Source organism: Aythya marila (assembly GCF_965140915.1).
Source record: "Aythya marila genome assembly, chromosome: 1".
Taxonomy (NCBI): domain Eukaryota; kingdom Metazoa; phylum Chordata; class Aves; order Anseriformes; family Anatidae; genus Aythya; species Aythya marila.
In genome coordinates, this window is record NC_139042.1 from 1,781,937 (window position 1) to 2,030,518 (window position 248,582).

The following is a 248,582-nucleotide window of genomic DNA, read 5'->3' on the forward strand; positions in this document are numbered from 1 at the left end:
GCATCGGCTTGGCACCGAGGGATGTTTCTGCCTCCAGTGCCACGAAGCAGGGAAGGGATTTGGGGTCCCAGAGACATCCCAAATCCCCCCGGGTACCAGGGCCATCACCCCACGGCCCTCTAATTCTGCAGGTTTTCAGCTTCAGCTTTCGCAAAGGGTGCTAAATTTCAATATAATTATCCATAATAAATCAATTAACAAAAATAATCCACAGGAAATAAATGAAGATGGGGTGGGGGAGTGGGGACAACCCCTCTAAAACCCCCCCCGAAGTGCTGGGGGTGCTGCTGCTGAAGGGGTCATTGTGCGCCGAGGGGGGGGTTGGCACCGTAATGAGTAATTAGTGCCCGGCAGTAATTAGTAATTAGCCACCTGGGATGCAGCTGGTGCAGCAGGAGCCATGTCAGGGTGTCCCAGTGCCTCCCAGTAGCTCCCAGTCTGTGGGGGAGCGGTGACCCAGTGGGGGCAAAACGGAGCCTGGAGAGGGGGAGGTGGCTCCCCAGACCCCCCCCCCAAAACATCCCCAAACCCACAGCCTCATCCCCATCACCCCTCCCCTACAAAAGACCCCAAAATCGACCTTCCCAGCCCCAAAACTTGCCGGTAGGGTTCTCCAGCCCCCCAGAATTTGGGCAGCTGCCCCCCCCTATATGGGAAGGGAGAGGGAAATCCCGTGGCAGCACAGGGTGCTGCAATGCAGATCCTCGTGCAGGGCACCCCGAGGTGACTCCTCACCCACCGTGAAGCCCTAAAATCCTCCGGGGAGGCGGCGTTCGGGGCTCTGACTGCTCAGGATTTTGGGATGGGAGACGTTTAAATCCCTTTGGGGGTTTTGCTGAGGTTCCCCCCCCCAGGGAAGGATTTGGGGTGGAGAGGATGAGCAGATCCAAGCACCGCTGCGGGCACCCATGGGTGCGCACCCCCCATCCCAGCCCTGCTTGCACCGAGGTTCCCCCAGCCCCCGTAGGGATTTTGGGGAGCACCCAAGGGTGAGCAGAGCCCGCACATCCCAGGACACAAACTTGAAGGGTTTTGGGGTAAGGGGCGCGCTGTGACAAGGGTTAACAGCTCCAGTGGGGCCAGCCCCAGGTGGAGGACACTGGTCCCAGTATGTGCTTCGTACTGGGGATGGACGCTGCCCTGGGATGCTCGAGCTACAGGGGAAGGATAAAGTTTGAGGACCGGGGCTCTGCCTGCTCCCGGCCACCAAAAATCCCAAAATAAAAAAGTGGAAACCAAACCTCCAGCCTCACCAGCACCAAACTCGGAAGCTTTTTGGGGAAAAGCTGACCTCTGCTCACCCCATATCCCCCCAACACAGCCAGGGGGCAGGTGGGCAGCAGTTTCGGGGCCAGCAGCCCCCCATAACGAAACAAATCCTTTATTCCTGCCCCCCCCCTTAACCCAAAGGTGCCCACAGGGATTTGGGGCAGGGTTTCCCCTCCCCATGGGTTTCAGCCGAGCAAAAAAAAAAAAGGAACTGTGCAGAAACCCTTTGGGAACACGCTTGGCAGCACAAGGGGGGATTTTTGGGCCCCCATTTTTGGGATTTTCCACCTCCATCCAAAAAAAAATTATAAAAAAAAAAAAAAAAGAAAAAGAGCCCAAATCCCACAGTTCCTACCCATTTTCCCAGCCGGTTACCGCAGAGTTTCTCATAACCTACTTTCCCCCCTCCTCTCCTGCCCTATATTCCTGCTGCAGATGAAGCCAGGGGGGGCTCCAACAAGGGGGGGGGGGGGGCTCCAACATGGGGAGGGGGGCTCCATCCCACTTGGGGGGCAATCAATACACCCCCCCCACCCCTTTTACAATTACTTTTTTTTCTCTTTTTTTTCCTTTTTTCCCCGCTTTCCCAAGAAGCACAGCACACAGAACCAGCCCCCAAAACAAGCATCCCCCCCCCAAACCCCCAAAATCCCCCCAAAATCCCCTCCTCGCCCCCCGGGGGGGGGGGAAATTCCCCCTTTACAACCCCAACCCGAGCCCCCCCGCCCCAGAAACCCCCCCCCAAAATACCCACGGGGGGGAGGGGGGGGCCGAGGGACACTCACCTGTGTCCCCCCCCCTCATGGGGGTGACACCGGGGGGGTGGCACCGGGGGGGTCCCGTCGGGGCCGCCCCGTCGCAGGCGGCGCCCCCGCGGCCGCTGCTTTATGAATGGAGCCGCCGGCGCGCGCCGGGCCCCCCCCCCAGACCCCGCCCCCTTTCCTGACGTCACAATGCGGGGGCTCCCCCCTCTTTGTGACGTCAGCGCCCCGCCCCGAGGATCTCCCCCCCCCCCGCCCTTTCCCACGGGCAGCGCCGCCTGGCGGGGGAGGGGGAGTGGGTTTCGGGGGGGGGGGGATTTTGGGGTAAAAAATAGGGGAAAAAGTAAAATCGGGGTGGGCGGAGACGCCACAGGGCAGAGGATTTGAAGAAAATGGATTTTTTTTTAATGATTTTTGCCCCCAATTTTTTTTTTTTTTTGGGGGGGGGGCTGCGGGGACACCCATGGGTGCTGGCCCCAACTGATCCCCCAAATCCTGGCCCCTTCCCCAGGGGTGACACCCCTTGGCCCGGCGGTTTGGGGTTTTCTTCTCCCACCGGAGCCTTCATCGCTGCCGGCCCTGGAGGGCTTTGGGAACCCCCCCCCGGGGGGGTCCCCATCCTCGCCCCGTCCCAAGGAGGAACCCGTGACCATCATGGGTGTCAGAGTCCCCATAGGGCACAGCAGGGAGTTTTGGGGTCCTCGGTGGGCAACGGGGACCAAGAGGTTACAAAACCCCATAGGAAATGTGGAGAGGGGGCAGAAAAAAATACATATTTTTTCCCTTCCCCTCCATGATTCCCCCCCAAAAAGCCCCAGTGTGTCCCAGAGTGTCCCCAGCACATCTGTGGGGTCCAGCAGTGATTTGGGGACCTTTTCACCCACATCCCCAGCAGGTTCTCAGCATCCGGATCCCCCATTCTTGGGGGGAAAAACCTGCTCTGAACCCCAAAATCGCCTTTTCCGCCCCCATTGTGCACTCCAGCTCCTCTTCCCATTTCTGTGCAACCTCCCCCCAAATAAATAGGGTTATTTCTATATATATAATATATATATATTTAAAACAAACGAACAAACAAACAGAGCTATCTGGGTGCTGGCGATGGAGCGAGCGGGTTAGCGGGAGGCCCGGGGGGGCCACACAGTCCCTGGGGCGGTCCCGGAATAAGTGGGGAGGGGGTCACCGCCGTGCAGCAGCCCCCCCCCGTTTTTATTTTTTATTTTTTTTTATTTTTTTTTTAACCCCCCCCCCCCCCCCCCAAAGCAGGCACACACAAAACCCGGGGAGAACGAAGCAGGGCGCCGCTGCCCTCCTGCCATCCATCCCCCGGGGATGCTCGTTAAAGGCTTCGTTAGCTCCTTCCCAAGCAACGAGGTGCCCCCTACCTCCCCTCCCCAAAAAAATAAAGCAGCGCCCCGTGGTGGGGGGAGGCAGCTGGGGGGGGGGGGGGGTCCGTCCATCCATCCATCCGTTCCCCCCCCAACCACCAGAGCACACAGAGAGCAGCCGGGCTGGAGAGATGAGACGTGCTGGGGGCAGGGGAGGTGGTCCTTGAGAGGAGGAGGAGGAGGAGGAGGAGGAGGGGGGGCGGTGGTGGTCCTTTGGGTGGGCGATTTGGGGGAGAGGGGGGGGTCCCCAGGGTGGCTGGGTGGGTGGCTGGGTGGCTGCAGGGGGGGGGTCCCCAGCCCCTCACACCCGCCAGAGGAGGAGGTGGTTGGTGCTGTCGTCGCGGCCCACGGTCTCGCTGCTGCTGGTCAGGCGGAAATCCTCGTAGCCGTCGCCGCCGCTGATCACCAGCATCTTGGCTTTGGGCAGGGCCAGGCTGGGGGCACGGGGGCGAGCGGGGTCCCCCCGGGGTTCGGAGTCGCTCGGCTGCTCGGGGCCTGGGGGTGGGAGAGTGGGGAGGGGGGCACGGAGTGGTGGGAGGGGGGCCTCTGGTTGTAATGAGCCCCTCCTGCCTCGTAAATAGCCCCTCCTATCTCATCTAGCCCCTCCCACTGCAGATAGACACGCCCACTTTGATTAGCCCCTCCCACCTCGATTAGCCCCTCCCACCCCAATTAGCACCTCCCACTCCAAATAGCTACCCTGGCCCCAATTAGCCCCTCCCACTTCAAGTAGCCCCTCCCACTCCCATGTAGCCCCTCCCACTCCCATATAGCCCTTCCCACCCCAATTAGCGCCACCCATTTCCATTTAGCCCCTCCCACCCAATTAGCCCCTCCCACTCCCATGTTGCCCCTCCCACCCCAAATAGCCCCTCCCACCTCAATTATCCCCTCCCACTCCCAATTATCCCCTCCCACCCCAAATAGCCCCTCCTATCCCCATGTAGCTCCTCCCACCCCAATCAGCCCCTCCCACTCCCATGTAGCCCACCCCAACCAAATTAGCACATTCCGTCCTAATTAGTCCCTCCCACTCCCATGTGGCCCCTCCCATCCCAAATAGCCCCTCCCACCACAATTAGCACCTCCTGCTCCCATGTAGCCCCTCCTACCCCATGTAGCCCCTCCCACCTCAATTAGCCCCTCCCACTCCAATTAGCACCTCTCACCCCAATTAGCACCACCCATTTCCATTTAGCCCCTCCCACCCCAATTAGCCCCTCCCACTTCCAATAGCCCCTCCCACTCATTTAGCCCCTCCCCTTGCAATAGCTCCTCCCACTGCACATTAACCCCTCCCCTTACCCATAGTCCCGCCCACCCCTGTAGCCCCGCCCACTCATTTAGCCCCTCCCACTCTTTATCCCCACCCCATCCAACCCCACCCACTCTCTATAACCCCGCCCACCCCTTTAACCTGCCTAACCCCTAGCCCCGCCCACTCCAATTAGCACTGCCCACCCCTTTCCCACAAGCCCCTCCCTTTACCCAAAGCCCCGCCCACCGTAGCCCCTCCCTCCCTTTTAGCCCCACCCCCCTCCCATTATTCTCACCCATCCCTTTCACCCCACCACCACGTTAGCCACACCCCCTTACTCAAAGCCCCACCCACTCCCTTTAGCCCCGCCCACCCCATTAAGCCCCTCCCACCCCTCTAGCCCCACCCACCCCCTTTAGCCCATCCCACCCCATTAAACCCCTCCCACTCCCCCTAGCCCCACCCACTCCATTTAACCCCTCCCACCCCTCTAACCCCTCCCACCCTTTAGCCCCACCCATCCCTTTAGCCCCATCCTCCCCTTTAGCCCCGCCCATCCCATTAAGCCCCACCCACCCCCTTCAACCCCTCCCACTCCCTCTAGCCCCGCCCACCCCTTTAGCCCCTCCCACCACCCCTTTACCACCTCCCACACCCTTTAGCCCCTCCCACCCTTTAACCCCTCCCACCCCCTTAACCCCACCCACTCCCTTTAACGCTACCCACCCCATTAAGCCCCGCCCACCCCCTTTAGCCCCTCCCACACCCTTTTAGCCCCACCCACCCCATTATACCTCTCCCACCCCCTCTAGCCCCACCCACCCCTTTTGCCCCTCCCACTCCCTCTAGCCCCTCCCACACCCCTTAGCCCCACCCACCCTTTAGCCCCGCCCACCCCTTTAACACCTCCAACCACCCCTTTAGCCCCGCCCACCCCATTAAGCCCCACCCACCCTTTAACCCCTCCCACCCCTTTAACCCCACCCACCCCATTAAGCCGCTCCCACCCCATTAACCCAACCTATCCCATTAAGCCCCACCCACCCCATTAAGCCCACCCACTCCATTTAACCCCTCCCACCCCTTTAGCCCCGCCCACCCCCTTTTAGCCCCGCCCACCCCTTTAACCCCTCCCACTCCCTCTAGCCCCGCCCACCCCTTTAGCCCCTCCCACCACCCCTTTAACCCCTCCCACCCCCATTAAGCCCCTCCCACCCCATTAACCCAACCTATCCCATTAAGCCCCACCCACTCCCTTTAACCCCTCCCACCCCTTAACCCCTCCCACCCCTTAACCCCTCCCACCCCCATTTAACCCTTTCCTACCCTCCTGCCCGGGCAGCGGGAAGAGGAGGTCGAAGCCGTCGGGCAGGGGGATGGCGGCCAGGAAGCGGACGTGCCCCGTATGGCCCTGAGCCAACCCCACCAGCACCGGGGCCGCCTTGGCCGGCAGCGCCAGCGTCAGCACCACGCCGGCGCTCGTCCCGATCCACAGCAGCTCCTTGCAGGCCAGCAGCGCCGTGATGCGCAGGCACGCCGCCTTGTGCTGCCGGATGATGGCATCCGAGCCTGCGGGCGGGGGCGCACCGTCAGCGTTGTCCCCCCACCCCACAAAAAAAAAAAACTCAGCCCGCCCCGCGCAACCCCCATTTGGCGGCTCCCCGCATGGTTTTGCGTGGGATTTTGCAGTTGTTGCATGGTTTCTGCAAGGTATTTTGCAGCACCCGCTCTATTTCCATACAGGGTTTGCAGATACCCAGAGGTGGTGCATTGCTGCATTGCATTTTGCAGCACCCACTCTGTTTCTGCATGGCATTTCCTAGCACCCACTCTATTTCTGCATGGCATTTTGCAGTTACTGCATGATTTCTGCAAGGCATTTTGCAGCACCAGCTCTATTTCCATACAGGGTTTGCAGATATCCAGGTGTGGTGCATTGCTGCATGGCATTTGGCAGCTCCCTGCCTGGTTTTGCATGGCATTTTGCAGTTGTTGCATGGTTTCTGCACGGCATTTTGCAGCACCCATTCTATTTCTGCACAAGGTTTGCAGATACTCAGGGGTGGTGCATTGCTGCATGGGATAATGCAGCTGCCTGCCTGCTTTTGCATTGCATTTTGCAGCACCCGCTCTTCTGCATGGCATTTTACAGCTGTCCAGGTGTGGTGCATTGCTGCATGGCATTTTGCAGCACTCACTCTGTTTCTGCATGGCATTTTGCATCTGCTGCCTGATTTCTGCACGGCATTTTGCAGCACCCGCTCTATTGATGCACAGGGTTTGCAGATACCCAGGGGTGGTGCATTGCTGCATAGCATTTTGCAGCACCAGCTCTGTTTCTGCACAGGGTTTGTAGATACTCAGGAGTGGTGCATTGCTGCATAGGATTATGGAGCTGCCCACCTGCTTTTGCATTGCATTTTGCAGCACCTGCTCTATTTCTGTATGGCATTTTGCAGCTGTCCAGGTGTGGTGCATTGCTGCGTGGCGTTTTGCAGCTCCCTGCCTGGTTTTGCATGGCATTTTGCAGTTGTTGCATGGTTTCTGCACGGCATTTTGCAGCACCCGCTCTATTTTGGCACGGGGTTTGCAGATATCCAGGTGTGGTGCATTGCTGCATGGCATTGGGCAGTTCCCTGCCTGGTTTTGCATGGCATTTTGCAGTTGTTGCATGGTTTCTGCAAGGCATTTTGCAGCACCCGCTCTATTGCTCCACGGGGTTTGCATATACCCAGGGGTGGTGCATTGCTGCATGGGATTATGCAGCTGCCCGCCTGCTTTTGCATGGCATTTCGCAGTACCCGCTCTTTCTGCATGCCATTTTACAGCTATCCAGGTGTGGTGCATTGCTGCATGGCATTTTGCAGCTCCCTGCCTGGTTTTGCATGGCATTTTGCACTTGCTGCCTGATTTCTGCAAGGCATTTTGCAGCACCCGCTTTATTGCTGCACAGGGTTTGCAGATACCCAGGGGTGGTGCATTGCTGCATAGCATTTTGCAGCACCCACTCTATTTCTGCACGGCATTTTGCAGTTACTGCATGATTTCTGCAAGGCATTTTGCAGCACCAGCTCTATTTCCATACAGGGTTTGCAGATATCCAGGTGTGGTGCATTGCTGCATGGCATTGGGCAGCTCCCTGCCGGTTTTGCATGGCATTTTACACTTGCTGCATGTTTTCTGCAAGCCATTTTGCAGCACCTGCTCTACTGCTCCACGTGGTTTGCAGATACCCAGGGGTGGTGCATTGCTGCATGGGATCATGCAGCTGCCCGCCTGCTTTTGCATTGCATTTTGCAGCACCCGCTCTTTCTGCATGACATTTTATAGCCATCCAGGTGTGGTGCATTGTTGCATGGCATTTCGCAGCTCCCTGCCTGGTTTTGCATGGCATTTTGCACTTGTTGCATGGTTTCTGCATGGCGTTTTGCAGCACCCGCTCTATTTCAGCACAGGGTTTGCAGATACCGAGGGGTGGTGCATTGCTGCATTGCATTTTGCAGCACCCACTCTATTTCTGCGTGGCATTTTGCAGTTGTTGCATGGTTTCTGCAAGGCATTTTGCAGCACCCGCTCTATTGCTCCACGGGGTTTGCAGATACCCAGGGGTGGTGCATTGTTGCATGGCATTTCGCAGCTCCCTGCCTGGTTTTGCATGGCATTTTGCAGTTGCTGCATGATTTCTGCAAGGCATTTTGCAGTACCAGCTCTACTTCTGCACGGGGTTTGCAGATACCCAGGGGTGGTGCATTGCTGCATGGGATTATGGAGCTGCCCACCTGGTTTTGCATGGCATTTTGCAGCACCCACTCTATTTCTGCATGGCATTTTGCAGCTGCTTTCTGCATTTTGCAGCATCCCCTCGATCTCTGCGTGGCACGTTGCAGCACCCGCTCTGCTTCTGCATGGGGTTTGCAGCCATCCATGCGTGGTGCATTGCTGCATGGCGTTGGGCAGCTCCCTGCCTGGTTTTGCATGGTTCTTTGCAGCATCTGCATGTTTTCTGCATGATATTTCCCAGCACCCACTCTATTTCTGCATGGCATTTTGCAGCTGCTTTCTGATTTCTGCAAGGCATTTTGCAGCACCCACTCTATTTCTGCACGGGGTTTGCAGACACCCAGGAGTGGTGCTATTGCTGCATGGGATTATGGAGCCACCTGCCTGGTTTACGCATGGCATTTTGGAGTTGCTGCTTGATTTCTGTGCAGCATTTTGCAGCAATTGCTTGATTTCTGCATGGCATTTCGCCGCACCCACTCTATTTCTGCATCGTGTTTTACAGCAACTGCTATTTCGGCATGGTATTTCACAGCACCCACTCTATTTCTGCATGACATTTTGCAGCCATCCAGGTGTTGTGCTACTGTTGCATGAGATTTTGGAGTTGCTTTCTGATTTCTGCATGGCATTTCACAGCAACTGCTATTTCTGCATGGGGTTTTGCAGCCACACAGGGATTGCCCTATTCCTGCATGGGGTTTTTCAACTACTTCACTATTACTGCATGGGATTTTGCAACTGCATCCCGATTTCTGCATGAGGTTTTGGTACTGATATGTTATTTCTGCATGGAATCACGCCACCACCCAGGCATTCTGCTCTTGCTTTTTAGGATTTTTTTATCTGCTACCCTATTTTTTCTGTGGAACCTTGCAGCAACTGTTTTATTTCTGCATGGGGTTTTGCAGCTACCCAGGGATTGCCCTATTTCCACTTGAACTTTTGCAACCATTACGCTATTCTGCATGGGATTTTGGAGCTGCATCCTCATTCTGAGGATTTCTGCAGCTGCCTTGGGGTTGCCCTATCTGTGCTTAGGATGCTTTCGCATCCGCTGCCTTATTCCTGCGTGGGATTTTCCAGCTGCCCAGAGGCTGCAAAATGCAGAAGCTGAACTCGTTGGGTTCGGTCTTTGATGCTGGCTGAGAATATTGATGCATTTCGCAGCAGCGGATGCTCCGGGGAGGAGCGCGTTTTTAAGAGAGGCGATGCGCATGGAACAGAAAATGTGAAAAACACCCGGAAACAGAGATTTTGGGGGCTTACCAGCCAGCATCTTGTGCACGGGGGGGGTGACGTCCGCCTCGGCCAGCTGCTCGTAGCTGGTGGCGTGGTAGAGGCGCACCTGGGCGCTGCCCTGCAGCGCGACCCAGACACCAGGACCGGCGCTCACCATGCAGGTCACGCTGCGGCCGCTGTCCTGCCCCACGTGGAGCGTGTGCTGTGGGGGACAGAGCCACACGGATGCCACCCGGAGCCTCTGGGGACCGTCCCCAGCCCCCCCTGGCTCAGGGTGTCGTCCTTGTCCTACCTCCTGCACCAGCGTGGCCGTGTTGAGGACGATGACCCGGTTCTGGCAGCCGCACCACAGCTTCCCCGCCACCGCCACCATCTTCGTGATGGGGCTCCCCGGGGAGCCCAGGGACAGGGATTTGGAGTTTTGGGGGTCCCAGAAGCGTCCTGTAAGGACATAGGGAAACGGGGAGGGTTTATAAAGCACCAAATCCCCAGCTTGAGCTGGTTAGGGGGGAAGAGGTGGCTGGAAATGTCCTTGTGGGATGCTGATGCATCCCCCTTTATAGGGCAGGTGGTGTCCTTGGGGGGACACAGTTGGCAGGGCCCATGTGCTGTGAATTTGGGGTTGCATCCCTCAAGGGATAGCCCTCCCTGGGGACACAGAGGAGCTGCAGGAACCCAGAGCATCCCCTGCTGGGACCCAACAGCCCCAAATCCAGCCTCACCTGCCTCCCGCTGGTACGCGATGAGCTCCCCGTTGGCCAAGGACACAAAAACTTGGTTATCGAGGTATCTGTGGGAAGAGACCAGCTTTGAGAGATGCTGCCGGGCCGCCCCAAACCCATCCCAGGGGTCCTAAAACCCTCCTGCCCGCTTACAAGATGCACATGACGGAGGCGGCGTGCTGCATCTTCATGCTGTTCTTCCTGTTGCGGATGTTATCCGAGGACTGGTACACGTGGATGCTGCGGAGACGAGGCAGAAGGGCGGCGTTGAGGCTCCCCTAAAACCCGGGGGAGCCTCAAGCGAGGTCCCTCCTCGCCGGGCACGCACCAGCCGTCCTCGGTGCCCAGCCACATGGAGCTCTGGTAGGCTTCGGGGTCGAGGCTCAGCAGGTCCTCGAGGCTGCCGCGGGTGAAGGAGCCGCGGCTGGAGCGCCGCAGGGCTCGGCCGTCCGTGGGGCTCTCGCCGTGCCGGCTCTGCCCGAAGGTGGTGGCGAGGGGGAGGAAACCAGGCTCCTGCTCCTCCTCTGAGCTCGTCGTCTCCGCCGCCGCCTCCTTGCAGCTCGGGATTTCCTCGTCTGGAAGGGGCGAGGAGGAGGGGTTGGGTGGTGAACACCCAGCGATGGCCACGGGGATGGGGAGGAGAGCGCGGGACGTTGCGCCCCGGGTGTGGGGAAGGAGGGATGGATGCTGACCCCAAAACACACCAGAATTTACCCAAAACGGGGGACAAGCTGCTGCCCCAACAGCATCACAGGCTCCAAATTAGGACATCCCTATCTCTTTTCCCAGGGTTTCTTCAGCTTAAAAGGCAACAGGAACCCGCTTTTTTTGTGATGTGCAACAAACGCAAGGCAGAGTGGGGACCGACTGCTGGGACAACCAGCGCTGCCCATCGTTTTGGGGCAAACCAATGTATTTTCCTTAATTAGGGGCCAGCGGGGGCGACTCACTGCCGAAGCTGGAGGAGATGGTGGAGTGGCTGGCCTGGCTCTGCAGCGTGCCCGAGGGGCTGGGCGAGGACTCGTCGTCCGTGTCATCGCTGTCGAAGGGCACCAGCTCCCTGTGGGCGCTGTCAACGGGCTCGGAGAGCTCCAGCGACGAGCCCGAGATGGAGATGTGCAGGCACTGCTGCGGCCCCGAATCCTCCAACTGCGCCGGGGCCGGCTCCGAGGACGGGCTGGCCACGGGCTCGGCGCGTTCCCTGCCGCGGGGACAGCCGCAGCTCCAGCACCGGGACGCGGTGACGCCGGTGCCGAGGGCGCACGGTGCCGGTGCCATACCTGTAGGCTCGCTTGAGGCCGGGCACGGAGGCGATGCAGAGGATCCTGGCCGAGCAGACGGCGATGCACGCCTCGACGGTGGGCTCCTTGCGGATGCTGAGCAGGCAGACCTGCCCCACGTAGCCGTCGCTGTTGCACACCCAGACCTCGTGGGCGTTCTCTGGGCTGCTGTGGCTGGGAGAAGCACAAGAAAACTGCAAGGGGGCAAAAGACAAGGAGAGGTCACTTGGGAAAGGCAGCAGCAAGGCGGCGGCAAGCTGGCATCCCCATGGTCAAGGGGGATGCTTAAAGAAACCCTCCCGGGGGGGGTCCGGGAGGGGCAGGAGGACCAACCTGCATCCCGCTCCTCGTCTTCATGATGGGGATGGCCTTGAGGAACTCCGGGTCCAGGCAGTTTTTGCTGGAAGCTGGGAAAATAGGGTGAGAAGGAGGTGGTTCTGCCGACGTCGGGCATGGTGCTGAGCCCATTTGGGCGTCCCACCCCGCGTCCCGGCGTTACCCAGCTTCTTCTTGGCGTCCTCGAAGGCTTGCTCGAAGCCGAGCCGCGCGTCGGGGTTGGGGAACTCGAAGATGAAGGACTCGGTGCCGTCGGCCTTGGCGGCGCTGAGCTCCACTTTGTTGGGGGGGAAGGCCATGCTGAAGGACAGGGACTGCTTCTCCGCCAGCTCCCGGTGGATGGCGGCCATCAGGTCCTTGATCACGTCGTCCAGGCTCTGGGCAGGGGGACGATGGCATCAGGATCCAGCGGGGCCACCCCAGCCGTGCGCCCACGTCGCATCCTGAGCGTCCTCTGCAGGGCTGGTGGCAGCTGGGTCCTTTGACCACGGCCACCAGCCCTCCCAAGGTCCTTTGACCATGACAAAAGCCCACCCAACGTCCTTAGACCATGACAACAGCCCTCCCAAGGTCCTTTGACCATGGCCAACAGCCCTCCCAAGGTCCTTTGACCAGTCAAGGTCCTTTGACCACAGCCACCAGCCCTCCCAAAGTCATTTGACCACGGCCACCAGCTCTCCCAAGGTCCTTTGACCACCGTCAGCAGTCCCCCCGAAGTCCTTTGACCACAGTCAAGATGCTTTGACCATGACAACAGCCCTCCCGAGGTCCTTTGACCATGGCCACCAGGCCTCCCAAGGTCCTTTGACCACAATCAAGGTCCTTTGACCACGACCACCAGCCCTCCCAAGGTCCTTTGACCATGGCCACCAGGCCTCCCAAGGTCCTTACACCAGTCAAGGTCCATTGACCATGGCCACCAGCCCTCCCAAAGTCCTTTGACCATGGTCAACAGCCCTCCCAAGGTCCTTTGACCAGTCAAAGTCCTTTGACCAAAGCCACCAAACCTCCCAAAGTCCTTTGGCCACGACAACAGCCCTCCCAAGGTCCATTGACCATAGCCAACAGCCCTCAAAAGGTCCATTGACCACAGTCAACAGCTCTCCCAAGGTTCTTTGACCACAGTCAAGATGCTTTGACCACAGCCACCAGCCCTCCCAAGGTCCTTTGACCAGTCAAGGTCCTTTGACCATGACAACAGCCCTCCTAAGGTCCATTGACCATAGCTACCAGCCCTCCCAAGGTCCTTTGACCACAACAACAGCCCTCCCAAGGTCCATTGACCATGGCCACCAACCTTCCCAAGGTCCTTTGACCAGTCAAGGTGCTTTGACCACAGTCACTAGCCCTCCCAAAGTCATTTGACCACGGTCAACAGCCCTCCCAAGGTCCTTTGACCAGTCAAGGTCCTTTGACCATAGCCACCAGCCCTCCCAAGGTCCTTTGACCATGGCCACCACCCCTCCAGGGGACATCCCAGTGGGTCCCATGGGGGACACCACCACCGTGGCACCGTCCCCGTACCTGGTGGGGGAAGCTGAGGGTCTCCGACAGCTTGCTGACTTGCCCCAGCGTGTTGAGGTCCTCGTCCAGGCGGCTGATGCTCTTCTGGATGCTCTCCCTGTTGGTGGCTTGCGAGGCACCTGCATGGGGACATGGCCACACGGCATTAACCCCTTCCTCCCCAGCACCCCACAGAGGAGCCTTGTCCCCAAATTCTTTTAGCCGGAGCGGTGCCACCTCCAGCTATGGGATCCCTTGAGCCCATCACCTTCAGCTGGGGGTGAGCAATGGGTTTTGGGGTGTGGGGATGACAGCAGGCAGTGACAGACCTTTGACGATGTCCACGTCCTCCAGTGGCAGCTTCCAGAGCAGCTTGTACTTGCTGGCGGTGTCGATGACGCTGGCCGCCGTGTACCTGCGGGGCAGGGGCTGGCTGAGCCTCACCTGCACCCGGGCACCATCCCCAGCGCCCTAAAACCATCCCAGCCCACCAGGGACACCCCGAGGAGGTGGGATAACCCCAGAGAGCTGCGATGGGAGAGGGAACCGGCTGGGTGTGCCCCCGGCCACGGGGCGCCGGGGTGTCCCCCGCGCCCGGCGGCACTCACAGGCTCATGGAGCTGCGGCGGAGGGAGCCCGACTTGCGCTTCAGCGTGGTGCACACCAGCAGGTCCGTGAAGAGGAAGAGCGAGCGGTCCTTCTTCCCACCCACCGCTTTCTGCGGGGGTGCAGGAGACACGAGGGTGAACGCTGATGGCACCCACCCCTGCCTAAGTTTCCCCAAATTGTGCTCAAAGGAGCCCATGGGATGCCAGGACCTCTGGGGTCCCCACCTTCAACCCCACTGTCCATCCCTGAACCCAGGCTGCTGCAGGTTCTCCCGGTCCCAAGCCCATCTCATCTTTCCCCATGCAGTCAGGGAATTTTTTGTCATCTCCTTCCATACCTCCCTCCATCCATGTGTGCGTCCATCATCTGTCATTCACCATCCATCCTTTCCTCCACCCATCCATCCCTCCATCTCCATCCATCCAACCACCCATCCTTCCATCCATCCATCCATCCATCCATCCATCCATCCATCCATCCATCCATCCATCCATCTCCATCCATCCATCCTTCACCCATTTCCATCCTTATCCATCTCCATCCACCCATCCACCCACCCAACCCACCCATCCGTGGCTCCCCACACACACTCAGCCCTGCTCTGACCCACGATCCCAGCCACCCCCTGCCCCGTTTGGTGCTCAGCACCACTCTGCTGCCCGGGTGGACACGCCGTGGGGACAAGGGACATGATGCCACCTCGTTCTTACCACTTCCACCACCATCTCCTGGCGCAGGAACCTGCGGAGTGGGGCCTGGAGCTGTGGGGACGAGGAGGTTTGTGAGTGGCTTCGTCCCTGCCCCTGCACCCCCCTGGCACCGAGCTGTCACCCTGTCCCCTTCCCAAACCTCCCGGCAAGTGAGGATGAGGAAAGCAGGACCTGGACGAGAAAAGAAGTGGCCCAACCTAGTTCAACCCATAAAGAGCAGAAATGGCTCATTTTTGGGGCAAAAGGAAAGACCCACCCCATTGGGATCTGGTGCTGGGTGTAGGTTCAGCACCCTTGGGTGCAGCAGGGCTGTGGAAAGGCTCGGCCAGGCTGGGTGTCCCCACTTCCCCGCAGCTGGCACCCCCATCACCCTCGCCCACGGCCACCCAGGACCCCACACCGAGCCCCCCCGTCCATACATCCTCCATCCCTTCGATGTGGGACTCGATCTCCTGCACGATGCGGGCGTTCCTCTCCACCTCCTCGGCGCTCTTCATCCCCTTGTTGATCCTCTCGGCCACCTGCTTGATGTTGCGCTGGGCGTCGATGAGGAAGGGGTGGTCGGGGTGGTCCTCGGGGGTGTGCTTCAGCAGGTCCTGATGCGGGGACACCGCCGGGATGTCACCGCGGTGCCACCCCCTCGCCGAGCCCCCCCGCCCAGCCACGGCGGTCTGGGGGCGCACCGAGCTGTGGATTTCGTGTCGAGGGAGGAAAAAAGGGCTGGGAGGGACGGGACGGCCCTAAAAGCTGCCCTTAACGAGGAGGGGGGGATGAGCCATGGTCTCACCCGCTCCCAGGACGGCACGGACCCCGTCCCGGCGCCGCTCCTCCTACCTTCACCAGCAGCTCGTACCGCGGGATCCTCTGCACGGGCTTGATCATCAGGTCGGACAGAGCCTGCTTCTCCTTGTTCTCCCGCATGCTTTGCTGCAAAAACAAGCAAAAAAAAATAAAAATAAATCAGTGGGGACAAGGACGGGCCCATTAGGTGGGACACACGCCGTGACACCAGCCTTGGACCTGCAGCAACAACACTTTGGGGTCTTGGGCACTCCTTTTGACACCATCCAGAGTGATTCTGGCTCAGCCCAGACCATGCTCCCCACAACAGAAAAAGCTGGAAAAATCCCAGTTTGGCCATGGATCACCAGTTTAATCCCATTAACCCTGACTCTGCTCCCCCAGTGGTCCCCACACCCACCTCCAGGAACTTGATGAACGCCGGCCGTGCCTCCTTGGCGATCCGGACGGCGTCCTTGGCGTTGAGGAAGTTATCGATGTAGGCAGAGTAGATGTTCACCAGCACGTCCTTGGAGAACTGGGGAGGATCGGGGAAAAAAAAAGAGGCAAAAAAAGGGGCTCGGCACGGGGTTCCCCCACACCTCCGGGCACGTTTGGGGCCGGAGGAGTTGTCCCAAGGGTTAACGGCGCCCGTGTGGGATCTGCCCAGGCTCAGCTCCCCGCCTCGATGCCTGAGCCCTGACATTGCTGTTCGAGGCAGAAACGCCGAGCTGCAGAGCCCCCGTTAAGCTAAAGCAGACCGAGGGCCTGGAGATCGTCTCTCCCCATCCCCGACGTGGTTTGCCCGTCCTTCCGTCATCCCCCTGCTCCCCGCTCCCGGCTTTTTCCCTGCCAAAAGCAAAGCCTGGGCGCAGGGGGGGAGCTTCGGGATGGACCCTTCTCATCCCCACCCCGCTACGGGATGGCGTCGGGTCCTACCGACTGCACCAGGAGGTCGCCCACTTTCTGCTTCTCGTGCCAGTTCTGCACGCAGTCGTGGATCTGCTCCAGGAACTGCTCGTGGTGCTCCAGCAGCTCGGGGATCTGGTCGAAGATCTCGTCCACCAGGGACGGGTCGCACAGCAGCGAGTTCTCCGGCTGCTTCAGCGGCTTCATGTAACCCTGCGGGGAAGCATCGTGCTGGGGCACCCACAGATTTTTTGTTTCCACCTCCCCAGGATTAATTGTTCAACCCATTTAAGCACCGGGAACCACAGTATCCTGCAGCAGGAGGGTCCCTGGGGAGCCCAGACAAGGCTTGGGCACCCCACTTCTCCTGGACCCCATCCCACCCACTGTATCTCCATTTCAGTATCGGGTTTGGACAAGGAACCTTCAAAGCACCTTGTCCTCTGTCCCCCAGCCATGGCCTCAACGGCCTCCAACCCTTTGCTGTCATGAATTTTGGTCCCCTCTGCGTTATCCAGATGGGAAATCGGGGCAGAACAACCAAATCTGCTGGTTCTTGGTGGGATTTAGGGTGTTTGGGACCAGGAGGGGCTGAACCAGTAGGGTGGGTGTGCTGGGTCAAGCCCTGGAGCACCACCTCGCCCACCAACCTCTCTTGGCAATGGCCAACAAGTGATGCTCGGGGGCAGCAGGGCTCTACAAAACCACTTTCCAAGTGGTTCCACTTTCTCAAGCCCTCCAGGACACGGGGAGCTGAGCAGCGAGGCCAGGACCCACTCGGTGCTGCTTCAGGTGTCCCCATCTGAGCTGGCGAGGGAGGAATCCCCACCAAGGATGAGGTTCCCCAGGCTGATGGTGGACATCTCACGGAGACCCAAGTTAGAAGGGTCAAATCCTTCCCAAAGCTCCAAACCCAACGGGGCCAACACCTCCAGAGGGAGCTGGGCTGGGCCAAATTTGGTCCCCGCACCCCACCCAGCATGAAACTGGGTGAGTGGGGGACCAGATGGGGAGAAGAGCACGAACAGTTCCCAGAGACCAGCACAGACACGTTCTGACCATGAAATGTGCACAGTTCCCCCAAAATAAGACCCAGACCAGGCTCCTTTCACCCCTCTGAGCCAAATTCTGCACAAGGAGCAGCCTTGAGGGGTCCTCTCCTCCTGCGCACCATCTGGCAGGGCACATCTGGATGGGGACTTCTTGGGAACCCCAAGCCAGGTGTTGGGATGATGCTCAGGGGTTGGAATTAGCTCGGTTAAAATAAAAAGGGACCTAAAAAAGTCCCTGGCCTGTGGCTGTGGGAGCTGGAGCAGAGCAGAAAATGAGGGGGGTGTCGGGGATGGGGTGGGTTTGGAGACCCCCGGCGCAGGACGCGCACCCACGGTGGCCCCAGGAGGTGCAAGGGAGGGGTTTTGGGGAGCGAGCACGGGAACAAGCTCAGGGACACGACACTCCCTAGGTGACAGCTGATCAGGAACAGTTATGGGGTTGATTTGGGGGTGGAGGTGACCCCACACCCCATCCCCAGCAGTGCTGCTTTCCATATTTCTCCCACCACCGGTCCCACTGTCCCCAACACTGCCACCGGTCCCCTCCCCATCCCAACGCCAGGGCTCCAAATTCAGGTCCAGGGGACGCTCACGAGGAAGGGACAACCCCGCTGTGACACCCCCGGACGTCCCCAGTGGGGTTTTTATCCCCGCCGTGCGCCCCGTCGAGGCGGTGCCGGGGCCACCGCGTGTCACCCACCGCCCGCGCCCCCGCCGCACCCCCTCACCTGCATCAAGGTGCGCAAGGACTCCACGTAGGACTGCTCCGTGTCCAGCAGCGTCATGATGACGTGCTTCCTCATGTCCTACACGGGCGGAGAGAAGCCAAATGAAATCGGGGACGATCCGAGGGGCCAGAAGGGGAACCCGGCGGCTACCTCGGGGCACCGAGGCGTCCCCTCCGGTGGTGGCGCAGGGGGGGCTGTGCAAGCGCGGGAGCCCGGCGCTCGTCCAGCTCCCTCTCCACCCCGATGGAGGAATCCAGGAGGATTAGGAAGTACATGACACCGAGCGCACAGACGCCTGGTTTCCTCCGCGCCCGCGTCAGGAGCTCTCACAGCCCTACATGGGTCGGTGCCGGCGGCCTCCTTCTCCCCGCGCTCGGCGCGGCCCCGCGCCGCGAATTCCTCACGGCCCCCGGGCACCCGCGCTGCTCCCGGCCGGCCCCAAAGCCCTGCGCCCCAAAGAGGGGGCTCAGAGGGTGCAGGGGGGGCAGGGGGTGGGGGTCCGGGTAGCTGTAGGGCTCAGGGAACCCCCCCCCAAAATGCAGCACCCATGGGGGGTGTCCCCGAGTGCCGCCCAGGCTGCAGCTCAGCCTCGGGGCAAGATGGCCCAAGGGTCCCAAGTGGTGACACCCCAAAAGTTTTGGGTGCAGAGATGCTCCAAAGGCCCCATGCACCAAGATTTTGGGGTTTAGAGATGGTTCAAGGACTCTGCCTGTGAGAAACCCCAAATTTTTAGGTGCTGGGGTGCTCCAAGGACCCTTGGTGCAGAGAAACCCCAAAGGTTTTGGTGCTGAGACACCCCGAGGGCTCCGGTGTGAGATGCCCCAAAAGATTTGGTCCAAACACGCTCCAAATTCCCCACACCCCAAAAGTTTTGGGTGCTGAGGTGCTCCAAAGACCCTGGGTACGGAGATGCTCCAACAGATTTGGGTTCAGAGACATTCCAAGGGTCCTAAACAGCAACAAAACCTTTGGGGTGTTAATGGAGACACCCCAAAACCCATGGGGGCAGGGACCCCCAAAAACCCTGCCAGCGGAGCTGTCCCAGCCCTCTCCAGCGCCGTCCCTGTGCACCCCCAAAATTGGAGGGATTTAAGTGGGGATTTATCTCCCCTCTCCCAGCCCCAAACTGCGCCCCACAGCCCCAAACTGCACCCCACAGCCGATGCTTGTTCCTTGCTCCCCACGGGGACACGGGCACCCCAAATTTCCAGGGCATCCTCCTTAGGTGCCAATCCTCCCACCCCAGCCACCCAGCACCCGAGGACGGAGCCGTGCCTCAGTTTCCCCACCCGCGCTCCAGGCTGGGTTCACCCCTTCTCCACCGAGCAAGGAAGGAAAACGTCATTTAGGGCCAAATATTTTGGGGATGGGCCTGATCCTGCCATGGGATGGGCAGAACAGGGTGCTCACCCCCTGACCCTGCCTCATTTCCCCCCCTGGCAGCTAGCGGCGATGCTCTGGGACGTTTTTCCTGTGGGATCAGCGAGCTGAACAGGCTCAGCACAGCACCACGGGTTTCAGTTTGGGGGATTTTTCAGCTGGGGGATGAGCCCCAACCATCCCAAAAGGGATTTTTCCAGCTCTTATGGTTGTTATCCCGGGGGAAATTCCTGCTGGGATGAGCAGGAGCTGGGCACAAGCCCCCATCCTGCAGGACCAGGCAGGATGCACCCCTGTGGGGTTTTGCCCTCCACCTGCTCCCGCTCCGATCCCAAAACCCCGACCTCATCCTGCATCCCCCGGAGCTGCTCAGCACCCTGGGGACCCTCAGCACCACTGCCAGGGGATTCGGGGGCACCTCCCCGGCACCGCAACCCCCCCTCCATCCTCATGCACATCAGTGTGGGTGTGTGTGTGTGTGGGGAGGGTGCACGCATCCATCCCCTATCACCCCCTCCAGCTTTTCGGCTGGGAGCCCCCCCAAAAAGCGGGGGCGGCGGGATGAGGATGGAGGCACGGTTGCCACGGCGATGGTGGGCCAGCCCCGGCGGCTTTCTCCCCACGCACTCATCCCCACCGTGACGCAGCCGGACCCCCTCCCCAAAAAAAAAAAACCCACCCTCCAGCATCCCCCAAAGGGACCCCAACATCCCCAAACCCAGCCCGGTGCCGGGGTGTAGGGGCACGTAGGGGCACGGAGGGGTCCCCCCTGACCCCCCCTTTTGTTGGCATCACCTCGGGGCCCCCGCGGCCCTTCTCCGGCAGCTCCTCGGCGGCCCCACCGAGCCCGGAGGCGGCGGCGAAGGCCGCGTCGATGCCGTCCCCGATGTCTCGCATGTCCTCCAGCGCGATGGTGAACTGCGCCAGAGTCCTCACCATCTGCAGCATGCGGGTCCCGGGGTCGGTCCGTCCCTCGCGGCCCAAAAAAGGGGGGGAGGCAACAACAACAACAACAACAAAAAAAAAAAAAAAAAAAAAAAATCTGGCTCTACCAACCCCCCCACCCCAAAAAAAACCCCAACGTTTTCCCTCCTCCCCCTACCCCTTCAAAAATAATAAGGGTGACGCCGCGGAAAAGCCGGAGCGCTGCGGCGCGGAGGGGGATGAAGTGAAGTGAAATAAGGAGTGAAATGGAATGAATGAAAGAATAATGAAATGGAATAAATGAAACGGAGTAAATGAAACGGAATAAATAAAATGGAATGGAATAAATAAATGAAATGGAATAAATGAAATAAATGAAATAAATGAAATGAAATGAAATGAAATGAAATGAAATGAAATGAAATAATAAATAAAATGCAATACAATGCAATACAATAAAATACAATGCAATAAAATACAATAAAATAAATAAAGCAAAATAAAATAAAACAAAACAGAACAGAACAGAAGAGAGGGGTCTATTTATAGCGAGGCGATTCTGTATGAAAAAAATAAAATAATAATAATAATAAAAAAAAAAATGGATCCCTCCCGCGGAGAGGCTGCAGGCGGCGGGCGGCGCGTAGCGTGCGTGCGTCCGGGGGCGCGTGGCGGTGGCACGCGTGGTCCCCGGCCCCGGGTGGCGCCGAGGCACCGGCAGCAGCGGGGAGCGGGGTTGGGAGACGGGGGCTGAGCCTGGCGCTGTGGCCGTGCCCACTGGCGAGGGAGGGGGGTTTGGGGATGATGCTGGGCTCCGTCGGAAGGTTTTCGTGGGGTTTCGGGGGGCGCTGGGGTTGGTTTTGGGGTTTGGCACCCCCACTTTGCTGCGTTATGGGGTTTCCGTCATTTCCAAGCAGGGTTTGGGGTGCTGGGTCCCCCTCCCCAAGCGCAGCACCGATTGCAGGACCCATTTTCTTCCCTCTCCCCCCCCCAAAATAAATAATAATAACACACAACACCCTGTAGCACCCGCAGCCCCGCTCGCCAGGCGATGCAGCATCCCCGCATCCGCTCGCAGCGCGCTCCCCTCCTGCTTCGTTAATTAAATCTAATTAGCCGCTTGCCCGTTCCCACAGCAACGGCGTGCAGCAGGGCTGCGCCCTACTGCTGCAGGCAGGAAATTTCCTCCCGGCGCCGATCCCATAGCACCGAGGGGACCCGGGGGGGTGGATCGGGATGGGTGCGTGGCAGGATGCGTGCCAGCCCTTGGGTGGCCAGGGCTAATTAATTGCGTTTGGGGTAATGAGGCTGTGCGCAAGGTAGATCCTGTGGCCACTTTTGCAGCTCCCCGCTCTTGCTGTCGGATCGTTTTGGGTGAGATCAGGGCCAGCCTGGGGCCATCTGGGTTGCAAACCCGTACCCATTCCTGTTGTAACCCCAGACACGTTGGGATTATAATCCCAGACCCCTCTGGGTTGCAATCCCAGACCTATCCTACTTAAAACCCTGGACCCCCTTGGGTTGCAAACCCAGAAACATTTTGGTTGAAATCCTGGACACATTTGGGTTGTAATCCCGGACCCATTTCATTGGCAATCCCAGACCCACTAGGGTTGCAATCCTAGACCTATTGGGATTACAATCTTGGAACCATTTCAGCTGCAGTCTTGGACCCATTTGGGATGCAATCCTGGACCCAAATGGGCCGCAATCTCAGACCCATTTGGGATGCAATCCCAGATGCATTGGGATTATAATCCTGGACCCAAATGGACTGCAATCCCAGATCCACTGGGGTTGCAACCTTGGACTCAGCCGGGCTGCAGGAACGGACCAGTCTGGGTGGCAACATTGGGGCCATTTTGGTTGCAATATTTGGCCCATTTTGCTTGCAATCTCGGACCCATTAGGGTTACAATCCCAGATCACTGAATCAGAGAATCACAGAACGGTTTGGGGTGGACGGGACCTTAAAGACCATCCCGTTCCACCCCCCCTTCCATGGGCAGGGACACCTCCCACTAGATCAGGTTGCCCAAAGCCCCATCCAACCTGGATCCATTGAGGTTGCAATCCCAGACCCATTTCAGTTACAATTTTTGACCCGTTTCATTTTCAATCCCAGACCAATTGGGGTCACAATCCAGAATTCACTGGGGACGCAATCCCGGACCCACTGGGTTTATAATCCCAGATCCATTGAGGTTGCAATCCCAGACCCGTTGGGGTTGCAATCCTAAACCTACTGGGTTTGCAACCCTGGACCTACTGGAATTGCAGTGTTGGACTCATCTGGGTTGCAATCCCAGACCCCTTGGGGTTGCAATCCCAAACTCACTGGAGTTACAAGCCCAAACCCACTGGGTTGCAGTCTTGGACTCATCTGGGTTGCAATCCCAGGTCCATTGAGGTTGCAATCTTGGACCCACTAGGGTTGTAATCCTGGACTCGCTGGGGTTGAAATCTCAGACCCATTGAGGGTTGCAATCCCAGATCCATTTAGGATACAGTCCTGGACCCATTTCAGTTGCAACCCCAGACCCATTTCAGTTGCAATCTCAGAACCATTGGGGTTGCAGACTCAGACCCAGTGGGGTTGCAATCCCGGACCCACTGGGATTCCAGTCCTGAATCCATTGGGGTTGTAATCCCGGACCCACTGGGGTTGCAATCCAGGACCCATTGGGGTCGCAGTCTTGGACTTGGCTGGGTTGCAATCCCAGATCCATTTTCCTAGACCCATTTCATTTGCAATCCTGGCCCCACTGGGGCTGCAATCCCAGCCCCATTGGGCTTGCAATCCCGGCCCCACTGGCGTTCCAACCCCAAACCCATCAGGTTGCAACCCCAGACCCATTTCGGCTCCAATCCCCGACCCCTCACGGCTGCGGCCCCATTCCCACGTGCGCTTCACTCCCATCCCTTTGCTCCCCCTACAGCAAATCCCTCGAGCCCTCCCCGGCATCACATCCCCAGGACCCCCATCAATTTATTCAACCCCATCGCAGGCTGCATCTTCCCACAGGAGTGGATTCTCCGCTGTCTACTATTAGGGTTGAGCTGCTTGAAAACCTCCCGGCACGTTACGGGGGAGGGAGGACAGGAGGAGAAGGGCTCAGCCCCGTGCCCAGCGAGGGACCAGGGGAGGAATGGGGCCGCATCCCGCTCGCTCTCAGCTTTGGAAGGGAAAACCAAAGGCTCGGCCCGGCCGTCCCCGCCGGCTGCCCAGCCCGGACCCCCCTGCGCGCGGCCCGCAGCCCACAGGAAATTCCTGGGAGTGTTTGGCCACTCGAGCAGCGCAGCCTATTTTTAGGGACGTCTAAAATCTGAGCCGGCTATTTTTAGAGCGGCTTCTTTGTAAACACCTTGAGACTTCCTCTCGGGTGAGCTTTTTTTTTTTTTTTTTTTCTTTCTTTCTTTTTTCTTTTTCGGAGCCCGGCGCGTTCGATCCACTCGTGCCCTCCTTCCCCCCGGTGCCTCCTGCCCAACCCCAAACACTCCAAATCCTCCTTGGCAAACCCGCTGGCATCCCCCCAGCTCTTCCCTCTGCCTGCAGGGAGCGGGCTCCCCCCTGCTTTGCCTCCTGCCGAAGCCCAGGAGCTCTCTGAGCCTGCTCTGCTTCGTTTTTTAATTCTCTGATAGCAGCTTTGGGGGGGCACGATGGGGCCAAAGGGGGTCTGTGGGGTCTCAGATCTATGGGGCAGCGTGTTCCAGCTGGGCACATCCCTACTAACACCACCCCGCATCCCTCTGCCAAGCCCAGCAGCCAAGGTGCCAACCTCCCCGTTTTGGCACGGGGGAAATCCTCGTGGAACAGCACAATCCTGGCCAGCAATGTCAATGTCCCCAGCAGCAGCCGGCCTCCGAGCTCTCAATCAACCCGAAACCATCCAATTTTCCAGAAATTGGTAAAAACGTGAGGCCAGGTACCACCAGCAGCAACGAACCCTGCGGCCCCTGCACATCCCCGTGGTGCCAGCTGCCTTTGCACCCCGTGTGGGGACCCTGCACGTCCTGCAAGCCTCACTTTGGGGCAAAATGTCCTGCTTTGGGTAAAAACGGAGGGTTTCAGACCATTTCGGGAGCAGAGTTTGTTGCTCAGGGCCTCCAAAGCCGTGCTGAAGAGGAGGGAGCCCTGCGTCAAGAGAGGCAATATTCCTGCCACCCCCGCACCGTGTGCCAAAATTAAAAAGCAATGGCAGAGGCGCGAGGTGCCTCTCCCCGCTCACAGCCTGTCCTCAGCTCCGCAAATAAACCGGGAACTCTCGAAAGAAAAGCAAAACCGGAGCAAAGCGACCCGAAAACAAGCCGTCTCGGCACCTCGAGAGTCCCAGTTTGCAAGGAACTGGTGGGAACTGGGAATCCTGCACACCTCCGCTCTCCCCGGGGCGGGTCCCACTAGAGGGAGCTGGGACACAGCGAGAGCCACCGGCTTTGGGGACAGTCCCCTGCCCCGGGGAGCACCCCAAACCTCCACCTGCAGAGCTTAATTAAGGCTTTATTTCCCCCAAAACATTGAAATAAAATAAAATATAATAAAAGAGGTTCAGAAGCGTGCTTCCAGCCAACTCAGAGCCCTGCACCCAAGGGCATCTCCCCGGCACGCTCAGCTTGCTCGCGCAGCTCTGAGATGCCCAAAGGCGCTCGATGCACGCTGGCAGCCCCCGTGCCAGCAAAATACCCCCAAATCTCCACCTCCAGGCCCCAAGTTTGTTTCCATCAAGGGATTTCAACCACCCAGTCCTAATTTTTGAATAACGAAGCTGTTTCTGTCCCCGGCTGGATGCCGACCCCTTGCCGCCTTCTCTGCCAAATGCTCCTGCAGTTTCTCAGGCTAACCTGAAGGCCAGAGAAGGGTTTTTTTTGTGTGTTTTTATTTTTCTGGAGGAAAGTTTGAGGGTAATTCAACGAGCCATTTACGGGGCCGGTGGTTTGCAGTGATGTGGCTGACGTAGAAACCCAAATAGCTCAAGATGCTGCCATTAGGTCCGATCCCATATTTCCTCCATCGCCCCGTTTCTGGCAGGAAAAGCGCTCGGAAAAATCCCGTTACCTCCTTTCGGGATGCCCGGAACCAGAAAGTTTCACCGGGCTTTGTGGAGCTTTTGGGGTGAGCCCTGCAACCAGCCCAGCCCTTTTCTGGCCCATCTCCTCGGGATGGGTTTCCCGGAGCCAGCAACGGGGCAGCAGCGTGGGGCTTCCTGGGGAGCACGAGGGGCCGCGTGTTTTGCTGCGAAAAGCTGCAAAATCGGGGCAGGGAGCTGGTGGCCAGCATCATGCACGGCCCTACTATCCATCCGGGGGCTGCCTTGGCTCCCCGGGGCGGCCGCTCGCCGTTCTCCCACGGGTAAGAAGCATCCCAGGCGCTTTTGCGGAGCGTAAAAGTCTTGAAAGGAAACGGGAGCATAAATCAGGAGCCCCGCTTCGGCTCAGCCTCGGTTACTAATAATACCCCCGTGTTTATTCGCGAGCCCTCGGGCTGGAGATGTTTGCTTTTGCCTCTCGGCCGCGGTTTTTCCCAGGCTCTGGTGCTTTTTGTGCGGAGATGCTCCCATGTAGAAAGCCAGCGGCCGGCAGCGGGGCCGGGAGGAGGAGGAGGAGGAGGAGGAGGAGGAAGGAAAAGAGGAGGAGGAGCAGCGTGGCTTCGGCCCCTCCGCCAGCAAATGGATGCGCTGCGAGGTCAGCTGCTGAAATCCCACTGAGCAGCCCCAGCCCGCATCCTGTCCCCTTTTCCCAGGCAGAGCCCTGCTGAAAAATCGCCACCGCTTTTGCTTTTCCCAGCTCAGCTCCAACCACGCCGCTCTTCCCTTCGCTTCCCGAGCCCCGTAGCCCTCCAGGAGGCTCGTGCCCGGGCTCGGCGTCCCCTTTACCAGACAGAAAGGATTGCAGTTGTCGGTGGTAGGCGGAAAAAGCGCCGCTTTCCCGGCAAGGCCCATGTGATCCCCGGCCATAAATCGCGGGGAAGGAGCTCGCATTAATGAGGGAGGCCGGAGGGGCTGGCTTAGCTGCTCTTTTCCCTTCTTTGACTGCTGGGCTCCGGTGATTCATCCCAGGAGGACGCGGCCCGGCTGTCATTTTTCTTTTGAAGTGTGAGAAAAAGCCAGATTTAAAAAAAAAAACAACGAGATGGAGCAATTTTGCCGGGATGTGAGGAAGGGCGCTGAGCACCCCGCGCCACCCCGGTGAGCCGGGATGGGGCCGGGGAGAAGGAGGGAGGCTCATTTCCCGAAGGAACAAAAACTCATCAGGCAAACACGCGGCGGGGCAGCAGGGCTTTTCCCACGTGGTTTTAATTGAAATCGGGGCCTGCCTCGCTGGGAAGGGCTGCGAGGGGTTCTCCTGCCCCTCTCCAAAACTTCGGCGCATCCCGCGGCATCCTCCCGTGCCGTACCCGCGCCGGGACCACCGCTCCATCCCCAAATCCAGGCTCCATCCCAAATCCAGGCTCCATCCCGTCCCATCCTCCCGGCCACTCCGTGATGCTCATCCCTTTTTCCACCCCCGGTGTTTCTCCCCACCACGCCGAGCCTTCCCAAAACTCCCTTCACCCCAGCCCCCTCGGCGCGGCCGGGGCCGGAGGGGCGCCCAGAGGGTTAAGCGTGCCGCGGGGGGCGAGGGCTGCCGGGCCCTAGAGCGCCTTTCACCAAATATGGAAGGTTTTTGCCTCAAGTTTTAGTCACGCAGGCCGGCCGGAGCCCAAGAGCGCTGCTTTCCAGATGCTTAGGTCAGACTGCAACAACACGGCCCTGCTCCCCCCCTGCCGCCTCCGGCCCCGAACGGCGCCCGGCCGGGCTCCCTCGGCCCCGACCCGCCAGAAAAGGGGCAGCACCGGTGCTGTGTCCCCCCCAAAATTCATCGCTGAGCCCTCCTTTGGCTCCTGGGTTGGTGCAGGGACCCGGTGCAGCACCCTGCATCCCTGGTACCCCGTGAGCATCCTCCTCCTCTGCCCCGTGCAGCAGGATGCGTCTCACCCCGGTGCCATCCCCTCCGGAGCAGTGCGAGGGTGCTGGGCCTGTCCCTTCCCGCTGGCACACGTGGGTACAACACGGCCTGGGTGCACGGTGGCACGGGGCAGGGTGCCTGGAAAGCTGGGGGTCCCAGGAGGGTCCCAGGAGGGTCCCTGCCCGGTCCCCAGGAGCTGATGGGCACCAGGAGTTCCCCAGGAGCTGATGGACACCCAGAAACCAAGAGGCACCCAGGAGCTAAGGGCCACCAGGAGTCCAGGGGTGCACAGGAGCCACCCAGGAGGCCATGGACACCCAGGAGCTGATGGACACCCAGCAGCCAAGAAGCACCAGGAGTCCAGGGACACCCAGGAGCTGATGGGCACCCAGGAACTGATGGGCACCCAAGGGCCACCAGAAGCTGATGGACAGCCAGGAGCAACCAGGAGTCCATGGACACCCAGAAACTGATGGACACCCAGGAACCAAGAGGCACCAGAGTCCAGGAGCCGATAGGCACCCAAGGGTCACCAGGAGCTGATGGGCACCAAGAAGCCACCAGGTGTCCACAGACACCCAGGAGCTGATGAACATCCAAAAGTCACCAGGAGCTGATGGACACCCAGGAGCTGATGGACAACCTGGAGCTGATGGGCAACCAGAAGCCACCGGGTGTCCATGGTCACCCAGGAGCTGGTGGGCACCCAGGAGCCACCAGGACCTGACGGACACCCCAAAACCCCAAGCAGACCTTGCCCTGCCCCTACCCCAGCCCCACACGTGTCCCCCTGCTCCAACCATGCCCCAACATCCACCAAGAGAAGCCCTCAGCTGAACCCCTCCTGCCACCACCCCCAGCACCACCCGCGCCCCGCGGCCACCCCCAGCCCCCCTGGCACAGCAGGGCCACGGCGGGGAGACGGTGCTGGGAGGGTGGTGGGGGAGGAATTTTTGGGGGGGGGGGAGCACGAGACCGCCCACAGCACGCGCCGCGTCACGGCGGGGCGAGAGGTGACGCCTTCCCCGGCGTGTCATTGTCACATCATTGGGTGAGGGGGGGGGGACACAAAAGGATGCTGAGGCATCTACTGACCTGCGTCGGGTGCGGGCGGCCGGGGGGCGGCCCCCGTCTCTGGTCCCCGAGGCTCTGAGCCATCTACATCCCATCGCAGCGGGGCTTTTGGGGCAACCGAAAAGCGAGAGCGAAAAGAGCACCTCCGTGTCCCGGTCCCCTCCCTGCCCCGTGCACGGCACCGGCTCCTGCTGCGCGCCGTCCCCGACCGATAGCGACAGGATCGCTGCCGGGGGGGGGTCAGGATGAAACCCGTTAAATAAAAAAAAATAAAATAAAGAATTTAAAAAAAAAAAAAAAGCAAGGAGAAGGATGCCAAATCAGGGCAGGCCGGCGAGTCTCCTGCTATCCCGGCTAAAAAAAGCAGGAAACCATATCCCGGGCCGGGAGATGCCAATCTTCCCATGCAAACAACTCCCTGCTTGTTTTCTTTGGAGAGTACCAGCGGGCCGGGGAACGTGCGGTCACAAATAGCAACCCCGTGGCCCTGCCAGGGAAATATTAACCAGTCCTGCTCGAGCCACGCTGCTGGGCTGTCCCCCCTGGCCGTCCCACTGCTGTCCCCTCGCCGGTCCCGCTGCCAGCCTGCTGTTGGTCCCACGGCTCCTCCAGGAGGGACCCGATGGGTGATGCCACCACGCAGCGCCGCGGGTGTCCCTCTCCCAGCGCATCCCTGCCCCGATGCCAAGTCCTTGTGGGGTCCCGTGGTGGCTCGGATGTCACCGGTGTCACCCCTGGTTCCCAAAAAGGGATGAACACCGGGACGCAGGGGCAGGATGGAGTAGTCTCTCCAGCCTGATGCCCTCAGCATCACCCACAGCCCTAAAATTGTAAGGATTCGACTTAAAATGAGTATGGGTTTCGGTGTAAGACTTCTGGGGGGACGCAGTTTGGGGTTTGCGCTGCTCCTGGCCACAGCCACGGGGTGACTGGTCCCAGTAGCTGGTGTGGACACGGACTGGGAGGCTGGGCACCAGAAGGTGAGCAGCTCTGCGCCCTCTCCTCCAGCACCAGCGAGCCGCTGGAATATTTTTACCCAGATGCTGATTTTCGCTCTCCCTCCGATTGGCCGGGCCGCGGTTCCCAAAGACCCAAAAGCAAACACGCTATTTATAGAGAGAGTTCATTTACTGGAGCCTTTCCCTTTGAAATTCCTCACCCATCCTCGCCATGGAAACCGAGAGAGCCCGGAGAAACAGCCCCACCGGGACCAAACATCGGAGCTTTAAAAAGAGCCGGGCTGGGGGGAGCGGGGGTGGAAGCGACCCGTGTTCTTCTCCGGACACGTCCTGGGTTGGAAAGAGCACGGTGGAAATTGGTGGAAAGCTCCTGTGGGTCTGGCTCTGCACGCTGGGCTTGGTGCCTTCAGCTTCTGGGGTCGGGGAAGGTGGAGTGTGGATGCTCTGCGTGGGGCGTGGAGGGGCTGGGGGTGGTGGGATGGGGTAAGGGAGGGAGGTGGGGGGAGATGGGGGAGATGGGGGGATGGATGGAGGGATGGATAAGGATGGAGATGGATGGATGGAGGGATGGATGGATGGATGGATGGATGGATGGATGGATGGATGGATGGATGGATGTTTGGATGGATGGATGGATGGATGGATGGATGGAGATGGATGGAAATAGCTGGATGGATAAGGATGGATGGATGGAGATGAACTGATGGATGGATGGGTGGAGAAGGAGATGTTTGGATGGATGTTTGGATGGATGGATGAAGAAGGATGGAGATGGATAAGGATGAAGATGGGTAGAGATGGATGGACGGGGGAAAAGAGTGGAGATGAATGGAAATGGCTGGATGGAGATGGGGATGGAGATGGAGATGATGGAGATGGATGGACGGATGGATGGATGGATAAGGATGGAGATGAAGATGGATGGATGGACGGATGGATGGATGGAGATGGATGCACAGAGATGTACGTACAGATGGAGATAAGTGGATGGAGATGGATGGATGGATGGGGATGGATGGAGATGGATGGAGATGGATGGAGATGGATGGAGATGGATGGAGATGGATGAATAAGATGGATGGAGCCAGGTGGGTGGAGATTGATGGACATGGATAGGTGGAAGGAAGGAAGGAAGGAAGGAAGGAAGGAAGGAAGGAAGGAAGGAAGGAAGGAAGGAAGGAAGGAAGGAAGGAAGGAAGGAAGGAAGGAAGGAAGGAAGGAAGGAAGGAAGGAAGGAAAGAAGGAAGCTCCCATCTCACCTTGTGCAATGACACCACCTCCTCCACCCACAAGCTGGTGAACGAACCAGAAACCTCCTCTTGCACCCGAATTTAGGAGAAGTCCCTGACTGGACTCCAAGGTCGGCGCTACACTGGTGTAATTGGGACTGGCCGGGTGCTGCCTATGGTGGTGGGGCTGTGCTGGGCAGGTGGTGGGGCTCGAGGAGGACGAAGAGCTCAAGGTGGATCGGGCTTGGGGCAGACGTTGGGTCTCAAAAACGAGCAGAGGCCAAAGGAGTCTTCCTTGGCACAGACACACGAGTGCACCAGCACCAGGAAATTCCCTGTATGGGGATTTATAAGGGCAGCACGAATGGGGATGTCCCCGTGCACCCCTGCACGTGCACCCCAACACCAGGGAAGTCCTCGTGCACCCTTGCACGTGCAAGCCAGCACCACAAATCCCCCCTTGCACGTGCAAACCAGCACAACAGACCCCGCTGTGCACCCCAGCACCGAGGATGCCCCCATCTCCATGCCCCCCCAGCACCAAGGGACGTCCCCGTGCCCCCCTACGCGTGTCCCTAAACACCTGCACGGGGCTGGGGGCTGCTGGGCGAGGCTGGAAGCGGAGCCCACGCCCGGCCCAGCCTCCCCACCCTTTCTGCAGAATCGGGGCTTCGTGCCAGGAGCCTGACCTTTGGGTGCGCAGCCGTGGGCCAAGGCCAGCCCCCGGCACGGGGCCCAGCCTGGAGCTAACCCTCTCGCTCCGGGGCCGGATCCTGGGCCCCCTTCATCCTTCAGGCACGAGGGGTGTTTGCAACCCAGCCCGAGAGCCGGCATCCATCACCCTTCCGAGTTCTTTTCCTAATTAATTACAGGCTTTAATTACAGGGAGCGCAGGCGCTGCTGAGCCACAACCGGCGGGGTGCAAATAGGGTGGGAGTGATGGGTCTGCGCTGTGCACGGGGGACGAGGGACAACGAGGAGGGGGTGACACCAAAAGTGCCCTCTGGTCTCTGGGTCAGCACTTCCCAAACCCCAAAATGCACATCCCAAACCCCAAATGTCCCCAAACCCCCCAGACCCCACAGGTCCCTCTATGCTGATGTCCCCAAAGGGTGACGAGCCACCCTTCCCGAGCTGGTGTCCCTACAGGCCGTGCCTGCTGGCACGGGCACAAACCAACCGCAGCAATCCCAAAATACGGCTCCCTTCGCCATCCCAAAACCACACGGCCACGGGAATATCGGCTGCGGGGGTAAAAATAGCCCGAAGCTCGCTGCCTCCTCGTTAGGGATGCTTCATTAGGGCTCACCAGCGGGGAATACGAGGCTCCATCCTATAAGCCATGGGGTGGGATGCCAGGGGGCTGCACGGCCCCGTGTCGGCCCTTCCCGTGCCTCAGTTTCCCCTGGAAAAGAGCCGGGATAAGATTCGGGCGAGCCCTTGGCGCTGGGGAGAAGAAAGCAGAGATTCACCCACCCCCCCCTCCCACCCCGGCCGTGTAATTATAGATTTCCAGAAACGCCAAAACCCGAGAAAACTCCCAGCCGTGGCCCAAAACCTGGTTTCTATGGAGATCGGCGAGGAGGGAGGTGGGGGAAAAGGAGCAGGGGGACGAGCGGGTGCCCGGTGCCCAACTCTGTGGAGGAAACGTTACCGGTGGGACAACGTCCAGAGGACTTTTTGTGCTTTTTGCTGCAAATCCTTGCTTTTTTTTTTCCCCCAGGACCACCTTCACGTCTCGTCCCTGCACCCAGAAAAAAGGCAAAGAGCCCCCGATGGGACAGAGCCGTCCCAGGGGGGGACAAACTCGTGGCTGGGACGAGGATGCTCCCAAGGGGGTGTACCAAAACCAAAAGATGCTCCAACCACCGAAACCCCAATGCAACCACCTTTACACGACGCATCCCCGTCCACCACCCAAAAATCTGCCCCCTCTCCACTTTTGGGGGAAGAAATCAACATTTTTGGCTCCCTCCATCCCATCTCATCCCATCCCCGGTGGGGAGCAGCAGGTGGGGAAGGCAGCGGCCGGGCGGCTCCGGGGCCACGTTCCCATGGCTTGTCCGGTCCTGCGAGGTGCTATATTGAAGTCAACATTTTCCTGTTTAATCCGACGGCTGCTAAGTCAACAAACAGAAGCGTGGCAACGAACAGACCTCATTTTCCACCCCCTTGGGGCGCTGCACATACGTGTGCATGGGTGTGCGCACACGTGTGCCACCCATCCCGGCGGCTCACGGGATGCCGCCGGGCTCGGCGGAGCCAGAAAAACTCCTTTTTTCTTCTCCTTTTGATGCGTTTTTTTTTTTTTTCTTTCTTTCTGCCTCGAAAGCAGCATTTCTTCCCGCATCCTCCACGCTGCGAAAGGGTTTTGTCATCCCGCACGGCGCAGGGGGGATAAAAACCTCGTGCCCAGGTTTCGAGCGCGGCCGGAGGAGCTCTCCGGCACCAGGGACGCCTTGGCCGGCTCCGGCCCCACGGAGAATTGCTGGAAGGCTCCCAGGACAAACAGTCCTGCTGCCGAGGGAGAACAGCACGTTACAGCCACCCGCCGGCACACGCAGCTCGGGAAAACGCCGGCACAGCGGCGCTGCCCCGCTCTGAAATCACCGGTGCAGCGAGGAGCCGGGGGGGGGGTGTTTGGGTAAAGGTTGGGTTTTGCCGTGCTGAGAGCAGCCGGAGGGATTTGGTCCGTGTTTTGCTTGGGATTGTGGATGTCTGTGCCCTCCCCTTGCTCTGCGTATGATAAATAAGTTGGGGGAAAAAATAAAGAAACAAAGCTGGTGGTGTTGGGAAGGGTGGAGCGCGCAGTGTGCCGAGCCTGCAGCACTGCCGAAGGCGCTCGAGGGGGATCCTGGATGGTGAGCATCAAACCCAGCGTGGATTAAAGTGGGTGCTGAGCCCACTGGGAGCACAGGGGTGGGTTTATTTGGTGCTTCTGGCCACCTGGGGACCTCGCTGTCCCCGCACGGTGCCAGCATCCTCGCCTCCGCCGGGCACGGCGGGGAGCACTCGTGCATCCAGACCTCAACAGGAGGAGAGCGTTAGGTTCGTTAACTGCAAGCCCTAACGAGCCAGGAGCAGGCAGAGCTGCAAACCGGGAGGATATCTCGGGGGAATAACGCCGCAGGACTGCCAGACCCCGCTGTTACTCCCTGGAGATGGAGACCAGCACGGACAGATGGCACGACGCTTCGGATGCCCCCAAAGTCCCCATGGAGCGGCGACAATGTCACCGAGCGGAGCACCAGCCTCATGCTGCTGCTGCAAGCCAGAGCCCAGGAAGGGGGAAATAAATAAAAAAATAAAGATAATTTCTTCTCCGAAGGTCCAGGAGGGCGTAAATCTCCGCTCGGTCCCAGGTTATATCCGGCCTTTGGTGCTCTGCCCTGTAACGAGAGCAACTCGGTCCCCCTCGGCCCCCCCGGCCACAGCTGGTGCCATCTGAAGTAAAACATCCCAGCTCCGCTCTCCAATAAATCAAAGGGGAAATAAAATACGGGTTTAAGTTCTCTTATGGCTGCGGCACAAAGGAAGCCGAAGGCAGGAGAGAGATTCAAAGATACGGCTGCAGCCTTGCCCTTAAAAGGAGAAATTCGCCCCCTCGGTGCCGAGTCCGGCGGGTTCAGGCAAGGTGAGGAGCATCCGCCAAGGGGTCCGGCCCCTCCGTGTCCCGTGCTCCCAAGGTGATGCTGAGCCAAACTGGGCTCCCAGTTGCTCGTGACTGGTGCTGGAGTTGGTAGGCTGGGGGAAAATCCGCCTAAAATGAGCCCAAAATCGGTTCGGATGCTCCCGACCAGCTGTGCCAGGAATCGCCATGCTTGATGGTTTTTTTTTTTTTGACGCCTTTTGGCACACTTTTTGCCCCGAGATCTCCAAGTCTCTCACAAACCACTAATCACTCCCCTGAGAGCCAGACCCTCGCCCCACCAGGCGCTTGCTCCGTGTCAGCGTTGGCCAAAAACAGGGCAAAATCACCCCAGAATTTACCCCAAACCCCTTTCCGGGGATGCTCTTCCCGCATCTCCCCGAAGCTCCTCGCTCTTGGACGGCTGCAGCAGCGATGGATAAAAGGGACGTGTGGGAGGAAGACGAAGCAGTCGGGGTGCTGGAGTCCCCTCCTCGCCCCCGGCGTGGATTTTATCCCAAGATTTTGCCCCCTTCCAGCTCCAATTCCCTCCAACCGGCGCCGGAGGCGTCGACCGACTCCACACCAAAAATTTTTTGTGTGCAAACGAGCGTGCAAAAAAAGAGGGCGCCTTGCAGCTGCGAGCCGGCCGAGCTGCTATTTCGGCAGCCTGGGGCTGGGAAAATAACCCAGCCTGCAACCACCCGCACCCATCTGCGGGGCTGGGACGTGACGCGGCACCCAGCACCCACCCAGACACCGGGGCTGGGTTTTCTCCTCTCCTTTCCTTTCCAACTGCTGGAGAAGGAGGCAGGGGGATGGTGAGGGCAGAGCCCACCAGACTGCACGGAAAAAAAAAAGGGTGGATTATGCAGAAAATGGGTGGTGATAAGGGGACGGGGAGTTATCGCCCACCCTCGCCCTAGGGCACGGATCAAAGCCGGCGCTGCTCCATCCCAGCGCGGGGCCGTGGCACGGAGAGATCTGTGGGACCGCAGTGGGATCAGCAAATCCTACATCCCCTGGTGTCTCCCCATGTCTAGGGGGATGTGGGGAGCCCTCCAACCCCGGCACCATGGGGATGGAGCATCCCATCCAGTGCTTTGCCCTCCCAAGGCCAAATCCCCTTGGGATTTGCCAAGAAGATGCCGTGTCCAAGATGCTTGTTCGCAGCAGTGGGGTCGAGTCTCCCACCCCTTATCGCAGTGCCACCAAGATCCACAGGACATTGGGCCAACCCAGGTGCTCGGAGAAGGGATCCCGCTCCAAGAAAACCCACCAGGACCCCAAAACATTCAATTTGTTGCTGCTCGGGGATGAAGATGGGGAAAACACCCGAATTTTGTGCACGCACGTGCGCCACGGATAAATCTCCCTGCTCTACATCTCGGCCCGGCCAGGAAGGGTTACGCTGCCCGGGCACTTCTCCTTGGGCGGCCGGAGGCTTTGCAGGGGATTCGCACAATCCCAGCCTCCTGGCCACCATAAATCACCACCGAAATGGGATTTGGCCCCCCGTGGGTATTTCTGGGCTTCGCCCCGGCGCCGCGCGTTGATGTCAGCCCACGGGGACTCGTGCTGAGTTATTAAAAGCCCGGTGGGCGCGGGAGGCGGCGGCGCTTGCGAGCGTGGCATCGCTTTTCCAGCAGCTTCGTTCCCCCCTCATCTGTGCTCCCGTGTCCCCGCTTGCACCGGCGAGCAGGGAAGACCCCAAAGCCAGCGACCCCAAAGCCGACCCCCGGGGAAAGCAAAACGCCTTTTGCCCCAAAAACCCATCCCCCTGAGCCCGCCGGGAGCAGCATTAATTAAACGGGGTAATAAAACCTTCACAGACACTTTTTTTCCCCCTTTTCCTTTAGTTTTTAACGTGCACTTTTCTGGTAAGCCATAAACCTCAGCTTGGTCACCACGAGCCTTGAGCTGAAAAGTTTTAGGGGAAAAAACCACACTTGCTCTCGTTCAGCACATTTACACAGGGAACAACTGCAAGACACGGCACTTTCGGGGTCAGAAAGTGCTGGTTTGCTCCAGCAGGGCAGAATAGCAGGAATATATTTAAAAAAAAAATACAAATTAAGCCCCCTGCCATAGAAAAAGCAACTTCTGGTTCAGCGTTTCAGGCAGAAATTAAGCCCTGGCTGGTCAAGAGCACACCTGTTTCTGGGAACCCCATAGAGCATCGCTGGGAAATGCACCAGGAAGGCAACCCCGGATGTTTGGTGCTGTTTGACCCAGAAATTGCTTGGTTTCCACCCCAAAATCACCTACTTCTGGGGGTGGATCCCACAAGGACCACCCTCAGCACCAGAAAGGGCCGGCCCCTGTTTTGGGCCATCCAGCAGCGCTTCTCCGTGCCAACGGGAAGACTTTGGTCCCCAAAAGGGCCACGCGGTGGGGAGGGGACCCCAAAACACCCCCGCCACCCAGGGGGGGACAGTCCCCACAAAGCCAAACACCGGGGTTTTGGGGCGAGAAGGGCACTTACCACTTGGGGCTTGCTCCTGGGGTCGCTCTGCCGAGGGCACCGGGCGGGTTCAGGGGCGGTGGGCGTCACGGGCGAAGAGCGGGGTCCGTCCCCGGGGCCTGGGGACGTGTCACCAGAGTTGAGGGCCAGCATGTACCGCTTGGTGACATCCTCCAGCGACGGCGGCTGCGGGGCAGGGAAGGTCTTGACGGGCAGGCGGGTGGCATCCGGCACGGGGAGGTGGGCATGGTGGCCGGCGTGCGGCTCGGGGACCGAGATGGGGACGAAGGTGGCGGGCTCGCTGGTGTGGCGCACGTGCTTGGTGGCCGGGCGGGCCACCCTGGAGAGGCCGGGGGGCACCGGTGGAGGTTGGTTCTCCTGGTGGGACGCGCGGCTGGAGCGCTTCTTGGAGCTGCGCCGGGCGCCGCGGGGGGACAGCACCTCGGCGAGCTTGGGGTCGAAGCCGTAGCCCTCGTGTCCTTGGGGACGCGCCGGTGGAGATCTCTGCTCCGAGAGGATGGGCTCGCTGCTGGACGGCGGGATGCTGCCCTCCAGCTCGCTGATGGCTTCGCCGGGCCCCTCGAAGGCGCCGGCGGCCAGCTCGCCGCGCCGGCTGGGGTCGCTCAACGACTTCTTCTTGATGGTTTTGCCGTTGCCCTTCTCGTCGATGACTTTGTCCATGGCTCCGGGCTGGCTGACGATGGTCTGGATGAGGCTGCTGTAGTCCCGCAGCCCGTCGCTGCCCAGGGACAGGTCGCTGCCCGCGCTGCCCGCGCTGCCGGCCAACGCCATGGCCGCGGGCTGGGGGATGCCCCCCTTGGCGCTCAGCGAACCCAAGAGGTTGCTGTCGACGGAGAAATTCTTCGCTTCCTCCGCCACCGGGCAGCGCCGGTGGGGCATGGGGTCGCTCAGGGAGCGGTAGGGCTCGCCGCCGCCCTCCCCGATGCCGCTCTCGGCCCCGTTGGCACCCACCGAGGGGAATTTCCGCCGGCGCCGCAAGCTGCTGGGGGTGCTCGGGGCCTCCAAGGGTGCTTGGGCTTTGGTGGCCACGGGGACGTCTTCCAGTGCCATGGCTTGAGCCGGGGGCAGAGGCGGCTCGGTTGCAGTCTCGGTGGCATCAGGCAGCTGCCAGGCGGCCACGGCCTCGTGCAAGTCCCCCAAGGCCACCCCAGCAGGTCCCGGCTCCGGCTCGGTGACGATGCCCTCGTCCGTCACGCTCGACTCGTGACCCAACAGCTCCTCCACGGATTTCCTTCGAGAGAAATTCTCCAACTCCACTTCCTTCAACCTCCGCGTGCTCTCCGCCTGTCCCCGAAGGGCCACGTCCGTCCCCACGGCGGGTGCCACCTCCCCGACGCCCTCCACACCTCCGCTGTCCTTCTGCTCGGCCGCCAAGCCGTAGTCCTGCTGGGAACCCATCCTGCTGATCTTCTCGAAGACCTGCCTGGCCTCCTGGATGTACTGGTCCTGGATGACCACGGGCAGCGCGTCCTCGTCCCCCCGCCGCCCGCCGGCCGCCGGAGCCGCCGCCTCGTGGCTGCCGGCGGTGGCCAGGAGGAGCTCGGAGGAGCTCTGCTTCATGGTGCTCTGCAGGAAAAGCCGGCGCGTCCCCGATTTCTCGGAGCAGGTGAAGGACTTGGCGCGGCGCAGCGTGGCCGTCAGGTCCTTCAGCGTGGGCCGCTCGCCCGGCGCCCAGCGGCTGGGGGGCTGAGCGGCGCCGCGGTCCCGGGGGCCGGCCGGCGGGGGGACGACGACGTCGCAGCCCCCCTCGGCGAGGCCGATCCTCACCCCTTTCTTCTTCACTTTCAGCTCCGACAGGTCCGACTTGAGGAAGCTGAGGAGCGTCAGCGTCTCGGTGGCGATGTCGGGGTTGGACAAGGACTTGCGGTGCTCGGCCCGCTCCCCCGCCAGCTGCGGGCCCTCGCTCCCCAAATCCGGCCTCGCCTTGGCCGTGCCCGGCGGCACCTTGGGCCGCCCACGGGTTTGGGGTTGTCCCCAAGCCACCCCATCGCTCGGCCCGAAAGCGGGCGAGCGGCGGCCGCCGTGGAGGACCCAACAGCTGCCCGGCTGCTCCTCTTCCTTCAGCGTCTCCGTGCTGGAGTAGCGGCTCCCGGCGGGGCTGCCGAAGGGCAGGATGCTCACCTTGGCCACCCTGGCCACCACGGGGGCCGCGGGGGCCAGCGGTTGCCGGCTCCCCGACTTGGTCGGGCCCTCGCCGTCCCCTTGGCGGTTGGGGGCTCGCAGCAACCCCTCGCCCTCGCTGCCCGGAGAACCCCGGCTGCGGGGCGAGGAAGAGGAAGGCGAAGAAGAGGAGGAGGAGGAGGAGGAGGCCGGGCGGGCCGAGCTATGCCAGGAATGCGGGCCGAGCCCCGGCGCAGCCCCGCGGGGCGCCCGCAGCGCCGGGTGCGGGACGCGGCTGCGGGGAGGCGGCGGCGGCGGCGTTCCCCGTGCGCTGCCGCTCCCGTTGGCTTTGCCGCTCCCGTTGGAGGTCCCGATCCCTTTGGCGGTCCCGTTGGAGGTCCCGATCCCGTTGCCGGTCCCCGGGGGCTGCCGCCCGATCTCGCCGAAGAGTTTGCGCATCGCCGGGACGCTGGGCCAGCGCGGCTCCGCGCTCAGCGCCGGCCCCCGAGGCGGCGGCGGAGGAGGAGGAGGAGGAAGAGGAGGAGGTGGAGGAGGAGGAGGAGGAGGAGGAGGCGGCGGCGGCCCCGCATGGGCCGGGCCCGGGGGCTCCAAGCGGCCGAAACGCAGCGAGAGCTGCCGAACCGACGGGGCCAAGGCGCGCGCAGCAAAAACTTGGCCGCCCGGGGAAAAAAGCGACGAGGAGGAAGAAGAGCAGCGGCAGGGCGACGACGAAGGCTGCGAGGAGGAGGAGGAGGAGGAGGAGGAGGAAGAAACCCGGCCGCTGCCCCCCTCCGCCATTGTGTGCCCCCCCCCGCCGCCTCCTCCGCCCGCCCCCCGGCCCCGCCGGCAGCCCCGGCCCCGCTGCCCCCCGCCGCAGGCACCGCCCGGCCCCGCTCCTCCTCCGGGCTGCCAGCGGGCTTCATCACGCCCGCTTTGTTTTCTCTCCTTTTTTTTTTTTTTTTTTTTTTTTATTCCTTCCTTTTTTTCCCTCCCTCCCTCTTTTTTTTTTTTTTTTTTTTTTTTTTTTTTCCCTCGCCCCCTTCTTTTTTTATTTGTTGCATTCAAATAAACTTTCCCCGAGAGGCGGGGTTTCCTCCTCCCGGAGAGGGGGATGGTGGCAGTGGCCCTTTTGGGCTTTTTTTTTTTTTTTTTTCCTCCTTTTTTTTTTTTTTTTTTTTTTGGCGAGAGCAGCAGCAGAAGGAGGAGAGGAGGGAGAAAAAAGGGGAAGGGAAGGGAAGGGAAGGGAAGGGAAGGGAAGGGAAGGGAAGGGAAGGGAAGGGAAGGGAAGGGAAGGGAAGGGAAGGGAAGGGAAGGGAAGGGAAGGGAAGGGAAGGGAAGGGGCACAGAGCTGCTCAGGACGAGCACCAGGCTGCCTGCATCCCCCATCTCTCCCCTCCCCAGCTTTTGGTGTTTATTTGATTTTTTTTTTGGTGGGGAAACAGGATAAGGATGTGACTTTGGGTCACCCTGAGCTGGAGGGGAGAGCCCCCTTTTCCCTTTTTTCCACCTGGGTCTCTCCAGCCACGCTTTGTGGCTCATCCAAGGCCGGGCACCCCGTCCCCACCTCCCCAGGCACCCCAGCAGCATGCTGCCCCGCTGAAAGTTTTTCCTCCTTACTTTTTGGGTCCCCAGTGCTTGCTACGTGCAGGCAAGAAGCCCGTTCCCCCAAAACAAGACAGCAGATTGACCTCCGGGAAGTGAAAATGAATGGGACGACCCCGCTTTGCAGGGCTGCACCACGTAAAGGACGCTGCTATCTGTGTCTCTCGGCCCCAAACCCCCATAAATGCATTTTTTTCAAGAATTAAAAGCACCTCCGGCAACGCCGTGGATTCCTTCCCTGGCTCTCCCTTCCCTCCCACCACCTTCCTGCCCCGCTGCCCCCAGGGCTGGGTGGCTCCTGGGCCTGTTGATGACGTCCCCAAGCTGTCAGTGGCATTTGGGATGGAATTTAAGGCAGAACCCTCCCGGCCCCATCCCCGAGGTGTGCCCATCACCGTGGCTTTGGGACCTGGCGGCACCAAGGGACCCACTGATGGGGCTTGGCAGGAAGGAGCAGACCCCCGAGGCCAGGAAGACCAAAAGTGGAAAAACCGAGCTCCAAGTGCCTCAAAAACACCCCAAAGTTGGCGATTCCACCTCCTGGACCTCTTTGGGATGTCCTGGATGCCCCTGCCCCAGCCTGGGGTGCCCCCAGTGTGTCCCCAAACCCCTCCGAGGCACCCAGGTGCTTGCACACCCCATGAAGGTGGCTTGGGGCCATCCACGCTCATGGGCAGAAAAAAACAAAATACATTCCTTTCTGCCTTTTTTGGACTTCCTTGGGGCTTTTTACAAAGCTTTTTGGGGTCACACCCGGCTGGGTGTCCCCCTCCCCGGCAGCCCCCCGGCCCCGCCGCCTCCCCGCAGACATTTCCCAAAACGCGAAGTTTTTGCGCCCTCTCCAAACCTGAAGATTTTGCGCCCTCTCCTGGGTCCGGGCGGCGTGGCCGAGCCCGAACCCCGGCGTCACCCCCCCCGGCGCCTTTCCTTTGTCCGGGAAAACTTGGGGACATCACCGTCCCTGCGGGTTTTTCCCTCCGACCACCGTGTTTTTATTTTTTTTTATTTTATTTTATTATTTTTTTTTTCCGCAGCACGCAAAAATTGCGGGGATGGGAGACCCCAAAAACGCGTGGGAAGAGATCCCAGCGCCGAGAGCTACGGCCAAGGGGAACCCCGAGGCCACCCCTGCCTCCTGCACCCCAAACTCAACCCCACATAGGGATTTCCCCAAGGTAAATCAAGGGATCGTCCACCCTAGGTGCTGGCAGGGTTATTTGGGGCTGGCTCTGCCCTTCAGCCCTCCCTGAATTCAGGTGTGTCCGGATGCGGCCACGGGTTTGCGACGAGGGATCTGGGATTAACGGGGTGCTCGGCCGGGTGGCTTTGTGCAAGCAGCCAGGCTGGAGGGCTGCTAATCCCCGAGATTTGAAGCAAATTGCTTCAATCGACTTAATCGACGCGATTACGGCCCACAGACACCTGCGGGTATGGGTTTGCAAAGTGTATTTGGGGTTGGGGTGGCTCCGTGCACAACGTTGCCCCGCTCGGATGCGTGCATATATACGGTACATAGCGTGTGCAGGTCCTCGTGCAGGACCCCTATAGATATAGGGGAAGGTTCAGTCTGTACGTCCTATATTATAGGGGACTGGCAAAGCAGTTAGAGGTACAGCCACGGTGCCCAGCCTCTCGGTGGCCTTGGGATCGGCTGGGCTCCTCGTGTGGGTAAGGTGCAACCCTATAAAACGTGATGCGTTGGTTCATCCAGCAGGCTCAGCCTTGATGTCCGGTGTCACCCGGGTGCTGGGTGGCAGTGGCAGGGGTCTCCCAGTTCCTGGCATCGTGTCCGGGTGGGAAATATGGCATCGGTGTCCTGGTCCCCCTCACTGTCCCTCGCCAGCTCCCCGTCTGGCCAGGGATGCCCTCTCACCCTTTCGAAGCACCAGTGGCACCAGTGGCCCCATGTCTTTTAGTGGTCTGGTCCCATTCTGGGATACACCGGTGTTACCCCAAAATGTCAGTGACACCCATCTGTTCCTCTCCTGGGTCCACAGAGGTGCCAGAAATGGTTTGTGGGGGCTGTTGGTGTTCAGGACCCCAAAACTGCCCCATAGTCTCGGTGGCGGGGCACAGAGCCATGTTCCCCAGGTGAGTACAAGCCAAAAATTCCTCCCCAGATGAGGGAAAGCTCAAAACATCTTTTGGGGGCAGAAATCCCCCCCTGAGCAGCCCACCCGGGCGGCCCCATCCCTTCTCCCCACGCTCCCACCGCCTCCTCCGTGGTCCCCCCAGTGGTTTTTATTGCTTCGGTGCTTCAGCCTCCACCAAAAGGTGGCACAAAGCAGCTAAAAAAAAACAGGACGGCGTCGAGCAACCGGCGGAGGGCAGCCCTCGGAGAGCGGGGACACCGCGTCACAACCCCCGTGGGCTGGAAGCAAGCTCTGGAAGCTCAGGAGATGTCCCCCAGGGCGCGTCCCCGTCTCCGCGCCAGGCGGCTTTGAGCCAAAAAGCGCTCCGGTGACACCGAGGTGGCCTCGTCTACCTAGGAGCCGTAGGTGACGCAGTGGTCGTGCCGCCACTTGGAGCTCATCTTGTCGAGGAGGTAGCGGGTGCTCTCGCGGAACTTGCGCTGGGTGAAGTAGAAGAGGATGGGGTCGAGGACGCTGTTCATGCTGGCGAAGGGGCGCGTGCACTTGTAGGCGATGGCGAACGCCTCCAGCAGCGGGCAGGGCAGGCCGGGCGAGGAGCGGACGATCAGGTAGATGGTCTTGGTGAGGTGGAAGGGGAAGAAGCTGATGGAGAAGACGATGACCACGATGACGATCATGCGCACGGCCTTGTCCTTCTTCTTGTGCACCGCCAGGCCGATCAGCTCGTCCCTCTGGCACAGGATGCGGGCCATGCTGCAGTAGCACCCCAGGATGGCCACGAAGGGCAGAAGGAAGCCGGTGACGGTCAGCGTGATGCCGTAGGGGAAATAGGAGGCGGAGAGGTCCGGGGGGCTCAGGTCGTAGCAGACCGTGCGGTTCCTCTGCGTGCCCGTGGAGGCGAAGATGAAGGTGGGCAGGCACTGGGCGACCACCACGGACCAGACGGCGGCGCACACCAGCCACGTCAGCTTCTTGCCTTTCTTTTTGTGCCACGAGGCCAAGGGGTGGCAGATGCCCAGGTAGCGCTGGATGCTGATGCAGGTGAGGAAGAGGATGCTGCCGTGCAGGTTGGTGTAGAACTGGAAGCGGACGAACTTGCAGGTGAAGTCCCCGAAGGGCCAGTAGTCCTTCTGGGTGTAGTTGTAGATGAGGAGAGGGAGGGAGCAGACGTAGAGCAGGTCGGCCGTGGCCAGGTTGAGCATGTAGATCATGGTGCGGGTCAGCGCCTTGCGGGCCAGCCAGATCTGCCCGATGACCACGGCGTTGAGGGGCAGCCCCAGCAGGAACACCACCGAGTAGACCAGGGGCAGCAGCACCTGCTTGAACTCCTCGTGGAAGGTGCACGAGTTCCTCCCGGCTGTGACGTTGGCCATGCTCATGGTCCCCTCTTCACCGGCGTTGGCACCTGCGGGTGACAAAAAGGGGACACTCGGTGGCTTGGCCATGGGGTGACACATCCGGGATGAACCCGGATCAGTGCATGCAACCCCATAGCCTCAACCTTCCCCATCGTGGCTTTTGGGGTCTGTTGGGTGGAAGGAGCAGCACTGTGCGGGGTGGTGGCCACTTGGGGACAGCGCGGCGGCCACCGCCGCCGCCGCCCCGTGGTGCTGGCACTTTGCACAAGGCCAAGCTGCTCTTCTGCCGGATGGGCAGAGCTGCTAAAGAGGAAATTGCAGCGGAGCCTTCAGTGATGCAGCGAGCTCAGCCCTTGTCCCCTGGTCCTCTGCAGGGGGTGCCAAAACCCTACAGCGAGCCACCCGTTTTGGGAGCCGCCACCAGTGCCGAGGGACGCGCGGATGTTTCACGGGCGCTTTCATCCAGGGACGGAGAGCAGCACCTCCCTGGTTCTGGAGGTTTTGGGGTCTTGGGGGTGATGCCAGCCCATCCAGGTGGCCCCTGGGCTTCTGGGGACGAGGCCACCCGCTCCGTTATGGGGCTGGGAAGCTGCGTCCCCGAGCCAGAGGCTGTGACCGGAGCCTGCTCTGCCGGGAGAGCGGGTTGCGAGCAGGCAGTGAAAGGAGGAGGAAATAAAACCCCACAAAAGGCAGCAATCACTACAAAACCACAGAGGCCCCGTCCCCCGCCCTGCCACCGCCACCCTGCCCATGTCGCTTCGCCGGGGCCCTCGCCTGGCACCCATGGGTGCTGAGCACGCCCGAGGTGGTTGGAGCGCCCGTGGCAGCGGCGTGCGGAGCGGCTTCTCCTGCCTCTCTCAGTTCCTCCCCGGGTCACCCTCATCCTGCAGACCTGTCTGCGACCTCGGCACCCACTTCCCCTCTTCGTGACCCCCCCGGGGCTGTGCGGGAACCAAAGGGACACTGAGGCAGGGAGAGGATGGTCAGGCTCCCTTATTTTTTTGGGGGGGCACCAGGCTGGAGCATCAGCTCCCCTGCTGCCACGCACCCCCTGCGTCCCCCCCTACCCCACTGCCCTCCCCCGGGACCCCAAGGTGGAGCAGCACCCACCTCTGGATCCTCGGTCATCCCACAGCTCGTGGGGATCACTGCTGGGAAAAGGGGGAGAAGAGAAATAAGGGACGAGGTGGTCTGCGAGGTGCTGGGGGCTTACCCTTTGGGGTGCCCGGAGTGCTGGGACCCGCCGCCCGCTCCGGCTCCTGGCTGCGTCTGCAGCCCCGGGGGTTGTGCAACGCTTCCCCTTCCTGCCCCGACACAGCACCCCGGTGCTGGATGGGGAACTGAAACTGGGGTGAGCAGGGTGGGCACAGCGGGGTGGGCACGCACGGCACCGTATGGCCCCGCAGCGCACACAGGTGCCCATTAAGACACACGGACCCCAAAACACGTGTGTGCACCCCCAGCGCACCTACACACACGTGTGCACCCCCCTTACAGACCCCTGTGGACACGTGTGCACCCCTATGTCCCTGCACATGTAGGGACACCCCCTACACATACACCCCATACACCCCATACCCTAAAAACTCAGCACCCGGCCACCCAGTGACATTTGGGAAACGCCACCGGGGCAGGGAGACGCGCCCAGGTGGGGATGTGACAACGGTGCCACCGTGCCACCAGCACCCATGGGTGCCCCGGGCCACCTGGGTGGGTTTTGGGGCTGGGATCTAGGGTTGGGAGTTAAAGAAGAAGAATGGAAAAGGGCAGAGGCTGGAATGGGGCAGCTCCAGCTGCCACCGGTGCCACCTGTGGCCACCGAGCTGGGACTGTCACCAGAGCATTCCCCTGGGTGCTCAGCGGGACGTGCTCCGTGCCAGCACCCTGCCTGCCCCGGGAGGTGTGATTTTCAGAGCTCATTACCCTCTTTACCAATTTTTTCCCCCAAAATACCCCTCCCAGGTGGTGCAAATCACAGCCGCGAGCACAACCTTTCGATTAGGCACCAGAGAAGCCCCCCCAGCTGCCCAGAGCCCCCCATTTGCACCCCGCCACCTCCAAAGCTTCCAGTTTTTGAGTAAAACCACAGCAGACGCTCGCTCTTTCCCATCTCCTCCACCCTCTTCCATCGGTGGCTGATAACACCAGGACTTCGCTGGCCCATTTTCGGCTCCGTTCCCGCATCCCCGCTGCCCTCTCCCCCCTCCTCCTCCCTCCCCAAACCCCACCTTTTATATTTCTAAACCTGGCTCAGCCACGAGCGGAGCAAATCCGTTTGCCTCCCCGAATGCTGCGACTCCTTCCTAAATCCCCCGCTGGATGCAACGTGGGATCCTCGCAGGCTTTGCCACTGAAATGACTAATATTTACTAAATACGCGCATCCTTCCCCCAAATAATGCAGTGACTACGTCTGCTCTTCTCCCTTTCAAAGCAGGGAGCTGTCGTCATGCCCGGCACGTGCACGCTGAGCCTGTTCCTTCTTTTTAAACCTAAATTTGTCTCCCCTCTTACAGAGGAATTGGATGTTCCCCCTTGCTCTTTTCCAAGCAGCTCGCTGCTTTTTTCAAGAAAAAAAAAAAAAAAAGGCCACGGATGCGGGCGAAAGCCTTGTGGCACGGTGCCGGCCCATGCTCCGGGCTCGTGGCGAGGGACGATGTGACAAGGGTCGGGGTTTGTCCTTCCCGGCACCAGGGGTGGTTCCCGGATCCATCCCTCCTCTCCGGGAAGTATTCCCGAGAACAAAGCGGGTCGGATGCGGACGTTTGGTTGGGGTTTTTCATGAAATAGGGGGCACAATCATTGAAAGAGTCCCTTCTGCCCCAAAAAACACCCGAGTTAGAAGCGGCACCCTGCTCCAAGAGGTGGCCTTTGCTTGGCGTTTTGCCCTCTTTAGCAGATTTTGCCCCAAAACCACCTCTCCCAGGAGCGATTGTGAGAGGATGCTGAGGGATGTGCCCAAGGCTACGTGCACATACGGTGGCAGAGCGCTCCCGTCCCAAAATGAGCAGCACCAAAAGCACCACGGGCAGCCAAAAAACAACCCCAAAACGGGCTGCCCTGACGCCACGGCGATGGGCACGGGGCAAAACCCGGTGCCAACGGTGGGGAAGGGGCTGCCCCGTGCCAAGTGGGGGCTCTGCAGGGTGGGATTTATCACCGTGGGGTGGGAGAAGAGGGGAGCATTATCACCGGGGGGGGAGCAGCACGTGGGGAGGACAGAAAAGGGAAGGAGAAGTGGGGTGCTCTGCGGGCAGACGAGGAAAAAAAATGGGGGGGGGGAGGCCACGTCGGGGAGGCTTCTGGTGCTGCGCCGCCGTGGAAGCGAAAGCGGCGGCTCAGCAGATTTGCAGCCCTGGATGCGATGGGAAATCTCCAATTATTGATTCCCGGAGGAGCTGGGAGATCGATGAGGCCGGTTTGGGTTTGGGGGGCACGGCTGGGTGCTCGCCCCATGCGCACCCCGGTGTCCGCAGGCACCCCCCGCCCCGCTTCTCCCTCCTGCCCGTGCTTTGGTGCCCCAGCTGCAAAATAAACCCAGAGACAGCTCCGGGCTCGAAACCCGCTGGGTTGCACACCACACCTCGTGCAATATAAGTGGAAATCAGGAGAATTTGGGGCAGAATTACCTCCGGCACCCCTCATTGGTAACGTTTCCTCGAGACACCCCGGTGTTGTTACAAACCCTGCTTGGGGCAGCTCCCAGGAGCATCCCACGGGTGGCAGGACAGAATTAGGGACACGAAGGGATCCCGCAGGTTCGACGTGGCCAGGATCACCCCTTTCTCCCCGCACCCTTTTTCCCTGCGTGGGGAGGGAGAAGCCCCTTTTGCCGAGATGCTCTGGGCACGCCAGCCCTCCCCGTGCACGAGACGCATTTGCAAACCCATTATGCATGAAATAAAACAAATCTGCGCCGCCAGAGAGGGCTCCGGGGAAGGGATTAAGCAAAGCAGGTTCGGGAGGTGATGTGAGAAGGGGAAAACACGTAGCTCGGGGCTGTTTTCCTGCTCAGGAAAACAACCCCACACCTCCCGTGGGCTTTTTTTTTTTTCGGGTCTTTCCTCCTGCAGCCCCCACGGAGCGGGATTAGGGGGCAAGGAGCACAAAGGGGAGGTTTTGGGACAGGGACCGGGCAGCTCGCAGCCCCCACCGGGTGTAGGGTTTGTACAAACCCGTGGGTGTTTACCCACAAAGGGATATTTACACCCAGATGCTGCCCCACATATACACACAAACATATAGGTGGGTCTATAAACCCATAAATACGGGACTCACCTCCCCCCCCTTTGTATTTACAGCTCGATTTAAGCTTCTGTCCCCGTTTATACCTCTGTCCCTACAGCTGTACGTACCCATATCTGTATGGGTACGTACACAAAAAGGCTCCCAGCACCCCCAAGGTGGTTTTAGGGCAGATTTTAGGATGCTCCGCGTGCATCCCCAGGGACCCCAAGCACGTCCCCAATTGCCCGTGCCGTGGGAGGGAGCAGAGGGATTGGGGAGCATCGGGGGGAACCCGTCCCGCTGAGCTTCACCCCTGCTTTTGGGGTCACGGAGGGGTTTTGAGCCCCGCTCTGCAGCACCAGCTGCTCGACCTCCCCAAAATCCCATATCCATCGGGGGACTTGGCAGCTGCCGGCGAGGTGGACACGTCCATGCTCAGCCGGATCCCTGAGATGGGATGGGACGAGAGGGGTGCCCGTTTTAGGGAAAACACCCCCAAACCCCTGATCTGGGCTGTAGGGGGGGAGCCAGGGAGACCCCAAGACCCAGACCTGGGCTGCAGGGGGGAGCCAGGGAGACCCCAAGACCCTGATTTGGGCTATAGGGAGGAGCCGGGGAGACCCCAAGACCCCGACCTGGGCTGTAGGGGGGAACCGGGCAGACCCCAAGACCCTGATTTGGGCTTAGGGGGAGCAGGGGAGACCCCAAGACCCCGACCTGGGCTGTAGGGGGGAGCCGGGCAGACCCCAAGACCCCGACCTGGGCTGTAGGGGGGAGCCAGGGAGACCCCAAGACCCCGACCTGGGCTGTAGGGGGGAGCCGGGCAGACCCCAAGACCCTGATTTGGGCTTAGGGGAAGCCGGGGAGACCCCAAGACCCCAACCTGGGCTGCAGGGGGGAGCCCCCAAGACCCTGATTTGGGCTGTAGAGGGGAGCAGGGGAGACCCCAAGACCCCGACGTGGGCTGTAGGGGGGAGCCGGGCAGACCCCAAGACCCCAACCTGGGCTGTAGGGGGGAGCCGGGGAGACCCCAAGACCCTGATTTGGGCTGTAGGGGGGAGCCGGGGAGACCCCAAGACCCCGACCTGGGCTGTAGGGGGGAGCCAGGGAGACCCCAAGACCCCAGCCCACTCCCCACGGGTGACGGGTGCAGGGACTGGCCGTGCTATGGGCATGGGGCTGGGGGGCTAAAGCCAGCCGTGACCCCCCCCTAGATCCCAAAAAGAGCCCTCCCGAGGGACCTCAGACACCCTTGGGGTGCCCACTATCACCCCAAAAAAAGCAGCGGGGGCAACCCAGGACCAAATCCTTCCCCCCCCCACCCCGATCCCTTTCCCACCCTGACCACTCCACCCCGATCCTACCCGGATCCCTCTGCCCGGGTCGGGTTCGCTCCCTCCCTATTTGGGCTGGATTTGTCCCGATTCAACCCAAACCTCCCCTGGTTGGCCTCATCCTGCCCGGCTCGGCTCGGTTTGGGTTTTTTTTTTTTGGGGGGGGGGCACTTACCGGCAGCCGGGATGCTCCGGGGTGGCGGCGGTGTCGGTATTGGGAACACGGGGGGGGGCCCCGTTGTTGCCCTCCGGGTCCCCGCTCCGCCCCGTTCCGCCCCGCTCCGCCCCGCTCCGCACCATCCGGCACCTGCGGGGGGGACGGGAAAAAAAAGGAGGGGGACACGGCTGGGAAAGGAGGGAAAAAAGGGTGGGGGGATAGGCGGGTGGGGGGGCAGACGGATGGGGAAGAGTTGGGTGGGGACCAGATGGGTGGGGGCGCAGGGCTGGGTGGGATGCGTAACGGGATTTGGGGTGTGTGGCTGGATTTGGGGTGTGTGGATGGATTTGGGGTGCGCGGCTGGATTTGGGGTGTGTGGATGGATTTGGGGTGCGCGGCTGGATTTGGGGTGTGTGGATGGATTTGGGATGTGTGGATGGATTTGGGGTGCACAGATGGATTTGGGGTGCGCAGCTGGATTTGGGGTGTGTGGATGGATTTGGGGTGTGCAGCTGGATTTGGGGTGTGTGGATGGATTTGGGATGCGCAGATGGATTTGGGGTGTGTGGATGGATTTGGGGTGTGCAGCTGGATTTGGGATGTGCAGCTGGATTTGGGGGGGAAGCCTGGATTGGGGGACAGACTGATGGGGTCACAGTTGGATGGGGACTAGCTGGATGGGGGAAATATTTGAATGGGGTACAGCTGGATGGGGGTGCACAGCTGGATTTGGGGTGCACGGCTGGATTGGGGGAAATATTTGAATAGGGTACAGCTGGATTTGGGGTGCACAGCTGGGTTGGGGAACAGATGGATGGGGGAAATATATGAATGGGGAGCAGCTGGATGGGGGTGCACAGCTGGATGGGGGAACATCTGGGTGGAGAACAGCTGGATGGGGTTGTGCAGCTGGATGGGGAACAGCTGGATACGCAAGGACTGTGGGGTGGGGGGCACATCTGGATGGGGCAGCACAACTAGATGGGAAGCACAGCTGGAGAAGGTTCCCCATTGCCCCCGTGCAAATATCTGGGTGAAATGGGGTGTTGGGGTGCTCCTAAATCCCACCCCAAATGGGGTTTGCAGGGTGAAGGTTTCCTGCCCCATCCCACAGCTGGCTGACCCCATCCAACAGCTGGATCTCCCCGGCAGCCTGGCGAGCAGCCGGGCATCGGGGTCGGGTTTTCCCCACGGTGCTGGTGAGCGGGGCTGGGGCTGCAGCGGGGCGAGGAGCAGAGGAGGTGGCGGCACCTTCACCACTCATTAACCCGGCCCTAAAGGCAGCAGCGTGCTTCCTGAGCAGGGCTATTAAAGGGCAATAAGGAAAGGAGCCCGGGGCACGCGGGTGGTGGGAAAGAACCCAAGCATAAAGAGCCCGAGGATGCTGGTACCCCATAGGGTGGTGGGCTCTGTAGGATCCTGTGCTCAGCCCAGTTTTACCCCATAAATTATCCCTTTTTCTTCTTTTTATGGGGTTTCATGGGGGTGGGTGCCTGCCATCATCCCAGGTAACGGGACACGATGCTCCCCACGGAGCTGCGCGCCCCCACTACAAGCCGTAGGGTTTGGGGCACGGGCTCCAGCTGTAGGATTGGGGCCGGGGAGACGGAGCAAAAGCGCCTGGGTTCCTGCTGGCGCCTGCACCGGCATGGACAACGCGGGCTTTCATCGATCCTGGCGCTGCAGCCCTGCAGGGAGATGGGCTCTGGCAGGAGAAACCGTGAATATTCGCAGCCACAGCCAGGCTGGAGCCATCCAACTCGGCCCCGGGGCTGCCCGCGCTGGCGGGGATGGCTCGGTGCCCCGCCGAAAATTCCCATCCGCCACGGGGGGAGCAGGAAAAACTGGGGGAAAAAGTGTCTGTCTGTGGAGCGGAGCAGAAAACACGCCTTGCGCAAACACGCCCGGCAGCGTTCTGAGGAAACCCCAAAGTTTTCCCTATAATTTGGGGGAAACGGGGCTGAGAACGGCCACAGCTCGCTCCTGCGATGGGCGGCAGGGCCCCTGTCCTGCCTCCGTCTGCGGGGCAGGGGGAGAAAAGCTGAAATCCTCCCCCCGTGCTTGTCCTTGAGGGTCCCCAAGGTGAGCTCGGCCGTGGGGACACGCCGTAAATAGGGCGAGGAGCCTGAAAAACACCGAGGAGCAGCCGCTCCTGGCCGCCCGCCAGCCCCATCCACCCCATCCCTGCAGCAGCCGGGATAAACAGGAGCCCCAAACCCCAAACAATTCCGGGGTTGAGCAGGGATGAAAGAGGGAAATTGTTTTTTTTCACCCCAATTTCAGCTGCACGCCAGCAGACACGATTATTATTATTTTTAGCTTGCAAAACCAGAGGGTTTCTGGCCGATTCGGAGGTCGGTCGACAAGTTACGTGGGTTTTTTTTTTTTTTTTTGGCCGTGCTTTGGGTAATCAAAAGAAATTTCCTCCTGGAGATGTCGTCGCTGATTACAGACGCGCAGACGTCTCTGGATGGGACCTGGCTCCTTGCAAACACCGCCGGACCCCGGGTGAAGCGAAGGCTGACGGCCTCCGAGCCTCGTCCCCGGGCTCCCCTTCCCTCTGCCTCCACGAGCACCGGTGATTTGGGGCCGGGAAATTTCAGATTCAGGGAAATGAGCGTTTTTGAGCCAGGCATTTTAACAGCTTTTTTTTTTTTTTTTTTTTTTTTTTTTTAATGCAGGCACAGAGGAGAGGAAGCTCTCTGGGGGAATTAACGGGGGAAAGCGAGCGGGTTCCTCTCTGCCTGTCACCAATCGAATTAACCCCTGGCAGAACAGCCTGGCCTGGTGGCTGGATTCGGCCTCACGAGACTTTTGGGGCCGCCTGGTGTCTGCCCCTCCGGCTGGATGCTCCCAGTAATCCCATTACGGGTGCCCTTGGTGCCTTCCCCACCCAAGGGTGGACCAAGCACCGGGGGCTTGCACCTCTCCAGGACAGCCACCACGGGCAGGGGACGTCCCCACGAGGGGTACCAGGGTGTCCCCATGCTGGGGACGAGGACCAGCTGCCCCCATCCTGCCTCCGGCTCCTCCAGCTCACCAAACCGGAGGCGGCTGGCGCGAAAAATCTCATTAGGCCGAGCTATTTGCAATGGAAATGAGGCCGGTTCCTCCGTGCCCTTTTCCTGACAGCTCCAGCCTGCCAGGTGGCTGGCCTGGCCGAGCTCGCTAATGGCGAGGCGATGTTTGATCTCTTTTTTCTCTTTTTTTTTAGCCATCTTCCAGTAAATTCTTCCCCAAGGCAGTGCAGAGATTTGCGGCCATGCGGACACCCCAAATCCCAGCAGGAGCTGCCTGCATTTGGGCAGGGTGAGGCCCCAAATGCCATTTTTTTGGGCAGGGAAGGCGTTTGGTGGAGAAGGTCCCATCCCTTGAGGGGTCCCAGGGCCATATTTTGGGGGATCCAGCCCCAGCTCCCCGCCGGGGGGTGCTGAGATCCCCGCAGCAGCCTCGAGCCTGATGCTCCCACTCCTCCAGGGCTCCGTGGGAGCCCGGCAACCTCGCCTTTCTTGGGAATTTGGACAAAAAAAAAACGTTGATTTGGCTCCTGACGTACAAGGACCTGCCGTTCCCATGTCTCAGCATTTCTCAGGAAGCGTGTTTCAGACTGCTTTCTTCCCCAACCTGCCTCCCTAAAGCCCTGGGGACGTCAGCGGGGCAGGAAGGGGGAGCTGAGCCTCTCCTTGCCCAACGTGACGATGATGATGATGATGGGTGACTTCATCTTCACAGGCTTCCTTTTCACTTCCATTTCGCTTTTCCTTTCTCCACAGCCCTAAAGGAGCTGAGCAGGGCACGGTGGGGGCTTCGTGTCTCCCATTTCACCCAGGATTTCAGCAGAGGGAAGGTGCTGGGTGCTTGGGAGGCCGCCTGGGTGCCGGACACCTCACCTGGAAGGTGGCTTTTGCCACCTCGTTGTCACAAATCATTTCTCTTTGTCCCTCCGAGGACAGAGCTGGGGTCGTGTGGCATTTTTGGCTCGCCGCCTCCGGGCTTCTCGGCTTTCCGCTCCGTGTCCACGGGGAAAGATTAGCAAGGCAAAGCACACGAGACCCGCAGATACCTCCACTGTTTCCCATCCGGGAAAGACTTAAAATAACTTCCCCTCTACTTGTTGCTGTTTCCTCGATCACTTGTTTGCTTTGGCTGGCTGGCCAGAGGCAGGTCTCCAGCTGCAGAGCTCTCCGGGCAGCGGGTTTTGGAGACACCAGCCCTTGGGTGCCACCGTGCCACCAGGATTTGGGCACCCCCAACACCTCCGGGCACACCTGTAGGGCAAAATTTGCTGGGTTTAGGCTGAAAAAAGGCATTTAAGGTACGGAGCACTACAATGGGCTCTGTGATTATGGCTCAAACCCATAACCAAAGCGTCCCACCGTGCCCCGATGTGCTGCCGAGGTTGTCACCCTCGTGGGGTCACCCAGCGCTTGGGTCTTAGGGACGGGCTTGGCCAGGCTGTGGGGACAGCCAGCTGAGCTGGGCTGCTTTCCCAGAAATTAGCCTGATTGCTGTTAATCAAAAGGCATCGTTTGAGTTTCCTCCTGGATCTGATGCAGCAGCCGAGGGTGAGAACAGGGCAGGCTGCTCCCCGGGCTCCCCAGGAGCCCTACAACACTGCCACGAGTCCCAAGCACTTCATGGCAATGATGATGTCCAAATTCCACAGCAATAGGCAGAACAAAAAGCCTTAAAATACAACAGGCAAAGCACTTTGAATTCCCACACTGCAGATTTAATGCTCTGCATTTCAACAAGGAGATTTTTCTTTGCCAAGGCGCTTGGCAAGGGCGGCCCTGCACCAACACTCCTCCGTCCTACAGACAGGACCACCCGGCTTCCCAACCCCAAAAAAAGCTCAACGCGATGTTCCTGCTGTCTTGGCAGCTCCCAGTGCCTCTTTGGGGCAGCTCCAGCTGGGGACCCTCGAGGCACCCAAATTCCAGCTGGGTGTGGGGTATCTCAACCCCAAACATCCCATGGGGGCGATTTGGTGCTGCTGCGGAGCCCCTCCGGGGGCTGCATCTCCCTAAGGGACACCGTGACAGAGCAGCGAGAGGCAGACAGGGGAAGAGCCCGTTGCAAAGGGGACCAAACTGGACGTTTCTTTTATTTTAGGAACGGAAATGAGGAAAACATCTGCTTCGTGTCCGGCACCACCAAAGGAGAGCTCTGCCCACACGTTCGCGCGCTTCTCCCTTTCGGTTCTGCTTTATGGAAAAGCACACCAGGCCCCGTCACACGGGGCGAAACGGGAAGCCCGGTCCCAAGGGGGGCTTTTCAATTCCAGAAGCTGACTCTCTTTCTTCCAGGAAATCAATTGTGATTTTCTGGAAGAGGGCAGAGTGACAGAAATGAGACAGGTTTTAGGAACAAGCTTTCCCTTTCCGTCAGCGGCAGGTGGGCAGGCTCGGCACAAACACTCAGGCAATTAAACTGAACGCAATTTTAGCATTTTATAGGAAGATTTTGGGGACAAACCTGATGCCAACACACTGATTGATGGATATGAGGTTATTCTGTGCTGGCTGATGGGCAGGGACCAAACCACTTTCCAGGATGGACTCAGTTTTTGGAGGGATGCGCTCCCCGCTTGGCAGCGCTCGGAGCAGCATCAACCTTGGCAGCATCTTCCAAACAAACCTCGGAGCAGTGCCGGTGCCCAGACGTTTTGTACAAACACGGAGGTGAAACTATAACAAGGGAAATAGCAAGTCCTGGGGGGTCCCAGCCGTCAGCTGTCGGGGTTGGGCAGCCCAGGCACCGCTGCTGCTCCTTCCCTCTCGTCGTGGGGGTTTGCGAGGCTGGGCTTGGGTCCCACCTGGGCTTGGGTGCTGCGGGGATGAAGGTGGTGTTTTGGGGACATGGGGGGGATGGCCAGGCTCGGGGAGATGTGCTTGGCTGACGTGGAGCTCCCTGGAGGATTTAAGAGCATCTTGCTTAAAGCCCCGATGTGCCCATCACTGCTGGCAGGGGGAGGTTGGACCGGGGATGTCCTGAACCCCATCCAGCCTGGCTTGATGAGCCTGTGCCCATGATACCACCCCAGATTTAGGGAGAAAACTCTAAAATAAAAGGAGCAGAGGTGAAGAAAGACCCCTGGGTTACCCCTTGGGAAAGATGGCCACGAGCAGAGGGAGGTGGGCTGCAGCCTGCGGTGGGCTCAGAGGAGGTGAATCCAGCTGCTCCCCTGTGCTACTTGGCCTGGGCTCTACGGCTTGGTGATGGGTTGTGGACATTGGGTCAGGCTCAAAACACTTGCAAAAATATCCTATTGCCTGCTCAGAGCCAGAAATATTGCTGTGCTGCTCCCCATTAGGGTTACGGCTGGATGCAACACCAAGCTGTGGGTGGAAGGGCAGACATCACCTGGTGGATCCCGGTGTCCACGTGGGACAGGAGCAATCCGTGCCTCAGTTTCCCCAGCTGCACGCAGGGACGAGTGCCCAGTTTCTAGCAAACCCCTAAAAATGCACCAGGGCCCCCAAAAGGAGGTCGCAGCCCCAGCTGCAGCTCCTGGACCCAGCCGCCCTCAGCCAGCCCTGGACCTGCCCAAGCCAAAAATGCCCAAGCAGGTCCGTCCCGTTCGGGATGTGTTGCACAAACAAGAAGGCAGCGAAATTCTCTGCATTGGCGGGGAGGAGGGGGGAGGAGAGGAGGAGGGGAATTTGCCGGCAAACGAGATCAGCTTGTTCCCTGCGTGTGTCGGCAGGCAGCGCGGGCAGCAGTGGGTGGCCTGGCTCACGCCGCCACGCTCGCTGCACTTTCTGCAGGGCACCGGTCTCTCCGATGGCTGTAATTTTTCATCCTTCTTCCCACAAATAGCTTTATGCATTTATTTTATTAATTTCATTGCATTGCATTGGATTTTTATTGCATTGCATTGCATTTTTATTTCATTGCATTGCATTTTTATTTCATTGCATTGCATTACGTTGCATTTCTTTGCATTTACTTTCCTTTCATTGCATCACATTGCATCGCATTTCCTTGCATTGCGTCACGTTGCATCACATTTCCTTGCATTTACTTTCCCTGCCTTTAATTTCCTTGCGTGGCACCTCATTGCGCTGCATTTATTTGCCACGTGGGCACTGACAAACAGCTTAGACCCAGAGCCAGGCTTGTGGACAGAGAGCCGTGAAGCACTTGAAACTCTTTCTGCAGGCTGCAAGCTGCTGGTGGCTGGGCTCCTGCCTTTCCGTGCACATCTAACTGATCTCAGCAGGGTGGAAGCTGCTCTAACATAAACTTTAGGGATAAAACAGCCAGATATAAGATCAACAGAAGGTCGTTTTCTTTCCAAGGGGGAATGGAAGAAAGCAGGGCAGCTGGTGCTGGTAAATCACGGCGATGACTCCGCTCCTGGGTACGGCTCCGTGGGCTGGACACACAATAGCAGGAAGCCACGCTGCTTTCAAGCAGGGATTGAGCAGCCGGGTGACACCGGCAGTGGTTATCTGTGACCAGGAGCTTTGAGGCAGTGAATTTGGATACAGATGGCTCCTCTCACCCCGTTTGCGGTGCTATCGTGGGTCTCCTGCAGGTCACCGCCTCCCAGCTGGGTCTGCAGCAGCCAGGATGTGGCAGGAGGATTGCAGCCTTCCTCCTGGCAGTGTGACAGCTTAAATGCACCGAGCTGTACGTGGTCATTATTGATCCAGTTTGGAATTGCTGGGAAGCCCAGGCGGGCTCCAGTGTTGCCGATCTGCTCTGGAGCCCCTTGCCCCAGCTCGCACTGTGCCAAAAAAAGCTAGAAATTACTCCAAATCTCTCATTTTACATCACTCTTCTTCCTTCCACACCCCTTTCCAGAAGATAAACACTGGGGCTAGGGGAAGCACCTTCAGCATAAACAGAAAAAAATCTTGTGAAATAGGCTTAATTCAACATATCCAGTAACCCTGGGCATTCCTGCTTCCTTCCTGTTATTATCTGACACCAGTCTCTATTCTTGGATGCTCAGAAACGTGCATTCGAAGGGAAGCTGAACAATAACAAACAGGATTAAAATAAAACAGAAACATTAGTGGGGATGGTGTACGAGAAGCTGGCTGTATTTCCAGTAAGTTTGGAGGCGAAACTCCAGCACGGGGACGTGACTGCGCCGTGCTCCAGACCTTTTTTTTGCGTCACTGTCGGAGGAGAGGTAAGTGTGGTGCTGGCTCCAGGACCAGCTGAGAACAGAGAAGCTGGCGGGCTTGGACGTGTTCGATTTAAGCTGGTCCATCTCAGCAGTGTGGCTGAAACATCACACGAGCAGTGGGGTCTTCTCCAAAATGGTTTGCGCTGGGCTCCAGCCCTGAGACGCATGGCTCTAAGTGGTCATCCTTGTCTTCCAGAGGCCAAGGGCATAAACTGCTACCAGGGGGCTACAATTAAGCATGACATTCATTAAATCTCTTTCTGCCCAGCACCTTGACTTATGTGTTTTATCTCAGACTTAATACAAAATGTTGGTTTCTTAACACTGAGTTAGGAGCGGGTGCAAACGCCTCTTAGCTAACCAAAACCTTTGGGCGTGATGCACTACACAGTCTCCTCTCACCTTGGGGCTCCTGAATGTGCCTCTCTGCTCAGCCCCTGGCTGAGTTGCATACCATAAGGCTGATCTGTGCCTATCTGAGTCTCTAAATGCCCCAATCCCTCGTATTTTCAGGGTACCATATGGTCCATAAGTCAGTGCAACAGTCACCTGTTTTGGCCATTCCCAGGTGGGTAGATCACAGCCTCCAGAAACAGCACCTGCCCCTGTAGTGTTTGCACATGCACAATGTCCTTTTGTCTGCAAAGAACCAGGAAAACCCAAGGGCTTGGTCCCACCCTGCCAGCTGCCAGATGAGCTCCTCCGTTTGCTCTTCTCACTCTTCCTTGCTCTGCCTTCCAGCAGACCAGCCCTGCTCCTCCCTCCTCTGCAAGCCCATCTCTTCCCAGGAGTTACCACACATGAGAACATCTCCTCTTTTACCAGAGATGTCACCAGCTTGCTCTGCACGGACAAGTGTCCTGGCGTGTGCAGACTGGTTGATTTATTCGGGCATCTTCCAAGCAGATGTCTCCAGTGGGTTGAGTTCCTCCCTTGCATGCATGGCAAGTCCCTGTAGGCACCATGCAGGGCTTGAGGAACTCAGAAATGTCCACATAGGTCCTTGGACTGTCACGTAAGTCCTAGGGCTGTCACATAAGTCCTGGGACTGTCACATAAGTCCTAGGACTGTTGCTTGGCAAGAGGAAGACGTGCTCACACCAGCACGGAATGTGAAACGTCTTGGTGCGGCAGTGTTAGCACCGAACTGACTGGTTTCTCCTCTTCTGCCTTCTCCTCCTCCTCTGGCAGTTCATTGATAGGGATTATGAATTAACTTCCCTCTCTGAGATTCAATAGAGCAAGGACTGGTCTATCAAACAAACAGCAAGCATCTTGTGACTCACGTTATGGCCTTGCTCCAAGGCAAGCACAAAAGCAGAGGCCTCAGATGAGCTTTGGGAATTTTTCAGCATTAAAATCCACGTGGCCCCAAAAAAGAGACCAGACGGGTCTTCCCCTCTAAATTTCCCTGGTGCAGATGAAGAACTTCTCCCTTTTTCCAGCCCAGGTGCCCATGACCTCCACCCCAAGCAGTGTGGAGCCAGCAGGACGTCCCAGCTTTGATGGGATGCTGCTGAGAAGGAAAACCTGGGAGGAATGGGGTGCCACAGGGACACAGTGTCCCTCCTCCACACGCCCTACATCTTGCCTGCCTCCACACAGGACAATACAGCCCCGTCCTGCAGGCTCCCAAGTCTATTTTTGAGCGAAATGAGTAAGAGTCAATTGTTCTTTTTTTGGTAGAAATGATTCAGGAAGTTTTAAATAGTAAAACTGTCCCTCCTAATCACTATTTCCCTCTTTACTCCTCCTTTAGGATGCCGGACGGTTTGTATACATCTGTTTTGACATCTCTGGCTGAATATTTCCTTTAGGCGAGCTCCTCACACGTCTGTTTCCATCGAGATTCCCATACAAGGAGAGCGGGGAACCCAAATGCCTTCATCCCCCAGAGGCTGCCCAGAGCCCTCCCGTGTGTTGGGATGGGGCTCAGAGGAGCTGGGAGCGCCCCGAGGTCCTGGCCGAGGTGAATCCTTCTCTCTGCTGCTGCCAAGCAGGGGAAATATCTCCCAAATTTGCCAGAGAAAGATCTGAATGAAATAGAGGATCGGTAGCAGAAAGGAGATCTCCAGTATCCTGGGCTCATTTTGGGTGGTGCCTCAGCTGGAGCTGGTGCTGCCGGAGGGGATGAACTGACCAAAGCTTCTGTGCATGGCCAAACCAGGAGGGAAAATCCCTTCTTGACCCCTCATCTCATGCCCAAAGCTGTTGTGATCTTCAGCAGGCCACCAATGCTCACCAGCCAACCCTTCAAGAGCCCTGGGCCACGTCCATGTCCTCATCTGTCCCATCTGCTCCCTTCTTGTCATCAGCCCCGCTCATTTGGGAGGGAATTGATGAGCTCTGGGGGACTGAGGACTCTAATTTGCTTTATTTCCCTTAGCTGGTATCCCCTGGGGCCTCGTCCCACTCTGCCCATGGGACTAGGACCCCCATATCAGCTCAGCCTGGAGCCATCTGTTTAACCCCAATGATGCTGTTGAAGTCCTGCTTGGTCATGGTTGCCCAAAACTTGGCCCCAAACCTGCCTCATCACCACAAACTTGCCCCATGTTCAGGGCTGGGAGCTTCCCCTGGCTGTGCCCTGTTAAGGTCTACCCTACCCTTCCTATGGTGGGCTTGGTCCTGGCTGGAAATCCCAATTTTCGGCCAGTCCCTGTGGCTCCCTGACCTTTAGGAAGCCCCAACAAAAGGAAGGGGAGGTGATATGGACATGGTCATCAATGTCTACAAGTACTTGATGGGGTGGGAAGAAAGAAAACAGAGCTGAACTCTTCCAAGTGGTGCCCATGGACAGGGTGGGAGGTGATGGGCACCAGCTGAAGAACACAAAATTCTGTTTAAACCTCAGAAAATGATTTTGTTACTGCGAGGGTGATCACGATCGCTCACTGAGGTTATGGAGCCTCCAAACCCAAACCCAACTCGATGTGGCCTTGGACTTCCCCATCCAGGTCATGCCCAAGCGTGTGGTGGGACCAGGTGGTCTCCAGAGGCCCCTGCCCACCCCAGCCATCGTGGAAGGCAAGGGAGGAGAGGAAATAAAACCTGTCTGCTTGTGTGGGAAGGTGAGGACCTCTCCTTGCCCAGCAGATGGCCAGGAAATTCCTTGAAGTCACATTTTTGTGGTAACTGGGGCATGTCCTGGCTCTGTCTGCTCCTGTGCAAGGTGGAGGGGCAGCAACCAGGCACCTTGGCAAACAAGAAAGCAAATTTTCCTTTTATCCTTAATTCCTTCCTTCAGTGGTGGTTTCTAAACCGTGTAATTAATGTGTGTGTGCCCTTCTAATTAGCAGCCAGGAATGATGCAGTCCCCCACTGCCTTGGCTTTACAGACAGGAAAATCCCAGCCTGGGCTCTCCTGGCCCCAGGGGTGGTGGTATCCTTCCCACGGACTTGGTTTCGCTTTCTCTCTCTAGGAAGCTGAATAAATGCCAGAAACTTGCTCTGCTTCGCGGGACCTGATCTACAGCTTCAGAGCAAGCTTCAGCTGTCTTCTGGAAGCGTCCTTCTCTGCAACCCTGGAGGCTCAGCTCAATCTCATCTGATATTCACCTACTGACAGAGCACAGATGAGCCCCTTCCCTCCAGGAGAGGATCCGTATTTTTCCATGTGCTTTGCCATCCTGGTCACCTTTAATATGTTCTCCAGGCTGTGGAAAACATCAGCTTTGAAGATGTCAAGAGAATTGGGTCCCAGTTCCCATAACCACAGTTCTGGAGAACACTCAGAACATTTTGTACTCATGGAAGATACGAGGTTGAGGTTGAGGATGAGGATGAGGATGAGGATGAGGATGAGGATGAGGATGAGGATGACCACACAGAATCACAGCATCATCTAGGTTGGAAGAGACCTCCAAGATCACCTAGTCCAACCTCTGACCTAACACTAATGAGTCCTGAATGATGATGAGGATGAGGTTGAGGATGAGGATGACAATGAGGATGACAATGATGATGACGATGATGATGAGGATGATGATGACAATGAGGATGAAGCTGGATCTGGAACAATGGGCATGATCCATGGACCATAAACAGCACGAAAACACCTCGCTCCTTTGCTTTAGGCATTTCCTCCCCAGGCTATGGCACCTCCACGGCTGCCATTATTGCTGGCAGTTTTCCTCCTTGCTTGGACCTGGGTAACCCTTGAATCTGGGGACTGGTGGCTTAGGTGAGCACAAAGAGCCAACATTAGCTGGTTTAGGGGAAAAAAAATAAGATAATAATAATAAAAAGTGAAATAATGAGATGGTGAGGCACTGCTCAGTTAAATGCAGAGTGCAGAGGGATTTGCTGCTTTCTCAGGGCCTTGAGCAGCTCTAATCAGCCTCTCCTTCAGCCCAAACAGCCCCGTTCCCACCGCTGCCTGGCTCCAGGCTGTGCTTTGCCTCTCTGTCTGCTTTGCTCAGCACCCTGGGGGGCATCGGGCCCCTCTCACCCACTGCAGATAAGCAGAGAAACCGAGGCCACGATGTGACACCGCAGCCCTGCCTTGCCTTGTGCACGGGGGTGAAGGTCCCTCTGCACCCACAGCACCTCCCTGGAAAAAGAAAATGGGGAAAAAAATGGATAAAACCCATTTACTGCCCCAAATCCTCCTTTTGTGCCACTGTGCTTGTCCAGCCTGCAAAGCCAGCAGGCAGGGATGGGATGTGCTCCCAGTGGATGAGCACAAGGAGCGTGTTTGGAGGGAGATAAGGGCTGGTACAGACATGGGAAACCCACTGAGATAAGGAGCTGGAGGATGGCCATCAGGATGCAAAGCACGAAAATGTTTCAGCTGCGACGAGGGCTGAGCGACCCTGGGCTGTGCCAGAGATAGGAGAGCTCTGGAAGCCGCCAGCCTTGGGGGCACGGACGTGCCCTGCCCCTTCTGGGACCAACAAGGTCCCAAATCACATCCCTTCAAATTATTTTGGTCCCTCTCCTGTTCCCCACAGCCCCATGGTTGGCTGCAAGGTCAAGCTCAGGAAGGATTTTGTGTAGCTTATCCATTCTCCCAGCGCTGAGGCTTGCTTCCAAAGGAGCTCTTAATGCCACGAAGTGTATCAACCAGCAACATCTAAATATTTGGGAACGAGGCAGATTATGCAGAGCTCTGCTGCCTACCTCTGAATTACAGCGATCTCCCATGACCGGCGGTGGTGCCTTGGAAATATTGCATGCACACACATACAAAAAAAAAGTATGAAAAGCCAAATATTTGTCCTTTTGCACTGCCCCATGGAGGGATCATCCAGCAGAAAGCAGAGCTGTCCTGGCACGAAAAAATAAGGGGAAGGGGATGGGGAGGATGTGCCCCATGCTCCCACTTTGCAGACTGGGAAGTGCTGGTTCCCAAGGTTTTGGCTTTCTGGCCCCTGTGGGGATGTCTAGAAAATGCAGGATAACCCTGGGATTCGAAGAATAAATAGAAATAAATAGAATAAGTAGGAAGAGCCTAATGACGGAGTATTTATAAGAAACCCTTGCATTCCCAAAGGGAGTCATGTTTGATTTCGCGGAGTCATTCCCAAACGGAGTCATGTTTGATTTCGCAGAGTCCTAATAGTGGCTTTTCTAAGAAACTGTGATGCTCGTGAGCACGTGGAAGTGAATTTCTCTGGGATGAATCGCTCTGAGCCCATGGGTCCTTTTGCTCAGACCGGGAGGAATGGGAGCAGCTCCGAGATGCTCCCACCAGAGAACCCCCCTGTGATAAAACCCTGCAGCTTCTCCAGCTCCACGGGCAACCCTACGACCTCAGGCCCGTCGCTTTTCCACCTCTCCAGCTTCAATAACCCCATCTGAGGAGCAGAGCCTGGTGAGACGTGGCCCGCGAGGTCACCCTGCCCTGGCCTTGGTGTCCTCATGGCTGCCCAAACCGCCTGGTCCGCAGCCAGCTCGACACTGCCACCAGATCCGAAAACCTCCCCCTTTCATCCTCCTTCCCCTCGTGCCCTGGGGGATTTCCATTTTTGCTTTCTCTCTGGCTTGCACCCAAAACCTCAGGCCAAAGAGAGCAATGGCGAGGGGACGGGCTGGTGGCAGGGAGGGATATTTAGGGGAGGATGGAGCCGTCCCCATCCGTAGCCCACCATTCACCCTGGAAGAACAGGGCTGGCTCTGCTCCAGGGATGCCTGCAGCTTCCCCTAATAGTTTTTGCACCTAGAGGAGGGTTTTTGGGGTGATGCAAGAGCCAGTGCCTGGGACATTTTTGGGGAAAAAAAGGACTTTAACTTGGCTTAGCGGTACAACGCTAAGCCAACCTTCGTAAGTCCTGGATCTGGCCAAAATTTGTAAGTCCTGGCCTGCCAGAATTTGAGGATGTTTCTCCTTAGCCTTGCTCTTTTCTCCTGCAGCAACCCCGGGCACAAGCTCCCGGTGCTGCCGCCGGGCTCGGAGCAGCCAAGCAGTGACGGACGGGGTCAGGGCAAGGCGTTTGTTGCGCTCCAAAAGCCTGCCCCGAGCCTCCAGGGTTCAGGCTGGGAATTTAACAGCCTGGCCCGCAGCCAGCCGCTCCGGGCAAAGCCAGAACAAATATTCCTCTCCGACTAATTAGGCCGGGGCTACGTGTCGGGACAGTCACCGCCTGCCCGGAGGCTGCTGGCTGGAGCGGCGGTCGGGGACGTCGTTCCTGGAGGAGCACGGCCACAGGGCACCATCATCACCACGCAGGGCCACCACGTCATCTCCCCTGGAAAAAACCTAAGCCCCACGCTAGGAATGCCCGTGGAAATGCTTTGAAGCCCCCTTTGTTTCCCCCCAGTCCCGGGTCTTTCTCTCTGTTAGGGTTAGAGGCGAGGTTTTTGGTGGAGCCCCAGCTCAGCCAGGCTTTGCTGCCTCCTCCAGCATTGCCCTGGGGTGATGCTGATGGTGGTGAGATCCCTTTGGCTGGGAGTGGCTAGAATCATGATATACCTGGAAAAAAAAATACATTTTCTGCAACAGCTTTTGCTTTTTGATGATTTCCTCACTCTCCTCGACAGCCAGAGGTAGAGCGTGTCCATGGGTTTGCTGCAAGATGCTGTGGGCTTGCCCTTGCGGATATCCTCAACATCTGAGAATGCCTTTAAAGCTTTCAGGTCTTGAAATCCCTCCTAAAATAGCCCCAGGTGTGTGCTCCATCCTTGGAGGGGACATCCATATGGCCAACTGACCGTGCTTGGGCATTTCCTGATGGGTTTGAGCTGCCCCGGGCTGAGCCTGGCTGTGGTTAGCAATCAGTGCAGATACACAGGAGGACATTTAGTGATTGCAAAGTATTTGCAGAGAAAAAAATGTTTTTACTGCAGTGTTTGGCTGCGAAAGGGGAAATTACAGAGAAATGAGGATGCATCTCGAAATTAAACGTCTGGGCTCAAGGATTAAATGTTTGCAGGCGGAGGGGAAGTGAATTTAGGACGTAATGCGAAGAGCTGATTCAAAAAGGTTCCCAGAGCAGCCAGAGCAAAAAGCTGGTGAAAATTGCTGTGAAAGGTGAAAAAACTGCATCCAACAGGCAGACTTGGAAAAGGTTGCATTTGGGAAGCAGAATGCAAAAAAAAAAGCAGTTTGTAGGATAGATTTTGGGGAACTACGAACCAAAACCCACAATTAAGAGCCGGTGAGCCCCAAAGGGGGATGGAGATCCCCCCGTAATTATTTGGCTTTTCAAAGTCCTCCGAGCCCCAGGTTGTCACTGCCAAGGGAGGGAGCATGGGTGTGACGGCCGCTGCAGCTCTGGCACACAAAGAAATGCAGCAGCAGCCCTTTTCAGCGCTATTAAAGCACGTCGCTAAAAACCCGAGATTACCTGGGGTCAGCCTGCGCCGTGCAGCGCAAACATTTGCTCTTCCTGGGAAAGGATTGCTTTATTTTTCACGGCTGGCCTCAAGCCCTGCTTTCGTGAATGCTTTATCAGCGGGGTAGTGAAGCAACAAAGTCTTTCTCTTGCTTTCTCTTTTTTTTTCCTACTAAATCGGGTTTTTCTTACAGTCCTCTAATTGATTCCTCTTCCCACGCAGGGTCGGCATCGAGCGCGCGCCCGCCTCTTGCACAATCCTGCCATTAACTCGCGACCAGAGGAAACCCACAGAGCCGGCCCGAAGGCCAGGCTGGGGCAGGAGGCATTTCTTGACTGGGTGGCTGAACCAAAATTTGGGAGGAAAAAAATGATGCCGGTCACAGGGAGGTCAGAGCAAATAGTTTCTGTCTGGCTCTTTAACTCTTTCTTATTTTGGTTTGTTTGAGGAGAGAGAAGAGAAGAGAAGAGAAGAGAAGAGAAGAGAAGAGAAGAGAAGAGAAGAGAAGAGAAGAGAAGAGAAGAGAAGAGAAGAGAAGAGAAGAGAAGAGAAGAGAAGAGAAGAGAAGAGAAGAGAAGAGAAGAGAAGAGAAGAGAAGAGAAGAGAAGAGAAGAGAAGAGAAGAGAAGAGAAGAGAAGAGAGAAGAGCTTCCAAAAAAAACAACTCCAAAAAGAAAATAATTTAATAGCTCCAAAATTTATGATGTTTCCCATTGCTCTGCAGTTGAATTGTTCCCCCCAGGCAATCTCCAGCCCCTAACCTCGGTCCCCGAGCAGCACAGCACTGTTTGGGGATCCCTTTCTCTCCATCCAGCCCCATTACTCCTCAGGTGTTCGCCCACCCCGACCCAACCTCCTTGCACATCACCGGCCGAGCCTATTCTTTGGGGTCAAGCCAGCTCCAGCTCTGGGCCCCAAAATTTCCAAATTTCATCGGCACCATCACTGGCATCGCTTGGGGTCGAGGTCCCCGAAACAACTCTGTTTTGGGATGCCCACTTATGGGGTGGATGTGGCCACCTGGGTCAAGGTGGTGAGGGAGTAACCCTATGGGATCCGTCACCCCGGGGCAGAAAATGAGTCCTGGGCTGTCAGGGACCTGCACAGAGTTTTCTTATCCCAGGACCTCTGGGATGCTTGGGCTCCTGGTCTTTGCCTTGTGGGTGCTGGGGCTTTGTGTGGGTCATGGCCAACGTCTTTGCATGGACAGGGATTAAATCTCCCAAACCAGGCACCCCATAAGCAGAAATGGGGATCCCCAGAACCCCGTACCCCTCTGAGCTGCCCTGCTGGGCTGGGGAACCCAAAGGGGTGCAGCTCTCTTCCTCCACCTACGGGCCACCTGGAAGAAGAGCAGCCACTGCAAATTCCTTTTTCCAGCACTTTTAGGGGATCCCAGGATATCCCGAGTTGGAAGGGACCCTCAGGGACCATCGGGTCCAACTCCTGGCTCCACACAGGGCCACCCAAAACCAAACCCTATATCAGAGCGTTGTCCAAGTGCTTCCGTGACCATGTCCCTTGGGGTCCTGTCCCAGTGCCTGAGCACCTTTGGGTGCAGACCCTGTCCCTAACACCCCGGGACAAGGAGATTTGGTGCCAGAGGGGCTTGCAGCAACGCGCTGCTCTCCGCGCTGCTCCCGAAACGCAGCGATGGCTTGCAACATCTGGGAAACATTGCCTGCTGGGGTTGATGAATTTCTAGGAAATGATCCCAGAAAGCCTGGATGAGGTTCAGGAGAGCGGGGCATCGACCACAAGCTGGAGCTGGAGCCGCGGCATCGCCCCTATAAATCCATCTGGGGCTGAGCCCCCGGTGCTGGAAGCATCGTCCTCGCTCCCCACCCCAGCTCATCACCCCCAGCTGCAGGGGGGGGGGTCCCCAAATCCAGACCACCCAGCTGGGAGCCCACAGCTCGTTTGCTAACGAAGAGCAGATGGGGAGGCAGCAGGGGGGGAGGGGTGCTGCTGTGGGGCTTTAGGGTTTTCCTTGGCAACCCCCCAAGGGATTTTTGGCGGCCGCGGCGCCCTGGAGCGGGTTTGTGACTGGCACCGGGTGGGTTTGGGGAATTTGCAGCTGATGTTGGTGACAGCGTGGTGACAGCAGGGCCTCTCTCCCTGCTGTCCCCATTAATTTTAAGTCCCAGCCCTGTGAGCTAATCCTGGGAGGATGCTGGAGGGGGAGACGTGGGAGCGTGGGCACCGTGCTGAGCTGCAGAGGCTTTTTGGGGCCAGTTTGTGTCATTTAACAACTCCCAGCTGGCCAGCCAGGCTTTCTTGAGCATGGATGGAGAGGAAACAACATTTTGGGTTGCTTTTGATTTGCCACCTGCTCCTCACAGATGTGGAAGCAAATCCCCATCCACGATGGGGACACACGGAGCTCGTCCCCACTGCAGATCCCAAAAGATCTGCACCTCCATCCTGGCAGCTGGGCTTTATTTGGGCTCCATCATTAGCACGAAATTTGCTGCAAATGGTGCCCCGCTCAGCCCCATGGGCTCTGTCACCCCCCTTGCATCCCCCAACCCCTTGGGGACCCCCTTGTGCCCCGGGTGGGTGCGTGGCCCCCAGCTCCCCACTGCCACATCCCCACGGTGCCAGCAGAGGACTCTGCTGCAGCAGGGTTTTGCCCAGCGAGGAAAATGGCTCGAGAATTAAAAAACCACCAGGATATTTATTCTGACCATTTTTATTTTATTTTATTTTTATTTTTTTCGTGTCGTCAGCCAAACCCCCTAAAAAAACAATAAAAGGGTTTTATTGCCCCGCTGTAGGGCTGCAGCCAGCCCACCCTCCCGGGGCAGATTTGGGACCGCAGCAGAGGGCAGGGGCTGCTCGAGGGATCCTCGAGCACATCGTCCTCAGTGGGATGGGGGAAATAAAAGGGATTTTGGGGTTTTAAGCAGGTTGTGGGATGCGGCAGGGTAGGGAGGGAAGAAAATATGGGTGTTGGAGGATTTGCTCACTCACGTGCACATCCCAGACTCTCCCTTTAAGTAGGAAAATCCTCCTTTTTTTCCCCTCTTTTCTGGCTTAATCCATATTTTACCAGGCCCTGGATGACTGGCATAGAGCTGTAGATACAGGGGGAAATAGTTTGGGAGGAGAGGATTTTTTTTTCCATTTAATTTCCACTTTTTTCCATTTTTTTAGACGGGAACCTGGAGCCTAATTATTTTCCTTTCCTTCAGGATGCTGCACTACAGAAGGCTTGAGGTGCGGAGAATTCACGTGTGTGAGCCCCAAACTTCCCTCTTTTCTCTATTATTTATTTATTTATTTTAATTTTTACACTCATTATTTCATCATAATTTCCTTGAGCTCTAAAAGCTGTCAGGCGTGTGAGTGTGAAAACGTCCTGAGATCTCCCTTCATTTTGGAGGAAAAGCAAATGCTCAGCAAAAGCAAAATGCTTTTCTTCAAAAAAAAAAAAAAAGAAAAAAACAAAAAAGAGAAAAAAAAAGAGAAAAAAAAAAGAAAATAAAAATTAAAAAAAGAAAAAAAAAAGAGAGAGAAAAAAAGACAGTTTTATCCCAAAATGACAAATGGGGCAGGGCAAAAGTTTCGGGTTTCAGGAGGTGGTGGTTGCTCTTTTCTCTCAGGGGGGAAGAAAAATGGACAAAAAAGCTGGAAAAAAAATGCTATAGAAAAATGAAAGCTGCACATTGATGTAAATTGGGGGGATTTAGGGGCTGGTCCAGCAAGTCCTTTGCTGAGAAGCAGGAGCTGGTTCAGCTCTGAGCCTGTATCCTCCGGCAGAGAGCTGAGACCTTGTGGCTCATCGCACTGCTGGAGGATTTGGAGAATTGTAGGTATTTATATATAAAAAATAATAAATAAATAAAGATATTTCAAGAGAGCCTTTCAGGCTTCCCATTTATTTGCCAGGGTGTCTGCAAATACCGGAGTTAAACCTGTGAGAACCTTAAAATAAACTCCCGACAAAGCCGTCTGTTATTTCAGACACCACCAGTTTGTTTGTTGTTGTTTATTTATTTTTTTATTTTTTTATTTTTTTTATTTTTTTTTCCCCAAAGAAAACGGTGCTTTGGGTTTCAGGGAATTTCCGCGCTAACGAAGAGTTTGGGAATCTCCCTCTATTGGTCTCAACCCTCTGCCGGTCCCCTGGTCGCCTTTGGGACCCCATGCACCACCCTTCCCCGATGGCACGACGAGCGCCGTCCCAAGCCACCGCAGGCATCAGGGCTGTGGGTGTGGATTCTTTGATGTCTAATATAAAGGTTGAGCTGGGTGAGGGCTCCTTTGGCTCTTTCTCCTTCCTTTTTTTTTTTTTTTTTTTTTTTTTTTCTTTTTTTTTTCTTTTTTTTCTTTTTCTTTAAATTAAACTTGTAGGAGCAGAAAAACACCGGGGATTTGTTCCTCTGTTGAATCGGCTGACGGGTTCAGAAACGATTCGGAGGGGAGACGACCAGACTTGTCCCTTAGAAAAAGCCAGCCTCGGAGAGGAAAGCCAGAAGTTACACGATCCAGGGCTCCCTGAAACAAGAGGACGTGCCAAGCAGCTCACAGCAAGGCACAGCCCTACTCTGCTTCCCCAAAAATATTGGGAAGGGCCAGCAGAGCCCCCCAAAAGCCCCGTTCCCACCCATGCCATGCGGTGGGGCTCTTGGTTTGGCAGGGCTCTTCACTTTCTCTTCCTGCTCCCCGTGCCAGGAGGCATTTCGAAAAAGTGAGGGTTTGGGGTTTCTTTTTGTTCCTCTGAAGTCACTCCGCAGCCTCCGTGCTCCCCATCCGGGGCTGTGATTCTTGCTTAATTCTCATTCCTGGGTTTGGCGACTCGCATGAGTCAGTGCTGGCAGGAGCTGCAGAGAAATTACGGCAGGAAAAGCCTGGGTGTGATGCTGGAAAGCCCACGAGTGAAAGCTGTTCACGTGCAAGCCCTTCATCCTCATGGCATTCACCCTCGGGTGGGACTCCAAAACCCGGGCTGAAAACCAGGAGGGCTTATTTTTTATTATTATTATTATTTTTCCCCGTGGTTGCATCTCAGAGACACCGCGGGGGCACCACGTGCAGCAAAAAGGCACAAAATTAATCTCGAGGCTGGAGAAATCGGCCTCGGGATGAGAACGAAGGGATTCAAACCACTGGGATTATCGCAAGGCAGATTTCGAGGTGCTTTGGTAATAAATTTATTTATTTATAATAAATGCATCAAATGCGGCGACTGTCCTAGGAGCCTCGTTGTGTTGGCAGGGAGAGGCACAGCCAGGGCCAGGCTGGGAAGCAAGCAGCAGATAAATAAAATATGTGTTGTTTTTTTTCATGGGGACTGTGGTTAGGCACTGGAAACCCCTCTTTTTTGGTTTCTGGAGAGGAAAACGAGAAGCCTCTGAGAATGGGACGTTTCGTTCCAGCACGAGCTGTTGGTGGCCCCGCGATGTTGCTGGGTGAAGCAGAACGAACTTTATGGGATGGGAAGCTAATTACCTAGACACTCATCATGGCCTTAATCCAGCAACATCTGGTCTCCAACAGGAGCAGCCTAGGAAAAGCTACCCGCCAAGCCCGGGGAGATGTGTGACACAACCAAAAAGTCCAGCTGTCCATGCTACAAAAACCAGGGCTTTTTTGGCCCCTATAAAGTCCTGCAGTGCCCCTATATCTCTCTCTGCCCCTGTGTTTTTGTGTTTTTTTTTTTTTTTTTTTGCCAGAGCTGGTTGTATTGGGCCCAGGACAGCGTTGACCTCAAGGGACATCAGTTGGGGTCAAGGTTCAAAGAGAAATTTTTTTTTTTTTTTTTTTTTTTTTTTTTTTGGCACATAGACTGCAGAAGCAGTGGGCTCTTGCAGGGCATTTCCTACCCCACCCGACCCCTTCCCAGACCTTTGGGGGATAAATCTGAGGTTTGGGGTCAGCCTGTTGCAGTTATGGGGCAGCACTGGATGGTCCAATGCCCATGGGCACCCTGTAGATCGTTGCAGGACCCCCCCTGGGCTGGGTTAGGGACAGGGCTGAAGCCTCCTTGGTGGCTTTGGAGGTCCAAAGGGACACTTGGGTCACCTGTAGGGATGTGCTTAACGGTACACATCGGAGGAGACGGCAGAAGAGAGCTCGTTGTAGAAATAAATTTATTTACTCTAAGAAATCTGAGATGTCTGGCACGTTACAAAAATAAAAATGTACAGTTATTGTCACAAAACCCACTTTTTTTTTTTTTTTTGCTTTTTAGTATAAGTTAGTGCCTCGACAAACAAACAAAAATTATATATATATATATTTAAGTTTCCAGTTGGGACCCCTCCGACTGCTCTCCAGCAGAACAGAGCAGGACGAGGACCACGGAGGGACCCCAAAGCGATGGTCTGAAGCCAAGGTGGGCTCACCGAGGACCGCAGGGCTGAACTTGGAGCCCATTTTCTTGAGTGATTCAGAGCACGCAGCTTGGCGTTCACGCTGCTTTTTTGGCAACGGCGGGAGGCCAGGCAAGACCTGGCCTGGAGAAACGTTTGTACCTGCTCGGCGTTTCGGTCGAGTTCACTTCTCCCCGTGATTTGTCTCGCCTCGGTGACCCCCTGCAACCCTCCCCATGAAGCCAGGCACCCGGCTCTCCTCGGGGTAAAAAAAGTCCTGCCACGGTGCAACGCCTGCCTGAACCCAACCCCTCCTTAAAAGCTCGCTCAGGGATGAGATGAATCACCCTACAAATGCCCTGGTTTTCTTTGCTGATGGTGCTCGGGACCGAGACAGTCCCCTCCCTCGCCTCCTGGGGCCGTGGCATTGCTGGTCAGGACAGGAGCCCTCCAGGGGACCACGACTCCACCGAGCTGGGACCACAGGAACGTCCCAGTTAGCCCCGAACGGTCCCAGTCACCCCAGTTGAACCCGGCCAGTTGTGTCGTGGCACGTCTCTATCTCCCCCAAGCCACTTTATGGGAAGGAGGGACAGGAGAAGCTACGAAAAGCTCGGAGGAACTGCCCTAAACTGGGACCCGAAGTGTTTGCTTAACCCTAAAATAGAGCCAGGGCTGTGTTACTAAATGGGACTCGGCCAGCTCTTTTCATTTTTTGGGGTGAGGAATCAGCATCCTCGTGGCAAAGCTGGGCAAGGAAACCACGGGCCTGGGCTCCCGACTCCCTAACCTAGCAATTAGGGAGGAAGACCACGTGGACCTCCTGGGGAAGTGCTTTGTGCCTGCTTTCTTTGAACTGGCCTAATTTTGGGGTTCAGACAGGACTAGGGTTAAGCTCAGCACCACGTTTATTGGCATAGATCCTGGACACAGGTCTTAGCACCCGAATTATTCCTGAATTTCCAGGGTTTATTCCCGAATTTCCCAGGGAAAGACCACGCTGTCAGTAAGGAATGGGCCGAGCGGCTCCAGAGGGGAACTGGGATTACTGGGATCACAGGGAGCAGCAATGGGGACGTGGCAGCACTTAGCCAAGGGGCTGGGCAACATCTTTCACTGCTTTGCTGGAAACACGAGACCCTATAAGAGGGCTAAAAGCAAGCCATGAGGAGCTCCCCCTAACTTTTAAGGATCTGGAGGTGATAATTAAAGGCAGCAGCCCAAATCAGTGAGTCCCTGTAGGTTTTTCAAAGGTTTATGTTTTTGGGAAGCACCAGCAGGTCTCTGGTAGGAAGTTGACCCCACTGGAGACCCTCCAGGGGACCCGCTTGCTGGCACCAGTAACCCCAGTTAAATGGAGCACCAGCACCCCAATTAATGGGAAGCATTTCTCCAGGGATGCAAAGCTGGGGGAGTCCCGTCCCCGCTGCGGGCGGTAATTGCACTTGCCATTTTTATCGACCTGTTTATCAAAACCACAGCTGACGCTCCTCGGCGCCCCAAAGCCTTTCTTCCCTTGCCAAGGCACGGCAAGCCTGATAAACGCCTGCTAATTACAGGCCAGGGAAGCTGGAGGGAGGCAGACGTTTCTTTAGGGGACCTTTTGCACATGGTTCTGCTTGGGAACACGATCCAAGATATCCACGGCGTGACTTTTCAGCAGATGTTGTGACCGTGACAGAAGGTCACCCAGCCTCACAGTCGGAGAGGTGCCACTCAGTGACGAAGAGGCACAAGCACGGGGTCTGTCCGTACAACCTCAGCAGCACCTTCCCGAAAAAAAACACTCCCCAAAACGCCGACGTGCATAGGAGCGTGTTTATCGCAGACCACGCCGAGGTGGGTGCAAACCCCAAAAGCCACGGGCCCTGGAGCATCCTCATCTCCCGTCACACGTGGGACAAACCTGGTGGCCATCGCGCCGTGTCGGGGCAGATCTAGGACTTCACGCCCTTGGCTATGGTGTCCGTGTCGTTGCTGGTTCCCAGGGGACTGTTGGGCACGATTCCCAGGGCCATCTCGTTTTGAGGCTTCCCCGGCATTTTGTGGCCTGCGAACTTCATAAACCTCTGTCCCGCTAAGAAATACAAAATGGGATCCAAGCAGCTGTTGGTGCTGGCCAGGGGCCGCGTCACCTTGTAGGCTAAATTTATGGCGTTCAGGGTCTGGCAGCTCAAGTCCCAGCTCCGGAAGGAGTAGTACAGGGTACGGGTGACGTGGAAAGGGAGAAAGCAAACGATGAAGACCACCAAGACGATGATTATCATCTTGACCGACTTCTTTTTGGATCGGGACAGCCGGGAGATGCCCCACGTGGGCTGCAGGAGCCGCCGGGCCATCAGGCAGTAGCAGACGATGATGATGAGGAAGGGGATGCAGAAGAGGAGCACCAGCATCACCGAGCTGTAAATGACAAACTGGCCAAAGAGGTCCTTGCTGGAGGTGTCGTGGCAGGTGATGGTGTCCCTCCTCACGCTGGTGGTGACGAAGAAGAGCACGGGGGACTGGCACACCACCGTCACCACCCAGACGACGACCGAAACCCGCCGGGCGTAGCGGACGTGGCCCCACCGCAGCGACTTGAGAGGGAAGCAGATGCCCAGGAATCGATGGATGCTGATGCAGAGGAGGAAGAGGATGCTGCAGTAGAGGTTGGTGTAAAACAAGAAGCGGACTATCTTACACAAGCCCACGCCGAAGGGCCAGTTGTCCCCCATGGCATAGTAGTACACCAGGAGGGGCAGGGAGACCACGTAGAGCGTGTCGGACACGGCCAGGTTGAACATGTAGGTGGTGGAGGCGTTCCAGGTCTTGATCCTAAAGATGAAGCCGTAGAGGGCCAGCAGGTTGAGGAAGAGCCCCACCACGCACACAATGCCGTAGGAGACGGGCAGCAAGACATACTTGAAGTCCTCGTCAAAGATGCACTTGTAGGTGTCCTCCACACCGCCCGGCCCCGAGGAGCTGTTGAGGACTCGGGTCCAGGCTGGAGTTGTAAGGTTGGCCATCACCCTGGGGGGGAAAAAAGAGCTTGTGAGGACACGACAGGGCGAGAAGTCCCCAGGGGAAGGTGAAGCAAGCAAGGAAACCCCAGCGTGGTGGTGCTGTGACATGCATGTGCCTTTTTTTTTTTTTTTCATTGCCACATTTGCACCTTTCCTCTCGCCTCCCACCCACGTTGCCAGCAACTTTTGGCTTTATCCATCCGAAAGTGACCCACGGACATGGCTCATTAGCACAAGTGACAAGGACGTGGGAGGTGGCAGCGCGTGCCTGGTGCCATCGCATCCCCCTCAGCGCGTTGGGTGTGGATGCAAGAGAGAGCCCCGAGCAGGGAGGACTGGGGGCTGAGCTGATAAAGGGGGTTCTGGTTATCCTCCTCTTGCAGCTGGAGGGGGAAACCAAAACTTGCTCCTTGTCAGCAGCAAGCCCCAGGTCATGCCCTGAGCCTCCCTTCCCACCAGGGTCACGCAGAAATTTGGTCTCCTGTGATGCAGAGCAGCAATAACGCCCCGGCTGTGCTCAGACATCCACACGAGTGATTTTGGCTGAGATCATGAGAAGTAGGTCCTACCAAAACACAGGTGGAAAGGGAAAAAAAAAAAAAAAGAAAGGGAACTGTGCTCCTCAGTGAGCAGCCCCCGAGACTGGCAGGGCCCTGGCTGCAGAGGTCCTCAGCACCTTCTGGACTGGCCCTGCCTGGGCTTTGGAGGACAAAGTTGCTTTGTTGTTGATGACGATGGGTTTATAATGCCACGGGGTTTTTAATGCCACGGGTTTTGCTTGTGATGCTGATGGTGGGCATCTCGCTGGGCCTGCTTTCTGGCCCTGAGAGCTGCTCCTCCAGCACCACCACCACCACCACCACCACCACCACCACCAGGTCTGCCCATGCTTGCACAAGGTTGGTTTTTGCCCGGGACCGAGCTGCTGAGGAGAGAAACAAGGACCAGAAAGAGCCTCCGCAGACATACGGGGTCCGGCCCTGGCTGTGCCAGGAGGCACAAGGGCCCCTTTGTACAGCCCACGGCCCCGCTGACACACGATCGCTCGGCCGGCCCGCCAGCCAGGAATCCAATTAAAATGGATTTGCCTCATTTCCCGTCAAACGAGCTGCCCCGACCTCCAGTGAAACAAAGGGCTGAGGTTGCACCCTGCGGCAGGGGAACGGGGCCACGGGACAAGCCCAGCGTGGAGCTGCTGCATAAAATGAGTTTTGGTGAAGCTGCCTTCAAACCGAGCACCAGGGATGTGTCCCGACCAAATCCCATCAGGATTTTAAGTGAGAGCAGACAAAAAAAAGACCAAATATTGGCTCTACCCAGCTCTAACCCTGCACCACCTCATGTGGGATGGCGTGGACATGTCCTTGTGCACAAACGCTGCCCCGACCCAGAGGTGTCCTGCTCCTGAAAGGCTGGACGTGGTGCTTAGGGATGTGGTTTAGTGTCCTGAGCCTCGCAGACCTGCAGCCACCACCGCTGTAAGCCACTCTCCTCGATGTACCAAGACACACACCCTCACTTTTGGGAAAACCAGCAAGCAGGGCTCTGTGGCTGGCTCCAGCAGGGCACCCAGACACAAAGCCCCGCTCACAAAGCAGCCTTGTCCTCGCAGGCACGCTCCCCCTCCTCATCCTTTTTGCAAATACGTTTTTTTTTTTCCTTTTCTTTCTTTACTTTTCTCCTCAGTTTTGCCCGGAATCCCTGAAACAAACCCTTTAGTGTCTGCCATCCAGCCCCTTGCCCCTGTCGCATCCCCAGCCGAGGCGAGGGACGGTGCCAAAACCCGCGGCTGCCTGGGGCACGGTGGCACCAGGGGCAGCCCTCGCCGTGACACCTCGAAGGAACTGAGCTGGAAAAATCCTTCTGATGCCCACATCCCAAAAATCCCCTGTAATAGGATCTGCCATGGCTGGGCAGGGGACACGGAGGTGTCCCTATGGGGCAGCAGGAGCGCATGCACCAAGGTCACCCCAGTGGCACTGGCAGAATCGCCAAATCCAGCTTTTAGCCTCATTTTGCAGCCTCCCTTTTGCTCCTGACGGCTCCGATGGCCCCGAGGAGAGCGAGCGGGTGTTTTTTCTGCATTTAAGGGACTCGTCAAAACCCCTGCTCCGTACCGGGACCTGCTCGAGAGGCTGGGAAGGGAACAACCCGGTGTCACTCGCTCTCCTCTGGGACCGAGGTCAAAATCCTCCGCAGCCAAAAAAACAGGCAGATTGCACGGACACTGCCGAGCCTGTGGGGTCGGGAGGGGTGAGATGGGACTGGGTGAAATCGGAGCCCTGCTGAGCGGTGTGGTTTTCATCTGCTCTATCCATGTGGCTCCTTTTGGCTCCTTTCTCCTCCGGTGAGGAAAGGAGCCAAAAGCCCTCACCATGGTCCCGTGCCTCAGTTTCCCCTCCTGGCCCCTGGAACCAGAAGAAAAAGGGGCTTTGGGGAGTTTTGGTTTACTAGATTTATATTTTTTTAAAGTAATAACTTGACCCAAGATGAAAAGGGGAGAATTTGGATAAAATATTAAATGACTTAATAATGACTTAAAAATGACTGACTCGATGTCCCTCTGCTCCCCGGGCGGTACCGACCCCTCCTGCGGGGAGGACGGCCCCGGTTAGCTGAAGCTGGGGGTTATTATTTAGGGAATGAGCAGCACAGCCACTCGTGTGTAATTAAAGCTACCAGTTCAGGCATTTCTCGTGGGTCGGGGGGAAATTTCCTTCTGCCCCAACTCAGGGAATCACCCAGACGTGCAGTAACCCCTGGCAAAACCCAGCGGGAGATAACCAGGGGCTGATCCCAGGGGGAAGGCAATTATCGGGCTCGCCCACAGCACCGGTGGTTGTTGCGGGGTCAAAGCAGCACCAAACCTACACAAAACCCTACAGGAGGGCAGGGGGAAATCCTACACACAGGCTGCCTCATGGGTGTAAAAGGGGGTTTGCTCCGTGGCTCGTTCGCTCCCCAACGGGGGATGCTCAGCGTGAAACGGGGACAAATTTGGGGTGTCCCCATCTCTCGGGCTGAAGGATGGGGTTCCCTCTGCAGGCACACGAATGAGGAAGAGGAACTCAGGAGTGTGCCTGGCTGTGATGAAGCAACCAACTTTCGGAAGTCACGAGCCCTGCATTGGGGTCACGGTCCCACCGCTGGGGGAGGCACAGGAAGGCAGCCCGGTGTGCGGGGCACGATAAGGAAACCGGAACAGAAAGAGAAAGGAGACGTTCACCCCAAAACCTGCCCCCCAGCACCGGGGCAGGACGGTGGTTTTGGGGTTAGGGGTTCCCAAAGGGGCATCGTGGGGTGGAAGGTGAGGGTCTGGGTGATGCCGGAGTGAGCATCCCAAAAAAAAAGTGCAGGAAGGAGAGGGGGGAGTGCAGAAATCCTACAGCAGAGGGGGCGCGGAGCACCGACAGGAGCTGCCCCCAGCTCACCCTGAACCCCTTGAACCGAGCCGAGACAAACCAAACCGAGCTGAGCCAAACCAAGCCGAACCGCCCTGGCTTTGGGTCAATTTTTCTCTCTTTTTTCTTTTCTTCATTCCTTTTCCTTTTTTCTTTTCCTATTTTTATTTTCCTATTTTCCCATTTTCCTTTTCTTTCCTTTTCTTTCCTTTTTTTTTTTTTTTCCTTTTCCTTTCCTTTCTTTTCTTTTTTCTACTTTTTCTATTTTTCTTTCTTCTTTTTAATTTTTTCTTTTTCTTTTTTCTTTTTCTCTTTTTTTTTTCTCATTTTCTTTCTTTTTTCTTTCTCATTTTCTTTCTTTTTTCTTTTTCTCTTTTTTCTCATTTTCTTTCTTTTTCTTTTTTTTTTCTCATTTTCTTTCCTTTTCTCTTTTTTTTTCTCATTTTCTTTCCTTTTCTCTTTTTTTTTCCTCATTTTCTTTCCTTTTCTCTTTTTTTTTTTTCTCATTTTCTTTCCTTTTCTCTTTTTTTTCTCATTTTCTTTCCTTTTCTTTTTTTTTCTCATTTTCTTTCCTTTTCTCGTTTTTTTTTTTTCTCATTTTCTTTCCTTTTCTCTTTTTTTTTTCTCATTTTCTTTCCTTTTCTCGTTTTTTTTTTTCTCATTTTCTTTCCTTTTCTCTTTTTTTTTTTCTCATTTTCTTTATTTTTTTTCTTTTTCTTTCTCATTTTCTTTTTCTTTTCTTTCCCTCTTTCCTTCCTTTTTCCTTCCCTCCCCTTCCCTTCCCTTCCCTTCCCTTCCCTTCCCTTCCCTTCCCTTCCCTTCCCTTCCCTTCCCTTCCCTTCCCTTCCCTTCCCTTCCCTTCCTTCCCCCCCAGCCCCCAATTTGGGTCACTTTCTCTCCCTTTCCCCTTCCCCAGCTGCGCCCCGCTCCCCAACCCGGCTGCGTGCGGACCCCCCTATCCCCATCCCTCCGACCCTCCCGTGTCCCCCCCGACCCCCCCATGCCCCCCACACCCCCCCATGTCCCCCATGTCCCCCCGTGTCCCCATGTCACCTGTCCCCGCTCCGCTCATGCCCGCTCCGTGCTCCCGGGGCCGCCGGGGCCGCGCCGCCGCCTCCCGCAGCCACCGGGCGCGGCGCTGGGCGGGGGGGGGGGGGCGGAGAAGGGATGGGGAGGGAGGGACCCGGGGCTGCACCGCCCCCGGGAGGTGCGAGGGGATCGGGGCTGGGGATGGGAACGGGGCTGGACCCCCCCCGTGTGATGGGAAAGGGGATGGACCCCCCCTTTGGGGATGGGACAGGGGCTGGGAGTGGGGCTGGACCCCCCTCTGGTGATGGCAGAGAGAATAGGATCAGGGCTGGACCCCCCCCAGTGATGGCAGAGAGAATAGGATCAGGGCTGGACCCCCCCTCTAATGATGAGAGCATAAATGGGATCGGAGCTGGAACCCCCCCCAGTAATGGGATCATGGTTGGGATCGGGACTGGGATCAGGGCAGGATCCCCACACCTGGTAATGGGACCGTGGATGGCACTGGGGCCAGACCCCCTTAATCTATAGGACCATGTATGGGACTTGGTATGGGATTTGTTCTGGGACCCCCCACACCCAGCAATGGGACCAAGGATGGCCCCGCAGACCCCCCCCTTACACCCTGGGGTGCCCCAGGACTGGAGCCAGGCAGGGCCAGGAGCAGCCACGTGGGGGGAAAAGGGGTCCCAGGAGCACCCCAGGAGGGGAAAAAATGCCAAAAAAAGGCTGGATGAGGCCAGATGGGAGATGGGGGGGGGACCCGAGGTGACAACGGGACTTTGAGGCCACTCGGGCTCTAATTTTAGCAGTGCTGGGGCTCTCAGGAGCTGTTCCCACCGATCAATCACGAGCTGTCACGACGAAAGGAGACGCTCCGAGCTCCCTGGGGTAGGGGAATTCGGTTTTCAGATGATAAATTTTGGGGGGGCCCAGTTTGTCCTATTGGGAGCACGGCTTTGCAGACCCCACCTCCTCTTCAGCTGAGGGCTCCCCCTTCTCCTTCCAGTCCTTCACGGGTCCTAACGTTGTTTTGGGGTGCCGTGGGTGTGAGTTTGGGGCTCACCACCCCCATATCCTCCTTTATGGACGCGTTTTGGGGTCTGTCCCCAAGGAGCAGGACACAGCCTCCCCAAAAAGCTGCAGGGGATGCCCAAGGCCAAGTCCAACCCTAATTCCCTCGTGGAACCCATTCACTTGGGGTGCAAAATCCCCCAAATTTGGGGTTTTGGGTTGGAGGGTTTTGGGGCTGGGAAATGAGCCTCACCGAGGCGCACGCAGGTGGCCCGGTTGTTTTCCACCGCCGAGCGAGCCCCGGCGCTCCCTCCCGTATTCCCCCATCTGCACCCATGGGTGGAAGCCAGATCCTCCCCCGGCAGCTGGATCCCACCCCGGGCGGGCTCCCCGAGCCCCCCAGCACCTTTCCTGGATGCGGCGGGGCTGCCGGTAAAGCCGGGAGCGGAGGAAGGGCACCGCTGCCATTTATTATTCACGAGCCCAAAGTGGCACGACGAGGATATGAGCCCTTGGCACCGAGCGCCTGCCGAGGGGCCCTCCGTGCCAAAAAGAAAAAAAAAAAAATAATAATTTAAAAAAAAAAAAGCAAGGCTGTTTCCTTCTTCTGATGTAATTTGTTTGAGGAGGGAAAACAATGCATCACGGCGCAGCTATTCGGGGCTGATAAGGGAGGAAGGACAGGCTGGGTGCTTGCAGGGAGGGAGGGGGTGCCCGGGCAGAGCCCGGGTGCGAGGAGCAGGCTGGTGCCCTGCAGGATGACAGCGTGATCGGGGAGGGCAGCTGCATGAATCCCGTCTCGTTGGGGTTTAATTAGTTTTGGCACTGCGAGAGCACCAGGGGGTGGGTGCGCAGAGAGCCCCTTGGTGGTGTGCGGTGTGGATGATCCCACTCCGTGAACCCATCCCTAGGGATCCAGGCTGTGCCACATCAGGGGCAGCCCCAAAAGCCTTCGTCCTGGCTCTTTCCAAAGGGATTTTGTGGATGGTGCCCAGAGATTTGCTGTCCTCAACCCCCAGGGGACTGCTGCAGCGGGGAAGTGCCCGCCGCACTCCTCTTCCCGGCAGACTGCTGCATTTTCTGAATTATTTCACCTTTCCACTCGAATTCTTTCCACCTTTCTCCACTCGTATGCATGTGAAGGAGACGGGAGGAGGGTTGTCACCTCCCGATGTCCCCTGGCTTCACGTCCCCTCTAACCCACCCCACTCATCTCCACCCTTCTTCGTGCAGAACCCTCAGCTGGTGACGGTCGCCCTTTGTGCATGCTGCAGAGAGGAGACCCCACACCCCCCCAGAACCTCTCCCTTTCCCATTTCCAGCCCCCAAAACATCCCAGGCGAGCCAAGCAGAGGCAGATGTTTTAAATCCAGCTGCAGAGCAGGGAAGGATCTGCACAGCTGCAGTCGCATGCTCCGATACCCATCGGAGGGGAGCTGGCCGGCGGCCCTGCGCTTCCCTCAACCTCTCCAATTTTTTCTCTTCTTTTGGCAGCAGCGCAGGTTTCTGAGACGCTCTCAAAACATTTCCATGGTGTCGAGCGGGGAGGAATGCGGCCGTGCGTGGGGCTGCAGGAATGGGAGGAAGGGGAGGAGAGGAGGGCATCGTGCCCGGAGCTTCACCCGTGGGTGCAGGGGACAGGCTCGTCACCTCCACGTTGTGCCACAGCAGGGTGGGGATGGTGAACGCTCGTGTGAATGTGTCTCATCCTAAATTTCCAAGCTGGTGATGCCCCAAAGCAGCCTGGCCACGTTCAGTCCATCACCTCTCACGGTCTCTTGGCTTGTAAGAGGTGCCAGCACCTCACCAGGAGGCAGAGATGTGTCCTGCGTGATGGGCACATCCCACGGGGGCAGATCGGGGTGGCCACGTTGTCCCTCCAGGATGCTCTGACTCAGGACCACGAGCGATTTTCGAGCTGTATAAAGCAGCAAAAAAGCAACCCAGCTGCAGGATGGGGCACCTCGCCATGGTGGTGCTCCCCAACAGGGCGTGCAGGGGGTGGGATTGGCACCGTGGGGCATTTTGGGGACACGGGGACACCCTCCTGGCAGCTGCAAGGTGGCACTGATGGGACAAAGAAGGCTTGGAAGTGGAATTGGGGCTGGAAAAGCTCCGTGAGCCCGTCCCTCTGTCTGACCCTGCGCAGGAGGAAGGCGAACCCGGTGCCCGGCACATTGGTGGGATGCTCAGGGCGTTTTGGGGCTGGCGTCTGCTTCCCTTCCAGACATCAGCACCCGCGGGGGCCGTGCTTCCTCCTCCAACTCCTCCTGTTGATAAAGCACAGCTCTGCTGTCTGGGGACACATCCAGTGCTTTGGTTTGGTGCTGGGTGTGCAAGGAGCTGGTGCACGTGGACATGCAGCAGCTCAGCGCCACGGCGGGCATCCCACAAGCTCTGGAGGCAGCGGGGTTTGGTCCTTCCCACGCCGCTGCAGCACACGAAGGGGCTTTTCCCAGCAGCTTTCGGCCACCTGGGCGTCTGGTTTTTGTTCTGAGCAGCGGTTGGGGTTTGTGCCTTTGCCCAGTTCTCGTTTCCTCCCTGGTGAGCACACGCGGGTGATGCCTCAGCCTCCTCTGGCCAGCTGTGGGGTTTGGAGCAGGAAGGGGGCACGGGGAGGGGACGGGGACAAGAAGAGAGCTCGGGGGGTGCATGGGGGCTCCTGGGGACACCGTGGGACCCCCCTGGAAACCAAAAGCTCCATCCTGTCCCCATACAGCCAGGCTTTGAGCTCCTGCTTTCCCCCCTAAGCCCCCACATCACCCAGGGTTGTGTAGGGTGTCATCAAACAGCAGGAGCATCTCCCTCCCGCAGCAAGAAGCTCACGGAGAAGGATTTGGGGCTGCCGTGGCCTCCCAGGTGGAGCTGAAGCACAAGGACACCGTGGTGGCCACCAGCTTTGCTCCGTGCAGAGCCAAGGTGGTAAAATTAACCCGTCGGCACGGGCCACGTGTGCTGCGGGCTGCCTGGGAAACGGGGCGCGAGGCTGAGAGTTGGAAAAACCAAACCCAAAGATGCAAAGGCAACGCAGAGATCTTATCCAGGAGCTGTTTTTCTGGGGCTTTGAGCGAGGTGGAAGAGCTGGGGGTGCTGGAATTGGGGTGCGGGAGGAGCGATGCTGCCCTGGGCGCTGCTGGAAGGGGTCGGGCGAGGATCGACGGCGGCACCGGGGAGCTGGGGAAGGTGGTGAGAGCGCGTGGTGAAACCGAGCCCTCCTAAAAACAGCAGCAGTCACCCAGCTGCAGAGCTGTCCGAGCCCAAAATAGCACCTGGGGAGAGGCTGCCTCCAAAAGGGCTCCTTCCCCTGCTTGTAGGACCCCGTGGGGAGCACAGACCCCTTGGAGAGGCACGGAGGGACACGGGGTGTCCAAATTTTTTGGGGGGCACTGATCTTAGTGGGTTGTTTTTTGGTTTTTGTTTTTTTTTTGACCTTCACATTAGCATGAGGGGTTTTGCACAGCCTGGGTTTGCTCCATCCCCCACGGAGGATTTGGCACCTGCGAGGATGGAATTTGGTTTATGGGATGGGTGGCAGGATCCCATAGCCTCCCACACCTGAAATCCGCCTTTTTTATCTATTTTTTTGCCAGAGATTCAGGGCTGCAGAGATGCTCAGCAGCAAGTTCCCATTGGAGAAGCCATTCTGCAGCAGTTTTCTGGGTCATTTCTCTTGTTTTCGGAGAGGCTGCGGGGACCAGCACGGGTCCCACCCTGGAATCCCTTTGTTTCCAAAAAAAAAAAAAATAAAAGGTTGTTCTCAATACGGGCCTCTTGAATTCACTTCCTTCCCCTCCTGCTCCAAAATAACCTGCTTGTCCTTGGGGATATTCATGGAGGGATGACCCAGGGCACGGGGCTGGACAGACAGATGGACACATGGACCCTGGCTAGGCTGTGGGACCCCCTGGATGCTACTTGTGCAGCTTGGCCAAGAAAATAAGATCTTCTGAGACATCCCCGTGGAGATGTTCATCGAAATGCATGTTTCAAAGGAGCCAAAGAACCTCTCCAAGTCCTTCTACCATCATGATTCGTTTCCCTAAATTTCCCTTCAAATTTTCCCATTTAAACACCGATTAAACCCAAAGTGGTCCCGAAGAAGGCAGAGCTCTGTGACCTCCCCAGCCACACGAGGAGCATTTTTGGAGCTGGCAAAGTCAGCCCGTGAAGATTTCTCTGGGATTTGGGGAAATGCAAGGTGATGACTGGGCTCCTTTTGGGGTTTTCTTGACCCCCAGGTGGGGGAGAAGGGAAGGAGCCGCCTTCCCCTGCCCACCCCGCGATAACCCCCCAGCAGGGAGGCCGGCCCGGAGGCTCGTGTCCTTGTCCGGAGGCCAATATTGTTATCTAGGGCCTGGCTGGCCCTTCTCCCTTGGATCCTTGCCACGGCAGCAGCTAAAATAACTCTCCCACCACTCCCAGCTTCGAAAGGTCACGTTCCAGGGATTAATCCGGAGTCTCCCAGGCTGGCTCCTTGGCTTGGGACCGCCACAAACTGGGAGCACTGGGGTGCTGGGTGAGTGCTCCCCGTGCTGGAGATGCCCCGGGTGGCAGCAGGCTCAGCACCAGCACCAGGTTCAGTGTCCTCGGTGCACCGGGAAGCCTCTAATCCCCGAGATTTATCCAAGCAGAACCCGGTTCCTCCAGGTCAGATGGGTATTTCCTCGTCGATCTGCTTCTAGGGTTTGTCAGAGCCCTACTGGGAAGTCCAGATTTGCAAAACGAGCTTTGGAGGCATTAATGTTTATTTGACCAACTGGTACAGTTGGTCCTGTGCTTGTTTTTTTTTTTTTTTTTTTTTTTTTTTCTTTATTTATTTTTTCTTTTTTTTTGCCTGGACAACTTTGAAATCAAAGGACGGGGTTTCCAAGCTAAATACAAGCAGGGAGTAATCGAGTGCTTAATGAAGCGCGTTTCAGTCAGGTCATCGTGAAACGATAACACCAACCCTGCCTAAGGAGAAGAGAGCATGTAGACGAGGAGGGAGGGAAAAGAAAGAGAAACGACGAAGCTGAGGGCCCCAAGGAAAGCGAAACAGATGGGTTACAGCTCGTGAAGCACGAGCAGAGGAGGGAGGAAGGATGGTGGGACGTGCAGAGAGACACAAGCCTTCAAAACAGCATCACTTCGTCAATCCAGCGGGATGGGACAAACCCGTGGCCTCCAGCAGCCTGGGATGTGCACAGACCCCAAGCTCCTTCCCTGCTCCTTCCCTCCCGGTGCCGGCGGTGGTCCAGGAGAGGGGACGGTGCCAGGAGAGGGGACGGAGCCCCTTGGGACTTCTGCCTCCGTCCTCTTCCCACGGCGAGGGCCAAGGCGGCCAGGCTGGGTGACTGGTGATTTTCGTGACAGCGCCACCGTCATCGCCACCACTGATAATTCAGCTGGGATTTCAGGGATATTTTTTTCTGCCCTCAGCAGGCGGTGCAATGCCCATCCTTGGAGGTTTTCAAGACCCAGCTGGGTAAAGCCCTGCGCAAATGGCCTGAGCTGGCCCTGCCGCGAGCGGGACGTTGGGCTGGGGACCTCCTGCGGTCCCTTTCCACCCCTCGGGTCCATCCTGACACCCTCTGATCAGTCGATCCCAAAAGATTTAGGACTGGCTGAATGTGTAAAGACACATTGGTGATGATCACAGCCCAAAGTCCATCCCAGCCTGGTCCATGGTGGCCCTGCTGCATGGCCCTAAGGCAGTGCCTCCAACCCCGAGCGCCAGGGAGCTTTGTTGGGACCTGTGGATAACCAGGTCCTGTTTTTTTGGCTGCCACATGAATTTCACCCTGCAAACTCTCCTGAATTTCACCCTGTAGACTCTCCTGGAAGCCAGCAGATAGAACCTGGGTCAATCTCTGCTAGAAAACAATAGCTTTTATATTAGAGACATCCCCAGGGAAACCCCACTGTGTCCTTCTCATATGGTCCTGGCATTTGAGCACGTTTCTGGCTCAGCCATCCAGGGACCAAAGGATCCTTTGACACACAACGCAGGGCCTCATGTCCCATAAACCAAGCCTTTTTCTCTTTTTTTTTGACAATTGGGGCAGGTCCTTTTGGAAAGGAGAAGCTGCGCTGACCTTTTCCGGGCTGCAAATTAATGGGGTGAAGGGCGGTCACCAGCAAATTGATGGGGCGTCCCCAGCAGGACCCATCCAGCTGGTGTCAAGTCAAGGTTTATGGTGAGAAAAGGACCATGAATGAGGTTTCCCATGAAAAAACCAGACAACGGCTTTGCTCCCTTTCAGGATTTGTCCCATCCCTGGTGGCGGAGCCCAGCATGTTGAAGGATGTGCTGGGACACGGCCCCACCGCTCCCCTCAGGCTGGTGGCTCACATTAAAACTGGGACCTGGGAACATCAGCCCGTCCCCTCGGCACCAGGATCTGCCTCCTCCGGGTTAGAAAACACGGCGAGGAAAGCCCTGCCCTCGGCCAAGTGCTTGCAGGTGCTTCCTGGTGTTCCCAGGCGTGGGGATCCCTGGTTATCCATCAGCCATGCGAGGCATCGGGGTGTGCCTGGAGCCTCAGCAAGGACACTCCGTGACCTTCAGAAATAAAGAGGCTGTCTGATAAGAAAAGCCCAGGAATAGCTGTTTTCAGGAGCAGGTGTTTGCAAGGGAAGCGGACGGGGGTTTATCTGCAGAGGGGTTGCCACTGGGGAGAGGGATCGCCCCTTCCCTGTCCCTCCAGTTTCCATAGGAGTGAGTCAGTCGCCTTCCTGCGGCAGGACAAAACCCTCCCACTCGTGGGGAGCCTTATAGACCTTTCCTTTGTAAAGAAAAAGCTATTTTGGGATAAAATACCACCCTTTTTTCCATGTCCCAGTGAACCCCAGTGATCCTACGTACCGCTCTGGCTTTGTGTTCCCCATCCCACCGTGGCCATGGGGCGATGGAGATGGCACAGACCAGAGGGACAAGTTGGTGGCACCTCTGGGCAAGGCTCGGTGCTCGTGCCAAGCAGCCCAGCAGAGCCCTGGAGGCTGGGGACACGTCCCCGTGTTCCCACAAAGACCGGGGTGAGGGATCTGTGGTCATCTGCCGTGATGGGAATGGGACGTGGTCATCTCACAGCGATGTGGCTTTCGTGCTCCTGGGGAATCTACCGCCAGGCTAGTGGGTGTCCTCTGCTCAGAAATCCAGCCACCAAAATGACCCGAAAACCCATCTGGGCAGCATGATGGGGATGAAGAGAAAGAAGAGTTGGACCAAGCTGCCCAGGACATGAGCTCTGCCCCAAGCTTGGACCTCTGAGGTGCCCACGGGCTTTGTGATGGATGGAGATGTTGCTCAGGAGCAGGGTTTCTTTGCTCTGGGATGCAGTCGGTGATGTCCTCGGTCCTGTCACCCCATCACACCTCCACACCTCCTCGAGAGCCTAAGCCAAGAGCATGCCACTTGAAGAGGAATGATTTAATTGCATTAGCTAATTACATTTCCACGCAGTTTCCCCATTGTTTACAAGGACCAGGGAGTCACTTTCCACAATACTACGTTTTCCTGGCTCCGTTTCAGCTCCTGGGGCTCCTCCTCACTTTCGAGGACCAGCCTGAGAAGCGGGGTGACAGCAGCAGGACTGATGCTCTGGCCCAGGCACTGCCTGTACAGGCTCAAATACCTCCAAAAAGAGAGCCTTCCCCCTCTCTCAGGGCTCTCTTGCAAGGTTAGTCCTTTAAGGGGAATTTTTTTTAGGGATACCTAATGGGAATTTCCCCTTTTTTTTGATTTATGATTCGGTTTCTTTCATGGGCACCTCCAGCACGTAGCCTGTCCTCTCCAGCATAGTGGTTCCCAAATTTGTGGAGCATGATCCTTCCCACCATGCGGGCTGTTGGGTGATGGAGGTTGTTAAAAGAGCAATTAAGCATGCCCAGGTCCTCAAACCCTCCGTGGAGCGTGCAGGAGAACGTTGTACAAGTGCTGTTGTGGTGGGACATTGTGTCTACAGCAAGAAATTAGGGTTAACTCTTCCCTTCCCTTCCCCGTTGTTTGATTTCCTTCCCCAAAAACCCATGGTGTTTCATCATCAGGCAGAGATTTATGCGTGGGTTTGAGTTTTTGCTCCCCAGCATCCACACGTGCCGAGGTTTTATGGGGACAGCTCGGTGCTGCCCAGCACCTGATGCAAAGCTCTTTGTGGGATGGGTGCTCCGAACCGTGTCCAACCAGCACAGAAGCATCCCCCTTCTTTTTAGGGGTTCCCAGGTGCCCCCAAATTGCCCTTCTAGTTGGGGTGACAACTTGGTCTGCAGCTTTGGCACCCATGAACATGCTGATGGGTTCTTTCAGGTTGGAAGTGGCTCTTTGACACTTGCAAGGGGCTGGGGAGCATGGATTCACCCCAAACTCTTTGCAGACCCTCCCCAGGGTTAGGGTTAGGGTTGGGGTTAGGGTTAGGGTTGGGGTTAGGGTTAGGGTTGGGGTTAGGCAATACTCCCTGTCCTCTGCTTTCCCAGGTCTTTATGGAGACCCTTCATAGATGCACTACTTGGGTGGTAGATGGCCACTGTCCCACAGCACGTTTGGGGTTGTCCTTTCCCAATTTTTGGGCTCTTCCAGGGCCATGTTTAGGGCTCAGCAAGCTCAGCAGCAGCTTGGCCAAAAGGGCTTTCCAGGCTCAATGCCTTTTGCAGCAGGAAAAGGGGTGCCCAGGAGGGGAAAATCCCACATGGTGGCAAGGGTGATGCTCACCCCTGGGGTAGCATCTCCTCCCTGACCTCAGCTGGCAAAAACATCTCACCCAGGCCACGGGGATGCCTACAAAGTTCATCCCGGCTCTCCATGCCATGAGCACACCTTCAGGATCTCCTCCTGTGGTGCCTCGTGGCACGGTTTTGGAGGATTTGCCCCTTCTCCTGAGCACGCTGCCAGATGCGCATCCTCCCTCTATGCGCCGACGGGCTGTGATGAGGCTGAGCTCAGCTCCTGTTTACGCCTCTAAATGTTGGGACTTTCCGGACGTGCCATCTGCTTTTGTGAATGGGCAAAGTAAGTGGATTACATCTTTCACGGAGCTAAAAACAAAATAAATTCCTGTTTCATTTCCCTTATGACTCAGAGATGAAAGCTGGCTCTCCGGAGAGGCTATTGTGTAAGAGTGGGCTTGGTAAGTGCATTTTACTGTTTGCCCCTGTAACCTATCAACCGTTCCTGGAGAAGAAAAACTTCTCCAAGAGCACGGGGAAGGAGCTGGAAGCAGTGAAAGCAATTTGCTCTGGATAATGGTAGGCTTCTCCAGTGCGCAGGGGCTGGTTTTAGGCAAGAGGTGTATCAAAACTGCAGCCCTTCAGCAGCACGCCTGACCTGGGATCTGTTTAGTGCTGTTGGGAGGTTGATAATCTACCATAGCTGAACGAATTTGGCTTCGGCAGGACAACATGGAGCTGTTCTGCCTTTGTACTGCTGAGAAATCACCTTGAAATGAGTATTTTTTTTTTGTTGTTGTTGCTTTCTGATGTCCAAGCTGAAGGCAGCAACAGGAGCGTGCTCGCAGGGAAGGCTCGCTTCCCCTTGCTCTACACTTCTGTATCTTCACATTTGGAAGTCAAATTAGGGGATTACCTACTGCCAGAAATGCTGCAGCTCTGATTAGATCGGATCCTTACCATTGCATCCGCTTTTCTCAGCGCGTGCTGTGCTCCAGGAGAACAAAAATCTCCGGGGCCATCGGGTTTCTTTAACTTCACACGGGACGGGGTTTGCAGTGCTCAGCATGTCCCGAAGCCTGGCCCCCAAAATAGCATCGGGACGTTGCTCCCACCGCTTCCAGGGGGCCTCGTGCTTTGCCAAGGAGGTTTCAGTTCCCCTCCCACATGCCAGGGCGCTGAGCCCATGCCTCGCTGGGCACCCTCCTTCCGAGCAGAATGGGGAAAAAAATGCTGAATTTGGCTCATGCCATGCTGCCAGCTCACGGTTTCGCTTCCTTCCAAGCCTTCGTAAAGGGGGGGCACCATCAAGGTCTCCACCACACACAAAGGGGCGCCTCCAAGGACACCCATCCACCTCCTGATGTCCACTCCTCCTGCCCCCTTCCAGGTGGTCCCTTCAGGAGCAGGATCCTGTAGATGACCACAGTTCCCCATGGGATTATTTTAGGAGGTTCATCTCTGGTTTTCTTGCACGTGCTGGCAGCCAGGGATGGGATTTTCCTTGGAGGAGCCAACAGCGATGGGATCCTTCTCTGTTAGGATGCTCTTGGCTCCTACAGCCTCTTATCCAAGCAAGCAAAACCTCAGCGTGTCTTCATTTGTAATATTTTGTGTTGGGATCTCACCAGCTTCATGGGAAAGACCGAAAACAGAGGAGGAGGAATCGGGTAGCGATATTTCCAAGGAATGAATGAGGAAGGGATGTCAATGTTGAGTTGCACCAGAGAAGTGCTGTGGCTGAAAGCAGAAGAAAAAAATTAGAAGGAAGAAATTCCCCTGGTCCAACAGCCGCTTCGGTGGCTGAGATGACAGCAGCGTGCAAAGCATGAAGCAAGTGAGAAGGGAGGACTGGGCTTTTGGCCACGATGCTGGCAGGAAACCTGCCAAAGTCATCTTTGGTTTGGAGAAAGTGCTTTGGAGAAGGTGCTTTGGAGAAGGTGCTGCTCTCCAGTGTCCTGGGAAAAAGTCCTTGGAGGATCTGAGGCAACATCAAGACCCTAAGGCATGCAGTTCCCCTTGGCCATTCTTCTGGCCCTCAAAGGTGGGCTGATAGGGGGTGGAAAGGGCTTATAAGAGCGCTGGTTCTTTCTCCTTTCCTCCACAGTTGTAGGGAAGGAGACAGAGCAGTGAATGGAGAACACGGGGCCGGGTGGATGGAGAGGTGTGCGCCTGAAAGCCCCGGGGGAAATGTCTGTGCCAGGAGGCTGGGAATGGCTGGTGCTGATAACTGGGGCCGTGGCAGGACACGACCGAGTGGGGAACGCTGGAAACGGGCTGCTGCCACCCAGCCCAGGTGGCCACGGGCTGATACAGCCCTGCACGGCCAAGCCCTTGGCACGGAGCCGTGCTCTGATAGCGGGACAGGGCGGCGAGGTGCCAGCTGTGCCTGAACCAGTCTGAAAAACGATGTGCCTGCTCTAAAAACCACCCAGTGATGTGTCCAAGGACATCCACCGCAGGCACAGGGAGCGATCCAGCAGTCCCTTTCCTTCTGCAGCCAGAAAATATGGAGAGGAAGGGCTTCCCACCCTCTCCAGACCCTTAAGACTTGGGGAGCTCCCCAAAATGCCTGGACACATTTTTGAAGAACCCCTCTCCGGGTTCCCCCTCTGAAGGACTTTTCCTTGGTAGCCCTGGAAGGACGCAAGGATGCAAGAAACCTTTCCTGGATCCTCCCCAGCCCTTGCCCTTCACCTGACACTGGCCACCCACAGATAAAAATACCCGTGGTCCAAGCAGGCAGGGATGCACCCAGGAGGGAACAGATAATGCCGCGATCCCAGCAATGTCCCCGGGTGAGTTTCGGGTTACCCATTAATGGGGGAGAGCAGCGGTGACGCACGGCCGGGCAGAGGAATGCGCAGCAGGAACGCAAGGGGACGGCGCGGGGACGGCCCTGGCGTGCTCCTGCACGGGTTGCAGCTTGAGCACGGGGGATCAAGGCGCTGAAGTCATCTGGTTTGGGTAGTAAAAAGGGTTTTTTCCTTCCTGGGTTTGTGTCGTGGCAAGTCTGTGCTGGTGGGAGCGGTTGGTGTTCCCTGCTGGCACCGAGTCACAGAATCACAGAATTTTAGGGGTTGGAAGGGACCTTCAGAGATCATCGGGTCCAACCCCCCTGCCAAAGCAGTTCCTTAGGGCAGGCTGCCCAGGTGGGAATCCAGACAGGCCTTAAATATCTCCAGAGACCCCACAACCTCCCTGGGCAGCCTGTCCCAGTGCTCTGTCACCCTCACTGGGAAGAAGTTCCTACCCATGTTGGTGTGGAACTGCCTGGGCTCCATTTTGTGGCCATTGCCCCTTGTTCTGACCCCACAGACCACTGAAAAGAGGTTGGAAAATTCCCTCTGCCTCCCACCCCTCAGGTATTTAAACACATTGATGAGATCCCCTCTCAATCCTCTCTTCTCCAGGCTGCACAGCCCCAGGTCTCTCAGCCTCTCCTCACAGGGAAGATGCTCCAGGCCCCGTTATCATCTTTGTGGCCCTACACTGGACTCTTTCCAGGAGATCCCTGTCTTTTTTGAAGCAGGGAGCCCAGAACTGGACCCAGCACTCCAGGTGAGGCCTGAGTAGAGGGGGAGGATCACCTCCCTTGACCTGCTGGCCACGCTCCTTTTAATGCATGCCAAGATCCCGTTGGCACTCTTGGCCATGAGGGCACACTGCTGGCTCTCATGTCCATCACCTCAGAGCCCATGGAGCAGGAATCCATCAGCCTGACAACAAATGGCATCTTCAAGGAGGGTGTGAAGGACCTTGACGTGTGGAGAAGTTCTCACAGAGCTGAGGGGATGCTCCTACAGCTCCGGCCTTGCACCACGACGAAGACACGGGTTGCTAAAGATATAGAAACCGGCTGGAGATCTGCACCCCATGAACAGCACCTCCCTTTTTGGAGCCCACAGCTCAGCCTGGTCACCGGTGACCACGCAGAGATGCCTCACAGGGACGTGTAGGTCTGAGCCAGAGCACGTCCTCTCACCCTGTGCGTGCCAAGCAAGCACGGGAGGCTCTTGCAAAGTGACAACAGCTCGTAACACAACACACAAGGGCCTTTTGGTGCTTTATAAAGGGCCAAGTCCCATTGTTATCTTCACAGTTGCTGTCACTCGCCTCCACATTTCACAATTGTAGTGCTCCTCCCTTATTTCTACAACCTGTCTCCTGCCTTGATGTCCTTCCTCTTCCCTGGTCCAAGCCTCCTCTCTCTGCCTCCTTTTTTTTCTCCTCCTGTCAGGGCTTTTTTCCTTCATTTCATCCCTTTTTTTCTTGCTGTCCCCTATCTTTCCTGACTGCTGCAATTCCCCAACCCCTGAAGGTCTCGGCCAGCCCGGCACGGTGCCATGCCCAAAGCCACAAGGAAATCACGCTGCCTGGCAGCCAGAAAGCCTCGTGTGTGCCAACGGGGTGGGTGAGGCCGGGCTATCAGCACGAAGCAAAGTTCAGGAAGGTGAAGGTCACCTGCTGCCTCCCAGGAGCTGTGTCCCAACGCTGAGGACCCTGAACGTGCCCATGTCCCTGTCCCTGTCCCGTGGAGGGGTTTGGAGGAAAGAGGCTGGTGGGGTTTTGCTGATGCCCCCAGCCCCAGAGCTTGTAGGTGACCCTCAGGAGACAGCAGGACCTCAGATCCCCTTTCAGCTCTGCAGGATTAATGGTGATAACTCCTGGTCAAACACAGACATGGGCTCCAGGAGTTATATATATATTATATATATGTTCCAGGGGGCAGGAGGCCCTGCACCCAAATCTGGATGTCCCACGTCCTAGGGGCAATGTGATCCCAAAATGTGAGCCCACAAAGCCGTGCCTGCTGGGACACTTGGGACAAGACACTCCCAAACTTCAGGAGAGTTGCTGGATGGTTTTTGGAGACTCTTCCTGTGCTTCAGCTACTCTTGTGACCTCCTCCTCCTGATATGCAGCGGAAAAACATATGAAATGTATTTAATACAACCCGATGGGATTGCACGTCGTGGAGTTCGCTCCTCCACCAGACCATGGAAGCCCCACAGATGGCAGATTCACTCCCAGCCAAGCTTAACACCCCTCGAGCCATCACTGGACATACTCCTCCTCTCCGTGAATCCTCACTTTGCCTCCTCCCTCTGCTCCCAGCTCGCAGGATGGGAGGCAGCAGCAGAGGCTGTGCAAGGACTTACCTGGTTTACACCAGCGGAGAGGTCACCTCCACTTGGAGGCACCACGAGGGCCCTCCTGGATGGACGTGGAAACCGTCGTCCTCCCACACCAGGCTAACATCACGTCCTGCTCCACGGAAGCTGATGCTCGTGGCTGGTGTGGGCAAGTGGCCAGCTGGTGGTGGAAAAAAAAACACAACAGCAACCTGCCCAGCCTCTCTGCTCCAAAATATTTACTCGCTGGATGCGTTCTCGTGAAAACGAATCCCGGAGCCGTCCCCCAGGTATGGTAAATATTTACGAAGGAGGAACGGGGAGAGGCTGAGGGTATGGAGAACAAAGCTGCCTGGGTGTAGCGACGCTGCCTTCGCCGAAATGCGGTGGAACAAGCCTAAGCAGGACGTGGCAGGGCCACGCAGGCGCCCTCCCAGCCCGCGCTCGCTGCTCGGCCGGACCTCCGTCCCCGCTGGCAGTTTGGGCTCTAGGACGCTTCGTTCCACCCCAGCTTAACCTGGAGGAGGCTGAGTCATGCCCCGGGCTCCTAAAGAGCTACTTGAAGTTTTCTTCAACTGGCACCAGGTTACGGCAAGCTCCAAGGAGTGATTTTCCCTGGCTGGGGTCTGCCGGAGCATGCAAAAAGCATGCTATGCGGATATTATTTTACTTAATCCGTACAATCTCCTTTTTATGGCGAAGCTTGAGCTGTCTCAGTTGCTGAGGTGTTATCTTTTGCCTGCTCTGTAGCAGGCAAATCTGACACCAGTCAGATTTAATGCAGCTCTGTAAGGTGGGGAAACACAGCTCCTAAGCGAGCAGCGCACTCAGCCCAGCGGTGGATCCGCTCTTCGTGGCGGCTGACACCTCTCAGGGAATTAAAAACCATCTTCCAGCCAAAGAAACTTCACCTCTCAGACTAACACTGGCTTACAAAGGAGGCTCTTAATTAAGTGTTTCATCGCTAATTAAGGAGCAGCCCTCGATCAGGACGCAAAGCGAAAGCCCTGCAAGGACGAAGGAAGGAGGCAGGCTCGGAGCGCACCGGTCCCATCCGCATCCCCATGGCACCCCCGCGTGGGGAAAGTCCAGAGGCTCCACCAGCGGCCCCATGCTCCGTTTTTTGCCTTCTGCTGGGTCTGCAGGGCTTCCCGGGGGAAGAAACGATGAGGCTGAAATGGAGAAATTGGGGGAAATTCTGGGGGAAATGGTGGCTGCTCTGAGAAAGCTCTGCCAGGGCATGCAGCATCCCTGAACGAGCACTGGGATATTTTTTTTTGAGCAGATAAAGCATGGCCAGGACCTGTCACCCCTCCTGCTTTCCTGCCCTGACCGTGGCTGTGGGTTGAGACAGATTTTGGGGAGCAGGAGGGAACCCCAGCCTGAGGTCTGCATGGGGCTGATGGAGCTGGGTGGCTCCAAGCAGGGTGAAAAACCCCGAAACCTGCCTCCATCTCATCAGAGCACTGGACTGGAGGGGAAAAGGAGGAGCCAGAAACATCTGGCAGCACTTCTGCTTTGCTGCATAGTCCCAGCCTCAGTTTTGGGATTTACCTGCTCTGCAGCAAGGTCAGCTCCTGCGCTGGCCAAGACACAGGCAGGGAAGGGAATGGCTGGGACATCCCCCAGGGTATCACAGGTAGTTATTAGGGATAATTTCAGTCTTTTGCTCATCCTTTCATTCATTTTTATTTCTAAATTTTCATTTCCTTTCATTTATTCATTTATTTTTGTCTAGCCATCCATATATATAGGCATCTATCTATCCATCTATCATCTTTCCGTCCATCTGTCCATCTCTGTACCTACCCTTCTATCTATCTATCTATCTATCTATCTATCTATCTATCTATCTATCTATCTATCTATTTATCTATCCATCTAAGCTTTTTAATTCCTACATATCCCTATTTAACACAAAAAAGGAGGCAGGGATCCTGTATCATCTCCGTGGGCCAGGGGAGAGCTCATGTGGGGCTGAGCCTCCTGCAGCTTGGGCCGGCGAGCAAATCCTCCTGCCAGGCCGGCATCTGCCAATTCAGCAGCCAAAATCTGCTCTGTCAGCAAGTGCCTTTATTATGCTGGTGGAAGCGCCTGTCTGAGGGGACTTTTTCAGCCTGAGCTGCTTCACACATTAATGACCTGCCCGTGGCGTGGGCTAAAACGTGCCAGCGTGACTCGCTTTTGCTCCGAAACAGCACATCAGACATGCAGACGCGCAGCAAAAAGGGAATGAAAACCATTTTTTCCTGGCTCGCTGGGAGCTTTTTGTACTTCAGGAGGTTTAAACTCCTTCGGGGACTGAGTTTTGAGAGGAGTAAAGGGGTAGAAGATGCACGAGCCCAACCCGAAAGCCGTGCCTTTCACGCTGAGGGAGGATGGAAATCGATTGACCCGGATTCCTTGGGGTTCCTCTCCAAATTTTGCTTTTAGGGCCAGATTCTTCTGGTTCAGATTAGGGAACAGGCCTCAGTTTCAGCTTCAAAACAGCAGCAGCAGCCAGTGCTTACCCTTCTGGGTCTCCAGCCTTCATGTCTCATCTCAGCTGGGGCTTTCTGGGCACCCTGTTTTCAGGCCTATTCCACACCCCTTCCATTTAAAATGAAAACACCATTTATTTTTACATTTATATGCTTATTATATTGACACCACCTCAATCTCCTGCTTTTTTCACCTAGCTCAGAGCTGCTCACACCCACCTGATCCCCCTCCTTGCTCCACTGCAGCCCCCTGGGAAGAAATTCCCCTTTCCCATGGGCATCTCCAAGAGGAACCAGAGCATGAACGCCCAGAGAGCCCTGCCGAGGGGAGGAGATCACTCTTTGCAAACAGCCAGCTTTACAAAAAAGCATTCCAGAAGATTAAAATCAACAGGCTGATGAATTATTTTCTTAACCACTTGGGGCATCGCAGCAGTGGGGTGTTATTTCCCTCTCTGTGAGGGAAAGGGAAAACCTCTCCACGGTGCCCAGGGCAATTTCCACGTTGGCTCCTCGGTGAAGTGATGCAGAGCAAGCCCAGATTTGGGGTGAAAATGCTGAGAACATCCACATCTTGGTCTCCTCGGGGTTTCCCATGGCTGTGATGTGTCTCCTATTGCCAGAGCCAGACCAGGATTTGGGGTCCCTACAGATTTAGTACCCTGCTTGGGGACCCAGAACAAATGTGGGGAGACGGATTGTGTTGCTGATTTGGGATGAAGGACACAAGGGTGGTAAACCACAAGGCCAGGAGATGTTCCCGACCCCTTTCTGGCCTTCCTCCCACAGCTGGGGGATGGCCATTTGTCCCTAAACCCACAGCGTGGCCCCCATCCCTTTCTATTTCCTAGTAGAGGCATAGCCAAGACCAGCCCAGGGCACACTTGGCTTTTTGGGGCTGTCTTGGGGCCAGCTTCTCACCCACCCTTCACACAACAAAACACCTCGAGCCACCCCAAAAAGAAGGAGAAGCAAAACCCGCTCACAACAGCCACATCTGCCAGCTTCCAGCACTAATTATTGTGTTAAAGGCTCAGGCAATAGGTGCTAAGAGGTTGTAGGTGCTTTTTTGGGGTATTTTGGGGTGTTGCTTCAGCTTTTTTTTCCAGCTGAGGTTGGAGGAGAGCACTGGGTCTTGGCTCCAGTCCCCTGCACAAGGGCACTGCGGGTGATTTCCTTCATTTTCCCTATTCTTGTAGCCCTCAACACCTTGCTCAAGAGCTGCTGGAGCCTAAATCCTTATACACGGACTTATCTTGGTGAGTATTTGGGGCTGCACCACCTCCAGCTGTGCAGTCTTGACTGCCTCCAAACAACACGTGCCTGTCCGAAACAACTAAACGACACCAGAAAAAAGGAAAATTTAGCCCAGAAAAAAAAAAATAAAAAGGAAAAAAAAAAAGAAAAGAAAAAAAAAAGAAAAAAAAAAAGAAAAAAAAGGAAAAAAAAGATAAAAAAAGGAAATTTAGATATGCAGCAGACATCGAGTATGCCCCACATTACTACTGGCCCTACAAAGACCCTGCCCTCATGGAAACCAGCAGCGGGTTCATCTTTTTGGAGGGCAGAAAAGCTCCGAGCCCTCATCCACACCACTGGGAGCTGTCATCAGCTTCGGTTGTGATGCTCAGGCTCAGCTGTGGAAATGAACCCACGCTTACGTTTGGGGCAGGCCTGATATCCCGGACCTGCCTGACCATAAATGAAAAAATCAAGGGTTAAAATATGAATTTTGAGCTAAGTTAGGCCGTGGAAACACAGATTTTTGATAAAGCACGCCGCGCTTTGACGCCGTGCCATACTCATTTTTTCACCCTCTGCTCACAAAGTATTTAATCAGTTTATTTCACTGCTTTTTTTTATTATTATTATTATTTTTTTCCCCTTTTTGACTATTACCCACCTTATAGAGACGTGGAAGAGCAATTAGCAGCTCCAAAAGGCAGCCCCGTCGTGATTCAGCAGCGCTGCAGGTGCCGCCTCTGTCGGGACAGGCACCGAACCTGCAGCACCCCGGGGTCCAGGCTCGAGGGCATCCGTGGGTAATGCATAAAATAAAATAATTCGTGGATGAACACGAGCAAACAGTGGAAAACTACAGCCAGGAAGGGGAAGGCGGCACCGAAAGCGCCTCCTGATCCCGCCTGCAGAGACGGCAGCCCCGCGGCCTGGCTGATGTTGGGGACTTTGTAGGTTTCCAACACTCACCCCATAACCACCCCCCCTCTGGGTCCAACCCTTTGGCCCCTTTTCGGTCAGGCTGCTCGCCCAGCCCTCACCCCAACGCCTTTTTTATGAGGTTTTTATGGGGTGACGTGCCAAAGGCCTTCCAGAAAGACAGCACCCAGCGCCAGGACGGCACCCACCACGTCACATCGAGCCCCCCCAAATCACTCTGGTAACCGTATGTAGGGTGTAAAGGGGGATTTCTCTCCCTATATCTGTGTGCCCGAACACCTTTAGGTGTCTGTAGGGAAGGCAGGGGTCATTTTTTGGGAACTGGAGTAACGTGGCTCAGCCATAATGAAATAGGAGCATTTGGGGAAACGCGATTAGGAGAATCGCCCCGTGCCCTGCAACCTGCCCCGGTGATTTTCTTCAAGGAAAAACCCAAAAGCACGTGGATGTTTCAAAGATTCCCTCGCAGCTGATTTAATAAGCTCACCCTCACCTCATTTCACCCTCACCCCACCGAAATAGGGCTGGGAACGTCGCTTCTGTCCCCCCTGGGCTCTGCTGTGTCAGAGCAGAGCTCTGCAACCCCATGGGCACGCCCTACAGACCCCCTGCACCCCTTCTGTGCATCCCCCCCTGCGTGCCTTGCAAACCCCATGCACCCCATAGCCCTTTTCCCACTGTGCACCCCTTGCAATCCCCCCCTGCACCTCCTTTGCAGCCCCATGCACCCCACAGTTACACCCCCTGCACCCCCATGTGCCCCCCCATGCACCCCCTGTGCACCCCTCTTTATACCTCCCCTAAACTCTGCACCCCCACGTGCACCCCATTAACACCCCCCCACCCCATATGCACCCCCACATCCCCATGTGCACCCCATTTACACCCCTGCACCCCCATGTGCACCCTATTTACACCGCCTGCATTCCCACGTGCACCCCATTTCTATCCCCACCCCATGTGTACCCCATTTACACCCCTATGTGCACCCCATTTACACTCTCCACCCCATTTATTCGCCATGTGCACCCCATTTCTACCCCCCACCCCAAACGGACCCCACATGCACCCCATGTGCACCCTATGTGAACCTCCCCATGCAATTTACGCCCCCCACACCCCATGTGCACCCCATGCACACCCCCCAACCCCATTTACACGCCATGTACACCCCATTTACCCCCCCGCACCTCCAAGTGCACCCTATATGCACCCCTCGATCCCATTTACACCCCATGTGCACCCCATTTACACCCCTCACCCCATTTACACCCCCACACCCCTATGTGAACCCCATTTACACCCTCCACCCCATTTACACCCCATATGCACCCCATTTACACCCCCCACCCCATATACACCCCATTTCTCCCCTGTACATCCCCATTTACACCCCACGTGCATCCCATTCACCCCCCACACACCCTATGCGCACCCTATTTACCCCCCTACATCCTCATTTCCTTCCCATTTCCACCCCATTTCCTCCCCTACATCCCCATTCACCCCCCCATGCCCCCCAATACACCCCATGTGCACCCCATTTCTCCCCTCTACATCCCCGGTTACACCCCATATGCACCCCATTTACACTCCCCCACCCCATATACACCCCATTTCTCCCCTGTACATCCCCATTTCCACCCCACGTGCACCCCATTCACGCCCCACACACCCCATGCGCACCCCATTTACACCCCCCACTCCATTTACACCCCATTTACACCCCATGTGCACCCCATTTGCACCTCCTACCCCCTTTACACCCCATGTGTACCCCATATATACCCCCCCACCCCATGTACACCCCTTTTACACCCCATGTGCACCCCATTTACACCCGCTACATCCCCATTTCCACCCCATATGCACCCCATTTACCCTCCACCCCATGTGCACCCCATTTCTCCCCCCTACATCCCCATTTACACCCCATATGCATCCCATTTACACCCCCCCACCCCATATACACCCCATTTCTCCCCCATACATCCCCATTTACACCCCGTGTGCACCCCATTTACCCCCCACACCCCAATACACCCCATGTACACCCCATTTCCACCCCAATTACACCCCATGCGCACCCCATTTCTCCCCCTACATCCCCATTTCCACCCCATTTCCACCCCTACATCCCCATTCACCCCCCACGCCCCCCATTTTTCCCCTGCACCCCAATACACCCCATGTGCACCCCATTTCTACCCCATATGCACCCCATTTACACCCCCCCACCCCATATACACCCCATTTCTCCCCCGTACATCCCCATTTCCACCCCACGTGTACCCCATTCACCCCCCACACACCCCATGCGCACCCCATTTACCCCCCTTCATCCCCATTTCCACCCCATTTCCACCCCTACGTCCCCATTCACCCCTCACGGCCCCCATTTATCCCCCGCACCCCAATACACCCCCTGTGCACCCCATTTCTACCCCCTACATCCCCATTTACACCCCCCCACCCCATATACACCCCATTTCTCCCCCGTACATCCCCATTTCCACCCCACATGCACCCCATTCACCCCCCACGCACCCCATGTGCACCCCATTTCTCCCTCCTACATCCCCATTTCCACCCCATGTGCACCCCACACCCCAATACACCCCATGTGCACCCCATTTACACTTCCCCACCCCATATACACCCCATTTCTCCCCCATACATCCCCATTTACACCCCGTGTGCACCCCATTTACCCCCCACACCCCACATGCACCCCATTTACACCCCATTTACACCCCATTTACACCCCATTTACACCCCATGCGCACCCCATTTCTCCCCCTACATCCCCATTTCCACCCCATTTCCACCCCTACATCCCCATTCACCCCCCACGCCCCCAATTTATCCCCCGCACCCCAATACACCCCATGTGCACCCCATTTCTCCCCTCTACATCCCCGGTTACACCCCATATGCACCCCATTTACACTCCCCCACCCCATATACACCCCATTTCTCCCCCGTACATCCCCATTTCCACCCCACGTGCACCCCATTCACCCCCCCCACACAACATGTGCACCCCATTTACACCCCCCAACCCCTTTACACCCCACGTGCACCCCATGTGCACCCCATTTACACCTCCTACCCCCTTTACACCCCATGTGTACCCCATATATACCCCCCCACCCCATGTACACCCCTTTTACACTCCATAAACCCCATGTGCACTCCATTTCTCCCCCCTACATCCCCATTTACACCCCATATGCACCCCATTCACCCCCCACGCGCACCCCATTTCTCCCCCCTACATCCCCATTTCCCCCCCATTTCCACCCCCTACATCCCCATTCACCCCCCACGCCCCTCATTTATCCCCCGCACCCCAACACATCCCCATTTACACCCCACGTGCACCCCAATCACCTCCCTTTTACACCCCATGTGCACCCCACTTATACCCCCCACACCCCGTGTGCACCCCATTTACCCCCCACACCCCAATACACCCCATGTGCACCCCATTTCTACCCCCCTATATCCCCATTTACACCCCCCCACCCCATATACACCCCATATACACCCCATATACACCCCATTTCTCCCCCTACATCCCCCTACATCCCCCTTTCCACCCCATTTCCACCCCATTTCCACCCCTACACCCCCATTCACCCCCCCATTTACCCCATTCGCCCCCCATTCACCCCCCACGTGCTCCCCTACTCCCCCTTACAAGCCACGCCCCCTCCCCTTAAACCCCACCCCTCCCTCTAAACCCCGCCCTCTCCCCTTAACCCCACCCCCTCCCCTTAACCCCACCCCCTCCCTATAAACCCCGCCCCTAACCCCGCCCACCCCCTTAACCCCTCCCCTTTCCCCTCCCCTCAGCGCCCCCTGGCGGCCGCTCCCCCCCCCTCCCTCCCCTCCCTCCCCTCATGGCTCCTCCCCCCCCCCCCCTCCCCGTTCTATGGTGGCCGCTCCAGGCCGGAGGCCGCCGCCCCCCCCCCCCTCTGAGCCTTCCTCCACCTCCTCCTCCTCCTCCTCCTCCTCCTCCTCCTCCTCCTGCTGCTGCCGCTGCCGCTGCTGCTGCCGGCGGGGGGGGGGGGGCGGCGGCGGCGGGCTGGATGCGCAGCCCCCGCGCACCAACATGCAGCCCCCGCCGAGGAAGGTGAGGGGCTGAGGGGGGGGGATTTGGGGTTTTGGGGGGAATTTGGGAGGATTTGGGGTTTGGGGGGGGGTTTGGGGTTTGAGGGGGTTTGGGGGGGGGTTTGGGGTTTGGGGGGGGTTTGGGGGTTTGGGGCTGAGGTGGGGATTTGCGGGGTTTTGGGGCTGAGGGGGGGATTTGGGGTTGAGGGGGGGACTTGAGGGGATTTGGGGTTTGAGGAGGGGTTGGGGGCTGAGGAGGGGATTTGGGGGGTTTTGGGGTTTGAGGGGGGTTTGGGGTTTGGGGGGGGGGTTGGGTTGAAAGGGAGACTTGAGGGGTTTTGGGGCTGAGGGGGGTTTGGGGGGGATTTGGGGTTTGGGGGGGGGTTTGCGGCTGAGGGGGGGGGGTTGGGGTTTGAGGGGATTTGGGGGGGTTTGGGGCTGAGGGAGGGATTTGGGGTTTGAGGAGGGTTTGGGGGTTTGAGGGGGGTTTGGGGCTGAGGAGGGGATTTGGGGCTGAGGGGGGACTTAAGGGAATTTGGGGTTTGAGGGGGGGGTTGGGGCTGAGGAGGAGATTTGGGGGGATTTGGGGTTTGAGGGGGGTTTTGGGGCTGGAGGGGGTTTGGGGCTGAGGAGGGGACTTGAGGGGTTTTGGGGCTGAGGGGGAGATTTGAGAGGATTTGGGGTTTTGGGGGGGTTTGGGGCTGAAGGGGAGACTTGAGGGGTTTTGGGGCTGAGGAGGGGCTTTTGGGGCTGAAGGGGGAGGATTTGGGGCTGAGGAGGGGGTTTGGGGGGTTTTGGGGTTTGAGGGGCAGACTTGAGGGGTTTTGGGGTTTGAGGAGGGATTTGGGGGGGATTTGGGGGTTTTGGGGCTGAAGGGGAGACTTGAGTTTTGGGGTTTGAGGGGGAGACTTGAGGGGATTTGGGGCTGAGAAAGGGGATTTGGGGCTTGGGGGGGACTTGAGGGGATTTGGGGTTGAGAGCGGGGTTGGGGCTGAGGAGGGGGATTTGGGGGTGTTTGGGGTTTTTGGGGTGTTAAGGGGTGATGAGGGTTTGGGGTTGGGTTTCCTTAGGGTTTGGTCCTGGGTAGGTTTTGGGGCTGGGTTTGTTTTTGGGGGGGGTCCTGGGTAGGTTTAGGGGACAGTGGGGGTGTGTGGGGTTTGGGGCTGGGTTCAATTTGGGGGTTTTGGGTGGGGTGTGTGTGGGGGGTAATAGGGCTGACTGGGATTTGGGGCTGTGTTTCAATAGGGTTGGGGTCTTGGGCAGGTGTATGGGGGGTCCTGGGCTGACTGGGATTTGGGGCTGTGTTTAGGGGTTGGAGGGGATGGGGTCTGGCTGCGTTTTAGGGCTGCGTTTGGGCATGGAGGGGAGATCCTAAATGGGATCCTATATGGGATTGGGGACCAGCAGTGCTGACTGCATTTTGGGGCTGCGTTTGGATGAGGGCTGGTGGGGTTTATATAGGGTCTGGCTGCTATATGGGGCACAAAGATGGGGTTGGTGGATATAGGATCTCACAGGCTGGGAGATTTAAGGGATGAGGGGGGGTCAGCGATGAATTGGGGCCGCAGTGGGGTGGGCGAGGAGAGGAGGGGGCGGTGGCCTGCAAAGGGTGGGGGGGGACAAGAGAGGGGTCTGCGGCAGCGGGGAGACCCCCCCGGCCATATTAGGGTCCGGGTGGCGAGGATGAGGGTGAGCAGGGGTGGCCATAAACCTGTAGGGTTTGTGGGATGGGAGCAAACCCCAAAAGGTGGCGGCAGCAGGGGAGGGTTTTCCGCTTGCTGCAGCGTGCGGGGTTGGGGGTGGTTTGCTTTTTGGGGGATCGGCGAGGGGGGGAGGTGTCGATTTGGGATTTTTGGGGGTGGTTGGGGACCCGAGCTGCGTGCGGGTGCTGGTATAGGGGGACGGAGCGCTTTGGGATCGAGCTGCTGGGGACAGAGGGGGAGCCAGAGACAGCGAGCGGGGTATGGGGTTGGGAGCCACTAGGAGGGGGTGGGGGGGCGGTTTTAGGATTTTGGGATCCGTGCCTTTGGTCCTCATTGTCATATTGCCCCATTTGGGGCTGCGGCGGGGTGGGCTCCCCCGTTTTTTGGTGCGATTTCCCCCGGTTTTGTGTCGTCCCCTCCCTGTTTTTTGTTGTTTCGCGGTGCAGTGGCAGGGGGCTGGCTGCCGGGGAATCGTCGGAGCCGAGGAGGTTTTTTTTCCTGGCTTTTAGGATCTCGATTTCCTTTTCCTCCCCCTGTTTGGGGAAGGGGAAGGGGGTTTGGGGTCCTCCTGCCCCCATTACCGTCACCGCGAGGCGTTCCCGACCTCCCCGATGCGCAGGGGCTGCGGCGATGCCTCCAAGCCAGCAGGAGGATCCCCTGTCACCACCGAGGGGTTTTAATGCCCAAATCTCCATTTTTTAATAAAAAAAAGAGAGCAAACAGCCCCATGGGGTCGTTCTGAACCCAAATCCTTCCTGATACCTGCCAGGAGGTGCCGGGCTGATGGGATTTGGGGTTTTAATGAGCACAAAATTGCAGCAGGACCACAGCCTCCCTCCGAAGGGTTATTTGGATGCAGCATTGAGAACCACCGTGATTTTTGGGCTGCCTTTAAAGGAAATTCTTTAAATATCTTTTTTTTTGAAATCTTAATTAATTTTAAAATTGTTTAACTTGCTCCTAAGCACTAAACATACACACGCTGTCGATTTTCCCCCCCCGTAGCCCAGATATTTTATTTTTTCCAAGCTTTTTTTGTTCTAAAAACCCATCGGGCACTCCTCCTCCTGGCATCTTTCAGAATAAAACGGCATTTTCGTTAATTTTGGGGCCGAAGCGTGAGATTCCTGTGGTGTGTGAGCCCTCTCAGGTGGCAGCGTGCGTTGAATTCAGCCTCTTTTCACCCTTAATTCTTCGCTCTGTGCCTTAGTTTTGCCCCGAAACGTGCAATTTCAAAATAAATGAGGGAAATCGTATCTTAATGGGGAAAAAAAAATATGATTTAAACTCCACGGAAGATTCATATGGTTTGTTGTTTCGTTGTTTTCTCAGGTGAAAGTCACACAAGAGCTAAAAAACATCCAGGTCGAGCAGATGACAAAGCTTCAGGCCAAGCACCAGGCAGAATGTGAGCTCCTCGAGGACGTCAGGTAAGGCTGCAGAGAACCGCGGCCGAAATTCCCTTTAAGATCCAGCTTTTTTGGAAGAAGGCTGGAGTTACAAAACTTCAGGAACTGACGATGGAATTTCCTCTTTGGATTTCCTGCTTTGAGGCTGTTAAAGTTTTTGACACAGCTGGAAATTATAACTGCAGCTAACACAATGCAAACACTTTTTTATTTATTTTTTTTTCCTCTTCGCTTCAATGGGGGAAATGTTTTTTTTTTTAAAGAAGTCACAAATAACACAGAAAAAGCACTTTTTTTTTTTTTTTCAGCAGTGCTTCTCTGTGTAATAGACTTTGATTTACTGCCCGTAAGAGGCTGTTACAATTATTACGGATGCATTAAAACCACCGATGATTTACATCTTGCTAGAAAGAGCTTTGAACAGCACTTTTAAATAGATAGATTAAAAAAAAAAAGCCTTTTTTTTTTTTTTTTTTAATACCAGAAACTTGCAAGATATTTGCATTTATGATTTAAAACTCGGTGCAATAGGGGAAAATCTGCATTACGTCAACGGCGTCGTGTGATTAGTTTTTTATTATTCATGTTAACTAATGTGATTTGCTCCTCTTTAACTCCAAACTTTGCCTTTCATGAAATAGGGTGGTAGTGGCTACCCAGCATTAGGTGGAGGATTAATGATTGCGCTTGGAGAGGATCAAATTGTAGAAATTTTAGGGTTTTCTGTCAAGTATTGGGTCGTGGGGCTGCTGCTGCCCTTCTCTTTTTGGCAGCGTGTCTCCCACCCGTTAATTAAATCAGATTTTGATCAGATTTTGTGCCTTATATTGCCATCTAAAATGCAAATGTGGCCGCTCTGAGAGCTGGCGTGCTGTTTGTCTCGCTGTCACGACGCCCTCCCCTAATAAATCAGAGGGACAAGGCTCTTCCCTCCCCTGTTTGCCTGCAGTGGATATCAAAACCCTTTTTTTTTTTTTGCAGGGGAAAGATCCCAGCCTTCATCTCCTTAGATCAAAATAATCATCCGTGCAGTGTTTTACCAGCAAATGCTGAGTAATAACTAACAGATCTAAGGAATTTCTACCCCCCCCTGGATAGGAGATTATTTTTAGATGATTAGGGCCGGGTCCTGTTGCTCTACTCCAGGTTTTGTTAGCGTTTCCTATCCTTCAGGTGCTCATAATCACTGCAGCCTGACTGCTGAAAGCTGCCCTGAACCTGTGGGTATAAAAAGAGGAGAACGTGAAAACGCTGCCTTAAAATATTTGCCTTCAATGCGACTTGAGTTCTGATGTTAATTTGTGGATTGAGCCGTGGGGTTGGAATATTTCGTTCATTGATGTGCTCATGAAACGTCCGTAGTCTCTGCTCGGTGTTTCAGTCTGTGTTTGCAGAAGCACTGTGTGGTTTTTAGGGATTGAAGCACTCCCTAAACGTGGCGTGATGCGATAGGAGGTGGCAGCTCCGTCGTGTCCACGGTTCCTTCGGATAGCAGGTGGCGGAGCGCGAGAAAACGGGGGAATTGTGGCTTAAAAACGACGGCTGGGAGGAAAAAAAAAAAAGGATCTGAGGTTGTGGTGCTGGGGCCTTTTCCATTTGAAGACAGCTGAGGAGGGTTTTGAGGATGATGTGACGTTGGTCTGTGCGTGTCACCGGTGGGAGAAGCTTGGTTGCAGCTTGCTGAAAGCACCCTACCGCTATCCCAAAGTCTTAAATTTCACCCGAATCCTGCTTTTTTTTACCAAAACTTGAGGGATTTGGGGTCCTTTTGCAGCCCCGTTTGAGCTTTCAAGCGCGGGCAGGGCACAGCCTCGTGCTGGTTTGTGCTGCTCTGAGCTCCGCTCAGCTGCTGGAGCGGCACCGGGAAGCTTTGCATGCGTGGTTTGCAAGTTGGTGATTACAAATTCATATTTCCAAATGTGAGCTTGCTACAAATAATTATTGTATATATTAGCCTCTAAACGGAGGCGTTGAAATCTTGTACACATTATTTATAAACCCGAGTGTCTGTCTGGGCTTCAACGCTCTTCATTACATTTTTTTAATATCATTTCGGGCCGGTTTTATACAAAACCTCAAATATTCTGTCCTGAAGACGAGATGCGAGGGAAAAGATCAGAAAGTTCCCTGATGAGTTCCAGCAAAAGACGTCCATTGTCTGGCGGAGCAGGAGCTGGATGACTTCTGGCAATGCCCCAGATCATAAACATACTTTTCATTCCAGCAGCTTTGATATATTTTTTATTTTTTTTTTATGCAAAGCTCAGCGCCGGTTTAAATGGTTGTGGTTGGAAGGCTTAAAGAGCCCCTTTTGGAGGGGATGAAGGCTGAGCTGCTGGTTGTTCCAAACGGGGTTCCTTCTGCAGGTGGAACTGGATTTTTCTCCGCAGATGCTTCACCTCCTGGAGGGCTGCGCATCCCCCAAACCGAGGTGTTTCATTCAATCTCAAATCCATCTTCTTTTCCAGCGATAACGCAGCGTTTTGCACGCCGAGGATGTAGCTTCGGGTCACGCAGGCTGGGAAGAAGAGGCAGAGTATTTTGCTTGTGGAAATCACACCTACAATTGGCAAAGCAGGTAGCTGGGTTCAAAGCTTCCCGGGGTGCTGGACAACCTTGGGCACAGCCTAAAATTCTCAGATTCTGAGAAAATTTGCATCATCCACGGCAGTCCCCCGAACTGCCTTGTGTTTTGACAAGACTCTTGTGCGAAACGGGTTTAAAAATACCTTCCTGTGTTTATAACCTCGGCGTGGCTCTGCGCTGTGTTTCTTCGTGCTCGGTGCCGGGGAATTCGTGGAACGAGGGCTTCAGGATGCTTTTGGGATCCTTGGCTCGGCTTTAGGCATGGCGTGTGTTTATCTTCTCGAGCTCCCTGCAGCCAGCACCGCCTTTCATGTGGTGGATCCGCGCTGGCGTGACTAGAAAAAGATCGTCCTTCTGCAGCCGTGATGGAGAAAGGTGCATTTTTCCCCCAAAAAAAGGTCAACCTAAGCTTTCTCGCTGCAAAACGGGCATCCTTTGAAGCTTCTCCATGGCTGGAAGGACTTCTTTGGTCTGCCCACCCCTAGCTTCTTCTAGGGAGCAAGTTCATCTCCTTTCCAAAGGCCAACTGGGCTGTGAATGGCTGAATTTCTCCGAGGTGTTGGCACTTTTCCTATATTTTATGCTGGCTTCAGACGTTGCGTTATTTAATTGGTAAATGTAAAGATCTCCACGTGATCCACGCTTGGGTTTGGGGTTTCTGTGAGGTCCGTGCATGCTGCAGGCTCCACAAACTCGGTAGGTGATGCTTGCTTCACCTTGGACGTCATCCCAAGGCCTGGCTTCCAGAAGAACTCCTCGAACCTCCGCAGTTTTTGATATTACGTTCTCAAAAAGTCTTTTTTTTGTCTTCTTTCCTTGCTTTCAAGCTTTGCCAGCAAACACGAGGCTGTGGTTACGTGGCAGTTTTAATCCTCTCTAACGTCTGGGCTGCTGCTGAAGGGCTGGCTCCGCTCCCCACCTTTTTTTTGCTGTCGCCCTGTAGGATCACAGGGATTCTCATTCTGGGTGAGCCGTGTGGATTCGGGATTCCACCCCCTTGCAAACACACCTTTCCCAGTTTTCGTCCCCAAAATGGGACTGCTTGTAGGTAAATCCATCCCCTGGTGCTGCTGGCTGCGTGGCTCCGTGAGCATTTTTGCTAGTGGGAGAGAAATGAGTGGCTGGGGAACCAAATTTAATTCTTCCTCAGCTTCAGCTAGATGCCTGGTGCAGAAGGACTTGCCAAAATCATAGGCTCGTGATCTTTGCGTGTCCCAGAGATGCTTGCAAATACGTTCAGGTGCTGCCTATTCCTTCCTCTCTTCTGTCCTTGTGGTTCCTCCCTCCTTAATTTTTCTTCTCATCATCCAGTCCAGCATCTATCCTCTACGTTCATTCATCTTTTTTGGGGTAAAGCCACCTTCTCCTCTAAATTTCCCTGTCCCTTGCCTTCGTGCAGCGTGTGCTCTCCTCCAAAGGTCTGCCCTCTGAAGGTCGATCCCTCCTTCCAACCAGACAACTTATTTTGTTGGTTTTCTCCCCTGTTACTTTCTTTTACCCAGTTCTGATTGTGAATTTTAATTACTCCTTGGCTGTCACATCTGTTTCCGAGGGGGATTTTATTTGTGCTCCCGGTACGAGGACGGCACTTGGACACCTCTAACATCCTGTCTCGCCTCTGCCCTAACAAGCCTGGGTGAGCAGGATGGATTTAAGGAAAAAAAATACACACAAAAAAGGCAGAAACAAAGAAAAAAACCAAACCAAAACGTGAATGAATGTGTGCCTGCAGCTAGCTAGCTGGTGCTAGTTGTAACGTGTCCTTTTCTGGACCGAGTTAGGCTCTCCCTAGCCCAGCTGCGTGTGACCTTTTGCTGTGAATATACTTTGTACTCGCCCGTGGAATTTGCCTGAGCTCCTGGAATCGTGCTGACTGCAGCGGTAGGTTCCTGATAAGGTTTATGGCAACGCTCACTGGAGGAGAAACCAGCCCCGGTTCCAGTTTTAAACACGACAGATCAGAGATTTGTCAGCCCTGATTGCCTTGAAGTCTCGTCGCAGTGCAGGAGGTGCTGCAGGAGGAGAAGGAACTGGAAAAAGAGCTGGAAAATAACCTGTATTTGTATGTATGGACACTAATACATACTAGGATCCGCTCAGAGATCCTGAAAAGTTAGGAGAGCTTTCCTTTTTTTTCCTTTTCCTGCCCTGAGGCGAGGTGGTGGTGAGGAGCTCACCTCGTCCTGTGCTTCCTGCTCCCCAGCTGCAGGGAATGCAATTTGCTCGCAGCCTTCAACCCCATCCTGGGCTCCAGAGCTGGTTTGCCTCTGGCTAGGGGGTATCTGATAAAACCCTTTTCTAAATTCCCGTTCAAAACTTCCTCGCTGCAATGGCTGGGAGGCTTTTTCATAAAGATACCCTCGTTTTTTCCCCTTCGTACTGCTCAGAAACTCATCCTTCGCCGTCACCTTTCCTTTCTCCTCCAAGGTTGCTTGCTCCATCCAGCAGACCTGACGTCCGTGGCGTTATTTAACGAGGAGCAGGGCAGCTCTCTGTGCCAACAGCTTCTCCTTGCTGCACCTCCACAAAGCAGAAAACAGCAGAGGTACGAGGAAAGCTCAAGAACACAGTACAGAAAATATTACATTAGTTTTAATTTGACTCGCTTGGAAAGGTTTTCCTTGCACAACCACTAGATCTAGAGGATCTAGAGGCTTTTTTTTTTTTTAATTTCTTTAAATCCTGCAATTTTCTTCAGAGTTGAATGGATTTCTTTCCTCTCAGGGTGATCTTTGTCACCACTAGTGCCTGTTGCAGTACTGTGAGGGTTTTTCTCCTCCTCTCTCCGAGCTCTCTTAATTAGTTGAAGACAGGCGGCATAATTCTTCGCTGGAGTACTCGTGTGGCAGAAATTTCAGCTTTTTTTTCCCTCTCCAAAGCTGGTGGTTGTTGCTTCTGAATAATATTCCAGTTCAAGATGCCACAGGATCTGCGGTCTGGGCACGTTACCTGTAATTAGGCAGTTATTTAATGAGATCCTCGCATTCTTGACGGAATTAAAAAAATCTGGTGCTGTTTTGACTGGAGCTGTTTGAGGGAAGCTTGGAATGCATTTAAAAAAAATATAAAAATGTTGCCTACTGGGTGTGGAAGTCCAAGTTTTGAGTAAAAAAAATAGGTTTCAGTATAAACATAGCCACAGTGTAAGGATTCAAGCCTATTTTGGCACAGCAAAATTGAGAAATGGACCACACTCCCTCTTTTTTTTTTAATCCCTGGCGTATAAAACGTAATGGATCTCCTGTTTCGATATTTCTAAGTAGCTTCAGAGTTTTTTGGTGAGCTGCTGGAGGTTTGTTTTAAATGTCCTTTGTATTTTTTATAGCAGAAGCAGCGATTTCAGAGAGCACCGATCCACTTCTTACTCGTGTCAAGAAGAAAAATTAATATTTTTCCCCACTTCCTGGCTTTAAGGCTCGCATATGAATGAGCTCTGGTTTAGGGACGCGGTGCCAACGCTCGCTCTGGAAGCCTGAATTTCAGGGCTCGTTTCTTTACGGGCTTTCAGGAGCACTCCAGCCTTTAGGACGTGTTTGCCTTGGAAGATAATAAAAAGAGGATTCTGCTGCTGGTACAATGCACGGCTTGTTTGCTAGGCGCTGCGCTGTCAGTTTGGACTGAACGCCTCCTTTTTTTCGGAGGGATTTCTTCACCTTTCAGGGGTGGGGGTGGTGTTTTTCCTGCTGGATTTTACCCTGGTATCGTTCCCAGCAGGGTTTTCCTTGGCAGAGCCCCGGAGAAGCAGCGGTGGCGAGCTGGTGGTGTGACCGTGCAAGGAGGAGCTGTCGCTCAACCAAGCTACCTGGCTGTCTCAGAATATGGCACAGGCAATTTAAAGGAACCCCAAACCCTTCCTGGGACCCGTTGGACCAAATCCTATAAGCAGGGCTTTTCCCTTCGAGGGTCTGGGTGGTTTTAATCCCAGCCCCTACCTCCGAAACCCCACGTGGAAGGGGAACGGGAGGCGTCCAGGACATCCCACAAACGTCACGGCACTGGGAAGAGGAAGGGCATTCTGATCATTCCAGACACAATCAGCGTAGCCTGCCTTAATTCCCTACGCTCTTCTGTCGTGTTTGTTTCATCTCGTTTGGTGGGAAAAAGGTGAATTTGGCAGCTTTCGCATCCTCTGCCGGTGGCGCTTCGAGCGGTTTTTGCAGATGGGGCTTTCAGCCTCCCAGCTAAACCTGCACGGAGGCTTCGTAAACGGTGCCTGCAAGGTCAGCCTGAATATCTCCAGAGAAGGATATTATATCTATATTATTATTATTATATTATAATATATTATTATATAATAATAATATAGAAAGATGCCTCTGTCCTAAGGGGCTTGCATAGTAAGAAGGGGATAGCTGTTGCTCCCTCTGAAGTGGTTATATTTTAACCAAAAGGTCTAACCGGGCTCCGTCTGCATCTCATCTCACAAAAGCTGCCTCGAATTGTGTGAAATTTCCTTTTTAACATTTGGATTTGACGCGGCTCCAGGAACTCGGGATCAAAAGGGAGCGGCCGGTCCCGTCTCCCGTCGGGACTTGAAATCCTTTGCGCCTGGCGAGGGCGAGCGAGTGGGAAGCTTGTCCTGACAGCTGAGGGAAGCGGTGTTATCAGATCGCACCTCCCCTGCTCGTGGTGGAGGTGAAAGCAGAGAATTTTTGGGGGCAGAGGCTACATTAGGGTGGTTATCTGACTGCAGCATCGCCGGGCACCCCTTCCCGACTGCTCCCTGAGGTCAGTGCTGCTCCTGGGGGGCTTTTCGCCTTATGTTGTGGCTGTCAGTTCAGTTTTCTGATGACTAAGACAAAAAAAAATAACAAAAAATTCTATATATTAAAGTCAGGGAGCTTATTTAATCTTCCAGGTCTTTCATTCTGTATAAAAGCACACACAAAAAAGGTTGCCCTGTGCCCATATTCATAAAAATGTGCTGTAAAACCCCATCAGCTTCAGCACGAACCGAAGCAATTCCAGGCTGGGTGCTCCCAATGAATTACAGTTTTATAATAGCTCCAAGTAGTGGGGTTTCGTGTGTGTGCTTTATTAGGTTTTAAAGTTTTAGCAACAGCTTGCTAAATGAATCAGAGAGTGCATTAAGTTAGTCTTTTGATTGAATTAATGCTGGTACGAGTTCAGTTGTATTACTTCAGAAATAAATGCAATTTTGCCATTTAATGCTTGAGAAAACTAATTAAAACTCTATTGAAATCTATTTTTTTTCCCCACTTGCTGCAGTAAACGCGGATGCTACCCCTAGATTTGCCCAGATTCCTGATGTTTGGAGCCGTTCCTTGTCAGAGCGTTGTGAGTGGGGTGAAAAATTCCTCGCCCCACGTCTGGGTGGGTGCTGTCAGGCATTCAGAGAACCCAGACAAGCCACGATTTTTCCTGAGGGTATGACACTCTGAGATGATCCCAGATCAAAGGTACCGTTGAAGGTGTTTAAATAGCAGAATGAATGAACTTTTATTCTCTGGGAGATGTTCTTGGCGGTGTTAGGGATGGCTGGAAACTTGAGGAATTACTCCAAACTCTTTTTTAAGGAAGAAATACTTCTGGTTTTAATTCTGAAAGTTAGAAAGACAGAAATGAAGGCCTTATTTTTTTATTTTATTTTTTTTAAATTGAACCCAAATTGTGCCCCGGGTGCCTGTCCTGTCTTTCAATCACGACTTTGGGTGGTTGTTTCTCATCAGCCCCATGTGATCCAGGTGGGCTAAATCAGATGGCAGGTAAATCTAGCTGCCTGGGAACACCTGGCTTAAAAACAAGTCCTGCTTCTGATTTTTATCTTTATGTTCTCCCTCCTCTACCGTTCTTCCCCGTGTTTTTAGCCCACGGAGCTGTGTGAGAGGCACAGCACGCAGGCAGAGCGTTCACACTTCCTATACAAGATCTGCTGCGGCGTTGGCATCCCCCAGCTCTATAAACACACAGTTTATAGACCCAGAAACACCACTTTTACCGAATTCACCCCCAATATTCAGTTCCATCCAAAGCAGAAGGAAGAATGAACAAACGGAGAGACCCATCGAGGGGTTTTTATCATAAATCACAACGAAGCCTGGATCTTCGAGTTTATTTTGCCAGCTTCTACAGCATTAGCACGCGGTGATAAGCTCTTGGTAATTTATTATCCTGGCATTCCCAGAGCACACGGATGCTCTTCGAAACCAGACGTGCCTCCAGGTATCTCCCCAGCGGGAATTCCTCTCCCTGCTCCACCTCCATCCTGTGCCACAGCTGCTCCCCTTCCCTGTCCTCTTAACCGGAGGAACAGCCGTGGTTTCTCCTCCCCAGTATCATTTCTCCTCCCCAGCATCGGATGGGAGGAAATCATTTTTCTGGGGGAGATAATTGGGTGGCTGACACGAGCCTGCTGCGTTCCCCCGTGAGCGCTGGCGTGATTTATGTTTATTTAATGCAAGCCTGTACCTGAAATTATGTCCAGACGGGAGACTGGGGAGCAGATCTTGCTGGCTTTGCGCTCTAAATTGATAAATTTAGAAGGCCAGGAGCTGTGGGACCGCACTGGAGAGCAAGGAGACAGAGAGGTTGGACCTTCTAGATGAGGATGAGCGATAAGGAAGCCAGCAGCATCCACACACTTTTGCTTAGAGGACCATAACACTATTTTTTTTTTCTCCCCTCTTCCCTTTAACGCCCCTGGAGGTGACAATTAAATGGGGCTGTGCTTTTTTATCAGGGTGCTGTTGAAGTGACACATCTGTATAGCAAACCTCCAAGCCAGGTAACGTGGATGAGCGTGTGTTTTTAGAGCTGGGTGTTCTGCTTTTCAGGACCTCGTCATTAACCAAATGCCATTCTTTTTACTGAAGCTATCCTTGGATTGTTTGCAAATCTTTTTATATTAGGTGATTTTTTCCTTTCTCCATACAAAAGCAGGCAATAAATCTTTGTGAAACTGAGAATCCAGAGGGTGAGGGGAAGGGGAGTGCTTTTTGTTACTATTTTCAGGTGTACCAGCAGAAAGATGGGTGAGTTTGTGATCAGAAAGATTTAAGGCTCATGATTTGGTTTCCTTTCTACATCTTTGGCCAATCTCACGTTTTCCTTGCTCTTAAAGGACCTCAGCTCTCCATATAGCAGCACATTAATACCTTGTGGGTGCCGCAGTGCTTTCTGTAACCAATATCTTTGGGTCTACTGGTGGAATTTGTAGCAATTCCTGATATTCCTCATTTTCCTAAACAGTTAAAGAGGTGAAAGAGAATTATTTTCAGCAGTTTCTGCAAGGAGTTGCAGTAAAATAAGTTCATATTGGCTTTTTCACTTGCATCTGAAATACACAAAACTAGCAAAGAGCTCAGAAGTGGAATAACGATTTGGGAGGTGCTGAGTCTTGACATCACGAGCTTTATGGGTGGTGATAGACTTAAAGTGCCTTGATTCACTTTGGGCTCTGATTTTTTTCCCTGTGGGAAAGGCCCAGAAGTGCTTGGTGTGACGGGCTGAGCAACGTGCAGGCTTTCAGGGCAGCTTTTGCCCGAAAACTTCTCACCTGTCAAAATTACGCAGCGCATAAATGATGTCCGTGATGCTCACGTGGGCTAGAAAAACCTTCTGAAATATTAATATCAGCTTTGTATAAATCTATGGGAAAGCAGATTTTGGCTAGTAGCTCTGAACCTTGCATAGAAAACCAGGGAGGATGTAGAATCCAGTTCCTGTACACACCTGAAGCTCACGCATTTCACCCAGGAGGTGAGAATCTGTCACTTGAAAACCTTCAGTGGCTGTAAATCTTTGATGGCTGAAGCTGATGTTTGGTGTCTGCCCATCTCTGGGGGGACCTGAAGTCGAGGATGGTGGCGGTGATGCTGTTCCTGATGTCCTGGAGATGTCTGGACACAAAGTCCAGACACTTTCTGTGACCTGCAGCCACGGTTTGCCACTGCTGGAGAGCTCAGGGGGCTGTGGCTGTCGAAAGCGGGCTTTATTCTGAGTTTTGGGAAGTCTTTTAAACACCGTGGGCTAGGTTATGGAGCCTGTTGCTTTCATCTCCCATAGCTTGGTTGCTTTGATGTTCTCTGGTTGCTGGAGCTGCTTAATGCCAAGTCCTTCACCTGGCGGTGCTGCAGTGCTCCTGTCCAGTTAATGACACTCACAAGAACCCCGATGGGATCTTTACAGCCCAGGAGATGTTTTCCTGAATCCAGACACATCCCAAATCTTTTCTACTCTCCCATGAGCCAGCTGACGGAGTGGAAGGTGTCCGTGCCCAGAAGTGGATGACGTTTCCAGGTCCCTTCCAACCCAAACCATTCTGTGAGTGCCTGAAGCAGATCTGCCCGCTCCAGAAGTTGATCTGCTCACCCTTTCATTATTTTTTTTCCTTCCTAAAATTAGCTGCCTACCTCAACCTTACGCTAGGGAAGGGCTGGCCCCGATTTTGTTGATGTTTGAAACACTCTGCCTTATCTTCCCCTGCTTCACTTCTGCTTTTCCCGGGGCTTTTCAGTCAGGGAAAATAGTCCCACTGCGTGGTGGTGCTGCAAAAAGTTCCCTTTCTATAAAGGAATTTCCACTACAGGTGTAAGAAAAACTGATTTCTGAATTCCCACTGAAGCACTCGAGCTGTGTTTGCCCTTGGGGAGGATTTTCCTTCCCCTGCCCAGGTGTTTGTAGCAGCTGCTGCTGCTGTGGGTAGGAAGCAAGGTGAAGAAGAGCCAGTGGCAAGAAGAAAAGGCTTCTTGTAGCCTTTTAAATGTCCTTTCCAAGAGGCTGGGTGGCAGTAGACTTTAAGTTTCTGCTTTTTTGGAAAAAAAGATGGGGCTGGACTCTCTGTCTTGTCTCTCCCTGGATAGGGAACCATCAAAGCAGCCCTGGAAATGACTGCTTGTATTCACAGCCCCTTCCTAGATCAAATGGGTAGAAGGAAGAACTTCCCCTCATTCCAGAAACGAGGTGAGAAGACCTGGTTCAAGGACAGGCAGTGCCCTGCCAGCCCTGGGAAGGAAACCCTAGGGTGTTTTTTCCCTTTCTACCCAGCAGGTGCTCTGCCTCCAGGAGCGTGCTTTGTTCCTTTGCTCTTTTTTTGCCACAAAGAACCATGCTTCCCGAATTTGGGGTCAGTTTTGGTGTCTCTCTTGTGGCTTCTTCCAAGTCCCACCTGGCTCAGAGAAGGTGGAAATCCCCGAATAGCTGGGAACAGGGGGACTTTACTGAGGCTTGGCTGGAACAGGTGCTCACAGTGGCAGAGATCCTTGATTTTCCACGATGTGTGTGGACCACAGCCTCTAACAATGATGTAGCATTGAATTATTTTGGCTGGGAAAGGCTTTGGTGAGAGGTTGGTGGTGAGGACGATCGTGCAAACCGCATTTCTGAGTGCCTGAGGGATCCCATTCCTGCATCTGTTGTATGACCAGGCTGAATATCCAAAAAAAACCCTGTGACCAGCAGCATTTCATCAGAGCTGCGTGGTGAATCTGCCTTCTTACTCTGAGATCTGCATTCAGAGATGTAAGCTGGGTTGGTTCACCTGGCTTTTGGGGTGACACCACCTGAAATTCCTTCCTTTCCTCCAGTTGTTGTCAGTTTTATCTTGTGTTCCCGCCCCAAAACTTCATAAGGAACTTCATAAGGAATAAGCCAAGATACAGATAAATTACCTACAGATAATTTTTACAGTTTGGACTGCGTATTTCCAGTGGATTACTAAAAAGCACTCCCCAAAAAAATGAATAAAACTAACCCAGGATATGGAACATGCACTGCTAGGACAGCATCTGCCTTTTACGAGGAAAAAACGTGATGGTAATTCTTGTTGTATGAATTAAAACAAAGCATTTGACTTCTGTCAATGCTGCTGAAAACGTAGCCTTGTGAAGTGCATTATTTACGGAAAAAGTGGATGCGTTGAAACTAAAGGTAAAGGAAGGAAGGAAATGTTTGTAATGAAGCTGGGAGGCGCCGTCAAGATCCCCGAAATGTGACAGATGAGCAAGGTGAGATCTCTGTCGCTGCCTCCTGCAAAACGTTTTGCAGCTCCAGGCTGAAACGAGCTGCCTGGATGATGAAAGGTGCTGGGGGGGGGGATCAAAGGGACTTGTCACACCCCCGTTTTCTTGCAGCTCTCAGTAACCTCGGAATTTCAACGTGCTGGTATTTAGAGAAACACCAAATCACGCTGAATGTGACGAATCAGTTCTGGGTAAGCCATCAGCAGAAATACCTTTGCACGTGTCCAAATTGTCTCTTTTGTTGTTTGGTTTCCCCATTTAAAGCAAAAAAAAAAAAAAGATCAGTGATAATTTGAGATGCACGTCAGCTAGAAAACCACTTGTCATATTTATTGTAAACACTGCTGCTGTAAAGACTGCCTGCCTTTATTATGAAGAGGGAGACTGAAATATTCGCTCTCATCAGCATCTTTCCAGTTGTTCTTTTTTATTATTATTCTGTTTAAAGGGAGAAAAAACCTTGTTTTAGGGTTGTTTTGCGTCTGGCTGTCATGTTTCTCTGCTCACATGCTGGCTTGCTAATACTTTCCCCGAGACAAATTGCTGAAAACATTGACTCCGTTGCAGGCTCCGAGGACTCTATATATAGGGAGAGAATTGATTTCTTTTTTTGGGCTCTGTTGCTAGTGGCAACTCATCCTAATCCCAAACTGTACAGCGCTGTGATTTATGGTGGGTGCGTTTCTCGCTGTTTAATGTTGTCTGGATTTTTTTTTTTTTTTTTTTCCCCGTGTGCATTGCTAGAGGATCATTGTTCGGGCACGAGTTAAGGATGTTTCATGCTTTAAGAGAGTCGTTTGTCGCAGGCGGTGGGGATCAGAGCGTTTTAATGCGTAATAAAATGCCAGGCTAAAAGCGTGCTTGAAACTGAAGCGAGGAAGAAAATTGCTTAGTAATTTTTGATGGCTTTAGGGAGGGAGGAGAAGCTCCTGATCTTTAGGAAGGAGAAGCTCCTGATCAAGTGGAAGGCCAAGAGCTGACAAAATCATCGATATCTGTTTGAACCCGGGTCTGTGCTCGTGGCTTTGTGCTGCCCAGGGAGGTGGGGGAGTCCCCGTCCCTGGGGGTGTTCGAGGAGAGGTTGGACGTGGTGCTTGGGGACAGGGCTTGGTGGTGACATTGGTGGTAGGGGGTGGTTGGACCAGATGATCCTGGAGGGCTTCTCCAACCCTAATGACTCCGGGATCTTTCCTACGATTCCACTATTGCACCAAGAATTCAGAATACCAATTTTTAGTTTAAATTGAGTAACTTTGTGACTGGGTGTGTCATATATACTGCGTTAAAACCCCTTTCACTTATAAATATAACAATCCCATGCGTTTTGCACCTTGTAAAGAACATCCAAACTTGCACCCGCTGACCCGTGCCAGTTCAGCAGCTTGCCTTGCATAACCAGAGCCAGAGAGCAGGTAAATTAGTTCTGCTTTTTTTTTTTTTTTTTTTTCCTCCTTGGAATGAAATGCAGGTGGAAGCACAAATTGCCAGGGAACAGCAGCTGATCGCTCGTAAAGCCGTGTGCCAAGGTCGCTTGGAGGAGTTTGTCTGCAGGAGATAAGGGGAGCTGCTTGGCTCTGTGTTTACAGGAGACCTGCTCCGCAATAAGATGGCCGAGATTCAGGCTTGCAGTTTGCTGCCACGCGTTTCTTGCAGGTGAAGCTTGCTCTGCTTGAATTCCCTCGGGATCCTCCTGCATCCAGGAGGAGGATGAAGACCTGTGGCTGTGTTTAGAAACGGTTACGCTCCATGTCAGGGATGGGGCTTGGTGATAAAGGGGTATGGTTTCTTGCTCTGCCTCCCTTCCAGGTTTTTGTTACGTGTTTTACTCGGTGCTGATGTAAGTTAGAAGCAGATTTTCTCCAAATTGGCTGAAATGCCTTCTGCTTCAATATCTCTGTTTACATTCAAGAGCATTTTCCTTTAGCGTAGTTTATCTTAGTGGAGAATAAGTGGCTACTTCAAGAGTAAACACTCCGAAGGACAAGCTGGAGCAAAGCTGCCCGAAATAATGAGTTGGAGTGGCAGGAAAAGGGTACTTCTCATCACAACACGGAGATGCGTTCGGTGAGTTACTGTAAACCCTCTGCGGAGCAGAAGAGGAGTGGAAATACGGAGCGGGACTCCTCGAGGGTGGTGAAATGTTCTGCAGGGGTTGAATCCGCCGGGGAAAGTTTGTGTACCCGGCTATAAAAGGGCTGGGCAGATCTGGCAGCTGCTATTTGCTTGGGGAAAACTGGAAAGGGAGACGTGTGTCGTGGTGAAGGGTGCGTGAAGGAGAGAAGAGCTGCTTGAGTCGTCGGTCAGAAGGGTTGAATATTTTCAGACTTACTCCTGACGAGGATGCAAAGAGCACGTATGTGAAAATCCAGTTTCAGGAAAATCCACTTTTTTTTCTTTTGCTTTTACACTTGTCAGAGCACTGGACAAGCACGCTGAGCTGAGGGGTGACTTGGCAGCGAGCTCCGAGAAGCGTGGCCTGAAATGAGGCTGCTGAATTTCCTGGCTCAGCAAGCTGGGAGTTTCTTGATGTTACAGATACCCGTTCCTTAGGACTTTCAAGGTGTCCTTGACACAGGCAGACCTCAAGTTGATTCCCGGGCAGGAAATAATGGAATGGCTCGGGTTGGAAGAGACCTTAAAGATTGTTTAACTCCAACCTCCTGTCATGGGCAAGGATGCCACCCACTAAATCTTGTTGGCCAAGGCTCTGTCCAACCTGATCTTGAACACCTCCAGGGATGGAGCACCCACAGCTCCTCTGGGCAACCTGTTCACTGCCTCACCACCCTAGAATTTCATCCTAATGTCTAATCTAAATCTATCCTCTTTTGGTTTAAGACCATCCCCCCCTTGTCCTGTCATTCTCTACATGAGTAAAGAGTCCTCCATCTTTTTGTAAGACCCCTTCAAATACTGAAAGGTGGCAGTGAGAGGTGCTCCAGCCCTCTGATCACCTTCCTGGCCCTCTGGACGCTCGGTGTCATCTGCAGACTTGCTGAGGGTGCATTCAATCCCATCATCGATGTCATTGATGAAGATATTAAACAGCACTGGTCCCAAGACAGATCCCTGAGGGACACCGCTCGTCACCGGCCTCCACCTGGGCATGGAGCTGTTGACCATCAACCCAACTCCTTATCCACTCAGTGACCCACCCTTCAAATCCATTTCTTTCCAATTTGGAGACCAGGATGTCACGTGGGACCACGTCAAAGGACAGAAGTCCAGGTAGATGACATTGCTCGGTCTTCCCTTGTTGACTGGTGCAGTCACCCCATCGCAGAAGGCCACCAGATCAGTCAGGCACAACTTGCCCTCGGTGAAACCAGGGCGATGCTGGCTTCTTGTGGTGGCTCACGGATTCCTTGTGGGCAAAAATGGGGTGCCTGTGGTACAAGAACAAGTCCCCAGAGCCAAGATGTGCTCTGATAAGAATGCTGATGAACATCTTTCTACGAGACCTGGGGAAAAATGGTGTGTGTGGATCTCCAAGCAGAAGTGGCTGGTGACCAACCTCACGCCGACGTGTCAGGCAGCAAGGTTAGCTGAAGGTCAGACAAATGAAGCTGTACCAAATCCAAGCAGAAAAACTGTTTTAACAGTGATGCTTCATACTCAAATCGGGGCAGTGGTTCATTTTAGAGGTTATTTAATGAGTGATACAAAGTCTTCAGTGGGAAGAACAAGGGTAGCAGTGCTGGTATCGCTCCAACCCAGCATGGAAATGTGTGCGCTGAGGGATCCAGACTTTTGCTCCCTGATAAAAATGCTGCTGACTTTGCTTTATCAAATCAACCTGGAAGGTTAAAGTGTGTGTTTATAAAACAGTGACAGTTCTAGGAAGGGATCTGTTTCATTCAGGTAAGGGGTTTTTATAAAGGAGTTAATTCTTTTATATATGCTGAATTAGGTGGAAATTGATCTCCCCTATGCATGCTGAGAAAGAAATGTTATGCCTCCTTGCATCCAGAGCCTTTGAACCACTTCCTTGCGGGGATTTCTCTACCTCTTCTATTTTCCAGGTTGATTTGGGAAGGAAATGTCCCTGTAGCCTGCTTGGACAAGAAAGAAATCCCATTGACTAGTGTAGAATATCTAAAACGAATTTGTCTGTGCTCCAAGTTGAGCCAGTTGGATGGATGGACGCAGACGCGTGAGCTCCTTTGCCCTGTTCTTGGAGCTGGCGGTGTTGGCACAAAGGTAGTTGGAAAAAACAAACTGTTCATCATGATAAAAGCATTGCAGCAGAATTCAGGCTGTGTGCTTTGTCCTTGGGTGGTTTTTGGTGTGTCAGTGCAATGCCACCAGCGTTGTCTGATTGGTGTGAGCATGGTGGGCGAGCAGAAATTGTGGCAGGAAGCATCTTCTGGCTAGAAGAGGTGAAAATCAGCTGCGTGTGGTCACTAAGGCTGCTTTCTCACACTTTTCGATGCAGATGTGTCAAATACGTTTCCTTTTATTGATGTTTATCAATGGATCGATCTTCTGTGAGCTTCACATGTCATTAATAGAAGCAACGCCCTAACGCTGAGTGCAGTACGGATTTTCAGGTTAGACTTTCATTTAAAAAGCAGGTAGTGTCTGGGTTTTCTTTTTTTTTTTTTTTTTCAGCTGAAGAGTCAACAGGAAACCGGTGACTGCTCAAACCGGTGTGCTATGGTTTTAGCTGCTCTTTTGACCAGTTTATTGTGGTTTTTGTGATCAGGATAAGCCAGCCTTTGGTCTGATCTGCTGCCAGATGGCAGGCTCTGGGCTGTGTGTTGCTTCCAACATGCAGAAAAAGAGCAGAGCAATGTGTGTGTAGTCGCATGTAGTAGCTTGTGGACATACCTAAAAGGGTTTGGAGTTTTTTGGGGGGGTTTTAGGCTGTTTTTTAGTGCTAATCATGTCCCCTGTGACTTTGCAGCTGGCTGCTGAGGACAGGAGGAGATTACTGCTGGTTTCAGCAGAAGCACTGAGCCTTCTCCAGAATCTCAGGCTGGCGTAATTACAGCTGTGTGGTGCAGCCTAACGTCACCCTGTAAGGCCACGTAACCCAATTGCTTTGGTTTTCTGTTCTGGAAGGCGTAACGCGTGCTCAAAGGAGCAATATCGCAGCGGCTCGTTGGTCTAGGGGTATGATTCTCGCTTAGGGTGCGAGAGGTCCCGGGTTCAAATCCCGGACGAGCCCTTCTTTTATCTGGATTGAAGAAGAGCAGCGTGCCTGGAGGGCCAGGACCATACCCTGGGGGGCATCGAGCACGGCGTCGAGGGCAGGGAGGGTAATTCTCCCCTTAATATCCATTTTTTGCATTCTGCTGATGCCATGTCTGAACTTCCCATAAACCTGAGGAAGCTCAGAGAGCTTTCCAGTTGCCTGTCAGCTATTTGCGTTGAACCACAACGCTGGCGGTGACTTCTGATGCTGTAGGCACCGAGATGCTTCTGTTCCTGCCTTCCATCGACAGCATTGCCTCTGTTGAGACAAGTTTCCCTTGGAAGAGGGAAAGCCAGCCCTTGGCGTGCCCACATGAACTCCCCACCCTACAAAACTCTCTGGTGTGAAGTTGTGGGGACTGTGTGGTGAAAATCCCTTCTGCTCATCCTCCCTCTGCTGTGTGCAGTGCTTTAAGTCGCCTCTTTGAAGCGGGCCCTGCTCTTTCCCTTCTTTGAAGAGCCACACATGCGCTTGCCTGCTGGATTGGAGCTAACAGGAGCCCCCTCATTAGAAGCACGTTTCTCATCTGAATAACCCAGCTCCAGCTGCTGCTTCTGAGGTGTGTGTGTGTACAGATAACGTGAAATCGGTGCTTTTTGGTAAATATAATTCATCCTTCGGATGCCTGGGATTTCATGCGTGTCGTTTGAAATGCCTCAGTAGTGGTAATTCTGCTTGGGGTAAACAAAATAAACGAGGAGGAGGCTGTTACGTGAGGCATCCGAGAGTCTCGTCGTGATGAAGCATTTTGGGGGATTAATTATGGCTGTGGGGAGGTGAGCTTTGTCTCTGCTGGATGTGGAAAGGGAATATTAATGCAGCCTGGCCCTGCATGTACGGGGGCTCCTGGAGGAGCAACTTGGTTTGTGACACACCTGTCCTTAAATTAAGAACCCAACTAAAGCATGTGTTTAATTATGTGATAGTGATTCGTTATGGGGTGTTTCCCACCTTATTGGGGAAAATGGGATGGGGCCTTTGGGTAAGTGATGAGCTCAACAGGAGCAGTGGGGCCAGCAGGGCCAGGGAGGTGCTCGTCCCCCTGGTGAGGCCGCCCCTCGAGTGCTGGGTTCAGCTTTGGGCCCCTCACTCCCAGAAGGACATCGAGGCCCTGGAGCGTGGCCAGAGAAGGGCTCCGAAGCTGGGGAAGGGCCTGGGACACAAGTTAGGCTTTTTTTAGTTAGGCTGAGATGAGATCTGATCTTTTGGGAACGTTACAACCAAGTCGGAGCCCTTGATTTGATGGATACTAAGAGGAAGTTAGGAAAATACAGGATTTTTTTGATGTGTTTCACTGGGAAATGAACCATTTCCCTACAGCAGCAGATGCAGGCAGTGCCCTCCTGCCTCCAGCTGACCGGCTTCCCTAAGGTTTCCTGACCAGGACTGAAAAACTTCCCCCAGTTTTGGGGTTTGGGCTGCTGAAATGCAGCCACTCTGCAGCCCCCTCCTTAGGAAGCTCCCCCGGGGCCAAAGCTGGGGGCACACTCCCCTTTCAACATTATAGGGGAAGATTTGAGTCGATTTTTACAGCTTTTGGGCCTTGAGGTGGTGTTCTGTGGGGCTGAGGCATCCCACCTCATACTCCTGTGCTTTGAGGAGCGAGGGAAGGCTTGTGGCCCCACAAGAACCCCCAACCCCTTCCCTCTTGGGGCTTCGTAGAAAATAGCATCCCCCAAATCCCTGTCTCACAGGACACGATGTTATTGCCACTAGGAACAGCTTCAGGAAGGCGCAGGGGAGGGAAATCCACAGCAGGGCAGCGCCAAACTCCCACATGGCCTGGTGTGAGCCCGCCATTTTGGGATGCCTCATCGCCAGCGCCCCCAAAGCGAATGCTTTGAGAAAATCTTTGAGTAAAAGACCTGTGAGGAGCGGCTGAGGGACCTGGGAGGGTTTGGGGTTGGGAAGAGGCTGGGACGCCTCAGCTGCTGCCTGAGGCGGCCTTGGCCGTGAAAGGAGCAGCGGCTGAACACGTGGACTTCATCAAGGCTTTCAAGACAATCTCTTGCAGCACTTTTGTAGCTGGGGACACCGATAAGCGGCCGGGAAGGTGGGTGGGAAGCTGGCAGGACGGCCCCGTTGGCGTGACGGGGAGCAGGACAAAGTCCTGCTGGCAGCTGGCCCTCTGCATCCAGCCAGGGCCGGGTGTGGCAGCACCGTGCCCCGTGGGGGCCACCTCCTGCTCTGCTTTTCGGTGTTTTGCTTGCCAGATATGCCGGAGGAGAGGCCACGTTGATGGCAGCATGGATGTGACAGCCCCACCTCGAAGGAAAAAATAAAAAATGAAAGTGCAGACAGCTGGAAGCAGCCCTCGGTGCCATCTTGCGTGTAAATATTTCACCTGTGTTGCAGTTGCTGTCACCAATGTCTTGGGATCTGTTTCCATTGCTCAGAATAAACACTTTCCATCACCAAATACATCTTAGCATAGTAAAAGGCATTCTGGATCCCTTTGTCTGTTGAGGGAGGCAGGGAATTGATGTCTAACGCTGCACTTCAACTTGTCACAGGCAGGTTGATTTTTTTTTTTGAGGTGCATCGGGACTTTTTCTGCCGAGAGACTGTGTTCATGCATTTATTCACTGCTAAGTAGGTGGTTTTGAGGCTGTTCCGTAGTGATTTTTGGTCGGCTCTTCTCCAAAATGCTACAAAAAGACTGAACACTTCGAAGCAAGCACCTGCCCGATTCTTCCCTGGCACAGAATTTTGGCGTTCACTTTTTCTGGGGTTGCCTCTGCCGGTGTGTGTGGGTTGGGTTGATTTAAAAATAAAATAAAACATTCAGCTCCTACTTTTTATTTTAATGTTACTAGGAATGTGTGTTTCCTTTCATCTTAGAAAAAAATAATTAAATCAATGTAGTAGTAGCTGGGGCATCGTTGCCCACTGAGTGCACTTGCACTCCCTATGTTATAGGGAGAAATTGGGAACTCTTAGGTTTCTGCTGGCATAATCCCACATGTCATGAATTATTCTTGATCTGTTTTTGGGGGGAGCTGGAAATTTTGGGTATCTCTCTACTTGCTGATTCACCTCCTTGCGCTTTGGACTGATTTAATGTAAAATGAGTTGCAAGGTGCTCTGCGATTCTTGACTTTGATCCCACTTGATGGGGTAAATGGCATCATTTAAAACTGAATTTTGAAATTACACCTAAAAAGAAAAGTCAAAACAATGCAAAACCTGTTATTCCTTCAGTTCTTTTCTTTTTTTCCATCCTTTTTCTTACTGTATTGGAGCTTTGCAGACCTACTCCATTGATCTGCATCTTCAACGTGCATTTTACTTTGTCAACTCAGTGAGCTTGGCAAGGAGAAAATGATGCTGTCTTTGCCATTCCGCTTCTGTTAGCGTTACAGAATAAAAAGAAGAGCTTGAAGAGCTACACCGTGAAGGGTGTGCGTGTGTAATTCCCCCCAGACCCGTCTCCTTTCTTCGTCTTTCGGATGAATGGTGCTGAAAGTGTCAATTCCGTGCCGCACATTTTGCTGACGCGGGAGATCTTGTCTCCAGAGCTGGCTGTGTCGGCTCCTTTGCTGCTCCTTCCTTTTGTTAGCGTTCACTGGAGACTCTCAGGTCAAGGTCAGTGAAAACAGGTGCATTGCTACGGCTGAATATTTTGGGAGGTTTCAGATGTGCTGCTGATTTGCACGCTTTCAAGTCCTTTGCGTTTGATGTATACGTTGTAGGGTTTTTTATTTTTTTTCAGTAAAATTCCCCAACAATTAACCCGGATATCCACAGCCCAAAAACTGTATCAACACAAACTGCTCCTGCTGGGTGAGTTGTACCGATTCTTCATCTGGATTTTGACCATCGTGTGCCCTGACTTCTCACGGCGACTTGTTCCAGATGTGGTTCAGGTCACTGCTTGGCTCGCTGTTGAGTCTCTCAGCCTTCAAATGGAAATATGTTCACCGTACACAAATTCAGTCCTCCTTTTATTTTTAATCCTTATTTATGCATGTAGACCTGTACATAAAGTGTCTTTTTACATTTTGTCTAGCTGCATAGTTTTCTAAACGTCGCTAAATGAGCTTTTTAATATATAGGGTAATTCAACGTCACCGTGCTTTGTTTTTTAACGCGTAGTCTGCGACTTTCATCCTCAGATTTGTGTGACTGGCTGAGCATTAATGTACATTGCAGTGTTAAAGCACGGATTTCTATGAAAAGGGGAGCTTTGGGTGATGCCACCCCAGGGGACAGCCACCCACCAGTGACCCTGACAGCCCCGCAGGACGTCGCCTTCGTGCGTCATTCCACCTAAACTCCGTGGTGTTAAGCTTCTTTATGGTGAAAACTTTCAAATGCACCTGGACTTTTCATTGCATTTCTTGTTTTAAATTATTTGTTGGTGAGTGCTTTAAATACCTGAGAGTGAGAAACGTACCGGAGAGATGTCGGTGGGTCAAGTCCTGCTGTGCAGCAGAACCATTTCCATCCTCCTCCTCTTCAGATACTCATACCACCAGTATTTAGTCTGGAAGAGAAGTCCTTTCCAGCCCCACCTGTGGCTCTCGTTGCCACACTAATCATTTTGGAGAGACCACTGCTTGCGTTTTGGCCGCTTGCTGCCACTTGACCACTTCTCCTCCTGGTCACACTTCACAAGAAGCGTCTCTTGGTAATCCCTCCAGGCTTAGGTTCGTCCTTCCCAGCCATATCAGGAAGCCAAGCGAGTATCTGTAGGCAGCAGCATGCAAGGAAATGATGTGGGAGGCTGGCATTGCCTCTCAGTTTTAGATCTCCTGTGTTGAAACCATTGGGAAAACTTCCCCGATGAGATTTGGATGAGACTTCCCTCCCCGGACGCGCAGTGGTGTTCCCTAGCTGCAGGCTCTTTTAAAGACAGTTGCCTGGTCGCCCTCTGGATGTGGAATAACACGATGGTTTTTACATAGCAGTGGCTTGTCCTGCTGTTGAGTGTAATTTTTATTGCCTTTTTTTTCATTTTTGGAGACTTAAGGGGCTAAGTCAGGATTTCCTTGCAATACGAGGATCGTGGCAAGCATCGTAGTGAAAATGTTAGATGGGCAGAGCTTGAGAGTAGACACCAAATACTGTCGAACTTCATTGCATTTATTCTTTCTTGTTGTCTTTCTAAACAGACAAGGAGTTGAAATGCCTCTGAGCTGGTTTTGGTGGGAGCAAGAAAACAAGCATAGTGCATGAGGATGGTCACAGGACAGAGCCAGTGCTTAGGAATTACTGTGCAGAAACAAAACCTGAACATCCCTGCGTGCACAATTAGTCTAACGTCTCTTAGATTTAATTAACCATTAGTTTGTGAGTGTATTAATAGCTGTTAATACATCCTAGTTGAAAGAAACCCTAAATATCACTGCTTTCCTGCAGACCCACTAAAAGATTTCATAAAACCATTCCAGTAGCAGAGGATTTTATTAACTTCAGGAGCCAAACGTTTCCTGATGTGAATGAACTTGTCCATCCTGACTGACAGTGAGGGTAAGAACATCCCATCCCAGATGCTCACAGGAAAATTTTCCAGTTTCCCTAGCTAAGAAAACACGATGCATTTATTAGGGAATCTTTCTTGTTTTCTGCTAGAAATAATTTCTCCTGGGAAATCTGCCTACCTTCGGTCTCATATCTCTGCGTGTTTTGTGATGTATTTATGGTGTCATAAAAGGATTCCTGGATAAACTGTCCCGAGGTTAAAACCAGCTTTGTGTTTGACTAATCGAGGGAAATGCAGTCACAAAGCAGCACGGAGCAGCTTCAAGGAATGCAGATGGCTGACGCTGCCAGCCTTGCAGCGCTTCCCATTTTTTGTTATTCCCCCAAACACAGATCAAACACCAGCTTCGGTGTTGTACAAACTGAATGACGTGACGTCTTGCCGCCTCTTTTATTTATTTATTTTAATTTTGAGCAGGGTTTTACAGGGCAAAACCTAAAACTGCTCTAAAACGTTGCTCCTTTACGGAGCTGCTACTGCACGGGGCTTTTTCTTCGTGCCGGAGCTTGCAGGCGTGCCAAGTCCGAGGCCAAAATTTCTGTCGGTTTTGTGGGTAAATTTGATTTGCATGGTATTTTGTAATTCTATACCGGGACCGGTTGAAGGCTTTTGTTTTTTCTTTTCTAGTGTAAACCTCTTAATATGGAAGGTTTGTAGGGGATATCTTACGCTTCCAGCCTGTCACGATTATTGTTATGCAATTAGTTTAAGTGGAATTTGTTTTGTATGGAAAGAAAAAAAAAAAAAAAAAAACAGCCTCGTGGTGAAATACACGGCTCCAAATCCACGCTTTGTGTAAACCGACTATCCCCCAGCATTTAGCTCTGATTATATGTTTCCAAATAAGATTAGCTGAGAATTAGAAAATAACGGCCTTTGCCTTGCAGTCTTCCCAGATTTAGGGTTTGAAGTCGGCTGCTTGTTTCGTTACCTTTGCAGTGTGGATAACATATTCTGGGTATTCCTCGTAGCTACCTCTGAAGCCATTTGTGCTTGTAAAAGTCAAATCCTTTTGAAAAGGGAATTGTGTTTTCAGGCATGCTTGCTGAACTGGCTGGGATATTGGACTTGGGAACTGGAAGACCTGAAATGAATGGGTTTGTAGTACAATAAATACCTTAAATATTTAAAAAGAGGGTCTTCTACGAGCATCTGAACCTTTACCTGGCACAACTGGGCAACTGTGCAGCATGGGGACCTTGTCAGTGCCGAAATAGGGCCAGCTCTTTGGGGATCTCGTGGATCTTGGAAGAGTTTTGAGCTCTCCCCTTGCCTTTGGGGTCTTGCTTTGCGTTGTGCTGGCCGAGCCTGTCATGCCCTGGATGTTATTTGGGGGTGAAAGGCAGGAGCAGAAAGCCTGCTCAGAACTCATTTCGTTTGTGTTTATTGGTGTTAACCTCGTTATGGGATGTTCCTGAGGATTGTTTTCTGAGCCACCATAATTATTGTGTAATTAATTTAAACAAAATCAGGTTTTCTTGTGCTGTTGGCTGCACGTGGAATGACACCAAGCCACCGACGACACAAAAATGCCTTGAGCTGAGCGGCTCTGACGTGATGTAGAGGTGACGATGGGCAAACCAGGACGTGGCTGGGGCACCACGAGGGCTTCACGAGCCTCGTGTCCCCAGCTGCAGGCACAAAACACTACGTTGAAGCAATACGGCTGTGTTTTTAAAGCCTAGATGCACGAAGCCAAATCCTCTCCCACCAAATTCTTCCCTGGGCTGTACCAGGGGAAAGCTGATGAGCCTTTAATGAAGTAAATGGTATTTACACGGTAGCCCTGGGAACTGAATTTGTCCAGGAAAACTTGGAAATGTGAACACTGCGTGCGGACTTCACATATGCACGAGTTGCTAGGCTGCTGGTACACAGCTGTCAAACAATTTTGCTTTTTAGTTGCTCATCTGACTGTAAAGACTTCCTAGCACAAACTCCTTTTGAGTAAATTACTGAATTTGTAGTGTATTGCTGTATGTATTAATGTCATTTTTTTCCCCAACTTTTTTTGTTTTTCAGAGCGTTCAGTCAGAAAAGAGCTGCCATTGAGAAGGAATATGCACAGGTAAGGTCCTGGATTAAATTTCACGTCTATGGCATTGTTCTCTGGAGGCGATTTATTCATTAGCAGACTTCTCACTGAGTATATTTTTGTCGTGCATCCTTTCCTTACGCTGCTTAGCACGAAGAACCCGTTGAAATTCTGAAGCAGGCGGTTTGCTTGTTCAGGAGTTAAGCCCATCCTGTGTTTTCGTGGACACTTGGGCTTGTGGAAGCTCTTGGGTAAAAGAAAAGGTTTTTAACATCTTAAAAATTGTTCCGTGAAAGTCAATCGATGCTTTCAGGCTTTCTCAGAAGTTGGTGCAAAGTTTGAGTAAGCGGTAAAATCAGGTCAGCTGGAGAAGAAATGTGTTCTGGCGAATCTGGTCCAAAGTAAATGAACATCTACATTCTTCAGAAAGGGCAGCTTCCCATTCAGCTGGAATAAGAGCCACCAGATTTGACCTAAGGCTTGGGATAGGGAGTGGAGTGAATTTTGCTTTATTTGTCAGAAAGGAGGGAGGATTGGATTTTTTTTCTCCCTTGCTCCAAAATTAGAAAGCATCCAAGAAGGGGCAGCTGCCTGCTTAACTGACAGTAAGGGCTCCTAGAGCTCACGTTCAAGTACAACAGATTAAAAATACGTTATTTTAAAATAGATTAAAAGTAGAAGAAAATACAAGCGAGGGAATTTGTGGAGCTTAACGTACAATAAATACAGCTGGAGATGTGCCTGATGTTGTGGATTCTGGGGCAGAGGTGGAGTCGGAGAGCACGGGTTGGCACTAGGACGCTTCCAGCCCTGATCTGTGGGTTAAATTAACGTGGTATCAGGAAAAAAAAATAATTAAGTTGTTGCCTATAAAAATATAATTATAAATAAATTATAAATTATAAATATAAAAAAATAATTAAGTTGTAAGTGAGCCAAGTGGGACGGGTGCTGAGCTTCATCTGGGCGCTCGTGGTGGTGGTACGAGGCTCTGCAGGCGTTGGTGCTCCAGTTCTTGGCGTGAATTTGCATCGATCACGTTGGCGTTTGCACTTCATTTGATTAAATGCAGCAGAATCGATAGCTGCTGAATGAAGCTTTGATTAAAAACGGGTATCCTGTAGTGATTTCTTTTGTTATGACGTGGAGGAGTTGAGGTCAATCACAAATGGTCTACGCTGGAAAGGGTTTTTATACGTGGAGGCTTTTTTGGTGTTTGCTGAAGGGAGGTCTCGGGAAGCTGGAAAATAATTAAGTTCTCCGATTTGGAAGGCTCAGTCTCAACAAGCGAGGCTTTCAGATGCTTGCATTTAAAAACAAACCAACCAACAAACCCCCAGCGTTTCCAGCAGTCCAGCTGCAGCACTGGGGGCTCGTCGGATGGCTGCTCCCAAGAATGAAGCCCTGTGGGATCGCCTCCTCGTCCCCGATAAGTTCAAGAACAGCACTGGGCGTTTCCTGGGCATGAAGAAGGATTCCTGTTCTTGAGACGGCAACAAATTTTAACATAAAGCCTTCTGGTGAGGGAAACTGCACTCAAAATAAACACGGAGTCATTGTCACCGACTGCAGGAGGTTCCATTTCAGCCGGGTTTAAAGGGAGCTGGAAATTCTCCGTAGCCAGTTCCTGAAGCAAGATTTCGAAACCTTTTTTTTTTTTTTTTTAAGATCGTCTCGCAGGGAGCTGCTCGGGATATTTAACCGAGGACGTTTTTGGCAAGCTTCAAAAAATAAATAAAGTGGAAGGGCGGACAGTAAAAATAAGTTTCCCATAACTTTCCAGAACCGAAGGCTTTGTTGGTTTAAGAAAACCCATTTATTCCGATGCGCTGGGCTGGGGTGCCAAGATTTTATACAGTGTGCTTTTGTGTGGACGGGGAGAACCTGCACGAACATTAGTAAAACACCCCGGCTCAGTGTTTAGACTTTATCCCTAATTACATGGGAAGTGGCTCGGGTGGATGTGATGAATTACAGGATTTGTATGTAAATCGCTCCTTGCCTTATCCTACCAGGAGTTTTTAGGCTTTTTCACCATATTGTTACCTGTTACCCTCCAACCTTTTTTTTTTTGAGCTGTTTTCTGTTTATTAACTGACTTTTCCAGACTCTGCATGGTACGGATGGGAGGAATGGGATGAGTTGACCCCACTGTTGCAGTCCTGGGGCCCTTTCTAGACGTGTTACAAACACACTCAGCTCTTTGCTTGGGTTTTCAGCGTTATTTAATACGTGCTTAAAGGCTTATCGTGATATTCTGACTTCAGAGTATGTAAAGCCTCTCATTTTCCATTAATAGTATTCCTAGTAATAGCATTTAAATTGCAATACTGTATTATTATTAGCTATTCTCCATGATTATTAGCTATTATTATTAGCTATTCTCTGTGATTAATAAGCCAGCTGAAATGAGTGGCTAAATATTCTATAAAAGCAGAACTTGGTCAATGTGCTTTTGCAGCTATCTAGTAAAAAAAACCCAAAAACTAAACCCAGAAACAACAAACAAACAAAAAAATCCCACCTGTTTTACCTAGCATACCAAACAGATAAAATGGAGATTTTTGGGGGGAGCCCATAATTACATCTCTACTTTTTATTATTATTTAACACTTTTTACTAGACATCAGTCTTTCTAAGACTTTCTTTTCTTTTCTGCCTTCCTTGTCACAGTTTGGTTGTGCTTGATATTTAGCTGTCCTTGCTCTCCGGAGCACAATGTGACTCGAGGTAACCGACCTGGGGTGTATCTCTTGGATCTCTTGGAGCTTGCAAATAACCAGGAAAGTGCTCGAGCTGTGAAATGTGCTGCTTGTTCCAGCACGTGCCAACTCAGCTGCTAACTGCTACCTAAACTGGAGACATCTGTGCTGTAGAAAGAGGAGAGACCACGCTGGCAGCTGCGGAACTGAGTTGCAAGTAGAAGTTTCTGCTCAGATTTAAAAAAAGAAAACAAAACACATTTTTTTTTCCTCTCTGTTTTAATGGAGATCAAATTAACGTTGAAGAGACGTGCTCAGTAAGAGGAGGTGCCTTATCTGTGATCTGGAGGGAGCGGACAGGTCACTCGGTGTTGATTCCTTCTCGTTGCTTAGCCTGGCGCAAAGAGAAACTTGATACGTGAAAAATGTTTTAAAAACGGGGGAAAGAAGGGTGGTACAGTTCACATCCACACATTTTTCTTCGTTATGAGTGAAGCATAAGCTCGTCCTTTGGTGCTGTGCGCATCAGTGGCAATAACCAGGAGAGGAGACTTAAAATAATGTGAAATAAATGCCCAAGGAAGAAGCAGCCTGCCAGAGTAAGAGGGTGGAGGGGAGGAACCGTGAAGGTAAGAGGAAGGGTGGATGTAAGCAGATACTATGATTACCTTTGGCAGCTTCTCCTCGCTTTGCACGACTAGAGAAGCACTTTTTTTCAAGGCATCAGGAAAGTGAATACCTATTTCCTAGGAAGTAATAAGACTGTGCAGCATTCCAGCAGCAAATTCTGTGTACGTGTGTATAAAATGCAGCCACAAAGCACAAAAATAATACATTACATACATATTATTTAGGTATCCGATATATATATGGGCTGCAGTGCCCAAATAGGTGCTGACTCTTCTTGCTACATCGCTTTTCTGTTGGTTGAATTCAGAAGATGGAAGCTGACCCTTATCTTAGTGTCTTCTGACAAGGATGCTGCACTGCTCTAATCAAGAGGCAGTGACCCTTTTTAATAATTTTTCAACAGATTAACGTTCTGAGAGTTAAAAAGAGATTTTACCATCCAGCCCCTTTCTTACTAATTTGCGCTGTGATTTTTTTTTTTCTTTGTTTTTTTACCAGGTAGTCCAAACCTTTGCAAAAATGAACTGGTATCTCATTGTAATGAGAATACTAGAAATGGGGCAATATTTCCCTATAAAGGAATTAGAGAAACTGAATTAATTTGGGCAACTTTTATCTTATGTCTCGTAGGATATATAACTTACGTCTCTTAGAAATAGGAAGTAGATCCTTGGTCTTCTGAATTTCTTTTTAAACAGAAGCCTTTGACAATTAATGCAACGTTTGCTTCAGGTGTAGAATTCCAATCCTTGTTCTTCCCTTGCTTTGTAAAAGGCTTTGAGGTTTACAGAGGAGCTGTACAAGCATTTTATTATTTTATTTTATTGCTACAGTGCCTGTGCTGGCGTATCAGAAAGAGGTAAGCCGTGCTTTAGTGGAGATTACACTTTTCTTTCTTGAAAGGGAAGCTGTCTCCTGTTCTGCTATTATTCTGTTACACCAGGTGGAGCAAACTGATTTTCAAGGAAGCTGAGGAGCTGGGCAGATACGGTAGGAATGGTAAGAAGAGGAGGATGGCAGGCACCGCACAGGGACAGCAGCATCTGGGAGGCTTGGGGAGAGCTTGGTAAACCCAAACACAAGTTTCCCAGGATGAATCAGAAGTCCCAGGTGGCAGCTTGGTGAGCACAATCTGAGGATGGGTTTTGAACAGAAAAAAACTGGAGGTGAAAGCAGCTCCCCTCCAACTCCCACTGGGCTGGGATCAAATAAACGTGAGGTACCCACCTTGGAGACCCTACAAGCAGCTTGCTGCTAGTCCATTTGTTTTCTTTTTCTTCCCAAAGGAGACAGGAGCTTACCGTGGCCTCAGAGCAGGAAGGATTTGTGGATTTTAAAGGTGGGTCCCTGGCTCAATGACAGCCTCGGATCGAGCCATCAGCAGCTTGCTTTGTTAAGTGATGGACTCGAGGATATCCTAGGAGGATGGTACGAGGTCTGCTGCCGCGGGAAATCTCTCTCTAAAGGATGTCTGCAGTAATTAAGACACTCGTCTTATTGATGCTTTAGGTCTGAAATTGATGACTGTAGTAATTAAGCAGGGCTCTAAGATAAACACCTGCGAGGTCAGCCTTTGAAGGGTGGTTGTGGGGGGAAGATATATGGGCACATTTCATCTTGCAGGGAGCTAAGAGCTCTGACTTCTCTCCTCCAGATCACGAGAGGAGGAGTTTAGCTGAGAATTAGCGTGCGTATGGAAACCAGTGCTTCTCAGGCTTATCTTTTGGGGAAACTTGGCTCTTGTTCTGCAGTTCCTCCGCAGAGAAACTTCTGCGTGTAGCAGGTGAGCAGTCTGTGCACCACAAATTTCCCTACTGGGCAGCGAGAGGAGCAGGTCTGCATCGTGGTGTACTTGACAGCAGCTGCATGGAAGACAGCAAATTGCTTTGAAGTCTTTCTCAGGTGTATACTCTGCATTTCCAAACTTTCTGTAGGAAATATTAGGGGAAAAAAAATCAGTAAAATCTTCTTTTGGTGCTCTCACTGCATTTCTGCAGGTGTCAGCTTTCTCATTCCTGTTTAAGAAGATAAAAAATGTTTTTAAAAGTTATTTTTTAATATATTTTTTTTTGAGTTTTCTCCATACAGTCCTGCTTTTGAGAAGAGCAGGTATCTTGTTATCTGCAGCGTGCTGTCCTGGATATCTTCAGGGAGCTGGGGCAGCCAGGTTTGTGCTGACAGCAAGAAGTGATCCTGGAGGTCCAAAGCATGGCTATAGGTTTGAGGCAGCTTTGTTCTGCGGGGGGTGTTTTTTTCAGTAGCATTGCACAGCATTTTAATGACTTCTCAGTGGTTCTTTTTACCAAATAGGAAAACCACAGTTTTGCCCCCAGCGCTGTTGAATGTTCTCCCAAGCCAGAGCCGCAGCCTCTCCATCCCAGCGCCTGGAGGGAGGCTCTCTGCAAATGCAAAGCCTTTTTCCAGCTTCAGCTGCTCCCTGCAGTGCTTGTGGATGGCTTAGGAGAGCTCACTCCTTACCTGGACAGAGATAACAGCCGCTGGAGTCCCGTAATGCAAGGTCTGATCTGAATTTTCAGCTCTGGGAACTTCCCTGCCCTTCCTGCCCTGTGGGCTTGGGCTGGTTGAGCCCATCTGTGCACAAAATCATCCCAGGGTCTTTGAGTAAACACAATCACAGAATGGTTTGGGTTGGAAGGGACCTTAAAGATCATCCTGTTCCAACCCCTCAATGTGCTGTGCTGCTTTCTGAAGAACTCTTTGTAGACAAATGATTTTTTTTTTTTTGACAGCTGTGAAGCCTTAGTTATTGGTACCCAGTCTTGTTTTTAAATTAAAGTTTAATTAGGTACTAAGACAAATGCTTTATGAAAATCTGTCGTCTACCTCATTAATGTATAATAGGTCGGCAATCTTCACCTACTAACCTACAACTATAATACACTGGAAATGGTGGGAGATATTCAAGAGTGGGTTTGAATGGAAATATTAGCTCTCATTCTTGCAAACAACAGAAACCAGTTGGCCAAAACGTTTATCTTTCTTCTTAAATGAGAGGGAACATCTCCGTGGACACCTGTCTTGTCTTTTGGCTAATTGGTATTACAACATTTATAGAAATAAACATCAGTTTGTGAAGTTTTCTCTTTTAAGGTGTGAGCTTTGTGTCGGAGTTTTCTATTTGCACGTTCTCCATGGTACTAATGGATTGTTTTGCGTTAGAAACACAAGCAAACAGGGACTTTATGGAATATAGGCACTGATCAGTTTGTGTCTCCAAAGTCCATTTATAAATCTAAGCTCTGCCCCTGATAGTGGAGATGTAGGGAACACGAATACAGCTCATTCCCCCTCGCTGTCCTTGTCCATCACTCCATCAGCCAGCAGTTTTCCACTTCCCCCTCTGAGTTTCTCAGTAGCCTTCATTTCTTCCCTTTTCTGTTTTGTTTCTCTTTTCTTAAATCCTTCTACATTAATTGTGGCTTTTGTTTAGTTATGTGAAAAATTTATTCATTCTGGACTCTCTGTGTTTTTCCTTGCTGTTAGTTTTGGTCGTTTTTCTCATTTTTGGGAGAATTATTTCAAAAAGAGAGAATTGTTGCATATCTTCGAGCCCTCCTCTGTTTACACAAGTTACTGAGGTCAAAATCAATGATCTATAAAGAATCCCTGGCTTCCAGTCCAAGAACTTAATCATTCTTCTGTGTAGAAGTCTGAGCAGTTGTCATGCTGTGTGCTTTGTTTTTCTGTTTAATAAATAAGGTTTTAGAAATTGTATGATCCAACGTTTTCCTAGCTCGAGGTGGCCTGCAGTTAGCAATAGTTTCTGGACCCTTTTCCTGGAGGAACACTTTCTACCAGGGAGAAAGTATTTTTGAAGCATCTCCTTGACCCAAAAAACTCATCTTTATTCTACGCCATCGTTTATTTTATGACATTTCTTCTGGATTATCCATGGAGGCCTCTGGAAGTGCTTTGTATTCACTCAGTCCAGATGCAAAATTAAGAGGAAACACTTTTTTTTTCCCCAGTCTAGGTTATCAAAAATATGTATGTATTGATGAGCAACCATTCTAAAGAAGTGTCTATTTTTTTCCTTCCAATTTTCCTTAAAAATCTTCAATTTGGTAGGGACTGCGTGCAGGCTCTGGGGTGACCTCATTGAGGCTTTTCTGTCCTTGAAGGGGACTTGCACAAAAGATGGAGAGCGACTCGTTGCTCAGATCATGGCAGGGCAAGGGGAAATGGCCTTAAAATAAAAAAGGAGAGATTTAGATTAGAGGTTAGGAGGAAATTCTTCATTCAGAGGGAGGTGAGGCACTGGAAAATGTTGCCCAGAGAAGCTGTGGATGCCCCATCCCTGGAGATGCTCAAGACCAGGTAGGTTGGAGCCTTGGCCAACCTGATCTAGGGCTTGGCATCCCTGCACAGGGCAGGGGGTTGGAACTGGATGATCTTTGAGGTCCTTTCCAACCCAAACCATGCTTTGACTTCATGGCCAAGGAAGCTGGTGCCGTGTAACGTGGCAGCAGGGCTTGCTGGCTCCAGAAGGACACCACCTGCTCCGTGCCACCTTTGTGTCCCGTCCTCTTGTAGCCGAGCACCGCTGGAAACAACAGGGCATCAGCGAGGGGTGGAAGAAGATGAAGTGGAAAGGCTTTTGGGAGCTATTCAAGCCATTCTTCCCAACAAAGCATGGAGAATCAGCGGCCGGGCACGCCACAAAGCAGCGGTCTGCTCCGTTTCATAAATGGTTACGGGCACCATTGTGAAAGTTAGAAGAACTTGTCGAGCCCGGTTTGACAAATCAGGTGTTATAATGGGATTATCCATCCTATTCTGCTCTTGTCACAGCCCAGCCTCTTCGTGCACGCTCCCCTTTTTTGCTGCCAAACAAGCAGCTCTTTAGGATTGTCTATATTAAACGCCCGTTTAACATTTAATATAATATACCCGGCGTGTAACAAAGGCTATGGGTCTGCGTGTGACATTCCCAACAGTATTATGGGTGCCTTTCTGTCCTGATGTAGATTTCTTGGGTAGTCATTTCATGGACTTGTCGTCCTCCAAGAGCCGCATGTCAACGCTTCGAGGGAGGGGGACAAAGTCAGGTAGCAGCTCGAGGATTTGTCTCGCCGCTGGCTGCCAATCTGAAATGCTTTAGACCCAAAGAGTTGTCCTTTTAAAAAAAAATAATTCCGAAAAGCTTGTCGTTTTTGTAAAACCTGCCATCTTCTGCGGGGTTTTGTGGAATTCCTGAAGTTAAACCAGTATTTCTCTAGGAACAGAGGTGGACTGTCAGCTTTTATTTGCAGTGAAAACACCTAGTTCCTTGTAAAGGGGTTGTTAGGCTTAGACCGACGCCGTTTCCACAAAGCCAGCCCTTCATAAAGAAACTACATTTTATTTTATTTTTTTTTTGCCGAACCGATGCAGGCAGCTTTCTCCGGGCTGGCTTTTAGCAGTTATTTTTCTTTCCAGTTCCTGCCCTCGTAAGCTCCCCCTGCCTGGAATTTTGATACGTGGAAACGCTTCGCATCCCGATGAAGGGACGGCGCCCCTAAAAGCTGCTCCTTTTTGACTCCTTCTCCTCGTTTCGGTGAAGCGGGCAGTGTGTCTTTCAGCCCGGGGAGTTATCTGTGAGCTGCTTCTGTGAGCATCACTGTTCTCTGCACTGTAGCTTGTGTGTGTGTCTTTTTTTTTTTTTTCCTCGAACCGCATTAGCATTTTGGCTTCTTTTTTTTTTTTTTTAATTCCCCAAGAAGCTCAATTTCTTTTTTTAACGCGTTCAGCCCAACCAGTCATCCTTCCCGCTATCTGCCGTGCTCTTTCCTATGATTTAAGAGGGCAGGCTAGGCACGGCTCCGAGCTTTAAAAATAAACCCAGTGGAAACTTCGGGCCTCTGGCGTCGTAGCGGTACCCGCACCAAGTCATAGGTCTGTCCTAAAATCCTCTAGGATCCAACAGGAACCTTAATCCTTTAATCCAGGCGTGTTTTCACAGCCCTTTCGCTCCTGTCCTGCGCTGTCTCGCTGGTTTTTGAGGGCCTTTTCCCTCTTTCCTTTTTTTTGGTGTGTGGGGAGAGGTTATTGCAACCTGATTTTAGCAGCCTTTTGTTTCATCCCAGTCTTGTGCCTTCCTTGGTCAAAAGCTAATTCCTGCTTCCTAGGATTGTCCCTGTGATGTTCCTGGGGTGCTGTAAGAGGATGTGGCTGGAGTGGGGTAAAAGATGAGGGAAAAGGAGTCAAAAATGCATTGAAGCAATGTGTCGGGGCCACGTGTGTAGGGAGAAAGCTGCTGTGAAGGATGGGGATGGAAGCAGGCAGGGGGTGAGGGACAAAGGAGGTTGAGGGATGAAGGACGTTGGGCTCTTCTCTGTGTTTCTACTCCCACTTTTAGACTCGGGATAATTTGGGGTGGGAAGGATGGCTGGAGATCATCTGGTCCAACATCCTGCTCCAAGCATGTCTAGTGTAAAGGTTCGGGGAGGCTGCTCTGGCTCCTTCCCTTCCCTTCCCTTCCCTTCCCTTCCCTTCCCTTCCCTTCCCTTCCCTTCCCTTCCCTTCCCTTCCCTTCCCTTCCCTTCCCTTCCCTTCCCTTCCCTTCCCTTCCCTTCCCTTCCCTTCCCTTCCCTTCCCTTCCCTTCCCTTCCCTTCCCTTCCCTTCCCTTCCCTTCCCTTCCCTTCCCTTCCCTTCCCTTCCCTTCCCTTCCCTTCCCTTCCCTTCCCTTCCCTTCCCTTCCCTTCCCTTCCCTTCCCTTCCCTTCCCTTCCCTTCCCTTCCCTTCCCTTCCCTTCCCTTCCCTTCCCTTCCCTTCCCTTCCCTTCCCTTCCCTTCCCTTCATCACTTTTTGGGGTGGTGTCACTTTTCCTCGGGGCTGGGAAATGCACCCGAGACTCATGTGCGAAGACCTGTAAGCTGTCAAGGCACCTGCAAATGGATTAGGTGGTCTTCAAAGATCCTCAAACCTTCTATGAATGCGTATTTCGAGGTAAATATTTGGAGTGTGAGCATCTCCTCATCATCCCTTTCTCCATATTCTAGCACACCATAAACCAGGCAAAAGCCATTTGTCTTTTAACACTCTTTTGTCTTGTCTTTGCATTTATGCACTGGATTTGTTCTGAAACCATCAATTAAAACAAAAAAAAAAAGGAATCTTTTGCATTTTAACATAACGCTGCTGTTCTACCTAACGAGCCTCTTCTCCTTTACAACTGAAAGCCGTCATTTAAGGGAGGCAGCAATCGCCAAATTAAACAGTACTCCAGAGTGTCACTAAAATGAAAATGTTTGTATATAAAAAAGAATCCACGCAGAAATGAAGGTACGTGGAGCTTCACTCTTCACTTTAACCTCAGCTTCAGGTGGTTGGTTCAGCGGGTTAATTCTTCTGATGCTCAACTGTTTGTATAACATCTGTAAGCCAGTTTATAGGACTTATTCCTATAGGAATAAGGACTTATTCCTTTCTTCTGTAGGGCTGAATGTCTGATTCCACCTCCTACATAGTAACCAGAGGATTTTGGGACTATGTCTAACCAGTCTCCATGTATTTTAGGTGGTGAAATCTCAAAGTAGTTGGACTTTTCATATCTCTCAGCTCACATTACCATAACTTTCCGAGGGTACAGCCTTCACTGGTGAACAACAACAACAAAATCAATTCAGAGCTCCTTTAACCCGCTGTCCAACACCCGAAATACGTTAATGTGTCTGCGTGTTGGCACAATATTTGGGTATATTTCTGCAGGAGGCACCTTTCAGCCTTTCTGTTCGAGAGCTGTCCCTGACCCAGTGATCCAGATTTTCTGTTTGACGCCCAGCGGTTTGTTAGATGGATGTAAGGTAAACTGGGCAGATTTTTTGGCCGCTACAGCTGTTTGTCTTAGACCGAGGATTACTTTAAAGGGTACAGTAAGCGTGTTCTTCACTATTTTTGAAATCTATGCTCCCTTCTTCCCCTTCGCAGCCCTGGAAGTCATGCTTGGAGACCTGCACAAACCCGAATGTGTTGACGGCTTTAAGAAAAACAACACAGGGAGAGAATGTTTAAGTCAAATCTACCGTAAATGATTATTCAGTGGAAGACCCCGCGTATACAGTGGCTGACTTGTTCGGTTTTATCCAGATAAAAGGCCTTTTATCGGCCAGCCCTGCCTACCCTCCCGAGAAAGAGGAGGGAGAGAGGAAATGTAAGGTTGCTCAGGCCAGGAGAGGAGTCCAAATGGCAGCTGCAGAGGCAGAAAAGATGCTCTGCTGATCTGACAGACGTGCTAACAGCAGAGAAGTCTTGCCCGTACGATCCGGGCGAGCGAGTGCCTGCTGCTCTCTGTAGCTCTTGCTGCTCCGGCAAAGATAGGAATAAATGGCTCGGGTGTTTTTTTGGGGGGCACGGCGTGGAAATACGTGGCCTGCCATACATCCCCTACAGGTGCTGAGCCTCCTCTGTGGGTCACGGTGTAGGAAATACCATCGGAGAGCATCCTGCCCACGTGCTTCTGGCTTCTTTTCCACCATCCGTGTAGTTTGGATCGCCGGGTGGCATCGTCGGCAGGGCTGGCACCGTCCCCACGGTAAAACAGAACCCCCCGAGGCGGTGCTGGAAGCACTCGCTGATGTTTATAGCTGCCTAGGTAAAAGGTTTTAACCCGGTTGTGGAATTTGGGCAGGCAAAAGAAGCTGTCAGTTGCCTTAGCTATACAAATAATGACGATATTGGGATCAATTTCAGCATTGTGCGGGAAGCGTGGTACGAAATTGAAGTCAACGTGGAAAAGAAATTTGTGTTCCAGCATCCATCCTAGCCACATAAAACTCATAAATGCGAGCGGATCTCCTAATTACGAGTATGGAGGAGTGGAAGCGTAGCGTGGTTTAGTTTCTTGCAGTTTCAGCAAAAATGGGCTTGATTATTTTCTTAGCTCTCTTCAAATTGTTGCTACTTCCCTGTGTTTTGTAGCCTTCACTGGTTTGTATCCCGTTAGTCGCAGATGGCCTGCAGTACTTGGGAAATTGGAAGTTTTTTTTCAATATTTTCCATTTTCATTAAAAAAATGAGTCTGTGATAAGCTTTATATCGGGAAATTTCAGTGTATTAAACTAACTGCACTTCTGTTACATTGAGCACACATTCTCAGGTATTGACCAATAAATCAGTGACATCAGCATCAGTAAAACATTTTGATGATTACACTGATTTACTCCTCCTATCCGTTTTTTGCTTTTTCAGACCTTATTCTGTGTTTTCTGCCAGACAGATCCTCACACTGCCCTTCTTTCCACTAGCAGTATACTTAATACACCGTTTTTTTTTTGCAGCTTAAGGGGTAGCTTGCCATATTTTCGACACGAATAAAAGCATATTTCATGCTGGTTGCAAACAGAAGCTAATTGAGTGGGAGGAAGTTCAGGCTTGCAGATTTATGGAAGAAAAAAAAAAAATATCTCAGCCCTGGTTTTCTTAGCTCTGATTGCGTACAAATATGACTCAAAGCTTTTTTTGTTTTTCCCTTCCCACCCCATAAAGAGGTAATTTTAAAAATAATAATAAAAAAAAAAGGGCCGGTCACAATTTGCGAGCTACGAGGTTTCCTGGATTTATTTCTGGCCGGGGTGCCAAGTACATCTGTGTTTGCTTTTTGATTGTCTATCCAAATAGGGCTAGTGAGAAGTTTGCATTTTTCCTATCAAATTATTTTTATTCCGTTTATAGCAGCGTCTTGAAAGACATTTTCTGTCTGGTGCTGGGTTTTTTTGTTGGCTTTCCTGACGATTTTTGTTCAGTTAACTTGGAGCAAAGCGTCTGATGAGTGCCCTCCAGCAAATGGGAGTTAGATGGGTGAAGAAAATCACTCCTCTGTGTTCCTCAAAGTGCCATATTCTGGACAAGAAGGGTAAGGCTGTATCTACCTTCTTTAAAATAGCTTTTAAATATATGGATGTTGTAAGATTCCCTCACCACCACGACCCACTTGGCAGAGGTTCCTCAGAGGCAGAAAGAAAGGTGATTTCCCAGCTGTTGGGGAAGGGAAGGTGCCGAGATGGACGTGGGGATCAAAGATCAAAAGTTCCTTTAAGCACAGCTTTCTGTTTTATTCCATCACGTTGACGTGGCATTAACATGAACAACTCTTCGTCACCTGCTTAACCCTTGCTCTCGCTTACAAGGGGCTGTGTGGAGACAGAAAGAGCTGAAATCCATCCAAATCTTTATTTCTGATTATTCTGGTAGACTATGTTAGATCACCATATAGAGAGAAAAACCACCCAAATTCATGTAGCAACCCCAACACCAATAAAAACCACGCAAGAAGTTTGAATCTAGGTACAGACGACTTCTGGAAAGTCTCATGAAGAAAACTTTTGGATGAGGACAGCACCGTGAGCTCTTAGAAAGAGCTTGAACAAATCCTAAGCCATTGCTAAAACTCCATTGCTACGGTTTTCTTTGCAGCGATGTGCCCCTGGCTGGGGCTGTTTGAGGTTAACTTGACGTTACGTGAGATCCCTTACTCAATTTACGAAGCCAAAATAGTGTTTTTTGGAGGAGCCCTTCTGGTTTCTATCAAGACACCAACAGTTCAACCAGCTTTCCTTGGAAAGACGTATTTAGGAATTACTCAACTGCCTTGCCCATTTACAGTAAGCTTTGTAGATATGTTTTTTACTGATGTTTATAGCTCGCTCTTATAGAGGTAGGTTAACCACAAAAACAGAACAAAAACCACACAGCTTATTGATTATCTGGAGTAAAAATCCATCTGCTTTTCCTCTAAATAACAAAGTAAGGGATCTTGACCTCAAAGCTGATTTCCTTTCTTTTGTAGCGATAATTGCAGGTGAATAAAAGACAAGAACTGAGGTTTGTTTGTTTATTTTTACACGAGGGGGTTTTAGTGATGCAAGTTGGGCTCTCTCCCATCCCCTTCTGTAACTCCAAGCCGACCATCCTCAAGAGTTGTTTTTACGTGGCCACTTTTGGAAATTATTTCTAGGAACATAGAAGTGCATTTCTGAGGCTTCACAGATTCCTGTTAGGACCAGGGTTGGACCAGATGATCTCCAGAGCTCCCTTCCCACCTCAACCATGTGGGTTTATTTCAAAGCAACTAAAGTATTAGGAACTTAATAGTCAAATAAATGAGTTTGGCCATATTAGTGTCACTCTGTCAACTTTCAAGTAGCTCAGGAGACTTTAATGATTGAGTGAAGGTTCTGACTGGTAGTTTTTTTTTGCAAATGTGTCTGTCTGGCTAATTTGCTGTGTATGTAGCTCTGAGAAATAAGGAAATCCTTTTTTTGTGCTTTGAACTTGGCTTTCGAGAGTTAGCAAACCGATGAATTGAGATTGCACAAAGATTTACAATATTTTGCATGGACTGTAAGCTTTGCTGCTTGTTAAGGAGTCAATTTAAATCCATATTGCAAAGATTTGGGGAGTTGAGCTGTCCTGTTTTCAAGAATTTTAGTAAAAATAAAAATATCTTTGTCCTACAAAATATGAAATGGAATCAGACAGATCCATCTGCTTAACCTACTGCGCAACAGCGAAATGTGTTTTCACGTAGCTTGCAGAGCTTTAAAAATTTGGCCTCTTTTTTGTTATTTTGTTATTGTTTTGCTGCTTAAATGAATTGTTTTACTACCGTGATATCTCTAGATGAGCCTTTTTGCTCTGTAGCAGCCGTGCAAGGCTTCATATACCAGCGAGGATATTTTTGCAGTTTTAAAAAACATAATTGTTGGGGGGGAAGGGCGGACACACGACCTTCAAAGAACAATTTGAAGGGAAGATTACTAGCTGCTAGCAAATCCGAGGTCTTCATCAGTAGTGCAGAATTCATTTCTGGCGTTAACACCCTTCCTTTGGGCATGGGCTCTTCATTGCATTTCCTTAAATTCCTTCATTACTCTTTGGTGAAGTCTTCAATTGGTGTTGGAGAAGCATTGTGCGATTCTGTTCTCGCAGTAGGCTCTAGAGAAAAATAAACAGGTTTGATTGCGAGAAGAAATCACGGTGCTTAACTAGCTGTATGTGGAAACTGCTTTGCAAAACCTAGAGTAAAGAGGAGCATTTCGGTTCTGGCTTTTCCTGCCTTTTCTTTTTCTTGAGCTCTTTTTGCCATGACTGATCCAGTGGGAAAAGTTTGAATATCGACAAAGCGAAACCCTTTTCGATGGCCCATTTGAACATCTGTGAAGGAAGGGACGCCATCCTTTAAGGCCATGCATTGTGGTCCATGTGTTGGTTTTGGGCAGGTCCTGACATCCAACCACTCTGAGCTAGTGCCATTTTTTCCCCATTAACTTGTGAATTAACAGTGAATTCCTACCAGTTGTCACCATGTTGGTGACAAGTCCGAGTCCAAGAATGCCAAGCTGTCTGAGCTGGTGCACAATAGGATGGTTTCAGTTGGAAGGGACCGACACAGGTCATCGAGCCCAACTGTCGGACTGCTTTGGGGCTGACCCAAACTCAAACCACACCATTAAGAGCATTACCCAAATGCCTCTTAAACCCGGGCAGACACGGGATATCAACTATTTCTCTAGGAAGCCTGTTTCAGTGCTTAATGACCCTCTTAGAAAAGAAATTTTTCCTAATGTGCAGTGTGAACCTGCCCTGGCCCAGCCTGCTTGTCCTTCATACATTTTTTTCCATCCTTGCTCCTTCTTCTCCAACTCTTTCCTCTTTCTTAGAGAAGAGGGAGAAGGGAAGACCTCACCAGCACGTAGAGTTTGAGCTGGAGCTCCATCTCTTCCTGCAGTGCCACTGCACCAATCTTTGTTCTTCCTTCCTGGCTTGGTGGTGCTGGTTTTTATTTTTTAATTCTATATTTTATTTTGGGGCGTTTTATTTTTTTTTTTGACTGTGAATGGACATTGATTTTTTTCATGATTATATTTACTTTGACCCCAAGATCTTGACCCTGCATGGAAACAGTCCATCAAGCAACTCTCACAGGAGATGAGGGCAGCGGGTTTTTGCTTTGCATCTGTTTATTTATCCTGAACTTCATCTCTATTTCCTTATCCGATGATGCAGACTCACTAAACACCTTTCCAGCTCCTGATAGCAGCCCTCAACTTTAATCCCTGCGTAACCATCAGCAGCAGATGGCAGCTCGTTGCTCCTGGCCTTCTGCAGACCGTTCACAGATGCACAAAGTCCTGTCCTCATCCAGAGCTTCTGTCCCCGTGTTTTCCAAAAAGAAACCCATGAGAGAAGGGTTGTGGCTGCAGGGTAATAAATTGAGCTCTTGAATTTTGACACAAACAATTGAACAAACCAAAACAAACCCCCCAAGAGAACCAAAACCAAAAGAAAACCACCCCCAAACTTATATCGTGTTATTGGCTTTGTAAGGTTGCATGGCTTATTTATCTTAGTGGTTTGTTTTTTTTCTGTATGTCTTAGAGGTTAGGAAAAGAGCTTGTACGGTAGAAATGTTGAAAACAACCTGAAATATTGTTTCACTTCCTGATATTTTGGGTCTTTTCAGTAAGCCACGGAGCTGAAGCGAAGCTTAACTTCAAAATTAAGGTATTAAAGGTAGCTAAAAATGAATCACAGGCTACAGTTAAAATATCTACTCTGCAGTTGACAAAAATTGCACCAAGTGGTGATCACACTTCCTTCACCAAAATCTTTTAGACTGAGCAAGCTGGGGAAGTTAGACAAGCTCCAAGCCTCGCAGGGTTTTATGAAACAGGACTGAAAAGAGATTTACTCTTCCAACCAGTTCCTAATGTAGCATTCAACGCAGTTTCTCCCTGATTATTCTTCCAGTTTATCTGGGTTCAGGACCATGAAGTGCTTGATGATTGCTGGCAGGATCAGGACGTGCTGAGGAAGCATCGATGGGATTCAGGCCGGGCTGGTTGGCGGTGTCCCCACGGGTGCTGTGCCCTGGGGGATGCAGGAATACATCTACATCCTATTCCAACCACTTGTATTTCGTGTGAGAAGGTATTAGCAATATAGAGAAAAAGCATAGTAGTCTGAAAATCCTATGTGAAAGCAGAAAAATGAGGGAAATCTTGAAGATTTCTTAATATTATCTGCAGCGCTAAGTATTTAAAAACCAAGTTTTCTTCTAGTAAAGATGTAGGGACAATTTAGATGAACCCAGCTGACACTGGGAAGCAAATTTTACTTTCCGTAATCAGACTGGCTACTTTCCTAGAGGTTTCTCACTTCGTGTTGATATAAAAACGGGAGAACATCTGAGGTGGTTCTGCCGTGCATCACGTAGTATTGCCCATCCTATTTCATTTGGGGTTGATTGAAGACAGCTCTTCCAAAGGTATCACCTGTACCAGTTCTCTTAGTTGACTCGGGCTTCTGATGTTGAAATTCACTTCGTCTTACCAGTTTAGGGAAAACTCATCACTTGTCCTCAATAACTCGTGGCTGCTGTGCTGAAGGATGTCAGGAGCGAGTTTTCTCCGGGAGCGGCCTGGGTTATCAGCGTGGAGGTCATCAGGAAGGTTTGTAATCAGTTCGCTGTGGTTAAGATTTGATTGCAGGTGTTTAAAACCACGACCAGAGCCTACTGATAGGTTCAGAGAGGTTTTCCTACCATTTGAGGGCCGTAAATCCGCCCTCAGAATAAAAATAAATGGTGCTTTACGCAGCATCCCTTGATTTCTCAGTGATGTTTGTGTGCTTCATTGGTGTGCATCTACTAGGTTTGTTTAATCAGCCGTCTTTGAGTGCAGAAGATGTAGTTTTAATCAAAGATACCTTTTTCCTCCTTCCCGATATCAAGCATCAGTGCTGGAGTCAACGGGTTTGGGGTTATTGAGGTATTTTGTGAGAAACTCATCTCTGGTGAAGACAGTTCGTTGGTTTGCCAAATGGGAAACTGAAAGAAATTGAACTCATGTAGTATTAAAGTTCATGAATTCCATTGATTTGGGGCGTTTTCTGTCTCAACCTTTTCTATATTTTACCTCTCGGAGTCTTTTTAAGCAAACTAGGCTGCCAGCTGTCTCTACAACCAAAATTACCCTGTCCCCGGCTCCGTAAACACAACAGCAAACCGGTTCCTTATTAAATTCCTTTCATCACACAAACGGTCAGCTGGGCCCGTAACCAAGTTACAGAAGAATCAGAAGCGGAGTGGTAGCTTTTAATTAAATATCATTTGGCCGGGTGCCCAGAAATTGCCCCGTTAGGGGAGCAGGCAACGAAAACCCGAGCGCGGAACCGCCGCTGCTGCTTTTTGGGGTGTCTGGAAGAGGTACGAGGCTGCATCGGGTGCAGCAGCAGCATCGAGATGGCCTCGTGGACGGCCCCTTCCTCATCTCACGCCCCGTTGCGACCCTCCGTGGCTCCACGCCTCGTGATTTCAGCCCAGCTTGGGTAGGTCTGCCCTGCCTTGACCCATCCCTGCCCGTGCTTTTGATTCCCAAATCTGCTCTTCTCAGATTTTAATTTGGAAAGCGGTGAGATACCATCTTCCAGTGATCATTTTTTTCATATTTCACATATGTTTTGATTCATTTCCCCCCCCCCCTTCTTTGTCGTTGCCAGAATGTCTTTCTCAGTCATCTGAAGCACGAACATCTTACTCCTCGTTTAGCAGCTGAAAGGAAAGACAGTTTTTGTTCAAGCCATCCCACGGGAACATAGACAGATTCCTCTACTTTCTTTGTTCCGAGCACGAGTGTTTTTCTGTCCTTCACCGCATTACAGTTAAGCTCCTTGTTTGTGAGGCTCTGAAGTGTCATGCCCTTGCCTGTTAACTTGCCTCTGTGTTTTTTTTTCCTTCGCTTTCCTCCATTTCTCGACTGTTTTTTAGCCTTCGGTGGCCACCGTTCTGTGCCCCCAGAGCACAGCCCAACTTCTCCACCTTCCCGTTTGCAATTAATTATGCTTCCCCCAGTCATTGCTGGTTTATTTGTGGCGCAAGTGCTTCCAGGTAGGAAATCTGTTTTCTTCTGTGTTTGCAAAGCACTGTGGAAATGTGCAACAAAATCTAAATGTTTTCTAATGACGCACCCCCGGAGAAGTTAATTAAGTTCCGTCAGGGCCGACTTTGACATCTTGTGTTGAGAAACACAGCGTTTATTTAAAGACCAAGGAGTCAAAATGAAAATGTGATAAAGAAAGGCTTGAGTGGAGGGATGAGACCAGACTGCAAATTTGAAGCTCGCTGGAGGCTAAATGGAAGTGGTTCTTCTGAAATCTATTATCTGGCAATGCTGATTTCAATATGAATGCACTTCGCTTTGGTTCTGATTCTATTTCAGATCTTTCAAAACCAGATTTTGTTGGCTTTTCTTATGAGAAATTTGTGCTTGATGCCTTTGCTTAAAACAAGACTTCAGAAAGCCCATCTGCACTCTCCGCTCTCCATATACAGTGCTCTCTTCTTTTCGGCTTCAGGCATTCATGTGAAGAGCGTTTCCCCTTCCAGAAACTTTGGATTTTAGGCACACATTGGCCAGTGTGTAAAATACAGTACCGAATGAGGTTAGTTTTATTTCTCTAAGTGATCTATTTAATTTCCCTGCTTTATCTCAGCTTTAAAGCTTTATTCAGATCTTTGTGTCTGGGATTAATTTGACTTGGCACACTGCAATGTCTCTGTCTCCCAGGAGCAGCTGATTATTTACAATGAATTTCTTTTTCCTCTTCTCCCTCCAGCTTGTAGCGAAGAATTTTCTCTCCCCGACTCCAGATAATACCCGAGGAGCAAAAATATTTTGAGAATGAATGAGCTGAGTTACCTGTAACGGGTGGAAACTCAAACATGACTCATCTCGCAGTGGCTCCAAAGCTGTTATTTACCAGGACTTCGGTCTGCAGCAGAAACCTTTGAGTTTGGTGCCACTATCAGCGTAGCTGGACAGAAAATATCGGGCTAGAGGCCTGCAGAGAAACAAGGAGTTGATGAGCATACCTTAATTGCATGCTAAATTAATCGTAAGGTTTTTTGTGTGCCTAAAAATGTGCAAAAGGTGCTTTCTCTCAGGTGCGTGCATAACCAGCGAATAAGAAAAGTGGCTATTTGGATCTCATTTGAAACAAGAAATTGTTAAAAACCTTATTAGTGCTACCTTTCTTATTTTTAAGTGTGCTCTTTTCTACTATTTTTGGGAGAAAGTGGCAGTGTTGAGAGCCTGATCTGCTGGGATGCCCCAAGCACGGTCCGGTTATTCTAAATGCTCTTTGTCCCTCTGTCTACGTATTTCTATATTCCTATAAAAAAAGACCAGCAATAATACATAAAATCTACTAAATGAAGGGTAGAGCAGGACTCTTGTTATGTACAGTCATGTACTCACAGCTTTAATATGCAAAAATCTCTCTAATATGTAGAAATAACCCCCAGAACAGTACCAATACTGCCGTAGCCTGAAGGCGTGCTTGAATTAAAATACAAAATATGATTTATTTTGTAGCCATACTTGTGCTCACCTCTTTAAGACTCTCTGGAGTTCCTGATTATTTACATGTGAAAGTGTCTGGCTCAGTCCCCAAATAATTCCTGTCCTTTAAAATCTCAATCAATTGCACGGGAGGGTGAGCAATAATTGATAACTCCGGGCAGAGCTCGCGGTAAATCAGGGCACGTTCCTCAGGCTGTCGAAGGCTTCCTCTCTCCCAGAATTACCTCCTGAGCTCGAGTCGGTGCTGGCATCAGCGAAGCGAGGAGCAACCCAAAAAAGTGTCAAGAGTGAAGATCTACGATAAGCACAGATGGGAAGAGCCAGATACAGGAGAGAAAACAAAGAGGTTCGGGGGGAGGAATTTTGTCGCCGGTGAAAGAAGAAATGAATGGTGAAGAGCCGTGGAACAGCATAAAAAATGAGATGATAGGAATGGCTGCTCGAGGTTCGTGTTTAGCAGGCCAAGACAAAGCCATAGAGGTGGGTAAAGAAGGAGGAGCTGCTGGGCTGGAAAGCGTTAGAAGTTGGAGAGGGGGAAGAAAAGAAGAAAAAAAGAAAACAAAAAAGAGAAAAGAGAAGTTTGCTGGTGTTGAAAATGGAAATACCCTTCTTGGGTAGGGGATGAATGGAGAGAGGAGCCTGAGCTGAGCTGTATGACGAGGTGAGAGGATTGGGGCACTGGAACTGAAGATGTTGATGCTGAAAGAACAATAATAATTGAGAACGAGCACACCAAAAAGGAGGAGATGAAAGGTGCTTGGAAGATCTACAAAGCACACAGAAGCCAACTGGCGGGCCGATCCTGGGGGAGCTTCCTAAAACAAGAGGGAGACAAATGGGAGAGTTGATGGAAGTGCAAAGTGCTTGATAATCTGGGAAAAAAGGAAGAGTAAAAAATCCTGAGGAGTGTGGAAATCACCGCGGAGTGATTACAGACAGGCAGGAGGGACTGAGGCAGTGCACATAGGATGAGCGTGTGAGTACGAGTCTTCACTCGGCGCTTCTATTTGTAAATCCTGTTGAATGAGGACAAGCAGCAGTAATATGAGTTGTGGAAGGGGGATTTTATCACTTTAAAGCAATGGTAGGAGCTGCCAAGAAACTCTGGCGAACCGAAAATCGGCACGAATGAAGACTTTCAGCTGTCGTCATCCCAACGGGGAAGAGCTCGGGGTCAGAGCTGGAAAGAAACCCCCAGCAAAGTGGGGAAGCAGGGCACGTGTGCTTTGGGAAACTGCCCGCTGGGTTAGCAGTTGTGAAGGTGAAGCCATAAAAAAGCATAAAAAAACCCTAAATTCTGAAAATCTGTGCTTTTAAAAGTAAAAGATCCAGGGCTAGGAGGTAGCTTTTATTTTTATGGTTACAACTTACGGTGCTGGAACTGGAAAAAGCCTGCGTGGCGTCGTGTGAAGTGGAAGAGGAATTGCTTTTTAAGCCTCCAGGTACAAACCAAGGGCTTTGAGGCTTGTGCTTGAAATGTAAGAAACGTTTTCGTGCTTTTTAAGAGTAAATTTCAAATTAAACTAGTCCATACCATGGTGTTAAGGTGCTGTGTTTCAGTACAAACAGGTTCGAATTGAAGACCACTGCAGGACCGGAGCAAAGCCCTCGAGCACACCCTTCGGTTTTGTGATTTTTTATCCACTCCTTGATACCAAGGTGGAAAAAATCCTGGCAGAGCATAAAATCCTGACCGCACTGGGGCTCCTGGATGGCTCGAAGGCGGCTTCTCATCCCTTGCGGGCTCCCCCGAGGCAGCTTTGCCTTGCCCGCGCCGTTCACGTTGGCGTGATGGATGGCGAGCGAAGCAGAGGTACCACCTTTAAACCGCTTTGTCCCGCGGCAGAACACAAGGGAAAAAAATGCCGGGTGAAGAATACATTTCCTGGGCTCTCAACTCTGCGTCTGACCCCTGCGGGCCGTGCCGGGCTGTGGCAATCCCGGCCCCATCGGGATCCCTGCCGGCGTTGGGAGATGCGGGGTAGGGAGGGCGTGCGGCGCTACCTCCCTCTCCACGTTGCCTCCCTTCTTTCTCTCCGTTTGTTTTCCACATGAGTGGGGAACAATCGCTTCTTCCACACGGAGAGCCCCTTCTCCCCGTTCCTGGGAAAATAGCAGGGGAAGGGGGAGCATTTGCATAATCGTCTTTAGTGCTATTGTGGGCGGGCTTGGGATGCCGGCGCTGGGTTGCAGCCCGGCCACCTGTCCAGAACAAATGAACTCAGCCTTTGTGCGGCGTTATCTGCTCCGCCACAGCCTTATCTTTGTGTAATGAATAACTCGATTAAAATATTATAAACCCCATCCTTTGGGCAATGTTTGCCTTGGGTTTAAATCCCCGTCTCGAGCCGGGGACGGGAGGGGGGGAAGAGAATTTCCTCTCGCTGCCGGACCACGGCTCTGTTTTCAGGCTGCTTCTTTCGTTTTCGAACCGCCTTTGTGGAATTATCCTCATGAATATTAATCGGGGGTGTGGGAATAATAATTAAAAAAAAAAAAAAACACACAACGCCACCCCGAACCTTAAAAAGATTTGCATTCGTCCTTGTATAAATGATAAATTAAGTGTTGTCTGATGTTTCCTAATGGTCCCTTTCACCTGCGTAAAACAATTCATTAAACAATTGGGTTGGTAGCGGGGGGAAGGAGAGCAGGGTGCTGCGGCCGCTCCCCCTGCCAGTGCTGCGTCCCAAGACCTGGGCTGCTTCTCCCTCTGCCCTCTTCTGCCTTCTGCGGGGAAAAAATCTCATTCCTGGATCTCCTGACAGCCGGGGCGTAGGAAGGACAAACCCTGTGGGTGCCACGATTCATCGCACGTCAACCTTTGCACCGAGAGCGTCTCGGCGCGCACAGATTGAGTTTCGATTGCTGCCTGATGGCAAAGCAAAACAAACCCTTCCCTGCTCTTCTTTTCTTATTTATTTTTTTTTTTTTTGCCACGAAAGGCACGGGAGCCAGCCCTGATCGTTGTGCTTCTGTAGTGCCCGTCGTTTCCATACCTTTATCCTAAAAGATGTTTCTTTTGCTCCCTTTTTTGCTCCGTTTCCAAACAATTTGGCTCAGTGATCATTACTAAGGTAGGAATCAAGAGGGATGTTGTTTATTCCTTGCCTTCCCCTAGCAATTAAAGGCAAGAGATGCTTTCAGCCCGTAGGACGTGATGATTTTAACTCTTCCTGAGCCCGTAGGGTGCCGTTGGGATTGCTCTTCGGTGTCAGAGGATGAGATTAGGAGATGCTCTGTCCATCATCAGCTGCAGGTCCCACCACGATCCTGAGAAATCCCCGCACACTTCACTGCCCCGTGCTGCTGCCTGCCCGTCCCCAATGCACAATCACCACATTTCAGTGGGCACGGAGCTCTGCTGCTGTTTTTCTTCCCCTGTTTATCCATCCTTTGGTAAGATCTGGCCGATCTCTTCCCGTTAGCTGCAGGTCAGTAGCGCTCAGCCTGAGGAAAGCCGAGCGTGTCTGCCAGGTTACCCGCTGCCGTGCCCAGGAGAGAAGATGAAAAGCATTCAGCTGCACTTCACTGTAATGACAAATAATTGCGTTAAAGCGAAAGACGCTGGGCAGGAAACGATGAATATTTAACGGCTGCAAACTCAGGCGAGAAGTTTCAAGCCAAGCCTCCTGCTTCAGCAGTTAACATCTCCGCACGCCTTTCTGTGGATGGCTTCTTAATGTATAATTCAAACTTAGGAAGCCTGTTACTTACTACTGCCCTTTTATTAAATAAAAAAATGTTTTGCTTGAGCTGCAAAGTGTGCTTGCACACTCCAAGCCATGAAATCTGTGCTCTCTCTGCCCGTGTTGTTGAAAAACTAATAAATCAGTGAGCTGCAAAACCCGCATGCTGATGAACCGGGTATGATTTTTTTTTTTAACCTGCAGTGTGTTCTTTCTGCTTTGCGTGTATTTTTCATAATGACTGGTGGTTGATTTCTCTTTCATTTCCCTTGTCCTTTGACTGGAAGTCCCCGAATCCTCGCTTTAAGCTTCTGACGTGCAGACGTGGCTCCGAGCAGCGTTTAGTGGAGCCGTTCTCCAAACACGGCTCAATTTGGGGTAAAATCTGACGGTCTGGTATAATCCAACTCCTTTCTCCATCACTTATCGCTGAGGTTTCCAAGGTTTTCCAGTTGCCAGCTTGCTGATGGAGCCGCTCAGTTTAGGATGTGCTGCGGGCATGGGAATCCTGCTCTTTGTTTTATTACTGCGAGCCTGACCCCTGGTACCTCATTTTAACATCAGCGCGGACCCCGGTGAATAATGGTCTGTGTTGAAAGTGCATCCAGCTGGAATTGCGTCTTGGGACGTGGGGGTAGGGGGAACTGGAGGCCTTGGATGCCATCATGAAGCAATTAGACAAGCTCCTTAATAATTTATAGCTTGCTGTCTTAAGGCTTGTAAGCGTTTTGACTGAAGAGGTTTTTGTTTAACCTTTCGGGGCTTTTTCCACGAAGCCTGCGTTTGGGTTCGGAATGATTTTCCTTTGAGGAGTGGTGGGGAATACCGAAGCAGATGACTTTGTCATCTGTTAATTAGCGCTTTGTGCTGCTCCGTGCGGAGACCAGGTCGCTCGCATCTCTCCGAGCGACAGTGTATGGTGAATAAATAAAAACCCACGCGAAGCAGGACATGAACATCACGGTATTTTTTTGGCAAACCTTGTTCAATTCCTTCCAGCTGAATTTGCTCGTGGCTCTGGGAGGTCGTTTGGCTGCCTGTTTGGTAACCTTAAAGTCAATATTACCTTAAAAAAATAATAATAAAAAAAAGAAAAATACTGCAGAAGGGAGGAAAGCGATGAAATATTGTGTAGTTGGTGTTTATACGAGCGGTTGTTCGTAGAGATTATTTGGATTATTGTGAAATCATTTCTGGTGACTGCTTTAGCCCAAAAGCACATCTCAGCTCTACATCAAGATGTAGAGCTGTGGTTTCAGTCATGTAGCTTTGGATTCAGTTCTGAACAGGCTCCTGGTTTCCAGAATTACGCAGTAAATTCACCTTCCTTTACTTTATTCTTTCTGTTCCCTTTTTGCCATCAAACTCATCTTTCATTTTCCAAGGCCTTTCCCCTTTGGGGGAGCTGGTATTTTTGCACAGTGCATCTTGCAGTATCAATGTTAAACTTCCTAGATTTTTTTTCCCCTAAAAACTTTGAACCTCCACAGTTGAGTTCCAGCAGAGCTTCTCCTCATCCCCCTTCCCAAACTGTTTAACAGCACTCTCTGGAAAACACCATTTCTAGTTTAAAGACTGGAGTATTTCTATTTTCCTTGTGTTGTTTTTTTTTTTTTCCTACAGGTTAACTTGCTGCCCTCGAGCAATTACTTCTTTAACACCTGCTAAATCAGCAGTGACACTACTCTAGTAGTTGTTGCAGGTAACACCACGCACGTAGACATTTGGTGCCATGTCCCTGTTGCACGGTAACCCTAATTTTATGGCTCTCTTATCATGATTACACCCTGAAAGTCTCCTGAACACCTTTTTAGCAGTGAAGACAGCATCTGAAGTTGTATAGTTCTGGCAGCCACATCTTCTCAAGCACCCTTTCCCCATCCCTCCAGCTCTTGGGCATCGTGTGCCTTATCGGCAGGAACAATTTGTGTTTTTTTAGGCGTCCTTGCATGAGGCTGCTCCTAAAGTACCCCCTCCTGGAAGCTGCATGCTTTTTACTAAATCCCTTTATCTTTTTTAAAAATAGTAGCCGCTAATCTTTGGAAAGGAAAAGCTGCCACTAAGAGCGAAAAAAAGTGATATTAGGCAGTCAGCAAGATTTGACTTTGAGTACGTGAGGGCTGAACATCCCGAAACGTGAATTACTGTAAGTTCCCGTAACAACTGCGTGATCCCAGATGTCAGGTCATGTGCTGATGGGCACTGATGAGATCAATGCTGCTTTCATTCTTTCCTGCACATTGTGGTTGACATTAGGTAAATCCTGGGATATAATTTTAATCTTAAATTTGCTGTCTTGTCACTGCATTTGTTTTTTCTGCCCCTGACGTTGCAGAGTTCGGACCCGTTCAGGGTGTTGTGGTGCTCCCAGGCACCACAGGAACCCATGTAGAAAAATCTGAGGCAATATCTATCGATATCTCTTAAATTAATGCTTTGAAAATATCATTGGGAACTTCCATGTATCACCAAAGAAGAACCTTGCAATAAATTGGCTTCTCCAAGAGTCCGGGGTGCTCTCTGCTGCTGGTGTGAGTGTCCATGAAATAATGTTTCCAAGTACCTCATTTCAGTCCTCTGCTCAGGCAATTTTAAGTTAAAAAAGAGCGTTTTTTCTTACCATCACAGACTTTTCAATGTCCCGTTTGTGGTAAGTTCAGACCTCGCTGGTTTGTTTTATTCATGCACGAGTAAACTCGTCCGTGTCTGTTGGCCATTAGTAAATATACAGGTAAACAAGATTAACTTTGATTGTTTAGAATCAACTTTGAGCCCAGGTGAGGTTGACGCAGACAGTCCTGGAGTGATTTTACCAACTGATTTCAGTCCTGCCTGCTTCCTTTCTTGACCTGCCTTGGAAGCGGATTTGGGAGTTAGCCAAAAAATCAAAGATTTTTCAAAACCAGCAAAGTCGGGTGCTGCAGGTGCCTGGCGATGTAAAACTAACCACAGGACCCGTTCGGAAAGCAGAAAAAAATGCCGAAAAATGTCAGGTAAAAGTGGAATTTCCACGTGAGATGGGACGGGGTCGTGCTGTAGCTGCCTGAGCGCCAATTTTCCCTTTTTTCGAGCCATTTTTTCTGTGCGGAGATGAGCTCGATGTTTTTTTTTCTCAATTGTTCCTGTCTACTTCTTTTGTAAATGAGCAGGAAGGAGGGGGTTTTATGTGAATGAAGTCAAGCTGAGTTGAACTCGCCTTCTCTTGGCAGCTCTTCCAAGATTTGGCTTGCGTTATAACTTCAGAGAAAAAAACAATTTCTAGTAGACGGATATTGCGCTTAATGAGTGCTTTAGCACCTGTATCCTGGGCTGGGGAGGTTTTTTGTCCTTTTTTGGGTTGTTTTGGGTTTTTGTTTGTATGCTTTTTTTTTATTGTGGACTCGATGGTCTCTTCCAGCTCAGGATATTTTATGTTTTTTTGCTAACTGTGACCATGAACAAAAAGCAAGAATGCTCCCAATCTGTTTGCGGGGATAAAACAAGACATTGCAAACTGCAATACGACCTGAGCGTTCAGACCTTTTACAGATGAACATCTGTAAGTGTCTGCAGTGCAGACGAAGGAAATAATTGCCTACATCTTGCCTACGGGTGGCCAGGCAGGGGCACACAGCCCTGCTGCCCGTGCTGCTGTCATTGCAGGGGCAGCCACCAACACAAGAGGAGCAGCAAGCTGGGTTGCCAAGGCTGCTTTTTATATTCAGCCCAAAAGCGGAAAATTCAGTTTTTGTAGGAAGCCTTGGGAAACATTGGCTCTATTCTGGCATCTTGGGGTATGAACATTGAGAGTTTCAGTGGTGGCATCTCAGACATGAACTACTGGAGCAGCAAACCATGGGTTAAAGGTTCTTGGTAATGTCATTTCTCGTCTTATCTCAGCTGGAAAGCTTGAAGAAACTTCTGCTGGTGTTAAAAAAAAACACAAATTGCAAAAATTTGAGCTGACCTAGGTAATCCACAGAGCGTTGTTCCGACTGATAACGTAACGAAGTTTGGAGTTAAGGGAAGGAATCAATACTTGTATTTTCTTCTTTTTTCATTCTTAAAGGCCTGTGAACCCAGTTTATCTGCTCATACCAGCCTGCAGATCAGCTGTCACAGCAGACTAGGGACTGGAATTATTTGTCCTTGGCAGCGTTTCTCCTGAAATTATATTGCTGGAGCTTCTGAGGTTCTCTTGTATTTCCCTGCAGGACACAGCCAGGCTGGTTGTTATCTCCAGTGGGATCTCCCAGCCTTGGGGCCAGGCTGGATGGGGTTTGGGGCAGCCTGGGCTGGGGGCAGGCATCTCTCATGGCAGGGGTTGGAATTAGATGGACTTTAAGGTCCCTTCCAACCATTTCCAAAGCATTTTGTGACTCTGTGACCTCCTTACATGAATGGAGATTCTTCAGAAAAACCACTTGGGTGGAAGTCCAGCCAAGGCGAATCCTCTTCATTTGTTGTTAAAAAATTGTGGGTGATCATCTCTGTCATGTTTACCACTCGTAATGATACTTCTAGTACATTCTTACTGAAATATTGCTCCACAGGTTACATTTCCTGGCTGAAGCAGCCCTTTCAGCCCAGTTAATTCCTTTACTGATCTGTGCACAACCAGGGTTGATGGGCGGTGCCAAACCTTGCCTCCACTGTGGCTGTGGGGTTAGCCAGAGGAAAGTAAGTTGGGAGAGGACTTGGAAATGAGTGCTGTTCAACTGCTGAATCCCAGAAGCATCAGGGTTGGGAAAGTCCTCCAAAATCATCTGGTCCTACCACCAATGTCACCACCAAGCCCTGTCCCCAAGCACCACGTCCAACCTCTCCTTGAACACCCCCAGGGACGGGGACTCCCCCACCTCCCTGGGCAACCCGTCCCAAGGCCTGACCGCTCTTGCTGAGCAGAAATGTCTCCTCATTGCCAACCTGAGCCTCCCCTGGCACAACTCGAGGCCGTTCCCTCTGCTCCTGGCCCTGGTTCCCTGTGAGCAGAGGCTCCAGGGCCTCGATGTCCTTCTGGGAGTGAGGGGCCCAAAGCTGAACCCAGCACTCGAGGGGCGGCCTCAGCAGAGCAGAGCCCAGGGGGACGAGCACCTCCCTGGCCCTGCTGGCCACACAAACCCGATGCCGTTGGCCTTGGTGTCCTAAAAGAGAAGGGCTCGTCCGGGATTTGAACCCGGGACCTCTCGCACCCTAAGCGAGAATCATACCCCTAGACCAACGAGCCCCACATTTGGGGTGCTGAGGCAGCTGAGGACCCAGCCCCGGGTGCCCGTGTGGGATGTGCGGTGCGGGGCTGGGACCTCGCTGCCCACAGGGCTGAGGCTCTCCTGGAGGCTGGCGCTGGCTGGGAAAGCTGACACCAGCCCGGCCTTTGGCCCACATCCCCGGGCTGCCTCCTCCATCCCCACCGAAACAGAAATCCCCAGCACAGCAGGACGGGCTCCAGAGGTGAGCAGCTCCCTGCCCAGCTGCACGCTGCCCACCTTGAGGGGCGCCGTTTGGGGAGGAAAACGTTTTTTTTAGGAGTAAGCTATCCAGGAGGTTTCTTGTGCCGGGTTCAGACAGCGAGCACACCGAGTGGCAGCTCTGTGACAGCTCTGCTGGTGAAGGAAAAAAGGTCTGTGGGACAAAACACGGCCTGCCCTGCACGGGTTGGGTGTAGCTGTGCTTGTTGCCTCGAGTTGTGCCAGGGGAGGCTCAGGTTGGCAATGAGGAGACATTTCTGCTCAGCAAGAGCGGTCAGGCCTTGGGATGGGTTGCCCAGGGAGGTGGGGGAGTCCCCGTCCCTGGGGGTGTTCAAGGAGAGGTTGGACATGGTGCTTGGGGACAGGGTTTGGTGGGGACATTGGTGGCAGGGGGTGGTTGGAGCAGGTGATCCTGGAGGGCTTTTCCAACCCTAATGATTCTGTGAACTGAGCAGCTTTTCAGGTACAAAGTACAGCTCACTTAGGTTGCTGGTAATTCCCAAACCACAAGAAGTGCTCTGAGGACTGAGCAAAGTCTTTGGGCTGCCATAAGCTGTCTGAGTGCCCCTACAACCTGATAGCTGTGAGGGTTGTTAATCAACGTGTCAGATAATTTCACTTGCTGACTGCCGTGCATTCACTTTCTTTACTTTGTAACCGCTGACTTTGGTGCAAATCAGCTGTATTTGCTTATATAAATATTTAGTTTAACAGGTATTATCACTGCCTCTGTCTCCTGGCCTGAGTCTCTTAAATATTGTTCTTAATTTTACGCTCTTTCTATATGCATCACATGTCTTTAAATTAACTGAAGATTGATGAGTTTAATTTTGGTTAAGGTCTTACACTGCTTAGTTCATAATTCTCCGTTTTAGTTATAGGGTGAAACAGTAAGTGCAGTTATTAGAATATTTTCATCTTTCTGCAATGCTGCGCTTGCAGGCTTTTAAAGTTTTAATTTGAATTTTCCACTCATTTAATTTCATCCTGAAACTCTGTGTTTTGTCACAACGAGATTCAGCCACACGTGTTCTGTAACCTTGTGATCAAGTGGAAGCAAAATGGAATTTTCCCTAGCTGAACTTCCCCAACAAACACGCTACGTTTGCTATCATATGTATTTTCCAACAATTTTCTTAAAATTCCCTGTGTTGCAATCTGCACGTTCTGCTCATGAGTCCGTTTTCATTGTTGCTTAATTTGTCTCTGTGGATGACTTTACCAGTGTGTAGTTTTGTCATCCTCTTTTCATGAAGTTTCCAGCCTTTACTTTATAATCTTTTAACATCTTTCTGCACTTTAGTGTAATAATGGAAGAAAATATGTATATTAGGGAAGATGAGGTTTACTGTGGCTTGTCATATTTTTCATGTCCCCTCTGGTGTTTTAGTTTTTATTCTTGTGCAGTTCTCTTTTTGCTTATTTTTTCTCTGCATCCACATGAGCCAGGCTTCCTCTCACCTCCCAGAAAATATCCTAGGATCGACAATACCACAGATTTGCTTCCAAAAAACCACATGTGAACCTGCTCGTGCTGCGAGAATGGGTTTGTCCTCTTTTCCTGCCATAAGGCAGCCGGCACAGTTTGCAAGCAAAAATTTGTATTTTGCAGGTTCCTTCCCAAACGAGGCATGGGTAAGGCTTGCTGGCAGCATCGCTTGACCAGTCTCTTCTAAAAAGGGTTTGGTTAGATTATAAATATGTTATTTTTTTTTGGTGAATAAAGCATTTTCTTTTTTAGATAGAATAAAAAGCCACGTGGATCAGGACGGACTGAAATTACCGTGGGTGGGAGAGCTGTGTGGATGGGTTATCACATCTGGGGTGTACAAAGCTGCTTTAACCTTTTTGCTACTTTCTTTAACAAATGATGTGAACCCGACAGCGATTCTGGTGGCGGTGTTGAAGGCGTTGGTGCGGGGCAGCTGCCCGCTGGTGCAGACCGATGCCTTTGGAGGTGTTTTGCTGGCAGGATGATGAGGCTTTTCTCTCCTCCATCAGGCAGGTGAGGTGGTTATAGCATCATTCCTTACACCCCACTTCAGTCTGTGCCTACAGGATCCTGTCCAGCCTCCTGTTTTGTGGGGGGGACGTGGCCGGATTCCTCTCCCAGACAGAAATGTTGCGGGAGGCGAAGCTGGGTGCCACGCTTCGTCAGCCGCCTGAGAGGTGAATTACAGGAAATCAGGAATTGAAAAATACACCGAATCCTCACATGGGACAAAACTAGGAAGTGCCAGGTTGTGGTCTCACTCTGCAGAACGGATCTCGTGGAGATAAGCACAGGGAAGGTGAGAATATGAGAAGCTGTTGGGTTTTTGGTCATCAGTGACGCTTTGCTCTTTCCCACAGCAACTCGATCGTGATGCTTTTCTCTCCAGCAGCATGAAGCTGCCCCTTGAGTGCAGAGGAGGGAGGCAGCCAGCATTTCAGGAGCCTGTAAGGCTTCAGGTGGTATTTCTCAGGTGTTATAACAGAAGGTTGTGCAGGGAAGAGAAATATTTCCACCCGACAGCAGCGCTGCTTCAAACCCTGCATTGTGCGCCTTCAAACTCATGTTAAATGACAGGACCTCTTTATGCTTTGGGTTTATATCTCTTAAAACAGCAGAAAATGATGGTGAGGAAAGATTTGTCCCATCCCCTTGCCTCCTTCCCAGGCTGTACTTGCACAGATGAGGTGCTCAAGAGGACCAGAGGGTCCACTAAGTGTGAAAATTGCTCTTTTGAGTGAAAAGTACGGCTGATTTTTTACACTCACTGTTACACGTGGTGTTTGATTTCACTTTGCACAGCTGAAGATGCTGCGTCCTGCTGTTCCAGAGCTCTGTGGCAGGTTGAGAAGCGTTGTGTTGAATTAACGCTAGCAATCAGACCTGTACATGCAGAAAAAAGAGGTGGTTAGCAGTGACTTCAATCTCTTGGTCAAAAACTCCTCCTCACTCAAGCGCTGGGCTTGGCTGCCCAGGGCAGTGGAGGAGTCCCCATCCCTGCAGGCATTTAAGAGATGCGTGGTCTGGTGACGGCACTCGGTAGGTCAGGTTGATGGTTGGATTGATGGTTGAAGATCTTGAAGGTCTTTTCCAACCTAATTGATTCTGCATTTCTCCATGCTGAATGTTCAGGGACTCCTAAATGGATTTTGGAGGCTGTCTTTTGAATTGGGATGTGTCTGGGGCTTTGGGCAACCTCAATTCTTAGATTCCCTAAAATTACAAAACGAACACTGCTAAAAGCTTTATTATCCATTGTGGTGCTAGGGTAAAAACATCTGCCTTACACAAAACTTCGCAAAGCAATGGCACGCCGTTCAGAAACACTCCACAGGACTTTGCTCAGTCTGTTAGGAGTGGGGATTTGCTCCAGAAACACAGGCTTTTGACCAGGATGCAAACCAATTTCTTCTGCAGAGCTGTTAATCTGCCATCAGCCACACATGCAGGTGCTATGCTGGGGCCTTCACAACTTCTTAGAGATAATCTGAGGTTCTTTTGACAATTTCATAGGTTTTGACTGTAAGGAAGGCAGCTATGAAAAAGGACTCTCCATTTAGGTTTTTGAAGAACTTCCCAATCTAGACAAAGTTAGTACAAGTATAGGGAAGAATAACTGCCTGTAGTCTAAACACAAGCTCCTTTTAAGACAAGATGACTAAAAAAAAAAAACAATTTAGTGGTTTCACTCATTTCAAATTTGAGGACTGGGGGGTAATTTTGTTCAGCCTGTTGGGTTTGTGGTCTTGGCGAGGGGGGACGGCAGCTTGCTCGGCGTGTTGTAGCTCCTGGTGGCTCTTGGTCTATCAGTCCTACCTCTGCATGGCAGTGGATGCAGAAGGAAAACCACATCGAAATCTCACTGGACCAAGCAGTGAGTTTTGCATCGACCTAGACGTTTTTAGAAAAAGGCCTTAAAAATAGCCAGGAATGTTTCTGAATGGCAACTTACTCCTAGTTTAGCGATTTGAAGCGTGTAATTTAGAAAGTAAAAATAACGTAAAAAGCTGAATACATAGCTTGATCGTTTTAGCTAGTTTTATTCTAATTTGTAAGCTCAGAGTTACAAGTGTCTGCTGTTTAGTTGTGGACACGGTGCCTCATTGTAAAGGTAGCATTTGTTCGGGTTTTCTCAAACCCTCTTCTTTCAGGAGACTCGCTCGGAAGGCAGCATAAGCTCATGGGCAGGAAGATCGAGTTAGATTTTCCCAGCCTCTCCTACATGTGTCTGGAAATGTAAATGTTGATATTTTCTGTTGCTGCATGTGCATCTTGTGCAGAGAAAACCCTCCCTTTGGACTGAACAATATTGGAGAAGCGTTGCAAATCCTGCCTTGCGGCGTTGGTACAGCATGAGTTGTATGTTCTTGGAATTTGGGAGCTGAAGACAGAAAGCAAACAGTTGGAAGCCTGCTAGGACATGATTTTATCACTTAATTTTTATTGAAATAGCCTGTTAGGGTGCTCTTAATAATGGTTATATGCAGGTAGAGAATCTTCCAACATTTATTTGTTGCCAGGTGAACTAGAGCATCGCAGGTAGATTGACTGCTGTTAATCCCCGAGTTGTTATATTATTTCACAGAGATCTTGGCCTGATGCAAGGTCAGGAATACAGTAGATTAGAGGCTATTTTGATAAATAAACACAATTTGGCTCTGAGTGCAGTCAGCTTGGCTGCAGAGTATTCAGCATCAGGTCGCTTCCCCCGTTAAAGCTGCGAGTTTTGGCTTGGAAAGCTCAGCTTGGTAGCGCTCCCTCTTCCAAAAGGCTGAGGAGTTGGTGCTTAGGGACAGGGTTTGGTGGTGACAGTGGTGGTATGGGGATGGTTGGACCAGGGATGGTCTTGGAGCTCTTTTCCAACCCTAATGATTCCATGAATCTATGAGTTTTGAAGTTATGCATCACTTTGGTTGGTTGAAGTTCCTAGAAAAGCTTTGGAGCAACAAATGGAAGTGTTAAGAAAAACAGATTCATGATAGTTGGGCATACGCTTTTTTTCCCTTTTCTTTCTTTTCTGTACAGATTAACATTCATAAATAGGGAAGGTGCTGGATGCCTTGACTTCGGGGAGCTTGCTGATCCTCGTGGTGGTCTAACACACATGCTAGGGAAAGGTGGTCAGGATAAAACCACAAAAGGGTGATAAAAGCCATTTGGCAAATCATGTAGATATCAAATAGGGTTTTGTGCTGTTTTTTTGTTAAAATGAATGAAGCTTCATAGGGTCTGTCCCTACTCCAGTATTTTTCATCATCATCATTTGTGTATGGAGTGGGATTCATGCTATTAAATTTACTGATGCTGACCCAGGACTGGTGGCAGGTGGGTCTACCAGCAGTGCTGGAAGTTCAAAATCAGCCTCAAAAATCAGAGGAAGGTCTTTCAAGTGTTGCCTCCTACCTTTCGAGGAAGATTTGGCCCAACTCAAGAGAGACCAGCGTAGAGCAATGAAAATCAAGGGCAAGGAAAGTAACCAGGTTACAAATTAAGACTGAAAAATGTACTGGAAGAAATAGGGACATGCTTTGTCTAGAGTATAAGGAAGTCTTGAAACACCACACAAGGTGTTGTAAAAAGAGATGGAACAAGTAATGTTTTGTTTTACCAACTCTACAGTATTCTTGGAATTGGAGTAAGTGATATAAGGCACATTTGAGTCAAAAATAGCTAGGCGTTGGGATGAGACCCCACATTTCACTGCTGTTTGGGGAAGAATTAGAGAGCACACTTCCAGTGAAGTAATGGTTTTAGCTTTTAACTTCAAGGTAAAAAACAAACAAACCCCATGAAGGACATGAGAGTTGACCTTTATGTGGCGAAACCCCACTGCGAGTGCCATGAGTGATGTTCGTTGTGACTGCCAGAGGATATTTCACTGCTGTAAATTAATTTTTCAGCTTTCTCCTTTTTTTCCTGTGCCACCTTGTCATGTTTCAAATATCAAAAAACGAGGCATGGAGCGGCTTGGAAAGAGATTACGAATGTGAGGATGAGTTGCGTTGGTGGCAAACTCGGTGTTTTCTTGTCCAGGAGTTGTCTAACAACAGGAAGGAGCACCCCAGACTGCAAACACAAAAGGGACACGTTGCTGTTAGATCTGCACCTTTACATCAGCCTCCTTTAATATTCCTAGGGAGCTTCAAATTGCTGCTGCAGGCCTCCTAAACCCACGCTATCGATTCTTTAAAGGCAATTAAAGGATTCAAGGCAATGCAGACAAACAGTCCCGGCATATCTGTGCCCTTAGGAGGTACTAGGATGTGCTGTAGAAGTCCACGTGCTGCCCGTGTTGTGTTTTTTTCAACATTTATTCTCATTTTGATTTGCTCTGCAGCAGCTCTTCAGTCCCGGTCTCGTTGCCTGAGGTCCCCTCCTGCGTGGAAGCCCCGAACTGACTCCGTCCCAAACAGAGTTCGTTCTTGTTAAATCATTGCAGGTTTTATTGACTCTCGCCCTAGTAAATAAAATGCCACTTCAAGCAGTTGCTGTGAACACGCAGCGTCGTATTTTGGGACTCAATATTGACACTGACTCATTCGCCTGCGCTGGGGAGCAGCACGCAGGCTGCGTGGCTCTGCCGTGCCCTCTCCCCCACGAGGGTTTGAAGAGATGGTAAACCCTACAAAATGTGTTTCACATTGCTCCTCAGGCTTGTGGGAAAACATCTGGACGATTGCTAAAGCTGTCTGAGGGTTGCTGGCAAGAAACATATTGCAGTTGCGGTGAGCCAGAATCACTGACTAGTGCAACTCATTTGGAGTCTTACTAATTATTTTGGGATCTTATTAATGGAGGAGAAGAACCTGAGAGCATCAAGGGAGGTGCTGCAGCACCTGATGGACATAGGGTTTTGAATTTTTCTAGTAGAAGTGTTCTTCAAGATTCAGGAATTTCATATGGCTTCGTTGTGTGGCGTTTTTCTTCCTTTTTTTTTTGAGGATTCACTGAGTATGGCACTTTCTCCTCATTCTCAGCCATTCTTCCTCTCATGCCATTTTAAAAATAATCTGATATTAGACAAACTGCAGGTTTTCTGATGTAAAAGAAAGTCCTAAAGTAACTCAATTTGACTTATGAAGAACCAGCAGTAATGAAATAAGACAATTTTCCATCCATATGCAACCACAATAGTGAATATTGTGAATATAGGGAATGGTGGATATTCAATAGTGAATAGTGAAAAATGCATAATGTGTATGGATATATAAATATATAAATATAATTATATATTGCATATATATTATATATATGTATAAATATATAAAATAGATTGCTCCTGCTGTTGTAGAGCCTGGCACTGCTGAATTGCACCAGCATCTTTCAAACTTCTGTGGATTTGGTTGTCTCCTCCTAGAGAAACAAGTCGAGCAAAGCGAGGTTATAAAGCTCTCCCTTGCCCAGTGTTTGCTTGCTGGAAGAGTGCTTAGGACACAAAATAATGGTTCTTGGCAAAAAAAATCATGCCAGGAAGGTGCTGCTGCACCTGATGCATAGGTTGGTTGATGGATGCCACTCTAATACAGAGAAATGATCGAAATGAAGCAAGATATTGAAAACTCCTGAGCACGACTGCTGAAGAAGAGCACGAAATTTGTCCTACTGATATTGTACCCAAACTGAGTTTAGCATCAGATGGTGTCTGCGATGCTTTCTACAATCCCTAATAGGTTTTAGGGGGGGGCCCGGCTGTCAGCAGCAGCTCTCAGTTTTTACTAATAAAGATCCTGAGACTTTGAAAATCGTCATTAGTGTGTCTTTTTAAAAGCCTCCTACATCTTTATCAATTACCTGTTAATTTGGGACATCTTTCACTTCCCTGTCACCAACTACTTACTTTCTATTATCTATCAGTATGATAGCTAATGTTCCCAGAGTGTTCCTTTCTTTTTTTCTTTCTTTTTCTCCCCACTGATGCTCACAGCACAGTGCCTTGGGGGCGAGGAAGGAAAAACCGAGGCGCGGGAAGGGTGCGTGTCGTCTCGTGATGAGTTGAAATTGGCTTCGTGTGACAGCCTGTCTGTTTCCACTCTTTTACATTTGCTCTTCCTAAATCCTGCCTGGCGTGGGAGCAACGCACGAGGTAGGATTCACCAAGCACGGTTCTTCTGCCAGCACGAGCGGAGCTTGAACGGCGCTCGCAGGAGATTCCAGGCATTCACAGTCTTCGTGTTGATTAAAAATATTGAAAGAAATCAACGGATTGAAAGAAATCAACAGATTGAAAATAAATCAACACGTTGAAATAAATCAACACGTTGAAATAAATCAACGGATTGAAAGAAATCAACGGATTGAAAATAAATCAACGTATTGAATTGCTCCTACCATTCAAAAATAAGTAACTGAACATTTATTCAATTTCAATGATACATTCCTTAGGACGAAAAGCGAAAATTAAAATGAAAAAAACTCCTTGTTTAGCAGCCAGTGAGCAGACTTTCTGCAGGCTTGATGAGCTGTCACCTTCCACACTTACAATAACCCTTTTTTTTTGTATTTCTCGAAATTGCTGTTCTTGAAGCCAACCCCGTGCCTTGCACGTCCGAGCCGTGCAACATCAAGGATGCTGCTTGGCTCTCTGTAGCCTGCTGAAACGAGAAGGAGGAGAGGTCTGGAGGGTTTTGGTGGAACTTCGTGTTGTAATTAATCTGTTTTTAATAACTGAAGCTCTAGGGTTACTTTGAAGGAAACGTGAAGTTTTGGGAAACGCGTCCTCAAACAACATTGCGACCAGGCCAGCCTGCGTGGACTCCTCTTGTTGCCTCTTCACATCTCTCCCATTTTGGGTGCACATTTTCATCCCGAGCCCTTCGAACGTGATCGACGGGCACCTTGGGGGCAGCAGTGGCCCTCGGAGGCCGCGGGCCGAGTCGGACCAGGCCAGGGGCTAAGCAATCGTTTCGCGTCCTGGCTCGAGCCGAACAAGGCCGCGCTTTGTTTCAGTGGAGCACAACGAGGAGCCTTGCTGAGGAAGGAACAAGAAGGATCTTGTCCCGACAAAGCGGCGATTGGAATTGATCTTAAGAAAGGGAATCTGCTGTTCTCAACTCATTCAAAGTCATGCACTCGCCTGCAGGAGTTTGCGCGGAAGGCAAACATTTTGGTTTATCGGTTCTCGGGAGAGTTCAGTGGATGATCGGGCGTCTCAAAACGCAGCTGGAGCCCCCTGTTCGGGGTTTTGTTGACTTCTGTGGCTCATTTGTTCACTTTGGACACAAACGGTCGAGCCCGTATAATCACGCTGGTTTTGTGCCTGATTTGCTGGCATCGCGAGTAACGAGGTTTAGGTGGGCAGTAATGGCTTTAAAATACCCCTACCGTGACTTTTTACACCTTTACCTATGGCAGAGCTTATCCTCAGCCACCAGCAAACACGTTTCTTGGTTCATTTTCTGTTTTTGAACGTTTGTTCAGCACCTCAGGGCACATCTCACAGAAGGATCTGGTGCACAAGGGGCGGAAACGTGAAAGCAGCTGCAGGTAGAGGCCCCTCACAGGGCTCCAAATCTCATCGCAAACTGACTTAAATTAAATATCCCTTTTCTTTTTCCTTTTAACAGCTACCTAATGCGATCCATACTCTTAAAATTAGAAGAAATTGCAATGGGAATGCAAAAAATAAGAGTTACAGGCATAACTTTGCTCGTGAAAAGTATTGAGGACTGTGTTGTTTGAGGGATTGATTATTTTTCTCCGCCAAAAATTTATGGGTTGTGCTAGTGGATGGCTTGGGGTATGGAAGGAACCGGCAGCGTTTGCAAACCCATGGAAACTGGATCAGGGAAGTGTGGAACCAGTGGGCACGAAATCACCGCTAGCAGTGGTGATGGACCTAATTAAAAAATGAGGATTTTTCTGTGATGTCTTCATTTAATTGTTTCTGGGGGTGCACCTGGCTCCTGTCCTGTTTCTCATCTGTGGGTTTTGGTGCTGGCTCGTGCTTTGTTTCCCCCCATCCCCACCACGCCGATGCTGCTGCACCAGCCCCCCTGGCACCGTTACAGCTTCATTTTGCTGCTGCCTTGACGTTGCTGGTTTTATGAGACTGTGCTAAGTGAAATGCAGAGACTAAATAGTGTAATTAACATTAATAATTAAAAACAAAATGCTTTTCCTAATCTGTAGTCTGCTGTCGCCCTTGGAGCCTGATCCTGAGAGCACCAAATGTCCATCGGTTCCCCAGGGATGGAGCCGTGTCAGCCTGGGGCACAAATGACCTGACATTTTCTTGCTCCCGAGAACCCTTTTTCCTTTGCAGTTCAATAAGGGTTTTGTTTGTGCTGTCTGTGACACATCAAGACGTTTTGCTGTCAATATTCCTGGCTCTGATTTGGCCACACTCTGGTTTTGCTGGGGTCATCACATGCAGGAATATTTTCAGAGCTGAGGTGTGCATTTAGATCTTGGGGTCCCTATGAATTAAGACATCAACATGAAATTCATCAATACATCTCACCAGAAACTTAAAAAATATAAAAAGGGATAGAAATATATATAGAGAATATATATCATGTATTATCATAGTTTGCTAAGACTAAAAATGAATTGTTTCCTTATATATCAGATTATCATTTGTCAGATATAAGAGCAAAAATGGTTTTTTAGGTATCTCGTTTTAACTTTTTTTTCTCTTTCTTTCAACAGAGCATTCAGAAGCTGGCTAGCCAATACTTAAAGAAGGACTGGCTGGGAATAAAAGCTGATGAGCGAGCTGATTATAGGTAATTTAACAGTTGGATATCTTGAAATAGCCGTCTTTATATTTTCAATTTGTGTAATTATTTTTCCCAACAATGAAACGCTGCTCTTCTGTATTTTAAATGATTTATATTCATTGTCGTAGAGGATTGACAGTTAAAAAGGAAGCTTTTCATTGTTGTAGGGGATTGTCAGTTAAAAAGGAAGCTTTGTTTTCCTCTAAAATTTTGAAATAGGCTTAAATAGCTGTTTATAACTTGGATAGTTTAGGAGGATTGGGAAAACAAATGGCACAACAGGATAAAAAACATAATCGTGTGCCTCCTTTGGGTATTACCAGTTGAGAAGTTGGTATATAAATATATATCTTTTATGAAATAGCTTTAAGGTTAGAGTAATAAGCATGCAGATTACTCCACAGGATGAGACAAAGCAACAAATTTCTTTTTCGGGGGCTATTTGTAATGAAGATGCCATCTGACAGCGAGGAGGCACGAAACTGGTGTTTACAAAACTGGGTTTCATTAAGAAGCAAAGTGCATCTTAACATGAAAGCAGACCTGACTCAGTTGCTAAATGCGTCCCACCTTTGGATAAGTACCTCCTAAGTATTTTGAAGAGGTTTTAAAATACTTCATTTTCCTATTCTGACACATTTTGGTTCAGAAGGAATAATCCGTTAATAGATTTAAGGTTTGGATTATTAGCATCTTCAGATTAGTTGTGGGGAGGGGGTTGGACAAAGAAACTGCAGTAGCTGAAGCAAAATGGATGAGCTATAACCACGAGCCCTATTGCAAGATGCCTAAAATTGCATGATCTTATCACAAGTTATCATCTGATCTGGTGGGTTTTAGCTGCTGCTTCCAGTAGGGTGTGTTCCATGGGAGTAATTGCCACCAAAATTAAATCAGAAAACAGGGAAAGAAGGAGAAAAGTCCTAGTTTTTGTGAAACTTTGATTAAGCTTTTATGTAAAACTGCAGATATTTGCTAGATCAGCATAAAGAATTGTGCTGTAGCTTAGTTTTAAAAGCCATTCTTTGAAGAATGTATCATTTCTATTTACACAAATCAACACATTTTCAGCAGTGCCTGACCTCCCTTTCTTCCTTCTGTGTTTCGGTACTCTAGGAGCATGTACTCAGTTTGGAAATCGCTGTTAGAAGGCACAATGCAAGTGGCCCAATCCCGCCTCAATATCTGCGAGAACTATAAAAACTTGATTTCCGAACCAGCCAGGACTGTAAGGTGCTTCAAGGAACAGCAGCTGAAAAAGGTAATTTTCCTTTCTTTGGTTAATAGAGGTGTTTTAGTAAAGCATCTGTGTACTTCATAGTCTTTTTATGTGCATGTTAAAGAAGTAAGTGGCCAGCTTGTTGGAGAGGGAACAGAGTTCTGTGCTGACATCTGACATTTAAATTGCTTTGAAATGAATGCTGTACAAAGTTGATCAAAACTACCACTGCAAGTCTAACATCACGCTGTGACAATTAGATTGAATTGGCTGGGTAGTGCCAATTGCAAGTGTTAGAATAGGTTCTGATTTTAAGAAAAAGCCTGTCTTTAACCTGAAGGAATGATTTGTGCAGTCTTTGAGATGTTGAGTGCAGGTTGTTCAGCCACATGCTGTAAAAGCATCTCAAGTCACTATTCCAAAAGCTGCTATAACAGATCTATTAATTCATGCAAAGAAAATGCTGTAGTTCGAGGAAAAAAGTAAGCATGACTTTCATTAAAAAATGTAATTGGCTGTTGCATTTTAAAGTAATTTATGCCTTAAAAGGTTTCTATCATACTGCTTAACACAGAATATGTTTGAAGTAAGATGCAATATTCCATCTGTTTCCATAAGGCAGGAAGACACTTTTTAAAAATAATCATGTATTTATGTGAAGGCTAAGTGCTCTTCGTATTTTCATCATTTTGTGTTTGTGTTCCGTGGATTTTGCTGGAGCAAGGAGAAAACCCGCTGTTTTAAGGAATAAGCATAGTTTACAAAAATTCATTACTGCACCAACCATACATTTTTGGAAGTTTTCAAAAATGATCTTTTGAAATGCTCGTTCTGTGGCTTCCATGAAGCATAAAATAAGGAGGGAAATAAAAATGCTGGTGGAACACACACTGCAAACATCTCAAATATTACTAATAGTTGTAAATATTTCTTCTGTGCGTATTACTGAGCTTTGCCTCTAGGTTTAATCTCGGGTAGGCTGAACCATGTATTCATGGTAAAAGACAAAAAGAAAAACAATTTATTTTTTTTCCAGTTTTTTGACCACATCTCGTTGCAACTTACCCCCTTCAGAGCAGTATACTGTAAAATATTTGGCTACAGACTTTTGAATAGATATTAGTGTAACATGAGCTCTCAGTTTCTCAATGAATTTTTGCATAACTCCTAGAATCATGTGCAATATTTTTTTTTTCTAGGGGAAAAATAACTTTATTAATATTGTTTGTTTATTGTCCAGGGGATTTTTTTTTTCTGTGAAGATTTCCAACAATGTATAGCATCTTTATTTGGTAAATAATTGCCAGTTATTTTTCTTCTGCTAGTTCAGAAAGTTGATGGGTTGGCAGAAGGGAGGACCACTGCTTTAAATTTGTAGAAATTATACAGAAATAAAACAATTTTTCTTCACTTTGGAATTACCAGAACATGTTGTTACTATTATCAGGGCAGTACTTCTGGTTCATAATATTCTAACAGCCATACACTTTTCTTACGAGCTGGAACAATCCTCCACCTAGTAGTAGTAATTTTCCTCCATGACAAATTAATTGTTTTATACAGTGCAATCTGTCACCCGGTCCTTTGGCTTTCCACAAAGGTAAATAATGTGTCATGCTGATCTCCATCCAGCTAAAACCTTACTAAACTTAAATTTTGGAGTCAGTGAAATACTTGTAAGGTGGAGTGCCCAACCAAAGTCAAATTTCTGCTAGGAGCAGGGTCTCCATCCACGATTGCAGTAGGTGTTGAGTGGTTATTGATGACCTGTTCTGTTTATTTTCCAGATGTTTCTGTCAGCCTTTATTTCCTTGACATGGTAGCATGTAGAAGCTTTACATCAAATTCATTTTTATGACCCTTTTTAGTACTAACTGAAACATTTGGACAATCACATCATGATTTGTTGAAAAACATTGCTAGATGGTTGGTGTCCTGGCGCGTGGGCAATAAGTGTCTTCTGTAGGCCATGTCTCGCCTCTTGAGAAAAATGATCCCCTGCCTTCACTTGGAGGCTCTTCGATGTGATGAGGAGGCTCTTCTGTGGGCAGCAGCCCACCCTCAGCCATCATCTTTCCCCTGAGGCCTTGTAAACTCATCCTGTAAGTGATGGGTGGCTTCATAGCTGGCCTTGGGAGAGAAGGCCCTGTGGTGTTCTTTCATCACGTGTCTTCAGAAAAGAGAGAATCCCAGAATCATTAGGGTTGGAAAAGCCCTCCAAGATCACCTGCTCCAACCACCCCCTACCACCAATGTCACCCCCAAGCCCTGTCCCCAGGCACCACGTCCAACCTCTCCTTGAACACCCCCAGGGACGGGGACTCCCCCACCTCCCGGGCAACCTGTCCCAAGGCCTGACCGCTCTTGCTGAGCAGAAATGTCTCCTCATTTCCCACCTGAAAGGCAAATAGAGCAGAATTGCTCTACGTGGAGGCAGGGCAACAAGAAATTATCTCTGTGAGCTCCCTCAGACAGCTTTCAGCATGTAACCAGCGTCTGCCCGAACCAAAACCCCTGAGGGGCATCCAGCCTCCTGACTATATTATTTTATTCTTCAGAGATGTAAAAGCAAACTGATCTGATGTTTCCAAAATGATCGTGTTAACAACTGGGGCTATTTGATATTTTAATTTTTTGATGCCAGCAGGAGGCTTCAGGGATCAAAACGCTGATTGATGTCGCAAAAACCCAGTCCTATTAAAATGATTTTAGGTCTCTGTCAGCTGTCCAATATATACGGGTTTTTCTACCTTTCATTTTCCTATCGTACACTCAAAGATCTCCAAAAAAGCACAGTCTTGTCCTCCACCATGAAGCTTCCCTTACGAAGCCCTATACTTAATTAATCTGCACACACGAAATAATGGTTTTAATGGGAACTCCTATGAATTTTGATCTGAGAGAGCTGGGGGTGGTGGGCCTGGGGAAGAGAAGGCCAAGAATTTGAGGATCTGTCTCTAAATATTGCCTGCAGCTTTCACTGACCACCCCTAGTCTGTATTCAAAAGTCACAAAATAGTTTAGAAAAAAAGAGGCCTTAAAATAATGTTATCAAATTGTTCTTGGTGCTACTGTACCGTTAGGTTTTCCACGGTAAATTTTGTCTTGTGTTTGAAATTTTAGAGAAGGAGAGACAAATCATTTCTGGTATCACCTCTGATAGATTGCCTTTGGATTTTTCCCCATTGTATTCCAATTATTTCTACTAATTACCTCATCAAAATCTTTCAGGACTTTTATGTTTAATTTGCGAGTTATCATTGAATTCGAGCAGTTAATACAGCACTTGAAACAAAGAAATATGGTTTTATGTTCTGATCGGCTTTAAAAGGAAGGCATGAATAATTGACCAGGAGTGACTCGGAGACCACGTAGCTCCATATAAAATTGAATGAAAAGAAGTCAAATGATGATAATGGAATTATTTACATGCAAAAGATGTTAATGCTTTGTTTCCTGTATTTTTTTTTGTTTCAGTATGTGGACCAGCTGACAAGGATCCAAGCCGAATTACAAGAGACAGTAAAAGATTTAGCTAAAGGCAAAAAGAAATATTTTGAGACTGAACAGATGGCTCAAGCAGTGCGGGAGAAAGCTGATATTGAGGCCAAGTATGTTTTTATAATAGCGTATGTATAAATAATCGCATGTGTATAAACCAGATTTTTATTTGTATTAGTTTTTACACTTGATATTAGTTTAGAAGGAAGATAATTGTTTTCGATAATCTTGTGCCATTTTTTTTAAATATGCATTTTTGTAACCATTTCAAACATGCTTTTACCCTGATAGTTTAGTACAACTTATTTAGGATAACTTCTTTAGGACAGGAGTTAAACTAGCTGCTTTAATTTAATCTTTTTGAAGGATACTGTGTGACCTAGCACTCTTTTTGCTATTAAAGGCTATTTGCTTCTCTCTCTCTTTCCAGATCTCAGATTTGGTATCAGTCCATGTGAGGGGGCGGGGGGACGGGGACACTATTTTTTATGCTCTTTGACATCTTGAAGAGGTTGATTCCCGTTGTTTCAGGAAAGCAAGCAACTCCCATGCTTTCAGTTTGGAGTTTTGCCTGTATCATTTGAGTTTGTTTCACCATTTCTTGCAAGTTTGTTCATTTCTTTATTTTAAAAAAGAAATCCTCAGTAGTGTTCTCAGATTAAGCTTAAAACTATACAAATAGAAATTTAGGCATGAAAAATGGAAGTTTTACAGAAGCGCGGTAGCCTGTTTATCCTGTATTTTTGTAGAAAAGGTACAAGGCAGTAATCTCTTCTGTTATTTTTTTTGTTTCAGGTCTAAACTTAGTCTTTTTCAGTCAAGAATAAGCTTGCAAAAGGCAAGTGTAAAGGTGAGTATAAGGAAAGTTTGCATTTATGATATAAGTGCTTTGAAGCTATTTTCTTGAGGTGTATGACCCAAGTTGTCTGGAATCTACAGATGACTGACATTTGATAAGGTACCTTGTTAGAATGAGTTATCAGATAAGAACAGACTCCTCAGCAGTCAGAGTGCAGAATTACATGAGGCCAAATTTACAAGGAAGTTATTTCTAGTCATAATTACAGCTGTTCTATAAAAATTGCATGTGAAATTGCAAACTGCATGAGAGAAAAAATTTTAAAATCCCCTTACCATTAAGAAAAATCTTAATCTGTTAATCCTTTAAAGTTTTGACTGTATTAATATATGCATGCATGCGTATTAATCTGCTCTTAATCCTTTTTTAGTCATTTAACTTCTCATTAGTACCTACCTTTTAACTTCTGTTTCTTCTCGTAGTTAAAAGCACGACGATCGGAGTGTAATTCAAAGGCTATCCATGCAAGGAATGATTATCTTCTCACTTTAGCAGCTGCTAATGCACACCAAGATCGCTATTATCAAACAGACTTAGTAAACATTATGAAGGTAAGGAAGCTAATTTACATTTTGGAGTTGAGAAGTGTGAAAATCTGGAAAGCAAAATTAATAATATGCAAAATCTTGGGGCAGCACTGTTGACTTTGTTGACTTTCACAGTGTATTGCAGTAGATGAAGGCACTGCAATGGATCTTGTGATAACATACAGATACTTGGTAACAATTGTTCAGTCCCAAAGCTAAGCAGTTGCCTTTTTTTATTTTTACTTCGTTTTTTAAACCATTTATTTATTTATTTATTATTTTTTAAAAATATACTTAAATAAAGGAATCAAGTTGGTGGACCTTAAGTTAGAGATCTTTTTGGTTCCTCAGTGCCTATCCCAAAATATTTTTTTTGTGTCTGATCAGAACATTTCTTTACGGTATAGCTAACGAAAATATAACTACTAAAGATGTCGGTTTCAAGCCATGAATTTTAGAGAATAGCAAATCAGCATTGCTGTTCTTACACATGGCAGCTTGCCACGTCAAGCTGAGTAGATGCTTGAACTCATAGGAAATGACATACTTAAAAAGTTCAAATATAATTGCTGACAGGTTTTCCACAGCATTCTAGAATTCCTTAAATGTACTCAATTCTTGTAACTTAGGATTAAATAGTTATGAATAAAGTGTAAAATCTGCAATTTCATCTATTTAAATCTGATGCAGGCTTTATGTGGTTGTGTTCCATATTTTGACATTTTCGAGGCGTATTTAAGTTTGCTGTGTACAAACTATTTCCAGGTGATGTGATCGTGGCAACTCATTAGCCTGTAATTTGCATTTAAAATTGCTTTATTGGATAACGTAGCACTTCTGTGAACTTAAACTTCAGAGTAGACTTCCTCACCTGGAACAAGGGTGGCAGGTTGGAACAAGTCAGTGTTACCAGCATGTTTTTGCGTACTCGAAGAAATCTGTTTGAAAACTATCTGTAAGAAATCTATCTATAAATCACGTTGTTCTGAAATGCAGGTAATCAAATTAGAAACTCAGGGAGCAAAACACGACCTCTGAGGGATGCTTGCGTGAAATTCCATCAGGTCTTGACTAGGTTAACTGCTCCTACGGTGGTGTGTGGATGCCTCTTCAAGAAAATCACAGGTTGTGTTGGATGTTCATTGCTCTGCCTCGTATATAAGTGCTTGGATGGCCAAAACAGATCTGGGCATCTCAAAGGCAATGCAGAGCTGATGGTCCTTGAAGCTGTGAAATGGTTGTAGAGGAAATATTCCTTATAATGTTGAAGATAAAATTATGAATAAATACTTATAAGGTAATTCTGTACTACCTGCATGGCTGGCTGTCAGCAGTTACAGCTTTTACGTGTAGGTAATGCCAGAAGTGAAATTAATATGTTCAGAACCTAAGAAATAATATGGACATTTGATTTTTTTATTAAAAAAAAAAAAAAAAGTGAAATGATGGCTGGCTCTGGTGGGTGATGGCTGCTCAATTCTCGGGCATTGGAACATAATGCCTGCAAAATGCTGCAGAGCACACCGAGTGTCTCATTTTCTCTGTATGTCCAGCTGCATTTTGTGTGTTATGAACTAGGCACAACGGGTGTCTGCGTAGAGAGCCGTGCAGGATTGTCATCTCTCTGAATTTCCCTAAGTGTTTGTCTTTTGGATGGTACAAGTTCTCTGTGCTGTGATGTTAGAAAGCCACGGATACCCCAGGCGTGTTTTTTTTTTAAGTCTGCAATAAGAAATCAGACAACAAACTGTTGAATCATTCTTGGAAGGCTGAAAAATACAGTAAGGGATAACAAAGTCATGCTGGTGCCATTCCTCTGCGTGTGTGCTGTTGTCCATAGATCTTCTGCTTACCCGGGGTCCTGTCCTAAAGCTGCTGCTGATCCGTGTTAGCTCGTGGTGGTTCCTTTACCAGGCTCCCTCTTGCCCAGTCCTTTCTTTTGTAGAACTTGTTTTGAAGTCGTTTTCAATGTGAACGGTTTTTGATATGGAAATCTCTCTGTGCAACCTATTCTCCCGTATAAATAATCGTGGTTTGCTGCAAACCTAAATTGCAAGTACTCCCATTGAGCCAAATTGCTTTGGAAGGGAAGGACAACATGCAGGGTTCTTTTTCTGCGTCTCTTTCAGATATTTGTGGCAGTTAAACCTCCTGGTCTGGTAAAGAGCTGTGTTAATAATGAAGATCTGTCAATTTGGTTTTGGCACTTTGGTGTATGAGTAAAAATCAGTGGGCGCACACAACATCCTTGCAACAAGGTCTTTTGGGGCAAGGGAGAGAGTAAGTTGAAGGCAAGGTTTCAAATTGAATGTCTGCTGAATGCATTTAGAAGAGGAGAGAAAAAAAATAATCAGGAAAATCAAGGGTAGTGTCATTGGGATCCAACTGGGCTTATCCAGTAAATTCGGATGTGAAACTGCTGAAATATGAACAACTGGGTGTAATCTGGGGCTAAAACCAATCTCAGCATCAACGGAAGTGTGCCCCAACCTCTAAAAAGGGCTTCAGGGGTGGATCATTTATCAAGAAGTCTGACTCGTGAAAGGGATCAGTACACACGTAAGTAAATGCGATATAGTGGGGCGATGAGCATGATTTCAGAAGAGGGACGGCAACTCCAAAAGCCATCTTTAAGACTCAGTAAGCCCGGGGATAAGGGTGATTCATCTGGTTCAGTGTCTCGAGTTTGCCAAGGGCTCTCAGCAGGCTTCCCACTCAGCCTCTGCTTACGTAGAAGAGGTGCGTCCTTGCAGGTAGGGCGGGGGTTTTCTCACACATCAGGACCCGATGAAGAGATACCCAAGATGTGGGATTAAAGCAAATGCCTGGGCTCTGTAATGGGAGGAGATTTGCTGGCAGGGCCCTGTTTTTCCTTTTATCCCTCCCCCTTCCAACTGAAATCCGGAGGATCCATGCTGTTTAAATGCTGAGAAAATGACTATTTTATCTAGCATCATGATTTCACAGAAATGATGTGGAAAACAAACTGAAGAAGAGCAGTGGTGGTCTGCAGGTACAGAATCGTTCTGTATAAGCAAACGTGAAGGTTACGACCAAGAAGCGTCATAAAATCTTGATGGTTTGGGATTACCAGGCAAGGAAATAGCACCTGAAATTCGCCTTAAAAAGTGAAAAGCAGTATTTAGAGATAAAATCACTGCCTACGGGATAAAGAACTCGGAGTTGCCGTTACCATTTGTGATGGAGAAGCTGGAATGAAGGATGAAGAAATGGGGACTTGACTATTATGTGATCCTAATCCCATCTCTACATAGCATCACTAGGAAAGGCGGCCTACTGAAAGGTGATTAAAACACTTTCTTTACAGCCCTGTTCCTCTTTTAGCAGTGTGACCCCAGCAGACATTACATACAGTTGTAGTGTCTAAGCCAAACGTGGCCATTTATATCTTAAGGTTGACATTTTTAAGATGTCAACCTTCTTTTTTTCACCTTCTTAATGAGTCTTTCGGCATTCGTGCTGTGTTGACCACCTTGCTACCTGGTGAGCACCTTGCTACCCTAATTTCTCCATATTTCTGTGCCTGAGCTCATATGCCTTCTGCAGGGCTGCCCGTGTGCCATGTCACATCCGTTTTCTCCATAAAATCCCCATCCCAAGGTCCCAAATCTCCATCCATTTCCAGCATTCCTGAAAAATTCAGCTCTCGCCACCCTCCCCGTTTGAAAGCAAACTGGAAGACAGCAGCCAGACTTCTTTAAGGTGGGAACATTGCGTGCAATCAGCAGCACCCTGAACACCACAGGGCTTAACGGGGTTATTTAGGGTCTGCTCTTTGAGGAGCTGTGCAGATCGGCTGATTTCATCCACGCTCTGCACCAGGTGAGCCTGAGATCCCCGGAGCACACAGCATCTACCCTGTGAGATCTGGAGGTGTGATTGCAGGACCAGTTTCATTGCTTTATTTGGAAGCGGGTTCATTGCCTCGCCTTTTCTTCGGGGCAAATGTTTTTGTATGTGGCAGAGAGATAAACTTTAAATTATTTTCAGGCTGGCTTTCAGAGTTACTCAGTAACCCGTAGGTAAATCCTTTATCTAAATAATATTCAGCATCTAAGTTGTTTAATATAACATTCAAGCTTGAAAAACAAACTGCCCCACCTCCCCTGCCCTCAAAATCTCCCTAATCCTCACCTGAAGCATCGGTTTTACAATACAGATGTTACAAATCACATGGAAAGATTAAAAAAAAAACGAAGTAATTTTGGTTCAAAGACTGATCTTACCTACCTGTTGTCTAAAAAAGTTGTTTGAAATTGAATTTAGGTATAAAATGAGAGCTGCTTGGTGTACTGTTTGGAGTGCATCAGTATGGATTTGAGCAGAGTCAAAGCTTTCCATAGTTCTTTAGATGATAAAAACTTCAGGAGTGGAAAAAGCCCTGCAGAGATGTCAGCTGCTCCTTGGCTGTGTTGCTGTGTGAGAAGGTAAAACCCGAGCTTCTTTACAAATGCCTCAAAGACCCTTTCTGTTTGTGCCCATCCTAAACAATTTCCTTGCAGGTTTTGGTTTTAATGAGGTTATTGTTTGCAATGAAAGTTGTTCTGCGTGGCTTTTGGGGACCCTGCTGCGTATGCAGGCAGCGCTCTCTTTCCTTGAAAACCTGCAATTTTCTCCTTGAAATTTATATTTATTTATTTAGCCCGTTGTGGGCCGCGTCCACCCAAAGCTGCTTGTTGCATCCCGTGCAAGATGAACTGAATGCAGACGGGGAACGGCGAGGCACACCTTGGCTTCCAGCTGCTGGTGGTGGTGGCTTTTAAGCAGTGAAATCCAGTGAAAGTTCAAGCACTGCCGAGAGGTGACAGCTCTTTAAGCAGCAAAATCAACACCTGAAGGAGAGAGGAGGGGCGGTGACGTATTTCAGCACCCGTGTCGGTTTATGTTGGCACAAGGGATTTGGGAAGCCACTGCTGGGAAAAGATAATTCGTGCTGGGCTTGAGGGTTACTCGGTGTTTGCTACAAGCCAGCACTGGTTTTGTTCGTCCTAGCTGACTCCGAAATGCTGCTGTGGTGCTGTCCTGTGACAAATGAATCACAAATTACTCCTCTGGAACAGGCAACAAATCGACGTTTCGCTTGGCAGAGCTCCTGGTGACATACAGCTCCTGATCATTCGCAGTATTTAGAGTACGGTATTTTAGTTAGCAGCGCTTTTATCTGAAGAAGAACAAAATGATTCACTCTGCTGTGGTTGTTAGTTCTGAAAAGCCATCACAAACAAAGCAGGGATGCTCCGAATGTACCAAATGCTTCCAGCACTTCTCAAAGAGCTGAGAATTACTCCTAAAATGCCATCCCACTATGCCAACTCCATCGGCAAATGAGCAGCGCAACTATTTTAGCTCTCCCTTTAGAAAAGATTTGAATCCTTTCGCTTTTTTTCCTGTAGCTCTCCTTTCTGTCCAGGATTTACATCTTGTGCCTCTTCCGCACCAGCTGCGCCACCTCCCCGGGCTGTCACAGACCTGAGATCTGTATTTTGGTATCTGGAGAGAGATTTAAAAAAAAAAAAGAAGAAGAAGAAAGAACAAAAAAGGGCCTAGGCTAAGGCATCAAAATGTTTTTTTCTGTGCCAGTTTCCTGACAAGCTGCCTGGGAGGGGCTGCCTGGTGCTGAGGCACAGGGTGCAAACCCTTTTAAGCTCAGGGTGTTTGCCTGGTGCTCAGGCTTCTGCAAGAGTTTAAACGGAGGTCAGAAGGAAGTGTAAGATGATGGCTGAAGGAAGTTCAGGCTTGTTTGATACCTGTCTTGCTCTAAACTTTATTATTACTGCGTTTCCTCTTTTACTACTCAACCCCTAAATCTTTTGTAAGTTCCTCTTGTGAACCACCTGATCATGACTTTATAACACGCTGCTGACTATGGAAAGGTCAATCAAAAAAAAAAAAAAAAGGAAGCATCATTAACATCTTAAATAATTCTTTGATTATTTTGGCGGACAGACAGAGAAGTAAAACTTAACCTGATTTCCACGTCTCGTTTTGATGTCACGAGCATCAGCCGCTCATTCCCTGGTGGCCCGCAGTGTGTGGGAGTCGCGGGGCTTGGGGCTGCACACTCAGAGGAGCAGGGTTTTTGACAGAAAGTAAAACATTTTAATGAAATAATTTATTTTGTCCCTCCGGTGTGTTTTTCAAACTCTGCTGCTTTCACTAAGGTTTCCGTTTTGATGCTTGTGCTTCAAAGCACCAAGAGTCCGCCTTGATTTTTTTTTCAGAGCTGTTTGTAATGATGGAGTTGGTCGTCAGCAGAGCTTCGTGGCTGATGCCAGAAGCTAAAAACCTTTATAGCTAAACGATTTTTAAGGATCCTCACTGCTACCGTAGGGTATTAAAACAAAAAAAAAGGCCCCGAAACAGCGACAATCAAATGTGATATCAATGTTGTGGGAGTGCCTGCAGACAGTGATGCACTTTTATGAACAACTTTGGGGAAAAAAAAACTCAATATAGTAGCAAGCAGTGAGAGCAGGTATTTCTAACTAATATTTTTCTGTGCTTTTTTTAAATTTTCATACCCTAGTGCAGTCGTTTTTGCAGACTGAATTAGAGGAATGGTGTCAAAAGGGAGCGTGGCTCACCGTTTCTTTCCTCCGTGGTTTCAGTTAGGTTTTTCTGTATTGTTATGAATCTCTGTTGCCTTTTCTGGCTTTTCTGTACTTTCCAGCTTGCTTGCTATGAGGAAGTCGTTCAACTTGGCTCTTGTTCTTGACCCGAGTTCCAGCGGTGATGCGGCAGGTTGAAATAGAAACTTAATTTTATGTAATTTCCCTTGGCCAAACACATCTCGCATGGATGACGGCACCGAGACATGTTACAGCATCGCTTTTTTAAGCCAGGAGAGCAGTTTTTAGAAACACAGGTGACGTTTCCCTTTCTCACATCTCTGCCTGTCATTAGGTACTGTCTAAAAAGGATCCGAGAGAGGAAGAAATCGGTCTGGCTTCGGGGGTATGAGCTGGCAGTCACAAGGACTGAGATGGGTAGAGCAAGGGAGCACCCAGAGTGAGCACAGTGCCTGCAGCACATGACGAAGACGCTGAGAAAACCAGGATTGCTCAGCCTAAGAAATGACAGGGACATCTAACAATTTCCATGTTTTGCAGCTACCTGTGTGAGGAAGACCAAGCCAGGCTTCGGAGGCGTGCAGTGGTGGGACGGAGGGCCGTAGACCAGTAGGAACATGGAAAATTGTGATTAAATACAAGGAAAAAGGTTTCCCGTGAAGGTGGTCAAATGCAGGAACAGGGACCCAGGACAGGGAGGAGTGTCTCACCGTGGAGACATCTAAAACTTGACTGGAAGCACCCTTGAGCAACCTGATCTGTTTGGCCCCACGTTGAGCAGAGGTTGGGCTGGTATCTCCCTTCCAATCTAAATTACTCCATGATTCTCTTGAGGAAGATCTTCTCCTGGAAGATCTGCTCAAGAAAACAGAGCTTCCAGCCTCCGTTTTCTCTGCCACTGACTGGAATATCCATGTGAGCACACAGCGTTTGGATAGTCGTCTTTTGACGAGCGTTTTCTTCATTAAGTGGTGTTGGGAGGTTTTGTGGAGCCGAGCTGCCAGCTGTGTTTGCAGCATGGCCATCCACCACTTCGATGGAGCACTTTAAGCCATCACGTAAAACCAACGCAAACACAAACCCCAAATGTTGCTTAGGCAAATGAGAATCAGCTGCAGCTAGTGGTATTAGTAGAAATGACCCAGGATTGAGGCCTTGGTGGTTTTCATTTAATAATTTGGTTTTAAACCCAGAAATTAATAGGGTATGTGTGCCAAATGGTGCTTCGCTCTGGTGGCTCTCTTTGACTTTAAATTGACATTACTTGTTAAGCTGACGTTGGCTTTAAGTTGACGTGTTTAAGAAGGTCTTAAATGGTCTCAGGAATGTTACCCTAGCAGTGGCCGGGCAGTTTGTGCCCCGAATAAATGAGAACATTTCCATCAGTATCTCTGCAGACTCCAGAGCTAGTCGAACCGACGTTATCGCTCTCAAGAAATCCCTCTACGTATACATTATTGTTCTGTGCTTTTTAGAATGATTTAGAAGCGCCCAGGGAACTATTTGCTTTTCTAAAGCATTTCTGATGTCAGCAGAGGTTTCGGGTTTCTTCTATAAATCTCTTCTACAAATTTAGCACTCGTTGTTCTCCTCGGGTCTCGTAAGGCTCCCGTTAAAAGTCAGAGGGAATTTATGCAAGTGAAAGAGCTATTGTTCCACTTCCTGCTCTTGTCAGCTGCAAGCCACAAATATTTTGTAATTACAATTAAGCCAGCCGTAGATTGCCTTATCACCAGTATCAGATGGGCACGGTCACTTTCCTGTGAAGACAGCCAGCGACTGAGCGTTGCTTTCACGTGTTTGCTCCTATGAATGGGGATGAATAAGGGGGGCAGCTGCACTTTGGGGTAGGAGCGATCCCAAAGATGCCAACTGGGGCTTTGCAGCGTCTGCTGCCACGCTGATTTCCCTTCCAAGGGCATCAGTCTGTGTGCGTGTGCGCTCGTTAAACCTCGGGGAAATGAATTCCGTTAATGAGAGGCTGGGATGTGATTACGCAGCCACGGAAATTGGTGAATAATTAATGCAAAATGGTGCGTGCTTATTTAGGCTTTCCCTTAGGTGCTCCTACATCACACCTCCCCGTAGTCACTCTTGCTCCCTTGGAGACCAGGAGCTCCAGATAACTCTTGGATATGTGCTAAAAGCAGTTTTGAGCATTGGTATTCTGGCTGATGGAGAGGAAACATTAACAAGGATGACTTCCCAACAGAAGGCCACTCCTGGAGGAGATTTTGGCAAAACCACAAGCAAATGAAGTTTACCTACAGCAAGAGGTACTGCTCGTAAATGTTCTGGTAGCATCCACTATCTTCAATTTAAAATCCACCACTCGCCCCCTGGAATATCACGTTACCTCACACACAGCGTTTCCAAGGTGGCTCAAGACAAAGAGTGGGTGTGGAGCGGACCTGTTCCTGTTTTCCAGATGAAAAACTGAGTAATGGTCACATTTGCCTGACGGCAGCTGTCTCACCTCGTGTTTTAACCACGAGTCTCAATTCCTTCTTCAAGCATTTGGGCAGAAGGGGCTGTTTATTTCCAGGGGGCTCAGCATCCATCCGTGGTCTAATATCTAAACCAAGACAATTTATTTCAGTATGTTAAACAAATTTCAGTATGTTAAACAAATAATCTCACATGGCATAATAAAACTCTTTCTTGACAACACAATGACTTGTCCCATAGTTTTTCTTTGGCCAGATAACAGAAATAACGTTAGGAAAAGGCTTGATTGCAAAACACGTGGTGTGATTTCACAGATGCTCGTGAAAGGTATTTCCTGCCCAGGAGGCTGCGCAGAAGCCACGGATGGTTTATGCAAGAAAATAACAGGAGCACTGAATGGGAGTGACTTGGAAATGGGAAGAAATAAAGAGAAAAGAGATGCAGTCGGTGATGAAGGATGGACGTAAGGCGGTAGAGCAAGGAAGACAACTGGAAAGTGATCCATTGCGGATGGCTGCCTGGGAAGAGGCAGTGTTTCCTATTTTGTCCATTATTATTTTGTCTTTTCCAGATTTGATGGAGAAGCAGAGCTCAGGCTAGGAGGTTTTTGTGGCAAACGTCGTAAAGCTAGCCGTTGGGAACAGGAAATGAAAGTTTGCCAGCTCATTTCAAAGCCACGCTGCGATGCAATGAGAACAGCTCCTGGAGCCCCTCGCTGTGCCAGAAACCAGCCCGTGTGCCTGGGCCAGGCTCAGGAAACACCTGGCGTGCTCTGGTTGGGACCCAGGTGGGGCTACGGCTGAAATTTTTAACTAGAAACATGTTTTTAAGAAGTCTTTCGTCTTTCAGAAGCCATGGAGACAGACGCCCCGAACAGATCATTCGCGGGGTTGTGTTTGCTTGTGGGTTTATTTTTTGTTTTGTTCTTAGCAACTCAGGATTCACTTCAAGAACTGAAAACATTTCTGGCTGTTATCACTTACAGCCACCTAACGTTTCTGGGGGTTATCTGGAATTTACACCTATTTAAGCTGAACCTACTTGAAAAGCTCCTGGACTATTTTTAAAATTGAATGCACGTGTACAGATTTTGCCCTCTTCAATAACGAGATGTTACTGCCTTAAACTGTAAGGTTACCAAAACCCTCTGCTCATAACTTCAGTCCTGAAAATGTTCGGATGCTCAGTTGGATGATTTGAAGTGAAATCCAGAGTTTTAGGGGGATAATTGCTGCCTGGCCAGAAATGAATGTCCAGGTGTCCCAGCAACATAACCACCGTAGTTTGCAAATTAAAAGTGGTCGTCTGGGTGTGTCAGAGCTGATGGCAAAGATCAGCTGGTTTTAATCCTCTGCCAAAGCCTCTAGGGATGGTAGGAAGTCTTAAAAAGTGTTTGAAGCTTAATCTTGATACAAGTTAAAAAAAAGTTATTGGAAAAAATAGCTTTTAATCTGTTATCGTTCTGCCTCTTGCAAATAAGCAGGACCACGCACCACTCCATCTAGCCCACGGACAGGCATTAGGAGGCAAGAAATTCCCGTTTAACGTTTCCTAATAGCCACTGGAAAGCCGGCTGGGATCACTCAGGGGAGGTGGAGTGTTAATCCTGCAATATGATTTGTCTGGCTACCTGCTAGTTTTCGTAACACAAACCAATTCCCATCTGTTCAAGCTGTCATCTCTGCTAAAAGGGCTTTCTAACGAGGACAAATCCCCTTTTCCTGAAAGGGAGGCAAATATGGAACCATGGAATATCCCGAGTTGGAAGGGACCTACAAGGATCATCGAGTCCAGCTCCTGCCTACCCCAAAATTCAGACCGCACGAATTCCTTGGCAGTCGATTGCTGGATGCTGGATGACCAAAAGGTGCTGAACGAGGGTCTTATTTAGTAGTTCATCCAACGAAGCACTAAATTAACTGGTTATGGGATTCTGGTTGTAATTAAAAGACAGAATATCCATCCATCTGGCGGGATAGCCAGCGTTGCTCGGCATTAAGGTGAAAACCTCGTTCGCCACGAGTCCTGCCTGCTGTGTGCATGTTTCCTTCCCCCTCGGTGACAGCAGCATTCAGAGAGGCTTCCTGGAGGTATCAGGCTCTGAGCAGCAGCACCCTCAGCTGGAACCTTGTGCAAGTCCAAGGGCACCTCAAAACCTGCGGGGAAGTTTCATCAATTAGGAAGTTTCATCAATTATTTCATCAATAATTTAATTTCCCTTGTCTCAAAGCTACGGGAGCACAAAAACTGTCCTGGAAAAACAAAAACAAAAACAAAAACAACACACACATGGCTGAAGATATTGGGATATTGGAAGAAAAATTGTTTGCTTGGAATCAGAATCATGACAATATCCCGATCTGTGGTTGTCTGAGTTTATTCGAAGGAGCTGCTTTTGAAGTATAAAAGCAGTTGCGTGGGGATACGCAGGAAACAGGTTTCCAGTTGAAGCCCATGAATATCAGGAAAAAAATAATTTTAACTGCTCTCGTTGATTAAATTGTTCAATGTTTTCTATTAGATTTCAGGTATAATGATGTAATTTAATAGACGAAAGATCAATTTAATAAATTTACAAGGTATGAAGCCCTAGGAAGAAGGTGGATAAAAGGAAGAGGACAAACCTGAGCGAGAAGCATCTTTATGCAGAGGACAACGACTTCAGAGTTATTTGTGAAAATGTCTTTGCCCAAATCATTTAACATATCAGAATAGTTGACCTGCTCCTGTCATTCCTCGCCCTTCTCAGGGGGCGTTCGCTGAGTAGGATTATCGCAGGGGATTTTTTTATGGTGGATTCAAGAATCTTTAACAGCAACGCCCAGCAGTGACCCAAAGAAAGCCAAAAGCTGCCAGGTTTTTGGTGCAGAGCTTATTAATAATGGAGAAAGCTCGAGCTGTAGTCGTAGCTGTGCAGACAGTCTGCTGTGAGCCATCATCCGAGGCTCTTGACCTCCCTTCATCCTTTCTTTTCTATTTAAACTTTAAATTATACAAGCAGAGCCGTCTCTTCCTCTGAGATTTAAACATTTCTGGCTGCGTATGGTAGTTAGGACACCGAAACAGTATTATTATGAAATAATCACCCTTTTTAACATAGGGCTGAGCCTTCAACTTCCACGGAGCGTGCAGCACTGTTGAAATAAGTCTGGAAAGAAGCTGACTGTAATGAAATTACGTTTGTGAAATGATGCTAGGGGAGTATAAGGCATTTAGGGGATTCCAACGAGGCCACGCTTGGAGCTGATTTAATTAAAAGATAGCCTAACAACACCGGGTCCTATTTTGTTCGTTTTTCTTTTGATTTTTGTTACCCGTCACGATCGTGTATCCAACAGTGGAAGCTTTGGAGAAGAACAGCAGCTTCTGGAGAAAACGGTACAACCACATCCAGACTTGTTTGGGAATGCTGCTTGCCCTGCTTGCTTTGTGTCGGCGCATCTATTGCAAAGGCACAGCCCTTGCACAATATTTTTAATTGCAGACTTGAGACTAAAATTCTCTCTCCTCACCCACCACGAAGGAGAAATCCTTAGCACGATTCCCCCGTGACCAGACCAGAACGGACTCCGAAAAGTAATAAAGCCTAATTGGCACGTGGAATTCCCAAGAGGTTTTTGGGAACCATGGATTAATCTTTCATGCTGCAGTGCAGCTGTTACACCTTTGGCATAGTGCTGTGATGTTGTTTTGTTTTGTTTTTTTTTTTTCCTTTATTGTTCGGGATGATTTCCTTCATTGTTCTACGCTTCTATAATTATTGCAGTAATCACGCTGCCGTGACTCAGAGCCGCTGGCCTTTTAAGAACATGCTGCATATTTGTGGACATTACAAGGATTCCTAAAAATAGTTCTGCTTGTTTTAGACCTCAAATTTTCCTATGATTGGTAAAGGGTATCTACTAATCTTTTTTAGGAATGGTCACTATAAGAAATATGCCGTATGAAATGAACGTGCATATGCTATGTGCTTATGAAATGGGCTTTTCATACTGGTTAATTAATTGATATTTTATCATAAAATGCAAAAAATAAGTTGGAAAGTGCCATCGTTATTCTGAAAACACCCGTTGTGTTGTGGGACAGACAGTGCAATGTTAAATTTTAGGACCTTGTAACCGCTGGTTATGTCTATTTGGCGTGATAAGAATCTGAAATGTTCAGTAATAGATTAAATTTATTGAAATATCTTTTATTTTTTCGTATTACCATCGCAGAAATTATTCTGAAAGCATCTTTTGGGAAGCCTGTGCAGTGAATAGTTTGCTGTAAGTGACAGGTAACTTTAAACCTGTGTTCAAGGGAAGAAAAAAGCACGCATGGAAGTGATAAATCCAAAGAGCAGTTGGGAGCAACAGCCATTGTTGGAGCAGAAAAGGTTTTGTTCTAACAGATTTATTTAAAGAAGTGAATGAAAAGCAAGCTGGATAAAACTTTAATTGCGTTAAGTGCAGGTAAAATGATAATAAAGAAACTGATTGAGAAAGATACAAAACTGAACAAAAGCTGAAAACAAAACAGATCGTTAAAAAATGGAAGGATGCAAGGAAAAAAGTAAAAACTCAGAAGGAAGGCATATCATCAGTATTTTTTTCCCACTTCTGTATGCATTTTATCTGCCAAAAGAGTATTTTTTAACTATTAAGAACGAGAGGATTTGGTATGCAATGCATTTTCACCTGCATGTTTGTGTGAATTTAAGGTTTCTGTTCCTTAGTCTACGCTCTTGTAGAACATAAACGATTTTGAGACGTAACTAGAGCTTTTATGGGGACGAGCAGGTAAATCCACACCTTGGACATGGTGGAAAGGGAAATAAGGGAAATTTTCAAGAGCTTTCTTGGAGATTGGTCTTTGTGTGATCAAGTCTTGCAGGACCAAAGACTCATCGAGGATCTTGTCCATCGCTGAGCAGAGTACATTTCCTCCAGCTACCTTCTAACCGAGTGAAGGATGAAGTCTGTAACACCGAGCCATAATTCACTGCAGGATTTATTTCCCCTCCGAAGGACAAATAAAACCAGCAGCACGTGGTGAGCGTTGGGCATAGCCCGTACTACTACACAAATACAACTCCACAGTTGTTCGGCAGTCGTGGTGATGCTGTGGGCAGCGTAAGAATACTCAAATAGCAGAAATCCACAGCAAAATGCTGAAATTAAATCCACAATTTTCAAGCCTAAAGGAAGCCAAACGTCACTGGCAGGAGCACTATGGAGTGTCTTCAGATACTGAGATAATGCGACGGTGATGGTCCACCACAAAGCCTTTTTCCGAGTGTTGGATTCAATCCAGATTTTTTTTATTCCAAGAACAAGGAAGTACAAAAGCAACCAGTGCAACTTTCTGAAAATTGGCCGTGTCAGAAGGATTGGCGTTTATCTCTGTGCTGTGAAAGACAAATAGGTCCAAGAAGTCTTCAGAGATGATACGTACACACTTTTGGGAAAAAAGCAGGTGCATTTCTAGATTACAAAAAATCTCTTTTCATCTTTTCACCTTCCTTTTTTTTTTTTTTAAAGCCTTATAAAGTAGAATTTAAGATCTGGTTTTCCAATTTCATGCCCGTCTTACATCAGGGTGTTCCCACCATCTGAAGAGGAATTATTCTTGGGCCCTTACGTGTTAATTTAATGCCATCTTCATCAGGTAACTCATGGCCATCTGCCTCACGGGGCAGAGACTTGCGGAGGAGATTTGCTTCGGTGTTCCCCACAAGTGACCACCACGGGGCACTGTCATGTGGGCTGGTGCCTAGCAGTACTCCATATTATCATTAATTTAGCTTATATTTGTCTTAAAAGGACTTTCTGTGGCTTGGGGAAGGGTTACGGCCATGTGTCGGTGGCTGTTTCGTGTTTTTTCTCTGCTCAAAGCAGACTTTGGTGAACAATGACCCTGCCCAAATTGTAAAGGAACAAAACGACGTGCGGGCCAATTGTCAAGTGACTAATGAGGCCGAACAAAGAACTTGCAAACAAGCCCCAAACTATTGACACTGGAAAACAGAAAGCTCTGGGGTAAGGGAAAGTGCAAAGCCTGCTCACGAGCTGAAAGGCGAGCCAACAGCCTCTGGTGTCCTCTCGTGTTTGTTGTTCCCATGTCGGCCGTGCTGAAAGTTCCCCCTGGAGCTTGGGGGAAAAGAGGAGAAAGCTCAGATATAATTTCTGCTGCCTTTGTTTGTTCATACATAGGCACATTACACCTCTTGCTGTCTTTTTTGTCGTGTTCTCCTACATTTTTAGCCTGCATGATTTATTTGCCAGCTTTTTTTTCGTTGTTTTACTGCTCCTGAGCAGGGTGGGTTTGTCTCAGTGCCTCCCTGGGATATCTTCTGCTTCCTTGTTCATAGCTGGCTGCGTGAGGACGTGCTCCTGAAGAAGAGAAAGTGATAATGCAGGGTGTGGATTGAAGAAGGGAAAAAAAAAAAGAGGAGATAAAAAAGAAAAAAGAAAAGAAAGAAAAAAGAGAGGAAAGGAAAAAGAAAAGAAAGAAAAAAGAAAAGAAAGAAAAAAAGAAAAGAAAGAAAAAAGAAAAGGAAAAAAAAAAGAAGAAAGGAAAAAGAAAAGAAAGAAAACAAGAAAAGAAAGGAAAAAGAAAAGAAAGAAAAAAGAAAAGATAAAAAAAGATAAAAAATGATTAAAGGATTAAAAAAAAAAGAAAAAAGAAAAGGGGAAAAAAGATTAAAAAGGAAAAAAAAGATAAAAAATAAAGAGAAAAAAAAAGAAACACAAGCAACTAATTAACTTGACAGCAACAACACAGCAAGACAGTTATAAAAACTCCTTTCACTATTTTCTGGGAAACCGCAGGCAGTGCAGAAGGCAGACGGGTGGCGGAGGAGCCTTCGGCAGGGACCAGCTCCTGAGTTGTTCCTCTGCTGTGAGCTTGCTGGGCCCAAAACTCCTTCATTTTAAGGAGATCTGAGCCAGTCAGCAGCTGGGCAGGTAGGAGAGTTTGCTCTAAAGGGCTAGTAAAGTAGAAAAGTCTGCAGGTTATAAAGGCCGTGCTGCAGTTCTGTGTTTTTGTGTTGTTTTTTGTTTTTTATGGACCTGCTAAATTGCAGAAGTTCATGGAGCAGACTGGCTGGGATGCATCGCTGAGAGTGGTTTGGACCTGGACATGACCTTGAGGCATGCCTAGCACTGCAGCAGCCGTGGATGTGCAAGAATATCCTGGAAAATGGAGAATTTCTATGGAATTAGCTTAGCACCATCTTTTAATGGATGCAAACTGCTGCGTAACTCGAACTTCTGACTTCAGAGAGCTGAACCTAGAGGGCCCTTGCTCCTTGTAGGCTGGAGAAATCCAGCACAAACTTTCTGAGCCAGCCCAGGGGTAGGTTTTTGTCATCTGCTTTCTTTCCAGCAGGCCCTGACACGTACGTTTTAGCAGAAAAGGAGGATTTTTTATCAAATGGAGAGCCTGTAAAGGGCAGGATGGTCTCTTTTAAATCAGACTTCAGGCTTCGAAATCCTGAGCAGAGCAGACCCGGTGCAGTAGTTCCTCCGGGATTGCTCTGATGGGGTAAAAAGAAGGGAGCTCACACGAGCTTTGCATCATCAGCTACGTGGTTGCTGCAGGCAGGCTGTTCGGGGCCGCTTACACGGCTTTGATCTCGGCTTTTTGTTGGTAATTTACAGCCAGAAGTCGTGTTTTGTCGACAAGCACTCGCTTTACTTTCATGTTCGGGTGTCTCGATGGCAAAGAAGTGACAAATGCTGGAAGGAGGAACTCGGCGAGATAACGGCTGGAAGAAAACACGCAGGAGGAGAAAGAGATGCCTGGAATAAACCCCGGGCAGGAACAGCAGTCAGCGTTTTTAAGGGAAAATCGCTGCGGAATGGCACTTTTAACCAAAAAGGACGAGGTTTGCCTGACCTTCCTTCCTTTCTGTCCCAAGGTCCCTGGGAAAGGCTGCGTGCCCCTGCTCAGAGCTGCTGAGTCCGCCAAAGCCAGCTGATGCCTGCTCTTGGCTTTGCTCCCCATGAGCTTAGAAGGATTTTTAAGATACCCTGGCCTTTGTTGTCAAATAAGCCGAGGTCCATCGCCATGCTTGGGTTAAAATGCCCCCAAACCATCCTTATTTTTAACCCCTGGGAGACAAAAGGATGCTGAAACTGGTGTTTTAATAGCAACAATGACTTAACTATTCCCTAATTACTGCACGTAACCAGCTTTTCCTTTCCATTTCCCCTTTTGACCACAAAGCTCTGATGTCTGATCATTTTTTCTATATAATTTTCTCTCTCTGGAGTCCCGTTTGCCCAGCTCATTTGGCTGAAAATGCCCAAACTGCACCGTCCGTGAGACCCCACTTCTTAATGGATTATGGGCGTAAGTTTTAAAGACAAATACCCAAAAATCTGGACTCAGCTTTTGTGCTATGTCATTTGGATTATTTTTTTTAATGTTAAGTATTAAGAGATTGATAATAACATTGAGGAAAATACAGGAATTAAAAATAGTCCCCGTTCTTAATGGGCTACAGGTTGTTTTCAGAACAAAACCTCAGGGACGGACAAAACACGGCTTCCGCTGTGAACGAGGATAGGGTGGTATAAGAATTTAATTCTTAATTCTTTATTCCTAAAATAGATGGAAGAAGGCATCTGTGATACGGATCTCCCTTACTGCTTCGGGGTTTTGCTGTGATTACCAAAAGGAAATGAGGTCACGTTGCCCTGATGCAACAGCATTGAGTGAGCAGCTAACGGGAAGACTTATCGCTCCCCCAGCACAATGATTTGGGGGCAGTTCATTGAAAACTTCTCCTTATCTTCCCCTTTTCAGCCTGGAGGCAGGGTGGGGCAGGGGCAGGGCTAATTTTGGTCTCTTACCTCCACCCAGGCAAGGAAATGCTTCGCCTTCACCATCAGCCGCCGGCTTCCCAGCTTCTTGGGAAGCTGGGTTGGGGTCTGAAAAGGGTTTGGGGTTTGGTGCCCTCGTTTAAAAACACAAATCTCTTTAGGCAGCTGCCAGAGGTGATTCGGAAAGCCCAGATACTTAGAGCCCAGGTGATTTAGAGGTGTTGTGTGAAGCAGGGAGGCTCTGTGGTCTTTTGAAGGTCCAGACTTTGGTGCCTGGTGGGTTCAAGTCTCTAAATTTAGTTGATTTAGTTGACCGTGTGAGTACCGACTGTAAAAATATCGTCCAAAGCTCCAGCACATCTTAGCAGTTTCTCCCTGAGACAATCATGACTTTTTAGGAGGAATATTTGGGAAATAGAGGTGGGATGGGAGACCTGCGTTGGTGCCTTAGCACGACGTTGATCTATGTTGGGCACGGGTCAAATCCAACACGTTTTTGAGGGGGATTTTGGAAAGAATTAATCTTTTAAAATAAAAATACACAGTATTTTAGCTTGTCCCCCATCTACTCCCAGGAACCGAGGGGCTCTGATAATATTTCTGGTGTGTGTTTTAGCGTTGAAGTGGTGGTTTTTAAAGGAAGGAGACTTGTAGGTGTTGAAGTTGCATGAATGAACAAGATACGCTCGACACGCTGTCATTTCTCCATAATTCATTGCGTGTCATCTGTGCTTAAAAACAACAGCCAAAAGGCAGCCAAATGCACTAACAACACTTGAAATAGCTTTGTTCAAATCTTTGTTTTTGACGAAGTCTTTGTAGTAGCTGGAATGATGAAAGCCGGAGCATCTGCCAAGTTCCTAAAAGGTTTAATGCAATCTCTTGAAATAAGAAAACCTCAAACTGAGAAATTTTGGTACTAGAAAAATTATTTTCAAAGTGTCTTACATGGGCGCTTTATGCTGAAACCAGAAAAAAATTTCTCTCCCCATTATTTTATTCCATTGATCTGAATTAGCAGTACAGGATTTATTAAATATTTATTATTAAATATTTATTTAATATTTAATATTATTATTTAATTTGTTTTTGTATTCATTACCTGTGTTTACAGTTTCCGTTTTTCCCAATCTTAATTTTAACCATTATCTGCTTGGTCTCAGGTGGAGAAGTAATTTTGCACCTTTCGTACAATTCCACTGAAAAGAAATTACAGCACAAAAAACATTTCTGTCTTTTCGTTGGAAATTGTAATTCTGTGTTGCTTAACTTCACATTATCTTCGTTGTAATGTGAAACGCCTTTAAAGAAATTACTAATTTCCTTTTTTTGGTTGGAAAAAAAAAAACTCTTCCACGGATTTTTTTTTTTTCGGGCTGATTTTAATACAGTGAGTGATTTAGCATTCAGCTGAGATTCAGCGGGAGAACAAAAGCCATTGTAGTGTAATAACGCGTGAGGGTTTGGAGGCTTTTTTTTCAGTTTCCTCTTGGAGTTGTGCGATCAGCAAGTCTGAAAAGACGATTTATTTCAATCCTCAGCGGCGACGGGTGGTGGTTTGGGGCAGCCTGCGTGCACGTAAAAGAGGTTCAGGCTGGGTACTACGAAATCCCACGGGGATGTTCGTTTGCATTGTATAGCTCAGCAAAGTCAAACCTTTTGTTTTAGCGTGACAATATCCAGCTTGATGTAAGAATTACCGTTTTATAGGAGGATAGGTAAATTATCACTGAAAGCAACTTGTAACCAACCATCTCTCTAATCCACTACCTGATGGGATTGTCATCTTTCCCTACAACCACGTTTGCACATCCTGAGTGTTTTTAGCACTTACTTTTTTTTTTTGTTAGCTTACTTGGCCGACAAAAGTGACCACGTTGTGCTGCATCGACTTCAATAACTCCGATTCTGGCAGCTCTCCTCAGTATTTAAGAACTTCATCATATTGAAACGGCTTTTAATTAATGGAAGGAGGGCTGTGAGGCAGTTTTCCCATGCTGACAGATTTGTGTGCTTGCTAAAATTCAGCCACGCTTCTCCCTTGTCTTCCTTATGTACCCTCTACATCAATTTTGGGGAATATTCCGGCGTTTTAGCACAAAACTTCAGGGTGCTTGCAAGAGGTGTGGGTAAAAACGAAGTTAATGTTTTGTGTCCTTTTATATTTCTAGACCTGCAGAGCACAGCTGGGGATTATCAAGCGAATTCCTAAGGAGCTGTAGGTAGCAGTCACAGGGAGTAAACAGGTGCTGAGATGGGATTTGCCTCCCCAAGGTAGACGTGTAAATCCAAACCTGGGTGCTGTGTGCGGTCAGTGCAGGGGAAGAGGCACTTATCATGCAGTATTTCCTCTTCCCTCTATCAGCCATCAACCTTAGAATAAGAAAAATCACACCAACCTCTCTCCAGTGGCTGTAGAAAGGACCCGGAGCAACAAACCCGAATCCAGACCCCTGCATCGGGGCAGGCTGCAGCTAAATGCCACGAATCCCTCCTGCTGGGTCCGACATAAAAAGAACATATGGGCTCGATATGAGAGCTGGGGGGGAGCTCTGAAATAGTCACTTGTTTGGATTGTGAACCACTGTTTATAGCAGACTGGAATAAAAATCACAGCTGCTTTGCAAACTGAGCATTTATAACTGCCTTGCCAACTTGCAACTTATTTACATTTATTAGTCGAGTCGCAATCCAGCCCGCTGTTTGATCCGAAAAGCTTTGGGAACAGATACATGGGATCATAAAAGCCTGCAGGCTCCGTTTGGGGGGAATTTTAGGATTGCCACCATCAGAGCACGACCCATCCTCAGCAACTTTACACATCATTTATAGTCTCCAAAAATGCAAGGCAGTTTTGGGGACCACGTGTACTTGGTATGAAAATAAACGCCCTTGAAATGGGAGAGCAACTTTGGTGTTTGCAGAAGTAAGACACGGAAGATTTTAATGTTATAAAAAAAGTTTAACATCATCAAAACATGCAGGGTGTCAAAATCCTGGGCCTTACAGCTGCGTGCTGCGAGAGAAGTCTTCCAGTAGAGCTGTGCGTGTAGGCAAGACCTGATGCTGTGTATGCATCTCATTGTCTGCTTTTTATGGATTTGTGCTTGTGAATTTCTTGATGTTTTTGTCTTGTGACTGTTCCGGCCATAAACTCACTTTACATAATTCATTTTAAAAGAAATTTTAAAAAAATAGCCGTGCTTCAGAGCGTATTTAGTGGAATATAGGTAGTGCTGCCATCACCTGTGAGAGCCTGGAGGCCAAGATGCTGCCTGGTGCTGGTAGAGAAATCCTCGTGTTCCTGCTGGCCTGGCGTGCCCCCAGGCTGGTTTGTTTTCCTACAGCCCTCATTTCGCAGGAGGGGATTTGTTTGGGATGAGAGGCGGGTTTAATGCTGACGGTGGGAGCTACAACTCAGCCTGGGCTAGAAGGTGCTGAGCTTCACGCTCAGTAGCAGATTTTGAGCAGATTCGGAGCAGATTTTGTCCATTTTCCGTCTCTTAGCCTCATCTTAAAATGTGGGTTTGATTTTGTAGGGACAGAAGCTATTTCTTAAGGTTTTCACAACTTCACCTTATTTTTTCCCCCTTGACTTCCAAACGATTTAAATAACCAAGCGCGATTTTATTTAGAAATGCACCCTCGAATCAGTTGAAATCGGGTCCATTCCATGACCTTATATGACTTTAATGCTGACTTTAATGCTGACTTTAAACAACATCTGTGACACTTGGGTGAAATTATTGGCTTCTTGCTAAGCAGCACGTGCTTGTAGAGAACCTGCACTGAACTTTTTGCATAACCTCGGCCACGCGATGGGATTTTACAGCTCTTGCTACAGCAGGGCTTCTGAGTTTGAGCCTTGATGTTGCCCTCAGGTAATTATTAAGCTCATGATAAATTTTTGCTGTGCACTTGATGCTCCTCTGTGAAGGCGTGCAGCGGCAGGTATTGATTAGCACTCTGTGGTGCCATCTGATGGGAATAATGCCCTGCCATGAAACGTGTCCACCCATCACCTTCCCAGTCTGCTCCAGTAAGCCTAGGTGGACGTGTTTAAAAAGGTTTTCGATGGGCATCTTGCAAAGTTAACCAATTATATCAATAAATCATGTTCTGAACTGCTTTTCTTTAATGCTTCCCCTCTTCCTACAGGCCCTTGATGGAAACGTGTACGATCACCTTAAGGATTATTTAATGGCATTCAGCAGGACTGAACTCGAGGCGTGCCAAGCTGTACAAAACACATTCCAGTTTTTACTGGAGACTTCCAGCAGGGTAAGTTTTAACCGAATGATTCTTTGTAACTGAATACTTCGAGCATACGTAGGGTCCCGGGCTTAAGATTTCTTTCCAAAATAATGACAGAACTGACGGGTTATTATTTTTGGTTCCTCCGGAGCGGTATTAAGTTAAAAGAAACGAGACAGTTTTCTTGGAGAGAGTTTTGCCTGCTGCCACCCAGACTGTGTTCTCATGAGTGCACTTACACGGCAAACGATCTTTGGAGAACAGCAACCGAGAGATGTCTAATTACCCTCCCTCTGCATGTTTTAGAAGAGAAATTGCAGCTGAGGGTCTGTGTGATCTGGAACAGCATTAGTCATCCGTCACAGCGAAGCTGTACCAAACTGTTTGGATCGTTTTTTAATAGTTGTTTGTCAACTCAAACCCAAAATATTACGCCGTTCTCTCCGCTGAATGGAGAACTACAGAAAGCAGATTAGAGCCTTGTCATACACGTGGTTTGTTTGCTTTGTCGAGCAGCCCGAGTCTGAAATATGCCATCGCTTCCAGGATCATTTTGATACTTAAATAATTCATGTGCTGGGCTAAAAAAAAATAAAATAAAAATGCCATTGAGCTCCAACGAGCTGCCTTGGTGCAGTCATAATATTCCTTTGTACGTAGCCCTTAAGCACCTGCACGGAGACAGAGCCCATTATGCAGAGACTTATGGAAAACCAACATGTTTAACACCTTCCTTGCTCACCTGCAAGCAGGCCAACGTGCACCTTATTAGGTGTAATGCGAGTGGATTAAAAACTGGCTTCGTTCTAGGGAGTCTTTGAACTTACTTGGCAGTGAGGACAGGGAAATTTTCTTTTATTTTCTCTTGGAAAAGGACCTTGCAGTGCATCATCCGGGTCGGCTTAAAATACCTTCCCCAAAATGCTGTTTTGAGTCTTTTAACCAATTCTGCAATACCTACGTACTCCCAGCTCGTTTCTCAGTGTTGTGTTAAAAGCTTGGTGACCAGCACCGTGATCCAGCTGAACTGTCACATCCACGTGGCTCCTTGGCACAGGAAAACCTTTGTCACGCTGAGCTTGTGACAGTCGTGTTAGCAAGCCCCTGATCAGCCACAGCCTGCAGGTCTGCCTTCCTGGGCACAGCAACAACTCCGTGGTGTAAGCTTGAGCAAAATTCTTCTGTTTCTGCTTTACTAGGTTAGTACAATGCCTGGAGAAGGAACGAAAACGTAAATACAGCTGTCAGGTCTCAACAGGATTTTTACAACTGCTCTTCGGCCCCAATTTTCTTCTCTCCTTGCTGTTCAAGAATGCAGGGAGGAAAAGTTTGTACTGCGTTAGCACTTGCTCTGAAATACTAAACACATTCATTAGAGGTTTATCCCACAGACACATGCTTTTCCTCACCCTTTCTCCTGAACCTTCAGCATTTCTGGTGGGTCTGTGTTGCAGGAACCAGCTCAAAAAAAGGAGAGGTGAATCCAGACGAGGAGCTTAGCAAAAGAGTTTTTATGCGTGTGTCTTAAAGGCTGCCTGAGTGGTAAAAGTCCAACAAATTTGTTAGTGATGCAGTCATTTGGAGGAAAAGCCAGCCTGCCATCTGAGCAGAGATTTTAAATATTTATTGGGTTTTTCAGTGCTTCACCTGTTTTCTGTTAGTTTTAAATACCAGATCACTGCCAAGCTGCGTTTAGAAAATATCACTGATGGGAAAGCTTCTGCTGTTCCTCGCCATCTGAGGTGTGTTTGTGTGTGCTGGATGGAGGGCAGGACGAGCTGCTTCCCTGGAGCAAACGCAGAGCAGCTGCTGATGGTCCATGGCAGGAAAACACTGCAGAAACAAGCTTTTTGTACAAAACGAAGCTCTGGCACAATTTATCTTGGTGCTGTTTGCTGCAAATTTGGAGGTTTTGTTACTGAGAGGTTGGGGTGACCCAAGCTGTCTGACACCGAGCAAATGAAAAAGCCATTCAAGTTCCTTTTCAGCCGAACAGTCTTGCTCAAGATTTGCACTTCTTGCACTTCTCCTTTGGGAAAATTTGCTTTTCTAACGGCTGTTTTCTTAAAGCTCCACTCGCTGGTTTAAGTAACAAAATTTCAAGAAACTTCTCCAGCCTAGGGCAGATCATTTCATGTATGCCTGTGTCTGACTACGTGCTATTCCTGCACATGGTATATACTCACCATTTGATTTCAAATCTATTTAAAAATGCCAACAGACATTGGCTTCGTAAAGAAACTCCATGAGAACACTGAATTAATTTCCGAATAACAAGAAATCCCTTTGGAAAAATTGCCCCTTGGTCCTGAGAATATTGTATTGCTTAGAAGTCTTTTTTATTTTAACAGTTATCAGATTTATGATATCTGACAATTATTATAATTAATAATGAACACTCATGATTAGTCATTATTATAGAATAGTGCTCCAGGTTTTTAATCTGCAGGACGTGCACACAGCAGGTCTGACATTGTGGTGGCACAGTTGTCCTCAGGCACAAAAATCTGCACTAAATCTAAAGGGTGTATAGAGTGAATTTATCACGGACTACTTGGCTAGGCGCAGTTCTGCCTTTTTTGAGGCCTTTTAATAGAAAATAAAGAAGAATTGGATCTGTCCACATCCCTCAAGCCCTCAGTTACGGAGGGCTGGCTGCCTTGCACAGCAGAAGGGTTTTGTGTTGGAGGATCTGGTGCAACCTGCTGCTGAAAAGTGCCCTGCAAATAGGGATGCCAGGGGGTAGCGTCCTGTACCACATCCTAGCGATCCCATAATCAGTGCTCGGCATCTTCTGAAGCTGCAGATGGTTCCTCCTTCAGTGCTTTAGGAATTTCTGGGTTTGGTGATCCCTGACACAGGCTCTCTGTTTGCCTTCTCTGTCCATCTCTGTGCATCTCAATGCGTTTACGTTAAACTACTCCAATTGGAACAGCAATTATGTAGTTTACTGTTTTAAATTAGTGCATTATTGGCCCTGGAGGACTATTTACTTTTCTTTCGTTAACTCAGGATTAATTCCTTGCAGTTCTGCATTGCAAGCATCAACATTTTAATACATAAGAGATGTCCCATTTACCAGCTTACAACAATTTCACTCTGTGTCCTTGGCCATGTGCAATGCTGCTGACACTTATGGATAACTGCCATCTTTATTAGAGACTTCTGCACATTTAAAGCCTCAGTTTGGTTCTACATTTCTATAATTTGCTGCTGTTTGTGCACAGCCATCAGCGGAAGCACTGAATACTCTGTAGTGTTGTTAAATGAGCGATGCTCTGTGTCATCCTGCAGTCACTGAGGTTTTCTTTGTAAATACGTGCAACTTGTGACGTAGCTGATTTGTTTAGGGATGCGTGCCCTGCTATGTGAAATATATCATTAAACAAATTGGGTAGCCGAAGTAGCTTTGGTTTAGCAAAATGCAAATTACTAAAGTTTTGTCTGAAAGTAATTTAATATGGAGAGATTCATTTTGTAACTGATTTTGTGTGCGTTATTCCAAATAGTCTTTTCAGCTCCTGCAAGTAATAATTTGTGTAAAGATAAGACATTTCAGTTTAAGAAAGAGCTGCCTACAAGAAATTACCTACAAGAGGAGAGCAAAATATTTATGGTAGGGATACGACATGGCTCTCTGCGTGGTAGTTGGCTTTTTTTTCCCCGTTTTGCCTTTGTGACATTTTTCGTTGGGTCATGGCAGAAATGTTTTAGGTCTCTGTCTCCCGGTGTGTGTCCTACCAGTCGCTTCTGAATACCTGTGGCTAGTACTGCCCGGAGCCAGGTTTTGTATTTCCTTCTGTTGTGCTCAAGGTTTTGCTGCTGCAGATTTGGTCTCTGTTTGAAAGTGCACTGAGTTTACTCTAGCAGCATTTGTTGCATGCTTTTAAGACTGTAAAATAACCAACCTAACCGGCGTGTGTTATTTTCTAGGTGGTGCGGGACTACAATCTACAGCTGTTTCTACAGGAGAACTCAGTGTTTCACAAACCCCAGCCCTTCCAGTTCCAACCAAGTGACAGTGACACTGTAAGAACACCGCTGAATTCCTTCATTTATTTCTTCTTGCTCTGTTTTTAAGAAAGTTGTTATAAATGGGTGAGAGAAAGCGCTCACTGGTGGAGCAGTCTGTTTTAACCTCGTGCTGTATTTTTGGAACAAAAACCCTGATTCCCCCAGCCTTGCTTGCGGTAGATGGGTAACGAAGCATCAGACAGGCTCAGTGTCATCCACAGAAAAGCTGAATCTTTTTTGTTTCCAGATTGTGGCTAGCAGTCCTGTGTTTCTCTGCTTTCATCGTGATACTTCCTATATTCTGCTAGCTTTTTGTTGTGTGGGTGAGGTTCTCAAAACGTGTTCTAATGCTGGGTTACAAATAGTGTGATGCTATGCCAAATACAGTGTCCATATTCCTCTGATTTACTCAAGGAGTGTCTATAGATGCATATAAGAAGTTCTTGATTTAGAACACTGTTAAAATATTGTACTCCAAAAAGTCTCAGAAAATATTATGCTTTGACGTACATTGCTTCCAAAGCAATCATTAATGATATTAAAAGTGAGTAAATCACAGTAGGTAAATACATTTCCAGTCAACACTTTAAAAGAAAGTGAATTGATGTCCCAACGACACCACTAATGTTATTTTAAGCAACAGCCATTTAAAATCTGTCTAGACTAAAGAGAAGTTAACCTTGTGCAGCTTTATATTGCTCAAATTCCTTAATAAACTGACCTGGATGAAAATGTCATGATCTCCAGTTTGGGTCACCAAATAGAAGAGTTCTCCTAATGGATACGTAGCATTGTAAGCATGATTTTTGCAGAAATATTAACATCTGTAACACCGTTTCCCTTGTTCTTTCCCTTTTAACAAAATGTAAATGATTTTTGGCTGTTCTTCCGGCTCCTTTGTCTGGAGCCCTTATTCACATAAAGCGTTAGGTTGTTTGTCATACAGTGAGAAGAATCTTTCTAGCTGTTCGTGCTGCCTTTCTAACCTTTGCTGCTGTGTGTTTTCATCTCTGTGCAATCTCCGCATCTAGAGTTTTAACGCGGTTCAGCTGGTGGACATTGAGCCCTCACCTGTCAGTGCTATGCGAATGACTATAGCAGAGGTATCTGGTAGTATCTGTCATCAGCCTGTGGCATCTGTGTTGTTCCTGGCGTGCATGTGGCTTGGGACGTTCAAATTTCCTCCTGCAGAGGTGGCAACAGAATGCATAATATGTCTGTAAAATGGGGAAAAAAAAAGCTTTTTTTGCAAAGAGACTTAAAGAAGGAGAAAGCGGTGTTATTTATGGGGATCGCATCGCACCTACCTTTTGCACTTGCACAGCATTAGCAATTGATATTCTGATCTTTTGGGGGCATGAATTAAAATTTCGCAGCTCGCGACAGCGATGTGTATAATTGGCTGCTTCTCCGGTGCGAGCGGGGAAGCTTGTATAACAACTGGAGGCTGTTAGTTTGCACTGATGAAATGCAGTCCCAGGACTAATTTAATTCTCTTCTTTTTCCAGAGGGCCATCCCCGTGTAAAATAAAACTGTAATTCACTATTGTTCGAGTCCTCAACATGAAAAATTACATGATTCTTTGGCATGGCACTTGTGTGGCCTGACAGTGAACACATGCGTGCTGCTTGGCTGCAGGATTGTTTTAGAAGACAGTGAATGGGTCGTACATGTCTAAAGCTGTCTCTGTACATCTGGTGCAGTGACTTCTTTACTTGGCTAACCCCCCTGGGCTGTCAAATTACTGTGTTTCTTCATTGCACTGCATTCTTTGAGCTTCTAGCTGCTATAACCAATTTACACCAAACAGAAAAAAATATATACACACTTCATGATCCAAATAATTATGCTCAGCTAACGGGATCCTGCCTAGAAAATTGCAGGTTACGCTTTTACCACTTCTTATTTAGTCGCTATTCGAGAATGAAAGGCTTTGATCAGGATTTGGCTTTCAAATTTGTCAGAAATTGCATGTTTTGTAACGAATTGAACAAACTGGAATGGAAGATCAATCGACAAGCATTCTTTTGCCACGTGTTCTCTCTGTAAATGACCTGCATAGATTATCAGTTGGTTTTTAGTTATTGTGGGATGTGCATGATAGTTTTCATATTAAACACTAACACTGAAGGAAATACATGTACAGTGGTTTGTACATCTAATCAAATGTTTAATATTTACCTTGTTCAACAACAAATTTTAAAAATCAAACTAAATGCCTGATACAGTGAGACTGGGGTCCAAATTTGGAATAAATAGGAAGTATTACCGGAATGAAGAAATAACAATTGTGAATATCGTAGGCAATGAGAGTGTTATAAACAGTTTTGAAATGGGACTCACCTACAGGAAAAGCTATGAATGCTTTGGCAAAATCCAGTTTTACAGGGTCTATCTTAAAATTTCGTTTTATGGAGGGAGAGCAGTTGACAGACTAACATAGGATGTATTGCCATGCAATCCTTGGGTCAGGTACAAACACCACAGCTCGATTTATTCCCCAAATACTCTCAGAATGTGCAGCCAGAGCCTCCAAAAGATACTATTTGGGGTAAGGGATAGGTATGACATGGTTTTCCATCCTACCAGCATGTTCAGGCTTTTGTTCCCCCAATGTCCCCCTAGCACTGGCTGATGGGTGGACTCTTGAATGTCCACACAGAGAAACCTGCTACAAAATATTTTATGTCATTTAGCTATTTTCCAGAATCTAAGAACTGTTTTAACCTTAGGTTTGTACATTTGTTAATGTTACTAAAATAGTTAAATTAATAAATTATTGTTTCTCAGTTAATTTTCACTGACATAAATTCATTTTAAAAAAGATCCCTCAAGGAAGCGGTTTGTTTCAGAAGTATTCAGCAAGAAATAATTGATAAATTCCCAACCAGCTTTAATCCTCTCAATAAATGAATTCACAAAATGGATTGGGCCTTTACAAGATGGAAAAAAAAAAAAAAAAAAAAAAGAAAAGAAAGGATCTTCTGAAATACTTTTAGCCTCCCAAGAAGAGATAATAGCACATGCTGCCCTGACATGGGGGCTGCTATATTCAACCGAATGACAGTTTAATCATCCGACATCCTCCCCTGAGGAGAGTGATGCTTATTAAATCCACAGAAATGAGTTGCGTTGAAAACACACCGTCCCCGTGCTTCAGAGATAAGTGTGGCTAGAAGAACAGGGCCAAGCGTAAAGGAAATGAGCCAGCTTTTCGATATTTCCTGCTTGGAAAAGATTCTTTTCCTTGAACCGTGTGTTATCAGGTGAGAAAATGGGATAAATGGCAAAAAGGGCGTCTGTAGTGCTGCAGGATAATGGCCACAGAAAGCTGACACCGAGCTTTCGAGGTAGGTCCCTTTCCTGTTTTTTAGCTGCCTGCTGCCCCTGACTGCAGTTTTCCCCGTACATTACTGATGCTGGTATTTTCTTTGAGCACACAAGTAAAAAATGTAGCCAAAAATTACTTGTATGGCTGCTTATCAACATAAAAAATAGTTTTTTCTCTGTGTAATGTGCAGAGAAATTACATTATATTATAGTATAGTACAGTATATATTATTAAATTATATATTATTAAATTATATATTATTTTATCTAAATTATGATACTATTAATTTATATATTTTATTATCTTAGTGAGATGGGTGCAAGGTTTTACAGCCTCACCCCTCGTCACTTGGATGGAGTGCGAGGTTTACAGCTAGGTGGTGGGAACAAGGCATAATTTCACTTCTCTGCCATACACAGATGGATTTCTTGAATTTCTGAGCAGCCTGGCTTACAAAAGGAGACCGTTCTTGTTCGTGGCAAGGCTGTTTTCTCAGCTCTCAAAGTGTTCAGAGGCTCGAGAGTGACTGGAAATCACTGTGGAAGTGGGAACGAGGACTCAGCCGAGGGCTCTGCTTTGCCAGGCTTTCATTTTAGAGGGGTTCTGCACATTCATATAGAGGCAGAGAGGACTATTTGTTTCTCTTCTCTGTATTTACACATTTCGGCATTTAATATTAAATATATTTAAATATTTCAAGACCTATTTAAAGCTTATTTAATATTAAATGTATTTAAATATTTTAAACCACCTTATCTTTATAAATAACTACATTTTTTATAATTATTTAGTGTACATATTTGATGTTTGACATCAATATTTCAATATACAAAAAAGTAAATTTGGAATATAAGAAATATAAGCGGACGCTAGCCCATGGGAAGGGGTCCGGAGGATGCGCTCCCATCTCTGCACTGAGAGCGGTCTGGGCTTTAATGCCAGAGCAGAGTAAGGTGATTTCTTTTTACCTCTAACATCTTTGAAGCTAATTAGACAAAAGGAGTGACGGTTGAATGTTCCCAACCTAAAGTGTTGGGAGTTGCTGCTGAGGTAAAAATCAGCCATCCAGGCATGGGAGCATTTGGGTAGGCCCAAAGGAGGCCTGCCAGGCACAGGAGCACTTTGGGCTTGTGAATCCCCCTCAATTTGACTCATATACACCTCTGGCATGACTGCAGCTGGTCCTTAGAGCCTCCTCAAATTGAGTTAAAAAAAGGTTGGAGATTCAGGATTGAGGTCCAAGGTCTGTACTGAAAGGGCACTCTGAAGGAAACGCAAAGCCCACAGCCTGGGGTTACCGGCTGCCTTACCCCGCGTTTTACCCTAGCTTCTGCTTTACTTCAAGTATCGTAAACTGAAATTGATTTTATTTTAATGCTTTTTACAGTCAGTAAACACTGAGCAAAGCTCTCAGTAATTGGTGAAAGCGAGAGAAGTGATACTTGAAAGCAGCGGCCACTTAAAGAACAGACTGTTGTTTATGGAAAATATCTGCGAAATCAATTTCTCTGTGTCAAGGTCAAAGCAAAAGCTCTTTTTTCTTTCCTCCTTTGGTTATTTAATGATAGCAGTTTCTCTGTATTTCTTGTTATAATCGAATGTATGATAGGTTTTTGGAAAAGTTAGATGTGGGTACAGCTGATAACTGAGGCAAATCAGAGTAATGAGAGGGTGAGAATGGAAAGGCACCATAGCAAAAGAATACGTTACACCCTAATGTCAACATCAATTTCAGTGAAAAGATTAAAACCTTTTAAATGAGATTAAAATTAAAAATAAGATTTGTAGGTTTCAATCCTTGCTATGTAACAAATGGACCTAATATGAAACATCAGGCCCTGCAAACAACAAATCCATATCGATCACCGCTAACAAAAACTGCTACTTTTAGATTCTAGTCTTAATAAAAACAAAAAAGCAGATATGGGAATCAAACATTTTGCTATATAAAATGTACTTAAGAAAATGCAGTCATGTTGGGGATGTTTTTCAGCACAGATTATGGCAGAAAGGCCCAGTTCCCTCTTTCTCTCTTCAGATATCCTAGAGCTGCCTTCTGTGATGAGTTGAAATGCAGTAATTGTAGATTGGGTTGGTTTTTAGCTTTATCATAATGTATGGTAAGAGGTTTATGTAACCTGTGAATTGGTCCCTTTTTATTCTTGAGCAGACAAAAAACTGTAAGTAAATATTCTTTACTTCTAAGGATAGTGGGTGTCCCATTTGTAACACTAAAAAATTGAAATCCAAGCCAGTCCTAGCTCACTTTGGGTTAAACTAAAAGGAACTGAGTTTCACTGTAATAGAAGAAATGAGCCCCAAAGTTGACTCACAATTTTCCTTAAACTGCTATGTTTAGCCATCAGTTGTGTGAAAAATGTCGTGCATATCCCTTCCTTCTCCCCAGAAGTGCTGATTGTAAGGTTGAGCTTGCAAATTCGCATTGGCATGGTAACCTCTTATTTTCAGCTTTTTGAAAGAAACGGCTGTGATTTTAGGTGTGTTTTGTGTTAGTGGCTTGCATGGAATAAATGTTACTCCTTTTTGCTTTCATTGAAGTGAGCTTTCTTAGTCTTCAGCTAGAAAAATATAGTTTTTAGGCTCAAGAGCTGACTTCTTTTTTAGTTCCTTAAACTGCATGTGCCGTCTGCATCCAGATATAATTACATAAAAAATAAATGCAAGCATCGTGTTTGGTGCTGTTGTAGGGCAACTGCTGCACCTGTAACAACATTTCAGACAAAGCTGGAGGCCGACGTGTCTACAGACCAAATGCATTTGTTAATTTAAGAAACAGCATAGCATGGCTAGCCTCTAAGCTCTTTAGCTGGTCGGAGTCATCTAGCATTTTCTGTTGGTTTACTGATTGAATTTTTAGCACTAAACACTGCTTTCACTGTAATCTAAGCCCTGAGAGACCAGCAGAAAGCTCGTCTATGTTTAGCTCTTTTTTTTTTTTTGGCTCTTCCTTCGTTCCTTGGCCATGGTAAGTGGTTTTGTTTTCCCTCACTTTTGGACAAGGTTAAATTCAGTCACTGGACATCTTGCTGCTACCGAGTTCCAGTCTTGAAAGCATGTGAGCAAGCGACTAATTTAAGGCTGTGTAGCAGTCTGGTGATACTGCAGGAGACTGGTGCAAACACAGCCTTGTGTTCTTGCTGTTTGGACCTGGGTGTCTGAATCCACACCGATCCTATAACGCCCTACAATAATTTCTTTTTTAATGTAATTAAACCCCAGATTGTTCTTGTGCTCTAGTCTTACATATTTTGCATCCTGGAGTAATAAATGGACATTGATTTGTTTGTCTTCCACCACATTTCTAGTATGCCCAGTAAATCTGTGCTTAGGGAATTGGGTAGGACAGGTTAATTCAGTTCCATCACCTCTTCCCTACACTTGCTTTTTATGTCCGTAGTAAATAAGTCTCAGTTTTAACTCCTTTCTTCGTGCCTGTTTGAATGGCAGTCAGTTTTCCCTTTATATGATGTGCTATCTTTAAAGATATTTGCTATCTTTAAAGATATCTGCGCTATCTTTACCTGAGGATGCAGACTTCTCACATCATCCTTGAAGCCCTGCAGAAGCTCATATTCCTCCATGGCACTCAGCTTGCTCCTGTTTCTTGGCTCAGAAGTTCCTTCACAGCATCCTGAGGTGCCAGCAGCTTGGTGGTCTTTCTGCAGGTCAGGTGAAGTCCATCCCTGCCTTACCAGCTTCCTTTATTCAGGCAGAGTTCCAGGTCCTGGTGAAGTTGAAGCCTTTCTCCTTGCACCATCATCCAGCCGAGTATTCAAACCAGGCATTTCCTCCACTCTCCCTCGTCTTGTGCAGGTTGGGAGTCATCTCCTTCCCCGGGAGGCTAAATTTTGCCTCTAGATCTTGTCTCCTGCTTTTCCTTGTATTTCTGATGTTCCACACAGACCACAGCAGGAGCTTTCTTCACAACTCTTTCTATTACTCCATTTTACATTGTTTAAATTTAGAGCTTTAAGCAAGGGTGAGGTCTGCGTGGATACAGCAGTGCTTTACGAGCAGCTAATAAAACCACTCCGATGCAATAAAAACTCATTTATTTTTTAACAAGCCTTTAAGAGTAGCCACAAAGTTTGCATTTGTTTTGTTTTTTTCTTTTTTCTGGTCAAGTGCTTTTGATAAATAGATTAAAAACCAAAACCACGCTTGGGATCGTGCAGAAGGTTATCGAGCAGTTGCAAAGAAGTCTGTGTCCTTCCTTCATGAAAATGAGATGCTGAGCAAGACCGATGGGAACACTGAAGACCCATTAAGAAATCCTTTATAGGGGAGAAGCAATGTCATTTCTGCTCAGACTTGCAGCCTTTAAGGCTCAGCTGGAAGGCGTGAAAGAAGAGCTCGTACAAAAATGCTGATTCCACTAAGCCTGAAAAAAAAACACAAGTGAGGTCAAATGTTATCTTAAGGATTGGATGTGCCTATATAAATCTTTGTGTTTGTCCTCTTATGGTTTGCAATTACTTAGTAGAAGGAAATAAGAGCTCAAACAGCAATGCAAAACCCTGATTATATAAAGCCACCTCGATAAAAGCAGGCAAAAGGCAACTTGGTGTGTAAACAGAGAGAGGGTGTGAAGGGAGCTGCACCTGTCTGGTCTTTGCTCAGCACACAGCTTTGCCTTCTTACGTGTTCTTGCTGGAGCTTAGAGCTTCCCTCCTCCTCTTCTGGCTGCTCTACGCTGTGTCTGATATTTCCTTTTACTTTGACAATGTCATTCACACGAGCTCTATTCACTCCAGCTTGTGAATTTCACGGAAATGTTTGGTTTTGGCTTTGAGCTAGCACATCTTGGCATCTTAAACCTGATTTTAAAAGCCTCCCCCTATTTTTTTTTATTTGCTACGAGCAGCACAGGGATGCTTCCCCCCTCCACTCCCCTTTTGATGCTGAGCAATGCCTGCCTAAGGCATTTTGTGGGGACAAGGCAAAGCATTACAAGCTTCTTGGCTAAGTTACAGGCCTGAAAATCATGCAGAAAGTGGCCCAGGAGTCCCCAGGATTGTCATCTCTCTTTCAGAGCCCTGAAATTTAGAGGGACGTGTTTCTGTGCATGGTAGTCCAGGGGTTGTCTTCCTTTCCCTCGCTTGCCCCCACCGCTGGAAATCTCCTTCACAGCCCCTCAAATCCACAACCCCCGGCTCTCTTGTAATAAGAGGATGAATGAGAATAAAGGCCAGATTTCAATTTTGATGAAAAGTAGCTTAGCTGAACAAAATGATAAGCTGAACCAATTTTTGCCTCATTTTCAATTAAATCCTCTGGTAGCCTGTTAGCGTAAGTTAGTGTCACCGCCTCTCTGCAATCCAAAGGCACAAAAATCTTGCTTTCAAAATCCCTGCGGTTTCCTTCCCCGTGTCTCTTTATTTTCCTCCAATTCCATATATTGCTATTAAAATTGTCCTTCTTCTTTGACCCGAGTCATATCCCTTTCCTTGTGAAAACACCCGATTGCCCCATCTCTATTTCAGCAGCAGCTGGAGGTTTCTCACCTGTCCTGGGAATAATTCCTCGTTTTTCAGCTCCCTTACCCTCCTCCAGCTGGCTGACCTTGGACATCTCCTTCAAAAACAACTTTTGCCTGTCTGCTGGATCTCAAACCACAATTGATGGATAAAAAGCTCATTTTTTGAACCAAGGAGGGAAGAGAGAGAGAAATTGTGCACCTCTATTCCTGTGGAGCAGCATCACTTGCACTCACTCCTTGTGCTACTCTCCTATTGAGTAATATTTCATTAGGGGATTTTTTCAGTTGCTCTCAAAGGTTGTGCAAGATTTTATCAGTCCAAAGAGGACTTGGGATAAAAGGGAACGCGGTGACTGTCTCAGTAGCAAAATGAGCATGAGTAAACAAGCCACACATGGAAAGGAGTTGAGTTATTTTTTGAGTTATCCTGAATTGAGTTATCCTTACGCAGTCCAGGTGCAGTAAATATGTACAGATCGGTCACAAATACAGAAGGAATATCAGAAAACGTACTTCTAACAGAAAGCTTGAGGCCGATTTACATCCTAAAGGCTGAGATATGCAACGCACGGGGTAGTTGCAGTGGCAGTAATGGAAATTATAGAAATATTGGGAGTGATTTCAGTAATTAAATTCTGGAATATGTGTCTTTGGATTTCCAAAGGGGTTCAGTTCAACCTGTTGAGCGTAGAAATCGACTTTCTCTTCAGCTGGCACTTCTCGAGAGGGAGAAATTATTTCTTTTTTTGTTACTGACACACAATAAAAGCAGGCCTGATATGAAAGAGTATCAAAAATGTTGTTGTTGGAGATGGCTGTGCTCTTCTAAGGTACTTGATGGCATTACGATTTGACGACCTGTCACAACGAACAAGCCTAAACGGCCACGTGTATCCCATTTAACTTTCATCTTTGCTTTCCATGGTGCACGTTTAGTCTAGATACGTGGTGGCTTCCCTGGCGAGCTGTTTGTCATTTCTTTGATGTGGTTTATTGGTGAAATAGTGTCTTGGTTTTATTCACCAGGAGTGTTTTTTGACTGCAGCGAGACCGTGTCTGGCCGCTTGGTGATTTCCCGAGACAGTGAGTTGTGAATTCTTGTCAGCTCTGCTTTTGCAGTTGGCTTTCTGCAGCGTGTTCATAAGCAAAGTTCATAAGGAAGGGAGTTGTTTTTCTTGAATCTTTCTTGTTTTATATGAACCAAGATCCCAGGCTGATAAATGTAAGATAAAGTCACCCTATAACTAAATAGCATCGTTATCTCCAGAGGCAGCCCCGGGTCCGTGTCACGACTCGTTTGCTTGTTTTCTGTTGCAGAGTCGACAACTGGAATCGGAAACTGGAACAACCGAAGAGCACAGCCTCAACAAGGAGGCTCGGAAATGGGCTACCCGGGTAGCCCGGGAACACAAAAACATCGTTCACAGTCAGCGGGTACGTGAGGAAAACACTCGTGTACAGGTTTGATTTGTTGCAGCTCCCCACCGCACGAAGGAGGAGCTGCTGCAAGCATCCCAGAGTTATTTACGTGGTGGCTGTCTCTTGAGGCAAACTGCCTTTTTCATCCTGTCCTTTCGTGGTAAAGTATGCTCAAACTGCCAGGTTTGCAGCTCCTCAGCCAGTCTGCTTCGTCAGTACGTTTTGTTACTCCCGTATAAATCCGAAGTTACAGCTTCTGTTTTGCTGCAGGTAACCCAGGGCGGTATCGTGAGCGCCTCGTTTGGGATTTTAGGTGGCTGTATTTTGGAATGCAGCTGGGACCGATGGGGAGCGGGAATAAAGTCAGGAGAAAGGCAGTTTGGGTCGCAGAGCTCCTTAAATGCCTGTCACAAGGCTGTCGTGCTGCTGTCTCACCGAAGGGTGAGATGGAAGCATCCTGACTGCCACAATTCGGAGATGAGCGGGGAAGTGGCTGGCTTCTGCCTGAGGAGATGTGACACATTTCACTTGCTAAGGTCAAGACCAACTTGTGTAGACTGCTAATTAGAGGTCACGAGGCTTTACTATAATATCTTATGATATTGCACAGTGTTTAGCGAGCTTTTGCCCACAGAGTGGATTCGAGCCATTCCTCAAAATTCCCAGAAAAATGCACCAAGCAAGAAGGCCGAAACAGGTTTGCCATTTTACCTGTCTTCTACTGAACCTGGGGCACTCCACAGCTAAAAAGCAGAAGTTGTAGCCCCAGGCAGTCCGTAGCCAAAACAGGACAGAAAAAAATCACCTCCGAGGAAGGAGGGAGCGTCCTGGATTCTGGTCCTAGCTCCTGGTGCTCCTGCTTTGTCTCCAAGGACTGTTTAACACAAAATGCAGTCACTGAACCAGTCACAGATTTGCAGATAACAATTTGTGCAACCACATCCCTTTGCTGTTTTTCATTTGGACCGGTACAGTCAACATCTATGTGCTTAAAGGCAAGAAACTCCAGCGTGTCTTCTGTGATTCAGCAAATTCTCTGCACACAAGGCTCCTGCAAATGCAGCAAACCTGCCTGGGTTTCCACTGCAGCAGGGCTGTAATCCTAATAGCACCTTTCCACTCCGTGTTTCGGATGCCCTTTTAAACCTGGCATAAACACGGACCAGCACGTCCATTTTAAACACGTAAATATCAAGGTGTAGATGAGTTGATTCATACCACAATGTCACGTTTTCGTTGAAATATTGAAACGTTCTCCTAAATGGAATTTCCACCTGAAGTACCGTGCTTTTAAATGGTGTTTCACCGTGGTCGTCATCTTTTTTTTTCCTGGAAGGAGCTATCGTCAGCCAACCTGGTCAAACAGCGTTTTCTGTGACTTGTCATAAATATTTATCAGGCAGCATTTCCTACACCTGGGCTGTATTTTCTTATTTCTGACAGACGCTTGAAGAGCTAGAATGCCACGGGCCTGTGATGTCTGAGCAAACCCGAGCAGAACTGGAGCAGAAAATAGATGAAGCCAGAGAGAGTATTCGCAAGGCTGAGGTAAGGAAGAAATCATTTTGGCACGTTCACCTTCGTACTACAGAATGATTTCTGTTACAGCTATTGAATTTTGTGTGTGCAAGTGTAAGCTCCCAGCATCGAAACCCAGGGAGTTTTAAGAGGTCGTGTTTCCTTGATTTCTTACGTCTCAAATCACCGAATCAACTTATTAAAAGACTCAAGATAAAAAGAATCGTATTTTAAAAAAACTCCTGATAAAGGGAGATTAAACTTGCTGTGTTTCCTGCTATTGTGCAAAGGTCACGAATCTCTCTGTTTAGGGGCTTGGTCGTAAGCAGAGAAAAAACAATCTCAGTTTTCCTTCTGCCTGAAAGAACTGATAGCAGAAAATAGTGATCATATCTAGAAGGAACTACCACGTGCTGATGGGGCTTCTGCTCTGCTGTTATTGGGTATACATATTTGTAATGTTGTTGGGAAAACATTTGAAGTGATCTTTGTATCTCCTTGTGCTCTTACTTTTGGAAAGGTTACGGGCCTGCTCAGGGTTACGAGAGCTTCATATTTGACTGCCAAAGTTAGGTTGGTAAAGCTAACCATTTTCTTGGCCGGTGATTCAAAAAAAACCTACTGCAAGCAAGAGGAACTAATCTGTTAGTTTTCAGCTGAGTGGGTTGCTTAATTAAAACTGTAGAACCGTAATTATTTCAGTTAAGTGCTTCTCATGCCACTAGATGTTCGGAGTACCTGCTGTAATTAGGAATGGGATTTACAGTTCAAGAGGTTAGAAAATATGGAGTGAAGATATTCCTCCCACCAGTGTGATAACTGTTAGCCTCTCTTTTTTAAAATAAATCCAGAATATATTCTCTTAACATCAAATCTTTTAAAATGCCTTTTGTTTTGAGTATCCTCTTTCACACAGACTGTACTCCAGAGTACTTCGATGTATATATATAGTTAATGATTGAATACACAAGGACAGGGAGCATGAGAAAGGAAGATAAAACCAGAAAGAAATCAAATCAGGATAAGAAGTTGCAGAGGAGAAGGTTCTTGCACAAAAATAGTATAGATGAGATCAGTTCCGGAAATTAAATGCTTGTGAATTTTTAAGAAGCCATAATTAACAGAACCCAATAAATCAGTGGAAAGCAGCTTGGGCCAGTTTTGTTTTGTTTTATTTTGTTTTTTTTTTTTTTCTTTTGAGCAAGATGGCATTTCCTTGGGGGAGGTGGTAGGAGAGCAAAAATTGACAGGAGTATTTTGAGTTGTTGAGGTCTTGAAAGTTTGAACTTTTCAAAGCAAGTGTTGCAATAGTCGTGGCTAAGAAGGGTCTCAACAGTAGAAATGAGGCCGTGGTCCTGTGTGAAAGATACAGAGAACACGAAGGCAGGGATAACGTGCCAGTTGTTCTCCATATGGATACAACAGAGAAGAAATTTGAGAGCATTTCAGGACTTTTGCCCAGCAGAAGGTTGGCTTTTTTGAGAGAATTACCGAAAAAGAGACAAATTTGCAAGTTTTCTTGGCCTCAGCCACAGAGCTTGGCCGAGAACAGACGGAAAGTGCCAAGAAATGGAAGGTTTATATTTAAAAAAGAAAAGAGAAGCGGGATCAGAAACAAAGCCAGGCTCATTCTGTAGCAAACAATGGTCTTCTCCAGGAGCGGAGGGATGGAGAGAGCTGGGTTGGGAAGCACGCTGGGCAGGAAGCACGCAGCCAGGAAGGTGATTCATAAAGCACCAAAGAAGGAAAAAAATAGCATGCAATTCTCAGAACTAACGAGAAGCAAATACAAAGTAATATGTGCACATCCTTCTAAACACCAAGCAGCGCTCAGAAGAGGCAGAGATCATGAATATTTTTCTCAGAGCTGTGTTTCACAGTGTTTGGTAGAAGGCTAAGACAGAAAAATGATGCAGTTCTCGGGTTTTCTGGTGCTAGACAGCGAGCTGCAGTTAAAACATCCCTCATCTTCCCACTGTTCAGCACGGTCTGTTTTACCACACTGTGTTTGCGACCTCTGCATGTTGAGTAAGTTATTTACAACATAGATTTATTTTCTCTTTGCGAAAAGCTACTAAGTGAATTCAGTGAGCTTTCTGGCTTTCTTAGGGATGGCCCCTTCTTCTAGCTTCAGCCCTTAGGAGTGGCACTACTAAGGTAATTTCAGGACCGTTAATTAGATGAGATTTTTGCCACACCTGCTATCTGCAGAAAAATAAACTTTCTTGAAGAAAAATCGTTTTCTTTTGTAATACAATGATAATTCTTTTCAGTGTCTGAAAGCCAAACGTTTCCAGGATTCCTTGCGTATTAAAATGGAACCAGTTGATTTGGGATTACTGATGGGTAGGTATGGGATGGGCGTTTGTGCAAAATTTACAGCCGTGCATTTAGGCTGCAGGGGAGGACTGGGACGACCTTTTCCCTTTGGGGCAGCAGTTCTCAGATGAAGGAGCTGCTGGCTGGTAAGTAAAGCAAAGCAAGGAGACACCTGAATCAGCTCTGTCCTTCAGAGATCCTGGACAGAATGTCTGGGGAGCTGGCTGGAGCCAACACGTATTGGAAAGGCCCAGCTGAGGAAGGAGGAATTTGCAGCACCTCCGTGTTATTGAGAAAAAGAAGACTCGGAAAAAGGAAAAAGGGAAAAAAAACAAGTATTCAGGCGTTTTTGTGGATGGCAGTTTGATGTATGTCATTCGTAAAACAAGGCAGCATCCCCATAGCATGCAAATCAGGATGTGTAATGTGTTCTGGTACCATGTCTGAAAGCATTTCATGCTAACATGGGGATTGTATATAAAAAAAAGAGAAAACAGTTAAAATATATATTACTGGGGAGGTGTCAGTGCACTTAGCTTGCAGCTGCAACAAGTATTGATTTATGTGGTGGATGCTGCCGTGTTGATGAAGTCTCAGGCATGGAAAGCTCCCATTTTCAGTAAAGCAACCAGAGGACAGCTCATCTAGAAGAAGAAAAGGATTAAAAGGTTGGAGTTACACAAACTGGAGAAAGCTTCCCCACGAGTGTGGTTGGATTAACCTCTTACGATCTGTTGGAGTGCACTGAAATTCCTCATTCCAGAGGCGTTCTCCCTTCTTCCCTTTTTTTTGTGTGCTTTTTCTCTTGAAATGCATTTTATTTTCCTCTCCTCTCTGAAATGCCTGCCCATCAGTCTGTCCCATTTGGGGATTTCTCTCTGCTCTTTGGTCCTTTTTCCTTAGCAAAACTGCCCTTCCCCTTTCTTTCTCCATCGCTCCGGAAGGGGAAGATAATTTCACAAGCACGTTAGGACTAAATTTTGCCTCTCTTCTGACGAAGCTATTTTGGTCATCGCTGGATGCTTCCACTTGCATGTTTTTCCCTGGGGAATTTTTCATTCTTGCCACATTGCCCCAGTGCCAGCCTGCTTAAACACCCAAAGACCCGTCGACCTCTACGTGCCATCGAACACGACCTGGGCTGAGCCACAGCCTCTCCCAAAACCTTCTTGGAAGCTTTTTCCCCGTGGACATCTGCTAAGCAGCCACCTGGAGCTTTGTTCTCTTCATTTTTTTTCCTAAACCAGGCAGAAAGCCATCGGAGAGGCACCCAAAAATGACCTTTGTGCAATCGGGCCGTCCTGCGGGTGCCGTTCATTTCAGAACAGATGTACAGAAAAGTGCACGAGGCCGAGTTCGGAGCTTCCCGTGGTGAACCCATATGTGGATATCGGTTGGAAAGGGGAAGATAAGTGTTGGGAATACGGTTTCTCCAGGATATGTCCTGTGGATAGGTGTATTCATCTCTTTGCCCTCTTCCTCAGAGATCCCAAATCCTTTGAAATCGGACGGTTGAGAGGAACCGAGGAGCTGTGCAGCGCGTATAGCATCGATTTATTGTAAAATCCTACAAAAACAGAAGGGTTTGGGTTGGAAGGGACCCTTAAGGTCATCAAATTCCACCCCCTGCCCCCAGCCCAGGCTGCCCCCAGCCCCATCCAGCCTGGCCTTGGGCACTGCCAGGGTTGGGGCACCCCCAGCTCCTCTGGGCAGCCTGGGCCACGGCCTCAGCATCCTCAGCCGGTTATTTCTGATCTTCCTCTCCCTGCGATAGACGTTTTTTTTTCCCTGTGGTCTTTCAGGGAGCAGGGATCGATCAAAAGTTTGGGAAAAATACGACTTAAAGCCGAGTGCTTGTTTACAATTGATAAATGCTAGCTGCTCTACAATGACTGTAATTGATCACCACAACACATTTTCTTCATTGAAGAAAAGAATTGGGTTGTTTTGTTAAAGGGCTTAGGGTTTTTTGTTTCGTTTCGCTCGCTTCTTTTGAAGGAAAGGTTAGAATCTGCCTGGTTATACCTCTGGCGCTGTCTTTAAACTATCAGGGATTAAAAAATAAAATCAAATCCCGTCTCCACGGATCCGTCGAGCAGAAATAAGGGGAAGCAGAAGGCGAAGCTCTTCCCTTGGTCTCCACACCCCTTTCCTTTCAGCCTGAATCCTACACCCGGAGGCTGGGGGACTGGAATTACCTCTGCTGCTCACCTCCGTGTCTCTCTCAAGCCCTCGACCCTTGGATTGCATCGAGCTGTGGAGTTGGTCTCAGGGCTGAAACACTTTTCCTCTCCTGATGGGAGATTTCCCTCTTGTGCTGAGGTCTGGGCTCTAGGAAGGTCTTGGGGCCTCCGCAGCAATTAATCCTATTTCCGCTTAATTATACGGGGACGCGTTTTGTCTCATAATTAGGATATCTACAACTCTCAGGGGAGTATTTGTGCCAGATAAGATTTGATTAAGACTCGTTATGGTGCTGTTTACCTCGTTTGATTAGTTCAAAAGCTTAGGTCCAGTTCCAGTTGTAAGCAGAGGGCTGTCGTCCCCCTCCCCTTCTCTTTGGCTGTGAATATTTATTACCGGGCTGCGATAACAGGCGTGTTTGCTGGCTCTGCTCCTCTCCTATCTTAGGATCTGATCTCTTAATCGTGTGCCGCGTACATCTCACGGAGGTGTAGCTCCATTTCAGCCCCTTGCTATTTGTAGGGTCGTTTGTGGGTTTTTTTTTTGCAGCTGAACCTTTCCGGGGAGCAGATTGCCTTCGCCCTGTGAAAATCAGCGAGGGGTTAGTCCCTGCTCCTGGGCAACCCTAAAAAACTCCCCAGCCTTTGACATCCACGGATCAGGACTGTTGAATTGGTCTGGGGAGCAGCAGCTCAGCGAGGACAACTGCAGAGATGGGAATTTCGTGGGTGAGGAACATCCCCAGGGGCCTGGAGCTGTGTCGGGGGATTAGGAAGACGTAGAAGGCTGAGGACGGTGTCGGCTACATCCCAAAATTCAATTATGCTGGCTGCAACGTGGCAAAATCATATTACTGCGTTCGAGCATTTTTATCTCGGGGTAATGCTTTTTGGTAATTATTTTTCAGGGATTTGCTCTGAGTGAGCAATTTGGACGGCGTGCAGCATTCTCAGACCCGGCTTAAAGAGTTCACGGGGTGTTTTTTGACAAACCTGCCTGTGCTGGTACAAGCAAAGGGAAAGGAGGTCTTTAGAAGTCTGGGTTACATGAACTCATGGTGGCAATCAAGGTGTTTTTTATTATTATTAGTGGACATTTAGCAGGTATTCTATGGGACAAAGTGTCAGGAACAAACACGGGGATGCTCTGGAGCTAATGATAAAATATGGTCGTAAAGATTCCTGGAAGAAATGCTGGCTCTGCATATATCCTATAGACCCTATGAACTCTAGAGGACGGATATTTTTATATATGGAAACAAATGAGCAAGTCCTTTTAAAAACATCCCACAGATAATAGTCACAGAGACTTGAAATTTAGCTGAGATGAAGAAAAATTGCTGTAGGACTCCGGCAGACTTTCAGAAATCTTTTAGGTAAAGGGGCCGGCGATTATCTGGGGCTACGAGACCATCGGTGTTGCTTGTTTTGGAGATTTTCTTGCTGCCATTTTTTAATTCCAGCTGCTTTCACCTTTTGAAGGGTGGATCACACTGAAAGTCCAACCAGCTTTCTGTGGTTTCCCGTGGTTTGAATGCGTGGGGTGTGCGTTTATGGGGTGTCTTTGGGCTCTGATTAAAGGAAATCTCTGGATCTTTGGACTGTGAGAAATACACCACATTTATCCAGTAAATTAAGGAGCAGTGTTCATTAACAGGAGTGCAGAGAAACAGGCAAGTCAATGTTTATGTGCAGACATTTTATTTACATTTCTACTTGCAGAATTTGGGTGATTTCCATCCAGTCCAGTTACTGGTAGCCTGGGAACGATTTCTCCAGCCCTCCAAACCCCGCACGCTTTGCTCTTGCTCCCACCTCCTCCCCCTTCCTCCTTTCCCACCACCTCCTCTCCCACCTTAGCACTCGTTCATGGTTTTTTGTGCTTGAGCTTGGGAAAAAGAAGCCCGCTGGTGTGGCCGGGGCCGTGCAGGTGAGCTCTTCTCCATTCATTCGCAGCTCCCCTGGTGTTTTCTTAACCCTGCCATTCCCTCCCGAGACACGTTATCTGCGGCTGTGTTTCATTTCCTCTTTGTTTCACCCCAGCAGCCTCTTTTGATTGAACCCTCTGAATCCAGGCAGAGTATTTAGCATAGAAATGAAGTGAATTGGCTGTAACACCGGCAGAAACTCCCCACCCGTGCTCCCACTTGGAAAAGGGCTCCGTGTCACCTCGAAAAATGGCCAGTTATCAGTTAATTCCCCAGCGGATCCAGAAGACTCTCTCCCTCACCTGGTTTTTACGAGGCTCTGGCACCACAAGGGCTCGATTTTGTGCTGCAAATGGATTCCAATAGGGCCAGGGTTCCTCTTCAGCTCCTGTTTCAAGGCTGAGCTCTCGGTTGTGCCTCAAATCGTAGGTGAGCCTGGTTGGGGAGAGGACTTTTTTGGCTGGGGGTTCATTTGGCATTTCCATCCCAAACATCTTTTATGGCCACAAGGCCGAGAAAGTTTGGTTTCCTGGCTTATTTCCTTGTGCATCCCTACTTTACCAATTTAAAACCCATTTGCAGGGGAGGGCTTACACTTGGTTTTGAGAAATCAGTGGCGTTTCAGGGCTTGTGTTCACTGTCCTCAGAGCATCTTCCACCTACCAGGGTGCAAATAGTTCTGGTGTGGCCCCAAATTTAAATGCTACGCTGCTTCTCATTAAGAGAACACTTTCAATTTAAGACCTTTTTAATTAAAAAAGCCTGGAATATAACAAAAATTTCCCCAAATGGGACAAATAAAGGTAATATTTTACTAAAATATTTAGCCAAAACCCTTCTGTGGTGTTTACTTCTTAGCTAAAACAATTTGCTAAAACATGAGGCTATCTAATTTGGTAATGATTTTTTCCTGCCCGTAGAAAAATATTGCAGTAGAGTAAGATCTTTCTCATGAAAAATCATTTAGGTCTACTTGTAATCCTAATTTCACACGATTTAAATATTTGTACATATTTTAAGTATAGCCTATATCTAAAAAAATAATCTCTACTTGTGGCAGCAGGGAGAGGAGCTCTCTCTGATGAGCATCACGGTCTTGTTGTGCCCCCTGAAAAATCACGGAAAATAAAGCAACTCTGCTTCTTGGCAGCTCCATTCAAAAAGAATCCAACCATCACAGCCCAGGATATTTGAGGAAATTCATCGGATCAATTTTGGTGGATGTTGGTGTTTGCTTTTTACCCCAACACCTGTGAAGGTTGTTTAAGACTTAAGCCCATGGCGTGCAGCGCTGCAATCTTGCTGCTTTTGGTCTCCATCAGTTCCGAAGCAGTCGTTGCTCCTCATCTTATGCAAGCTGTAGGTCTAAAGACTTTTCTTAATTAAAACTGGAACGGTAAATAAACAAAATTATTCCCTCTTCCATGTAGAGCAATGACAGGTATGTGAGAAACAAGTAATTATGTTTTTTTAAAATGTTGTTTCTTTTTATTTTTTCCCTTTCATCATCTTACAACCTGCCATCAGCTAAGGGAAAAGAAGAGCTCGGAGAAGTGGGAACCACCCAGACCGCTGTTTGTAAACGTGGTGGGTGGCTGACAGTTATTAAATCAGTGCAAACGTGTTCTAGTCCTCAGCTATTAAAGGGTAATTGGTAAATAGTCCCAGTAAATAGCAATTTCGCTGTGAAGTAGGAAAATATTTGTCCTGCAGTGAGGCTTTAATAGCAAGGAAATCTGGGCAGGGTCCAGATCTCAGAGTGCTGGATTTCGGCATTGCAGTGCTTTGGAAACTCAGCTGCCTTCCTGGTAAGATGCCTCATGTTGCAGGGGATGTAAGCTCTTCGTTTTTAACGCTCATTAAAAAATATTTTACAAGCTTCTGTCGGTGGAGATCGGTCCAGAAGGACGGACAACATGCTTGTCTGCTGGGCTCCATCTCACAGAGAGGGAAAATCAATGCCTGAAGTTGTTATCTAGAAGCAGATGCCCTTTTTGAGGCTTTGAGAGCTGCTGCATCCTCTTTTCGGGGTATGCTAGCCCACAGGGTCTTCCTTCACTCATTTCTTGGAAAGAGCACCATTTTTCTTCAGATTTTGCTGCGGTGGCTTCTGGCTACGTTCCCACATCAAAGCTGAGAGCAAACGTTGTGCAAGGTGGGTCCCTGCCTGGTCGAAGGCTTTGGGACTGCAGCTCATGGCACTGTCACCTCCCGAAAGCATCTCGGGGCTGGGCACAGGAGAAAAAGCAGCACCCGAGCTGGTATGGAGCAATTCCAAGGTTTCCTCCACACCATCCTCTGTAATTTAATTTTTATTCCAGCATAACAAAAGCACCAAGCCCCAGCTAATTTGGACATGATGATATTTGAATGGAGCGCTTGTGTTTTTTATCTGTAGCTGCTCCCATGTGAGAAGCAGAATGAAGTTTTAATACCATCTGGCTTTTATAGATATTTATATACATCTGTCTGCATGTGTACACCTACATGGATAGGTAGGAAGCTGTTAAGTTGGGTCTAACGCTGTAATTATTTCGGGGGAGGAAAAAAAAATCCATATCCAGGCTCGTAAATAGCGTTATCCATCTTTCGAGTGCGGGCCTGACCCGGCGCTGTCAGTGCTTTTATGGTGTGCCTGCAGTGGAATGAAACCCAAAACATTCGTGGTTGGGAAGCGGCGTTTGTTGAAGATTAAGGGCGCTGCATGTAAATAGAGGGAAGGAACCCGATCGGATTCGGCGGTACCATGAATTAAAAACTTCTCCTCTGACTCCCAGCAAGCCCAGTCAAGGGGCTCGGAGCAGCCTGTTTATTTTAGCTAACAAGTTGGTCCAAACAACACGGCTCGCAGCGGACTAATACCATCTACAAATGTTTACAGCACGCCCAGGCGAATGTTTATTGCTGTTGCATAACCCGAGCGCATTGGAAATCGCATAACGAGGTAAAACAGCACAACAACGGGGCTGGGAGGTGCTGTGCAGCCCCTGTTGAGGGCGTTAAAAAGGTTTTGTACCGTAATGTGATGGCAGAACAAAGACAAATTGGGGCTGGCTTCTTCGTGCCAAAGCTTTATGTGTAGAGAAAGACATGTCAGCTCAATAATTAATGTAAGATTAAGGTTTCTCATTAACAAACAAAAGCAAATGACTTGCATTATCCTGCATTAAGTCCATCTATCACAGGTTTTCAGCATGATGAGATGCACCCCCAGGAGCTGCAAACCAACCCCACCGTGGTACCAAACCAGCCCCGGATGAAACAAGCCTTTTACCAGGTTGTTCTGCACCACAAATGCCCCGTGAGCCTGCTGATAGGCAGATGCCACGATACTTCTGGGCTTTGCCTGGGGTTTCAGCTCAGCATTTCTAATTTTGGCAGCTGGGCCACAGGCAGCCAAGAGCATCCCAGTGAGGCAGGAGCAATGCTCATCTCCACTCGGTGCCGCAGCATCCCTCCACTCCTCCCCCTTCTCTCAAAGGAAAAGTGGTTAGAAAGTGGTTTTGTTCCAAATCTTCAACACTTGGCATCCCTGGGTTCAGCTTTTCTGGTGCAGCCCTTCTGTGCTCACACTTCGGGTTTAAAAGTCTCTGTCTGGCTCCGTTTAGGGAGAAATCCACTTCTCATTTTGGTAAGCATGCCTGAAACATTAAAAAAGTAGAAAGGTTAGTGATTAATTAAAATAGTTGTTTCCCTGTCCTGGCAGCTTTAAAATCTACAAGCTGTAGAATAAGGAAAAAAGAGAAAAAAGAAGAAAAAAAAAGAAAAAGAGCAGCAGTTGTTGCCTGTCTGAGAGCAGTAGAGGGGTAAAAGGCCCTTTCCACTCATCCTGGCACACAAAGCTATAAAAGCATTTAAAACTTCAAGTTTTCTACCTTCCCATAGGTATCACTTTTGTAAATATTTACAGAGTCAGGGCCAGAGCTTGGGCCCTACTAAACTGCAAGGTTTTCAGCTCGATGCTTTGAATCTCTTTCTAATGTGCACACAGACAGATGGGTCACTCTTTGGACGTCACTTCTCTTTAACTTGGTGTTTCCTCAATCTTGGCTGAAGCAGCGTGGTGTGTATTACTCTATTTTTTTCTCATTTTCTTGGTTATATGAGCACTGTTTGCAGTACACGTTAATCATTCACCTGAAGGCTGCTCGAATGGAGAAGTGGAAACTCATGGCCAAGTGCCCGTGGCCTTTCCCATGGGAAACGTTCCCGAAATGCACCTTATCCTTTGCTGTCCCTCCCTGATTTCACAGGAGAGCTTGTGTGTGCATACAGAGATGCATTCCACATAATAAATTCTGCTCTTAGCTTCTCTGCTTTTTCTAAAAATCACGTTTATTCTAAGCAGAATTATAACTAATGGCTGGCAGAAGTGGTTTCAGTGCTTTAGAGCCACCTGTGCTGTTAGTTTCAAAGGGAAAAGGGCCCCACGGTTAGGTGGCTAGCTGGATGAAAGTCATACCTAAAGACTTAGTCATTTGTTTTCTGACCTGTCGTAATAGAAATACAGTGGTAAAGAGCAGCAGCTTGGCAAAACCAAGAAAAACAGCGGTGTCATGTCAGGACACCGCCAAATTTTGCATCTAGTGAAGGTTTTTTGGATGCGTAAGGGACAGAGACATCCATGGAGCACCAATTAACATTTGTATGCACTGTAAATATATTCCTACCTAGTCTGCTGCACTCCAGGAAAAGTAATTTCCCTCTGATTTTTATTTACACCCAACTGTTTTGCTGGAGTTTGGTTTTCCTTGGGCTCCAGGGGTGGCTGGGGGCGCGCCCCATTGATTGCAGTGGTGCTGCAGGACGATGCTGCCCAGCTCCGGGGGCGAAAAAGGGGCCGAAACTTTGCTGCTTGTACCGAAACTTGCTAAAAATGAACAATGCTGTGAAAGGAAACGCAGGAAAATCTGCCAGGCGGTTTGGTGGGCTGGTATTGTTGCCTCCGTGGTGACTCACTGCGGGACCTTTGCTAAATCCCTTCGGTTTTCTTCCTCTGATGAACAAGGGCAGCAGGGCGATGGTGGCGGTGCTGGACAAGGTATCAGGATCCTCAATTTCATCCCCAGGTTTGCCTCATGCTTTCTTTGAAAAATCTGCTGTGTTTCTCGGTGCTACCGTTCCCATTCCTTCGGTTTGTCAAACAATTTGGACCGGGGTCGTTGTTTACCACGAATTCATTAAAGCCTTGGCTCTGTCAGCCAGGAAGCGTGCCAGGATGCTCAAGTGAACCCAGCTGTCAGAAAACTTAATTTTTTCGTTCTGTCACAAAGACGAAATCATGGAAGTGTTTGGCGAAGTGTGAGGTTGATTAAAATTTGGGGGGTATTAAAATGGGCTGTTCCCAGAACCAGTAAGCTCCCTGGAAAGCAGCCTTCTTGCTGCCCTTGGGGTTTGTGCGAGCTGTGGTTGTGTGCTCTGAACAGCTCTGGGGGTTTGCAGCCCAAGACAATTCCTGATTTTAAAAATATTTTGATGCCCTGGGTCTTGTCGGGGTTTTTGCACTTCTAAAATCATCTGAACTAACTGACAGCCCTATAGATGAATAGGAAGTTAGTGGGAACTAGACGTTTTGGTGAAAACACCGCCCTATGAAATGGGATATGCCTGGAGTTTTACACCTCTAGAAAGCCCTTCCCTGCCTCTTGGCCTCACGCCGCGTTTCTGCAGGCAAGGAAATGAAGAACTGGACTCGTTTCTGCTTGGAGCAGCTTTCTGAGCCACCCGAGTAATCTCCGGATCCGGAAAGGACGTAATTGAAACGGGGCGAGGAGTGAAATGTAATCGTGGACGAGTTCTGATTTTTGCCTCTTTCTTTCCTCAGATAATTAAGCTGAAAGCAGAAGCCCGCCTCGACCTGCTGAAGCAGATCGGCGTCTCTGTGGACACGTGGCTAAAAAGTGCAATGAACCAAGTGATGGAAGAACTGGAAAACGAGCGCTGGGCGAGTCTTCCCTCGGTGACCAACAACGGCTCCTCGCACCTGGTACGGTTCCCAGCATGTAAACCTTTTCTTTGTCTCCACGTCACTCTTTTCCAGTAGCAACTCGTAACTTCGTATCGAGTAGAAACCAAAATTGGTAGCCTTTGGTCCTTCAGCTAACCAGAAAAATCTTCTGGTAGCTTAACTTGTCTGAAGCATGTTCCTGAATTTAACGCAAGAAGCTGGGAAGCTGGGTTCTGCTGCTGGGTTTACTTTAGATTGATTTTCTGGCCTTGGACGAGTGCCATACCATTTATTTTCCATCTCCTGAAAAGAAAAAAATGTCTGCGTGTTTCTTTGAAGTTTCATTAGGAGTTTAGGATGTTAGCTGAGTTATTGGGATGAAAGGCTCTTTTTTTCTTCTTTTTTTTTCCCAAATATTTAGGAAAAATGTTGACTCTACATCCTCTGTTCACGAGTAGTTTATGTGCAGATTGCTTTGAAAGTCGTCAGGAAAGCTAAGCCCGTTTTCCAAATCGATTTGGGCAGTCAAGATGAAAATTTGATGCATTCCACGTCAGTGTAAGGCTTTGGAAATCAGGCTGGTTTCCTCTGAATCGCTCTGAGCAGTGTTAATATTCCTCTCCAAAGAATTTGGGGACCACCAAATACTTGTCTGCACCTTGTCTTTCCGCACGAGTAGCTAGAATTCAGAGCAAAACCGAAGTGAAATTGGAAGCAAACACGACCACCACTGCATTTCATCAGCTGGTTAATTCTGCACCTCTTCAATTCAATTGCATGGATATGTCTCACTATATCCTCAGTTGCTCCAACACTTTTGAAAATTCCATCCACAATACACAAAATTTAACTAAAATGGGGCTTGGACCAACGTAAGATTGATAAGGACTTTTTACTTGTTTGGGTAAGCCCAGTTGGGTTTGTAATGTCTATGGCTCCTTTGCAAAATAAGCCAGAGACATCTTCTATATGTTTAGCTTGGGAAAAAATACACCACATTTTTATGTAATTCAAGAAAGAATAAAAAGAAAACTCCTTTTCCTCCCTTCTCCTGTCCCACAAAATGACGTGTTTCAAAACAAGCAGCCCTAGCTGAATCAAACAGCTGCCTGAACCGAGAAATCCTGTTCAGAAAACAGGAAGCTCTAAAAGAGCTCATCATCTATTTATTTTTTCTCCCCCTGCGAGGCATGCGATGCTGAGCTGTCACCTTTGGCAGTCCTGCTAGCCAATCTGCTGCTCTTCACCAGCAACCAACAAAAATAAAATTCCTGAAGGCTGACTCAGCTTGCCTCAAACAAACTGAATTTTTTTTCTCTGCGTGTCTAGCGTGTGGCAGAATATTCCACCCAGTTCAGAGGCTTTTGTGAAGTCTCACTTTGGGTGTGGGTACTTCCTTCACTCGTAGTCTTCATACACTATTAAAATTACGTCATTCACACTTGTTTTTTAAATCTTTTTGACCAATTCTTTGGGCAGCCAGAGCGTACCTTCTGCATAACAAAAGTTGAGGGGAATGGCAGGGTGGTTTCTCATAGCACTGAGGATGGATGGAGAATGTCCTTTGCAGCAAGCATGCATTGCCTACACACAAAAAGTCCTGCTTTTTCTTGTGTCTTTTCATGGTTTTCTGCTTTTTTACTGGGTTCTTGGTAATGGTTAAGGGGCAAAATGTTCCAGGGAAGGTCTTTTTTGGATGTACAGATACTTTCATGTCCACTTCAGTTCACAAGAGGGAGTGAGCACAGAGTAGCAAACACGTCCTGAACCCACTCTAGTCTTCTGCAGGATGTTGGGATGTCTCCTGGAGGATGTCCCACGTAGGGCTCGGATGCTGATGGTGATATACAAACGCTGATAGAGCCACAGCTCCTTGCAGGCAGTCTCTGCAGGCTTTATTCCCATCATTAGTAGCACGATTCAAGTCAGATTCAAGTCACACTGTGCAGATCTACCTTTCAGACTTCCCAAAACCTGGAGAAATTCTTCTGCTGAGTTTTATTTTCAGCCCTTCCTGGCCGTGATCGATGAGGAGAAGCCACATCGCTGCTGTGCTTGGTGATGTTTTTTCCCTTTCTTCTCCTTGTGCTCCACCTCCTTCGGCTTCCCGTCGGGCGTTGAGCATCCCGTTGGCTGCTGCCCAGCACCTTGTTCTCCGTCCCATCGCACATGCTGACAGCTGGCCCTGCACCCAAAACCCCGCGGGTCCCTGGCGAGCTCGCGGATGCCACGGCGTGGGAGGTTAAAGCTCTGGTTCCTGTTTTCTCCTTTTTTTACACTTACGTACGCTCCTGCTTGAAAAAAATAAAATAAAAGAGACGCTGTTGACCTTGGCAGGCCGGATGAGGACAGCCTGTGGATGGAATTCGTAGAACTGTTACAGGAATTACGCTGCAATTATCGGAGAATTACTGCGGCCTGAAACAAGCAGCACTTTCACTTCAGCCTGGCTCACAAGTCGGCTCCCTGCCCTCCTGACGTCGCGCTTTGCTCGGCAAGGCTCCCAGGGTGTTTTCTTCAAAGCGACTGAAATGAGGAAAACAGCACTGGTGGCTTGATAGCCATCTATTTATTTAATAAATACCATTTATTATATATTAAATACTCTAATAGAGATTTAAATTAGAACGTCTTGGATTGGAAGGGACCTTCAAGATCGTCAAATTCCAATATATTTATTTACAGTAAGCAGGAGGAGTTAATATCCCATCACCTATCCAGTCGGCTGACTTTCTGATAGCACGATGAAATGCATCATCTTGGAAGGGAATACCTTTTTTTTTTCCTCGTGTAGATGCCAAAAAAAAAAAAATGTTAATCATCATTTTGAATTTCAGTGTCATCTAGAAGACGTACGCAGGGCTACTGTGACATATTGATGGGGCTGGGAAACCTTTCTGGTGCTTGCCTCTGGGATAGCAAGTGTATATATAAAGGAACTTATTCAGAAAGGAGGAATTTGTGATTTAATATTATATTATTTTTATATCATTATTATTTATTCAAAATAAATGGAATTTATTTTCCAGGAATGAGTGCTCTGCTGTTGACAAGGTCAACAAGGATAGATGAGGATAGATAAGGAGGAAAAAAAAAAGACTTTGGGTTTTCTTTTGCTATCAGTTGTGGAACAAAACTAGAAATATATTTGCGTTTTGTTTCACACGTAGAATCAAGCTGTCTTGTCAGCTTCTTATCTTCATTTATCCTTGTTTTTCTGTTTTGTCCCTTTGGTACCACTCTGGCTGCTGCGTTTAGTCTCTGCTGACAGTGTCTTTCGCTACCAGACTGCATAGAAAGAGGAGCTTTATGAAACAAACTGCTAAGTTTTCTGTATCCTTAATGCTGTTTTCCCTCTGCGTGCCAACTTCGCAAATGATTCCCTTCAAGGAGCTTGAGCAGCCCACACACTGCAAATTAAAACGTATTTCTCCTCCTCGTGTTAGAAAACCAGCACCAGATGTTCCACGAACACGGCCCTCTAGACATGATACACCAATTTCCATGAGGTTTCGTGTGGCTGTCAGCTGGATGCCAGCTCCGGCTGCTGGGACGTAGAGCATACACAGCACAAACCAGTTAGAAACTGGAGGGGAAACCTTACATGTGCCATAATTTAGTAGGTTGCTGATTTATCAAAGCATTAGCTAGCCAGGACGGTGAGTTTTTCATAGTACATCCATGAACAGCGGGGTAGGAATGGATAGAAACCGTTCTGGAGTGAAAATGCCTGGGAGAAATTCATAAGAGTTACAAGGAGGTGTTATAAAAATTAGTGTAAATCAGAAAATCATCAAGCTTTGTGATCTGCTCCAGGTCTGGAGGAGCAAAATACCCTCCTCCTCGGAGTATATTCATGTTTCAATACTATATATATATATACATGCATATATATTACATATTTATAAGGGTTTAAGTGTATTTTTATAAACATAAATAAAGAGAAGACGGCAAATACGTAGGCAAGTCCTTCAAATCAAAGGCAACACTGCTATCTTTGCACGAGATGAAATGTTTATTCAAAATGCAGTCTGGGCACGCGGCCAAAGCACAGTGCTTGTCGATGTTGCCCCGGCTGCATTTACAGAAACCTGCCTTCTTCCAGCATGTTGACTCCAGCTTTTATTTCAACTTTTACGGCTAGTTTTTTAATCGTAATTCTTTCTCTCAGGATTTTTTTTTTTTTTTTTAATAAACTGCGGCAAATACCTCGCGCAGAGCGCACCAGATGGAAGGCTGAGGTTTTTATTTCTCCAATTTGAGTATTTCCCCTGCAGTTTCATTTTGTAGCTCGTGGTCACAGGTATATTAGCCTCTTAATAGCACAAATTCTCCGTAACCGACCTTTTTTTTTCCATGAAACTATTTGCTACGGCTCTGAAATGGCATCTCCAAAGCACATTGGTCACATTTCATAGCTTATGTAAAAAATTGCTGTCCGGCAGTTGAGTTACAGCCTCCAAAATCTTTTAGTGATGGGTTTTAAGTCCTGGGTTTGAATAAAGAATTACAGCTGAGTTGGGCAAAGATGGGATTTGGTGACAGCTCTTATTCATCTGCTTCCCTTACTGGCTTTGTTTGATGATTGTCTTCCCGACGCTGAGACTCACAGGCTGAATATTTTTTGGTCCTGATTTCCTTCTTTTATTTTTTAAGGGAAAAACTTGCATTGTGTTTTTGTGCAGTCACTGATGATTCAGTAATTGCAAACAGGAAAAACCAAAACCAACCAACCAAAAAAAAAACCCTGAAGAATAGTGGTTAATTCATTTCATTGTTACTTCTTCACTTCTTTTTATTTAACACGTTCATTTTGGCTTTTGATTAAGTTTGACTTCACATTCAGTTTGACTTCATTTTGATGAATTTATTTGTTTTTAATAGATTAATGCTGATGCGGAAAAAGAAGAAGGTGAGGAGTTTGAAGACAGCATGGATGTTTTTGATGACAGCAGCTCTAGTCCTTCTGGTACTCTAAGAAATTACCCTCTCACCTGCAAAGTCGTTTATTCGTATAAGGTTTGTGATTTCTTTTTTTCTTTTAAATTTGTGTCTGCTTCGAAAAACGAATCCCACCATGATATATAACACACACAGCACAGCCTGGGGGAATTGGAGTTAGGACGCCAGCGTTTGGTAATTGTGCACATTAACTGTGTCTGAATGCGAGATGTGAAAAGCACAAGGAGAGAGGAGCACGTAGAGATGTCCCTGTCTGGCTCCTGCCATCAGGAGGTGTTCTCATGTTTGTTGCTGAGTCTGCAGGGCTGCACTAGCAGTGGTATCAGCGTCCGGCGCGCCTGTGCGCTGCGCGACAAAGCTGCTCTTTGTGCTGGAATAGTGCAGCCACTGTTGGCGAGTTAAAGCTTTGCTGACAAACTGCATTCATGCTGTTTACCTCTGCTCGCGCTGTTGGGCCAGCCGTAAATCACACCGCGCCGGGAGCCGAGGCCAGTGGCAGCCTTCGAGTACGGAGTAATTAGGGTTACAAAAGTAAACAGGGCTCGGCAGGCTGGGTGGCATTCAGGGGGCTTCCATCTGTCCTCTTGACTGAAAAAGGCCTTGCGGGTGCCATGGGCACTCAGAAAAACCCCTTATTAATCTGCTTTAAAGTCAGCTACATCATAGACTTTTTTTACTTTTATTTATTTTAAACCTCATTTCTAATAGAGTTCTGCATGAGAATTCTAATTTCTAGTAGAACTCTGTCCCTCGCACCCGAAAACACTTCTAGTTTCTAATTTTCCTGTTATACTCCTCAGGCTTCGCAGCCAGATGAGTTGACCATAGAGGAGCACGAGGTGCTGGAGGTTATTGAAGACGGCGATATGGAAGACTGGGTAAAGGTATCATTTTCCTCAGGTTGTTTTCTTTCCGCTATTACTTTTAGAAACAGAACTAGTGACGTAAGAACGTATTTGGATTTTTTTCAGAGTAGTAGGCAAAAGCAGAGCATCTTTCCTGTCGTTTATTTCCAGGCACGGAACAAGGCGGGCCAGGTGGGTTATGTCCCGGAGAAGTACCTGCAGTTCCCGACATCGAGCAGCCTGCTGAGCATGCTCCAGTCCCTTGCAGCACTGGACAGTCGGTCACACACCTCAAATAATTCAACGGAGGCTGACTTGGTCTCAGGCAGCCTGAATGGAGACTCCAGTGGTAAATATCAATAAATCAGGAAGTGGTGTGTTAAGCTTGCTTTCAAACGTGGTCTGTTCAGTGAGTTTGGAGGTTGCACGTGAGATTTTCACAGAATCACAGAATCATTTAGGTTGGAAGAGACCTCCAAAATCACCCAGTCCAGCCTCTTATTTCTCAATTTCTCCTTCTTGAGCTGCACCTGAGCACAACTGTTCTTAACAACGATCTACTTACAATCAAACATCTGCATAATTGACTTGTCTGTCTTGTAGAGTTGCAATTAACATTAACCAAAATTAAGGAAACCTAAAATAACTTGATTTAGCAATTATTCATATAGCTCTTGGTTGTTGTTTTTTTTTCAGTCTGATGCTGATTACACTTTTTTTCTTTCCCCAGTCTGTTTTGTAAAAGCACTTTATGACTATGAGGGCCAGACAGATGATGAGCTGTCCTTCCCAGAAGGGGCGATCATCCGCATCTTGAACAAGGAGAATCAAGACGATGATGGGTTTTGGGAAGGAGAATTCAACGGACGTGTTGGGGTATTCCCATCAGTGTTAGTTGAAGAGCTTACGGCCTCAGAAAACGGAGAGACTCAGTGGATTGGAGATATTCAGGTACGTGGAGAGTTGTATGTGTGGTGTTAGTTTGTTGGGGCATGTTCCTGTAGGAAATTTTACCCTCTGCACACTAACCCTTTTCACTCAGTGACAAGCTTTGACAATCTTGAGCTTTTCCTTTTGCTAGTAATGTACTCGATGTTATGAAAATGTGATTTAGAAATCACCCACTTCGGGAAGTTTTGCAAGGCTACAAGATCTGCTGCTTCTTTAACAGAAAAAAAAAAAATAGAACAAATTAAGAAAAAAGAAAAAAGTGAATGCTTACCTTTTAGCTCCTTACCCAGCCTAATAATTACCAACTGATGTGTTTTGGCAAATGCAGCAGATTTGTGAATAAAGGAAAGTATTTGGGTAGAAAGGAAATGAGCCAAGGAGAAAATTCGCAGTCTACTTCTTCTAATTAATTCATGGCATGGACTGAGACATCGAACAGAACCTGGCAAAAAGAGAATTACAGGCTCTCTTAGCCCTAATTTAATGTTTTCATACTTAAAGCTGGTCTGCGTCTTCTCAATTTTTGAAGGGAGAATGCTGCTGAATATTGTAGCACAGTACTTTTTGCCAAAATGTCCTCATTTCAGCGTAGTTCTGTAATCCCCACGCTACATTAGAAAATCAGGCGCCTTCTGTAACTGTGGTGCTGGAAACTGGACTTCCATGTGTCCTACAGACATTTCTCCAGTGTTTTAGTCTTTGATTTGAGAAGACCACGAAGACAGAGGAGTGTTCAGCTGCATTCCTGGGCACACTGAGTTCCTCTGTTCTGACTGAGCTTCATTTCATTTGAGATAAAAATGCCAAAGTGCTGCCTGTATTTTAATGGGTAGGAATGTCAGAGGTAACCAAAGAGACATTCACGGAGCTTTTTGGACAAACTTTACACGTGTTTGTGCCATACAATACCAATGCTAATTTTGTTTCATATTCTTTGTCCCAATTACATGCAGGAGTGTTATTGCTTCTGTTTGTCTCAACATTTTAACGGCACAAACAGAACTGAGCAGTCAGAACACTTTTATCACATTTTTGTGTATGTGTGGAGAGGCACGCTTGGCCAAATGGCTTTTTTTTTTCAGATAACCTTCAAAAAGCCTGTCTAAATTATACCTGGGAAAGGATGAAAATTTCTGCTCGGTGGCAACCTGTGATTTAAAGATAGATCTGTAATCACTGTTGGATATCTTGGCTGTCCTCTGGTGTACCCGACAGCGCTTTTGTCAGATCGTTTTTCTCCAGATGAAAGTTCCTAGCATGCTAATGCCCCAGAGAGCTTCTCATGCCGTGGTTTGTAGATAAAAACCGTGGAGGAGTAAGGCTTTACCTCTCTTTCATGCAGGTATCCCCGACTCCGAAGCCCAACAACGCCCTCCCGCCGCTGCCGCTGTACGACCAGCCTCCCACGAGCCCCTACCATAGTCCAGATAAAAGAGGGTCCCAGTACTTCCCCAGATCGCCATCAACTAATGGTAAGAAGTTTTGTGATAGACAAAGAAGCAGTTCAGCTCATAAAATGTTGGTATTTCGGGAAAACAAAAACCAAAAAAAAGCTTTTTTTTGCAACATAAATCTTACTCAGCAATATTGAGTGACCCGGTGGTGGTGTGTCGATGCTTTCTCTTTCAGAAAACAGCTTCAGCTCAGAGTCCCCTGGATTCTCCCAGCCTCCCCGACTTCCTCCTGAAACTTCATACGGCAAACTGCGACCTGTGAGTTTCAAATGCTGTTTTTTTTTTTTGTTGATGTTACCAGGTTTTAAAGCTGGGTCGTGTCGCTAGCCCAGCTAAAACCCGCGCTGGGGCATTCGGAGCAGTGGAATTCCCGTGGCCTGTGATACAACACCTGATGGTTTGGCTCTCAGTGCCCTGCAAATCCAATTACTCCGTATAATAATAGAGCATCTCGGGAGAATGGTGCGAGGAAAAGTCTGCTCACTCCCCTTTGATAATCCCACAGATGTGTCAGAAAGCTGTGGGACACGAGAGCTATTGGAGATAAGTGGGTACTGGAACAAAACAAAGCTGCGCTTGTTTAAACAATAAGTCCCTGACTGGGCTTAAAAATGACCTTGAATTTTATCTGGCCCCTTTGTATCCAGCCTGCCCTTCTGCATCTGCCTTGGTAGCTGGAATAGCTTCGTGTCTCTTTGTGAGGCACATGAATTGTGAGATGTAAGCTGGGAGGAAATTGTTACGTCTATAATGTAGATGTTAGTCAATAAACCTACACCACCTTGCGAGGCTTTGGGAGATTACTTCTGCTGTTGCCACACGTAATACCCACTGAGCAGAACCAATAAAGAGGTGGTGAATAAATGCCAGAACAGTTTAATCGTATGATTTGTACAAGTGTTTTGTGTTTTTTTTTCCAGAGGTTGTGTTCCCAGCCACACAACGCGCTGGCAGACAAATCTGCTCGCCGGCAGTTTGATGTAATACGCAATCCTTGGAGCTCTATTGCATTTAGGGCTAATTTTTTTTCCAAACTGCTTGATTTGAGAATTTTGAATTAAAAATTTTCTTAACAGTGATATCCTGTACCTTTTGTGATGCCTTTGCTGCTTAGACAGAGAGCTCCTGCCAGGAAAGGAAAGGAAAAATTTCATCACTTCAATCTTGCAAAGTTCATCCACTAGGGTTAACTTTGAATCACATTTTGAGGATTTCAAAGTCCGGCAACAAATCACATTAAGATCTAATATTTGTGTTTTCCTAACATTTTTAATGAATGAGTTTGCAGAAGAAGTATTCTTTGAATGAATATTCAAAAATGCATTCAAATATTCCAGCAGTCAGTGAGTTAGCCTTAGTGAAATACAGATGAAAGATACAGCGCTGCATTATTAAACATTTAAGTACTGAACAGAGAAGTTGCAAGTTACCATATTCTCTGGTGAAATGACTGATTCAACTCTTTCATTTCGTAGATTTGTATTTACTTAATTTGTTTCTTGCAGCTGAGTGCCTTTTCAAGATACTACAACAGTGCCATGTCTTAATTAAAGGGATTTCTTGTAGTACTGCATTTTAAATATGCATGTTTTTAAAATATTGTGAAGTTTTTTAGGGTATTGCTGACAGTACCAACCAGGGAGGCGCAGCTGTTTCATACTCCACAATTCATGTTTTTCACAGCAAGTCATTCTGGTGTGTTCTGAAAACGTGACAAAAACCCTGCGTGGACTTTAAACGCCCTTTAAACCCTGTTAAAGCCCAAGGTTGAGTTTGGGGATATTTACTGGCATTTTCTGGCTGTTTCAGGTGCGAGCAGCCCCACCGCCCCCTACGCAGCATCATCGCCGGCCAACAGAGAAGATAGAGGACGTGGAAATTACTCTGGTGTAACGAGCGGACTGGTCGAGCAGTAGTGCTACAATCAAGGCCAAACGCCGCATTTGGTCGATCTCGTTTTTAGGCACCTTTGCATGATGAAGACGTTGAATAGAGCAAGAGATAGGGAGGATTTTCTGTGACGGTGACATGCTGGATTCCTTCCCACGGTCATGACTATTTCGTGCCTTTTTTTTTTTTTTGGGTTTTGGTTTCTAGACATCATTCTTCCTCTCTTAGCACAAACCAAGCCGGGCCAAGCAGCGAGCAGAGGATTGCCTTGGAGCAGGTTTCTCTCTTGGCTGAAGATGGTCAATTTTTATACAGAGGCCGAGGAAAGAGCCTCGTTCATGCAACTTAGTCATAGCATACTTCTACCACGTGCATTAGTACAGTATATTACTGTTGCCATAGGAATGTGTGAAAAGATTGTCAATTCTCCAAGTAGCATTACTTGTCTGATTAGCTATTAATCAGATCTTGCGGAACGAGAAAGGGAACTGAAAAAAAAATAAGTATAAGGAGAGGCTGGCTCCTCTTTACTCCCCTTGAGGAAGGAAGAAACAGGAAAATAATCTTATAGATAAGGAAAAGTGAGGCAGATCATATGGCGTTAATTACGTTAATGCACACCTCTTCAATAATTAACAGTTAAACAGAACTAAATGTTCTTTGTATTAATATTTATGCAGTACATTTAGTAATAGAGTATCTAATATGGAGGTGCTGAATTAGTAGCAACATCTTGTTCCATAGCATAAACCAACCGGTAGGAAAGTAAGTGAGATTTTGTCTAGATCTGGAAATTGAGCTTCTTTCTTTTTTTTTTTTTTTTTTTTTCTTAGCAGATTTTGGGGGTTTTCTTTTTTCTTTCTTCTTTTTTTTTTTTAATTTTGGTTTTCTTTTCTTTTTTTTTTTTAAAGTTTTTGGGTCACTCTTACCCCAGTTATTGCCGTGTACTTTATTATCCAACGTTAGCAGTGTATCTTTGTCATCAAAAGATCTGGCTAGAGTTAGACGTTACCTTTAGAGTATTTACATGCATTATTTAGTTCGTGCATTGGATGGTCCTGTAGTGTTCTCCCACCTGAAGCCAGAGCCAGGAAAAACTCTGGTTTATTCCAAGCCTTCAGACTGCCTTAGTGGCCAAGAGCACAACGGAGCATGGTCGCAAATTCCTCTTAGGCAACAAGTAGAGAGTAAAAAAAAATCTCAAAAAAAATCTCAAAGCTAGGCTTAAATCAGAGATCTCTGGGAAGGAGGCTTTTTGTTGGTGGTGGGATGGAAAAGGAAGAGGGTTTTCAAAGCTGTAACACGAAGAGGAAAGGGGAAAACCAGGTGAAAGCAGGTTTCTCTTCATATGTGATTCCTAAATTGCTCTCAGAATAGCAATATCCGTCGGATCAAAGCTGAGAGGCATCACAAGGTTGCTTTTTTTGAGCTGTTGTATGGGCTCGAGTGAACGCGCTCTTCTGTGTTCATTTTTTTTTATTTTCTAAGCCAGTAAATCGTCTACCGTTAGTTTACTAACAAGGGCTATTTTTTGAGGCTGCATTTACAAAAATCATCTAACCAGATTTTGTCATAAACTTTGCACATACTTGTAAATCCCAACCCAAGCTGGGTCTCTGAGACATTCGCATTTGCCAATCTCCTTTCCCAGTGGGATCTTGAACCAAGAGTGGGGCTGTTTGAAGAAAAAAAAAAAAATTCATTGATCAGTTATGAAATCAGTGACTGTCCAATGAAGTCTTTTCCATATTTTTCATTCTTTTGCACCTCTTGTCCTGTTGATCTGTTCGAGGTCTTTTTATGTGTTTATCAAACTTGTTCTTAAGTTTAAAAAAAAAAAAAAAAAAAAGTTTTTAAAAAGATTTAACTGTTTGCAAAAATTTTGAAAGCTTCACAACGCAGAAGAAAAGCAAGTTTTGCCATAACGTTCACGTTCAATTTCTTTGGCCAGTTTTTCTGTGTCCTTCATACCTGGACTTTCAAAATTCAGAAAGTGTTATTTAAAGTCTCTTTAGTTGTATTTTAAAATATTTTCTGTAAGAGCTGCTAATTTTATTTAAAAAAAAAAAAAGGAAAAAAAAAAAGAAAAAAAAAGAAAAGTTGTACAAATATGCCTCCTTTTTAACTATGATTTCTTCATACAGGGCATGTATTCGACGTATCATCATGTACAGCGTCAGTACACTGAAAGCATGGGTGCAAATGCTTTCTTTATATTGGCTGTAAAAAGTTTGTATTTATTATGTATAAAAAGTTGAATAATAAAAAAAAAGTGGAACTAAAGCCCTTTTGTTGCCCTGATACCAGACCCGGCGACGTTTGGGGCAAAAAGTCCGTGGAAGATTTCCACCGGGGGAAGATCTGTGGCTGAGAGAGAGCCTGGCCTTTGGGGACAAAAATACAGAGGTTTGGGGGCATCGTTTTTATGGTTTATTATTCTTTTATGCAGCAACGTGAAACTTCTGCTCAGAAAAACACACAAAAGCTTAAAACAATCTTAAAGCATCGCTTGGAGGTGGTATTTATATGAGGAACAAAATCCTTCCCCAAATGCAGAGCCGGCAACAAAGCCCCAGCTATCGAAATAACTGCTTAACGGCCCCGTTAGGATAATTGCATAAAGAAAGAGGAGGAAGGTGATTGGTAATACCTCTTCATCCCGATTGTCCTTTAATGGGCTCGATTTGCCTAATTGTGCGTTGCCCCTGCACCACGAACCAAGGCTCCCTTCGTGCTCTGCCTTTCCCTGTTATTTTCTTCCCAGCTCAGCAGCCCGGCGCCTTGCTTTGCTCCTTTTCCTTCCTCTAAGGTGAGTGCTTTTCGGCCAAGCCCTGCGCGAGGTCTCCTCCTTTGAGAAATCTTCTCCTGTTTTTTAGATCCATTCGCGGTGCTCCTCCAAAAATGATTGTCCCGACTGCTTTGTCCTTTTGTTCAGCGCCTCACTTGTTGCATCTCTCCTTTTGCTGCTTCACACACCTCTGTTCGTTATCAGCACAGCTTATAAACGATGCTAATCCCCAAATCCACCTCCGATTTTTCCATGAAGAGCTCCTCACCCTGCAGCGCTTTCCAAAGCGCTTTGCCTGCGAGAAGGAGACAGCTGTGGCTTTAACAGCTCTCGTTTTGAGGCCAAAAGGGAGCCTGGTACAAAGCAGAGGTTATGTGTGGCTTCGTGTTTGGTGTGGGGGATTTAGGGAAAGAGCACGTGGAGCTTGGCCAGTGCAAAGATGGAAATTTTTGAGAGAAAGTGACAGAAAGAATGAATGAAAACTCACTGACAAGGGGGAGATGATGGTTTTGCACCCACCTGGCCCTGCCCCAGCCAAAAAAAAAAAACCACCAGCAGCCAGGGAAGCAGGAGCCAGGCTCTGCTTTGCTGTGCCGTGTCCCAGGGGAAAGCTCAGCCCTTAAAATATGTCCTGGGTTGGGTTTGGGCTGTAGCAGACCATGGTTTTGTTCGCATCACACACGGCAGGCCCTCCGGGAGATAAAATCAGGACTGGCAGAGTGAAGAGAGTAAATTATTAAAGCCATTTCTTGGATGCAGCCATCGCCGGGTTGCCGGTCCGGGTACGTGAGGCTGCTTTAATTGCAAGCTGATGAGATTCTCGTCTGAGAATTGAGCGATTCGGTCTGCAGCATCCCTCTGAGCCTCTCCCCGAAAAGAAGAGCTTTCAGATCAGCCAGAAAGCTTTCGGAAAGGAAGCGTCGGAGGCTTTCTGTCATTTTCTGAGCATCCCAGGCTGCTGCTTCAGCTGCCCGGGGTCTCCTGGGAAGCTTCGTGGTCTTCAGCAGGCGGTCGGCTGCCCACCGCCGTGGCAGGATCGAGGATGGAGGCTGCAGAGTGTGCCAGGAGAAATGTCCCCAAAAAACAATATTCTGACACTCCTGAGGAGCCTGCCTGCTTTGTGCACTGGAAACGGGTTGGAAATGGCTTTTGAGGAGTGGAGCTGTCAGAGCAGCGTGACAACAAGTGGGTTCTCCCACTGCTCCCAGCACCTAAATGCATCATTTGGGGCAAAAACGTGCTGGGCTGTGGGCGCTGTCCTAACCCAGGGGTGGAGGAGGCTCTGTCCCCTCTTGGGTGCTCATTTTGGCTCCTGGGTTTGGTTTAGGTTTTTCTTTACAATGCAAATCCAAGAACAATTGCTGTGAGGTGTGTTCTGCTGTAATTGCTTCTCCTTTTTCCCGTTGTTTGTTAAAAGACAAATGAATTTCCAGGATCAGTTGCGCGGGGAGTGCTGACGGCAGCAGCTTCTCCAAACCCCGTAGCGCAGCTGTTTTGCCCGGCTGAATCCTGCAGACTGGGCCAAATCCAGCTTCACCTCCGTGTCACAGAGGCAAATTACTGCACTGATTAATTAATTTCTCCAGGAGTGGGGCCTCCTTCCTGCCGGACAGTGGGAGGGCACCGCAGGCACCACGTTTGAGTGCGAGGCTGTCGGGCGGGGACGGAAAACAGCCACAACCTCAGGTTAATTCATGAAATGTGCTTGCACGAGGAGATATGAGAGGCTGATGATTTAAAAGCATGGTTACGAGGTGTTTTTTTAATATTAATTCCGTGTGAATAAGAATAACCTGGTTTCTGAGGAGCAAGGTGTGAGCGATCGCAGCGTGCCTTTACCTGTTTGTGCGCCCTTCCTTTGCTTCCATTGCTTTGAATTGAGCACAAAACCATCATTTTCCTCCAAAAAGAGGTGACAGAAATGAGTGCAGCTCCTCAAAAAGGAGCAGCAAGGGCAGAGGAGGGACAAAGAGGGGATCGTGGCCGCTGTGATCTCCTTTAACCCAGCCCTCGTTTTGGGAACGGCTCGTGCTGGTTGGGTTTTGCTTGCCGTTGGCTTTGCAGCTCCTGCTCTCCCTGAATCGTCCTGGCTGGAGATAAATCAAGGATGCGAGGAGGTGTTATTCCTCCAGAAAGGCCGGCTCGGTAAACACGCTTCATTTATTTATTAGACCCTGCCAAGCAGGTGTGTCGCATCGCAGCCCGAATGGTTTATTTAGCACCGTGAGTAGCTGCAGTCCCCAAAATAAGCCCTTCCTGGATGGCAGTCATCTGATATTTTTGCCAAAACTGCTCATTTTCAAAAGCAAATAGCCCCTCGCAACTGCTACCGCTGCTTTGAGCTCGCTATTTAGAGCTATTTTTGAAAGATCGGGAAAAAAAATAAAAGGTGTTGCATCTTTGGCTCCGCTTTTGCATTCTGGTCAGGTGTCTGTGTGCTCCTCATGGGTCCCTAGCGAGCTGGCTGCCGAGGGCTCTGGTTAATGTCCTAGAAAATCACCTTGTGCGTGGACTCCCGGCTGTTCTGGTGCTGGTTTTTGCTGCTGGAGGGGGTTCTCAGCGAGCCGGCAGCCTGAAAATGGGGTGAATTTGCTCAGAATAGGCTCGGGTCCCGAGACTCAGCTGGCGGCTGGAGCTCGGGGAGCGTTTTTGCCCCATTAGTGCATGGGTTGTCCTCATGCAGGAGCCATTAGGGCTGGGATGCACACCCCTCCTCAAACAAAGCAAATCCTACAGCCTCCAAACCCCCAGCCTCGCGGAAATAACCCTAAATCTTCATCACCCCGCAGCAGAACGGGTTTCAGCTCCTACACACGGCGCTGTCCCCTGGGAGGTGGCTGCGTGCCTGCTGCAAATCACCTCACTGCCGAGCAGAGAGAAGGGCTAAAATGCTGCAGGAGACGAGAAGAGCAGGCAGGTGGAGGTTTTCGGGCTGTGTTTTTTCCCCCTGTCCCTTAGCACTCCTTCTCCCGGGGAGCAGAAACCCAACTCCTTTTGTCCATCCCTGTCCCGGGTTTTGTTTTCCACTTTTCCACCTTTTTTGGGGGGGAAAACTCATGAGCCCTGCGGTGTGCCCGATGAAATTGCTGGCTGTGGGGCGGGTGAGTGGGATGGTTTTTCTCTTCCAGGCCTCCAGGTCGTGTAAAAAAAGGCGGTGGGAGGCAGGTTTAACGCAGCACTGACCTTGAGCTGGCTCCTTTTTCTTCTCGGGAAGGTGAGGGCTCACTCCGGGAGCAGCAATCAGATTTCCTCCTGCTCCTGCAGCATCTCCCTGTGACGGGGACATGATTTTATCACGGGAAAGCAGCAGCAGGAGGAGGAATCGTGGGTTTTTCCTAGCAGGACGTTCTCCCCCAATGCTGCCTTTTGCCACCGGGGCCTCCCCCGAAAACCCCACGTGCCTACGAGCTGGGAAAAGTCACCGTTTACCCCGGTCCCTTCGCTGCGAGGCCGCTGCCAGCCCCTCCTGGCTGCTCTGAACGGGAGCCAGGTTCCTGGGGAGCCAAAGCAGGGGACGAGCGGCTTCATTGAGCCCGCTCAATGGCCCGGGGCTGCCATAAACCATGTCGCTGTCTGGGCGATGAAAGGAGCAAGGGGGGGAGGCAGGACAGCTCCCAAATCCCCAACCTGCTCCGGGATGGCTTCCCCGCCGCGAGGAGACCTGCTGCTCACGCCCAGCTCGCCAAAAAGGGGCCCCCGTCGGGGATGCTGGTGCCACCGATGTGACATCCAAGGGGGGTGTGAATCCCCTGAGCTCTGAGCAGCAGCAGGAAAATGCCCTCAAGGGCGGCCAGCTCTTTCCCTGCTCCCTCCGCACCCCAAAAACCCAAACAGCAAAAAACTAAAAACCTAAAAACCTACAAACCCGGGTTTTAGGGGCAGTCCTGGCTCCTCAGCAGAGCCAAGCAACCTCCTGGCTGTGGCTGGGGCTGGAGGGAGCAGAAGGAGGAATCCCACGCTGCTATTTGTGGGACTGAAACCTTCCCAACCAAGGCTCGGAGCCCCGCTGGCTCAGCCAGGCCACGTCTGGGGGGAGAGGGGACATTCCCTCGCTGCCTGACACCCCCCCCCAGAGCTCTCCTCTGGGCCATGCTGCCCCCGAAATGCTGACACAACACATAGTTTCTCCTTAATAGGGCATGGAAAAGGCGACGCACGTCAGGGTCAGGCTTTTGGCTCACGCCGTGCCTTCCCCTTCTCTTTATGGGATGCAGAAATGCATCGGCTCGGCGAACCCGGCCTAAAAGAAAGACCTCGGGCAGGTATTTCCTGAAGGAAGGTGGTCCCAAGGTGGAAACCTGCAAGCAGTGGGTTTGGTTTAGGTTAGGAGGGTCCTAAAAACTGATTTGAGAGCCAGGTTAGTAGGGATTTAGGCTCAGATCCCTGCACAGAGACATCCTCGGCTCCTGGCCACCCTACAAAGGATGGGTCCGGGAGGAGGGAGGAAGGGGCAAGGCAGGGTGAGGGGGGCAGAAGAAGGGGTCATAAAAAACGTTTTTCTGCCAGGGAAAATGCAGTAGTGCCTCTGCATGGGATGGAAAAAAAAAGGAATGACTTCTTCAGAGAGGGGACTTCTCCCTCTCGTACCTCTGGTCAGCCCCGTGATCCATCCCGCTGGATAAGGGATGTTGGAGGCACGTCCCAACCTAGTGGCTGAAGTCTCTCGTAAGGTGATTCTCACCTCCTCTAAATTCCTCTTCTTTTCTCACCTCCTCTAAACCACGAGCTGGCTTTGTCTGTCTACAAGGATGCAGACGGAAAGGAGCAGCAGGAGCTGACAGCACGCCTAAGCAGGTGTTTCTGTCCATGTTACACCAGCCCAGTCCAAGCCCCGGGTTCCCAGTGCTCCCAGTTCGATCCCTGTTTGACCTGGCTCCAGCCTCAGTCCCTACAGGGGGAAATCAGGAGGAGATGGATGGAGTTTGGCTCTGAATTTTGGGCAAGAGGAGCTCCTCATTGAGCACAACACACGAAGCTTTCCCCACCCTGGAAACTGTCTCCACTGACATCTAGTGGCAAACCAGGCTTCTTTTATTTTTTTTTTCCTTCCTTTTTTTTTTCTTTCTTTCTTTTTTTTTTTTTTTCTCTGGTCCCCATGGGTGGTTCTGAGCAGGCTGAAAACGGGCAGTGCAGGAGGTGGCTGCAGGACGGACCATTTTTTTTTAATTTAAAGCCATTACCCCTCGTCCTGTCACTACACTCCGTCCCAAAGAGTCTCTCCCCGTTCTGGCTCAGAAGAAACCCAGCTCAGCATTTCTGTCCATAGCCAAAAGCCCAGGGAAACCTGAAAACACAACAAATCTGCTCGCAGCAAGCATCCACCTCCCACTGCCTTCATCTGCTTGCTGTGGGAGGACCGTGATCGTGAAGTCTGTGGGTTTTGCTTAATTTTAACCACATTTTTTAATCTTTACTGCACACAGAGGTGCTCCCAAGCCTCTCAACACCCCTCTCCTCTACCCCTCCGAGATGGAGATCCAGCTGACACAACGCAGGTGGACCACAGACTTATTTACGGAGCCACGAAATGATGATATCCCATTTTTTCATCCCTTCTTGATATATATTTTTGGCACAGAAGCCCTGCAGTATCCACACAAGGCCCTCTCTCTACAACCAGAGCCGTGCAGTGCCCCTGCCCTCACCCCTGGCTGCTCATTTTTTGTAAAACCTCTAGTGAAGCTATCCAAAAGAAGCCTTATGGAAAGTCCAGCAGCTTATTTCTACCTTTTTTTTCACTATTATCCCGTTTTTCACCATTATCTCCAAATCTTCTGGCTCCGTCCTTGGAGGTTTGCAAGGCAGGACTTCCATTTTCTCACTCCTCCCAAGCAGTCTGTATTTACCTGCATGTTTGTGGATATTTTCGTTTATTAGTTCTCCCCGTTATGTTTTCTCATTTACACTGCACATCCAAAAATCCTGCAACCCCCTAAAATTGTAACATTTTTGACAAAATGACCAATTTCTCCATCTTTGGCCACCGCGGAAGTTTTAAGCAAGAAATCCCATCCTGTTGGTATTCACGTAACCCAGTGCCCAGACTGCAGGGGCAATGACATGTCAAAAGAGGACAAAAGAAGTGACAATATGTCAAAAGAGGTAAAAAAAAAAAAAATACAGCTCAAAACACTTGTCCTGCAACTCCATTTGTCATATTTATTTAATTTGCCTTGAGTGAGGTAGAGGGACCACAGCCCACCCTCGAGATGCTGCACAAACACAGCAGCCAAGACCTACAATAGCTCGAAGTTTACAGTTGACCATAACCTATAGTTATAGGTAACTGTAAATAATTAACAGCTACTGTTAAATTTTTCTTAAAGTAAGGGGTAAGAGGCAATCTTGAGCTGTCAAGACTCCTGATGTTTCCCTGCAAATAAGAGAGAGCTCATGTGTGCTTTTCACATGGTTTTCCTCAGGGGCGTTTCCTTCACTTGTGACTGACTAAAAATTGGAAGAAACGTGAAAAAAAAACACTGAAGCAAAACGCGGTCAGAGCGGGGCTGGCGCCCTCCCCTCAGCGCCGCTCCCCTCATGGCGACGGGGACGGCAGCCATGAGGGGACGGCCTCTGTAACCACCCTGAAAGCTGCATATCGAGGTGAATTATCCTGTCAGCGCCCAGGCCCTTTCACACCGGCTTTCCACCCATCTTAACACCGACTGAGGGCGCTCGCAGCCGCTTGGGAAGGCGAAAAAACGCCTTGAAAGAGGGCGGGTTAAGCCTCGCCAACATGGCGGCGCCAGGAAAAAACTACATTTCCCATCATCCCCCTCCCCCCGGTAGCCCCCCACGTGATCGCAGCGGGCCAATGGGGAGCGGCGGAAGGCGATATAGCCCGCCCAGGAGGGCCCGCTCCCTCCTTTCCGCCGGGCGGCGCGGCGCAAGATGGCGGTGCAGATCTCCAAGAAGCGCAAGGTGAGGGCGGCCTCCCGCGTCGCCGCGGCCTCGGGGCGCCTCCATATCGGCGGGGCCGCGATGAGGGAGGTCTCGGCTTTCGTCGGCGGCGGGGGATGGCGGCGGATGGGGGAGGATGGCGGCGGATGGAGGCGGATGGAGGCGGATGAGGCGCGGAGGCCCCGTGGGGAAGATGGCGGCGGGAGGCCGGCGGGGTGCTGAGAGGAGGGAGGGGAGCCGGGCCTGGGGTTTTCAAAGCGGAAGGTTTTATTTTTCTCCTTATTTCTGCGTGAGGAGAGGAGCTGCCAGGCTGCAGGCCGGCTCGGGGGTGAATTTGGCCTAGGTTTAAACAGGAAACCCTGACTTGAGGCCGAGTGCTTGGCCAGAGGTTGACTTGGCCCCTTCGTTTTGTAGTTTGTCGCTGATGGCATCTTCAAAG

General features: G+C 49.8%; 5 protein-coding genes across 6 annotated transcripts in view; 2 read left to right on the forward strand and 3 right to left on the reverse strand.

Moving 5' to 3' along the window:
- Positions 1–3,280: 3,280 nt before the first annotated feature.
- On the reverse strand, positions 3,281–39,872 carry ARHGEF17 (Rho guanine nucleotide exchange factor 17). The gene is given in 21 exon segments (XM_082763413.1): positions 3,281–3,913; positions 6,003–6,245; positions 9,726–9,900; positions 9,991–10,139; positions 10,421–10,488; positions 10,574–10,660; positions 10,749–10,995; positions 11,371–11,633; positions 11,635–11,894; positions 12,034–12,107; positions 12,200–12,413; positions 13,561–13,679; positions 13,869–13,954; positions 14,148–14,257; positions 14,859–14,909; positions 15,278–15,454; positions 15,693–15,785; positions 16,060–16,176; positions 16,578–16,760; positions 18,328–18,405; positions 36,949–39,872. Coding segments are annotated over 21 exon segments (5,886 nt in total). The 5' UTR covers positions 39,847–39,872; the 3' UTR covers positions 3,281–3,719.
- A 1,829-nt stretch (positions 39,873–41,701) lies between these two features.
- On the reverse strand, positions 41,702–49,857 carry P2RY6 (pyrimidinergic receptor P2Y6). Of its 2 annotated transcripts, none has more exons than XM_082751565.1 (2): positions 49,837–49,857; positions 41,702–44,148 (listed from the first exon to the last, which is right to left on the reverse strand). In XM_082751565.1, the coding sequence occupies exon 2, from the start codon at positions 44,120–44,122 to the stop codon at positions 43,136–43,138; it is 987 nt and encodes a 328-aa protein (XP_082607691.1). In that variant the 5' UTR covers positions 44,123–44,148; positions 49,837–49,857; the 3' UTR covers positions 41,702–43,135. The 2 variants fall into 2 exon arrangements, with proteins under 2 accessions (XP_082607691.1, XP_082607690.1); XM_082751564.1 differs by lacking the exon at positions 49,837–49,857 and adding an exon at positions 45,315–45,359.
- Positions 49,858–71,536: 21,679 nt separating this feature from the next.
- P2RY2 (purinergic receptor P2Y2) lies at positions 71,537–79,586 on the reverse strand. The gene is made up of 2 exons (XM_082764307.1): positions 79,513–79,586; positions 71,537–75,065 (listed from the first exon to the last, which is right to left on the reverse strand). Exon 2 carries the CDS (start codon positions 75,059–75,061, stop codon positions 73,991–73,993), a length of 1,071 nt encoding a protein of 356 aa, XP_082620433.1. The 5' UTR covers positions 75,062–75,065; positions 79,513–79,586; the 3' UTR covers positions 71,537–73,990.
- Positions 79,587–102,961: 23,375 nt separating this feature from the next.
- Positions 102,962–240,827, forward strand: FCHSD2 (FCH and double SH3 domains 2). Its single transcript, XM_082751882.1, has 20 exons — positions 102,962–103,073; positions 106,087–106,184; positions 131,434–131,479; positions 171,915–171,991; positions 173,102–173,246; positions 176,682–176,815; positions 177,501–177,555; positions 177,987–178,115; positions 200,098–200,220; positions 204,127–204,222; positions 214,357–214,473; positions 215,902–216,006; positions 228,231–228,392; positions 233,238–233,372; positions 234,116–234,199; positions 234,332–234,509; positions 234,891–235,111; positions 236,454–236,583; positions 236,741–236,823; positions 238,375–240,827. Exons 1-20 carry the CDS (start codon positions 103,053–103,055, stop codon positions 238,456–238,458), a joined length of 2,223 nt encoding a protein of 740 aa, XP_082608008.1. The 5' UTR covers positions 102,962–103,052; the 3' UTR covers positions 238,459–240,827.
- A 7,267-nt stretch (positions 240,828–248,094) lies between these two features.
- Positions 248,095–248,582, forward strand: part of RPS3 (ribosomal protein S3) — a 4,881-nt gene continuing 4,393 nt past the window's right edge. The window contains exons 1-2 of the mRNA XM_082752730.1: positions 248,095–248,164; positions 248,558–248,582. The exon at positions 248,558–248,582 is cut by the window's right edge and continues 106 nt beyond it. Coding sequence (XP_082608856.1) covers positions 248,135–248,164; positions 248,558–248,582 — 55 coding nt within the window. The 5' untranslated portion in view covers positions 248,095–248,134. The remainder of the gene's footprint in view (positions 248,165–248,557) is intronic.

What these genes read in the sequence shown, in the direction of transcription:
- P2RY2 (XM_082764307.1), bottom strand. Translation starts at nt 75,061, where the DNA reads ATGGCCAACCTTACAACTCCAGCCTGGACCCGAGTCCTCAACAGCTCC.
- P2RY6 (XM_082751565.1), bottom strand. Translation starts at nt 44,122, where the DNA reads ATGAGCATGGCCAACGTCACAGCCGGGAGGAACTCGTGCACCTTCCAC.
- FCHSD2 (XM_082751882.1), top strand. Translation starts at nt 103,053, where the DNA reads ATGCAGCCCCCGCCGAGGAAG. An exon ending in AGGAACAGCAGCTGAAAAAG is followed by an intron (nt 173,247 to 176,681) that starts GTAATTTTCCTT and finishes TTTTTGTTTCAG; the next exon opens with TATGTGGACCAGCTGACAAG. An exon ending in AAGTCGTTTATTCGTATAAG is followed by an intron (nt 233,373 to 234,115) that starts GTTTGTGATTTC and finishes TATACTCCTCAG; the next exon opens with GCTTCGCAGCCAGATGAGTT.